Raw genomic sequence first — 229,699 nt, forward strand, 5'->3', positions numbered from 1 at the left:
GGAGAACACAGGCAGCAACCTCCTTGACCTTGGCCACAGCAACTTCTTACTAGACACATCTCCAGTGGCGAGGGAAACAAAAGCAAAAATGAACTGTTGGGACTTCATCAAGATAAAAAGCTTCTGCACAGGGAAGAAAACAATCAACAAAACTAAAAGGCAACCTATGGGATGGAGAAGATATTTGCAAATGATACTATGGGATAAAGGGCTGGTAACCAAAATCTACAAAGAACTTACTAAACTCAACACCCAAAAAAACAATCCAGTCAAGAAATGGGCAGAAGACACGAACAGACATTTCTCCAAAGACATATAAATGGCCAACAGACACATGAAAAAAATGCTCAACGTCATTCATCATCAGAGAAATACAAATCAAAACCACAGTGAGGGGGTGCCTGGGTGGCTCAGTGGGTTAAAGCCTCTGCCTTCAGCTTGGGTCATGATCCCCGAGTCCTGGGATCGAGCCCCTCATTGGGCTCTCAGCTCGGCAGGGAGCCTGCTTCCCTCTCTCTCTCTGACTGCCTCTCTGCCTGCTTGTGACCTCGGCCTGTCAAATAAATAAATAAACTCTTAAAAAAAAAAAAACACAGTGAGATACCACTTCACACCAGTCAGAAGGGCTAAAATTAACAAATCAGGAAACAACAGATGTTGGTGAGGATTTGGAGAAAGGGAAAACCTCTCACACTGTTGGTGGGAATGCAAGCTGGTGCAGCCACTCTGGAAAACAGCATGGGGTTTCCTCAAAAAGTTAAAAATAGAACTATAACCCAGCAATTACACTACTGATTCAAAGGGACACATACATCCCAATGTTTATAGCAACACTATCGACAATAGCCAAATTATGAAAAGAGCCCAAATGCTCATCGACTGACAAATGGATAAAGCAGATGTGGTATATATATATATATATATATATATATATATATATTACTCAGCCATCAAATGAATGAAACCTTGCAATTTGCAATGACATAGACAGAACTAGAGGGTATTATGTTAATTTTATTAAACAAATAATATTAAAATAGTATTATTTTATAATAAGTTATTTTGTAAATAATATATAGCACATCATTTTATTAAATATTATTATTAATAAAAATTAAGTTTAATATTAAATAATATTAAAATATTGTTTTTGTCAGAGAAAAAGCAAATACTGTATTATTCCACTCATATGTGGAATTTAAGAAAGAAAGCAAATGGACATAGGGGAAAGGAAGGAAAAATAAGATAAAAACTGAGAGGGAGACAAAGCATAAGAGACTCTTAACTTAAAAAAAAAGAGAGACTCTTAACTACAGAGGACAGGGTGCCTAGGTTGCTCAGTCATTAAGCATCTGCCTTCCACTCAGGTCATGATTCCAGGGTTCTGGAATCGAGCCCTGCATCTGGCTCCCTGCTTCTCCCTCTCCCACTTCCCCTGCTTGTGTTCCCTCTCTCACTGTGTCTCTCTTTGTCAAATAAATGGATTAAAAATATTTTTTAAAGATTTTTATTTATTTTTTTTATTTATTTGACAGAGAGAGATCACAAGCAGGCAAAGAGAGAGAGAGGAGGAAGCAGGCTCCCCGCGGAGCAGAGAGCCCGATGCGGGACTCGATCCCAGGACCCTGAGATCATGACCTGAGCCGAAGGCAGCGGCTTAACCCACCGAGCCACCCAGGCGCCCGGATTAAAAATATTTTTTAAAAATTATAGAGGACAGGGGTGCCTGGGTGGCTCAGTGGGTTAAGCCGCTGCCTTCGGCTCAGGTCATGATCTCAGGGTCCTGGGATCGAGTCCCGCATCCGGCTCTCTGCTCCGCGGGGAGCCTGCTTCCCTCTCTCACTCTCTCTCTGCTTGCCTCTCTGCCTACTTGTGATCTCTGTCTGTCAAATAAATAAATAAAATCTTTAAAGAAAAAAGAGGCAATTTATTAAAAAAAAATTATAGAGGGCAAGCTGAGGATTGCTGGAGGAGAGGTGGGGAGGATGGGCTAAATGGGTGATGGGCATTAAGGAGGCACTTGTGATGAGGACTGGGTGTTATATGTAAGTGATGAATCATTAAATTCTACTCCTAAAACCAATACTACACTACGCGTTAACTAACTTGAATTTAAATAAAAACTTGGAAGATAAACATATAAATAAATAAATAAATAAATAGCAGGGCCCCTGGCTGGCTCAGTTGGTAGAGCATGCAACTCTTAATCTAAGGGTTATGAGTTCAAGTCCCACATTGGGTTTAGAGCTTACTTAAAAATAAAATCTTGGGGCATGTGGGTGGCTCGGTTGGTTAGGGATCCCACACGTGATTTCAGCTCAGGTCATGATCTCATGGGTCGTGAGATTGAGCCCAGGGTTGACTCTACACTCAAGGCAGAATCTGCTTGAGATTCTCTTTCTTTGCACCTCTACCCAACTCACATTTGTGCGCGTGCTCTCTCTCAAATAAATAAATCTTTTAAAAATATTTATTTTTAGGGGCACCTGGTGGCTCAGTGGGTTAAGCCGCTGCCTTCGGCTCAGGTCATGATCTCAGGGTCCTGGGATCGAGTCCTGTATCGGGCTCTCTGCTCAGCGGGGAGCCTGCTTCCCTCTCTCTCTCTCTGCCTGCCTCTCCATCTACTTGTGATTTCTCTCTGTCAAATAAATAAATAAAATCTTTAAAAAAATTTATTTTTAAAAGAACAAATGCATAAAACAATTATAAATTCATGTTAGCAGTCATAAAGCATATAAAGATATTATTTTTGATAATAACAATATAAAGAACAGAGGGGTAGGAACAGAGATGTATAGGAGTAGATTGCTTATAAATTTGTTGGAACTAAGTTGGTATTATTTATTTACTTTTTAAGATTTTATTTATTTATTTGACAGACAGAGATCACAAGTAGGCAAAGAGGCAGGCAGAGAGAGAAGGGGAATCAGGTTCCCTGTTGAGCGGAGAGCCCAATGCAAGGCTCCATCACAGGACCCTGGGATCATGACCTGAGCCAAAGGCAGAGGCCTTAACCCACTGAGTCACCCAGGCGCCCCTAATTTGGTATTATTTATATGAACTTGTTATAAATTTAAGATGTCAATTATAATACCAAGTTAGCTATCAAGAAAGTAGTTTAAAAATAGGGGCGCCTGGGTGGCTCAGTTGGTTGAGCAGCTGCCTTTGGCTCGGGTCAGAATCCTGGACTTCCGGGATCGAGTCCCACATCGGGCTCCCAGCTCCTTGAGGAGTCTGCTTCTCCCTCTGACCTACTCCTCTCTCATGTTCTCTCTCACTCATTATCTCTCCAATAAATAAATAAAATCTTTGGGGTGCCTGGGTGGCTCAGTGGGTTAAAGCCTCTGCCTTCGGCTCAGGTCATGATTCCAGGGTCCTGGGTTCGAGCCCCGCATCGGGCTCTCTGCTCAGGGAGCCTGCTTCCTCCTCTCTCTCCCTCTGCCTGCCTCTCTGCCTGCTTGTAATCTCTGCCTGTCAAATAAATAAATAAAATCTTTTAAAAAAATAAAAATAATAAATAAATAAATAAATAAAATCTTAAAATATATATATATATATATATATACTGGGGCGCCTGGGTGGCTCAGTGGGTTAAGCCGCTGCCTTCAGCTCAGGTCATGATCTCAGGGGTCCTGGGATCGAGTCCCGCATCGGGCTCTCTGCTCAGGGAGCCTGCTTCCTCCTCTCTCTCCCTCTGCCTGCCTCTCTGCCTACTTGTGATCTCTCTCTGTCAAATAAATAAATAAAATCTTAAAAAAAAAAATATATATATATATATACACACAAAGGGCGCCTGGCTTGCTCAGTTGATAGAGCAGGATACTTGATCTTGTGGTCATGAGTTCAAGCCCCACAGTGGGTGTAGAGCTTACATAAAACAAAACAAAACAAATATACAAAAAAAAAATAAAAAAGGAAAGAAGAAAAATTTAACTAAATTTTAAAAAGCCAGAAAGGAAGGAATTAAGGAACAACAACAACAAACATACAGAATGCCTACAGCTAAACTAAATGTCACAAGTAAATCCTTTATCAGGAATCACATCAAATGTAAATGAGCTAAGCCTTACTAGTAAAAGTTTAGAAGATTGGAATTTAAAAGCCCAGATCTATATGCTATCTGTAAGAGACTCATTTTAGATAGAAGGACACAGAGAGATTGAAAGTAAAAGCGTAGAAAAATATACTCCATGCAATTAGTAACCAAAAGAAAGTTGGGCGGCTATGTTATTATAAGACAAAATAGACTTAAGTCAAAACAGCTTATAAGGGACAAAGAAATATATTTTAATATTTATGTATTTAAGTAATCTCTACTTAAATCTCTACCTTAATCTTAATCTCTACCCAACATGGGGCTTGAAATCACAACCCCAAGATCGAGCCACATGCTCAGCGTGACTGGGTGGCTGAGTCGGTTAAGTGTCTGCCTTCAGTTCAGGTCATAATCTCAGGGTTCTGATATGGAGCTTGGTGACTGGCTTCCTGCTCAGTGGGGAGTCTGCTTCTCTCTCTCTCTCTCTCTCTTTCTCTCTCTCTTCTCTCAAATGATTAAATAAAATCTTAAAAAAAAAAAGTCACATGCTCTACAGACTGAGCCTGTAAGGGCCCATTTATCCAGAGCGATTACATCTTGGATTAAACAGTCATTTTTTTTTTTTCAAGATTTTATTTATTTATTTGACAGAAAGAGATCACAGTAGGCAGAGAGGCAGGCAGAGAGAGGGGAAGGGAAGCAGGCCCCTGCTGAGCAGAGAGCCCGATGTGGGACTCGATCCCAGGACCCTGAGATCATGACCTGAGCTGAAGGCAGCGGCTTAACCCACTGAGCCACCCAGGTGCCCCCTAAACAGTCATTTTTTTGAAGTAAACTTAAACTGTCCCTGCCCCACCCCCCTCTTAAAAACAAGTCCCAGAAACCAGTCCCAGGTAACAAAGCCCAAATACAAGGGTCAGTCAGGCCAGGTGGAGATAGCCAATCAGTAGGGGGGGCGGAGGGAGGCATATACTGTCCCCCTAGCTACCAAGGAGTATGGGCCCACCTTTAGGGCGCCAATTCTGACCAAGGTGATAGGCTAGTTCAAATGTCTACTAGGGTAAATTGTAATTCAATTGGTCATTTATGTGTGCATGACTGTGCAGCTTTCTCTGTGTGTTATAATCTCATTGGCCACCTGAGCCAGGCCCAACCACATGGCCTTTGCCCTTAAAAGCTAGTCTGTAAGGCAGAGAGGGGTCGCCTTCTCTGTTAAGAGGCGTGGCCCCGGCTGGTCCGTTTGATTCTTGAAGCTTGGTGTGAAGTAAAGCTTTGCTTGACCTTCGCTTTCTATCAGTCTCGCTCGCTCCTTTAATCATGGACCCAACATTGGGGGGCCTTTCAAGCCAACCGAGCAACCCAAAGGAAGAAATAATATATTTTTTAAGGATTTCATTTATTTACTTGACAGAGATCACAAGTGGACAGAGAGGCAGGCGGGTGGCAGGGGGGAGGTTAGGAGGTTCCCTGCCAAGCAGAGAGCTCAATGTGGGGCTCAATCCCAGGACCCTGAGATCATGACCTGAGCTGAAGGCAGAGGCTCAACATACTGAGCCACCCAGGTGCCCCAGGAAGAAATAATATTGATAAAAGGGACAACACAGCAAGAAGATACAATTATAAACATATACACATCTAACAACAAGGCCCGAAAATACATGAAACAAAAATTGACAGAATTGGACAGAAAAATAGATAGTTCTACAATAATAACTGGCAGCTCCAATACTTCACTTTCAATAATGGCTAGAACAACCAGACAGAAGATCAACAAGGAAATAGAAGATTTAAACAATGCTGTAGACCAAAGTAGACCTAACGGTGTGAAGATTATGTAAAAATAAAATCTTAAGGGAGCCTGGGTGGTGGCTCAGTCAGTTAAGTGTCTGACTCTTGATCTCAGCTCAGGTCTTAGTCTGGGAGGCATGACTTCACCCCCTATTGGACTCTATGCTGGGGATGGAGTCTATTTAGAAAATAATAACAATAAATTTAAAAAATAACAAAACTTTAACCAACAAATAAACAAAATACTCTGTGATGGTTAATTTTTATGTGGGCCACAGAATATCTAGACATTTAGCTAAATATTATTCTGGGTGAGTGTGTTTGTGAGGGTGTTTCTGGGTGAGATTAATATTCAAATAGACGGAATAAAGCACGTTTCCCTCTCTAATATGGGGGGGGCTTCATCCAATCAATTGAAAAACTGAAAAGAACAGAAAAGTTTAGTAAGAGGAAACTCCTCCTGCTTGACTGAGCTGAAACATTGGTGTTCTCCAGCCTTTGGACTGAGACTGTAATATCAGCTCTTCTTGGGCCTTGGTCCTGCTGGCTTTGGACTAGAATTTATGAGATCAGTTTTCCTGGTTCTTGGGCTTTCAGACTTGAATTTGAACTGTACATTGGCTCTTCTGGTTTTTCAGATTGCCTTCTGCAGATCTTGGGGAGGTCTCAGCCTCCAAAACAGCAGGAGCCAATTCCTTATTCTCTTTCTCTCTCTCTATCTACATATAATACCACATGCTCAGAAAACAAAAACAAACCATGGGGTGCCTCGCTTTCTCAGTCAGTAGAATATATGACTTTTGAACTCAGAGCTGGAAGTTCTAGCCCCACATTACATAAAAATAAAATCTTTAAATATGCTCATCATTTCTCTTTAACTTTTAATTTTTTATTTACTTTGTTTTTTTTTTAAAGATTTTATTTTTATTTATTTGACAGAGAGAAATCACAAGTAGATGGAGAGGCAGGCAGAGAGAGAGAGAGGGAAGCAGGCTCCCTGCTGAGAAGAGAGCCCAATGCGGGACTCGATCCCAGGATCCTGAGATCATGACCTGAGCCGAAGGCAGCGGCTTAACCCACTGAGCCACCCAGGCGCCCCTATTTACTTTGTTTTTTAAAGACCTTATTTATCTATTTGACAAGAGACCCAGAGAGAGAGGGAACACAAGCAGGGGGAGTGGGAAAGGGTGAAGCAGGCTCCCCACCCAGCAGAGAGCCCGATGTGAGCTGGATCCCAAGATCCCAGGACCATGACCTGAGCCGAAAGCAGATGCTTATAACAACTGAGCCACCCAGGCGCCCCAACTTTTCATTTTTTTCCCAATTTTAATTCCAGTGCAGTTAACATATGGTGTTATATTTGATGTAGGAAACAAAGGCAGGGTGCACAGGGCGGGGGGTGCTCAGTTAGTTAAGCATCTGCCTTTGGCTTGGGTCATAATCCCACGGTCCTGAGATCAAGTTCCATGTAGGGCTCCCTGCTCAGCCGGAGGCTTCTGCCACTATTCCTGCTTGTGTTTGTGCACTCTCTGACAGATAAATGCATAAAATCTTTTTTTTTTTTAAGATTTTATTTATTTGACAGAAATCACAAGCAGGCAGAGAGGCAGGCAGAGAGAGAGGAGGAAGCAGGCTCCCTGCCAAGCAGAGACCCTCCATCCCAGGACCCTGAGATCATGACCTTAACAGAAGGCAGAGGCTTAACCCACTAAGCCACCCAGGCACCCAATCTTTTTTTTTTTTTTAAGATTTTATTTATGTATCTGACAGAGATCACAAGTATAAAGGTTTTATAGGCAAGATAAACACGACACCAGGCGAAGTGGGTGAAAGGCAAGATTTATTAAAGGCACTCTCCCGTGGAGTTTCAGGGCTCAGGAGAAGGGCAGCCAAGAAAGTTGCGCTGAGAGGAGGTGGGCACCCACGGGCGAAGTTCCCCCGACTCTGGAAAGGGGAGTGGGGGAAGTCGCACTGGGCGGGAGTTGGGGGGGGTGTCTTTTATCTGTTTCCAGCATAGGTATCAGGTTACCTATGGAGCCGTGACCTGGGGCGGGACCCTGAGGTCATTTCTATTGTTACTCTCGCACACCCAGAGCCACTGGTCATTTCTATTGTTCCTCCTGCACTCGGAGCCCGCGACCTAACAACATGTAGGCAGAGAGTGAGGAAGGGAAGCAGGCTCCCCTGCTGAGCAGAGAGCCCGAAGCGGGTCTGGATCCCGGAACCCTGGATCATGACCTGAGCCAAGGCGGAGGCTTTAACCACTGAGCCACCCAGGTGCCCCAATGCATAAAATCTTAAAAAAAAAAGGGGGGGGGAATACTTGGGTGGCTCAGTTGAGTGAGCATCTGCCTTCAGCTCAAGTCATAATCCCAGAACCCTCGGAGGGACTGAGTCCCACATTGGGCTCCTTGCTTAGCCAGGGGCCTGCTTCTCCCTCTGCCTGCTGCCCACTCCCCATCCCCACCTTTTGTGTTCATTCTCTCTCTCTCTCTCTCTCTCTGGCAAATAATTAAATAAAATCTTTTTTTTTTTTAAAGTGCTCTTGGAACTTCCTTTATCTTTACTTCTCCCAACCCCAGGGTATATAATCACTTGCTCATCACAATCCCCAGGCATGAGGGAGCAGTAGGCAGCAATAGGCAGAATCCCTGCCTCCGGGTCCTGTCCCTGTGCTTTAATAAAACCATTTTGCACCAAAGAGGTCTCAAGAATATTTCCTTGGCCATGGGCTCCGAACTCACCAACACAACACAGCAATGTCCAAAAAAACTAAATTCATATTGTCTTCCTCTTTCTTGAACATTAATATTGTCTTCCACTTTCTTGAACGTAGGGAATATCATGTTTGAGTTTTAATGTCCTTGTCTATTAACTCTAGAATTGGTTATTTCTGGGTCTGTTTCTCTTGTTTGATTTTTCTTTTCATTATAGGTCATTTTTTTGCTGCTTTACATGATTGGTAATTATAATTTTTTAATTTTTATAATTTTTTAAGTAGGCTCCACGTCCAATGTTGGGCTTGAACTCCCAACCCTGAGATCAAAAGTCAGATGCTCGGGGTGCCTGGGTGGCTCAGTGGGTTAAAGCCTCTGCCTTCGGCCAGGTCATGATCCCAGGGTCCTGGGTTCGAGCCCCGCATCGGGCTCTCTGCTCAGCGGGGAGCCTGCTTCCTCCTCTCTCTGCCTGCCTCTCTGCCTGCCTCTCTGCCTACTTGTGATCTCTGTCAAATAAATAAATTAAATATTAAAAAAAAAAAGCCAGATGCTCTATCAACTGATCCAGCCAGGTGCTCTGTGACTGGTAATATTTAATTGGATGTCAGACTTTGCAAGTTTTACCTTTTTAAGTGCTGATACTATTGTGTTCCTATAAATATTTGTGACCTTTGTTCTTGGATACATTTAGGCATTTTGATCATTTTGAGGCTCGATTTTAAGCTCTTGTTAGGTGGTGTCTGAGCAGATTTTAGTCTAGGGCAAATTTTTATGCACAACTGAAGCAATTTCTAGGCACTTTGCACAATGAATTAGTGATGGAGGCAGACTGGGTCAGAAGACCCAGAAGGGGTCCTGCAGGACTAGCTAAGAGGGTCTTGGCTTCATGAAGAATGGAAAGCAGAGTTTACTGAAGATTTATGTATATAGAATCATACGGACAGAGTGTCCAGGAGACTTGGAAAGAACATGAGTATCATTTTTGCTTGGGGCCTGGGGTTTTTATTGGAGATTATGGTCTGGTGCATGTGTCTTTTTAAGCATCAGGAACTGGTCAGAACAAGGAGAGGATCCGAATGCTCTTCAGAAGTCATTTATTTCCTGAAGTTAAGCGTCTTGGTGTCAAGGTGTTGGGAGTCAGTGGTCTTGGAGAATATTTATGATGACCCTGCCCCATCACTTCTGAGATGTGATCTATTGCGCTAGAAGACTCTGAAGATATCACTATCTCTCTATCCCTTACAAGGAAGACATATGCTATTTGAATTACTAGGTATGTGTAGAGTAGGGTGAGGTGCTCGTTCTAGTAACAACAGAAGCCAGAGCAGAGGTCCCAAAGATACAAATGTAGTGATCCATAAGGAAACCTGCACCCCAATGTTTATAGCAACAATGTCCACAATAGCCAAACTATGGAAAGAGCCCAGATGTCCACTGACAGATGAATGAATAAACAATATGTAAAACCATGAGAGACTATGGACTCTGAAAAACAATCTGAGGGTTTTGAAGGGGCGGGGGGGTGGGAGGTTGGGGTACCAGGTGGTGGGTATTATAGAGGGCACGGATTGCATGGAGCACTGGGTGTGGTGCAAAAATAATGAATACTGTTATGCTGAAAATAAATTAAAAAAATTAAAGGGGCGCCTGGGTGGCTCAGTGGGTTAAGCCGCTGCCTTCGGCTCAGGTCATGATCTCAGGGTCCTGGGATCGAGTCCCACATGGGGCTTTCTGCTCAGCAGGAAGCCTGCTTCCCTCTCTCTCTCTGCCTGCCTCTCTGTCTACTTGTAATCTCTCTCTGTCAAATAAATAAATAAAATCTTTTTAAAAAAAATTAAAAAAAAGAAATACCAAAAAAAAAAACCCCAATATGTAATACACATACACAAAGAGAGAGGGGGGAATATTACACAGTCATCAAAAATGAAATTTGCTGGGGCACCTGGGTGACTCAGTGGGTTAAAGCCTCTGCCTTTGGCTCAGATCATGATCCCAGGGTCCTGGGATCGAGCCCCACATCGAGCTCTCTGCTCAGCAGGGAACCAGCTTCCCCCTCTCTCTCTGCCTGCTTCTCTGCCTCCTTGTGGTCTCTCCCTCTGTCAAATAAATAAATAAAATCTTTAGGAAAAAAATGAAATTTGCCATTTGCGGTGATGTGAATGGAGCTACAGAGTATTATGCTAAGTGAAATGAGTCAATCAGAGAAAGACAATTATCATATGATCTCACTGATGTGTGGAATTTAAGAAACAAATCAGAGGATCATAGGGAAAGAGAAGAAAAAATGAAACAAAATGAAACCAGAGAGGGAGACAAACTATAAGAGACTCTTAATCTTGGGAAACAAACTGAGGGTTGCTGGGGGTGGGGGTACAGTAACTGGGTGATGGACATTGGGGAGGGTATGTGCTTTAACGAACACTGGGTGTTATATAAGACTGACGAATCACAGACCTGTGACCCTGAAACACATAATACATGTATGTTAATTAATTGAATTTTTTAAAAAAGAAAACTAAAGCAAAGGGAAAAAATGGCTATTTTTATGGGGTCTTCAGCTTCCCTGTCTCATTAGTATTTTGTTTTTGTTCGTTTTTTTTAACTAATGGTTGATGGGAACACAAACTTTCTGGGTCAAAATAAGATTTGGTGTTATCACCTTTTAATTCTTTTGGGTAGTTCTTTTTCTGGTTGTCTGGCCTTGAGTAGTTTCCTCACGTGCATGTGCTGATCATATTAAGCTGAAACCTCAAGGGGATCCCCCCTAGGGATCTCTGGAGTCCTCTATCCCTGCAGTTCTGTCCTGTCTAGCTTCTAGTCATCTTTGCCTCCCCAAACTCCCAGTTTTGTCTCCTCAACTCAGGGAGTCTGACAGACTCCGTCTCAGTTCCTCCTCATTATATTTGGAAATTCTTTCCAGACGGTAAGCTGGGATAATCATTGAGTGTTTTTTTGTTGTTGTTTCTCCTCTTTTAGGGATCACTGTTCTGTGGTGTCTGATGGACAGTGTCTAAAAATGATTGTTACACATATTTTGTCTGCTTCTTTAGTTGGCTCAGGTTGGCAGGGGGATAAATCTTTTTCCCAATTACTCCATTTTAGGTGGAAGTAGAAGTCCCTAAAATTGAACAATTTGTTCATTTGGGTTGTATTTATTGAGCACCATCTATGCCCAGCATGATGCTAGGAGATGTGGGATACAAGGCAACAGACTAAATTCCTGCTCTCCTACCTCGTGTAGCCCAGTGTGGAAGACAGGCTTTGGGGGGATGATTACAATAAAATGTGGAAAGCCTCTGACAATGTACAAGATCTAACTTAATCCAGGAGATCAAGAAAGTACTCCTTAAAAAATCAAAATCTAAAGCAAGAACTGAAGGGTAGATAGGTGATTGGTGGTAGGGCAGAAGTGATCTAAAGAATGTTCTGTGAGCAGGCTAGAAGGAAAAGAGAGGGCACCATGTGGGAGGAACTCAAGTGAAGGTAGCAGCGTTGGGGAGGGGGACAGGTTTTCTTTTTTAAAGTTATTTTTGTTTTATTTGTTTGTTTTGTGATCTCTATGCCCAACTTGAGGCTCAAATTTACAACCCAAGGTGGAGAGTCATGTGCTCTTCTGAATGAGCCAGCTAGGTGCCCCCAGGGAGCAGGTTTTGAGTAGCCTGAGGTGGGGGCTATTCATGCCTTGGACTCATGGACTTACCAAAGAGCTTTTGGATTTGACCTTGAAGCAGAAGGATTCCAGGAGGATTTCACACTGAAAAGGTTGTCTTGCCACAGAGTAGGTAATGGATTAGAGGGGCTGGAGTGGAGGTGGCTGTCTACCAGGGAGATATGAGGCAAGACCCATCTGCAGTAAAGGACCACACAGGTCTGTGTCTGCTATTGTAACTGAATAACACGAATTTGCTCCTTGATGAGTCACAGAAACTACACTGGGAGGAGTTGTTACACAAAGGAAATGTTACATGCAGCAAAGAAGGAGATCACAGGAAATAACTTCCAACCTTGAGTCCCAGAGAAAGGGTGAATAGGTTCCCTTTAATCAGGGTTAGGATGAATATTTATATAGTGACTTATTTTATATATTTTTTAAATTTTATTTTTAAGTAATCTCTACACACACTGTGGGGTTCAAACACACGACTCCGAGATCAAGAGCCAGATGCTTTTCTGACTGAGCCAACCAGGTGCCCCCTAGGGTTAGAATGGATGGAAATGGGAGCCTTGGGGTACTGGCTGGCTCGGTCAGAAGAGCATGTGACTTTTGATCTCAGGGTCTTGTGTTTGAGACCCACAGCAGGTGTAGAGATTACTAAAAATAAGTAAATAAATAAACTTAAAAAAAAGAACAAGAAATGGGAGCCCTGTCATCAGATGGAGAAGTAGGCATAAGGTCATGTATGTGCCTTAAGGAAACACACCTATCCATACCTTGCATGTTATGTAAATGAGGCTTGTGCTTCGCCTCGGGTGGAGACTTCAGTATTATGAAGAGGTAAAGGTACCTGTTGGTGACTCCATGGGTCACTCCAAGGTCCATCCGCCCAGGCATGAGTCAGGGGTTCAGCTCAAACCGGTCTGGGTTGTCTGGGCTGCTGGAGCTCTTTATCCAAGCAGGCGTTATTGCTTGAGGGGTAGTTTTGTTTGTTTGTTTGTTTGTTTTATTCCAATTTATTTATTTTCAGAAAAACAGTATTCATTATTTTTTCACCACACCCAGTGCTCCATGCAAGCTGTGCCCTCTGTAATACCCACCACCTGGTACCCCAACCTCCCACCCCCCCGCCACTTCAAACCCCTCAGATTGTTTTTCAGAGTCCATAGTCTCTCATGGTTCATCTCCCCTTCCAATTTACCCAAAAGCACATGCCCTCCCCAATGTCCATAACCCTACCCCCCTTCTTCCAACCCCCCTCCTTTGAGGGGTAGTTTTGGTTTCCATCACAGCACGTTGTGTCCCTGGGGTCCGTTGCCTGAGTAAAGAGATAAACTGGAAAGGAGAGCTTAGGGGAAAATGTGGGACAAAATTTGGTGGGTACTAATAAGTGAGTAGTAAAGGCTAAGTCTTGACGTCTAGCTGGTGACACTGGGCCTATGCTTTCAGAGCTGAGTTCTAAAGCCCAGAACTTATATATATCCTCCTGATTTCCAGGGGGCCTGTTATCTTCTGGGATTTGGGAAAGCCTCTCTTGACCATGAGGTGGTCTTCAGAAAGAGGAAACTCTCAGGAACTGGAGGGACCCAGGGAGTGAATCATTAGTCTGAGTCCAAATGGAGATAGTGATAGCCAGTCCAGGAGACCCAAGGATACAAATTATTTTCCCTTGGGCGTGCCTGGATGGCTAGTCATTAAGCGTCTGCCTTGATCACGTGGTCCTAGAATGGGGCCCCGTTTCAAGCTCACTGGAGCCTGCTTCTCCCTCTCCCTCTTCCTGCTGCTCCCCTACTTGTCCTCTCTCTCTCTGTCTCTCTCTCTGTCAAATAAATAAAATCTTTTTTTAAAATTTATTTTTTATTTTTTTTAAAGATTTTATTTTTATTTATTTGACAGACAGAGATCACAAGTAGGCAGAGAGGCAGGCAAAGAGAGAGAGGAAGGGAAGCAGGCTCCCTGCTGAGCAGAGAGCCCGATGTGGGGCTCGATCCCAGGACCCTGAGACCATGACCTGAGCCAAAGGCAGAGGCTTAACCCACTGAGCCACCCAGGCGCCCCATAAATAAAATCTTCAAAAAAATTATTTTCCCTTGACAACAGCTAATGAGAAGATGAGAAGACAGGGAATGTTTTCTGTCCCTGGAAGTCTCTGGGGGCACCTGGACTAGGAAGGCACAAGTCTTCCAGGCTGTTCCTTGGGCAGGCCTGGAATACTGGTTTTGTGTCTGTCTGGTATCCCACTTTGAGAGCACTATGGGTTACACTGGGCCTGTGTCTTCGGGTTCCTCAATAGGCCCGAGTCACCAAAGCTGATTATTACCTGGAAGGTTCTGACCTGTGAGGAAGGAGCCCCAAAGAGGCCCTGATTCCAGCTCTACTTCATTCTGCTTTATTGGCTTAGGAAATCACTGTAACACTTCTGGCCTCAGCTTTGTTATCAATAAAACAGGCTTACCTAATGATATCTGAGGCACTGTTTCCACAAGTGCCTAGAAGGATGGTGATGATGATAAACATAATAGTTAACATTAATTTTTTGCTTTGCTTTTTTTTCTTTTAAAATCATGTATATTGAGGGGCGCCTGGGTGGCTCAGTGGGTTAAGCCGCTGCCTTCGGCTCGGGTCATGATCTCAGGGTCCTGGGATCGAGTCCCGCATCGGGCCCTCTGCTCGGCAGGGAGCCTGCTTCCTCCTCTCTCTCTCTCTGCCTGCCTCTCTACCTACTTGTGATCTCTCTCTGTCAAATAAATAAATAAAATCTTTAAAAAAAATCATGTATATGGAGGTATAATATAGATGCAGTCAAAATGCACAAAAATTGGGGCACCTAGCTGGCTCAGTCTGTAGAACATGTGATTCTTGATCATGGGGTTGTGAGTTTGAGCCCCAAGCTGGGTGCAGAGTGTTGGGCTGGCAGGAAGGGCTACTAAAGATGGCGAAAAGTTCCCGCCACAAGACCTGAACTCGGATAGAAGAACAAAGGTCCAAGATAACGAAAGTTCCCGCCACAGGACCTGAGCTGGGACAGAACAAAGGCCCAAGCAGGAATCTGAGACCCCCGCCCCGGGCTCCTGTGGACCAATGGGATCCCGACGAGCAGGGGAGATATCCGAATAAGGGAAACTTCCAAAAGACCCCTGAGCTTCCTCCGAGACCCCTTAAAAGCTTCCTCCTCGCTGCCTTGGGTGCGACTTCCGCCACTCTGCTTTCCAGAGTCGTGGAACCTCGCCCGAGGGTGCCCACCTCCTCCCAGTGCAACTTTCTCGGCTCCCCTTCTCCTGAGCCCTGAAATTTCGCCGGAGAGTGTTTTTAATAAATCTTGCCTTGCACCCACTTTGCCTGGTGTTGTATTTATCTCGCCGGAAAAATCTTTACACAGAGATTACTTAAAAGTAAAATCTTTAAGGCACCTGGGTGGCTCAGTTGGTTGGGCAAATGCCTTCAGCTTAGGTCATGACCCTGGAGGCCCTGGATTCAGTCCCACATTGGGCTCCCTGTCCAGCAAGGAGTCTGCTTCTCCCTCTGACCTTTCCTCCTATTTATTTATTTACTAATAAAGAAATAAAATCTTTTTAAAAATAAAAAAGAAAATATTTTTTAAAATCCATAAATCTTAAACATTCAATTTAATAAGTCTTAAAAATTGTCTATACAAATGTAACTATCACCACAATCAAGTTTTGAATGCCTGGGTGGCTCAGTCAGTTAAGTATCTGCCTTCAGCTCAGGTCATGATTCCAGGGTCTTGGGATCAAGTACTGCATTTGCTCAGCAGGATGTCTGCTTCTCTCTCTGCCTGCTTCTCCCTCTGCCTGCTGCTCCCCTTGCTGTGCTCTTTGACAAATAAATAAATAAAATCTTTTAAAAAATTAAAAATCACCAAAATCAAGTTATAGAACCTTTCCATCACCCCAAAGTATTCCCTTGTACTTCTTCATAGTCAATCCCTTCCCTTCTCTTCCTGCCCCAGGAAAAACTGTTCTGATTTATATTACTATATATTAGCTTTGCCTTTTTTACAATTTCATGTAAGTGGTATCATATACAATGTACTCTTTCGGGTCTGACTTTTTTTTTTTTTTTTTAAGGATTTTCCTCATTCATTTGAGAGAAGGAGAGAGGCAAGCATGACCTGGGTAAAGGGCAGAAGGAGAAGCAGACTCCCACCAAGCAGGGAGCCTGATGACGGACTTGATCCCAGGACTTCAGGATCATTATCTGAACCAAAGGCAGATGCTTAACTAACTGAGCCATCCAGTTGCCCTTGGGCCTGATTTTTTTGCTTAACATAGTACACTTGAAATTTAATGGTGCTGGTGTGCATACTAGTTGTTCACTTCCTTTAAAAAAAAAAACTTGGATAATGAATACTGTTTTTCTGAAAATAAATAAATTGGAAAAAAAATAAATTAATTAATAAAAAAAAAAAAAACTTGGGGGGCGCCTGGTGGCTCAGTGGGTTAAAGCCTCTGCTTTCGGCTCGGGTTGTGGATCAAGCCTGGCATCGGGCTCTCTGCTCAGCGGGGAGCCTGCTTCCTCCTCTCTCTCTGCCTTCCTCTCTCTCTGCCTGCCTCTCGGCCTACTTGTGATCTCTCTGTGTCAAACAAATAAATAAAAATTAAAAAAAACCCTTGGTATTCATAATATTTACCATTTTAATCATTTTAAGTGTATAAATCAGTGGCATTCAGTATATTCATAGTGTTGTGTAATCGACACCACTATTTCCAGAATTTTTTTTTATCATCCTTAACAGAAACTTTGTACCTATTAAACAATAAACTTATTTCCCCTCTCATCCCTGGCAACTGTTTTACTTTTTGTATGAATTTGCCTATTTTAAGTACTTATGTAAGTGGTATCATAATATAATATTTGTCCTTCTTGTCCATCACTTAACATGATGTTTTCAAAGTTCATTCATCTTTAATTTATCAGTTTCATTCATCTTTAAGGTTGTGTAATTTCATTGTATCTATATACCACAATTTGTTTGCCCATTCCTATGTTGATAGATACTTGGATTTGTTAATTTCTTTTTTTTAAAGATTTTATTTATTTATTTGAGAGAGAGAGACAGTGAGAGAGAGCATGAGCGAGGAGAAGGTCAGAGAGCGAAGCAGACTCCCCATGGAGCTGGGAGCCCGATGTGGGACTCGATCCCGGGACTCCAGGATCACGCCCTGAGCCGAAGGCAGTCGTCCAACCAACTGCGCCACCCAGGCGTCCCGGATTTGTTAATTTCTTTTTGTTGCTAACCAGTATTCCATTGCATGGGTACACCACAATTAGTTATCCGTTCATCTCATGGACATTTGGATTATTTCCTATTTCTGGCTATTAAGAACAGTCCTTGGCGGGGCCTACGCAGCATTCACTTCTCTTGGGTAAATATTTAAAAGTACAATGGCTGGATCATATTGTAGGCATGAATTTAGTTTTTAAAGAAATGCCAAACTTTTTCAAAATGGCTGGAAATTATCAAGGGATTAAGGTTCCAAGCACTCCAATTTCTTGCCAGTCTTTAATTTAATTTAATTTTATTTTTTTTTTGAGATTTTATTTATTTATTTGACAGAGAGAAATCACAAGTAGATGGAGAGGCAGGCAGAGAGAGAGAGAGAGAGGGAAGCAGGCTCCCCGCTGAGCAGAGAGCCCGATGCGGGACTCGATCCCAAGACCCTGAGATCATGACCTGAGCCGAAGGCAGCGGCTTAACCCACTGAGCCACCCAGGCGCCCCGCCAGTCTTTAATTTTAACCTGTTCAGTGGGGTTATGGGAGTTCTGATTAGAACGTCCCCGATGAATAATCGTATCCAGCATCTTTTCATGTGTTTTTTCGCTATTTATATTCTTTTTTAAATTTTTATTTTTTTTATTTTCAAAGATTTTATTTATTTATTTGAGAGAGATCAAAAGTAGGCAGAGAGGCAGGCGGGGGGGGGGGGAAGCAGGCTCCCTGCTGAGCAGAGAGCCTGATGCGGGGCTTGATCCTAAGACCCTGAGATCATGACCTGAGCCGAAGGCAGAGGCTTTAACCCACTGAGGCACCCAGTCGCCCCACGCTATTTATATTCTTTTGTGAATTATCTGTTCAAATCCTTTGTCCATTAAAAAGGGGGAGGAGTGTTCACACATATTTTTGCGATCAATGTCTGCCGGGCCCCATGCTCATTAGTGTTCTTTTTTTTTTTTTTTTTTTTCCATTAGCGTTCTTATATGCTTTAAACAACCACCGCCCTGCACAGAGGTACTAACGGGGCAAGATTTGGCCCGCGGAGACTAGCCAGGATCTCTTCCATTCGGCTAGTCTCAGACGTTTCTGGGCAGGGCTCACCGCGCTCGAAGGCTCGCGCCATGATTGGCTGAAGGAGCACTTCCTCAAGCACTTCCGACTCCCGGCCGGCACAGACCATCAGTAATTGGCTGGGCTGACCCAGCGCGAGTCTCTCCGGGAGTTGTAGTTCTTGGGGGCTCTGCTGGGGACGCCGGGAAGGGCCAGTTGCTGCGGGGGCCAGGAGCGGCAGTTGGGCTTGGTCGAGGCAGCTGAAACTATGTCCCGCGTGTCGGTGCCCTGCCATGTAAAAGGCACTGTGGCCCTGCAGGTGGGCGACGTGCGAACCTCCCAAGGCCGGCCTGGTGTGCTGGTCATCGATGTCACCTTCCCCAGCGTCGCGCCCTTCGAGGTGAGCAAGCCCCGTGGGCGCGACCGGGGCTCCTGGGCGGGGCTAACCTGGGAACTCGGGCGTGTTCCAGGCGTTTAATTTTTTACCCAAAGCATCTGCAGTGTCCTGGCCCTTGCAAATCAGTTAACCATTTATTTATTACTTCAGTTAACACATATTTACGAGACTGCCGTTTTCTGTCCTGTTCTCTTCAACATCTCTTCCCCATGTCCAGAACAGGGCAAGCGTAGAAGTGCCAAGGAGGTAGGATAATGGTGGAAATGCAATTGTGAACCAGAGAGAGGTGAAAGATCACTTTGTTCCACTGGGGTGGGGATCATTAGACAATGCGTTACCCCAAAAACCTGCCTCTTGCGCGTTCCCTACAGTCCCTGCTGGAGGTCAGGTAAAGCGCATTCCTCATCGGGATCATCCCAATGGCTCCAGTTTCCAGTCTCCAGTTGCCGGTCCACATCTGCCGGCTGACACTACGAGAGTGACTGACACTACAAGACCTCAGCACAGAGGACAAAGTCCACTTTCTAATGGCTTGGCATTTGGAGCCATTTGTGCCCTGCCTGCCTTTTGACCCCATGCACTTTGTCCTGTGGTGTGTGGTCCTCTCCAAGCTGTTCCTTACCATAAGCTTCGAAACTTCCCTATAGGGTTCAACCCTGTAAATATTGATTCAGTAGGTCTGGGGTGGAGCCTGTACATCTATAGTAAAAACAACAACTTATTTGGGTTACTCTGATGAATGTGCAATGATGAGGATTGCTGTAGTCAGGCTGAATCACTATGGTTTCAGGAGTGGGCCAGGTTTTCTCAACCTTTGGTGCCCCTTTGCTTATGTTACTTTTACACTCTCTCTTTTCCGGTCCACTTGGTGAACTCCTTCTTGAGGCCTCATCTGTACGTTTTTCTGCCTCTGGCAGCATCTTAGACCTGTGAGAAGATTTACGGTCATTGATTATTTGCATGACCTGCTCCTTTGGACTGTGAGCTCTTCTAGGAGAGTGAAATTGTCTTTGGGCCCCAGTGGATGTTTGTTGAAATTGTTAGATTGGTGGAAGAATACATTCCTAAGGGGAGGAGAAGATGGTATGTTTGAGCCTCTCAGGCCCTGGGGCTAGGTCTGATTTGTCATGGTGGGTTGTGTGCGCTCTAGTTACAGGAGATCATGTTTAAGAATTACTACACAGCCTTTTTGAGCATCCGTGTTCGCCAGCACACCTCAACGCACACCCCACCTAAATGGGTGACCTGCCTGCGGGACTACTGCCTTATGCCTGACCCACACAGTGAGGAGGGAGCCCAGGAGTATATATCGTTGTTTAAGCACCAGGTCAGCTGGGACTCAGCATGGCTGGGGAAGTCCAGAGAAGGGCTCACAGGAGGATTGGGGATTGGGCTAGGATACCTGGAGGGAAGAGGGGAGGCAGGGCTGGCCTGGGCTTGCACCTTGGAGGGATTACTGGGTTTTTTTTTTTCCTTCCTAAAGGCCTGGGGAGGCAGCATCTTGGCTCATTGCTGGTTGGGAGGCTCTTGGGCAGTGAGCTTGGGCCTTGCTGGGTCCTTGTGTGTGTGTGTGTGTGTGTATCTATGTCAGATGCTGTGTGACATGGCCAAAGTACTGGAGCTGCGCCTGATTCTTCGACAGCCATCACCACTGTGGGTGTCTTTCACAGTGGAAGAACTGCAGATTTACCAGCAGGGACCAAAAGTAAGTGACCAGCTCAGAGCTGTTGGTTGGCCCTTTCCCTAGAAGGCTCTTAGCTATGGCTAGGAGAGCTGGGTGTGGGGTCGGGAGTGGACAACAAGACTCAGAAGGAAATTAGCCAGGAGGGAATACTGGAAGCTAAGGGTGAGAGGAGAGGTCATGTCCTCATACCCCTGAACTTTTGAGGCTACCTACCTCTCTCAGAGCTTGAGCCTTCAGGTACTGGGAGATACTTCTGTTCCTGGGGCCTTCTGCATAGCAGAAAAGCTTAAGTAGTCTCTAAGTTCTTAGGTAGTCTGATGGCCCCTTGGACCTCATGGACCTCTGAACAGGGTTTTCTCAGTATCTGAGGCTCAGGTGCCCTCTGTCTTCTCTGAGGACCAGGGAATCTGGTCTTTGGGTTTTTCCACTCTGTCTTCTTTAGGGGAGTATGCCTTTGCTTTGCAGAGCCCCTCCATGACCTTCCCCAAGTGGCTTTCCCACCCAGTGCCTTGTGAGCAGCCTGCTCCCCTCATTGAGGTAAGCCCTCATCGTGGGTCACAACTTTGTGTGCAAAGCTCTTGTGTCCAGCACGGGCTCAGGTGGGCCTCTTTCTACAAGAATCTGAGGTTGGACCCACGGCCCTTCATTCAGTCTGTGCCATCTTCCTCTTGGGTGGTCCATGGGCTTTGAGGCATCTCTCAGTGGGGCTGGGCAGCCTCCCGCACATTGGGCCCCAACCTCATGTTTCACAAGTCATCTGGGAATGTTTCTGGTTTCCCTTGGTGGGCTGCATAGCCCAACTTGGCCTCTCTGGAGCTTTAAGGGCACTGCTGGGAGATACCCATGGCCACTGACCCCTCCTTCTGGAGCAGGGTCTCCCAGACCCCAGCAGGGTATCCTCCGAGGTGCAGCAGATGTGGGCGCTGACAGAGATGATCCGGGCCAGTCACACCTCCACAAGGATCGGCCGCTTTGATGTGAGTGAGTGCTTCCCTCTGCTTCCTTCCCGTTGCTCCGAGCAGTTCAGATCTCATGGTCTTTTGTGTTGCAGGTGGATGGCTGTTATGACCTGAACTTGCTCTCCTACACTTGAACCGTGGCTGTTAGCCAAGACGTTGGCCTTCCGTGCCCACCCAGACCCGGTTTGGGCCACCAGAGGCTGGAGTGATTTCCCTGTGCATTCCGAGTGTTGCCTGCATGTCCACTGGGTCTGGGCCATGTTCACAGATTCAGGATTCCTGGGGGCTCACTGTGTTGCTTCAGCATGAGCTCTCGGCAGGGGTGTACTCTGTCCTCATCTGACTGCAACATGAAACTCCTTTTACTACCCTAAAAACACTTCAGTTCTACTTACCAAGATTCCCCTTGTGTCCTCTGCTCCTCCGGCCAACATGCACACTCCAGTCTCCTGCCTGCTGCTTCACCCTGAGTGCACTGGGTTGGGGTGATCTACTAAGCGTGCTCTCACTATTGCTGGAAGGCTGCTACAGCCTTTACACCCACTTACTTTGGAAACGAGAGAAAAAACAGGAGCCCATTTCTTCTTTCTGCGCCTCTGCGCCCTCTAGTGGTCTTCTTTCCCTTTGTGTTATGCCCCTAAGAAGAAATTTCTGGTCTTCACTCCTGCCCGCCTAGGGAGCAAAGCTGGAGATTTGGGCAGCCTGAACCCCTTGGTCTCTGAGCTGGCTCCTCGGTATGTGTCCAGATGGGTCTGCCTAGCCAAGCTGGGCAGATGCCTCCGGCAAGGCCGAAGTCTGAGAATGAGTTCTGCGACCTTTGTGCCCAAAGTACATCCTTGCCCATTCTCCCACCTACCCCCTTCCAGGAATCATTCTCTATGATAAGAGAGGTGTGGGTCCAGGTGAGCACTGTCCCTGGTGTCTTTTTTTTTTTTTTTTTTTTTTTAAGATTTTATTTATTTATTTGACAGAGAGAAATCACAAGTAGATGGAGAGGCAGAGAGAGAGAGAAGCAGGCTTCCTGCTGAGCAGAGAGCCCGATGCGGGCCTCGATCCCAGGACCCTGAGATCATGACCTGAGCCGAAGGCAGCGGCTTAACCCACTGAGCCACCCAGGCGCCCTCCCTGGTGTCTTTTAAGAGGCTGAGGTCTGCTACAACCCCATGCCTGCTGCTGAATAAGACAGGCTGCCCTTATGAGAAAAACTTCCTTTTCCATTTTTTCCTGTCTTTGCCCCCAGGGGCTATGATGCAGCAGTGCTGTTACTTGTGTTAGACCTGGAGAGTTGGACATTTGTGTGGCTCAACAGCTTTCTGGAGGAAGATCAGACCCCTTCCGGTGGCCACTCTCTGCTTGCAGGTGTTGCCTGCAGGGTCATTTACTTAGCCCTGTTCAGTTTTTGCTAAGAGGGTAATGACCACAATCCTGTGCTCAGGGAGTAGCAGCCCTCAGAGAGAGTGCATGTGTGAGACTGAGAGAGAGAGAGAGAGAGAGTGTGTGTGTGTGTGTGTGTCTCAGACAGTGGGGGGGAGGTTCCTGGGGATATAGTGTGTAAGAATGTGGGGAGGTCCCTGGGGTTGGTGGCAGGGACTGCACTTCATTGATACCCAGCACAGGCCCTAATGTGCAGCAAGATCAATAAATACTTGTGGAATGCGTGACTGCTGGCTGCCTGTGTCTTCCCAGTGGGAAAGCTGGAGACCCTCGCTAGAGGCGGGATTGCTGAGGAGCTCAGCCTGCCAGGCTAGCTCCACCCTCGTGTGTCCTCTCCACCCTCCTCCCCTTCTCCCATGTGACCCTACACTCCTCTTGTCCTGAATATGCGATTCAGGCCTTTTGGCCCTTTATAGAACTTTGACCTTTTGGAGGCAGGGCTGTCCGCAAGGGGAGGCCTAGCCCCCAGCTCTGTCTCTGAGCAGCTTAACTGGTTTGGACAGCCTAATCAGCCCTGGAAGATCAACTAGACGTGCCTGGGGCTCTTTCCCTACCGCTTTGAGTCTCTGCGCACTGCCCTAAAGCCCCGCCTGCCCTTGGGGCGGCCTGCCTTTGGGGCTACCCGCCCCTTCTGATCCCCTTTGTGGGAGAGAGACCTGTCCAAGCAGAGCTGGGACTACATCTCCCAGCGTGCCTGGCAGCGTGGTGGCCTCTGTGTGCCGGCCGCACCAGTTGCAGGCAACAATGCATCGGGCAGTGAGCATGGTGGCCCATCTGGGCTTGCGGCTGCAGGCGCTTCCGTCGGCACTAGGCCGTCCGTTCAGTTGCGCACAGGTGGGATCGAGGGTGCCGGGGGAGGGGGCCAGTTTTGGAGGTGGGGGAGGGAAGAGGGTGGAGGTCGGGACACCGGTGGCCCTTAACCCAGCCACCCGCAGGACGTACTCCGCAGGACACCACTCTATGACTTCCACCTGGCTCATGGCGGGAAGATGGTGGCGTTTGCAGGCTGGAGTCTGCCTGTGCAATACCGGGACAGCCACGTTGACTCACACCTGCACACACGCCGGCACTGCTCGCTCTTTGATGTGTCCCACATGCTGCAGGTGAGCCAGGGGAGCATGCCGGCTGCCCAGTCAGGGCTTCCTCCCCATCTACAGTGGAGCAACCTTCGGCTTTGTGGGGAGCTGGATTCCAAGGGCCACCATCCTCGCAGAAGAGGTGGAGGTCCCTGGTGTCCTAGACTGTGGCCCCCAGGAAATTAACTCAGAGGGTCTCTTGGTTGTCTCGTCTTTAATCTCTTTAGCCTGCTCCCACTCAGTGGCGTGCCTCTATGTCCTGGGTTCCCCAGGGCTGGCACCCATTCCCATCGACTCTCCTGGGTGTTGGTTTGGAAAAGGGGTAATTCAGGGTGGTGCTGGACCCTTTCAAGTTCCCTAACCTCCATTGCACCCACTCCTGTGTTGGGGGATGTAGGGGAGTCAGGTGGGGCTCTGCCACCTGCAGAGTTAAAGGACTGCTCAGGCATTTTGGCTGGGTTGGACGGGACTGTGGGCAGTCCTTGCCCAGTGGCATGAGGTTTTTGATCTCTTTCCCAGACCAAGATACTTGGTTGTGACCGAGTGAAGCTGATGGAGAGTCTAGTGGTTGGAGATATTGCAGAGTTAAGGCCAAACCAGGTGGGCCCCTCTTCTCTTGTATTTCTGCTCAGTGTGTGTTCTTAGTCTTGAGCCAGCAAATGGGAGGGGTGGAGGTGCAACAGTGGCTCACACATAGCTTCCCAGGGCTTGTGGTCTTGGGCAATGGGGTCCCTGAGTATGTCCAGACGTCTAGTTATCTGCAGGGAGGGAGGGGGCTTATTCCATCCTTACCAGATCAGGCCGGGAAGCCAGAAACCCAGGTTTATGTCCTGTTTTGTGGCCTTCCATGCTGTCAAACGCCTTGCAATGCAAAAGTAGCCCCTAAATTAGCGTCCTCGCCATCACCAAGAGCTTCTTAGGAATACACTCTCAGACCTGCTGAATCAGAACCTGTTTTAACAAGATCCCCAGGTGATTCATGTGATCTCTCAACCTCAGGCTCCTTCCATCCAGTGGGGAGTCTTGTGAGGCCCGCCTCACAGTATTTTGGCATATTGCTGCGGCACTTATGGTATCATCAAGATGGACTTTGAAGTCTCCGTGTTGGGGTTTGGGGCATGGACTGAGTTGTCTCAGGTCTGGGTGGGATGAAGCAGTGAGTCCTAGATGCCCTGGATTAAGTGTGAAATGGCTCTCAGTACTGATTGGGGAAAAGTGCAGAGGCCCCACCAGATCAGGGAGGTCTCCCAAGATGGGGAAGGGGTAAAAAACTTTGTCGGTGCATGAAGATCGAAATCCTGGGCTGGGCAAGGGCCTGGGCTTACCTAGCCTTCCTGCTTGCCCCTCCTCCCCTCCCAGCCCTTTGCCTGAGGGTTCACGAATTGGTGGTGGCTGGCTGTGTGTGCCCAGGAGTGAGTGTGACTCATACTTGACCTGGACTTCCTGGACCTGGAGGCAAAGATGTTCCACTTTGGCACTAGGGGACGCTGTCGCTGTTCACCAATGAGGCTGGAGGCATTTTAGATGACTTGATTGTGACCAGCACCTCTGAGGGCTACCTGTATGTGGTGTCCAACGCTGGCTGCTGGGACAAGGACTTGGCTCTCATGCAGGTACAGCCCCTCTGTTTCTAGGTACCCTGTCTTCTTTGCTCACAGAGCAGCATCCTTGCTGTCCAGAACAGACCTGGCAGGGACAATGGGCTTCGATCATACCTCTTTGAGTGAGTGAACAGCAGGCCAGAGTGGGCCCTCCATGGAGAATACCAGGTTTCAGTGATGGGGGAGTAGAGCAGGGAAGACTGGCCATGGCTCCCAGGCGAGCATCCTCTGGTGAAGGTGGAAGCCAGAGCCCGATGTGAACACGGACAGACCCGGGCTTGGGGCATTCCTACCACTTAGTTATATAACCTCGTAAGATGGGAACCAGCCTGTTCTGCCCAGCTTTTCAGCTCCCAGCCCGCCGTAGGTGCTCAGTAAGCGGTCCCAGAAGCTGATGTGGTGTTTGTGTCTTTCCTTTCAGGACAAGGTCAGGGAGTTTCAGAACACGGGCAGGGACGTGAGCCTGGAGGTGGTGGAGAATGCCTTGCTAGCCCTGCAAGGTGAGCAGGCCAGGCTGGGGTTGGAGCCGACCTTTGCCTCGCTGGCTTTTTTGACTGTTCAGCACAGGGGCCATTCCAGGAGGAAGGTGTGGATGGTGTGCTATTTGTGGGCCATAATTCTAAGTTTGGAATTAGGCCTTCCCTCCACATGCTGTGAGGCTCAGGGGCTGTGGGCAGGAGCATCTTCTCCCACCTTGAGCCCTTAGTAGGACTTGCTCAGGTCTTATTCTGGCCCCTGAGTAAAGGCTGTGGTCCAGCTTTGAGGGGAAACAGGGACCTGGACTCTGGGTCACTGGTTCCCTGGGCCCAGGCCCCACAGCGGCACAGGTGTTGCAGGCCGGCGTAGCAGAAGACCTGAGGAAATTGCCCTTCATGACCAGTGCTGTGATGGAGGTGTTTGGTGTGTCTGACTGCCGTGTAACCCGCTGCGGCTACACAGGAGAGGACGGCATGGAGGTAGGTCAAGAAGTGGGTGTAGGGTAGGGGACAGGGGGACAGGTCTCTGGAGCCATTGCCCACCTGCTCTGGGGTGTCTCATGCAGATCTCGGTGCCGGCGGTGGCGGCAGTCCGCCTGGCAACAGCTCTGCTGGAAAACCCAGAGGTGAAGCTGGCGGGACTGGCGGCCCGGGACAGCCTGCGCCTGGAGGCAGGCCTCTGCCTGTATGGGAATGACATCGATGACCACACCACGCCTGTGGAAGGCAGCCTCAGCTGGACATTGGGTGAGTTGGGCTGGCACTCAGGGATAGAATCCTGGAGACTAGTGTGGCCAGCCCATGACTGCTCCCAAGGCTGTGTACCCTGGAGCCTGTGACTCAGTCTCCCTAAGCCTCCTTTCCCTGAAGGTGCCACTACACCTTTGCCCATTACACGCTGAGGATCTTCAGCCGGCTGAGGTGGGCAGCACAGCCTCTAAGACCTGGGGACAGGATGTGGGTGGCTGACTGCATGGCAGGGAGGAATGGGGCTTTGGGGAGCCTGAGCAAAGGGGTCTCACTGCTGGATGGATGTTACTTTGGGGTCCCTGTAAGGAAGACCTCCTGTAGCCAGGGGTCTATGGACTATGGCTTAATCCCAGTGCGTCATGCTTCAGGGAAGCGCCGCCGAGTCGCCATGGACTTCCCTGGAGCCTCGGTCATTGTTGCTCAGCTGAAGGGCAAGGTGCAGCGGAGACGTGTGGGGTTAATGTGCGAGGGGGCGCCGATGCGAGCACATAGCCCCATCCTGAATACGGAGGGGACTGTGATTGGTAGGTGGACCAGGGAAGTTGGAGAGCCCTTGTTCCTTCCCCAGGAGGGTGGGCATTGGACTGGCATGGTGATGCTGACATACGGCCTCTGCTCACACAGGTACTGTGACCAGTGGCTGCCCCTCTCCCTGCCTGAAGAAGAATGTGGCCATGGGTTATGTGCCCAGTGAGTATAGCCGGCCAGGGACCCCACTGCTGGTAGAGGTGCGGCGGAAGCAGCAAGTGGCCGTGGTCAGCAAGATGCCCTTTGTGACCACAAATTACTATACCCTCAAGTGAAAGTGGCTTGGGGCAGGGCCTCTCCCATCTAGGAGCCTGGACCTAGAGGACATTCTGTAAGGGTTAGTCACAAAACTGAGGCTGAAGGGACGCCTGGGTGGCGCAGTTGGTTAAATGACTGCCTCCGGCTCAGGGCGTGATCCTGGAGTCCCGGGATCGAGTCCCACATCAGGCTCCCAGCTCCATGGGGAGTCTGCTTCTCCCTCTGACCTTCTCCTCGCTCATGCTCTCTCTCACTGTCTCTCTCTCTCAAATAAATAAAATAAAATCTTAAAAAAAAAAAAAAAAAAAAAAACTGAGGCTGAATACACTGGGGCGGAGGTTGATTCTGGTTGTCTGGTTGAGGGGGGCCCATCCCACCAATCCTACCCCCTCGTGTGCCTCTCCAACTTCGAGACCCCATTTCTGAGCAAGGGACCAGCTCATGAAATGTTAACCTGTGCCCCCACTGACCCCATTCTTGTCTGCCTCCCGAAGGGTTATGAGAAGCTTTCTGGCATCTCTCCCTTCCACTCTGCCAGGTGCTGGCTGTGGAGCAGAGGCTGACATTTAGGAAGGGGATAGAGCCTGCCCAACCTACCTCACCATGGTTTCTCACGCTGCGGAGGGGTTATTACATTGGGTAGTGCCGGCCATCTTCTTCAGTTTACTTTCCATGAATGCAAACTGCTGCCTCTCCCTGGGTAGGAATGATTCCTGACTCACCGAGGGTTGGCCCTGTAGGGCTGCTGTGCCTGTGTAAACTTGGGGACAGCTGAGGAGGAACAGACTCACTCTTCCACATTCCCAAGTTAGCCCAGCCTGCTGCCCAGTAGCAAACCATGCCGGGCTCACCACCTGTCCTGAGCCCCAGGGCTGTTGTAGGACAGGCAGGGCCTCCTCCTAGACTTGACTTACACTGGCTGACCTTTGCCCCCGGGGCCCATTCTGGACTCTGCTGACTTCTTAAAAAAAAAAACAAACAAAAAAACATTAAATGAGTTTCCTTTTCTTCTTGCTTGCTAGTCTCTAGCTTCATTGTCCTTTGGCCACATGGTTCCTGGGGTGCCAGGCCAGTGCCTGCTTGCCTGGCCTCTGAGGCAGGCTCAGAGTGGGTTCCCCCTGAGAGGGGCGGGTCTAGAAAAATTAATGATAGTACCCCTCCCTGTCAGGCACTCACCACTGCTCCTCCGGGGAGCTGAGCCTCTCCACCTCTGCAAATCATTGCATCCTGGGCACTGAGGGGCAGTAGCCCCCACTGTTCCCGCTCCAGTTTCCCCTGTGCACGCGCACCCTTGTCCTATCTGAATAATCACACAGCCAGCGCACTTCCATGTTTAATAAGCCACATCCTCAGTGAAACCGGGGGTGAAACGTGAGGCCCTGATTCTGTGAGGTGGTGTCAATGGGTAGGGTTGGGGCTGCAAAACGGTCATCCTAACCAGCTAGGAGGTAGCTCCTGAGTAGGTCCACGTATACCAGTTCAGTGTGGGCCTACGTCCAGTGCACCTCTGCTGCCAAAGTGGCCTAGCCAAAGGCTGCCAGATAGAAATGTGACCTCTAATAGAGAAAGCAGGCGGTGGGACACTGAGGTAGCTGGTGGCCCAGCAGAAGCAGGTTGGGAGTGTGGCCTTCAGGAAAGGAGGCAGTTCTAGCAATATGCTGCTTTCAGAAACTGCATTGTGCCACTCACACCTTTGGAAGCTCCCCTGGTCCGCTGTGTAGGTGGCAGGCCTGTGGCTCTTTCCGGTTGAGGGTTCTTGGGGGCTGAGATGGTGCTTGTGGGGAGGAGCTGAGCCTGTGGCTTCTTAGAATGAAGCTGCTTTAACCCAGGTCAAGATGGGAAGCAATGAAGCTGCGGGGCACAGTAGCACAGGATCACTCCTCCTTAACTGCTCAGTATCTCCCTGGGAAGGGGCAGGGTATGACCCCATGGGCACTTCAAGCAGTGGGGGGTGGAAGGTCACCCCTTGGGGCTCAGCCTCTTTCAGGCACCCAGCTTGTCCAACAAGGACTGAGAGGACTATGAATGAGTTCATATCCAGGAAGAGACCATTTCCATAGCCTGACTCACACCTGGAAAGCTTTGAATGGGCCAGGGAGGTGCATGTTTGGTGCCTCCAAGTCCGGGAAGCGCCAGCTCCCCCTGCCTTCCACTGGAATGGCCAGCTAAGTAACAACAGAGGATAAGGCCATGTCTAGTCCAGAATTCCTTGGCTCCCTGCCAACAAAACAAAAACAAATTCAAGAAACCTAGAGCTTAGGGGAAAACGGGCTTCCCTTACAAATTCCAGAGCTGGTCAACCTCAGGTTACCTCTCAGGACGAATTTCTATGGGGTCACATCCCAGGGGGATGGGAAGGGACAAGAACAAGCCACAGCAGAAAATGGACTGCTGGCCTCCCCAACCCAGACGCTTCTCCTGAGCTGACTCCTGAGAGAGGAGGGAGGAGCATGCCTTCTCCTTAAGGCACCCAGATCAGGGTAGAGGCAAACTTTTTACTGGCCCAATGCCTGGGCCTGCTGGAGGCAAGGCCAAGGGCAGTGGAGGCCCAGGCCTGTAAGCACTGGGGTACTCCCTGCCCCCAAGCCTGATCTCCCTGCCGTTGTCTCTTGGGTCTGGGTAGCAGCAGAACCCAGTGTGGGAACCAGCAGACCCGATGATGTCCCTGGAGATCCCTCTGCTGCCTTCCCTTATTCTCTGTGGGTTTTGAGAGGTTCATTTGCTGTTGTTTCCCTAAAAATGATGGAGAGAAGAGAGGAGTTATTCCACAGGCAGCCCAGCAGTCCCTAATTGGCTCCTTCTAGCCCTTCAGTGGCTGAGGGGGGTTCCATAAGGCCACACTACAGCCTAGACCACTCTACTGAGTTCCCATATCCCACACTGGTTCCCCCACCTTTCTCCTCTGACACATTCTTCCTCCTAGTTCCTTGCCTTATCGTGTTCCTGTCTTTCCCCAGTTGCCCAGGACCTGGGCAGTGGCAGGCCTCTTAACTAGACTTCATGCCTTCTCTATTGGACCCCATTTATTGGCATTTATAAAGACAGATTTGATCAGGCCAGAGCCTTGCTGAGTCCTTCAGTAGCTTTCCGAGATTTAGGATAGGGTTTCATGGTCCCTTCACGTCCGACTACACCCTTCACGTCTGACTACAGTGTCCCAGCCTTGTCTAGTCTAACAGTATGACACACTTGTTCTTGCCCTGGCTCTTGTGCTATCCATTCTTGGCCTGGTACACTTAACCACTCCCCAGCCTTTGCCCTCAGCTTAGCTGTTTTGGAAGAAAACTCTGACTGGCCTCACCCCCTGCTCTTCTGCCCTTCCCTTTTATTTTTTATTATCTATTATTTTATTATTATTTTTTTTTTGCTGCCCTCCCTTTTAAATCCCTGGCTCCCCCTGTAAACAAGGCCTGGGTTGTCCTTTTCTTTGGACCTAGTGTGGCTGCTGTCATATGGTAGAAGCTCAGAGATTAGTTGGATGAATGCTCTGATTAGTGATTTGATGTTTTACAGATGACAAGGCTGACCCTGATGAGGCCAGTCAGTGCAATAAGGATAATGCAATAAGGACAGAGGCTCCTATCTTCCTAATTGAGGGGCCTGCAGCAGAGTGGAACCCAACAGACTTGCCACTTCATCTCTGAGATCACTACCAGTCTCACAGGTTGCTGAACAGGCTACTGATGGGCTGTTCACAAACTGGTGTCACTCAAAGCCTGAGCTCTACTTGCAGGCCTTGGAGCTTGCTGTAAAAGCCACTAAACTGGTGGACTCCTGCTCTGAGAACTTCCTGCCCCTGTCCCTGTTCCCAGCACAGGTGTGTCCTCTGCCTGCCAAGCATGGGGTTGCAATGGGCACGTATGTACTCACCACGAAGTGAAATGCGTGGAGCCATCAGGTGTGGATCCGTTCTGGCCGCCCAGACCTGGGGGCAGGAACACATCCAGAGCTGCAGCAGGCAGGGGGTGGGGATCTGAGCAGGTATCAGCCCAGGTGAGTTTAGAGGCCAGTGGTGTTGTCTGGTGGAGTCTCGTGGGGGCCCTAAAGGGACTAGGAGTATTGTCTGATGGCGGTTCAAGGGAACAGTTACAATGTGATGGGGGTACCGCGGTTTCTGGCATGGAATGGCATGTTGGCAATGGGTCAGGGTACGGCGTTAAGTTGTGATAAGGTCCTTAGGGGACCAGTGGTAGTCTAGGGGGTTCTGGGGAGCCCAATGGTAAGGTCCGGTGGGGGTGGGGAGCCTCACCTGGGCGGTGATACAGCCCTGTCACCGTGCTCCCGTAGAACCCCCACGCCAGCTGGATGCCCAGGAGACTTAACACCAACCACAGTAGCAGCAGCTTGAAGAGAGTCACGCGCATGTCCTGCGCCTCCCACTCCCGCAGGAACTCGCTGCCCAGGGTGCCCAGCGCGCCCAGCACAGTGGTCGGCAGAGCCTGCAAGGACTCCCCAGACCAAGGCTCCGCCATGACTGGCCCATGCCCCACCCGGGGACTGTCATTGTAGTCCCCACTGCGCAGGCGTCTGGTCTTCCGGGGCCAGGCCCGTTAGTGCGCACGCGTAAAGCAGGCAAGGAGCGCCTACTTCGCTTGCGCGAAGAGTTGGCAGTTTGGGGAGGAGTACTAAAACCGCGCACGCGCACTAGCCCCACCCTGCTTGCTTAAAAGATGAGTGAGTCGGAGAGCATAAAATAGCAACCAGGTCTTTTATAGCCCCGGAGTTCCCGTGATGCCCCACGCGGCTGCAGTGATTGGTTGAGCGCCTTGCTTTTAGGGCGTGGACGCGCTCCTGAGCAATCGTGGCTGAGCTGTGAGTGCGCGCGCGTGCGCGAGGCCGCGACTGGGCCTGGCTCGAGCCCGCTGGCACGCGGGGGCGCGCACGTCGCTTCCCCGCCCTCCCGCCGCCGACCGCCCTCGCTCGCTCGCGCTCCCTGCTCCCCGCCCGCCGCCCGCCGTCCTCCGTCGGTTCTCTCGTTAGTGTGCTGCCGTCTCCTTAGCCACCCGCCCGTCTCCGAGCTTGCGACTCGCGGACAGGCGTCCTCGGCGCAGAGAGACCGGACTGCGAGTCGTCGCCTAAGGTAAGCGAGAGGGTTCCCTCCTGGCGCCGCGGCGCCCCGGGCCCGCCCGGCACTCTTCCGGCCGCCCGCCCGCCGCCCCGCCGAGGCCGCGCCCCACCTGCTGCTCTCAGCCGGCTGCCCCTGGGCCCCAGCCCTTGCCCCGGCCCGGGCCCAGCTCCCCAAAGCGGCGGCCCCGCCCGCGCAGTCCCCGGAAGCGCGCCCCGCGGCCTCCCGCGCCCCTTCCCCCGCCCGGCCAGGCCTGGTGGAGCCCTAGCCACCCGCCCGCGGTCCCCGGCTCTTCCTCTCTCAAGGCTGTGCCGGCCAGGGCGGGGGCTTCGAGCCGGGCCCGGAGACCGCGCCGTACTGCCGGCCCTGGCGAAGCGCGCGTGGCTGTCGGGAGTTGAAATGGGAAAGAAACTCTTTACAACTCCATCTTGGCTTTTTACATTAAATATGAAACATGAATCACCGTTTTATACAGGGTGAAGTCCAGTTATGTTTTGGGTAGATTTTCTTTTTAAATGAAGTATTCCCGGAAAGGTGTAAGTAAGGTAGTGTTGAGATCTTACGGGTTAGGATTCTGGGGTATTGAAAAGGGAATATTCCAGTTGAAAACATTTTTTTTTTCATGATTTAAACTGTGCTACGTCGAAATAGAGTATTAATTTGCAGTTTTGCTTAGTATTAAGTTAGTACCTTGATAGGAATCACCTAAACAGCTGTCCGTAATTACCGATTGAACCCAGTTACAAGCCGTCTTTATTGAATAGCACTGTTTGCACTCAAATCGATTTGGTCAAAACAGTGTTTAATAGTTTATGGTGGAAAATAGGCATTTTTTTGGCCTCAGAGTTAGTTTCACTTGTGTTTTTTAGTGGTCCTGATTTAAAATTTTTACCAATATTGGTGACTTGTTTCCTTCTCTTGGTGTTTTTAAGTTTGTCTTTGAAGTAAATGTTTCTTTCAGGTGTGCAGTCAGATCATAGTGCTCTCTGCCCGATCTGAAGGGAAAAAATACTTGAAAATTTTTCTTAAAAATGTTATATGTGGTGAGAGTTTTTCAGTCATTTAGTGTCACATACCCGAATGTGTAACGTTTATATACCATTTCCTGATTATCACTTTAGATATGGCTAAGTTGATGGAGATACTGGTATGAACATTGGGCACAAGTGACATTGTTTGCCCTGGAAGTATAAGACTAATTTCTCATTGTGAAGGATAACTTATTTAAAGATCTCTTTTGATAAATTATCTGGAGAGTAGTTCCATCTACTTTTGTAGAGCAGTGGTGGCTCTTGGGGACATAACAAAATAGAAGAAAACTTGCTTTCAGTCAGACTAGTCCTAGAGTTATGGCTTCTTTTCTCATAAAAATTGGTACTGGAGGAAAGAAGAGAATAGGAATCAACCAACTTTTTCATAGATCCAGAATTTTAGACCAAAAGGAAATTTTCAGGGCTTATGTGGCGCAGCCCCATTTGCAGATGAGGAAGTTGAGTCCCAGAGACTTGGTAAATTACCTAAGATGGTTTGTCTAGTCAGGTGCAGATCAGAACTATATTCTCTTTAAGGTCTTCTCTTTGTACTCTCAAACAGCTTGCTTAGAGTTAGGTAAAATTCAGGACTTAACTTCTAGTGTTTTCTTCTTGTATGTATTACTGATTTTATATTTGTTGTGAGAGTCTGAAAAATTCATTTTCTAAACAAATTTCAGTTCTTTAGCTTCACAACATTCTCTCCCTGAAACTGGTTGGTTCTGCAGCAGTTGATTGAAATACATAAATGAATATGTAGGGTCCTTGGTTGCCTAGTTGTAGCTTTAGGTATTTGTTTTTTTGTTTTAAGATTTGGTTATCCATTTGAGAGAGTGTGAGTGTGGGGAAGGGTTGAGGGAGAGAGAAGCCTAGCAGACTACTCCCTGAGCTCCGGGCCAACTTGGGGCCTGATCCCAGGACCCCGAGATCATGATCCGAGCTGAAACCAAGGATCTGATGTGTAACTGACTGCACCAGCCAGGGGCCCATGGGTGTTTGGGTCTTCTTGAGGGAACAACTTCTTCCAATGGGAGGCCCAGACTCCCCTGTTCCAAATCCAACTAATTAGGTCAGGCCAAGATGTTAATGTGACTGAGGGCTCTTTTGCCTGTTGATTAGAGGTGGGATGGAGAGAAACTGCACATATCAAGTAAATAGTGTCCTGTGCGTGTGGTGGTAGTTTGTTGGAGTGTTCTCATAGTCTGAGAGTGAAAACAGGTAGATCTTGAGGTGTTTCCTGTCCATGGAGTAGAGTATAGTTCGAGCAGTGACAGGAGGAGTTGCTGCTTTGGGACTTCTTAGTTGTCTAGAGCTGAGAGATTTATGTTAACTCTGTCAGAAGAAAGACTGATACTTCAACTTCTAAAGAGAACTAATTTGGGCGTGCTGAGCTTGTATGGACAGCACTTTGGGTTTAATTGCACTAGTGATAATGATAAATGGTACGTAATCACTGGATTTTAATCACATATATTTGTACTTGTGAAAGGTACCTAAAAGTTATTTTACCTTCACATACCACTCAGTTTATCCTTTATCTTTGGCCAGTGGAACTTAGTTGGCCTGCACCTACACCTTAATGTAACTAAATTTTAAACATGTGTTAATGTGTTTTACTATACTGTGCTCTTTGGGAATATGTTCACTGTTAAGTATTTATGAGATTAATAAATTAAAATTTCCAAGATAGTTTAAAGTTAGTAATTACTGTGAAATTCCTATTTCAAGTGTTTTTATTTCAAATGACTCATTTTTCATCTGTGGTGCTATAATATTAAGTGAAGGCCTTATATACTCATAATTATGGTAGTCGTGACAGAAAATCAGATAGGCATTGAAGCTGCTCATTCTGTTGGTGTTGGTCTGAATTTATTGGTGCTTCCTCCAGATGATCCTAGTTAGCATTTTATAGTTAATAATAGTCAAAATATGAGATAAACTCTGTTATATTGCAGCCAGTTTATCCCAGATTGAGTTTTTTTTTTTCTTTAATGAAGAGGGAGGATAAAGGAAATATGTTTAAGCATATTTATAATAGTGTCTCACTATTCAAGTGAAGGGAAAGAGAGAACATAAACAACTGAAATGTTTGGAGTGGAGTAAATGGAGAAGTGGAAAGTAAAATGAAATTAGAGAGGTGGGTAGGGACCAGATCATGCAGGGCCTTTAGGATATGGGAAATTCTTTGGGTTTGTTCTGAAAGGAGAAATCATTGTTTGTTCTTTTCTTTTCTTTTGTTTTGTTTTAAGATTTTATTTATTTGAGACAGAGAGTACACAAGCAGGGGGAGTGGCAGGGAGAGGGAGAAGCAGGCTCCTGGCTTAGCAAGAGAGCCTGGTTTGATGCAGGGCTTGATCCCAGGACCCTGGGATCATGACTTGAGCCAAGCCGAAGGCAGATATTAACCAACTGAGCCACCCAGGCACCCCTCATTAGATGTTCGTTAGCAGAAGAATGATAGGATCTGATATTAAATAACTAGAATCACTCCAAGAGTAGGAGTAGATCTGAGTCCATTCTGACTTCAGAGAGTAAACTAATACATATATTTTTAAAATACTAATTTGTCAGAGACAGAGAGAGCACAAGCATCGGGGAGTATTAGGCAGAGCAGTCAAGGGGAGAAGCAGCCTCTCTCAGCTGAGCAAGGGGCATGATGTGGTGATCTGGGATCATGACCTGAGCCCGAAGGCAGACGATTAACTGAGCCACCCAGGCGTCCCAGCACTAAACTAATATTGATCATTTCTGACAACAATACTAAAAAATTATTTTTCTTGACCTAATGACTTTACCCTAATTTTTTGAAGCCATTGGTTTTCTGACAGTTGTCTTTCAGCCTGTAATTTCTCTGTAATGCTTTATTAAGAAGAATGTGTAATAAGATAAAACAAGTTATTCAGGGGTGCCTGGGTGGCTCAGTGGGTTAAGCCTCTGACTTTGGTTCAGGTCATGATCTCAGGGTCCTGGGATCGAGCCCCGAATCAGGCTCTCTGCTCGGCAGGGAGCCTGCCTCCCCATCTCTGCCTGCCTCTCTGCCTACTTGTGATCTCTGTCAAATAAATAAATAAAATCTTTAAAAAAAAAAAGATAAAACAAATTATTCAAATGTTCATGGTAGTCTAGGAGGTAGGATTAGATGTGTTCATTGTAAGATTCTTTTAACTTTGCTATGTGGTTGAAAATTATATGTTTGAAAATTAATTTACATAGGATTCATTTGCTTTTGATTTTTGCTTTGAAAAAGGCAGTATTATTCACAAGATAATGTTGATTGTGAGCATTTTATTTTATTTTAATATTATTTATTTATTTGACAGAGATCACAAGTAGACAGAGAGGCAGGCAGAGAGGGGGGGGGAAGCAGGCTCCCTGCTGAGCAGAGAGCCTGATGCGGGACTCGATCCCAGGACCCTGAGATCATGACCTGAGCCGAAGGCAGCAGCTTAACCCACTGAGCCAACCAGGCGCCCTGTGAGCATTTTATTAACTGAGGGAAGCTATGACTTGTACAAATGTGATTATTTGGTGGTATATCAATCAAAAATTAAATTCTACACTTTTTCTCTCTCTTGGATTCTAAGTTACTTCACAGAACTTTGGGCAAGCCTATTTACACCCTGTGTTGTTGTTTTTTTTTTTTCCCCTTGTCAAATGAATAGACATAATTACGATATTTTTATATTTTTATAGTGCCTTTCATCTGAGAAGTTCAAGGCACTTGTAGAACTTCTGCCGCACAGGCCGTGGGTCTTGCAGCACATTTGTAAGGTATGTAAATAGACACCTCTTCTTTTACTCCCTTTTTCCCATGGAAGACAGATTATTATATAAACGTTAAGTTCTAGGGAAATGTGGTTGAATTACTGCTAATGATTCTTCACCAGTCTCGAATTCTTTATCTTATTCCATACCTTTTCTCTCTGGTCTTATTTTTTTCTCTCTCCATACGGTACTCTTCTAACTTCCCTTTTTACTTCTAAGTGATCTTTCTTTTGGGGGGGGGGAGGGCATAGGGTGAGAGAAAATCCCAAGCAGGCTTTATGCCCAGCACAGAGCCCAACACGGGTTTTGATCCCACAACCCCAAGATGATGACCTGAGCTGAAACCAGGAGTCAAACCTCAACTAACTGAGCACCCAGGTACCCTCAGATATTTCTTTTTTTTCTTATTTATTTATTAAAAGATTATTTTGTCAGGGAGGGGCACCTGGGTGGCTCTGGGTTAAAGCCTCTGCCTTTGGCTCGGGTCGTGATCTCAGGGTCCTAGGATCGAGTCCCGCGTCGGGCTCTCTGCTCGGCGGGGAACCTGCTTCCTCCTCTCTCTCTCTCTCTCTGCCTGCCTCTCTGCCTACTTGTGATCTGACAAATAAATAAAAATCTTAAAAAAAAAAAAAAGATTATTTTGTCAGGGAGAGTGAGAGAGCACAAGCAGGGGGAGCGGCAGGCAGAGGGAGATGTAGGCTCCCCAGTGAGCAAGAAGCCCAATGTGGGACTTGATCCCAGAGCCCTGGAATCATAACCTAAGCTGAAGGTAGATGCTTAACCTACTGAGCCACCCAGGCCTCCCAAGATATTTCTTTTTTAGATGAAGATATATTTCCTGAGGAGATGGACTCGTGTGTTATACACATACTCTTTTACTTCTGGGCCATTCCCATTTTACTCCTTCTGTTTTTCATTTTTAAGTTTTCATTTATTCTATAGTCTGGTTATCATCCAGTTTATCCAGAGGTTGTGCTTCAGGTTTATCTAATAATAGCAGTTAGCTAGCTAGAGAATGAAGGTTAGAGGACAATCTTCCCTCTTAACAGGGGTCAGAGACAGGCTTAGTTGGGAGCAATGTTAACAGCTGGTATAAAAGCCCATCCAGGGGTTGTGTAGATATTTAAACTAATTACAAATGTAGGACATAGGAGTGTCTTTTTTAAAAATTTATTATTATTATTATTTTTTAAAGATTTTATTTATTTGACAGAGACCACAAGTAGGCAGACAAACAGGCAGAGAGAGAGGAGGAAGCAGGCTCCCCGCTGAGCAGAGAGCCTGACGCGGGGCTCGATCCCAGGACCCTGGGATCATGACCCGAGCCGAAGGCAGAGGCTTAACCCTCTGAGCCACCCACGCGCCCCTAAATTTATTATTTTTTAAAAGATTTTATTTGTCAGAGATTGAGAGAGAGAGGGAGCAGGGGGACAGCAGGTAGAGGAAGAAGCAGGCTCCCTGCTGAGCAAGGAGCCCGATGTAGAACTCCATCCTAGGACCCCGGGATCATGACTTGACCCGAAGACAGACACTTAACTAACTTAGCCACCCGGAAATCTAAGTATCTTAATTGATACCATGATAAATATCTTGGCCGAGTACTTTTTTTTTTTTTTTTTTAAGATTTTATTTATTTATTTGACAGACAGAGATCACAAGTAGGCAGAGAGGCAGGCAGAGAGAGAGGAGGAAGCAGGCTCCCTGCTGAGCAGAGAGCCCAATTCGAGGTTTGATCCCAGGACCCTGAGATCATGACCTGAGCCGAAGGCAGCAGCTTAACCCACTGAGCCACCCAGGTGCCCCGGCCGAATACTTTTTGATCAGCTTTCATTGTTCTCTTTGGGTCTGAGGGAACTCTATGTATGGAGAAGTGAGCTGTGAAGAGGATGAATATGTTTTGGTGAGATAGGCTACTGGCCAGTGAAGGCATATAATAGTGGTTTTGGTTGGCTTTGAAATCCTCCTTGGCATGGTAAGAAGAATGGCCAAGTTAGGTTGTGGTTTTGTCATTCATTTGTTGAACAAGTAGTTCTTGAATAGCTATTATGTATACATTTCAGACGCTGTCCTGGGACACGTCTGAAGAAAACAAAGAGGGTTCTTGCTCTCTGGGTGCCTGGCTGGCTCTGTTGGTAGATGCAACTCTTGATCTTGGGGTCATGGATTTAAGCCCCACTTTGGGCATAGAGCTTACTTAAGAAAATAAACTGTTTCACATTAAAAAAAAAAAAAAAAGTCCCAGTCCTCAAGAAGGTTTTTGTTTATTTGTTTTACAATATCTTTATTCCTAAAAATATGAACAGTTGGTTTGGAACTAAAAAGTCTATTGGTTTTGAATCTTACCTACTTTTCTCAATATCATTGGCAAGTAGAAAGCACATCAGGTGTTAGTAATCATAAAAATATTAATAGTCCTGCTTTTGGAATTACTGTTCTATCATAAAAATATTAATAGTCCTGCTTTTGGAATTACTGTTCTAGTAGGGAAGTCTGGTGATAGGTAAGGGTTGGGCTTACCTTTTTTAGGGAACAGCAAAACTTAACTGGCCGGAGCCTAAAGAGCAAGTGGGAAGAGTGGGAAGAAACAAACTTTTACTGATAGGCAGGGGCCAGATCTTGTAGGAACTGGGAATTAGAGTTTATTCAGATTGTGTTGGAAAGTTATTAAAGGGTTTTTATGGGAATGGTAATAATGTCTGATTTTATATTTCTAGCTGATGTATGGAGAATAGACTATAGGGTGGCAAAAATGGAAGCAGGGAGACCTATTGGAAGCTATTTATTTGAGAGAGAGTGCATTCTAGTGTGGAGAGGGAGAGAATCTCAAGCAGATTTTGTACTGAACTCAGTGTGGGGGGAGGGGGGTGTCTGTCTCATGACCCTGAGATCATAACCTGAGTTGAAACCAAGAGTCAGATGCTTAACTGACTGTGCCACCCAAGCCACCCCTATCGGGAGCTTTTTAAATCCAGTGACAGGGGTTAGGGACTTGGGCAAGAATGGTAACAGTGGAAGTGGAGGGATTCACAATATATTGTAGAGGAGTGCTCATAGGCTTTGCTGATAAATTAGAAGATGTGGCTTCCTAATCTCTTGATCCATGGCAAGATTAGCTCACCGCAGTTACTAGGCATAGGAAGACAACTAGCCCAGGACCCCTGGATATGTACTCTATTGTTGTCCACAAGGCTTGATTTCTCCTTTAAGTACTTTGTGTAATCCATTAGAGTGGTTTGATTAATGAACTCCCCTGTAAGGGGGGAGACTAAGTTTCAAAGTTTTCTTGATTGTGTATTTCTACATCATTGTATTTATATAGTGAACATGTGCTTTCACAGTGACAAGGATTTTATTGGTAGGAAGCAAAAAGTTAACATGAATTTCTTTACTGCCACCTGACTGAATTAGGATAAACACAACGTGTTTGGTGTTTGCATTTTCTTTTTGTTTAACTGTAGGAGTTAGTATGTTGGGACTTAGGTTGTAAGATTTTTGCCATCATTTTTTTTTAAGATGCCATCATTTTTATAAATGTTGCTTAACATTATAAATAATAGTTTGATAATATGAGACAATATAAATCACAAATTATCTTGATTCATTCTTGGGTTGTAGTAAGGATTCTGCCTTTATTTGATTTGATTCTGGGATCATTTAGTTCCACTCTTGAGCAACGGTAAATAGTAAATAGTAGCGGCAGAGATGGAAAGGTGGACAGAAAAGTAGATGGTGGGGTGAAGATTTTCTGCTGAGATTACCTTTTATAACTTAAAGTTTTCTTGGACAATTTCTAACCCATGCTACCTCTCATGAACACTAGTGTGTTGAATGGCAGTTTAAGAGGGTTCAGTCATGAAGCCAGAAGCATGTACTTTGTACTTGCTATATGCACACTTCATTTATCTTTTAGGATTATTCTTTAGAAGTTACAGCTTTCATTATTTTCCAATTTTACTAATGCTGCATCCTGACCATAGTCACTAAAACAGTTTTTTTTTTCTTCAAGTTTTATTTATTAACTTAATGGCTACATCCATCATGGGGCTCAAATTTATGATCCTGAGATCAAGAGTCACGTGCTTTTCCAACTGACCCAACCAGGTGTACCTAAAACAGATTTTTAAAACATATGGGAAATTTTTTTTCGTTGTTTTCTTTTGTTTTTAAGATTTTATTTATTTGACAGAGAGCACAAGAGCACAAGCAGGAGGAGCAGGAGAGGAGGGAGCACAAACGGGCTCAGTTGCAGGATCCTGCCATCCTGACTTGAGCCTAAAGCAGTTGCTTAACCCGTTGAGCCACTTAGGCACCAAGCTCCTAGCTACTTTAAAACACAGAGATTTAATTCTTTTACTTTAAAAATTTGTTTTGTTTTGACTTTAAACATATGGTTGAAAATTCTACTTTTCTTTGTTTTTTGCCCCTCTCCCTCTGCTCCTCCCCCTGCTCGTGCTTTTCCCTTTCTCTCTCTCTCTCAAATAGATAAATAAAATCCTTAAGTTTATAATAAAAGATGGGAGTAATTGGCTGGCTCAATTAGTAGAGCATGTGACTCTTGATCTGGGGACTGTGAATTCAAGCCCCACATTATGGGTAGGGGTTGCATTAAAAGAAAGGTGGGGGGCACCTGGGTGGCTCAGTGGGTTAAGCCTCTGCCTTCTGCTCAGGTCATGGTCTCAGGGTCCTGGGATTGAGCCTTGTAATGGGCTCTCTACTCAGCCGGAAGTCTGTTTCCCTCCTCTCTGCCTATCTACTTGTGATCTCTCTCTCTCTATCAAATAAATAAAATCTTTAAAAAAGTATACTCTTCCTATTCTAGAGCATAGTCCTCTCATTGTATTGCTTCCTTTGGGGCTTTAAGAGTATTTTCTTGGGGCACATGTCTGGCTTAGTTGCAACATTCAATTCTTTTTTTCTTTTTTTTTTTAAAGATTTTATTTATTTATTTGACAGAGAGAAAGATCACAAGTAGGCAGAGGGGCAGGCAGAGAGAGAGGGGGAAGCAGGCTCCCCGCTGAGCACAGAGACCGATGCGAGGCTTGATCCCAGGACCCTGAGATCAGGACCTGAGCCGAAGGCAGAGGCTTAACCCACTGAGCCACCCAGGCGCCTCGGAACATTCAGTTCTTGATCCTGGGGTTGTGAGCTCAAGCCCCATGTGTAGAGATTACTTTTTTTTTTTTTTTTTAAGATTTTATTTATTTGAGAGGAAAGGGGGAGAGATTGGAGGGGTAGAGGGGCAGAGAGAGAAGCAGACTCACTGCTGACCCAAGCCCAATGTGGGGCTCGATCCACTTAACTGAGGCACCCAGGCACCCCAAGATTACTTTAACATTTTTTCAATATTTTAATTAACTTATTTTGTTTAGATTTTATGTATTCGGGCTGCATGGGTGGCTCAGTCATTAAGCATCTGCCTTCGGCTCAGGTCCCAGGGTCCTGGGATCCTGTCCTGCTTCGGGCTCCCTGCTCAGCGGAAGCCTGCTTCTCCCTCTGCCATTCCCCCTGCTTGAGTTCCCTCTCTCACTGTGTCTCTCTCTGTCAAATCAATTAATAAAAATAAAATCTTAAAAAAGATTTTATTTAAGAGAGAGAATATGTGCGAGAGAGAGCACACAAGCAAGTAGGAGAGGAAGAAGGCAGCTTCCTGCTGAGCTACGAGCTGGACTTGGGTGTTGATCCCAGGACGCTGGTACCATGACCTGAACTGAAGGCAGGCACTTAACCAACTGATCCACCCAGGCTACCCCTAGAAAAAGTTTTTAAAATATATTATTTTAGGGGCACCTGGGGGGCTCAGTGGGTTAAGCCGCTGCCTTCGGCTCAGGTCATGATCTCAGGGTCCTGGGATCGAGTCCCACATTGGGATCTCCACTCAGCGGGGAGCCTGCTTCCCTCTCTCTCTCTCTGCCTACTTGTGATCTTTCTCTGTCAAATAAATAAATAAAATCTTTAAAAAAATAAAATATATTATTTTGGAGCAAAGAAGTTGATGAAGCATGTACATGAAACAGTACAAAAGGGGTGGGCATGAAAAGTAAGCCTTTCTCCCATTTCAGCCTCCCTAAATCCTTTAGAGAGAACCTTCTGTTTCTTGTGCGTCCTTCTAGAGATACTGTGTCTGTATGTATGTTACATATTTTTCCTTTTTTTAGTTGCACACTATTTCACATCCTAGCGTTAGAGATCTTACTCTTTCTCCTTAACAGTAGGTCTGGGTGATTATATGGCAAGATACTTAATAGGATACACTGTGGAAAATAGTTTGGCAGTTCCTCGTATAGTTTGTTTGTTTTAAGATTTTCTTTGTCAGAGAGAGAGGGAGGGAGAGCACACATGCAGGGGGAGTAGCAGGCAGAGGGAGAAGCAGACTCCCCACTGAGTAAGGAGTCTGATGCAGGGCTCAATCCCAGGACCCTGGGATCATGACCTGAGCTGAAGGCAGATGCTTAGTGACTGAGCCACCCAGGTGTCCCTGGCAATTCCTCATACAGTTATATAAAGAGTTAACATACAACCCAGTAATTCCATTCCTAGATCTATATCCAGAGGATTTGAAAACATGTACTCAGACATGAGTTGTACATAAATGTTCATAGCATCACTATTCATATAGCCAAAAGGTGGAAACAATTCAAATGTCCACCAACAGATGAGTGGATAAATAAATGTGGTTATGTACAGATAATAGAATGTATCAGCTGTTTAAAAAGATGAAGTACTAATAGCTGCCAGAAAATGGATGAACCTTTAAAGTATTGGGCTAGGGGTGCCTAGGTAGCTCAGGAGGTTAAGTATCTGCCTTCGGATCAGGTCATGATCCCAGGGTCTGGGATCAAGCCCCACACCAGGTCAGCGGGGGGCCTGCTCCATCTCTCCTTGCCTGCTGCTCCCCCTGCTTGTGCTCTCTCTCTGGCAAATAAATAAGTAAAAGCTTTTAAAAAAAATGCTAAATGAAAGAAGCCAAACACAGAAGGTCATATGTTAAAAGATTTCATTTATATGAAATATCTAGAATGGCAAATCTATGGAGACACAAAGCAATTTAGTGGTTGCCAGGTGTTAGGAGAGGGGAACTGGAGACGACTGCTTAATAGGTATACGGCTTTCTTTTGTGGTAATGCAAATGTTTTGGAACTGGATAGACTTGGTTGTTGTACAACATTGTCAGTGTGCTAAGTATCACTGAACTGTCACTTTAAAAAGGTGAACTTTATATTGTGTATATTTCACCTCAATTTTAAAAAAGAAAAAAAGTTTTAAATAGATACAAGCCTCACCCTGAAGAGCTTTCATCTGCTAATCGTATAGAGATAGAGGAATAGAGATGTTTGTGGCAGAATGCAGGGTTTGTATTGTCATTGCTGAAACACCTAGGCAGCTGGACTACCTCTTGGTTTATTCTCTGTATGGCAGGTCTCCAGACAGGCATTGTCTTGTAGGCAATGTGAATGGAGGATTAGGCTGCACAACGTCAAATCCTGATTCTGCCCATCCATTTAAGGTTAACCCTGGAATATATACATTTTGAGGTGAATGGTAAGATGTGTTACTTAGGAAGCCAGAAGGGAGTGTTTCTTTCCTCCAGCCCCAAAGAAGAATTTAAATCTGGCGTTGTTCTCATTTGGCCATGTATTACAGGCTTTGTGGGGTTTTCCTCTGCTTGCCTTTATGTGCCTTAGGCCTGGTGCTCTTCATCTCTAAAGGCCTTTGAACTGACATCAACCCTTGACAACTGCTTGATCAAGGTGACAAAACAGCGACAGTACCAGGCTCAAGGGCATTATGAAATGGACAGATGGTTTGAGCCTTTTTGCCAGAAGTCTCCTGTGTTGTCTGCAGATTAAATAAATGGCTTTATGTTTTTTCAATTTAATTTCCCAGTGTTTAATGGTGTGGGTAAACCTGAAGTTGATAGGACAGGTTTCTACTCAGCACTGTGAAAGTTTCAATGTAGTGATTTTCTCTGACTTAATGAAGTGGTATGTATTCTGTTCGTTTTAGATGTTTTTTCTTTTTTTTTTTCAAGATTTTATTTATTTATTTGACAGACAGAGATCATAAGTATGCAGAGAGGCGGGGGGTGGGGTGGTAAGCAGGCTCCCCGCTGAGCAGAGAGCCCAATGTGGGGCTTGATCCCAGGACCCCGGGATTATGACCTGAGCTGAAGGCAGAGGCTTTAACCCACTGAGCCACCCAGGCGCCCCTTAGATGTGTATTTTAACAAAGGACGAAAACAGTAGAATGTAAGGTATTAGAGAAGGGAGCGCCTGTGAAAATCTGCATTTGAAATCAGGTTTATTGTTTGAACAAAAATTAGATTTCTAATTTGGTTGTTACTTTTAGGACTGTCTGGAGAAGAGTCTGTGTTTTGACCTTTATTTTCACTTTCATAATTCTAATAGCTTTGCTTCCAGAGAATGCATTGTAGGACATCTTTTAAGCTTTAATGGGATTCATGTGTGTTTAGGTACAGTATTGGTCTTGTGGGAAAGTTGAGATCTTAAACCGCTGAAATTTTATCATTGTGTTCTAAATAACTGAAGCTTGCTTTCTTAAGCTTTAAATTTCATTTTTTCCCCTTCTTGCAGTATCTGGGACTTAAGCTTTGCTGTGTAATAATTGAGGTCTTTCCTTCTAAGGGAAAGAGTTTTTGAGTTCTGTCCTTGGAGTGTGTTGGCCTGCTTTAGGACTGGCCAGATTGGCACTTCTTTCGCTCCCCATTTTATACTTCTGAGTCTGATTTACAGGGTTTTCTGTCTCCTATGTCCTGTCATAGGCTGCACCTCTTACCCAAGCATGCGTTTTTCTAACTGCTGTGAATTCAGCTACTGGCCGATTAGACTTATTTATTAAGAGTTATTTATAAAATAAGAGCAGTTGAGTTCATAGGGAGGACCTGAGTTTTAACACTCTGTTACAGATAACTTAAATTTCTTTTTTTTTTTTTTTTAAAGATTTTATTTATTTATCAGAGGGAGGGGGGAGAGCGAGCACAGACAGATAGAATGGCAGGCAGAGGCAGAGGGAGAAGCAGGCTCCCCGCCGAGCAAGGAGCCCAATGTGGGACTCGATCCCAGGACGCTGGGATCATGACCCGAGCCGAAGGCAGCTGCTTAACCAACTGAGCCACCCAGGTGTCCCCAGATAACTTAAATTTCTGATTTATGTGAGGGTTTTCTTTAATTCTCTGAGGGCAAATTCTTGAACTGCTAATACAAGTGTCCCCGGAGATAACCTTACCACCAGTGTACACAGCTGATGTTGTAACTGTTTTTTTTTTTTTGTTTTTTTTTTTAAAGATTTTATTTATTTATTTATTTGACAGAGAGAAATCACAAGTAGACGGAGAGGCAGGCAGAGAGAGAGAGAGAGAGGGAAGCAGGCTCCCTGCTGAGCAGAGAGCCCGACATGGGACTCGATCCCAGGACCCTGAGATCATGACCTGAGCCAAAGGCAGCGGCTTAACCCACTGAGCCACCCAGGCGCCCCAAGATTTTATTTGTTTATTTGACAGACAGAAGATCACAAGTAGACAGAGAGGCAGGCGGGGGGGGGGGGGGGAAGCAGGCTCCCTGCTGAGCAGAGAGCCTGTTGCGGGACTCGATCCCAGGACCCTGAGATCATGACCTGAGCCGAAGGCAGTGGCTTAACCCACTGAGCCACCCAGGCGCCCCTGTTTTTTGTTTTGTTTTTACTGTTTTCTTTTTTAAAATCTCTATTCAGCGGGCGCCTGGGTGGCTCAGTGGGTTAAGCCGCTGCCTTCGGCTCAGGTCATGATCTCAGGGTCCTGGGATCGAGTCCCGCATCAGGCTCTCTGCTCAGCAGGGAGCCTCTTTCCCTCTCTCTCTCTCTGCCTGCCTCTCCATCTACTTGTGATTTCTCTCTGTCAAATAAATAAATAAAATCTTTAAAAAAAAAAAAATCCCTATTCAGCAAATTGGTTTTATAAAGCTTCTTTGCTCCTGGAAATGTATTTTTTCAAATTTTTCATTTGAACACATAACCACTGTGTGCTTACACCTATGCTTATCTGACAGTGGTGAACAAGACAGATATGATTCTTATATTAATAGTTTGGGAGGAATAAACTTTGGAGGTATGTGGTGAGGCAGAGAGAAATGTTTGGTGCTGGGGGAGTATCCGAGGGGCCTGATGTAAGTTGGGAGCTCTCAGGGAGAGCTAGTGACTTAGCCTAAAGTATGAGTTATCTTAGTTGGGGAAGGGTAGGTGGGGTGCATTCAGGGCAAAGGAGAGAAGGAAGAAATCATGGCTTAATAGCTTGAGTTATAAGATACATTGTTTTGGCTAAGAGTGGTTATATTCTTTGGGTCTTATAATTTCATAAAACAGTGTCTTGGGATTTACATATTTTCTTACTGCAATATGACATTTTGTGTCCAGGTTTCACCCAAAGTGTTTTTTGCATAGTTTGCATTGACACTACAACCTCTTGCAGAAACTGACATTGACAAAACCTGGGATTAGGAGGAAGCTTTTTTTTTTTATATATATTTTTTATTTATTTGACAGAGATCACAAGTAGGCAGAGAGGCAGGTAGAGAGGAAGAAGCAGGCTCCCCGCCGAGCAGAGAGCCCAATGCAGGGGGGTGGGGGACTTGATCCCAGGACCCTGGGATCATGACCCAAGGAAGGCAGAGGCTTTAACCCACTAAGCCACCCAGGCACCCCCTGGGAGGAAGCTTTTAATGTACTTAAGGATCATCATTCTTTTTAGTTTGTTTTGTTTTTTCAAAGATTTTATTTATTTATTTGACAGAGATCACAAGTAGGCAGAGAGGCAGGCAGAAAGAGAGGAAGGGAAGCATTCCCTGCTGAGCAGAGAGCCCAGTGCGATGCGGGAGGGGCTCCATCCCAGTACCCTGGGATCATGACCTGAGCTGAAGGCAGAGACTAACCCACTGAGCCTCCCAGGTGCCCTGTAGGATCATAATTCTTCTATGTGAAGTTCACAGGATAAAGTTTAAGACTGTACAACTTTTGCGTTTGTAATAGTCATTAACAGTAACAGTACTTTCTGAAAATAAATAAATTGGAAAAAAAAATAAACAACTAAAGGTAACTGAAAAAAAAAAAACAGTAACAGTACTGATTCATATCGACTTATTTAGAGAGAGAAATAAAACATACTAGTTTTTCTTACCCACGGTTTCTGTTACCCGTATTCAACTGTGGTCTGGAAGTACTGATCCTCTTTCTGACATCTCTTAGAAAGTCAGTGGTAGGGGCGCCTGGGTGGCTCAGTGGGTTAAGCTGCTGCCTTCGGCTCAGGTCATGATCTCAGGGTCCTGGGATCGAGTCCCGCATCGGGCTCTCTGCTCAGCAGGGAGCCTGCTTCCTTCTCTCTCTCTGCCTGACTCTCTGCCTACTTGTAATCTCTCTCTGTCAAGTAATAAATAAATAAAATCTTAAAAAAAAAAAAAGAAAGTCAGTGGTAGCCTAATCCTGCATCACAGTGCCTACATCATTCACATCACTTCCTCTCGTCACATAGGCACTTTATCATCTCACATCATCACACAAAGGGTGAGTACAATATGATATTATGAGGGGGTGGGGAAAGACTACAGTCACATAACTTATTACAGTATATTATAATTATTCTATTTTAGTTATTTAGTCTCTTACTGTGCGTAATTTATAAATTAAATTTTATCATAGGTATGTATATATGGGAAAAGCATAGTATATAGAGTTTGGTACCATCTGTGGTTTCAGGCATCCACTGGGGGTCTTGGAATTTATCCTTTGCAGAGAAGGGGTTACCACAGGATATAAAATTTCAACTGGATTATATAGTTGAGGCATATGGATTTAAAAATGTAAGTTTTATGAATTTAACTTCTCATCTGTTGTGTGCACTGTTTTATCGAGTACAGTAAAAAAAAAAAAAAAATTAAGTTATGTCCAAAGCTGTGCTGTATTAAGTGCTTTTATTTCTTGGGTCGTTGAGAAATGGTAGAAAGCTTGCTGTAATCATCACTGCTTCTTTTGCATAATTAGTTCCTTTGAAGAATTATGAGGTAAAATTATAATTATCTTAAGTATGCTAAATTAATCATTTTAAAGCTGTGATTATTTTATCTGCATTGAAATTTATTCATTATCTTCCCAAAATATTGTAAAGATCTTGATCCAGCAGAAGCATAGTTACGCAGTTGAATTATTTCTACTTCTGTTTCTTGGCTGGAGAACTGTTTTGTGCCTGCCTATAATGAATATTTGGCTAATAAACATATAATACATGCATTGTAACCTAGTGCACCATCTGAAGCATCTTTGGTGGTTTCTTATCTGCCAAAAATAAGCTAAAAATTATGCACAGAGGCAGATTTACTGTAGTCTAAGAAAATAAGTATTAGAAAATGTGTAGTCCCTGAACAAGTTACTGAAATTATTCAGCTAATTTAGGTTTTAGAAGTCAAATTACCGTCAGCCCTGAAGTTTGGTTTAAATGAACAACACACCGAGTCTCCAATTTACCTAATTTAAAGCCTATTTTGTTATAATTTCCCAAGAGAAAAAGCAGGAGGGGTCCAGTCCATTTCTCTGAGGTAACAGCATGTTTCAAGGAAAATCAGACTTGAGGGCATTAGAAAAAGTGCTTTAAAAGTGAGAAGAATGTGATTGTGTGTGTATGTTTAAAACAAATTGGCGTTGGAGTAAGGAATTTTTTTTTTTTTTTTTTAAGATTTTATTTGCCAGAGAGAGAGAATGAGCACACAAGCAGAAGAGAGGGTCAGAGGGAGAGGGACCCTGGGATCCTGACCTGAACCAAAGGCAGACGCTTAACTGACTGAGCCACTCAGGCACCTCAAGGATTTTTTTTTTAAGTTTATATTTATTTATATGAGAGAGCATGCACAGTGCACAAGCAAAGGGGAAGAGGCAGAAGGCAAAGGAGAAGCAGATTCCTCTCGGAGCAGGGGGCCTGACATGGGGCTCCATCCCAGGACCCTGGGATCATGACCAAGCCGAAGGCAGATGCTTAAGTGACTGAGCCACCCAGGCTTGCTAGGTTAAGGATTTCCATAGCCGCCTTTTGGAAAGTTATGAAAACCACAAACTCATTTGATGGTGAAACCTGAACTGATGAGAGGTTGTTTAGGCTTTATCCTTCTTAGTATAAATGTTAATTTATTTTACTGAGGTATTAACACACTGGGTATGTTAGGGAGTATTTTGCATTTGCACAACATATTATCTTTCTAAAACCTGAAAATTTCTGAGTTTGGAAATATCTTTGGATGAAGATATTTTGGGCTTTGGATGAAGTGTTGTGGGCTTGTAATTCCAGACAGTGAGAAATAAGCTAAATAATAATATTACTTTTATCAGTAGGAAAGAAGAGGGTGGGATAAGGTATGGATGTGATATGTACTTTGGGAAAACTAATTACAGTTGACTTTTGAACAAATGGGAGTGCCGCTGAAGATCCAAGTATAACTTGACTCCCTGAAAATGAAACAACTAGTAGCCTACTATTGATTGGAAGCCTTAGTGATAGCATAAACAGTCAATTAAGACATATTGAGTATGTTAATACAGTATTATATATTGTATTCTTAGAGTAAAGTAAGCTAGAGGATAAAAGGATGCTAAAAAAATCATGAAGAAGAGGAAATACATTTAGTACTCTAATGTAATTCTGCATGTAAGTGGAACAGTGCAGTTCAAACTCATATTGTTCATGGGTTAACTATATTTGCTAGGTAGAAAAATTTAGGAAATTTTAGGAAGAACAACATTCTTTTCAGGTCAGGCCATAGTACAAGCTGCTCTTCACGTTCTGGACAGTTGGAATTTGGAGGGATTTGCCATTTATCCAAAATAAGACCTAAAGAATAATGAGAAACATTTGTTTAACACTGAGCTATTTTCAATAGGTAGTCTGTTTTTGTCTGATTTAATCTTCATATGAACCCTTTTTAGAAGATTTCATTCTCCACTTGACACATAAGGAAACTCATTGTAATGGGACACAAAGCTAATAAGTGATAGAGCCTGGATTAACTCTTAGGTAGTATAACTTCTTTACCACTACTGTTAACTGGCTATTATCCAATAACTGTTGCTGTCTATAACTGAAATTAATTTCTAGAAGAATCTTTTCGTATGGCTTGTCTGGGACCTGTCCATATAATGAATATTTCTTTTTCTTTTCTTTCTTCTTCTTCTTCTTTTTTTTTTTTTTTTTTTTTTTTGTAATGAATATTTCTGATTTTACTGAGTGGTGCATTTGGTAGATGCTGTATGTTTGTTAGACACACATAGGATGGGACTCAGATTTTGAAACCCAAATAAACTTTTTGGTCAAGGAAGGTTTTTGGTAGTGTTTTGGGTGGGGATGGGAGGTGGGTAAGAATCATCTGGAACTCTTTGAGAACATGTGTCGGGTGGCCCCTCCTAGAATGTGTGGTTGAGGTAGGGATTGGAGTGCATGTGATGATCACATCTTCCTCTAGCTATAGAGAATAGCCAAGCTTATTCATTTACAAGTTAAGATACAGTGATTGTAATGCAGAGTTTTGAGGCCTTTTCTCTGCTTCTTGGGGATCCGTCCTAGAATACAAGAAAGGAATCCTAAAAGGCCCTGAAAACACTTGTCCTTAGAGTTGTGTGGGTGCTGGGTCCATTAGTGTCTACCTGCAGCTCAGGTCAGGATCTCAGGGTCCTGGGATTGAGTCCCAAGTCTAACTCGTGCTCAGCAGGAAGTCTGCTGCTTCATTCCCTCCCCCTTCCCCACTTGTAGCTCACTCTCAAACAAATCAGTAAAATCTTTAAAAAGAAAGAACACCTGTCATTAAATAGTTATTCACTAGATAGGGAAACGTTTCAGTTTTGAAAAACACCACTGTATTCAGGTAACCTTGAATTTGCTCTAATTTTCCCTGCTTTAGCTATTAATAAATTATTTTTGATCTTCCATAATGATTCTCTTCAGCAGTTGAAATTGCTGCTCTACAGTATTCTAAGAAAGGGGCACCTGGCTAGCTTGGTCTGTAGAACGGGTGACTCTTTTTTTTTTTTTACCACCCCACCCCCCCAAGTTTTATTTTATTCGTCAGAGAGCACAAGCAGAGGGAACAGCAGGCAGAGGGAGAATCAGGCCCCCTACTGAGCAAGGAGCCTGGTGTGGGACTCAGTCTCAGGACCCTGGGATCATGACCTCAGCTGAAGGCAGATGCTTAACTGATTGAGCCACCCAGGTGCCCCTGTCTTCAGCACTTTTTGCCATATCTAGGATGATAAGGCAGATATTTAGTCTTCTTTTCCCCCCCCTCACCTTTATTTTGTTTCATATATGCACTAATGGGCTAGGGAGTTTTATATACAGTAGTTTATTACTTGTAAGTCTTATTTGAAAAGAAGTAACTTCCTACTTGAACAATGAGACTTAAGGCCAATTTTGAAAAGAAGGGAAGTGCTTAGAGGAAGTAAATTTGAAGGCTAATGTCTAATCTTAGTAACTTGAGATTTTGAAAGTTTTCTTTCAAAAAGTTAAATTAACTCTTTCTTATACCAATGCATTTTTTGCAAAAGTTTATTTATTTTTAGTAATCTCTACACCCAGCAAAAGGCTCAGGCTCATGACCATGAGGTCAGAAATTTCATGTTCTTCTGACTGAGCCAGCCAGGTGCCCCTACACTAGTGCAGGGTTTTTTTTTTTTTTTTTTTTTTTTAAGATTTTATTTATTTATTTGACAGAGATCACAAGTAGACAGAGAGACAGGCAGAGAGACAGGAAGGGAAGCAGGCTCCCGGCCAAAAAGAGCCCGACTTGGGGCTCGATCCCAGGACCCTGGGACAATGACCTGAGCCAAAGGCAGAGGCTTTAAGCGATGAGTCACCCAGGTACCCACCAGTGCAGTTTTTAATCCATGAATTTAGGAAGGCTAGGTTTCTTATCCTTGATTCAGTCAGCAGACACTTCTGTTCAGTGCTGGTTTTGACTTTGTCAGGTGTTATAGGGAATATAAAAATGAAGATACAGTCTTTTTTTTTTTTTTTTTTTAAGATTTTATTTGTTCATTTGACAGAGATCACAAGTAGGCAGAGAGAGAGGGAAGCAGGCTTCCCGCCAAGCAGAGAACCTGATGCAGGACTTGATCCCAGGACCCCGGGACCATGAACCGAGTGAAGGCAGAGTCTCAACCCATTGAGCCACCCAGGTGCCCCGAAGATAGTCTTTTTTACTGGAATTTACAGATCATAGACTCCAACAATTAAAACAATAGCTGTTGGGTGCCTGGGTGGCTCAGTGGGTTAAATCTTCTGCCTTCGGCTCAGGTCATGATCCCAGGGTCCTGGGATCGAGCCCCGCATGGAACTCTGCTCAGCAGGGGGCCTGCTTCCCTTCTTCTCTCTGCCTGCATGTCTGCCTACTTGTGATCTCTGTCAAATAAATAAATAAATAAATAAATAATCTTTTTAAAAAAACAACAACAAACAAACTTGAAAATTTAAAAAAAAAAAGATTAGCTGTTACATGCTAAGTATTGTTTTTTCTAAGCCCTTTCCTCTGTTAACTCGTTCAAATAATTACCACTATCGGTAATGGTAGGAACCATTATTTTTCCCATTAGTATGGTTCAGGAAGTAGAGATACAAGGGTTAAGTAATTTGCCCAAAGATTCACAGCTGCTCTGAATACTAGTACCTGGCTTCAGAGCCTTCTTTCTGCAAAGAGAATATCAAGTGATGTAGGTTTACAAAATCGTTTGGGAAGCAGCACCTAGTAGACCAAGTGCTATAGGAGTTCAGGGATAAGGAAGAATGAGTAGGTGGGGATGCCTCTGCAGGAGGTTATAACTCTTGGCGTAAAAGGAGATCAAGTATTATGAGTACTAGGAATCAGTTGTTGGCAGTGTTATATGCTGTACTTGAACAGATAATCATGTTTTCTTCTGTTGTTTTTTGTTTTTGTTTTTGTTTTTAAAGATTTAAGGTACCAGGATGGCTCAGGCAGTTAAGCATCTGCCTTCGGGTCTGGTCATGATCTCAGGGTCCTGGGATTGAGCCCCCACATCGGGCTCCCTGCTTGGTGGGAGGCCTGCTTTCCCTCTTCCTCCTGCTTGTGCACTCATGAGCGCGTGTGCTCGCTCTTTCTCTGTCTGCTCCCCTCCCGTGTCAAATAAATGAATAGAATCTTTTAAAAAGAATTTATTTATTTGAGACTGAGAGAGACAAGAGCCGGGGCGGGGTTGGGGGTGAGTAGCAGAGGGAGAGAATCTCAACCAGACTCTACGCTGAGTGTGGAGCTATGGGGCTGGATCTCAACCTTGAAATGATCTGAGCTGAAATCAAGAGGCCTGTGCTTAACCAGCTGAGCCACCCAGGTGCCCCTCTCCTGTTTTTAGGTAGTACCATCACCTTTAGCTCAAACTTTGTTTCCTTTCCCCAGCTTTGCTGTCAAATGATGATCTTGCTTTTTATTTAATTGAGAAAATAGAAGCAGTTAGAAGGGTCTGCTGCTACCTCTACTCACTTGCCTATGTTTGGCTCTTGTGGTGTGCTCCCTCCTCTGTTACAGTGGAGCGGTCCCTCAGGAGTCCATAGTTCATATCTAGGGTCATCCCCGCCACTTGTGTGCTAGATGTGTTCCCCTTAATCTCAATACTTTGCTGTAGCAGTTCTTCCCTCTTCTGCCCCAATTCGGCATACAGTCCACTGGCCAGACCTTAATGACCTCATCTAGATGTATCAGAGGTCAGGAAATGTAGTTTTTCTCATTAGGAGCCACGCGACCAAAAAGGAACGTGATAGATAATGAGGCAGACAACAGATAGCCTCTGCCACATGTTCCAGACTATTTTTTTTTTTAATTAAAAAAAACCCTAGCTGATAACAAGTTTTACGAGGTATAATTTACATACCATACACTTCAACCATTTATAGTGTGTAATTCAGTGGGTGTAGGTATATTCACAGAGTTGTGTAATCAATTTTAGAACATTTTCATCACCTCAGAAAAAAACTTTATAGCTGTCATTCCTTGGTGTCTCCATCACTACCCCCAGCCTTAGGCAACCATTAATCTTCCTGTCTTTGCAGATTTGCCTACTCTGGACATTTCATATAATGCAGCCACATAATATTTGGGCTTTTGTGACTGACTTCATTTACTTACCATAAAGTTTCCAAGGTTCATCCATGTTGTAGCATGTAGCATGACTTTTTGAAATAACATTTTATACCACCTTCTTGCAACCCTCATCTCAATCCAGCACAGTCTGCTACGCTTTCCTCATGGCCAGCTGAACACGTTTCCCCTGTGCTGCTGGAGGCCTTTAGTTGCTATGTCTATGCCCTTTTACTAGCCATGGAATATGAACCCATTCCTTGAAATGTCTTCATCCTTTCTCTTTGTGCTGGTTGTCCTCAGAGCTTCCTGACTGTAATCTTTAGCTTCTTGATGCCTACCTTTTTCACTTTTCTAGTAGTCTGTATAGATAGATCACTTCTTCTCATTCCATACATTTGAGGGCTATGCAGTTTTTACCTGTAATTACAACTTAACCTGGGCTATAATCTTTTAGCTGGTTGGGAGTGGGGGATATGTCTGGGGTTAGGGAAAAGCCTGTAGGTTGTACTCCTTCATTAGGCTTCACTCTCCTCCCGGGCACACTCAAACCCTCACCATGGTCTTCTCTTCCCTATCCAGTTCGCCTCCTAGCCATCTGTCATGCTGCTGCAGAGGGTGTCTTTGTAAATTACAATCTGATTGTGCCATTTCATTGGCCTTCCCTTGCTTACAGAATAGAATACAGGTTGCTATGCATGACGTTCCAGATCCTCCAGTCCAACCATCACTTATATTTCTAGCTTCATTTTCTAATAGTCTCCTCTCTGAATTCCTTTTTTTTTTTTTTTAAGATTGTATTTATTTATTTGACAGAGAGACTGCAAGAGAGGGGATACAAGCAGGAGGAGTGGGAGAGGGAGAATCAGGCTTCCTGCTGAGCAGGGAGCTGGATGTAAGGCCTGATCCTAGGAATCATGACCCAAGCAGAAGTGATTGAGCCACCCAGGTGCCCCTCCTCTCTGAATTCTTATATTAAGGGTCATTGAGGTTATTTGCTTGGGCTGCTCCTCACATTAGGAAGTATTCCTAAGCTGCTGTTAACTCTTTACAACTCCTTTCAGAGTACTTGATCTCATTCCTCAAGGTCTAGGTCTAGGTTACCTTCTCTGAAGCCCTCTGCAGAATTGCTTAACTTTTTTCTTTATTCATACCAGAGAGGACGAATTTCTATTGTAGCACTTAATTACATTGTATTTTTTTCTCTAAGACTGTCTTCCAGATAAGGCTGCTCTTTAGCACCTAGAACAGAGAGTGGCCCATAGAATACCCATGGTTTGTGTTAGGCTGATCCAAGTGTAAGGGAATTGAGACAAGGCCACTGGACCTGGCAAGGAGGTGACTGCCATTGGACTGAAGTAGTGGGTGGAAGAGCGACTTGGAAGACGCATGAAGGGTGGGTGGAAGTGCCCGCCAGAATTTATCTTTAAGTGACCTGATAAAATGTGTTCTCAAAAATCTATAGAATGAAATTATGAGTATGTTTCCTTTGGCAGATCCTTGTAGCATGCCAAAAAACATTTTTTTTAAAGATTTATTTATTTATTTATTTGACAGAGAGAAATCACAAGTAGATGGAGAGGCAGGCAGAGAGAGAGAGAGGGAAGCAGGCTCCCTGCTGAGCAGAGAGCCCGATGTGGGACTCGATCCCAAGACCCTGAGATCATGACCTGAGCCGAAGGCAGTGGCTTAACCCACTGAGCCACCCAGGCGCCCCTTAATAAGAATTCCACGCCTGCCAAACAGCCTTGGGAGAATATTTTAGAAGAGTGCTGTCTGGGAGACTGTGACAGTGGACCTGTTCAGTATCTGCCCTGTCCAGTACTAAAGTCCTGTGTGTCCGTGGACCATTTGAAATGTGGCCATTGGGCCCAAAGAAGTAAATTTCAAAATTTCAACTAATTTAAATATTAATTAAGAATAGTCACATGTGACTAATGGCTACTATGTTGGGCAGTGAAACTGTGACAGTACCATCTCTGGGAGTGAATGCAACCCAAACATTCTGTCTCTTGTGTTCAAGTGCTTCAGACAATGACTCTCCTCCCCATGTATGTGGGTTTTTGTTTTTGTTTCATTTTGTTTTGTTTTTTTACTTTTTTTGTGTTCCAGTTTGTAACTATCCTAGAAGTCTTCAGCTTCCTCTGCACTTACATATGATTCAGATATGAGGGAAGTCTTTCTTCACAGTGTTGAGGAGAGCTTCTCAACACTTCCTTTGAAAGGTGGATCGAAGTTAAAATTTTATTTCTGTATATAGCAGCCACTGGTAGATTACACAGTGGTTTTTTGTTTGTTTCTGGTTTTGTTTTGTTTTTGTTTTTTCCATTCAGCAAACACATGTAGATAGCTTAATGGTGTCTGGCATTGGTAGTGTAAAGATGAATAATACTACCTTTGTCCTAAATCAGCTTTCAGTCTAGTAAAGAGTCTTGATTAAGTATGAATGATAAGTAAGTGTGAAAATATTTATGAAGGGCGCCTGGGTGCTCAGTGGGTTAAGCTGCTGCCTTCGGCTCAGGTCATGATCTCAGGGGCCTGGGATCGAGTCCCGCATCGGGCTCTCTGCTCAGCAGGGAGCCTGCTTCCTTCTCTCTCTCTCTGCCTGCCTCTGCCTACTTGTGATCTCTGTCTGTCAAATAAATAAAATCTTAAAAAAAAAAAAAAAAGAAAATATTTATGAAGTAAGTTGTGTGGGTTGGGAAAAGGAAATGGTAGTTATCAGGAAAGAAATGACTTGTCATTTTGAAAGGTAAATATTTACTAGATAGACAAGAGGTGGGGAGGTTTCCTAGGCAGAAAGAAGATGTATGTAGGACCAAATATACCTTAATTTTATAAAATTGTATTGTGATGCTAAGATGATAATGGAATACAGTGAATTGGACCCTTTACCTGAAGACTTGGAGATGACTTTAAACCTCAGAGAACTTTGTTGGAAAACATTGATTCTGGGTCACCTAGGTGGCTCAGTCGGTTAAAGCTTCTGCCTTTGACTTGGGTCAGGATCGAACCCTGGGTCGGGCTCTCTGCTCGGCGGGGAGCCTGCTTCCCTCTCCGCCTGCCTCTCTGCCTACTTGTGATCTCTGTCTGTCAAAGAAAGAAAGAAAGAAAACGTTGATTCTGTAGTGCAGTCCTAAAAATGCAGAAGGTCTCTTTGTGATCTAGATTTTTTTAAAAATATTTTATTTATTTTAATATTTAATATTTTAATATTCTATTTATTTGACAGAGATCACAAGTAGACAGAGAGGCAGGCAGAGAGAGAGGAGGAAGCAGGCTCCCTGCTGAGCAGAGAGCCTGAAGCTGGGCTCTATCCCAGGACCCTGGGATCATGACCTGAGCTGAAAGCAGAGGCTTTAACCCACTGAGCCACCCAGGCGCCCCTGATCTAGGTTTAAGTTAAATTTCTGATCTTTGATCCTTGACCTTATTTTTCTGTCTTTTTTTAAAATGTCTTTTATTGGGGCGCCTGGGTGGCTCAGTGGGTTAAGCCGCTGCCTTCGGCTCAGGTCATGATCTCAGGGTCCTGGGATCGAGTCCCGCATCAGGCTCTCTGCTCGGCAGGGGGCCTGCTTCCTCCTCTCTCTCTCTGCCTGACTCTCTGCCTACTTGTGATCTCTCTCTGTCAAATAAATAAATAAGATCTTAAAAAAAAAAAATAAAAAAATGTCTTTTATTTAAGACTTTTATTTATTTACTTGACAGAGCACAAGTAGGGGGAGCAGCAGACAGAGGGAAAGGGAGAAGCAGGCTCCCTGCTGAGCAGGGAGCCTGATATGGGGTTCAATCCCAGGACCCTGGGATCATGACCTGACCTGAAGGCAGATGCTTAACCGACTGAGCCACCCAGGCACCACCCTCCCCTGACCATCTTTCTTACCTAACTCTAGGTGAAGTTCTTATTTGCTACACTAGCTTCATTGCTTGGTAAAGTCAACTTTGTTGGCAGTTATTAGGGTTTTTTTGTTTTGTTTTCAGATTTTATTTATTTACTTATTTTTAAGGATTTTATTTATTTGACAGAGAGAGACACAGCAAGAGAGGGAGCACAAGCAGGGGGAATGGGAGAGGGAGAAGCAGGCTTCCTGCTGAGCAGGGGTACCCAATGTGGGGCTCCATCCCAGGATCCTGGGATCATGACCTGAGTCAAAGGCAGACGCTTAATGACTGAGCCACCCAGGCGCCCCTCAGATTTTATTTTTAAGTAATATCTGCACCCAGCATGGTGCTCAAATCCATAACCTTGAGATGAAGAATCACATGCTCCACTGACTTGAGCCAGCCAGGCACCCCAGCAGTTACATAGTTATTAATTATGGGTGTCTAAACATACAGGAGCAGGTACTTTGCATTTTCTGTCATTGAAATGGCTCATGAAGCCTGTAGGTTCCTAACTTTGAGCAGCTTTCTGTTCATCTTTGTTTCAGTTAAATTGTAATTAAAGTATGCTTTTTAAACCCCAGATCGCAGCAGTATTTGCAACAACTTGTTATCTGCAATTGTCACTCTGGGCTCTTTGAAGATGTAAATTTTTTGCTTTGATTCTGTTTTCCCCTTTGATTGTCTGTTCTTTCATATTGTTAACCATGTTTCCTTTTTTCTTTTCTTTTCTTTTCTTTTTTTTTTTTTAAGATTTTATTTATTTATTTGATAGAGTGCACAAGTAGGCAGAGGCAGGCAGAGGGAGCGGGAGAAGCAGGCTGTCTGCTGAGCAGGGTGTCGGCTGTAGGGCTCCATCCCAGGACCCTGGGATCATGAACTGAGCCAAAGGCAGCTGCTTAACCAACTGAGCCATCCAGGTGCCACCTTTTAATTAATTAATTTATTTATTCATATCTATCTATTTATTTATTTATTTTATTTTTATTTTATTTTATTTATTTGCCAGAGAGAGAGGGAGAGAGAGCGAGCACAGGCAGACAGAGAGGCAGGCAGAGGCAGAGGGAGAAGCAGGCTCCCTGCCGAGCAAGGAGCCCGATGTGGGACTCGATCCCAGGATGCTGGGATCATGACCTGAGCCGAAGGCAGCTGCTTAACCAACTGAGCCACCCAGGCGTCCCTTATTTATTTATTTTAAAAAGATTTTATTTATTTATTTGATAGAGATCACAAGTAGGCAGAGAGGCAGGCAGAGAGAGAGAGGAGGAAGCAGGCTCCCAGCTGAGCAGATAGCCCGATGTGGGGCTCGATCCCAGAACCCTAGGATCATGACCCGAGCTGAAGGCAGAGGCTTTAACCCACTGAGCCACCCAGGCGCCCCTATTTATTTATTTTTAAAGAAGCCCAGGTACCTGGGGCTTTATCTTTAAAAAATATATTAAAATATGTTTTTATTTTTTATGTAATATAGATTTTTTTTTTTTTTAATGTATACAGTATACTGGTCTCTGGCCTTCAGAGCTCTTTTGCTGTACCAAATCATCTCTGTGGTGATGTTTCCTTATGATAGCACAAATGGAATGATGCTGAACCCTTAGTATAAACTACCTTACTCTGAATCCTGAAAAAAAAATTTTTTTTTAAAGATTTTATTTATTTATTTGGCAGACAGAGATCACAAGTAGGCAGAGAGGCAGGCAGAGAGGGAGAGAGGAGGAAGCAGGCTCGCCGCTGAGCGGAGAGCCCGGCCCGATGCGGGGCTTGATCCCAGGACCCTGAGATCATGACCCGAGCTGATGGCAGAGGCCCAACCCACTGAGCCACCCAGGCGCCACCCCCCCCCCCCCAAGTTAATTTTTGTAATACAAATTCCAGTTTCTTGTGATTCTCTCAGGTAGGTTTAAGGAAGACTACTGGATTGTGGTAATACATAAAGTGTGACAGGCTGGACTCTTTTCAGCTGCATTTGCATTTTATATAAGAACTTATAAAATCAAAGTAAACACCCTTATATGATTACTACATGAGAGAGAAACCTTCCTTGACTATTCCTTGGCCACTCTAAATAACTTAAATAGTTTGTGCTTGGAGAAAAGGAAAAGGCATGGGAGGTATATAAAAAAATAATAAGAAAAAGAAAAGAAAGACTAAACTCTCAAAAAGTCTTAAGATATCAGAGGGAAGCAGTAAAGAAAAACAATGATACATGGGGTGCCTGGGTGGCTCAGTGGGTTAAGCCTCTGCCTTTGGCCTAGATCATGATCTCAGGGTTCTGGGATCGAGCTCCACATCAGGCTGGCTGCTTGGTGGGGAGCCTGCTTCCCCTTCTCTCTCTGCCTGCTTGTGATCTCTCTCTCTCAAATAAATAAAATTTTTTAAAAAACAGCAACATAGCAAACATCCTCAAAGCTTCCCTGTGCCTTATTCCTATCGTAAGGCACTCCTGGGCTTGTCTGATTTCTTTCACTATTGATTAGTTTTGCCTAGATTGGAGTTTCTTTGGTGGATTTTATTTGGGCCTGGTTTGTTTTAACAGTCGTTCAGAGATTCACCCAAGTTGCTTCAGGTAGCAGTTGGTTTACTTTTCATTGTTGTGTAATATTCTGCTATTTGGTACAACACTGTGTGTCCACTCAGCTGTTGACTGATGATGATTTCTATTAGAAAATCTTGCACGTGCATTTGGTATATTTATTTACTGAACATTTCTGTGGGTTTATACCAAAGATTGAATGTTGAGCTTTAGTACACACTACTAAACAGTTCTGCAAAGTATTTGTACAGTCCACCAGCACTAAATACAAGTTCCAGTTAATTCGAATCCAGCAGCACCTTTTTTTTTTTTAAGAGGGAGAAGGGACAGAGGGGAGGAAGACTCTTAAGTGGGCTCCATGCCAACTTGGGGCTCCATCTCATGACCTTGAGATCATGACCTGGGCTGGAATCAAGAGTTGGACATTTAGCCAACTGAGCCACGCGGGTTCCCCCAACAGCACTTTTTACATTTTAGTCATGCTGATGGGTGTGTGGCAATATCTCATTGTGGCTTTAAATTTTTTTTTTTTTTTTAAGATTTTATTTTAGAGAGCATGTGTGCATGGGGGACGGCAAGGGGGAAGGAGAGGGACAAGCAGACTCCATGCTGATCATGGAACCTGACATGGGGTTTGATCTCATGAGCCTTGAGACTATGACCTGAGTGGAAACCAAGAGTCACATGCTTAAGTGACTGGACCACCCAGATCCTCTTTATTGTGGCTTTAATTTGATATGATGATTAATATTTTTGAACACCTCTTTCTGTTTGTTGGCCATTTTAGAAAGCTCCTTTTGTGAAAAAGGATTACTTTGGACTAAGAAATTTAATGATTGGGGAAGTAAGATGCCTATGAAAACATACTAAGATAGAGATTGAAATTTTATAGTAGAAGCCAAAAGAGTGGCAGAGTATCTCAGATGGTCACTAAAAAGCAGATAAAAAGATTTCAGAGAAATTGTAAGATCACTCAAAATTAGCTTTGGGTACTGGTGGTGGGTGCTTCATTTTACCTGTACAGTGAAGATACACATACACTAAATCAGAGGTTCTCAAAGTTGCGCACGAGTCAGAATCACGTGGAAAGCTTATTTTATTTTATTTTATCTTGAGTATGAGCAGTGGGGAGGGGCAGAGGGAGGCAGAGAAGCAGACTCCCCACTGAGTAGGGAGCCCAATATGGGACTTGTTTTCAGGACTTGAGCTGAACGAAGGCAGACAGACGCTTAATGGGCTGAGCTACTCAGGCGCCTGGTGGGCTTGTTTAAACCCAAATTAATGGACCCACTTTCAGGACTTCTGGTTCTCTAGGTTTTTTGTGGGAGCTGAGAATTTGCATTTCTGTCAAATTGTCAGGTGACATTGATAGCACTAATCTGAGGACCAGTTTGAGAACTACTGACTGGAGACTCAGGATTCTTAAGGAAATAGCTAGTTGAATTGTCGTGGATAGATACTTGCCTCAATAAGATTATTTTGTTAATTGAAAACTGATGATTGAAGGATTAAAAATATAAGGCATTAGGTCAGTCAGTAGTGCCATATAGTATTTGCTTTTTGTCCAGTCAGCAGTTCTTTTTAATTTCCAGTCCAGTTAAGCTAGGAAGACTAGAATGCTGTGTACTAAACTCTAGGCTAAATGGACAATTCAGAAAGCCCTCAAGAAGCTATTTAGACAAATATGAGTCTACATTATGGTCAGAGAAACATGAGAAAATCACCGAAGATTGCTGTGTGAAGTGGAGAGGACTGAATTTTTTTTTTTTTTTTATGTATTTATTTGACAGAGAGAAATCACAAGTAGATGGAGAGGCAGGCAGAGAGAGAGGGAAGCAGGCTCCCTGCTGAGCAGAGAGCCCGATGCGGGACTCGATCCCAGGACCCTGAGATCATGACCTGAGCCGAAGGCAGCGGCTTAACCCACTGAGCCACCCAGGCGCCCGAGAGGACTGAATATTAATGCATGTTTGTGGTTTACCTGTTTGAGTGTGCAGGAAGCAGCCCCTCTTAACTGCCGAAAATGTCTGATGGACAGATCACTCCCACACTGCAACTAGATGAGCAAGGCAAGTAGGAGTGCAAATAGGCTGTAGTTAGACTACAGGAAATCATTAGACTTGTAAAAAGAGGTGTAAAAGAGTTGGCCACCACTTACCAGTCTTACTGTAGGAGAGTTTCCTGCACTGCAGAAAGCCACAACCCTTCCTTGACATCATCTGTTCCCCAGTGAGAGTAAATAAACTTGAGACACTAGAGCCAAGAGTTGCTAACTTCATAGCAGCTCAAATATACTTTTGGTATTTGGCAACTCTCTGTCTTCCTCTTTTTATGTAAATGACATTCTAAAAAGAATTTGCAAAAAAAAAAAAAAATCACAAAAGGCTAGAAAACTGCCTGGGAAATGCCAAATAAATGTAACATAGTTTTAAAATCCAAAGACTTTTTCTTTTCTTCTTCTTTTTTTTTTTTAAGTAATCTTGGGGCACTTGGTTGGCTCAGTCAGTTAATCGTCTGCCTTCGGCTCAGGTCATGATCTTAGGATTCTGGGATGGAGCCCCCTCTCTGTGATCTCCCTCTCGCTCTCTCAAATCAATAAATAAAATATTTTTTAAAAAAAAGATTGTTTAAAAAAATTTTCTAATCTCTATCCACAATGTGGGGCTTGAACTCAAGACCCTGACATCAAGAGTTGCATGCTTTACCAACTGAGTCAGCCAAGTGCCCCCCCCAAACCACAAGGCTTTTGATCAAATACATCAAAACCTCAAGAAGAAATAATTTGAGAGTAATCAGTCACCTTCAGTTACATATTAATTGATTGACTCTTTCACATTGTCACCAAGGTTTACTTGGGTAGCAAAGGCAAAAAGAACACTATAAGCTCTAAGATTGCTTTTTGACATTTGGGGGAGAGGAAGGAGGGTAAGAAAGTGGAGTGTTTAGGAATAGGGGCTCTGGAACAGATTGCTTATTAGTTCAGTGGCCAGTTCTGCCCCTTACTAGCTAGCTGTGTGACCTTTCGGTACTTCAGTTTCTGTATCTGGAAATGAGAAAACTAGACTCTATCTCATTGGACAGTTATGAGGATTAAACATGTTAATAAAAAGTTTGTTAACAGCATTTTATTTTAAAGATTTTATTTATTTATTAGAGAGAGAGAGGGAACACAAGCAGGGGCAGTAAGAGAGGGAGAAGCAGGTTTCCCACCTAGTAGGGAGCCTGATGTGGGCCTCGATCACAGGACCCTGTGATCATGATCTGAGCCGAAGACAGCCGCTTAACAACTGAGCCACCCAGGCACCTTGTTAACAGCATTATTAAAGTGTTTACTATTTCTGGCATTTCCCACAAAGTGGTAAAAGACAGATTTCTCCACCTTCAGCTAAATGCCTATGGGTATAGGTATAAGTAGGAAAAAAACGAAGTCGTGGAGGAGAAGGATGAAAAAAACAAATGATCTAAATAAATAGAAAGGCATCTTGTCTTCATGGATCAGAAACTTAATACTGTAAAGGTGTTAGTTATCCTCAAATTGATCTGTAGATGCAATGCAGTCCTTACTAAAAATCTCAGTTGCCTTCTTTGCTGAAATCAACAGGCTGCTCCTAAAATTTCATTTGGTAATCCAGGGGACCCAGAATAGCCAAAACAATCTTGAAACAGAGCAGTTGGAGGACTCACTTCCTGATTTCAGAACTTAAGTACAAGAGTAATCAAGATAGTTTGTGGTACTGGCATAGAGACAGACATACAGATCAATGAAATAAAATTGAGAATCAAAAAATAAGTCCTCACATTTAGGGTCAACTGATACTCAGTATGGTTACCAACACCATTCAGTGGGGGAAAGAACAGTGTTCCTAATGCTGGGATGACTAAATTTCCACATGGCAAGGTAATGAATTTGGACTTCTACTTCATATCATGTATAAAGATTAACCTAAAATAAATAAAAAGCCTAAATGTAAGATTTCCCATGACTTTGGATTTGGCAGTGGGTTTTTTGTTTTGTTTTTTTGACAGAGATCACAAGTAGGCAGAGAGGCAGGCAGAGGGAGAGGGAGAAGCAAGCTCCCCCCTGAACAGAGAGAGCCTGATGTGGGGCTCGATCCCAGGACCCTGGGATCACGACCTGAACCAAAGGCAGAGGCTTAACCGACTGAGCCACCCAGGTGCCGCTTGGCAGTGGTTTCTTAGATATGACACAAATCGACAGCAACCAAGGAGAATATTAGATAAAATTGGAACTTCATCAAGTGTTCTTCAAAGGACACCATCAGGAAAGTAGAAGCAGCCCAGTTCGAAAATGGGCAGTGGATTTGAATAGACCTTTTTCCCAAAGAAATATACAAATGGCCAAAAACCACATGAAAAGATGCTCAGCATTATTAATCAGTAGGAAAATGAAAATCAAAACCATAGGAGATGCCACTTCACACCCAAATGGCAATGGTTAAAATAGTCTTGGCAAGGATATGAAGTAATTGGAACCTTTATACATTGCTAATGGGGATGTAAAATGGTACAGCTACTGTAGGAAACATTTTGGCAGTACTTAAGAAACAAAACATATAATTGCCTAATTATAGAACAGTACTAGGGGTGTGTGTGTGTGTGTGTGTGTGTGTGTGTAGCTGTATACTTAAAGGAGTTGAAAGCAGAGACTTGGGCAGTACTCATGGGATGCCAGTGTTCATTGCAACATTAGTACAGTAGCCACAAGGGGAAAGTAATGCCAAGCATCCACCAGCAGGTGAATGGACAAACCAAATGTGGTATATCCACACCATGGAATATAGTTCGGCTGTAAAAAAGGAATGAAATTTGATACATGCTTCAACATAGATGAACTTTTTTTTTTTTTTTTTAAGATTTTATGTGTTTACTGAAGAAAGTGAGTGAGAGAGAGAGAGAGAGAGAACATGAGCAGGGAGCCCTAAAGGGGCTCAATCCCAGAACTCTGGGATCATAACCTGAGCTGAAGGCAGGTGCTTAACTGACTTAGCCATCCAGGCACCCCATCATAGATGAACATTAAATGTTATGGTGTGTGAAGTTAGGCACAAAATGACAAATATTGTATGATTTCATTTATATGAGATAACTAGAATAGGCAAATTTATAAAGATGAGAGGGGTTTTTATCAGGGGCTAAGGGAAGAGAAGAATGAGGAGTTACTGCTTAATGGTTACAAGTTTCTCTTTGGGGTAGTGAGAAAGCTTTGAAAATAGTGGCAGTGGGGTGCCTGGGTGGCTCAGCGGGTTAAAGCCTCTGCCTTCGGCTCAGGTCATGATCCCGGGGTCCTGGGATCGAGCTCCGCTTCGGGCTCTCTGCTCCGCAGGGAGCCTGCTTCCTCCCTTCCCTCTCTCTGCCTGCCTCTGCCTACTTGTGATCTCTCTCTCTCAAATAAATAAAATCTTTTAAAAAAAGAAAGAAAGAAAGAAAGAAAATAGTGGCAGTGCTTGCACAACATTGTGACTGTAATTATTCCCACTGAATTGTTGTAAAGGAAGAAACATCTCCTGTTTGTATCCTTTACTCTCAGTACTCCTCTACACTACCTTCTACTTCTCCCACTTTTGGTCACCAAATATTGGGGGGTGGGGACGCTGTTCCCAAACCAGGCAGTTCCGCAACACTGACTGTGATTTGATTCAGTTCTGACACTATCTACCTGAAGTTAGCATCAAATCCTACAGGTTAAGCACTTAGTCTCACAAGTCTGCTCCACAGCCTCTGACTTCAGACCTCAATAGCAAGTCCAGGTTATTTATTACCTGTGCTTCTGACTGACTGAATCCCAGGATCCACAATCTCCTCCTGGAGTTCAGTTAATTTTTAAGAGCAGCTCACAGAACTCAGGAAAATATTTTACTCACAGATTACCAGTTTATTATAAAAAGATGTAACCCCAGAACAGCCAGATACCTAGGATATGTGGAAAGGGATATGGAGCTAGCTTGCCCGCCCACCCCAGATGTTCCATTTTTTCAGTACCTGTACATGTCCACCACCGTGGAAGGTCTTTGAAGCCTGCCCTTTTAGTTTTTTGGAGGCTTTAAGTAGGCATGATTGATTAAGTCATTGGCCTTTGGTGATTAGTTCAACCTCCTTCCCTCTTCCCTACCCTAGGTTGGCAGGGAGGGGCTGGAAGTTGCAATCACGTGGTTGGTTCCCCTGGCAACCAGCCCCCCCCATCTTTAAGGGATTTTCCAAAGTCCCCTTGTTTACATAAACTCAGGTGTGGTTGAAAGAGGGTTAGTTATGAATAACAAGATACTCCTTTCACTTTGATCAATCATGCCGGATCTATTTCAGGAACTGGAGCTGTTTGAGGACAGAAGATCAAACATAAAAAGTTCTTCCATTGTTCATATAATTTGGGAAATTACAGCGGTTTTAGGAGCCTTGTGTCAGGAACAGGGACTAAGACCAAATATATATAAGTCACAGTATCACAGTTGAATACTTGAAAAAAATGGCAAGCTTTGTTACATATATTTTTTTTAATTTTTAATTTTTTTTTTTTTAAGATTTTATTTATTTGTCAGAGACAGAGGGAGAGAGAGTGAGCGAGCACAGGCAGACAGAGAGGCAGGCAGAGGCAGAGGGAGAAGCAGGCTCCCTGCCGAGCAAGGAGCCCGTTGTGGGACTCTATCCCAGGACCCTGGGATCATGACCTGAGCCAAAGGCAGCTGCTTAACCAACTGAGCCAGCCACCCAGGCATCCCAAGTTTTGTTACATATTATCACGACTTCTAAAAATAATGTAATATACTAAAACCCATTGAAATGTATATACTGTTTTCTCTACTTTATTGAGATAAAGTTGACATAAGACATTGTGTAAGTTAATGGTATACAAAGTGTTGATTTGATACATTAGCTAACACCTGCATCATGTCACATAATTACCATGTATTTTTTGCGGTGAGATCATTTAAGACTTACTCCTTAGCAACTTTTAAGTATATAATACAGTATTAACTGTAATCACTGTGCTATACATGAGACCCCCCCCCCCAGAATTGTATACTTTAAATTTGTAAATTGTATGGTATGTGAATTATATTTCAATAAAGTTATTTTTAAGAAACTTGTTGTATACCACACTTTAATAGAATAGCTTCTTTTCACATGTCTCCAAACCTAAACCCTTGTGACCAGTTAGGTATTCTTCCACAACATGTTTGCTGAGCAGTCCTGGCCTAGTTTATCTGTTGACTGGCAGAAATATAGGCTAATAGAGTTTAAGGATGATTGACTTGCACGCCTCTTTGGCAGTAAGTAAATCCTTTGTTGTCTGTCCCAATTGCACAAGTTAGATTTCAGCAACATCTCTCAAAACAGATGGGAAACTGTGTGCCTTATGCCAGAATGGTTTTTTAGTTTGAAAATTAATGGTTTTTTTTTTTAAGATTTTATATTTATTTGATAGAGATCACAAGTAGGCAGAGAGGTGGGCGGTGGGGGGGGGCGGGGAGCAGGCTCCCTGCTGAGCATAGAGCCCATGTGGGGCTCAGACCCAGTACCCTGAGACCATGACCTGAGCTGAAGGCAGAGGCTTAACCCACTGAGCCACCCAGGCACCCCTTACTGTGTTTTAATATACTGGTCTTACACTCAGTAAATTCTAGTCACTAACCTTCCTTCCCTGTCGGTAAAATAGGAATGAATGATAATTTTACCTGTCTCTGGCTAAAATGTTCAGGATCAAGTAATTTCCTGTCAGACGTATGGAATGGGCATGAGATACACAAGGGTGTAGGTATCATGGTCACTCATGAAGGTCCACACAGTTTGTTAGGATCTGTTGTAGCCGTTTTTGGAACTTCTGACACCATTTGTATTAAAGAGAACATCAGGAGAATGGTTAGTATAGTGTGGTTTTGTTTTGTTTTTTTCTTAAAGAAGTTGTATTTCAGGTAATGGGCAGAAATGGAGTTGAGAGCCACAACCAGCCTGTGATTAGCAGTAGGCATCACTATCAGACATGGCAGTGAAGTGTATCTTGTGGTTGCTGTGCTTGTCCCTCTGATGGGGCCAGTGAGGTATATGCTTTGCAAAGTGCTAAATCAGCAGTGGCACCAGAGGAGTCACCCTGAAAAGTGAACGAGGCATTACTCCCAAGTGCTTTTTTAAAAATTTAATATTTTGTTCATTTATTTGAGAGAGAGCACAAGCGAGAGAGTAGCAGAGGGTGAACGAGAAGTAAACTCCCCACTGAGCAGGGAGCCCGGTATAGGGTTCGATCCCAGGACCCTGAGACGCGACCTGAGCTGACGGCAGCCATTTAACCAATTGAGCCACCTGGGCACCACAAATCCTGAGTACTTGTGACCATGTCAGCCAGGATTTGCACATCACAAAAAAAGATATTCTTGCCCTCTGTCCTCACTATTTTTCAGGGGAGAATGTTTATGTCCAGACAGCACTTGTTTCCTCTAGTGAAAGGAAAACACAAGAGCATCATCTTGCCATTCATTCCCATAGCACTGTGCACCTCAGCAGAGGGCCAGTCCTATCCTTTTGAGTTCCAAGTAAGAGTCCATCTTTGATAAGTTTCAAGTCTTTGGGGGTGCCTGGGTGGCTGAGTGGGTTAAAGCCTCTGCCTTTGGCTCAGGTCGTGATCTCAGGGTCCTGGGATCAAGTTCCGCGTCGGACTCTCTGCTCAGTGGGGAGCCTGGTTCCACCTCTTTCTTTCTCTCTGTCTGCCTCTCTGCCCACTTGTGATCTATGCCTGTCAAAATTAAAAAAAAAAAAAAAAAAAAACTTTAAAAAAGAAAGAAAGGAATAGGCTTTGGAACAGAGGGAAATACTTGGGGTGGACAGAGAAGTGTTACTTTCTGGAGGAAGGGAGAAAAATGTTCAAATAAGGCATTGCTTTGAGCTGAGGTGGGAGAGTTTTACAAGTCCAGTTAGTAGAATTAGATGTGTGATAAGGAATGGAGAGAAGATGGGAAGAGAAAATTAGAATTTTAGAGGACTCTAGGGGTAAGGCCGAGATGTCTTGACCTGATTTGGCGTTGAGGACCTTTTTTTTTTTAAGATTTTATTTATTTATTTGACAGACAGTGAGGGAGGGAACACAAGCAGAGGTAGTGGAGAGGGACAAGCAGGCTTCCTGCTGAACAGGGAGCTTGATGCCAGGCACGATCCCAGCACTCTGGGATCATGACCTGAGCCAAAGGCAGATGCTTGAAGACTAAGCCACCCAGGCACCCCAGCATTGAGGACGTTCTGAAGGGCTTTGAGCAAAGGCCTAATGGGATAAAGCCCAGGCAGGTGTGGGAATAGAGAAGTTGGCTGCAGCAAGCAGGGCAGAAGGGAGGGGAGACCAGTTGGATTTTTGCTCTTTTCCAGGTAGGCTTTACTGAAGACTGAGGACTTAAACTGGAACAGTGATTATGGGAAGTCAAAGGTGTGGGTAGTGGTAGTAGTGGAAGGGAGAGCCATGAAGGGGCAGAATTCCCCAGAAAAGAGAATTGTGTAACCACAGAGTTTATTTTCTTTTCTCTTTTCTTTCCTTCTTTATTAGAGGGGGTGGGGCAGAGGGAGAGAGAATCTTAAGCAGGCTCCACGCCCAGCGCAGAGCCAGACTTGGGGTTCCATCTCACAACCCTGAGATCATGACCTGAGTCCGTTCAAGAGTTGGATGCTTAACCATCTGAGCCATCCAGGTACCCCAAACCACAGAGCTTCTGCAGTGAGTTTTTAGGAGTATAATTTTGTTTTCTTCACGAGGGTTGAGGTAGCTGGGAGGAGAAGATTGGACAGAGGTTGGGATGATGTCTGAATGAGGTTGAATTTGGGATGCAAGTAGAGCATAGAATTGAGGTGCATCAGAAATTTTAGAACAGGGACTGGGTCAGAGAGAAATTTGGAAATGACATTCATAGAAGTGTTTTTTGAAGAATTTAGATGCCCAGAGATAGGTTGAGTATTAAGAGAATGAGGGGGAAACCCAGCCTTACTGCGAGTGATGAGGTATGGAAGCTGTAGCTGATGAGACAGATAACACATCAGCATTTTTTGTGAGGGAGATAAGTTACAACAAAAAATATCAAGGAGAATATGAACTGTATTTTGTGAAGGGAGGCCATTGATGATTTCTGAGAAAGTTTTGGTAGTTTGGACAGAAGGCAGGTTGGAGGGAGTTTAAGCAAGCCAGAAGGTATGAAGCAGCAGAAATGTGTACCTTTTCTTTGAAACAGGCCAGAGAGAGAACAGTAACCAGAAGAAAATGTGAACGTGGGAAGATTTATTATTTTAAAGTAGGGACACTCTGCACTTTATTGTAGACTGAGAGAAGGAAGCCGTTAGAGCGGGAGCGATGAAGCAGTTGTGGGATACCACATGTGGCAATACTGTATGAATTGAAAGGTGCTGGAGGACATAAGGTTAGGCCTAGCTGGAGGGAGAGGCCACAGCAGGAGGAGTGCCTTTTCTGATGCCAGACCCCATAAGAGATGGTTGCTGAGAGGCTGCAGCCCCTGAAGAGGAGTGCTCTTCTGGAGGCCTATGACGCGGGCTCGTCAGTGCTACAGTGAGCGGTCTGCTCTTGTGTCTGTTGAGTATGAAGCTCAGGATGACATGGGACACTACATGTGGCCCCTGTATTGCTTTTCTTGGACATCCATTTCTGTTTGCATGTGGGTGGGAGTAGAGTAGATATTTTCTGTGCCCTCTCAGCACCGTGGGAGATCTCCTTTCAACCCTTTCTTCGTCCTTTTGATTTTTGTGAGGATGGCACAGTAACTTATATAAAGGTTCTGAACTGAGGAAGGAAATTTACAGCCATTTACATACTGTTACAGGTGACTTAAATATGTCATAACTGACTTTTTTATTGGACAAATAAACCTCCTCAAAACTCTTAAAAATTGAGACTATTCAGCTTAGAAAATGACACATCTGGCAGAGAGGCTGCAGAGAACTCATTGTGGTTCCTTTCTCAAGCTTTGGGAAGTAATGTACTTGAAAAAGATGCTGGATTTATAGCAGAGTTAAAGGAGAAGACGAGTTAACATTTTCCTGGGTCATTTCAGGAAATGACTTGATGTTTGTACTTTACACTTCTTGTCAACAACTCTGGTTTGTGTGGCCAGACTCCCAGAAATCAACTTGTAATTCTAGGCTTTCATTTTCATTTTGTCCCATAATCACTTGTAATTTCTGTCTTTCTCACCAGTACAGGCTGATTGGTATTACACTTTTCCTTGGCCAAATGCTCCCCAAGGAAAATTTTCCAAAGCCTTTTTGATTGCTCCCTAGCATTTTCATTTTGTGCATCTTTAGCCACATTAGATTGAGAGAAATTATTTTTTGAGAATTGAGTACCTTCTAGGAATAAGGTATTCAAAGCTGGCAGCCCTCTTTTTGAATCAGGGTTTTCCTGATGAATTTTGTTTGCATCTGGTGAGGCCCTGGTTGTTTGATTTTTGAGCACAAACCAATATAAGTTAGGCCCGAAGAGATGTGAATATATAAAATCTTTTTTTTTTTTTAAGATTTTATTTATTTATTTGACAGAATGAATGAGAGACCACAAGCAGGCAAAGCAGCATAGGGAGAGGGAGAAGCAGGCTCCCCGCTGAGCAGGGAGTCCAATGCGGGGCTCGATCCCAGGACCCTGGGATCATGACCTGAGCTGAAGGCAGAGGCTTAACCCACTGAGCCACCCAGGTGCCCCCGTGAATATATAAAATCTTGAAGTGAATTTCAGAGTGTGAGAAAAACAGTAAATGATTTACAAATCCTATCAAGATGTTAGCAGTTAGACTGAACCTAGAGGAGTGATTTTTAAGAGGTAAATCCATTAATATCTGTGCCCTGGATTCCGAATGAGGTAATCTACCTCCTTCTCATTTAAAAAATGTTTTTTGGTTTTTGGTTTTCTTATATTTATTTAATATCTACTACATTCATGCCCACTAAAGTACCTAACTGCATAAGGCTGCAAAGAAACTTAAGATACATTCTTTGCTCTTAGGTGATGTGCAGTCCAGTTCAAGACAAAACACAAGTGAAACAATTACAGGACCTTGAGACAGATTCCATATCCATTAGGAATCCAAAGCAAAAAAGGAAAATGGAGCTGAAGGGGTGGCCAGAGTACTGGGCTATAGTTTAAAGGCTGATCTCAATACAGTACTGTTTTGATTGCATGCTCCTGTTTGTTTGTTTGTTTGTTTGTTTGTTTAAAGTAGGCTCCAAGCCCAACATGGGGCTTGGACTTAGTGCCCTGAGATAAGAATCACTCACTTACCACTGACTGAGTCAGGCTTGCACCCCTTCATCCTCCTCCTATTTAAAGAATGATATCAAATACATTTCCAGTTTATACTTATTGCTGTACTTTCATTACTAGTATTATCCTTGATCTAATGCTTTTGTGCAAAAAATAAAAGACCTTTAAAAATCACTAGATCACTTTTGGGTTTGGTTAAAAGTTCATAAAGTCTGTGTATATACTTAGTTATGCACAGACTGCCATACGTTAAGCATCATGAGAACTCATAAATGCATGATGGCAACACTGTGAGCCCTTCCCATTATGGAATCTTCTGTTAGGAGTTTATGCAATTAAAATTTTTTTTTAAAAGATTTTATTTATTTATTTGACAGAAATCACAAGGAGGCAGAGAGGCAGGCAGAGAGAGAGGAGGAAGCAGACTCACTGCGGAGCAGAGAGCCCAATGTGGGGCTCGATCCCAGGACACTGGGATTATGACCTGAGCCGAAGGCAGAGGCTTTAACCCGCTGAGCCACCCAGGCGCACCAATGCAATTAAAATTTTAAAGCTAAATTCCTTAGGTTTTCTGGACTTTACAAATGTGTTTCTTGTGTTTCTTTCATGTACCCCAGTGAATTATCATACCTGCTCCAGTTTGGGAAGCTTTCCCTTTAGATAGTCTGGTTTTGTGAGTAGGTGTTGTTGAAGATTAGTTTGACTCCAGGTAACAAAGACCTCAAAAATATCATCTTAAACGAGACACTTATTTTTCACATAAAGGAATGTAGACGTGTAGGCAGTGTGGGGCTGAGATGGCGGCTCCCAAGAGCAGCTAAGCTCCAGGCTCTTTCTACATTTTTTTTCCTTCAGCTCCAAAGTGTGGCACTTACATACTTCATACACACATCCACATCCTCACATTCCAGGATGGCTGTTCAGAAAGCAGCCTTGGCTCCAGGTTTAAGCACCAGGAAGGAGGAAGGGAATGGGGAAGGGCATGGGACTTGAAGGAAGACTTGACTTCACTCTAAGGAAGTCTTCTGGAAGTCCCACAGGCATTGCTGATTACACCTCATGGGCTAGAACTTTGTGCCTAGCCAGACCTAAAGTAAGGGAGGCTAAGAAATGTAATTTTTTTTTTTTTTTTTTTTTTTAAGATTTTATTTATGGGACGCCTGGGTGGCGCATTGGTTAAACGACTGCCTCCGGCTCAGGGCCTGATCCTGGAGTCCCGGGATCGAGTCCCACATCAGGCTCCCAGCTCCATGGGGAGTCTGCTTCGCTCTCTGACCTTCTCCTCGCTCATTCTCTCTCTCACTGTCTCTCTCTCTCAAATAAGTAAAATAAAAAAAATTTTAAAAAATTAAAAAAAAAAAAGATTTTATTTATTTATTTGACACAGAGAGCACAAGTAGGCAGAAGGGCAGGGAGAGGGAAAAGCAGGCTCTCCACTGAGCAGGGAGCCCGATGCAGGGCTCAATCCCAGGACTCTGGGACCATGACCTGAGCCAAAGGCAGCAGCTTAACTGACAGAGCCACCCAGGCACCCCAGAAATGTAATCTTTTTTTTTTTTTTTTTTTTAAAGATTTTATTTATTTATTTGAGAGAGAGCATGAGCGAGGAGAAGGTCAGAGAGCGAAGCAGACTCCCCATGGAGCTGGGAGCCTGATGCGGGACTCAATCCCGGGACACCAGGATCATGACCTGAGCTGAAGGCAGTCGTCCAACCAACTGAGCCACCCAGGCGTCCCCAGAAATGTAATCTTTTAACTAGGCAACAAAGTACACAGCTAAAAATTGGAGTGCTATTCTAAGAGGGAGTGGTGAAAATTGGGAATTGGGGTAGTTGACCATTAAGTTAGTATCTAACAAATGGAAGGATTCTGGGGGGCAAGGCCCTGGTTTGTTTTGTTTTGGTAACAGCTTTATTTAAATACACTGCACATACCTTACAGTTTACCCACTTGAGTATATAATTCAATGCCATATAGTCATACTGTACAGTATATTCATAGAGGCGTGGCTTTGCGTCCATCTCTTGACAGTTTCATCATCCCCAAAAGAAAACCTGACTAAATCATGTTCTTTGCTCCCTCCTTCAACTCCGTTAGGCAACCACCAGCCTACTTTCTGTCTCTGTATTTTCCTACTCTGAACATTTTATATATATACACATACATACTTACATGCACATATTGTTTGTTTGTTTTTTAATTTTAGGGGTGCCTGGATGGCTCAGTCTTTAAGCATCTGCCTTCAGCTCAGATCATGATCCCAGGGTTCTGGGATCGACCGCCACATTGGACTCCCTGCTCATTGCTCCCCCTGCTTGTGTTCCCTTTCTCACTGTGTCTCTCTCTGTCAAATAAATAAATAAAATCTTAAAATAAAAATAAAATAAAAGTTTAATGTGGGGCTTGAATTCATGACCTTGAGATAAGAGTCACATGCTCTACCAACTGAGCCAGGTTACCCTGGAAATTTTATTCAAATGGAGATACTCAGTTATGTGGTTCTTTGTGGCTAGCTTCTTTCACATACGTAATGTTTTCCAGTTTCATTCAAACTGTAGTATGTATCAGCACTCTCTCTTTACTGCTGAACATTATTCTATTGTATGGATATATATACCACATTTTATCCATTCATTAGTTGGATGTTTGGTTTGTTTCTGCTTTTTAGGGGGAAAAAAAAACAAGGTTTTATTGGGGTGCCTGGGTGGCTCAGTTGGTTAAGCATCTGTGTTCAGCTCAGATCAAGGTCCTGGGGTCCTGGGATCAAGCCCCATATCTGGCTCCCTGCTTGGTTGGGGGTGGGGGCGCGCTGCTTCTCCCTCTACCTGTCATTCTCCCTGCTTATTCTTTCTGTCAAATAAATAAAACATTAAAAAGGGCAAAGATTTTACTTATTTAGAGAGTGCATGAGCAGGGGAAGGGGCAGAGGGAGAGGGAGAATCTTCAAGCTGACTCCTCTGATTATTGAGCCCAACATAAGGGCTTAATCTCATGACTGGAGCTGAAAGCAAGAGTTGGATGCTTAACTGACTGAGCCACTCAGGTTCCCCAACTATGATGAATATTTTAATGCTGCTGTGAATATTTATGTATAAGTATTTGTGTGAACATAGGTTTTCATTTTTCTCAGATGTATGTCTGAGAATGGAATTGCTAGGTCATATCTATTCAGATCCTTTGGGCCCCCCCCCTTTTTTTAAGATTTAATTTTTTTAGAGAATGCATAAGCACAGAGGAAGGAACAGAGGGTGAGGAGGAAGAAGGGGGAAAGAAGCTCAAGCAGATTCTACACTGAATATGGAGCCTGACATAGGGTTTGATCTCACCACCTTGAGTTCAAGACCTGAGCCGAAACCAAAAGTCAGATGCTTAACTGACTGAGCCACCCACGCACCCCCCAAAGCAACATCTTTATTGCAGTCTCATGAGAGACCCCGAGACAGACCGTCCACTTAAGCTGCTTTTTTAAGGGTTTTTAATGTATTCTAGATACAGATCCCTTCTTAGGTATTTTATCTGCAAACATTTGCTGCTATTTGGTGGGGTTGTCTTGTTATTTTCTTTTTTCTTTTTTTAACATAGGCTCCACACCCAGTGTGAGGCTTTAACTCAGGACTCTGAGATCAAAACTCATATGCTGAGCCAGCCAGGTGCCCCATGTCTTCTCATTTTCTGGATGGTACCTCTTGACAAAAGTGTTAAAAATTTTGGGTGCCTGGATGGCTCAGTCGGTTAAGCAACTGCCTTCGGCTCAGGTCATGATCCTGGAGTCCCACAATCAAGTCCCGCATTGGGCTCCCTGTTCAGTGGGGAGTCTGCCTCTCCCTCTGACATCTCCCCTCTCATGCTTATAAAATCTTTTTTTAAAAAAGTTTTAAAAATTTTGATGAAAATTCCCAATTACCTATTTTTTCTTTGGTTGCTAGGGATAAATATATCCTTTTTTCTTTTCTTTTCTTTTTTTTTTTTTTTAAATTTATTAGAGAGCAGGCGAGCATGTGTGGAGGCATGGGCCAGAGGGAAAAGGGGAGACGCCGTATTGGGCATGGAACCTTAATTAGCACTTGATCTCAGGACCCCAGTACCCTGAGACTACAACCCAAGCTGAAACCAAGAGTTGAACACCCAACCAACTGTGCCACTGAGGTGTCCCCAATATATTCTTTTTTTTTTTTCCCCAATATATTCTTAAATATATTGTTCACAGTGGCTAAGAGGTGGAGGCTACCCTGTGTCTATCATTGGATCAATGGATAAACGATGTAGTATATATACATACAATGGAATGTTACTCAGTTTTAAAAAGGAAGGAAATTCTGACACATGCTACAACGTGTATGAACCTTGAAAACATGCTGTATGAAATAAGCCAATCCCAAAAGGGCAAATACTGCTTGATTCCACATCCTTCCACATGAAGTAACTAGTGGTAAAATTCATACAGAGACAGAAAGTAGAATGGTGGTTGTCAGGGCTAAGTGGAGAGAAAAGGGGAATAGGGAGTTAAATGTTTTATGATTTTAGCTCTTACATTTGGGCCTGTAATCCATCTTTTTTAAAGATTTTATTTATTCAAGATAGAGCAAGCAAGAGAGAGAGCAGGAGCGGGACAGAGGAAGAGGGAGAAGCAGGTTCTCCACTGAGCAGGTAGCCTTTTGCAGGTCTTGATCTCAGGATTACCCCAGCCAAAGGCGTACATTTAACTGACTGAGCCACCCAGTACCCTGGGCCTACAATCCATCTTGAGTTAATTTTTGTGTATGATTTGAGGGGTAGTTTTCTAACTTCATTCATTCTTTTTTTTTTTTTTTTTAACAATGATTTTTTTTTTCTTGATTTATTTGACAGAGATCACAAGTAGGCAGAGAGGCAGGCAGAGAGAGGGGGAAGCAGACTCCCTGCTGAGCAGGGAGCCCAACATGGGGCTCGATCCCAGGACCCTGAGATCATGACCTGAGCCGAAGACTGAGGCTTTTTTTTTTTTTTTTTAAGATTTCATTTATTTATTTGACAGAGAGAAATCACAAGTAGATGGAGAGGCAGGCAGAGAGAGAGAGGAAGGGAAGCAGGCTCCCTGCTTAGCAGAGAGCCCTATGCGGGACTCGATCCCAGGACCCTGAGATCATGACCTGAGCCGAAGGCAGTGGCCCAACCCACTGAGCCACCCAGGCGCCCCTCTAACTTTATTCTTTTGTGTGGATCTATTCAGTTGTCTCAGAACCGTTTGTTGAAAATACTTTTTCCTCCATCAGATTATCTTGGCATCCTTGTTGAAAATCACTTGACCCTAAATATGGGCTTATTTCTGGATTCTCAATTCAAGAAGCCAGCTGGTATTTTGATAGGGATTGTCTTGAATCTGTAGAACAATTTGGAGGATGTTGCCATTTAACAGGTATTATCTTCCAATCCAGAAGCATGAATATCTTTTCATTCATTTACATCTTTCTTTCAACAATGTTTTGGATTTTCAGAGTATGTGTTTTGTACTTTTGTTAAACGTATCCCTGTTCTTTTTTTTTTTTTTTAAGATTTTATTTATTTGATAGAAACACAGCAAGAGAGGGAACACAAGTAGAGGGAATGGGAGAGGGAGAAGCAGGCTTCCCGGAAGCCCAGCAGGGGTGCTGGATGCGGGGCTTGATCCCAGGACCCTGGGGTCATGACCTGAGCCAAAAGCAGATGCTTAATGACTGAACCACCCAGGTGCCCTGTCCCTATATTTTTGAAGCTGTTGTAAATGAAATTGTCCTCTTAATTTTATTTTTACTTTTGTTCATTCCTAGGTTATAGAAGTACAATTGATTTTTTTATGTTCATCTTGTATCTTGTGACCTTACTGAATTTGTTCTAATGATTTTTAGTGGATTCCTTAGGATTTCCCGTGTGTGTGTGTGTGTGTGTGTGTGTGTGTGTGTGTGTGAGTGATCTGCAAATTAAGATAGTTCTCCTTTCTCTTCAATCTGAATGTGTTAATTCATTTTATTGCTTAATGACTCTGGCTAGAATTGCCATTATCATGTTGGATAGAAGTGGCAGGAGTAGCCATTCTTGTCTTGTTCCTAATCTTGAGGAAAAACTTTCAGTCTTTTTACCATTAACTATAACCATTAGTCTGGGGCTCCTGGATGGTGGTCAGTTAAGCATCAATTCTTGGTTTCGGGTCAGGTAGCAGTCTAATGGTCCTGGGATAGAGCTTTGCATCAGGCTTCACACCCAGCATGGAGTCTGCTTAAAGATTCTCCCTCCCTCCCCCTCACTCCACTCTGTCCCTCTGTCCCTTTCTCAAATAAATAAATAAATCTTAAGAGAAAATTTAAAGTATAACCATTAGTTGTGGAATTTTGATGTCAAGTGGAAAGTTGTACTAGCATTTTGTATTTGGATGTGGCTTGTGCCTTATGGTCAGAAAATTGTGTGTCATAGCCTGAGGCTATGAATAGCTTCTTTTGCTTCTAGATAACACCTTTGTCTCATGTTTCAGCATGGCTGCCATCCGGAAGAAACTGGTGATTGTTGGTGATGGAGCCTGTGGCAAGACTTGTTTGCTCATCGTCTTTAGCAAGGACCAGTTCCCAGAGGTGTATGTACCCACAGTGTTTGAGAACTATGTGGCAGATATCGAAGTTGATGGAAAGCAGGTGAGTACACCTAACAACTGGTTTCATTTTGCATCTTGGGCAAAGATGTTCTTAGAGCCTGTAGAGAGTTAGGCCATTTTGTCTCTTTAGTACACAGTATAATAACAACAGACATGTGAATACAAAATCGATTCTGTTTCTGCCATCATAGCCCAGATTTGTTCATTTTTAACTGCTGTCATCTAGACTTTACTCACATCCCTGTTTATTTTACATGGAAGCCTTTTTATAGCTTTATGTTTGAAATTTTAGTTTGTTGCCAGATAGTTAATGCTTAAATGAATCTTTTTGTATGGATGAACATTCCCCCCTCTCCGGTTCTGTCATGATATTTTCACTCAGCGCTGAAGTAATATTACTAGGTCAAGAGGTCATTTTATGGGTTTCAAAGGGGTATTCTGACCTACACCAGTCACCAGTGTGACATTTAAATAGCATCCTCATATTTAATATTTTTTAACGGTTTTTTTACTGTAACTTAAATAGGCTGCCACCATTGCTTCAGTTACCTGTCACTGGCAACAAGGACAGTATTTCTTCATGTCTGTCCTAAAATGTCCACTGGCAAGACTGGAGCAAAACTCTGCTGGAATTAGAGTTTACTATATATATCTTAAAATATATATATGTGTGTGTGTGTGTGTGTGTGTGTATATATATATATATATATATATATATTTTTTTTTTTTTTTTTTAAGATTTTATTTATTTGTCAGAGAGAGAGCACAAGTAGGCAAAGTGGCAGGCAGACGAGAGGGAGAAGCAGGCTGTCCACTGAGCAGGGAGCCCAATGTGGGACTCAGTCCCAGGACCCTGGGATCATGACCTGAGCCAAAGGCAGCCGTTTAACCACTGAGCCACCCAGGTGCCTCTAGATTTTAGAATATATTTTTCAATTTTCTGTTCTCTTTTGTTATCAAAATAATGTCTTACCGAGCTCCTGTACAACTTTTGAAGAAGCATGAAATTCCCACTGCAGGTAGGTCAGCTGAAAAGAAAACTAGAACAGGGCCTCTTCTCCAATATATTCAGTCCTCTTGGGTATTTAGTCACATGTCTCATGCTGCTAGCACCTAATGTATTGGCCCTCATAATTCCATGTCCTTTCTTCCTTCTCATTTTCCTCCTTTACCTGTTATCCCTTTCTGTCCCAGTGCTACCTAGCTTCAGTTTGTGGTACCATGTATGGAAAGCACATTAAGCCAGCTATTCAGAATTCTAGGGTCCCTGAAATAAAAGTGCTTGATAGCAACTCAGTAGCCTCCAAGTTGAGAGTGTGCTGCCTAGGAATGTTCATGTAATAGCCTAGGAAACCATCCAAGATTCTAGATTGTGGTCCCAGGAACAGACATACTAAAGATGGAAAAGTTCTTTCCAAGAGACAGGGCCAGCACCCTGAAGCATTTATCAGGAGATTGTCAGGGTTGGATGTGTCTGACTAAGCACACATGAAGCATGGAGGGGCCAAGTAGTGCAATTTGGTAGAGTGAATGAGCTATAGCATTCTGAGGTCTGTTATGTTGTGAGGCTTGGGTATCAGTGTATTAGAATTCATATACCTTGGGGCACCTGGGTGGCTCAGTCATAAAGCATCTGCCTTCAGCTCAGGTCATGAGGGATCAAGCCCCACATTGGGCTCACTGCTTGTTGGAAGCCTGCTTCTCCCTCTCCCACTCTCCCTGCTTGTGTTTCTTCTCTTGCTGTGTCTGTCTCTGTCAAATAAATAAATAAAAATTTTTTTGAGATTTTATTTATTTACTTGACAGAGACAGCGAGAGAGGGAACACAAGCAGGGGGAGTGGGAGAGGGAGAAGAAGCAGGCTTCCTGCTGAGCAGGGTACCCAATGCGGGGCTCGATCCCAGCACCCTGGGATCACAACGTGACGGAAGGGGAAGGCAGATGCTAAACCGACTGAGCCACCCAGGCACCCCTCAAATACAGTGTCTCCTTGTTTAAACATTGGAGCAGAATGATAAGACCAAATAAGGAAGCAATTGAATTAGGATGTATTGGGAAAAGTTACTCAGGTCTGGTGTTTCCCAGTTATGTTTGGTACACCTGGTAGAATGTTGTTTACAATTCGACTTTCCTTATTCATCTGCTTTTCTATTAGAATGTTGTTTATAGGGGTGCCTGGGTGGCTCAGTGGATTAGGGCCTCTGCCTTTGGCTCTGGTCCATGATCCCAGGGTCCTGGGATCAAGCCCCGCATCGGGCTCTCTGCTCAGCAGGGAGTCTGCTTCCCCGCGCCCCCCCCCCCCCCGCCTGCCTCTCTGCCTACTTGTGATCTCTGTCAAATAAATAAATAAAATATTTAAAAAAAAAAAAAGAATGTTTATAATTAAATACTGTGCTTCTTACGAATTATATTTTTTACTTGATATTTTATTTATTTATTTTTAAAGATTTATGTATGTATGTATTATTTGACAAAGAGAGAGATAGGGAAAGAACAAGCACAGGCAGGGGAGAAGCAGGCTCCCCGCTGAGCAAGCAGCCTGATGTGGGGCTGGATCCCAGCACCTGGGATCACAGCCCAAGCTGAAGGCAGCTGCTTAACTAACTGAGTCACCCAGGCGCCCCTGACTTGATATTTTAAATTATGTACTCATTATGTACTTTATTATGTACTTCATGTACTCCAGTCTTCTGAGAAATTTCAACCTAAAACAATTTGAACACACTCCACCTCGGGCTTCTTTTACTATTTTGGACAGTTTGCCATTTGAATGTTCTTTGGTGACTACCACTTCTTTTGAAAGTTGGGAGGATTAACCTTGCATTCTTGTGTTTATTTTTCCTATCACAGGTAGAGTTGGCTTTGTGGGATACAGCTGGGCAGGAAGATTATGACCGCTTGAGGCCTCTCTCCTATCCGGACACTGATGTTATACTGATGTGTTTCTCCATTGACAGCCCTGATAGTTTAGGTGAGTAACTCTACAGCCTGATGTTTGTCACTGTGTGTGTGCCTGGCTGACACCTGCTTTCTCAGGTCCTCTCTGTGCATGAAGTGGTTATAAAGCAAACATGAACTTAATAAAAGGAATCATCAGTGACCAGAGTCCTAGAGCCTTGGGACTATAAAGCCTGGGCCCTGGATCACTTTTCAGCCAAGGTCTCCTAGTGGGCAGGTTCCAAATACAGCCAGCTTTTCAACTGTGTTTTGGGGAAGGCTTTTTTGGGTGCTCACAACCTTTTTTTCAGTACCTCATATTGAGTGTGTTACTTTGCCATATCTTGACTGGTGATTTGCTATTTCCTGGTAGTGTGTGTGTTTGTTTAAAGGTTTATTTATGGGGTGCCTGGGTGGCTCAGTGTTGAGCCTCTGCCTTTGGTGTGTGCAGGGAGGGTAAGAGGGAGAGGGAAAGAAGCAGACTCCTCTGAGATCAACAGTTGGATACTTAGCCAACTGAGCCACCCAGCACCCCTCCTGGTAGTATTTTTAAAGCCCCATTTTAGCGCTTTTTCTAAAGTATCTTAACTAGTAAAGAGAGACTTGAACATGACCATTTCAGTGATCACATTTCTGAGAAGCCACCTTCCTTCAGAAAAAGACTGAATAACATTGACCTCTCACTCTGCGAAGCAAGGCAGCAAGGCCTGGAACAGAACTTACTTTCAGTTTGTACCTTAGAGAATAGAGTGTCTCTCTCAGTAATGTAGTGCTCTGTCTTTACAAGGTAACAGTTGAGCCAAGAACATTGTCATCATCAACACAACCAACCTTGGAGAGCCTGCTGGTGGTGTGGGCTTGCGCTGGCCAGTTAGGGTTATATGACCTTTTTTTTCTTGGTCATGGTTATACCCATTTTAATGACAGTACTTGGGTGCTCCAAGATTTTGAACTGCTTGACTAAGATTATCCCTCCCAAGGCATTAAACTGAGACTGAGCCCTCTGTGCAGTGACTCCCAAGACAGAGCAGGTACTCTCTGCCCTTGGTTCACTTCAGTCACTTTCTTTTTTTTTTTTTTTAAGAGTTTTTTTTTTTTTTTTTTTTTATTTATTTATTTATTTGACAGAGAGAAATCACAAGCAGATGGAGAGGCAGGCAGAGAGAGAGAGAGGGAAGCAGGCTCCCCGCTGAGCAGAGAGCCCGATGCGGGACTCGATCCCAGGACCCTGAGATCATGACCTGAGCCAAAGGCAGCAGCTTAACCCACTGAGCCACCCAGGCGCCCCCACTTCAGTCACTTTCAACAGTTGTTTCAGTACTGGTTTCTCAGATGAACCTGGCTTGCTTTTTTTGTTTTTTTTTTTTTTTTAAGATTTTTTATTTATTTATCTGACAGAGAGAAAGATTGATTTCAAGTAGGCAAAGAGGCAGGCAGAAGGGGGAGGGAGAAGCAGGCCCCCTGCCGAGCAGAGAGCCCAGTTTTGGGACTCGATCCCAGGACCCTGAGATCATGACCCGAGCTGAAGGCAGAGGCTTAACCCACTGAGCCACCCACGTGCCCCTAAACTTTGTTTAACTTGATTAGATGTTATTAGACTATGGCCCCACCTATAGGTATAGGATAATAAGTTTGATCAGGAGTTAGAATGTTGGTGTGAAAGTTTCAGCTCTGCTGCCAGCCAACCCTGTGATAATTTTACTTTTTGAGCCTCTGCTGTCTGGACTGGCAGTTGGTCTAGAGTCTATATTCTGGTTGAGACCTGGGGTAGCAGACTTGTAAAAGATCAAATAGTAAATATTTTAGGCTTTGCTGGCCATATGTTGTACTGAACTTTGCCACAACTAGTCAATTCTGCTGTTGTATCACAAAAGCAGCCACAGAATATATATATATATAAAATGAATGAGCTTGGCTATGTTCCAGTAAAACTTTTTTTTTTTTTTTAAGATATTACTTACTTTACGGGCACCTGGGTGGCTTAGTGGGTAAAGCCTCTGCCTTTCGCTCAGGTCCTGGTCTCAAGGTCCTGGGATCGAGCCCTGTTTCGGTCTCTCTGCTTGGTGGGCAGCCTACTTCCCCCTCTCCCTCTGCCTTCCTCTCTAATTGCTTCTGATCTCTCTCTCTCTGTCAAATAAATAAAATCTTTTTTTTTTTTTAAGATTTTATTTATTTATTTGACAGAGATCACAAGTAGGCAGAGAGGCAGGCAGAGAGAGAGAGGAGGAAGCAGGCTCCCTGCTGAGCAGAGAGCCCGATGTGGGGCTCGATCCCAGGACTCTGGGATCATGACCTGAGCCGAAGGCAGAGGCTTTAACCCACTGAGCCACCCAGGCGCCCTAAATAAAATCTTTTTTAGGAAAAAGATTTTATTTATTTTAGAGAAAGAGTGTTAGCAAGCAGGGGTAGGGGGAGCAGAGGAAGAGGGAATAAGAATCTGAAGCAGTCTCTGTACTCAGCACCAAGCCAGACATAGCGCTCATTCCCACCACTGGGATGTCATGACCTCACCCAAAACCAACAGTTGGATGCTTAGCTGCCTGAGCCACTCGGGCACCCTGAAGATTCTGTTTATTTATTTGAGAGAGAGAACGCGCACACATGCGCACACAAGCAGGGGGAGTGGCAAGAGGGAGAGGGAGAAGCAGGGAGCCCAATGTGGGACTCAATCCCAGCACCCTGGGTTCATGACCTGAGCCGAAGGCAGGTGCTTAATTCACTGAGCCACCCAGGCACCCCTTATTTTTACAAGTATTTTTTAAAAGTAGATTCCAGACAAGATTTTATTTGCTGACCTCTGATCTAGATGGTAAGGATTCTCTCTAGTTTTCTGGAATTCCCAAAGGCCCTCCTGCAACCCCACTATAAATCCATGCAATGTGATATTCCTCAATGTGATCAGATTATTTTGGGGTGGGAGATACTGTAGGTGATTGCCATCACTGAATTAAAAAATAAAGTTTTAGGGGTGCCTGGCTGGCTCAGTAAAGCATGAGACTCTTGCTCAGGGCTGTGAGTTTAAGCCTCATGTTGGGCATGGAGCCTACTTTAAAAACGGGGGTGGAGGGGTAACTTGTTTTTGTTTTTTTAAGATTTTATTTATTTGACAGAGCAGGAGAGCACAGAAGGGGAGCAGTTGAAGGAGAGGGAGGAGGAGGCTCCCCACCAAGCAGGCAGGGAGCCCAATGCGGGGCTTGATCCCAGGACCCTGGGATCATGACCCAAGGAGAAGACAGACACTTAGCCATCCAGGCCACCCAGGTGCCCCCCAGAAATTAAGTTTTTATGTTATTCATGATGAGAGAAGGCAAGACAGAGTGTCCTGAGTTTCAGGGAGTGGGGCGATTATTGAAGTAATAATTTCATATATTCAGGAAATACTACTGAGCATCTATTTATGGAAGAAACTTCTAGATTAAGGGAGACAGAAGAGGAAAAAAAAAAAAAAAAGTTGAAAAAAAAAGCCAGTAAATCTGATAGCAAGAAATTTTACAAATAATAGTCTTAGGAGGTGGGTATGGAATGGGCCATGATAGTATTCTGTTTTTGAGGATGACCGTAGGATGGTCAGCAGCCCTACTGAAAAGGTGACTTCTGGGAGAGACCCAAGGGATCTGAAGGAAGCCAGTACAGATACCTAACCAAAGAACCTTCCAGGTAGGGGGAACAGGAGATGCAAAGTCACCGAGGTGGGAAGGCTGGAATCCAGTGTAGCATTAGAAGGGATGGGAGTGAGAGTTGCAAAGCCATATGGTTAATGGTGTGGACTTTCCCCTTCATCATGAGTAAGATGGGAGCTCTTGGAAGGTTTGAGCAAGGGAGGGGTGTCTCACTTACCTTTTAAAGTGACCACTGTCACACCTGAACTGAAAGTGACCACATGTGCAAAGGTGAGAGCAAGGTTTGGGCTGAGGCTGTTTGACTTTACACTGTATTACTCTGTATTGTTCTGAGGACTGGAAACATTGTACTCCTTTGGGAAGCTCTTGGTTTCAGAATAAAACTTTTGAGTTTCAAGTTGTGACATTAGTGATACAGTTGACTCTTTTGTTGCTATAGCAAAGGAAGATGGACACAGTCAAGTGTCCATCTTATGTGCTGAAGAATAGAGCATTAAATTAATGTTTCTTTTTTTTTTTTTTTTTTAAGATTTTTATTTATTTGACAGAGAGAGACCACAAGTGGGCAGAGAGGCAGGCAGAGAGAGGAGGAAGCAGGCTCCCCGCTGAGCAGAGAGCCCGATGCGGGACTCGATCCTAGGACCCTGAGATCATGACCTGAGCCGAAGGCAGCGGCTTAACCCACTGAGCCACCCAGGCGCCCTAAATTAATGTTTCTTGACTTCACTTACATAGCTTCTTTATCTGATGTGGTCTTTTAGCCAGAAGACAGAGCATCTTTCCATAGTCTATAAGTAACTCTTATCTTTTGGTAATTTGTATTGAAGTCAAAGAATGAACAGGTTTTTTGTTTTGTTTTGTTTTTTTAAGATTTTATGTATTTATGAGAGAGAGAGCGTGCACAAACAGAGCTGCAGGGAGAGAGAGAAGCAAACTCCCCACTGAGCAGAGAGCTCGACATGGGGCTCCATCCCAGGACCCTGGGATCATGACCCATGTTGAAGGCAGATGCTTAACTGAGCCACCCAGGGCACCCCTGAACAGTTTACTTCCAAAATATAGCCTCAGATTGTAAGCGGATCATTTAAATGATTGTCATTATTAAGTACTTAGTATGCATTGACTCAGAATAACCCTGTGTAAGGTACATAATACTGTTACCCCATTTTACAAAATCATGCCTGACACTGCCAGTGCCCAAGACCATGGTTGTGGGCAGTTGAATGTGGGCCTCTTACACACCATGATGTATGTCCAACCTTTGTAAATTAGTGCAGTATTGGCAAGAAGCTGGTTATCACTCATTTTCAGAAGTCATTCTTGAGCCATTTGAAATACCAATAACCTACATGATGGGAGTGCTGAAGGTATAGAGAGAACATGGGGACCCTGGGCCAGCTGTAGCACGAGAACAGAGACCCTTTCTGTAAGATGTGGTCACAATTATTAGCTAGCAGTGACAGAAATGGCCCATGGATATCTTCCTTCCTTGGGTCAGGTTGTGTCATGGTGGAGCCACCCTGTGTTCTGGATCCATGCTCTTCCAGAGGCTTTAACTGGGCCCCACTTCCATAGGAGCTGAACTCCTTAGTGGGGGCTGAGGAAGAAGCTGGTGATTCTGTGCTTAATGGAAGGGGGTTAGATTTTGCCTTTTTCTGTGGTTTTGAAACTAGTGAGACTCCCATTAAATGTAGAGCATACTTTTAAGGCAGTCTAACTGGGACTCTTGGACATTCTTCAAAATAGAATTGTGCATCTCAAAATTTTGCTTTTTTCAGAAAATATCCCAGAAAAATGGACCCCGGAAGTCAAGCACTTCTGTCCCAACGTGCCCATCATCCTGGTTGGGAACAAGAAGGATCTTCGGAATGATGAGCACACAAGGCGGGAACTAGCCAAGATGAAGCAGGTATGGTCTGGGGCAGGCCTCTGTTTTCCTGTAGCATTCTTTTAAAGATTTTATTTATTTGACACAGAGAGACAGCGAGAGCAGGAACACAAGCAGGGGGAGTAGGAGAGGGAAAAGCAGGCTTTCCGCTGAGCAGGGAGCCCGGTGCAGGGCTCGATCCCAGGACCCTGAGATCATGACCGAAGCCGAAGGCAGACACTTAAATGACTGAGCCACCCAGGCGCCCCTCTTGTAGCATTCTTAAACCCAGGGCCCACAGTTGGATGTTGAGGGAGCCCAACAGAAACTCTAACAAACCAGGCTATTTCAAAGAGTCCCAGAAGGCTCTCTTTCTCCACCTGTCCCTCATTCATTGGGTCTACTCAGAGGGTCCTTAAGACCTCTTTTATAAAAGGAGATGGGATCCTCTCCTGTGAGGTATGCTGTGCTTCCAGGGATTGCCTGTCTGAGTGCTCGCTTCGGCAGCACATATACTAAAACAGGGATTGCCTGCCTGAGAAGGGAACATCAGCAGTACTCAGTGCTCCAAATGTAGGAACTTTTTATCAGGCTCTTGATTTCCCTCTCCTTTTACTATGTTGGTATATGTGAGGCCAAAAATTAAATTGGTGGCAGCTAAAGGATCAGGAAATCCTGAGGACAGGGAGTCCAGAGAGCCCTGAGGCCTTTATGAAAGTGGTGATGGAGTTTGCACCTTTGCTTCTGAGAAGCCAGCTGGCCCAATGGCAGGTCTTCCCCAGTGCAGAACAAGAGCTTTGAGGTCTTCGGCCCAGGTTCTTCCATTGAGCTGTCTCTCTGAATGTCAAGGTCAGGATCTGTTTCCTTCCAGAGGCATTTAATCCTCTGTGAAGCTAACTACAGGAAAACCCAAGTGCTTACTGTGGACTGAAAGCTTGAATCATTTTGCCCTTGATTCCTTCCCTAATCCATGGGGCTTCTCTGGCCTCTTCTTTCTCTCTCAAGTCCCAGAGAAGAGCATATTTGATAGGGATTTTATATTGGGGTAGGGAGGATAACTGCATATGAATTTCATAAGACAGAACTCAAATCTGGTTTTGGCAGCTTTTAAAAGAAGTCTTTTAAGCTGAATTTGAGTACTTTGCACTTACTTCATATATGAGACACTTAACTGAAAGTGCTCTTTTCTCTCCGCTAGGAGCCGGTGAAACCTGAAGAAGGCAGAGATATGGCAAACAGGATTGGCGCTTTTGGGTACATGGAGTGTTCAGCAAAGACCAAAGATGGAGTGAGGGAGGTTTTTGAAATGGCCACGAGAGCTGCTCTGCAAGCCAGACGTGGGAAGAAAAAATCTGGGTGCCTTGTCTTGTGAAACCCTGCTGCAAGCACAGCCCTCATGCGGTTAATTTTGAAGTGCTGTTTATTAATCTTAGTGTATGATTACTGGCCTTTTTCATTTATCTATAATTTACCTAAGATTACAAATCAGAAGTCATCTTGCTACCAGTATTTAGAAGCCAACCGTGATTATTAATGATGTCCAACCCACCTGACCACCGGGGTCCTTCTGACACCGCTCTAACAGCCCTCCTCTGCTCTCCCACCTGACACACCAGGCGCTAATTCAAGGAATTTCTTAACTTCTTGCTTCTTTCTAGAAAGAGAAACAGTTGGTAACTTTTGTGAATTAGGCTGTAACTACTTTATAACTAACATGTCCTGCCTGTCATCTGTCAGCTGCAAGGTACTCTAGTGAGTCCCTACTTCAGAGCTTTACTTCTTAACAGATTTTATTGGCATAGCTCTGTGATGGGCATCCAGTTTTTTGAAAATGCTCATCCAGAAAGGCCCAAGTCTATGCAGCTGTGGCAGAGTTACAGTTCTGTGGTTTCATGTTAGTTACCTTATAGTTACTGTGTAATTAGTGCCACTTAATGTATGTTACCAAAAAATAAATATATCTACCCCAGATTAGATGTAGTATTTTTTGTATAATTGGATTTCCTAATACTGATATTTGTCATCCCTGCAGAAAGTGTATTGGTTTTTTAAAAAAGAAAGTGTATTTGAAAATAAAGTCAGATGGAAAATTCATTTTTAAAATTCCCGTTTTGTCAGTTTCTCTGATAAAAGATGGCCCATATCACCTGTTTTCGGCCCCACATATCCCAGTACCCCCTCCCCAGAGCTGGGCTAAATAAATAGGAATTTGGTTTCATGCCTGAGGCACTTAGACACTTCAGAAGGTGGCATGACCTGTCTCACCCGGACTGCAGGGTCTGGCTCTAGTTCACAGTGTCCTTTTCCTCACTGTATCCAGGTTCCCTCCCAGAGGAGCTGCCCGTTCTGTTGGGTGGCACTCACTTTCTCCTCTCCAGCTGACTAAACTTTTTTTCTGTACCAGTTAATTTTTCCAACTACTAATAGAATAAAGGCAGTTTTCTAAACTTCCTGTATCCTGGTGTTTGTGTTGCTCTCTCCAGGGCTGGGAGTGGGAGGATATATCCAGCCTAGCTCTCCTTGGAAGTGTCCTTCAGAGTGTGAAATACCAGCATGTTCCCCATTCTGAACCCCTCCCCACCCCCAGTTTGGCACTAACCTGGCTCCTCCTAAGAAGGTGGAAATGATGGTTTTGTGGCCTAGTGTGGGATTGCAGTGTTCAGAGGACACATGAGGGTACTCCAAGCAGTCATTCCTTTGGAGGAATCTCTGGAGTGTGACATTTTTTTCTCTTCCTGTTCATTTTCCGTGTCTTTAACTTACAGGCCTGAGCCTCAGATTAGGTTGATTAGGTATGGAGGATGGCCTGAAATTGGCTGGGGCCACTCCAGAAGCCTGGGCCTCAGTGGCTCCTTGGGAAAACCAGTGTTAATAAGGACAGTGCCACACTGGAGATACAAAAGGAGAAAGGAGATTAGAGGCCTGGATGAGAAGACACGCCAGGCAGCCCCAGAATGCTGGAAAGGAGTTAGAGCTGCATTTTGGAGCCTGAGCCCTGGCTGCCCTTGGCAGTGAACAGTTCCTCCAACTTAACCTTCCTAGAGCCACAGGGCCTCGTCGCAGAGAGAACTTACCTTGGCAGCCACTGCCAACTGCACCCCCCACCACCACCACCGCGAGTCACAACTCATTCTGTGCACCTGGCTACAACAAGGCACAGACTGCAAGAGGAGTAATATGGCTTAGCCTGGGAGGGCTGTGGGGCCACGAGCGGCACCCGCTGCTGTTGCTGCCCAGTCTCCTCGGACCCTGCCCCATCCTTTAACTAAAAGCCTTTGAGAAGGAATCGGAGCCCTTTTGGGCCCAAGCCCTGGGTGGGGGGGTTACTCGGGAAAGCCACCAGTGTGGCGGCGGCGGCTACACGGCGCGGCTCCGCACGGCCTGGGCGGTGCCCGCATCCGGCCAGGCCGCACCCTCCCACCCGGCTGCAGGGAGGGCGGAGGCCGGATGAGGCGGGACTGAGGTGGGTGGGAAGAGCTGCCGAGAAAGTCTGTGCCACGTGACTCCATAGTCCTAGCAGTTCCCCGCCACAGCTCCGCACTGTACTCGGGAAGCCAGCCATGTGTGCTGCTCCGCTCGCCGCTGCAACGGCGGCCTCGCGCTCCGTGTATGCTTTCTCCGCGCGCCCGCTGGGCGGTGGGGAGCCCCTGAGCCTGGGTTCCTTGCGGGGCAAGGTGCTGCTCATCGAGAATGTGGCATCGCTCTGAGGCACAACGGTCCGGGACTACACCGAGATGAACGAGCTGCAGCGGCGCCTCGGGCCCCGGGGCCTGGTTGTGCTCGGCTTCCCGTGCAACCAGTTCGGGCATCAGGTGCGCTCTGGGGGCAGAGCGGGGGCGGAGTGGCGGGGCCGGCGGGCGGCGGGCTTGCACCTGGGGCTGGGAGCGCAGACGGGGCGCCCGCCAGGCTAGACAGGCGCAGGTCCTGGCTGCGGAGAGGCGGGCCGCCGGCGCTCCTCCCGGCTGGGGTTCAGGTCGGTCTCGGGGTTGTACGGGAAGGGCAAGAGCCTGATGACTCATCGAGAAACTTCTCGTTTGCGGTCCGAACGTTTCCCCTCCCCTTGAAGCCCCGGGTTCCAGCTTCTTTTCCCTCCCGCAGGAGAACGCTAAGAACGAAGAGATCTTAAATTCCCTCAAGTACGTCCGACCCGGCGGCGGGTTCGAGCCCAACTTCACGCTTTTTGAGAAGTGCGAGGTGAACGGTGCGCAAGCGCACCCTCTCTTCGCCTTCCTGCGGGAGGCTCTGCCTGCCCCCAGTGACGATGCCACTGCGCTCATGACCGACCCCAAGTTCATCATCTGGTCTCCCGTGTGCCGCAACGACATCGCCTGGAACTTCGAGAAGTTCCTGGTGGGCCCAGATGGTGTGCCCGTACGCCGGTACAGCCGCCGCTTTCCAACCATCGATATCGAGCCTGACATCGAAGCCCTGCTGTCCCAGGGGCCAGGCCGTGTCTAGGCAACCTTCTTGTCCCTGCTGCTTGGCAGTCACAGCGCTGCCCTCTGGGGATTTCGTCCATGACGGTGTTGCCTCGAAATCTGCATGGAGGAACGCCTGATTTCCAGGAAAATCCCTCGAGCTGGGCGCTTCTTGGCCATTCCAGCACTCCCTCCCTAACAAGGCTCCTCAGTAATAAAGTGTTGGGTGTCAGCAGAACTGTGTGTGTGTCCTGTGTCAGTTAGGGACATCTTCCCTAGGATCCTCATTGTCACAGGGCTGTGAGCTTAAGCCTCCACCCCTTGGCCTTTGTTTTAGTCAAGCCTGAACTTCCTGCACTTTTGTATGCAGTGTCTGGAATCCACTCTTCCCTATGTGGAAAGCCTAACTCCCGCCCCAGTGTTTTTCCCTCTGCCAGGATATTTTGTAGAGCCATCCCAAGGTCCTGTTAAAAGGGAAGTTCAGATTCCAAAAAGAGGAAGACAAGTCAAGAGCCAATTGCCTAATCCCAGCGGTAGGCCTCCTTTCTAAGTATTGGGCTAGGCAGGAAATGACATTTGTAAAAGAGAACACCATGGGTTCCCACTTACATTCAGAGTCTGTGGCTTCTCTAAGTGCCAGGCCCATGCAATTTTGCAAATTTTTTCCCATTACTTTGTTAGATCTTTGCATGTTGCCACCCAGGCTTATTTATGTCTGCTCCCATGCTGCCCTTAACTGCTTGTTGCCTCTCATGTATTCAGAGTGAGAAGAGTATACAACTGGGCCTTCTGACCACGCCCTGCTTGACACTTAACGGTTGAAATTACCGCTAGGCCCACGGTAGGGGCTTATCTTGGAAGCAAGCTGCTGCTTCTCAGGTGCGGTTTGAATCTAACTTCTCTCTCCCTCTCTTGTGCCTGCTGCCTATCTTCTGAGACAGACCTGTAGCCACTTCCTATCACAGGGCAGGGGGTCTCTGGGCGGCTTGGATGCAGCTCCTGCTTGGGTAGACAAGGATGCGAAAACAAGTTAGCAGTGTCTCCCAGTGCAGAATGTGGGTTCATCATTCGGTCCTGTGTCATGCATCCTGTTGGCCACCAGGAATGCAGTCCTCGGGACGGCAGAATGAGTATATAGTTACTAAAAGCATGTGCAGTTCTGAGGTAGTACAGGGAGGCCTATGGATTCACAATCCTGGGTCAGCTAACAGGAACAGCTGGGGGAACGAGGATGCAGTCAAGGGGCCGTGAGAAGGGATATTTCATGACGGTTGTTGGGGCAAGTGCTTGCGGACTGAGTGTCCCTCATTCCTCAGCAAGTACAGTTTCGGGGGGCTGGGGAGCAGCTGGAGCTGAAGCCACATAACCAAGTGTCCGAGATGTGTCAAGTCCTCTTCTGGGGGGCTAAGCATAGAGCCTCCAGGAATCACCAGGGTACTTGTTAAAGCTTATGTTCCATGGCCCTCGCCCAGAGATACTGCTTTGGAAATTCTGGGCACTTAGGATCCTACTCAGCTACCTACCCGCTGAATGTGAGGACAGACTTTCTGCTCCAACTCTCCCCTTTCCTATAAAGGGTCAGCGTGGCCTAGGCCACATTGTCTGGTTAGGCTCTAAATGGGAACCCAGGGCTTTCCGAACTGATTTCAATCAACCTCTTCCCTCCCGAGCTGCCTGGTGACTCACTCTTACTCGCCCACTTTTTTTTCCTGTCAGTTTATGCCTGGGGTTGCCAAAGAGGGAACTTAGGAGTTCCCAATGTGGCTGCCCCTGGCTGGCGTATCTTCCTAAGACTTCAAGCGGCCTGCCTCCCTTAACTTAACGTCATTTCCAACTCCCTCCTTCAGGAAGAATCAGAGGAAAGCCAGTTAACACTACCCCTTCCTCCCCAAGAAACTGGACATTTCGCCCCAATACATGCAAACACACACTCCTACACATACACATTCCTTATCATTCAGCCATGAAACCGCTGCTGGCTCTGACCTGCACCTGCCCCACCCCATCGTGAATCAGCAGTTCAAGTGGCAAGTAAGAGTGAAGGAATCCAGTGAGGCCGCCTGCGGTCCCGGTGTTCGGTTAAAGCGGCCACTGGGCATTGCTTGATTCTGGGAGCGGCAACAGCATTCAGGCCGCAGGCCTTCCGAAAAGGAAATGGGCCCTGCTGTTACTCAGTTTCGGAAGCTTTCGATTTTGGAGTTCTTCCAGAAATTCTGGGTTCTCTTTTTGTTTTTAAAGCATTAAATCTCATAAAATTATGTAGAAGTCCATCAAATTACCATATGTACACTTTAAATATTTTACAGTTTTATTGGTCAATTAACCCTCAATAAAACTGAAAAAAAAATCTGATAAAAAACTGACACTTCTTACAGTTAGCTCTTTATCAGATGACTTCCTCATTCTGTCTCAATGTAGTTTCACAAACAACATTTAAACCTTTTTCTTTCTTTTTTTTTTTTAATTAAAAATAGGGGCGCCTTGGGGCACCTGGTGGCTCAGCCGTTAAGCAGCTGCCTTCAGCTCAGGTCATAATCCCAGGGTCCTCGGATCGAGCCCCGTGTCAGGCTCCACACTCACTGGGAGCCTGCTTCTCTCTCTTTTCCTCTCCCTCTGCCCGTCCCCCTGCTCATGCTCTCTGTCTCTCAAATAAATACATAAAATCTTTTTTAAAATTTTAAAAATAAATGCATATATAAATAAATAAAACAAGTTGATTTTCTCAGAAGTATTCCTGACCCTATCAGTTCAATAAATTGCTTTATATCTTTTTTTTTTTTTTTTTTTTTAGAGAGAGAGGCAGAGAGAGCATGTGCACAAAGGAAGGGTAGGGGGGAAGAGGAAGAGGGAGAGGGAGAGAGAATCCCAAGCAGGCTCCACACCCATCACAGAGCCTGACACAGGATTTGATCCCAGGACCCTGAGATCATGATCCAAGTGGAAATCAAGAGTTGGACGCTCGGGGCACCTGGGTGGCTCAGTGGGTTGAGCCTCTGCCTTCGGCCCAGGTCATGATCCCAAGGTTCTGGGATCGAGCCCCGCGTCGGGCTCTCTGCTCAGCGGGGAGCCTGCTTACCTTCCTCTCTCTCTACCTGCCTCTCTGCCTACTTGTGATTTCTGTCTGTCAAATAAATAAATAAATTCTTTAAAAAAAAAAAAAAAGAGTTGGACGCTCAACTGACTGAGCCACCCAGGCACCCCAGTTCATTAAATCTCTTTTAAGTTTAAACTTTTGGATAATACTAAGTAAAAACGCTGCCTAAAGATTTCCATAAGAGAATGCAGCATGGATCGATATAGAATGGGCAGTGAACCCTGAAGATGGTAGGTTTTTATTATATTGACAATCAATAAATAGGCTGGAAGGGCATATTTCATGCACGGAGGTGTGGCACAACTGGGATGGCACTAAAAATAAAGCCTAGCTCCAGCTGGTCCCACAAGTTACCAGACACTTACTTTGCATCAGGCACTGCTGGGCTGAACTGGTAGCTAGGAGCACAAACAAGAGAAGTTGTTTTTGTTTTTTTTTTAAGATTTAAAAAAAAATTTTTTTTTATTTATTTGACAGACAGAGATCACAAGTAGGCAGAGAGGCAGGCAGAGAGAGAGAGGAGGAAGCAGGCTCCCTGCGGAGCAGAGAGCCCGACATGGGGCTCGATCCCAGGACCCTGGGACCATGACCTGAGCCGAAGGCAGAGGCTTTAACCCACTGAGCCACCCAGGTACCCCACAAGAGAAGTTATTGCCTAAGAAGTAAGGGCTCGTGGGTTTGGAGCCTAACCCTGCGAGTAGAAGAGAAGCAGACTCTGAGCCCCAACATCCTTCAGCTTTGACCTCATCAATAACTCAACTAGGGGTGCCTGGGTAGCTCAGCAGCTGAGGTCTGCCTTCAGCTCAGGACTGAGTCCCTACTTGTGCTTTCTATGCTCTATCAAATAAATAAATAAAATCTTTAAAAAAAAAAAAAAAAGCTCAACTTCAGATATGTCATGTGGGAAAGCAAAACAAAAATCACCAACTGTGGGGCGCCTGGGTGGCTCAGTGGGTTAAGCCGCTGCCTTCGGCTCAGGTCATGATCCCGGGGTCCTGGGATCGAGTCCCACATGGGGCTCTCTGCTCAGCGGGGGCCCTGCTTCCCTCTCTCTCTCTGCCTGCCTCTCTGTCTACTTGTGATCTCTGTCTGTCAAATAAACAAAATCTTTAAAAAAAAAAAAAAATCACCAACTGTTAGTTGCCTCCAGAGGCACTGAGACTGACCTGATATGACAGTACTGTGCTAGGCAGAGATCTAGCAGCCTTTCCATCATCATCTCTCAGACAGAACACCTCCTCCCCAATGTCCCCCTTTCCAGGCCTAGTTTAATTACAGCCAGAAAGGCCAGAGAAAGAGACCACAAAACAGGCCTACTTCATCCAAATGCCTAGAGTCCAAGCAGTATCCAGGGGAAGGTGTAGCCTGTCTTGGGGGTGTCTTACGATCCTACAGGCCACCTGGTTCCACAGGGAGGCATCCGAGTCTTCCTGCAGAGGAGCACCTGTTATCCTAGCCTCCTCTGTCACCAGCACATAACTATGCCTGTGTCCATGAGTATGTGAATCCAAAGACACCCTGGTCCCATGGGCATCCCTTGAAGACCCATCATACGTGCCCAAAAGCCCAGGGGGGAATGTTAGCGTGTCTTGTTTCCCTATACCTGTTGCTTACGTTTCCTTCCCAGCAAAGTGATTTGCAACACCACCCTCCATGTTCCTGGAGCACTTTGTCACACAACACACCAACTATAATTACTTGTGAAAACATTTTCCCCAACCATACTGGCTGTGAATCTCAGGAGGGCAGGGACTGTGAGTACCAGTATGTAATAGATTACCAGTCAAATAAAATGACTAGTAACTGGTATTCTTATATTCATGCATCTGAGAAATGCCTCTTGAGAATTTGCTCTGTACAAAGGGCAACCAACAAAACTAAAAGCTAAATACTTGTGTATTGGGGAGACATCGATGGTAATAGAATTAGAGGAGGAAGAGAAGACATTGGCCACACTGAGGCCCAGGAACCCATACATTCTCTGCCCAAGCACGGCTGGCCACCAACAGTGGCATTACCAGAATGGAATCTGTCCAACAGCAGGAGTCTTCAGGGTAGGAAAGGTGATCCCACTTCCTCTCGGAGATTTCTTCTGGTCTTTGCCTGTCACCTTCCCCAGTAATCTAACCCTTCTATAACAGAGGTGATAATCTCACTGATAAGATGTTTATTTAATTCTTCTGAAATGTACTTCTAGAGCCTTTTACTTTTTCATAGTCCCCTGGCCGAGTTAAAGGAGCACAGACAAGAAGGAAATAACAATAATTCTCCCCCAGAGAGAGCTGTAATCAAAAGCTGCCCAGTATTTGTGAACACTGCCACATGTGCTCTGTCACTGCTGGCCTAGTGTGGACCACTGCTGACCTTGGAGAGGCCAACTGCAGTCAGGTGTAGAGCAAGCCACAGTGCCAGCCAAGGCAAGAAGTTTATGATTTGGAACCAAATAAAGCTTAAAGTTCACACACCCAGACATTACAAACTCTCAATTAGGTCATTACAGTCCAAGATCAAGCAGTATGTGACCAATCAGTCAAACCTGTTTCCTGTAGCTCCCTTCATGCTTTCCTTCCTGTTCTTGTGGCCCAAGCTACCATGGCAATGGGTGGCTTGTTCAGTTCTGGGGTTTGGTTATGAGGCCAAGTGAGTGCCCTACTAGGCCTACACCTCTCCCTAGGGTAAAAGGCCCAACAGAGAACATGACCCTGGTGCAAGGGTGTCTCCTGAGCTGAATCCCCTTTTCCTCCCAAACCCACAGGTCACCCACAATAGCAGGAACACACAGGCAGAGGTTCATTGTTTCCCCAATTTTTAACATTTTAATGAACCTCACTAAAAGCGTTCTATTTTTTAATTTAAGATTTCTATTTATTTAAGTCATCTCTGTACCCAACATGGGGGTTGAATTCATGACCCTGAGATCAAGAGTCACATGCACCTTGCAACTGAGCCAGCCAGGCGCCCCATTAAACATGTTTTAATACTTTTGAAATGATTTTTTAAAAGATTTTATTTTATTTATTTGACAGAGAGAAAGATCACAAGTAGGCAGAGAGGCAGGCAGAGAGAGAGGGGGAAGCAGGCTCCCTGCTGAGCAGAGAGCCTGATGCGGGGCTCAATCCCAGGACCCTGAGATCATGACCTGAGCCACCCAGGTGCCCCTTGAAATGATTTTTTGATTACGAAGTTTCACCTTATTCCTCACATTTTACTATTGGCACTTTGTGATCTTAGTATATATTTTTAAGGAACTACCTCTAATTAGAGCAAGATTTTTTTTTTACAGCCATTTAATAGCTGAAGAGATCCTGCCTTAAAAAGGTTTTCCAAAGTCTTCTTATTTATAATTAGGTTTTGTCCCCTTTTCTAGTGGTGCTGAGGATTTGTCCTACTTCCTTAAGACTCTGACCCATGCCATAAATGGTATAGGAGAAATTGTTAAAAAAAGAAGAGAGTAGACACCATTGAATGTAGGTTCTGAAGTCATGTGATAACCCAGCTTTCTTTTTCCATAAATAACAGGACTAAAGGTAGTGTTTCTCACTTCACAACGTTTTTTTGTTTTTTGTTTTTTTTAAGATTTTATTTATTTGTCAGAGAGAGAGGGAGTGAGAGTGAGCACAGGCAGACAGAATGGCAGGCAGAGACAGAGGGAGGAGCAGGCTCCCTGCCAAGCAAGGAGCCCGATGTGGGACTCGATTCCAGGACGCAGGGATCATGACCTGAGCCGAAGGCAGCTGCTTAACCAACTGAGCCACCCAGGCATCCCACTTCCAACGTTTTTAACACGTTCAGATAACTTTCACAGAAAGGCACTCAGATTGTCAGGGCTGGCTTCCCAGATGTAGAATTACCATGTGGTGGTAACTCTTGTCTGAGGAGGATTAACAGCTATAAACTATAAGGTTATTCAGTTATTCAAGGCAGTTTTAATTCCTTTTCCTTTCATTTTCTTCTCCTATCTACCCAACTGCCAAGAGGCCCTGTGTTACCAGATGGTGCCCGAGGGGTGTCCCAGGCGGTGCAAATTCGATTCAAGTTAATTTCAATTAGCTAAAACCCCACATGAAAATAGTAAATCTGCTTAAATGCCCTACCACGCTTTAACCTGGTCAGTGCTCCCTCCTCCATCCCCAACACTCCTGTTTCTCCTCTCCTCCCTCATTGCCATATTTCCAGTTAAAGGTTCTTAATAGGTCTCTCCTGGGCTTCACCAGTGTGGTATGAAGCAGCCTCAGCCATTTTGTCTCTGCTCCAAAACCTTTTACAGTATCTGTGTCTCTGCTCCAAAACCTTTTACAGTATCTTTTATCTTAAAGCAGAATATGTGACCCTTCTGGCCTCTGTTTTAGCTTTAGATGAAAGGTTCTTTCCAGTAGTCTGTGCCCAGGTTAATTGGTGTAACCCTCACTCTTTGATTCTGCCCTTCTTGTTCTAGAAACTGATCCTGTAATTTCCCTTCCTGTAGCATGCACCATCATTTATTTCTGTTTCTTTCTTTTCTTTTTTAAGTTTTTATTTATGTATTTGACAGAGATCACAAGTAGGCAAAGGCAGGCAGAGGCAGGCAGAGGCAGGCAGAGAGAGAGAGGAGGAAGCAGGCTCCCCGCTGAGCAGAAAGCCAGACGTGGGGCTCGATCCCACGACCCTGGGATCATGACCTGAGCCGAAGGCAGAGGCTTTAACCCACTGAGCCACCCAGGTGCCCCAGTTTCTGTTTCTTTAAAACCACGCTCAAATGCTACCAAGTCAAAGTTTGCCTTTCACAAGCTCGGGAGTCTACAGTCTTTGGTTCATACTCTTTAATGGCACTTACCTACTACACACTGCTTGACCCTGGGGTTATTTGTGGAGGATCTCTTCCCCCATTAGATTGTTTGAAGTCACGCACTGTGACTTCTTTTTGAGGGCAGGAACTGCTAGCCCAGCTGCTAGCCAGCTGCCCGGTCTCTTCCTTGCTCCGGGCTTACTTCCCACTCCATGAGGAGGGCTGTGCTTTTTGTATGTAGGGTCGAGTGGAAAACACAGTTTCAGGACACTGCATATTGTTGCTGCAACAAATTAAGCAGCAGCTTGGGCACCTCCTTCCCCTGTTGCTATCGCCACTCAGCGGCTGCATGTCTCCCTGACAAGGCAAGTAGCTAGCTCAGTGTGGAGGGTTTGGGGAATTCAGTCGTGGGGTACGATTCTGGCGTCTATACTGTTTGAGAGGAGTGTTAATAACTAGATCACATCTTCGGGTCCCGGTCCCACGGCGGTGGTGCATCCAGCAGTCCCCCAAATCCCTGTAGGGCCTCCAGGGCAGGCACCCCGATCCCACGTTTGGGCGGCTAACGACTGGCCTAAGGTCTCCAGCTCAAAGCAAGAAGAGCTAGTTCCATGGTTTCTCGTACCTGGCCTGGGTTTATCTAAGAGCAGGCTAACACCGCGGGCCCGGACGGGGTGCCCGAAGTGCCGAGGGGCCTGTGGTCAAGGGCTTAAAAGAGAGATGGCCAGGCTAGACGGAAAAAGGGGTGCAAAACAACCACCCCGCGGCTCCGCCCGCAAGGCGGGAGGAAGGGGCGGCTAAATTGCCAGCGCCCACCTCCTCTTCTGGTCCTCTCCGGGCCCCGTCGCGCACCCGTGGGTGAAAGGCGGTGCACGCGAGGCGGACGGGCGGGAGTTCCAGGCCGCGGCGCTAGGTGGGGCTTGGGCGCGCGCGCGCGTGCGTGCTTGCGTGCGTGCGTGGGCGCGGCCCACAGCACGCCGTGCGCGAGGCGGATGTCCGGGCCGGCTGGGCCGGGGCCGCGGACGAGATGGCGGAAGGTGGAGGCTGTCGTGAGCGACCGGATGCGGAGACCCAGAAATCCGAGCTCGGGGCCTTGATGAGGACCACGCTCCAACGAGGGGCGCAGTGGTGAGCACCGGACCCGCGTTTCCACTGCCCAGGCTCAGGGGCAGGGACTCTGGCCCTCAGACCGGACCCCTCTTTTCCGGCTTGGGTAGGGGCCGGGCGGGGGCGGTGTTAGTGACCCTGAGAGGTGTCCTGAACCCTGCCTCTCAGGAGAATCTCCTAGGGGAAAGTGTGAGGGTTGTTTTGGCCCATTCGGAGCCCCAGAGGGCGGACCCAGTGGGGGCAAGGGTTGCAGGAGAGGGAGAAGGGGAGTGCTTACGGGGACCTTCTGGATGGGAAGAGCCCTTTGCCTTCGAGGACTCGTTGTGTGACCTTGAGCGAAGGCGACCACACCTCCCAGACCCCATTGCCTTACTGATAAAGCCAGGGTAGCGATATTTGGCACCCCCACCTTATGGGTTGGGGAGAAGAGATACTTTTGTAACTTGTAAACTGCTGAACAGATGTCAAGGTCAGAAGTTGGACAAATGTTTGAGAACTCCAGGTTATTTTGGTAGCAAATGTCAAAAATAATTGTGGCAGCAGCATTTTGGAGCGGGAGAGGAGGATAGCTTAGAGCCTAGATGAAAAGATTAAAAGTACAAAGTTTAGAAAAGCAAGTCTGAGACATGAGGTTTCTTAACTGTTTAGTAGAAGGGACAATACTTCTACTAGTGAAGATGTTCCCGGATGATATTATCATGTGAGAATAGAAAGCTAGGGCTTGGCTTTGCTTCGAATATGATTGAACATCCATCTTTTAAGAAATGATGGTGGTGTTGATAATGCCACTTAAGGTAACAGAGGAATTGACCAGGGAAAGGAAACATTGGGATTAGGAGGAATTCAGATAGGGTTGTACAGCTGGCCAAGCTGTGAGAGGCAGGGCAAGCAGAAGTTATCCTGCATAGGGGTGATACATGAAGAATATTCAGAGGAACCAGAGGAAGTTTGAGATAGACTAAGGTCACACACTAAAAGTGTTTGGAGGATATTGTTCAAGGGGTTTGGAGGAAAAAGAGCCTTTTAAAGGTTTGGATGTACTTATGGATCCTGTGGCCTCTGGGAAGCTGCCTGATTGCAGAGGCTTATTTTTTTATAAAAATTTAAAGGACTTGGGGTGCTTGGATGGCTCAGTTGGTTAAGCATCTGCCTTCAGCTCAGGTGATGATCCCAGGGCCCTGGGATGGAGCCCCGAGTGGGGCTCCCTGCTCAGCGGGTAGACTGCTTCTCCTCTCTTCCTGTGCCTCTCCCCCTGCTTGTGCTCTCTCATTCTGCCTCTCCCACACTCTCTCAAATGAATAGATAGATAAAATATTTAAAAAAAAAAAACTTAAAGGACTCACCAATATAAATGTTATGCTTTTTTCTCCCAGAGAGATTGACTACTTCTTAGTTGTAAAACAGCATAGTGATTCTTTTATTTTTTCATTTTCATAGGGATACTTTAAAAATATAACCAGATCAGGAATAACTAGAGGCTGTTATATTTGTATAGTACCATACCTAGACACTATTATATGTTTGTGTACCTTTTTTTTTTTTTTTTCTTTTAGCAAACATTTTTTAATAATGTCTTCTTTGGTACTCAAAGAAAACTTGAATTGTTTGGTGTTATTATCCCATTTTCAGAGAGAGAATTAGTTTAATGCTTTTCATGTTGAGCATTATAACCAAACTTTCTGTTCTGGACAAGGACCTCTATAAAGGTCATTATGAAATTAATGACTTGCTCATTGGCAAACAAGATTTTAGCCATAGGAGGACTTCACTTAAATAAGCATTTTGAAGCCAGTCATTTCCTTTTATTCACTCATTCCTTTTATAAAAAAATTATTTATTTATTTATTTATTTAATTGATTTGACAGAGAGAGAGTGAGAGATCACAACTAGACAGAGGGGGAGGGGGGTAGGCCCCCTGCTGAGCAGAGACACCCCCCCCATGTGGGGCTGGATCCCAGGACCCTGGGATCATGACCTGAGCCAAAGGCAAAGGCTTAACCCACTGACCCACCCAGGTGCCCCCTTACTATTTTTTTTTAATAAGTAGGTTCCATGCCAGAGGAGAGCCCAGCACTGGGCGTAAACTCACAACCTTGAGGTTGGGACCTGAGCTGAGGCCAAGAGTGAGATGGTTAACTGAGCCACCCAGGCACCCCTTGTTCTTTCTTTCTTTCTTTTTTATTTTTTTAATTTAAAGATTTTATTTGTTGAGAGAGAGAGAGGGTAAGAATGCGTGAGTTGGGGGAGAGACAGAAGGAGAGAGAGAGAGAGAAAATCTCAAGTGGACTCCATGCTGAATGAGGAGCCTGACATGGGGCTTGGTCTCATGACCATGAGATCATGACCTGAGCTGAAATCAAGAGCTGGACACCCAACCGTGATACCCAGACTCCTGTTGTTTAATAAAAATATTTATTTTTAAGTAAGCTCTGTGCCCAACATGGGACTTGAACTCCTGACCCCGAGATCAAGAGTTGTACACACACTCCACTGACTGAGTCAGCCAGGCACCTATAATCATTCTTTCAACATTTCACTTAATGGACTCTTGTCCTGGGCCAGGCTCTTTGTGCCATCTGAGGCCTAGCCCTGCTCTTGTTCTTGAAATGTGTTTCTGAATGGGAAATGTGTCTTCTCCGGGTGGAAAGATCATTAAAAAAATTAAAAGAGCAACTGCAAAAACTTATAACCTCAGTTTTTCTGGTATAGTAAATTTTTATCTGTCTCTAGGTATCTTATTGACAGCCGGTGGTTCAAGCAGTGGAAGAAGTATGTGGGTTTCGACAGCTGGGATATGTACAATGTGGGTGAACACAATCTATTTCCTGGCCCAATAGATAACTCTGGACTCTTTTCAGGTATAGTATCCTGTTGCTTTTCTAAGAGACTTTTTTTCTTTTTTTTTTAACTGAAATACCCACCTAGGCAGTGACCTGAGGTCACGTTTATCAGTAACATGGATGTTGTGAATCTGACTTTCCTGTTGTGATGGATAGAAACAAGTGTCCTTGATTAGCATCTGTACCAGAAGTCTTTGTAAGACCCTCTGGGAGGAATGAAACTACTTTTTCCCTAAACTACCTGCTTCACACAAGAGCGTACTTCTCGTATTTTTCTTTTTGGGGCTTAGTTTGTTTTTTTTTTTAAAGATTTTATTTATTTATTTGACAGACAGAAATCACAAGTAGGCAGAGAGGCAGGCAGAGAGAGAGAGGAGGAAGCAGACTCCCCACTGAGCAGAGAGCCCAATGCGGTGCTTGATCCCAGGACCCCAGGATCGTGACCTGAGCCGAAGGCAGAGGCTTTAACCCACTGAGTCACCCAGGCGCCCCTGGGGATTAGTTTTTTTAGAGCTGTCAGATTTTAGATTAGCATGTGGAATGGAAAGAAATAGGTTATCATTTTGAAACTGCATCTGGAGTCTGAAATTTGTGCACCAGAATTTTCTGTGTTACCTTTGCAGTGGAACAATTTGCAGACCTGTCTACATCCATCTAGCATTCCTATGATGATTGTCATAGGAGTGTGTGAGGAGAGGTGGAAAGTAGTTATTATCACGGTCAGCTCCCATTGGAAGAAGTGATTGAAAATATGATGCATGACATACCAGATCTGGGCTTGTACCTGTAGATGCATAGATAAGACAATTGACATTTCCCAGGCTGTGTTCTGCTTAGCTTCAGATTCTTTTGCAAGCAGAATGAGAGTGATCTGTTTGTTGGTTGTGTTCAAAATCAGAGCAGTAGGAAGGCAGACATGTATGAGGTTTGATCCAAGTACTTAACATTAACCTGGGTGTTTTTAAAAATGGTCAGTGCTTCAGGTGAGACTTGTTTTAGGAGATGTCAGGTGACATCATAATTCATTGCTTTGTTTCCTGATGTAGGTCAGATGGTGGCATCACACCATGAAGCTGGCGTAAGAGAGCACAATAGCGTGTTTGCACTTTTCCTCCCCCTGCACCCCCCCTACCTTCTTTTAAAGGAATCTCTAACCCCAGTGTGGGGCTTGAACTCATGACACTGAGATCAGGGGTTATATGCTTTACTGACTGAGCCAGCCAGGTGCCTCTCTTTTTTTTTTTCTTTTTTTTTTTAATAGAAGATTTCTTAATGCTTATAAGAATACTAATGATAAGGGCTAGAGGAGCTTTGTGAAATCATTTGGATGAAAAAAAAAATCATTTGGATGACCTTCAGCTAAGGGAAAGCATTTCTTCCATGGTCCCCCAATTTAATGTCATCTGGCTTTTCCTTGAAACATTTGCTTTGTGCTTAGGAGGTGAGAAGTATGTTCTGTTCAGAACCTGCTTGGAACATTGGCAGTACAGGAATAACCTGTCTCTGGTGAATCACCCCCTTAGTTCTCAGGCTCTCAGTCACCTCTCAGTCCCAATCCAGCTACCTTTCACCTAAGGACATGGAAGTTGCTGGATAGGGCTCTTGGAAGTGTGGGAAGGATGGGGTCTTGCCTGTCCTTCCTTATGTTGTATGCAGAGCACCCCTTTTCTGCTTCCCACCGCTGCCTCTACTGTATATCAGATGAAATCCTTGTGCTTCGGCCAAGCTGTGCTCTAATTTTCCCCGTTTATTCTCCTCTGTGAAAGAAATTTGCAGAGACTAAATCCTCATTCCTAAACCTCTGTGTGATTTTGAGCATGATGCCTTTAGACTGGTCCTGTTTCAAGTGAAAGTCGTGAACTGCATTGGGAATTCCAGTCATATTCCCTGCATTTGCACTGAGCGTGTAAGCTTGATGTGTGCAAAAATCATCATGGATCCTTAGAGGGGAAAATGGCCTGTGGAAATGATGTACTTGGGGTTGGTGATCCTGAAAGCTGTTGTTCCTTTACCACATTTAGAGATTTCTGGCTGCTGCTTGGCACAGTGTGTGTAGCCAGATCTGCATAGTGCTTAGTGTTAGAAACAAAGAAGCATATATCCGCAAGAAAGCCAAGAAGTGAATAACTTCAATGACTTTTAGTTTATAAATCAGAGAAAAGTTGAATTTATGACTCAGAAGTTTAATTTATAAATCAATTGGCAGAAAAGTGTCAGTTTCAGGGGGAAGCTTTTGTCTCAAGCAGACTGATACCAGTGGATCATCCTTCTGTTCCTCAGCAGAAAAGGCCTGCTCTGTCAGTGTTAATAATCGTGCCAGAAGGGCTGTGGAAAGTGATTGGCTCACCAATAAGGAGGATCCATCCTTTTTTTTTTTTTTTTTTTTTAAATTTAGAGATTTTTTTTCTTTGTTTATTTGACAGAGATCACAAGAAGGCAGAGAGAGAGAGGGAGAAGCAGACTCCCTTCTTGAGCAGAGAGCCCAGTGTGGGGCTTGATCCCATGACCCTGAGATCATGACCTGAGCTGAAGGCAGAGGCTTTAACCCACTGAGCCATCCAGGCCCCCCCTTTTTTTTTAAAGATTTTATTTATTCATTTGAGATCACAGGTAGGCAGAGAATCAGACAGAGAGAGGAGGAAGCAGGCTCTCTGCTGAGCAGAGAGCCCGATGTGGGGCTTGATCCCAGGACTCTGGGATCATGACCTGAGCCGAAGGCAGAGGTTTTAACCCAGTGAGCCACCCAGGCGCCCCCCCCCAATGGTAAAATACACATAATAGTTTATCCTCTTGACCATTTTTAAGTGTGCAGTTCAATAGTATTAAGTATATTCACATTGCTCCACAACCAATTTCCAGAACATTTTGACCACGCAGAACTGCAACCCCCTACCCATTAAACTGTGACTCCCAGTCTCCTTTCCTCCGAGCCCCTGGCAGCCACCATTCTACTTTCTGTGTCTGAATCTGTCTACTCTAGACACCTCCCTTAAGTGGAATTGTTCAGTATTTGTTTTTCTGTGACTCCCCTATTTTATTTAGTATAATATTCGGGGTTCATCATTGCATCATGTGTCACAATTTCCTTCCATTTGAAGGCTGAATAGTGTTCCGCTGTAGGTATATACCCCATCATGTTTATCTGTTCGTCCATCTCACCTTGTTATTCCTGTCCTCCGCTGCTATTTAATTCCTTTCCTGTTCTCCCTCCAGATGAAAAGGTCAGAGGTGGGTGAGGTCTGAGGCTTGCTGCAAGGAAAGGCGGAAGAGCTGATGGGTTGGGTAAAAACTGGTGGAGGGCACTGGGGGATGTGGGTGATGGGAAGCTTCCATCACTTTGTGAATGCTGTTTACGATTTTGGTTTTTAACATCATATGCCTCGAGTTACAGATGAGTTGCACGCTCTGGGTACTTCTACAACCATTACGGCAGGAGTAGGTGTTGCTGGGCACAGGGAGGCTCCGTTGGTGGGAGGTGATCACTCTTCCCTTGATCCAGTTACTTGTTCTTCAGCTGAGGGAGTGTGTTTCAGATCATAGACATCCACTCCTAGTCATGTTGCCTGCCTGTGGCGGTTGTGAGGTGCACATTGAGCACGTTAGGGTGTTAAAGATATTCCCCCCTCCATAAGAGGTTGTCCAGCTGGGTTTCAGCTTGGCCTGTGGAAAACTAAGAATACTGAATGACTCTTGGTAAAATAAAGTTAACTTCAATGATGTGTTTCTTGTTTTCTTAGTAAATCTTTCAGAAGATATTTGACCTCAATGAAGTTTCCCTAAATAGGATATTATGTTAAATGTTCATAATTAACAGTTTTCATTGTGGAATCTGGAAGCATATTGAAAATGTAAACTGGAGTTTTTTATTCTCCCTACTCCATTTCGTTATAGAAGAAATACATGTTCCTGTGAAGGCGTGGCTGAAGACAGTTGTCACTTCTGCTCTGTGTTATGGCCAGTGACAGAATTTTGGAATTTTGTACCCGTTCTATAAATAATTTTGTTTCTGAAAAGTACATGAGAATCTTATAAAACAAATATTTCTGGGGAGAAGAGCAGTGAGTTATGAGGTGTTTTCTTTTTTCAGATCCTGAGAGTCAGACCTTGAAGGAACATTTAATTGACGAATTGGACTATGTTTTGGTCCCAACGGAGGCCTGGAATAAATTACTAAACTGGTATGGCTGTGTAGAAGGCCAACAGCCCATTGTCCGAAAAGTGAGTACACAAGTTGTCACAGCTGCTGGTCAGTGTCTGCAAGTGCTCCCTGGGGACACTGACTGGTGTTGGTTTTCTGGGTGACTGGATGTGCCCAAGTGGTGGAATAGAGGTGTTTGAGGCCTTCTTTCTGGTTCTCTTTAGGGAATTGTGGTCGTGAGTGGTGGTGAGTGAGGCTGCTCACCTGAGATGTTACAGTGAGTGGCCTCCAAACATCAGAGCTGCCCATGGCTTGGGATGTGTCCAGCAGTGCCATGAGAGCACTTTCTGGAAGGCTCTATGAGAGAAAGTTTACTTGGGGTCATGTGGACATACAGTAATGTACTGCTTCTTGTTTATCTTACAACCTTTCTGAGACTGCTTTTTCCTCTGTGCTTATGACTCTTGGGCCACAGTGTTGAATATCTCAAAAAGCAGGTGTTTATAAACCAGAGAAGCATAACCTCCTGAGGGAAAGCAGGTGTGAGGTAGAAATCCAGATTCTTCACCCCACTGGTAGATGGGACTTAGTAGAAGACTCCCACAGTCGTTTGCTTGTCCTACCAGAGGGGGAATCACATGCCTGCTAAGAGTAGACATTGGGTAAATTTCTTACTCTCCCTGGTATATAGTTCCCCTTCTTAGCACAGGAAAGATCTGTAGTCCTGAGGCCATGCTTCTAACAGTCATTGTTTGAGGCCAGAACTATATTCTTTCTGTATCTGGAAACCTGGGTCCCTGAGAGGGGTTAGGGATCAAAAAGTTGGAGGTGTGCCAGTCTGGCAGATGTCCCCTAATGCCCACAGTGTGCCATATGGTGAGTGCTCTGCTGCCCCAGGGTTTTAGCTACATTCTCTAGTCCTCTCATTCAACAAACCCTGCAAGGGAGACCTCACGATCCTGACTTAGAGATGAACAGTGACTTCCCTGTTGTGCACTGTTACAGCTAGCTGGTTCTCTTTCTTGTGAAGGGAAGAAAGATTTGAAACCCTTGGACAGATGCTGGCGGCTTTAAAAATCTGTCCTGATCCCCTGATCACTTAGGGAAAGTGATGATTGTGTGGATTCTGCCCCTTACCACTGATAAAACCTATTGTTTCCCAAACTGCCCGGTGTGGAACCGCTGCTGCTTCACCTGTGCCTCTTGTTTGCAGGTGGTGGAGCACGGCCTCTTCGTCAAGCACTGCAAGGTGGAGGTCTATTTGCTGGAACTGAAGCTCTGTGAGAATAGTGACCCCACCAATGTGCTGAGTTGCCATTTCAGCAAGGCAGACACTATCGGTGAGTAGCTGAGCTGGTGTCCCGAATTTCTGGGGACGGAGAGCGCAGAGCATTGTGGCGATGGGAGTGAAGCCAGGCACCCCCTCCAGAGTTGTTACCCACATAGTCTCAGGTTGTGGTTACCAGCCTGACCTGATTCTTATGGAGAGCGAGGCCTGGGAATCGTGTTTTACAGACTCTTGGACATGCTCCCTGACCATGATACGTGATACCGTGATAAAGATGAGGAAATGCAGATTCGGGGAGGTTACACTTACTTATTAAAAAATCTCTGAGTGGGGGGGCGCCTGGGTGGCTCAGTGGGTTAAAGCCTCTGCCTTCGGCTCAGGTCACGATCCCAGGGCCCTGGGATCGAGCCCCGCATTGGGCTCTCTGCCCAGTGGGGAGTCTGCTTCCTCCTCTCTCTCTGTTTCTACCTGCCTCTCTGCCTGCTTGTGATCTCTGTCTGTCAAATAAATAAATAAAATCTTTTTTTTTTTTTTTTAAAGATTTTATTTATTTATTTGACAGAGAGAAATCACAAGTAGATGGAGAGGCAGGCAGAGAGAGAGAGAGGGAAGCAGGCTCCCTGCTGAGCAGAGAGCCCGATGCGGGACTCGATCCCAGGACCCTGAGATCATGACCCGAGCCGAAGGCAGCGGCTTAACCCACTGAGCCACCCAGGCGCCCAAATAAATAAAATCTTAAAAAAAAAAAAAAGAAAATCTCTGAGGGGGTGCCTGGATGGCTCAGTTGGTTAAGCATCTGCCTTTGGCTCAGGTCATGATCCCAGGGTCCTGGGATTGAGCCCCACATCAGGCTCCTCACTCAGCTGCAAGCCTGCTTCTCCCTTTCCCACTACCCCTGCTTGTGTTCCCTCTCTTGATGTGTCTCTTTGTCAAATAAATAAATAAATCTTTAAAAAAAAAAATCTCTGTGAAAGTGGCAGGGCTGGTATTCGAAACCACATTTATCTTAACTTCAGAGGAAGGTTTTGTCACCTTTCTGTGTTGCTTGTGTGCTGTAAATGGGACCCACCTATTGAAGAAGAAGAAGCATAGGGAAGGTTTCTAAGTGTGTGAGTGCAGGAGGATGCCCATGGAAGACATTTGGCCTTAATCATCAAGGGGCTGAGGTCAGTCAGAACTTTCGTTCCAAAGCACCCTGTGACTGATGGTCCGAACAGGAGGGAGGATGAGCTTTAGCTTGCTACGGCTGTTACTAGCCTTGCATCTGGAGTGAGGTGAGTGATCCTTCCGTCCGTCTGAGTGATCTTCAGTCCTGAGTGATCCTTCTGTCCGTCTCTAGCAACCATCGAGAAGGAGATGCGGAAGCTATTCAATATCCCTGCTGAGCGGGAAACACGGCTGTGGAACAAGTACATGAGCAACACCTATGAGCAGCTGAGCAAGCTAGACAACACTGTCCAGGACGCTGGGCTCTACCAGGGTCAGGTAGGAGGGCTCAGGCCATGCCTAGCAGGCTGCTCTGCCAGGGTGTGTGGCCAAGATATCTTCTGGTTCTGAGCTTGTCACCAGTGAGGTCTTTTGCATATTCCTTATTTGGTTTCCCCTTTCACTCAGGTGCTAGTAATTGAGCCCCAAAATGAAGATGGCACATGGCCGAGGCAGACCTTGCAGTCAAAGTAAGTGACCATTTTCTCTCTTATGGCTGGGCACACAGGTGTAAGAGAGACACTATTTTCTAAGGCGTTTACTTGTGCTAAGTAAAATTTTTTCGGGGTCAGAGGAAGAAGTGATCCATTTCATACTCCGTTTCATATCCAGAGTCTGTGATACTGGCCTTTGGTAAGCAGCATTTTGGGCAGCTGTTGAGGAAAGCTGTCAGAGTGTGTGAACACGGTGGTGACGCTCCTCTCCTTGAGAATGAGAGAAGGAAGAGAAGGGGCCCGGATCTGGGAATGCTGCATACCAAGAGGCAGCTTTGTTTTTGCCAAGGGCTGTTATTTTCTCCACCTGTGGTTAGAAGCTCGGCTGGAAAAGAAGAGGGCTCAGGCGTGGGGTCCTATATGACTTAAAGCTTGATCCCACACCACTTTATACCCACAGACCTATTATTGTTAACCCTTTTTGCGTACTGGGGGGATTATTCTGCCTTTAAGCGGGGACCCCAGGCACCTCTGTCTCTGGAGAGGTTTGTGTGTGGTGTGGAATTGTGCATGTCCTGAGAAGGGGACAGAAGTGGTGATGATTTTTTCTTATAGTGCAGGGGCCGGGGAGGATTGTGTCTTTGTTCTGATAGTTATGGGGATAGTGTTTTTGCTCTCTTCCCTCAGTCAGTTCTTGGACAGTGACTGTTTGATAGTAATGGGCTCATACATGGCTCTTTTGAGAATCACAAAAGCTGTAGACTTTGTCTTGAGAAACACGTCGGAAGATACATTTTGCCAACAATCTCAAGGGTTTTACAGATAACCTGAAGCCTAACCATGGACTCCAGTTTTAGAGATCCTGGTCATCAGTTCCTGACAGGATGATATGTAGCTGTGGTAGGCAGAATAATGCACCTCTCCATTTCTAAGTCTATTCCGCAGAACCTATGAATATGTTAGGTTCCATGGCAAGGTGATTAAAATGTGATTAAGGGTCTTGACATGGGGAGATTATCCTGGATTATCTGGATGGATTCAGTATAATCACAGGGTGAACGGGGGAGATAGGAGAATCAGGAGATGAGAGGACAGAAGCAGAGCCTAAGTGATGATAATGTGAGGAAAGACTTCACTGGGCGACTTTCCTAGATGGCACAGTAGGAGACCTTGGTTTCATCAGGTCCTAGGAATTCAGCTTGATAGTTAATTAGATCGTTGTGAACACCTGCGAACTCAACCAGAGATCTAAGAAAAGCATTGCTGAAATGCTACAGATAGAAGTGACCACTTTCTGCAAGTGTGGAGAAGTGAATCTGAGGCAGTATGTGGGAAGATAAACTGCGGCGGTGGGGGGAGCGCAGCAGTCAACATAGGAAACCAATACAGCAGCTGAGTGTAAAATCAGAACTTTTAGAAGTCAGCTCCGGTAAGGGAGGTCCCTGCCTGAAAGGCACTCAGGTGGCAAAGAGGGGCAGAATCTTAGATGGGACAGTGTGGTCTCAGGATCCTCGGGGTCACAGAAACATCAGGGGTGCCTGAGTGTGGCAGAGTTCCCAGGCATAGTAGTGGGGAAGCCAGCTGCTATCATTGAGCCCACAAGTGGGCTATCAGCTTGGTTTTGCCATAAACTGCAGACTGTGGCATGGTTGGGCAACTGTTCTCCAAGCAGGGGCCCAGCATTCCACTGAACCACGGCAAGACCCACCCCTTCTGTTGACTAGAAGCAGGGTCACGTGCCTGAGATAGAAATGCTCGGTCACAGGCTGAGTGAGCATGGAGTGCGGCTGGAGACCTGGGAGACAGGAGTGATTGACTGCTTTTTCCTGAGGGCACACAGAGGAGTGGGTCCCCAGGCTCTATTCCAGGGTCAGAGATTGGGAGGCTGCTGTTTTCATTCTCATCCTCTAAAGCTGCGCAGAAAGCCTTCAGGGAACAGAAGCCACAGAGAGCAATCTGGAGCCGCTTGCTTAGCTTGGCCCCTTGTCAAGGGCAGTGCAACTCCATCCCTGCAAAGACACTTGAGAATCACCTCAGCAGACCCTTCCCCCAGAAGATCAGCAAGAATATCCTAATAAGCTAAGACCATGTTTTTACCCATCATAGAGAACTCCAGAAGTATAGAATTCATGGTATTTTTCTGATTGTTTAGTCTTTGAATTTTAATTTTTTTTCTTTACTTTTCAACCAATTTCTTATTTTATTAACTCTTTCTTAAAATCTTAATTTTCATTTTTACAGTTATATTCTATCCTTTCATTGTATTTCATTTTATTTTTGTATATATGCTAAGTTTTTCTGTACAGTTCTGGGATGCAGTTTCTTGTAACAGATAGACCAAAATACACCCAGATTCTAGTGTATTGCTCTGTTCTGTTCTCCTGTCTGATTATACTCTCTTTCTCTCTTTTTTTAAAAATATTCTCTCTTTTTAAAAGTCTTCTTAAATTTTTTTTTTTTTAAAGATTTTATTTATTTGACAGAGAGAGAGAAATCACAAGTAGGCAGAGAGGCAGGCAGAGAGAGAGAGGGGAGGAAGCAGGCTCCCTGCGGAGCAGAGAGCCGGATGTGGGGCTTGATCCCAGGACCCTGGGATCATGACCTGAGCTGAAGGCAGAGGCTTTACCCACTGAGCCACCCAGGCACTCCTTCTTAAATTTTCATCTCTAGTTACATTCTATCCTTTCATTGTATTGTATTTTACTTATTTTTTAAAAGATTTTATTTATTCATTTGACAGAGAGAGAGATCACAAGTAGGCAGAGAGGGGGAAACAGGCTCCCTTCTGAGCAGACAGCCCGATGCGGGGCTCGATCCCAGGACCCTGAGATCATGACCTGAGCCGAAGACAGAGGCTTTAACCCACTGAGCCATCCAGGCGCCCCCTTTCATTGTATTTTATTTCATTTTTGTATATATGTAAATTTTTCTTTCTTTATAGTTTTGGGATGTAGCTTCTTCAAACAGACAGACCAAAATACACCCAGAATATATTATATTGCTCTGTTCCATTCACTGGTCTGTTTATACTCTTTTCTTTTTTTGTTGTTTTTGTTTTTTTTCTTTTGTCCTTTTTCATTTTCATTTTTACAGTTATATTCTATCTACATTTCTTATATTTAATTTTATATTGATGGTTCTTTTTTTTTTTTTTAAGGTTTTATTTATTTATTTGACAGAGAGAGAGAGATATCACAAGTAGGCAGAGAGAGAGGGAGGAAGCAGGCCCCCCGTAGAGCAGAGAGCCCGATGTGGGGCTTGATCCCAGGACCCTGGGATCACGACCTGAGCTGAAGGCAGAGGCTTAACCCACTGAGCCACCCAGGTGCCCCTATATTGATGTTCTTAAGTTTAATTTTATTTTTGTACATATGTAAGTTTTCCTTTCTTTACAATTTTGGGATCTAGTTTTCTAACAGACCAAAATACACACAGGATCCAGTGTATTGTTCTGTTCTGTTTACCTGTCTGGTTATATTCTCTCTGTCTTAAAGATTTTATTTATTTACTTTTTTTTTTTTTATTTTGGGTCTCTTCTGATTTGTTTAGAATATATTTCTCTGGGGCTGTTATTGTCATTTTAGTATTTTGTTCTCTTGTTCATCCATTCTTCTCTGCACAGAATGACAAGATGGAAAAACTCACCTCAAAAAAGAGAACAAGAGGTGGTACTGACTGACAGGGACCTAATCAGAATGGATATAAGTAAGATGTTGGAACTAGAGTTCAGAGTAACGATTATAAAGATATTAGCTGGGCTTATAAAAAGCATGGAAGATTCTAGAGAATCCCTTTCTGGAGAAATAAAAACTAAAATCTAACCAAATTGAAATAAAAAAGGCTATTATTGGGGTACAATAAAAAATGGAGGCTGTAACTGCTAGGATAAATGGGGCAGAACAAAGAATTAGAGATATAGAAGACAAAATGATGGAGAATAAGGAAGCTGAGAAAAGGAGAGATAAACAACTACTGGATCATAAAAGAATTTGAGAAAAGTGATATCATAAAGCAACACAATATTAGAATAATTGGGATCCCAGATGAAGAGAAAAGAGAAAGGGGGGAAGAAGGTATATTGTGAGCAGAGAACTTCCCTCATTTAGGGAAGGAAGCAGGCATTCAAGTCCAGGAGGCACAGAGAGCCCCTCTCAAAATCAATAAAAATAGGTCTACACCTCGGCATATAATAGTGAAGCTTTCAAATCTCAGAGACAAAGAGAAAATCCTGAAAGCGGCTCAGGACAAGAGGTCCATAACCTCCAAGGGTAGAAACATTAGATTGGCAGAAGACCTATCCACAGAGACCTGGCAAGCCAGAAAGTACTGGCATGATATATTCAGGGTGCTAAATGAGAAAAAAATTCATCCAAGAATATTTTATCCAGGGAGATTGTCATTCAAAATAGAAGGAGAGATAAAAAGCTTCCAGGAAAAACAGAAACTAAAAGAATTTGTGATTATTGAATCAACCCTGCAAGAAATATTAAAGGGGATCTTTTAAGTGAAGAGAGTCCAGAAGTAACATAGAACGGAAAGAAACAGAAACAGTGTACAGAAATAGTGACTATAGGCAATACAGTGGCACTAAATTCATATCTTCAGTAGTTACTCTGAATGTAAATGGGCTAAGTGCCCCCAATCAAAAGCACAAGGTATCAGATTGGATAAAAAAGCAAGACCCATCAGTATGCTATCTGCAGAAGACTCATTTTTGACCCAAAGACGCCTCCAGATTGAAAGTGAGGGGGTGGAAAACCATATACCATACTAATGGATATCAAAGAAAGCTTGGGTAGTAATATTTATATCAGACAAACTAGATTTTAAACCAAAGACTAATAAGAGATGAGGAAGGCCACTATATCGTAATTAAAGGGTCTCTCCAACAAGATCATCTAATGAGTATTTATGCCCCTAACATGGGAACAGTCAATTATATAAACCGATTAAAAGCAAAATTAAATACATTGATAGTAGGGGACTCTTAACCCCTCCTTCTATGCAGAAGATCATCTAAGCAGAAGATCAACAAAGAAACAAGGGCTTTGAATGACACACTGGATCAGATGAACTTCATAGATAAAGTCAAAGCACTACATCTTAAAGCAATAAAATACACATTCTTCTCATGTGCACATGGAACTTTCTCCAGAATAGATCACATACTGGGTCACAAGTCAGGTCTCAACCAGTACCAAAAGATTGGGATCATTCCCTGTGTATTTTTCAGACCACAATGCTTTGAAACTTGAACTCAGTCACAAGAGGAAATTTGGAAAGAACTCAAATACATGGAGGTTTAAGAACATCTTACTAGGGCGCCTGGGTGGCTCAGTGGGTTAAGCCGCTGCCTTCGGCTCAGGTCATGATCTCAGGGTCCTGGGATCGAGTCCCGCATCGGGCTCTCTGCTCAGCAGGGAGCCTGCTTCCTCCTTTCTCTCTCTGCCTGCCTCTCTGCCTACTTGTAATCTCTCTCTGTCAAATAAATAAATAAATAAATCTTTTAAAAAAAAAAAAAAACATCTTACTAAAGGATGAATGGGTCAACCAGGAAATTTAAAGAAGAATTTAAAAAATTCATGGAAACAAATGAAAATTAAAACACAACTGTTCAGAACCTTTGGGATGCCGCAAAAGTGGACCTAAGACAGAAGTATATGGCAGTACAAGTCTTTCTAAAGAAACAAGAAAGATGTCAAGTATACATCCTAAACTTACAGCTAAGGGAGCTGGAGAAAGAACAGCAAATAAAGCCTAAACCCAGAGGAGAAGAAAATAAAGATTGGAGCAGAAATCAACAAAATAGAAACAAAAAGAAGAGTAGGACGGATCAATGAAACTAGGAGCTTGTTCTTTGAAAGAATTATTAAGATTGATGAACCTCTGGCCAGACTTATCAAAAATAAAAGAGAAAGTACCCGAACAAGTAAAATCATGAATAAAAGAGGAGAGATCGTAACCAGCACTAAGGGATCATGTTATAAGCAATTACATGTCAACAAATTAGGCAGTTTGGAAGAAATGGATGCATTCCTAGAGAGATATAAACTAATAAAACTGAAACAGGAAGAAATAGAACACCTCAACAGACCCATAACCAGCAAGTAAATTGAAAGGCTAATCAAAGTCTCCCAACAGGCAAGATTCCAGGGCCAGATAGCCTCCTAGGGATATTCTACCAAAGATTAAAAGAAGAAATAATGCCTGTTCTTCTGAAGCTGTTTCAAAAAATAGAAGTTGGGGACGCCTGGGTGGCGCAGTTGGTTAGACGACTGCCTTCGGCTCAGGGCGTGATCCTGGAGTCCCGGGATCGAGTCCCACATCAGGCTCCCAGCTCCATGGGGAGTCTGCTTCGCTCTCTGACCTTCTCCTCGCTCATGCTCTCTCTCACACTCTCTCTCTCTCAAATAAATAAATAAAATCTTAAAAAAAAAAAAAATAGAAGTTGAAGGAAAACCTCCATACTCTTTCTGTGAGGCCAGCATTACCTTGATCCCAAAAGCAGACAAAGACCCCACCAAAAAGGAGAATTACAGACTAATATCCCTGATGAACATGGATGCCAAAATTCTCACCAACATACTAGTCAATGGGATCCAGTAGTACATTAAAAGGATTATTCACCACGATCAAGTGGGATTTATTCCTGGGCTTCAAGGGTGGTTCAACTTCCACATAGTAATCAATGTGATATGCTATATTAATAAAAGGATAAGAATCATATAATCTTCTCAATAGATGCAGAAAAAGTATTCAACAAAATATAGCATCCTTTCTTAATTTAAATTCTGCACAGTGTAGAGTTAGAGGGAACATACCTCAGTATCATAAAAGCCATCTACGTAAAGCCCAGAGCAAGTGTCATTCTCAATGGGGAAAAACTGAGTTCTATAAGATCAGGATGGGATGTCTGGCATCCCCCACAGCAGGGATGTGCATGATCACTGCTGCTCTTCAACATAGTACCAGAAGTCTTAGCCTCGGCAATTAGACCACAAAAATAAGTCAACTGAATCAGCAAAGAAGTCAAACTCTCACTCTTTGCAGATGACATGATAATCTAACCCCAAATTGCTGGAACTCATACAGGAATTCAGCAGAGTAGCAGGATATAAAATCAGTGCACAGAAATCAGTTGCATTTCTATACACTAACAATGAGAAGAAAGAAATTAAAGAGTTGACCCTTTATGCAGTTGCATCAAAAACCATAAGATATCTAGAGATAAACCTAGCTAAAGAGGGGCATCTGGGTAGCTCAGTCAGTTAAAAGTCTGCCTTCCACTCACATCACGATTTCAGGGTCCTGGGATTGAGCCCCAGGTTGGGCTCCTTGCTCAGGGAGTCTGCTGCTCCCCCTCCCTCTGCCCCTCCCTGCAGCTCTTGCTCTCTCTGTCTCAAATCTTAAAAAACCAAAACAACAAAAAAACCTGGTAACCAAAGAGGCAAAGGATCTGTCCTCAGAAAACTATGCAACACTTATGAAAGAAATTGAAGGCACAAAGAAATAGAAGAACATTCCACGCTCTTGGATTGGAAGAACAAATATTGTTAAAATGTCTGTGCTACTTAGAGCAATCTTTATATTCAGTGCATTCCCTATCAAAATACCATCAACTCTTTACAGAGCTGGAACAAATAATCCTGAAATTTGTATGGAACCAGAAAAGACCCCAAATCACCAAAGGAAAGTTGGGAAAACACACACACACACACACACACACACACACACACAAAAGCTGGTGGCATCATCAAGGCAGTATGGTACTGGCACAAAAACAGGCACATAGATCAGTGGAACAGAACTGAGAACCCAGAAATAGACCCTCAAGTCTCTGGTCAACTAACCTTCAGCAAAGCAGGAAAAAATACCCAGTGGAAAAAAGATAGTCTCTTCAACAAATGGTGTTAGGAAAGTTGGACAGCCATACGCAGAAAAATGAAACTGGACCGTTTCCTTACACTATACACAAAAATAGACCCAAAATGGATGAAAGACCTAAATGTGAGACAGTCCATCAAAATCCTAGAGGAGAGCACAGGTGGCAATCTCTTTGACCTTGGCCACAGCAGCTTCTTGCTAGACACATTTCCAGAGGCAAAGGAAACAAAGGCAAAAATGAAGTATTGGGACTTCATCAAGATAAAAACTTTTGCACAGCAAAGGAAACTGTCAACAGAACTTAAAGACAACAGACAGAGGGGGAGAAGATATTTGCAAATGACATCCAGATAAAGGGCTGGTATCCAAAATCTATAAAGAACTTATCAAACTCAACACCTAAAGAACAAATAAGCCAGTCAAGAAATGGGCAGAAGACATGAACGACATTTCTCCAAAGAAGACATACAAATGGCCAAGAGACACATGAAAATATGCTCAACATCACTTGGCATCATGGAAATACAAATCAAAACCACAATGAGATACTGCCTCACAGCAGTCAGAATAACTAAAATTAACAAGTCAGGAAATGACTTGTTGGCGAGGATGTGGAGAAAGGGGTATCCTCCTACGCTGTTGGTGGAAATGCAAGCTGGTGCAGCCACTGTGGAAAACAGTATGGAGGTTCCTAAAAGTTGAAAGTAGAGGTACTCTGTGACCCACCAATTGCACTAGTACTGGGTATTTACCCTGAAGATACAGAAGTAGTGAGCTGAAGGGGCACGTGCACCCCAATATTTATAGCATCAATGTTGACCATAACTAACTATGGAAAGAGTCCAGATGTTCATCAACAGATGAATGGAAAAAAGATGTGTTATAGATAGATAGATAGATATAGATATAAATATAGTAGAATATTATGCAGCTATCAAAAATTTGAAATCTTGCCATTTTCAACAGTGTGATGGAACTAGAGGGTATTACGCTAAGTGAAATGAGTCAATCTGAGAAAGATAATTATATGATCTCAGTCATATATGGAATTTAAGAAACAAAATAGGATCATAGGGGAAGAATAAAGTTGAAATCAGGGAGACAAACGATAAGACTTAATTATAGGAAATAAACTGAGGATTGCTGGAGGTGGGTGAGGGATGGGGTAACTGTGTGATGGCCATTATGGAGGGCACGTGATGTAAAACGAATAGAAAGGCTTTACTGGCCATGAGCCAGGGAACCTGTGTGGCCTCTAGAAGTCCCTAGAGCCTCCACAAAGAAACACAGCTCTTTAGCTCAGTGAGAATCATTTTGGATTTCTGACCTGCAAAATTGTTAAGACAATAAATTTCTGTTGTTTTAAGCCAGCGAGTTGTTGGTAATTTGTGACAGCAGCAGTCAGAAGGCTAGCCTAGATTGCTGACCCCCTTCTTGGAACTGGAAGTGCCACAGAACTGAGAGAAAATTGCTTAAAAACTGTGAAGACCACCCCCCCCAGGGGAGACAGAAGGTGGGTCTGTGAGGTAGGATTGACAACTTGGGGTGGAAGAGGCTGGATATACTGGCCAAGGAAGACTGTTAGGTTCTGCCTTCTTTTCCCAGTTGTTGCTTCTTCCCATCTCTTCCACACCCCGAGGTCTTAGATTCTAGTGAAGGGAGATAGCTTTTGGAAAAGAGCAGTGCCTCCTTGAATTTGCCTGAAGGTTAGATTCTTCCTGCAAAGTGTGTCCCATGGCCAATGAGCCCAGAGCGAGATTCCTGAGGTACACTCTTCACTCTCCTAAAAGTTCCAGACATTGTTCTAGATACCGAGGATACAGTAATAAAGTTTCTATCCTCAAGGAACAGGAAGTAGACAAGAACAACCCACAGGTACAATGGTTTCTAAGTACTGTGGGGAAAAAATCAGGGAAGAAAATCAAGTGCTAGGCTTTGGGAAGGAGCAGGGTTTTTTTGTTTGTTTGTTTTTGTTTTTGCTTTTTAAGATTTTATTTATTTATTTGACAGACAGGCAGGCAGAGAGAGAAAGGAAAACAGGCTCCCTGCTGAGCAGAAAGCCGGATGTGGGGCTTGATCCCAGGATCCTGGGATCATGACCTGAGCCGAAGGCAGAGGCTTTAACCCACTGACCCACCCAGGTGCCCCGGGAAGGAGCAGATTTAAGTAGGGTGATAGGGAGGCCTCTCTGAGGTGCCATTTGAGCATGGTCACGACAGAAGTGAGGGACTCAGCAGTGAGTGGAGTGCTTAATGAGAATAAGATTGCGAGGGGCGCCTGGGTGGCTCAGTGGGTTGAGCCACTGCCTTCGGCTCGGGTCGTGATCTTGGGGTCCTGGGATCGAGTCCCACGTCGGGCTCTCTGCTCGGCGGGGAGCCTGCTTCCCTCTCTCTCTCTCTCTGCCTGCCTCTCCATCTGCTTGTGATCTCTCTCTATCAAATTAAAAAAAAAAAAACTAAAAAAAAAAAAAAAAGAGAGCATAAGATTGCGAGGCTGAGGTACCAGCCACAGTGGACATTCTGAAGCCAAAGCAGGCTTTGTTGAAGACTGGTGGGAGTTTGTTGGGGCTGATGGCAGGAGGGTTCAGGGAACAATGTGGGGAGCCCCATGGGCCATGTGAGACTCTGGATTCCAGGTGTACCTTGGGGGTGGGGGTGGTAGAGAGTTTGTTGGAGGCAGTGCAGTGAGTGGAGGAGTAGTGTGGTCTCACCTGGTGAACAGCTCAAGGGAGCCATAACGAGTAGCTGACAGGTATAGTCGAATGAAAAGAAGATGGCCCATTGACTACCTGTGCTAGTGGGAGCATAATCTGTGCTCCCAGCCTCCTGGGAGCATGGAGTAAGCATGATGAGTGTCCTCAAGGAAAGCAAGTGGGGACACGAAACAGGAATAAGGAGGCATACTTGGGACCAAAGAATTCAGGAGATGGGTTGAGTAGCAGAATTGATGTTGCTAAAGAGTGAAACAGTTGGAAGGTCAGGTCTAAGAATTCTGTGCAGCATTAAGAGTGATAGAGAGGCAAAAGATAGGCGGAGCGAAGTGCTATGGAGGATGGGGTAGAAATGTCAACGTTTGTGTAATAGGAATCTCCGAGGCAGAGAGGAAGTGACCAGAGGAAGGGGAGGAAAATGTCTGAGGTTATAATGACCCAGAGTTTCCCAGAAATCATGAAAGAGGAAAGGTCTGAAATTTAAATAATGCTAAACACAACAGATGGAAGGAAGAAATCCCACGCCTAGATACTACAGTAAAAACCTAACAACGAAGATGTAGAGAAAATTTCAAATCTTTTTGAAAGACAAAGTCACAGAGGAATAAGGGGACTAGTATCAAACTTGTCAGTAGCAATAATGGACCTGGGGGAGAAAAATATTGGACCTAGGAGAGACTTTTTCAGGATCAAAGTAAGTAACTTGAAAAGCAGAATTGTGAATCCTGCTAAACTTATTTAAATGTAAAGTTGAAATACTTTTTTCCTTTAGCATAGCTGACATTGGAAGGTTTTCCGCATCGGGCTTCTGAGTGGAGAAATTACTTTTAGAGCCCAGGGGCATGTGGTAGAATCAGTAATGTGAGAGAGAGCATGCTCATAAGGAAGTGTTCTGTTGGCCAGAAAAGCAAGGGCTTTGGGACTTCGGAGTGAGCAAAGATTTTTGACAGAAGACACAACACCAGAAACCTTGGAGGAGGAAATGGATAGAGGGGGTAACTGTGACTTTTAAAAATGTTCACCAGAGAGTAAAAAGGCAAGCCACAGGGTGAGAAAAGATATTTGCAATAAAATGTCTGACACACTGCTTATCTCCAGAGTTTTGAAGAAACGCCTCCCAAGTCAGTAAGAAAAAGTTAGGCAACCCCATTAGAAAAGGGGCAAAACATCTTGAACATTTAATTTACCAAAAAGGATGTCTGGATGGCTAGCAAGCATATGGGGAGGTGTTAACCTCTGCAATCATCCAGAAATGGCAAATTAAAACCATAACACAGTGCTCCTGCACACCCACCAAAATGCCTCAGTGAAAAAGATGGACAGTACCAAGTGATGTTGAGGTGTGGAGCACCTTGGATTGTTGGGCCCTGCTGTTAGGGGATATAAATTGATGTGATTTTAGGACATTTGGCATCCCTTGCTAGAGGAAGAATTATGTACATATTCTACAACTCTGTGAACCAGTCCTAGGCATACAGCCAACAGAAATACATCTCATGTTCACTTAAAGATATGTTCAAAAATGTTCACGACAGCACTGCTTGCTTGTCATAGTCACAAACTGGAGTTAAACCAGATGTCCAAAAATAGAGGGGATAGAGACATTGTAGTGTATTCACCCAGTGAGAGTCTGTAGGGACCCAGTAGTGTTGTGTGTCATGAGCAATGTTGAATGAGAGAAGCTGGACACAAAACGTGGCGTCCTATGTTCTCTTAATATCAAGTTTAAGAACAGGCAAAACTTACCTAGGGAGCTCAAGGTCATGGTAGTGGTTAGTTATGGGAGAAATCATGACTGACAGAAGCATGAAGAGGACACTTGGGGTCTAGGGCTGTCCTGTTTCTGGGACAGGGTACTGGTTATGTAGATGTAATCATTTGGTTCAAATTTCTTGATTTTGACGTTCATGATTTATGTATTCTCTATGTAGTACTTCAGTAAAAAGTTGAATAATAGTAAGATAGGTGTAAGAAAGCAACCCATCTCAATAACAGTCCAGAAGTTAATTCTGACTAATGCCAACATGGAAGACAAGTGAGGAAATGAGAGGCAATACAGAGCTGAGAGAGATGGGAATGTTACAAGTCTAAGTAGTTGACGGGCAAAAGTAAAAACAGTTACAGGTTCTAATAAGTTAATGGAGTAACTGCCAGAAATGTAAAAGTAGAAAATACATCTTTAAAATATGCTGTGTTGATTAGAAAAGGTTTGAAGGCAGTTTAAGAAAGATGATGCTTTAAGTCTTTCTAAGAGGAATTTCTGAGTATCCCTGGTGGGTCAGTGGGTTAAGCGTCTGCCTTCGGCTCAGGTCATGATCTCAGGGTTCTGGGATCAAGTCCCGCATCAGGCTTCCTGCTGGGGGGTGGATGGGAAGCCTGCTTCTCCCTCTCTTCCCTGTTTATGCTCTCTTGCTCGCTCTCTCTCTCAAATAAGTAAATAAAATCTTGAAAAAAAAATTTCTGAGGCGGGCGGTCCAGTGCTGGTATCATTAGAAACCTAGCTGCTCTGTCATGTTATTCTGCTATGTGCAGCTTCTGCTTCAGAGGTTCTTCCGTCTGGGTTTAGGATCCTGAGCTGTTTGGTTACACCTGCATTCAGGTGACAAGGAGGAGGAAGCAAGGAAAAGGAGGGACCTAGCCCTTCATTTTAAGGAAATTTCCCAGAAATCATACATAAAACATCTCTTTGCTTCTCTTTGGCCAATGATATGATCATACCTGGCTTCAGGGGAGCCAGAAAATGCCTTTTAGCAGGGTTGCAAGGTGTCTGGCTAAAAATTGGGTTTCTTGGGGTGGCTGGGTGGCTCAGCCAGTAAAGTGTTTGCCTTCAGCTCAGGTCATGATCCCATGGGTCCTGGGATTGAGCCCTGTGTCATGCTCCCTACTCAGCGGGAAAGTCTCTTTCTCCCCTTTCCTCTGCCCCTACTTGTGATCTTTCTCTCCCTCTCCTTCACTCTTTCTCTCAAATAAATAAATAAAATCTTTTAAAAGAGTAAAAAAAATTGGGGTCTCTAAGGAAAAAGGTTAGAATAACTTACTGGGAGACAAAATGGGGGGGACTCCTCTTTTTCTTCTTTGCTCTACTGGTACTCGCCACTACATGTGTGTAGGTTTTTCTCACACCATCCAATTGTTGTACAATTTCACTCAATTTCACTCAAACACAGTCTACCTGGAAGTACCATCAGATCCCACAGGTTAAGGTCTCAGTCCATCAGAACTGGCCCAGTTCCAAGTCCAGGTTGTTTCCTGTGCTTGGGATCACCGGCTATTAATCAGAGGTTCCTGTGATCCCTGCTTGGACTTGAAAATTTGCTAGAACAATTCACAGAACTCAGGAAGACCAGTTTGTCAAGAAAGGCTATAACTCGACAACAGTGAGATGGAAGAGGTACCAGGTGGGTATAGGAAAGGGGTGAGGAGCTGCCCTCAGTCATTCCAGCATTTTGGCACCTCCATGTTTTCACCAACCTGGAAGTTCTCCAAAGTTCTCATACTGCAGGGATTTTTGTGCAGGCCTCCATAAGTAGGCATGGTTGATGAAATCATTTAGTCATAGTAACTGAATTCAGATTTCCAGCCCTCCTTCCCTCTCCAGGGGTTTGGTGTTGGGCTGCTACAAGTTCCAACCCTCTAATCACATGGTTAGATCTTCTGACAAGCCCCATCCTTTGTGACTTTTTTAAAGGTCATTAATGTAGGGACGCCTGGGTGGCTCAGTGGGTTAAGCCACTGCCTTCGGCTCAGGTCATGATCCCAGGGTTCTGGGATCGAGTCCCGCATTGGGCTCCTTGCTCGGCAGGGAGCCTGCTTCTCCCTCTGCCTCTGCCTGCCTCTCTGCCTGTGCTCACTCGCTCTCTCTCCCTCTGTCTCTGACAAATAAATAAATAAAATCTTAAAAAAAAAAAAAAGTCATTAATGTAAACTGAGGTGGTTGAAAGGGGTGTGTTGGAAATAAAACATTCCTTTTGCTTTTAACACCTAAGCTATTTCACGAACCAAGGGCAGAAATGCAAGGATAACAAAGGATGCTCCCATCACTCATTACTGAGGAAATTACTGAGGGACTGTGTGCCAGGAATTTTGGACAAGATCAAAATACATATTTCTTATTATTTTTAAAAAAATACATATTTCTTATAAATTACAGTACCAAAGAGAGCTAGGAAACTGCCACACCTAAGAAGGGAAATCGAGGGCAGGAAGTAAAAAAAAACAACTGAGAATTGGTAATTAGAAAACATGAGATAAGGAGGCTGAATTAAGGACAGCTTGAAAAGTGATTAAAATAACTATAAATGGGTTAAAATCATTCATCAAAACTCTGATTGGATTTTTTTTTTTTTAAGATTTTATTTACTTGGGAGAGAGAACATAAGTGGGGTTTGGGGAGGAGAGGGAGAAGGAGAAGCATGCTTCCCACTGAGCAGGGAGCCTGATGGGGGACTCAGCCCCAGGACCCTGGGATCATGACCTGAGCCAAAGGCGGATGCTTAACTGACTAAGCCACTGAGGCAACCCAAGATTTTAGAGAGAGAGAGCACAAGCAGGGGGAGGGGCATAGAGAGAGGGAGAAGTGGGCTCCCTGGTGCACCTTGGTCCCGTAACCCTGGGATGATGACCTGAGTCGAAGGCTGACACTTAACCAACTGAGCTACCCAGGTACCCTTTTTGATTAGATTTTCTTAAAAAAAAAAAAAAAGAACCAGCTTTATATTCAGTAATGCATCTTTCAAGCAGATACAGGTTAACCTTGAGGGAGTGGTAAAATGTGACAAGTGAATTTGTTATTCAGGGGAAGTCATTGATTGGCCTATCCCCCCCCCTTTTTTTTAACCCACCTGTAGAGTCAGTTTAATGTGTGTTGTGTTAGAAGAACAGTATAAATTGTGTTCCACTCTTGTGTGTGTGTTCGACTCTTTTATTAGTGAGGGCCATCTTGTAAATTCTGAACATTTTAAGACGATCTCTTCCTAGTGGATTGTGCAAACCTTTGTGTTCTTGCTTCCAAAGTTTTTTGTAGAGCAGGCCTTATTTCCCTCTCTCTCTCTTTCTGACTCTGTCTCCCTCTGACTTTACTTGCCTGAGGTCTCTAATTTCTGGTTAACTCTGCACCATGGCCCCCTTTTGAGGCTGCTTTCCCAGAAGTAGAAGAGGACAGTATTCTTGAAGTGGAGATGTGGGTACATGCTGACGAGGGTTAACAGCATTGGTGTGGGGAGAGCACAGCTTAGGGTGTTGTGAAGGCAGTGAGGATTCCAGTAAGAGTTACCTCTTTCTTTCTTTCTTTCTTTTTTTTAAGATTTTATTCTTTATAATCTCTACAGCAAATTTGGGGCTCAAACTCAAAACCCTGAGATCAAAGTTGAATGCTCTACCAGTAGAGCCAGCAAGTTCATTATTACCACTAGCCAGCCAGTTCATTGTTATCTTAATGATAATGCCAGGTGCTGGACTCTGGTTACTTGAGGTCATCCCTAAAGGGTGGGCTCGTCTGCAGAGCAGCTTTCAGCCTGGAGAACATCTGAGAAGCATGCAGAGGTCAGTGGAGCAAGGAGGGGAGGCATGAGTGTGTTACAGGACCTGGATCTTGGGTTCAGGGTATGTTCTAGTTGTGACTGGTAAGGACTAGACATGCCCAGAAGCAGGAAGTACCTGGGTGAAAAGCTACTGAGAGGTGTCTTTTAAAGGAGTAGAAGCATCCTTTGGAGTTGTAGCCTCTGTTTTCAGAGTGTTTGTGGCATGAGACCCAGTGAGGTCTTGCCTCAACTAATCTGTACCCTGGAGCTCAAGATGTTTCCCACCTGCGGTGCCCCAGAATGTGTTCTAAAGCTGCCTGATGACAAGTGCCAATTGCCCAGGCGTTTCCCAGACAGTCACTTTTCTGCACAGAGGTCTTTTGTCTGTCAGGGGTGGAATTTAAGAAAAATTTGGTCTTGTGGCGTATGGGTGGCTCAGTTGGTTAACTGTCTGACTCAGTTCAGCATGATCTCAGGGTCCTGAGATCAAGATTCCCCCACCCCCACCCCTGCCCTGCATTTAGTGCTAAGTCCACTTGTCCCTCTCCCTCCCCTTCTGTACCTCCCCCTACCTGCTCACTGGCTTTCTCTCTCTCTGAAATAAATAAATGTCTTTAAAAAAGAAAAACTTTGGGCGCCTGGGTGGCTCAGTTGGTTAAGTGACTGCCTTCGGCTCAGGTCACGATTCTGGAGTCCCAGGATTGAGCCCCACATTGGGCTCCCTGCTCTGCAGGGGCATCTGCTTCTCCCTCTGACCTTCCCCCCCACTTCTTGTTCTCTCTCTCTTTCTCCCTCTCTCTCCTTCTCATTCTCTCCCTCTCAAATAAATATATAAAATCTTAAAAAAAAAAAAAAGATTTTCTTATGTAAATTTTCAAGCATATAAAAAGACATCCTTATGTAGTCATCATAATTCTTTTGACTGAATTTACTCCGAAAACTACTGGCAGTATTTTCTAGAACATTTTAAACAAATGTCAAATAAAATTTTTCTTTGTTTCCTTTCATTTCAACCAGAAATGTCTGTTAAGGAATTGACAGATTTGGTTATGGCTTCTGTGGATCATAATCATATGTTGTAGTCTAAAAATAACCCCAAATCAAGAAGGAAAATCACAGTTATACATATTTGAAACAGAGCAGAATGATCTACTTTCTTCTACATGTTCTTATACAGATTTTAGTAGAAAAATGATAAAAAATCATACCAACTTAATGTTTGGGATAGCACTTGCATTTATTAATCAGAAAGTTGGTATAAATCTAAAATAAGATATATTGTGAAAAATATTGAAACATAAGTTTGAAACAGAGGTTACTCACATTTGATAAATTTGAGGAAGCAAAAACAGTTCTCCTTGAATAGTGTAGTGAAACCAAACTACCATTTTCCTGTTCTAGTGTACTCAGAGCCAGCTGCTCATTTCAGGCCAAGTATTTGGGGGATTTTCCTCTCTTTTTGCCATTTTTCTCTGTCTTTTTCTGGTAACTCTTATTAGGGAAGCTTATGATTTATAAATCAAATCAGGATGCCCTAAAGACCAACTTTGTGGTTTATCCTACTGAGAGATTGGGTGGGCGACCACATGGATGAATGAGACCAGGAAGACCAATTAATTTTTGACTCACTTAAGTAAAATTAATCTTGAAGTAGTATGACAGTAGGCCTTTGGCAATTTATTTTAAATAACTGGATATGGAGAACATTTATTTCTTGAAAAGAGACCTAAGGCATTCTGTGGCCCTTGCTTTTTGCAAAAAGTCAGTAGCGTTGTCTCTGCTTCTCTCTCCCAGATCAAGCACTGCGCCTAGCAGAAATTTTCCTACCTCTCCAACATCATCATCAAGTCCCTATTCCTCAGTGTCTGCCTCTCCCATTGCAAATGGTGATAGCACTAACACCTCTGGGATGCACAGCTCCGGTGTCAGCAGGGGGTAAGAGCAGGCCCTTTCACTTTGCTTCCCTCCCTCTGAGTCCTTTCCTAGCCTGTGTCTGGAGAGCTCCTCTGCTGCAACACTAAGCCTAGTCAGGCTTCCCTTTGGGAACATGCTGCATGTTTTCTCTCTCCATTTCATATCCACCGTAGAGTATGTCTCCTACTTCTCACCTACATTGCTTGTCCTTAGATGAGCTGCTGTTTTGCACACAGCCTAAGTCACTGGTAGTCCTGGGGAGGGGTCACCACTTTTCGTGCGAAAGGATGGGCTGGCCGAATCACAGCACAGTAATAGCGCTGAGGGAATGGTTCTCAGCTGTGGGGGATCCCTGCCTGTTTCCCCCTCCTTTGTGCGAGCATCTCATGAGCGCCTGCCACATAGCACAGACTGAATGGAGGAGGAGGAAGGTGAGGTGAGAGTGTGCGTGAATACTCAGGCACAGTTAGGACAAAGTGTGGCCTGGTGAGTGGTAGCAGGTGTGAGCTCTTAATCTTGGTAACCACATGTTCTTCCGTGAAGTCACGTGGCAGTTAGCCTTCTAAAGGGAAACATAGTTAGCATTTGCCAAAAGCCTGAGAGTAGAGAACTCGGATAGCATTTCTCCCCTTAAGGATGTACTTACCACCTGCTGTCATGTCAAATCAGGGGCAGGGGTGGGAGAAGGAAAGTGGCTGGAGGGCTGGCTAGGGGTGTAGGAAGAACTCATATCATGGAATTATTACCAGATAGGGATTGCAGAGGCCCTGGGGGAGCCCCACAAGGTTTCCTGAGGGCATGTGCGCAGCACTTGCTTTTATTGCTGATGTGGGTTGTGTTTTCCAGTGGATCTGGCTTCTCTGCTTCGTATAATTGTCAGGAGTCACCATCGTCTCACATTCAGCCTGGGCTCTGCGGACTTGGAAACCTGGGGAACACCTGCTTCATGAACTCCGCTTTGCAGGTAGAGGGGAGAACTGTCATCTCAGTAATACTGCTTCTTCACAGGACTGGGGCGTGGTTAGGAAAGGCATGCTGAAATGTTGGGGGGACCCTTTACCAGGGATCCCTGCCTACCCTTTGTTAGTACTTCAGGAATCCCTGTCAGGGTACCTCCCACTGGTTAGTACAGAATGGCCTTTCACTGTTAATGGCCCTGAATCATAATGGCCCTGGGGTTGGTTTTACAGTAAAAGTATTTTGAATTTTGTTGGCCACTAGGGATGATCTCCCCAGAAAATATCGGAGTACTTGCCCAATTGGTTTCTGATGGGATGAGAATTCACTGCACCAGTGATAGCTATCTAATTTCATGCCTCTGATTGTGCAAAATCCTAAAGTCCTTCCTTTGATACTTCATTTGTTTGTTGATCAAATATTTATTGGGGACGTTCTGTGTGACCAAACTGTGGTAGACGTGGGCTGGAGTTAGAGTCCAGCTACAGAGTTAGGAGGGCAGAGTTCCCAAGACTGCCTTCACTTCTGATCCCAGCTGCAAGTTTGGGAGTCCCCAAGACTGCCTTCAGTTTCAATAATTTGCTATTATATTAAGTATTACATTATTTAAGTCAACAATTTTTAATATTTATATTTTTAATTTTAATAAAATAATATTTAATATTTTACATATATTTTAAATAAAGATGTTAATTTTTTTTTTGAAATTAACTTTATTTAAATAAATAAAACTATTATACTCACAGTCGTGGTTTATTATAGGGAAAGGATACAAGTTAAAATTAGCCAAAGGTTGGAGCAAATCAGGAGAGTCCGGGAGGGTCCCCAGTGTGGAGCTTCTGTTGTTCTCTCCCTGTGGAGTCAGGATGCATTACTTTCCTGGCATTGATGTGTAACATTAAGCATGGGGTATTGCCAAATATGTAAATTCACCTGAGCTTTGGTTTCCAGAATTTTTTTTCTTTTTTAAAGATTTTATTTATTTATTCATTTGTCAGAGGGAGAGATAGAGAACACAAGCAGGCAGAGCGGCAGGCAGAGACAGAGAGAGAAGCAGGCTCCCCACTGAGCAAGGAGCCCGATGCGGGACTCAATCCCAGGACCCTGGGATTATGACCTGAGCCGAAGGCAGCAGCTCAACCAACTGAGTCACCCAGGCGTCCCGGTTTCCAGAATTTTTATTGGTGGTTTATCACATGGCATGATTAATTAATGGCCCAGGTGGTTAAACTCAGTCTCCAGGTAGACTAATACCATGTGACCCAAGCCCCCCACCCTCATCCCCTGCTTCCCCAGGCCACGGTGGTGGTTTTTCTCGAGAGGCTGGTTCTCACCCTAAGATGACAGTGTAAGTGTGGCCACCGCCCCCCAACATGAGATTCTCCACAACACTGGAATCACAATATTAGATTCTCCAGTATGACTGATGACCTCCAGACAAACAAAGATATTCCTGTCAGGGATAACATTCCAGGGGTCACCAGAGTACTTTCCAGAAGCCAAGGACAAGGGGCACCTGGCTGGCTCAGTTGGTAGGGCATGTGACTCTTGATCTCAGGGTGGTGAGTTCAAGCCCCATGTTGGGTGGAGCCTACTTTAAAAAAAAAAAAAAAAAAAAAGATAAAAAATTGTACAAGTACAGAAGCCAAGGGCAAGAGCCAGCCTTTCTCTTTGGGCAAGGTGATGCTTTACTATACATAGAGACTCAGTGGTCAGCAAATGAGACATGGTTTTTGTACTCACAGAACTGACAATCTAACTTTGAAGTTTCATGGAGTAGAAAGGAAAAAATAAAAAGATATGTAAAAAAATAGGTGACTCTTAGGTTTGGAAATTGTTTCTTCCCACTGTGGTGAGATGAGAAGAGCAGAGTACTGAAGAAAAGAAACTTGAGATTTGGCTTTTCATGGGTAGGTTTTTCTCAACTCTTTGTATCCTCAATTACCCTCAACTGTTAAATGAAGATAATGATAATGAGGATGTCTATAGCTCTACATGTAAATTTCAGGGAAAAATGATTAAATTCCATCATTTAGGTTTTTTTTAAGATTTTATTTATTTATTTGACAGAGAGAGATCACAAATAGGCACAGAGGCAGTCGGAGAGAGAGGGGGAAGCAGGCTCCCCACCGAGCAGAGAGCCAAATTCGGGGCTTGATCCCAGGACCCTGAGATCATGACCTGAACCGAAGGCAGAGACTTACCTCACTGAGCCACTCAGGTGTCCCACCATCATTTAAGTTTCTATCTCTTAATGCTAGGGAAAGAACAAATGAAACCCAAATGAAGTGGGAGGGGGATAATAGAGAGAAGAGCAGGAATTAATGAAATACAGGGGTGATTAACACTGTATGTAGCCAAATGTGATTCTTTTTTTTTTTTTTTAAGATTTTATTTATTTATTTGACAGACAGAGATCACAAGTAGGCAGAGAGGCAGGCAGAGAGAGGAGGAAGCAGGCTCCCTGCTGAGCAGAGAGCCGGATGCAGGGCTCGATTCCAGGACCCTGAGATCATGACCTGAGCCGAAGGCAGCGGCTTAACCCACTGAGCCACCCAGGTGCCCCGCAAATGTGATTCTTTGAAAAAAAAAAAAAAAAAAAAAAAACACCTAATAAAATTGCCGTAAATGCTCAGGGTAACTGATGAAGAGGAAAAGAGAGAAAATATAAATGACTAAAGCTAGGAATGAAAGAAGAATATCACGATAGACCCTGTAGCCATTAAAAAGATTAGAGGATAGTAAACTAAACCAGTATTGCAGTTTATGTTAAGTAAGTAAAATCTGAATACAATTAAATTAAGTTTTTAAAAAATTTAAAAAGATATGAACATAGTAAAACATCTTTATGGCAGTCAGATGGTTTAGATGACAAGTTTGGACAAGTTGCTTAGAAAAGCATAATTTATCAAACTTAGGAAGAAATAGAAAATATGAATAGTCCTGTATTTGTTAAAGAAATTGACTCAGTAATTAAAAGCTTTACAACAAAGAAAATTCTTGTTCTGGATGGCTTTATTGGTGAATATATTCAAGGATTTTTTTTTTTAATATTTTACTTATTTATTTGACAGATCACAAGTAGGCAGAGAGGCAGGCAGAGGGGAAGGGGAAAGCAGGCTTCCCGCTGATCAGAGAGCCCGATGCGGGGCTCAATCCCAGGACCCTGAAATCATGTCCGGAGCTGAAGGCAGAGGCTTTAACCCACTGAGCCACCCAGGCGCCCCGTATTCAAGGATTTAAAGCAAGCAGTGATACCAGTCATATAAACTCCTTCAGGAAATGGGAAAAGAAGGACAGCTCCCTAAATCATTTTACAAGGCAGCATACCCTGATACCAAAAATTGACAAGGTATCTTTTTCCCCTGAAATTTTATTTATTTATTTATTTTTAAGATTTTATTTATTCGACAGAGAGAGAGCACAAGCAGGGGGAAGTGGCAGAGAGAGGGAGAAGCAGGTTCCCCATATATCAGGGGGAGCCTGATGTGTGACTTGATCCCAGTACTGCGAGATGATGACCTGAGCCAAAGGCAGTCACTTGACAAACTGAGACACCCAGGCGCCCTCTAAAATTTTATTTTTAAGTACTCTTTACACTCAGTGTGGACCTTGAACTCCCAACCCTGAGATCAAAGAATCATGTGCTCCACCAACTAAGCCAGTCAGCACCCTGTGACAGGAATTTTTAAAAAAGGAAAATTTTTGATGGTCATATCTCACTCATTATTATAGTCACAAGTAATGTAAATGAAAGTTTAGCAGATCAAAGTGATGTTTAAATGAAAGTGTAGAACAAGTACGAATTGTACCAGGAGAACTGTTAATTTGACACCTGAAAAATTGATGTTTGTCACTTAGCCAAGTCATAGAGTAAAGGAGAAAACCATATGACCATCTCAGTAGATGTAGGAAAAACACTTGGTCAAACTAAGTTTTTGAATTTGAAGAGTTAAAATTAGTATGTACACATGCATACTGATGTTATTCATTATTTTTTCTACTATCTTTCCTGATCTTTTCCCACATAATGTTTCAGCTCTAGTAAGATATTTTGCCTTCGGCTTACGTATATATATATTTTTTAAAGATTTTATTTATTTATTTGTCAGAGAGAGAGAGATCACAAGTAGGCAGAGAGACAGGCAGAGGCAGAGGGAGAAGCGGGTTCCCTGCGGAACAAGGAGCCCGATATGGGACTTGATCCCAGGACGCTGGGATCATGACCTGAGCTGAAGGCAGCCGCTTAACCAACTGAGCCACCCAGGTGTCCCCAGCTTATGTATATTTTATCTTCCCATGAGACAGTGGAATGTCATAATCAATTCCAGTTAAAAAAATACATATATCATCTCATGGGGCACCTGGGTGGCTCTGTGGGTTAAAGCCTCTGCCTTTGGCTCAGGTCATGATACCAGGGTCCTGGGATCAAGCCCCACATCGGGCTCTCTGCTCAGCAGGGAACCTGCCCACCCCCCGACGTACTTGTGATCTCGGTCTATCAAATAAATAAATAAAGTCTTTTTAAAAAATCTCAAAATTATGATGTTAAAAATTAACCATCCTTCATTGAATAGAAAAGTATTCTATTGGGCACTTGGGGCGTTCAGCTTTTGCCCTCTGGTGGTTATTTCAGAGACAGTTCTTAGACAGTGAGCATGAACCCCAACACCTTGTCCTTGGGAGGTTAGCTGCAAGGCAGGCCACCAACTTGCACTTCTGGGAGGCTGTCCCTTACAGTTGTGAGCCTTGTGGAGAGTCTGCGGAAAACTTCATTTTGTTGGGTGTCAACCCTCATTGGCCCTTAATAACTTGGTTTATCTTCATTTCTGTGTGCTTCAGAAGGGGTGTGAACTCTGATCCTGTTCTCTTTCAGTGCTTGAGCAACACTGCACCGCTGACTGACTACTTTCTTAAAGATGAATATGAGGCTGAAATCAACAGAGACAACCCTCTGGGAATGAAAGGGGAGATTGCAGAAGCCTATGCAGAGCTCATTAAACAGATGTGGTCTGGAAGGGACTCTCACGTGGCACCTCGCATGTTCAAAGTAGGTTGCTGTAGATACTTCCTTTATTCCATTTTGGGGAGAGTGATTTAGTGTTATTCCAGTTGCATTTTGGGGTTAAGATGGGGGTCCGAGATGAAAAGCCCCACGCGAGGAGATCCTCCTTTTCTGTTGACCAGGCATTCAGCACACGGTTACTCTAAGTGACCTCAGCCCCCACCTGTGGGCTGGGGCTGCTGCAGAGGGCGTTTGTAGGCTGGTTGCTCAGAATGCTGTGTTCTGTGGTGCCAGTCTTGAAGTAGGAAACATCCTAAGCCAGAGTGTAACAGTTCAGTTTAATTTCCGGTATTATCTGAAGGGTACTCCCAGGTTCTCTGAGCCTGGACCCTATACCCACTGTGGGCCGCCTAAGTCAGGAACTGGGTTGGTACTCCAGGAGTGTGGTGTGAAAGTCAGTTCTCACTTAGATCCCTTGGCTAGGAAGAGTGGGTGAACTGCAGTGGGCTCTTGGAGCAACTTGGGCTTTCCCTTGCCTTAAATATTTTTTCCTATTGAGGGGAAGGACCTTGCCTTCATATTTTGAAATCTGAGAGACCCTGTTTAGCCTGCGTCAGTGGAGTTTAAGGAACCTTCATGAAGCTTGTGGTAGGAAAAGAGAGGTTGAATTTTTATTCAAAGGAGAGGGGGGTCACCTCTCTGAGCACCTTGGCTCAGTAAGAAAATTTAAATGGTTTATTGAAATTAAAAACTAATTCTTTTTACCCCTGTGGTCACATTAATCCGTGGGAGATACATGTAAATTACTGTCCCCATACCATGAAGTCAGAAAGAGACTAGAATCAGGTGACTGTACATCAAGCTCAAACTCATGGAAATGAACAATTGGAGGACCATATTTAGGTATTAGGGGGAGTGCAAGAGCTTCCTTGATGATGGACGTTTTTCTTCTCTGCACTGTCTGGTATGGCAGCCAGGCAGCCTCTTGAAATGTGGTTCGTGTGAGCAAGGAACTGAATTTTTCTATTGTATTTAATTTTAATTTCAACAGTCACATGTGGCCCGTGGCTGTGGTACTGGGCAACACAGGTGGGAGAGCATGGATCGTCCAACGTCAGGATTCATGGGAACATCGGGGGTGGCGGGGCTTGTTAAACCCAGACGACTGGACCTGTCCTCAGAATTTCTAATTCTGTAGGTCTGCATTGGGCCCAAGACTGTGCTCTCCTGGCAAGTTCCCAGGTGATGCTGGTGGTGCTAGTTGGGGACCACACTCTTGAGGATTGTGGATGCAGAAGAGTGCAAGGCAGGCAGTCGCGTAAGGACAGGGGGACTGTTAGGTACAGGAGGATTCCTCTGGCTGATGCAGATGCTGTTTTTAAAGTTCTCATGGAGATTCTGAACCAAAGAAGGACATAAGAGAGGGATTTGTGTCGGTCCTTGCAAGGTGTTTCCCCCTCGGGGTGCCCCCCTTCACTTACTCTTCTTTTAGGGGAGTGGCCCAGGGGCCAGGTCCGCTGTTGTCCTGGCTTTTTTTTTTTTTTTTTTTTTAAAGGTTTTATTTATTTATTTGACAGAGAGAGATCACAAGTAGGCAGAGAGGCAGGCAGAGAGAGAGAGGAGGAAGCAGGCTCCCTGCTGAGCAGAGAGCCCGATGCGGAACTCGATCCCAGGACCCTGAGATCATGACCTGAGCCGAAGGCAGCGGCTTAACCCACTGAGCCACCCAGGCGCCCTGTCCTGGCTTTTGATCTGAGCCCTCTCTCTGGTGAGAACTACTGGCCTCCTTTAGGCTCTGAGGAGTTAATTGGGCCACTCGGCCAGATGATGTTCTCCCTTACTGTCCCAGCTGACCCTGCAACATTATTTTTGATGGCAGGTTCTCATCTGACTTCACTGGTTCTTTAAATCTTATGCCTTCTGATGTGATTGCTTTTGTTGTAGACTCAAGTGGGACGTTTCGCCCCTCAGTTTTCTGGCTACCAGCAGCAGGACTCTCAGGAACTGTTAGCCTTTCTTCTGGACGGACTACACGAAGATCTGAACCGAGTAAAGAAGAAACCCTACCTGGAGCTGAAGGATGCCAATGGGCGGCCAGATGCGGTATGATGTTGAAGATTTTTGAACAATAACTTTTCATGGAAGTTGCCTCCTACCGAGAGTTGCAGGGACATTCTTTTGGTCTTTGAATATTGGTGCCAGGGCCCTGGTTGCCCTTTGCTGTTGATGACATGGACACAGGCTCTGGTAGAGAAATGCATTTCAGGTCAAAAAGAGGCAAACTCTAGTTACTCCTAATTCTCCTGCTTGGTGCTCTTGAAGTCAGTGTCCGTTTGTGGAGTGTAATTCCATTGCTGAACCAGAAACTAGGGCAGTCTGAAAACCAAAGTGATTCTAGTATGGGCCTTGGGAGTGTCACTGCTCTCATTAAAATACATACATTATTATTAAAATAGTTTATTATTAACATTATTAAGGCACTGATTTTTTTTTTGCCTCGACTTTCTGATCTATGGAAAGGGAATTTCGTATTTAACTTTACCCTATCACATTGGGCTTAATCATATGAAAACTTTAAAATTGTATTTATAGCTCGAAGGAAAGACTATGAGTTGACTGAATTAGCTGAACTATAGTATAAATTAAAACCTCTGCCTTCGGCTCAGGTCATGATCTCAGGGTCCTGGGAATTGAGCCCCGCATCGGGCTCTCTGCTTAGTGGGGAGCCCGCTTCTCTTCCTCTTTCTGCCTGCCTCTCTGCCTGCTTGTGATCTCTGTCTGTCAAATAAATTAATAAAATCTTTAAAAAAAAAACAAAACCTCACTGCAGGGACTTTGGATCATTGAACACCTTGGAGGAGGCAGTCCTTGCCCTTGTCAGGTCCATTTGCCCCCAGTGCTGTCAGGGCTGTCCAGCTCCCATCAGGGGACACACAGACGCCTGTATGCCCCACAGTCCTACATGAAGACTTTGTTAAGTGTGGGAATGGGCAAGGAGCTGGCATGTGATAGTGAGAATGGTCTGCTGAAAGCAGTCGCAGCCCTGGCTGGCCTGGATCAAGTTCTTTGCTATAGAGACTGCCTCACGGTCCAGCTCAGATTCTGTTGTGGATCATTCCGGAGGAAGGGGAAACAACTCAGGTGTGTTGAGAATGTCTTATTTATCTTTATCCTTCCAGGTGGTGGCGAAGGAAGCCTGGGAGAATCACAGGTTAAGGAATGACTCTGTGATTGTGGACACGTTCCACGGCCTCTTCAAATCTACTTTGGTTTGCCCAGAATGTGCTAAGGTTTCTGTGACCTTTGACCCATTTTGCTATCTAACTCTGCCACTGCCCCTAAAGAAAGATCGAGTCATGGAGGTCTTTCTGGTTCCTGCTGACCCTCGCTGCAGACCTACCCAGGTAAGGGGATCTGCACCCTAATGGTACCCCTCACCGTGGGACTCTGAGTGTGGCTTCTTCTGCCAGCTGCCTCTGAATCCCTGTGGCACTGGCCTGAGTGTGTGCCTTTGGCCTCCATCAGACCTTTGTGTGATCCTCTGTCACTCAGGGAAGGTTGTGAAGGTCCTCTGGGCTTCTCTGTCACTGCCTGCCCCCGCTCCATTCATTCAGCTAAGGTAATATGACTGATCTGCTGAGTGGTCCTGGCATCTGAAGCTGGGAGGCAGCAGCAGGGTACTTCTTGGTCAGTCAGCCCCGAGAGTCTACTAGAACAGAAGGCCAGATGGATGGCATGGCCCCCGGGTCTTAGTGTCCCGCCCTGCTGCAGACTTACTGGAGGACTCTACGTCTTCTGGCTTTCATTTCTTTACCTCATACAGATGCCATCATGTGGCAGTCTGTAGAATTTTCCACCATTCCTTAAAGGAGGTAGTAGATGATTACCGAAAGTGAAGAATGAGAGAAAGCAGTATATAGAAGGGAAAGAGATGGCAGGGCTCCTCTGCTGCTGCCCAAACAGGGAGGAGGATGCTGAGGCAGAGGACTTGCTGTTTGCTCCTGACCACTCCTCAGGGCCCTGACCGCGTGTGACTCATAAGAGGTCGTCATGCACTCTGTGATGCCTGCTTCAACCAGCTCATATACACCCTTTGCAGACCCCCTTTGTCACCCCTCCCATCTTTCTTTTTGCAGTACCGTGTGGTTGTGCCACTGATGGGGGCCGTGTCTGACCTGTGCGAGGCTCTCTCCAGGCTGTCCGGCGTTGCTGCGGAAAATGTAAGGCGGGGGGTGGTCAGTGGCGCTCAGCCTCCTGAGGCCATTTCATAGTCCTTGGGAGTGTATTTTCAAACTTGGAGCCATGTTTAGGGGGTAGTTCTTATTGACCAACACAAACATGATTATGTATAGATGCCTCAGACCTCCTGGCCCTCGCTCACTGTGCACACTGCGTCTGAGACTGTCTCTGCAGCCACGGGGAACGCTTTCTCCTCCATTGATGGCACACTAGTCATGATCAGAGGGCCAGGAGTAGGGCTCTGCTCTTAACTTTCCTGCCCCTTTGCTCATGACCTTTTCTGTGGTATGAGAAGCTGGAAGTTCTTTCCTGCCCTGTAAGTCTGGAGTGACATGATGTTCTTGATAGAAATCTTTATTTATTTATTTTTAAGATTTTATTTATTCATTTGACAGAGAGAGACAGCGAGAGAGGGAACACAAGCAGGGGGAGTGGGAGAGGGAGAGCAGGCTTCCCGCTGAGCAGGCTCGATCCCAGGACCCTGGATCATGACCTGAACTGAAGGCAGATACTTAATGACTGAGCCATCCAGGTGCCCCAGAAATCTTTATTTAAAAGCAACCGCCCTCACTGGGCTTTCCGCTGAGGCTGGCCCTGTGTGGAGGTGGGGAAAGTGAAGATCCCTTCCTCCATCCTCCTGTATGCTCTGAGTCCCTCCCTTGTCCCAGCGCTGGTCAGTGTCCTTGCTCAGCCCCACTCTCCTGGAACCTTGCTGGTTTTAGGCAGTTGTATAGTTGGGGTTTGATGTGTTCAGCTATGTGCTGAGGATGGTTTCGGAGACTCCTGGCCCCGGGGGACACTCCAGAGATTTCTGGATGACTACCAGTCTCTGGTCAGCACTCGTTCCCCACCATCCCTACCACTTGAGGGCAGATCCCATTGTAAACCTCAGGACAGATGTTACCAGCCTGTTTTCTGCTGGTGGCAGTCATGTTGTTCTCCCTTGGGCCTTGGTCCCTGAGTTCTGGGGCTGGTGGCCTGGTGGTCTCTCTGGAGGCCACACTGGCAGCACATCGTTTTCATTTGCTTCTGGTTGTACGTAGAGGCTCTTAACCATCCTGTAATCTTTCTGTTACTGTTGATTCTTAGATGGTGGTCACAGATGTATATAATCACCGGTTCCACAAAATTTTCCAAATGGATGAAGGTTTAAACCACATCATGCCTCGGGATGACATTTTTGTGTGAGTACTCCGTGGCTTCTGCTGCAGGGTTGAAGGAAACATTCTAGAGGCTTTGCCTTGTAGGTGTCTCCAGAGCAGAAGATCTGGTAGTCAGTGCTCAAGTGGCTTTCCCCTGACTCCCTGGCGTAAGGGATGGATGTTCAGAGAACTGTGGGCAGCCGTCAGCACTAAGCACCTCCTGGCACTTCAGAGCTGGGCATCCCAGATAATTCTCTTTAGCACAGACATAGCCTTTTGTCAACAGTTACTACCTTTTAAGAAGACCTGTTTAATGGTTCTACAGATGAACTTTCTGCCATAAATGCTTTTCTCAAGAAGACTTAGAGCTGTGCAAGGGGCCATGGGAAGTTGAGAGAAGGGATGTGGTACAGGCAGTGGCCCCATGGACAGGTAGTTTCAAGAGTGACAGGGAGGGTTGATAGAAATAGCCTTTTCCCATTCTAACATTCTGTAAGCTCTGAGACTTAGTTTTGTCATCTGGGTGGGGATAGTACACCGTCAGCTCTAGAGGCCTCCTGGACCCCTTCCAAGTCCCCTTACTTCAAGGCCCTGTAACTGTGTTTGTGACCCTCTCCCAGGTGGGGTGAAATGGAGCATGAGCTTGCCCGAGCTCCCTGACAGCCACTTGCTTGGGGAAGCTCAGATGTGGACCACACCGATGCTTTTTCTCCCTCATTCCCTCTCACTGGAAACCTGAGGTTTTTAGGATTGTTTTGGTTTGTGTTTTGGTTGAAGAATTGCAGTACGCAAAGGAGGTGTTTCCTTCCCTTTAAGTTTTCGGGCCTGCAGCATCTAGATCACTCTAAACGGAGTACTTGACCACATCCGAGATCCTGGTTCTGTTCACACTTGTGCACTTGTGCCTTCCTGCTCACAGCCATTTTCGCTCACTTTACAAACGGAGGGCACCAGGCCTCATGCTGGCCATTGGGCTAAGGCTGTCCATTTCTGAGCCCAAGTCCTGAACAGCGTCTCCCCTCAATTCTAGAAACCAGTGTTTGCACACACCAGAGCTTAGAGGAACTGGGGCATTTTCATGTGGGGAGCTTGGCAAACCACCACCAGCGAAAGAATTTGTGGAGGCCCAAGTGCTAACCATAAGGAAGCAAATTGTTTTAAAGATGAAGTCATAATTGTCATGAAAATACGCTAGTACCGCGAATATTTTTTGAGCATGTGGAACACTGTGCTGCTGGGTTACTGAATTCTCCCCACTGCCCTCTAAGTTGGGTAATCCCATTATTCAAGGAGTAAGCACAGTCAAAGGGGAGCAATTAGCCCTGTTACAGCAGCCAGAAAGTGACAGCGTCAACACGGAATCTGGGCCAGCCTCGTGCCCAAGACCTGGTTCTTGACCCTAATGCTGGACGATAGGGCCTTTACCTAGAGCACGTCTTAGACATTTTTATGAGTTGTTCTTAGAACTCCTCCTGCACATACTTCATTTAGGATCGTTTGCCAGGCCTCTGGGGAGGGTTGTGTGTGTGTGTTTGTGTTTATAGTTTTCAAAAATTGAATCAGTAAGTTTGTGTCTCCCCCTATAGGAAGAGGGAAAGACTACAGTCGGTTGCCAGCAATTTTGGTAACATCTGTTCCAGGATAAAACATCTATAAATCTCCTCAATCCCATGTATTCACTAAGTAAGACACATTTTTCAAAATCATTGATTTGTATTTAGCATTTTCTTTGGTTATCTCTAATTTTTAAAAAAATAAATATTCTTTAATTTCAATGTTTTTGAACAAAGATGGCAGTAGGTTTTATAAATTTGCTTCCTTATTTGAAATAAAGAATCTTTGCCTAATATTCTGGGTATACATTCTTGTATGATATTTGGTTTTATTAAAGGTCAGGGCACGTAGGAGTAACCTTTTTAAAACTTGAGCTCCTTGGTTACAAAAGATGATGAACTTGGTGGCCAGGCACCGCCCCCTCCCCCCCTCCCCAGGGCCTCTGTGTCTGCAGTGATGGTCCAGATGATGATGGCTGTCATCTGTGTTGAGTTCCATTTGAAGGACCACAGAGTCGAGGCCATGGTTGGGGGAAGAGAATCATGTTAGCCCCGAGTCCCAGGTTGTGTAGGTTCACGTTTTGCTGACAGTGACCCTTGGGATTGCTGACCCAGCTTCTAGAATCATCTTGGAAATGATTTATCCACCTTTTATACTGAGGTGTGGTTTGTCCCAGCAACCACAGTCCTGGCCACCACGTAGCTGCAGCTCAGATCTCTGCTGCTCGTAGTGGCCCACTGCTGAAGGTGCCTTCTTGTGTGATTGACGTAGGTACGAGGTCTGCGGCACCTCCGCTGATGGCTCTGAGTGTGTCACCCTTCCAGTCTACTTCAGGGAAAGGAAGTCCAGGCCGTCGAGCACCTCGTCTGGAGCCGTGCTGTACGGGCAGCCACTGCTGGTTTCTGTGGCCAAGCACAAGCTGACCCTCGAGTCTTTGTACCAGGCTGTTTGTGAGCGGATCAGGTAGGTTGCAGGAACGCTTTTTGCTTGTTACCTAAAATCGCAACGGTCCCAGCCACAGTAGTGACCCGCACACCACCGCTCCCCACCCACCCTACCCCCGCACTGGGTGCCTGTATTGGTCCCGGTGCTCAGTCCTGTGAAAAGGTAGTTGGGCCTGCCCCCTGGCAGGGCCAGGACAGGTGCTGTGGAGACAGGGTGTCTGACACCTCTTCAGCGCCGTGACACTGGGAACCTCAGCTTCCTCTCTGGTCCCTGGAATCGTGTCTGTCGCACTTGTCAGTCATTGGGTTTAGGCCGTCTAGTGCTTTGATGTCAGTTTGTGTTTGAATACAGTTTCCACAGTACTTCGCTATCATTTTGAAGCTGGCAATTAATGTTACTGAGAAATATTTCTTTTAATGACGGTGCCACGTGACATTCGTAGAAGACTCGAAACAGACATTCACAGATGATTCAGAGTCTCCAGTGACTTGGTACTTAAACATCTTTTGGGTTTGTCTCAGTTTCTTGAAGTACTGAGCCATCCCCCGATTTTAAAGTCCTTTTAGTTACCTGAAGGGCTCTGTGAATGGCTGTATGTCAGTTGTGAACCACGTTTAGCTGAGTAGTGGAGAAAAACAGGTAAATGTTATGGCTAACAATAATTCCTTTTCCTTTTTTCCCAGCCGCTATATAAAACAGCCTTTGCCTGAGGAGTCCGGCGGCTCACCCTTGGAGCCGGGGGCCTGCAATGGCTCCAGGGGCAGCTGTGAAGGTGAGCACTTGCCCCGCAATGGGGCTGTCACTGACCAAATCCCTCCTGACCTCCCTCTTCTTCCAAAGGTGCACACACGGGAGAGGGAGGCTGTAAGGCTGGGCTGGCGCTCTGGCTGGAGAGGAGGCCTGGGAACCCCATCACATCCGCTCCACACTGCCAGTGCCTGTTGTCCAATTTGGGCGCCTCGTGGAATCTCTCAGACATGTAGGCTGGCTTTCACCTCAGGTGGAGCTAGCCTGACAGGACTGAGTGACTTACCCAGGATCACAAGGCCAAGTCAGGAATTGATTCTGGTCCATTGGTGCTGGCGGAGTGGGTGCTTAGCCAGTCCTTGACGGCCTCCATGACCTGGCTTCTGTTGGAAGAGCTATCATGTTGGCCCTTACCCGTCACTCTGGTGCGGCAGCGCCAACTGTGAAGGACAAGAGTCCTGGCCAGCCAGTCAGAGGGCAGAGACAGTTTCTCTAGTGTTTCCTTCATTCTACCCAAGAAGCTACCTGTGATTGGTGACTTGTGATAGCTCCCCCTGCAGGAGCAAAGCAAGCCACCGTGTGCAAAGCGGCCGGCCAGGCTGTTTGCAGGAAACCCGGAGCGCTCGCTGTCCTCCCGTGGCTAAAGGCTCACAAGCTCGTCTCTGACAGGGAGCTGTGTCTGACCTGCATCATGGTTGCCACCCTTCTTTTTGGGGCCTCTATGACTTAGTGGGTTTATCACTATAAAACCACAAATGTCCTCCAACTTATTGCTGTAACTTTTTAGCTGCAAATCCAAATGCTCAGATTTCTCCAAGACATGCACAGTCTTGGAAAGTGAGAGTTGATATTGGAAAATGCCCATAAGGCTCCGTCCTCACGGGATATTGCAAATGAGAAGTAATTTAGCTTGAGTATTTAGTATAGTCCTCTGTTACTCTTTTTTTTTTTTTTTTAAAAGATTTTCTTTATTTATTTGACAGAGAGAGATCACAAGCAGGCAGAGAGGCAGGCAGTGAGAGAGGAGGAAGCAGGCTTCCTGCTGAGCAGAGTCCGATGCGGGGCTCGATCCCAGGACCCTGAGATCATGACCCGAGCCGAAGGCAGCGACTTAACCCACTGAGCCACCCAGGCGCCCCCCTCCCCCTTTTTTTTAAAGATTTTATTTATTTATTTGAGAGAGAGAGAGACCACGAGAAGGGAGTGGTCAGAGGGAGAAGCAGACTACCCGCCGAGCAGGGAGTATGATGTGGGCTCGATCCTGGGACTCCAGGATCATGACCTGAGCCAAAGGCAGTTGCTTAACCAACTGAGCCACCCAGGTGCCCCAGTCCCATGTTATTCTTGCCCAGCATATCATGTTCTCCCACTAGGGATGAAGAGGAGGGTGTTTTCTGCTCAGGCCCCACATGCTGAGATGGCAGAGTAGCCATGGCAGTGTCCAAGCAGTCCTGGGGTGACTCCTGGGTTCTCGGCACTCAGGTGGTTCAAGCACTGTGATTCCTAGCTTAAAGTGTGGGGTGGACTTCAACAAGTCACTTCATTCCTTTGAACCTTGGTTCACCCATCTGTAAAATGGGATGATAACATCTGTTTCACAGAGTTGAGGTTACAATTTAATGAGATAATGTAGGGCAAAATACCTGGCACATAGTAGATGCTCAGTTAATCATCACACCATGGAAGTATTTGCTGTTGTTATAATTAGCCTTGCTTTGTAGACATTCTGTCTCTTACTGCTATTGCTGCAAATACTGCTTTTGAATCCTTTAATGGAGTCTTGGTGCATAGACTTCAAACTCCGTTCAGTGCTGAAATACTTCTGCATCTTTACTGCCATGGCTTCTTGTCAGGCCTGTGGTGCCTGTCTCCTGCTCTTCTTTCTCTGAGTGATCTATGGTAGCTGCTTTCAGTGGACTCTGCTTGCTTTTCTCATCCATGGTACCCACTCCTGTGCTAGCATTAGTTTCCTAAGGTTGTCCGAGTAGCTGGTGGCCAGTGGCATAGCCAGGAAACGCAATTTTATAGTTCCAGGACTCTGTTTGTTCACTGAGCGGGGCGGAAGCAGGCTTTGGCTGTATCCCTCTTAGCGGGGGAGCAGGTAGGGAAGGGGGCAGGCTCACCTGGGCAGTGAAAGGGGCGGTGCAGCTGTCTCAGGAGCCAAGTGAGCTGGTTGGAAAAAGAGTGTCCGTGAGGGCCAGGCTTGCTGTCGTAGGCCAGCTGGCTGTTGGGAATGGTGCCCCTGGGGGTCCATGTCACACCCTCATATGTGGCTGTGCTGTCCTGTGACCGGAGAGGAAATTGCTGCATTGTTGTGAGCCTGACTTCGTTCCTCAGGAGCGCTCTCAAGCAGATTGCTCTAAAGCAGATTGGCTTTAGAAAAGAGGATTCTTATGTTAGAACGTCCTCTTTTTCTCAGAGTTTCCATGTCTTACTGCTATTTCCCGAATATATAAACTTGATATTTTAAGTATTTTCTTCTCTTACTTTTACATCACCTTTTGGAGTTGTCCCATCTTTGTTCAAATTACTTACCCAGTACCCTGACTTTCCCCTTTTCCCCACAACAAAGAGTACCATGGCTATGTTTATGGATCATTTTACTGCCGCCACACATACCAGTTCTCTGGAAAGACCTGGGAAATGGAAGTGTATGTCTTCAGAATGCCTGTTAAAACTCCTGAGGGACACCGGGTTGCTTAGTCGGAAGAGCATGCGACTCTCGATCTCAGGATCTTGAGTTTGGTCCCCATGTTAGGTGTAGATTACCATGAAAAAAATCAATAAAACAAAATTCTTGAAACTCAGCAATCTCAAATGAATAATGAGAAAAAAAAGAAAAGATAGGGAGGGCGCTGTCTGCTGTGTCACCGGGACCCAGTCTGGCATCTACATTTGAGAGACTCTCACTGACTCCTTATTGAAGGGACAGTCAGCATGTTTCTTGTAGAGGAACTGAAGGCTTTTGCTCAGTATTTGTGATCATAGTAATATTTTTTAAAGTGACTTTTAAGTTATGTTTCTTAACCCTTTGGTCCCTTTCTCTCTGTGGGTCAGATGATGAAGTTGAACGCGTCATAGGATGTGGGTTGAAGCCCAGTAAAGTACCAAGTGTAGAAGGGCCCCCATTATGACAGGTGGGCCTGCTGACTCACCCTCGGGGGCCTCGGTGAGCTTCCGTGGGCCCACGCTCCCTCATCACACGTTAGCAGGGCCCCTGTGCGTGTCTCACCGCCTCGTGGTGAGGGTGAATTCAGGTGCCTTGTAGGGGCTAGATGGAGGTTCACATACGTGGGACAAACTGTGGGAGGAAGCACCGGAGTTAGGTATGAAGTAAAATTGTTAGCACTGCAGCGGTGGCACACTGTATATACTGGTTTTTGTTTGTATGCCAGGGGAAGACGAAGAAGAAATGGAGCATCAGGAAGAAGGCAAAGAGCAGCTTTCAGAAACGGAAGGCAGTGGGGAGGATGAGCTGAGTGGTGACCACGGTGAGACCACCCAAAAGAAGGTCAAAGGCCAGCCTTGCCCAAAAAGGCTTTTTACCTTCAGCCTCGTGAACTCCTATGGAACAGCTGACATAAATTCCCTTGCAACTGATGGAAAACTACTTAAACTCAACTGTAAGCACTTTCTGTGACCTTTCACACTGGGCTTGGTGAGGGGGCTGAGAATCTGTCTGAAAATCTTGTTTGTACCCGGTACTTGCTGCACTGGGCTCTCGCCGTCTCCCTGGAGCTCCATGAATAGACGCTTGTGTGGGCCTTGGCATAAATCTCCCTAAAGGCTGTTCCCGAGGCCCAAGTGCCTGCCCCTGCCATCTTGCCAGGCTTGTCCCTCTGGTCCTTTCCCTCCACTGCCACCACCCTCGGGGCCTCTGCACTAGGTTGATAACACTTCTTGTGCCTTCTGCGTGGCAGTGGACTCCTCTTGCCCATGAGACTACGTGCCTGTTTCTTCTGTTCCGTAAGACTGCTCAGGACATGTGACCCATCTAGATGATGGTCATGGATTTGATGGGCTGTTCGTTAGCGGGAGCCTGTGACGCGGGCTGCTGAGCACACGAAGAGGCCGCGCAGGACGCGCGTGGTGTGGAGAGCACGAGAGGTCGGGGAAGACCCCTGCCCGGAAGCATTTCTGTGTCTCCTTCACTGGAAAAGACATTAGCTTTCCTTTACTCTCTTTCTTTTTTGTTGGATCTCTTTAAAAATGTGTGTTCTTACCAGCTTTATTAAGGCCTTTTCAGGTCTCTCTCTCCCTGTCTCGGCAGCTCCCTCCTCTCTGTGAGGCCTCCTCCTCTTGTGAGTGCATTGCGGATTCTATCTCCTTCTCCCTCTCTTGCACACTGCAGCCTGGACAGTGACTGCAGGCAGTAGGCTGGGCCCCTGTGGGCAGCACCTTTTTTGTTTTCCTTCTCTCGGGGATCGATCCAACTTTTCCTCTGCCCCGTACCCCGCCTCAAAACAGTCTTCCGCTGTTGGGTCAGGTTTTCTCATGAGTTAAGGCAGGAGGGTAAATCTGGTCGCTGTCACTTCATCTTGACCTCATCTTCTTCAGTATCGTATATGGTTAGCGCTTCTGGGGCTTACTGTGGCACCAAGGGAATCTTTGCCAAAGGATGTAGGGGGCTGGCTCAGGGCAGAGCATCGTCTTGCTGTCGCTGGTGAGTGGAGGGCAGGAGTTGATGGCGCAGCCTGAGTGTTTTCTTCTCACTCCTTCCCCGAGTGCTGGCCGTTAGTAATGAGTGACATTTGGGTCTTCCTCCACAGCTCGATCCACGCTGGCCATCGATTGGGACAGTGAGACCCGGAGCCTTTACTATGATGAGCAGGAGTCTGAGGTAGGGGACTGGGGACTCCTGGTCGGGAGGAGAGCTGGGTTCTGCCCTCACTGTGCACTTGGGTCAGTCTCACCGGTTCCCCAGCAATTTAACAAACCCTGGGTCAGACTGATAATGGAAAGCACTGGAAGATTTTGTCATTATATGTTCAGAGGCTCCAGAAAATACATTATATCCTGGGCATGGGAGCTTGGGAGGCTGTGGCTTTACCTGGGAAGAACTCATGTTCCCACCGGAAGTCAGCACTTTGGCCCCCACAGGCCTATGAGAAGCACGTGAGCATGCTGCAGCCTCAGAAGAAGAAGAAGACCGCCGTGGCCCTGAGAGACTGCATCGAGCTCTTCACCACCATGGAGACCCTTGGGGAGCACGACCCCTGGTATGCAGCCCCCCAGTCTGTGGGCGGACACCTGTGCAGCCCAGACTGAGATCTGCTGGGTCCATCTATGTACATAAAAACCCTTTTATGGGGGCAGGGAGATATGTCACTTTTTGTCACTTCTTTACATGACTGACCCTCTGTGGCAGTCTTTCTGTACCAGTTGTTTTCCAGACCGAGAAAGCCATCTCCCCCGACCCCCGTTTCAGAAGCTGGCTTAGAGCAGACCCCGCCTCTCCAAGCAGCCATGTGGAGCGCAGGAGAGGATATTGTGGGATTGTCACTGTGCCTCCGTGCTTGGGGGCCCTGGCTCGCCGCCTCCCCGCTGAGTGGAGGTTTCTCTTTCCTCCGCAGGTACTGCCCCACCTGTAAGAAGCATCAGCAGGCCACTAAGAAGTTTGACCTGTGGTCCTTGCCGAAGATCCTGGTGGTCCACCTCAAGCGTTTCTCCTACAACCGATACTGGAGGGATAAGCTCGACACAGTCGTGGAATTCCCGGTCAGGTGGGTCCCTGAGCTTCGGAAAATTAAAAAGTCAGCAGGAGACCGGGGCACCAGTCAGCTGAGAGTTCTGTCACCAGAGATTCTCCTGCGTTAGGATGTGTGTTGCTGTGCAGGCAGTTGGACTTCGGCTGACCCCCCCTCCCCATCCTCCTACCTCTGGGGAAAAGATTGTTCGGCAGAAGCGCTTCCCAGGCTCAGGGTATCCCCTTAACTGAGCTGGGCCTACCGTCTGTCATGGGTCCAGGGGGCCTGGGCTCAGCCGGACGGCGTAGACACACAGGGCTGCTGCTCCAGAAACCTGGATGACTGGGGGCAGCAGCAAGGGCGCAGAGCCACCTGTCCGGTCCCTGGGGCAGAGAGTGAGACTGGCTGCCCACTCGTGTCCCCAGGTCCCAGGACGCAGAGTGATGGGCCCAGGAAAGTAAGTCAGCCAAGTAAGAGTTCGTCCACAAAGTGTGGATTTTAAAATGCTTCCTGGGGGGTTGGAGTGGAGGTAGAGAGATGGATAGAGTATAGACGTTCGTCTAAAAATGTGTTCAACTTTTCTGTATGTTCAAAATTTTTCAAAATAAAATGTTGGGGGGAACAGTGTTCTGGGACCGTTTTGGCATTTAGCTGAAGTTTTCATGGCTCCAACTGTAATTTTGATCCTGACAGCCAGGATCCGCATAGCGGCTGTAGCCCTCTTGTCCATGCCCAGAGCCCATCCTCACCGCGGGGTGCAGGGCCGGAGCTCCCCGGGCAGCTTCTCTGCAGCCTGCACGGCCAGTGCTCGGCCCGAGCCAGTGCTTGGGCCCCAGCTGCCACGGCCTCTTCATCCGCTCCTGCCGTGGTTTGCCTCCAACAGCTCCCGTGTTCCAGCCTCCTGCCTTGAAGGGGTTGCTGGGTTACTGCCGCTTCTCTCTCTGAGTTTAATGTATTAAACACCATTTTTGTGTTTTGTGCTCAGAGCTCTGAACATGTCGGAGTTTGTGTGTGACCTGTCAGCGAGGCCTTATGTGTACGACCTCATTGCCGTGTCTAATCATTATGGAGCCATGGGGGTTGGCCACTGTAAGTACTGGCGTTGCTGCCTCTGACGTGTTGACGTGCCCTCCGCCAGTCTCGCTGGCCCTTTCCTGTGTGCCGGGCCCTGCCCAAGGCGCCTTACACAGCGCCTCAAGCCTGTAGCGTCAAGGTGTCAGGCTTTGTTGAACTGCTGCTGGTACTGCTTCATTCTCTCTCTCTTTCTCTTCATATTCTTTTTTTTTTTTTTAAAAGATCTTAGTTTTAAGTACTTTCTCCTCCCAACACGGGCTCGAACTCATGACCCCAAGCTCGGGGGTCTCATGCTCCACTGACTGAGGAGCCAGGCGCCCCTGGTCTTCATATTCTTGAATCCAATAGTCCCACCTCTGGGAATCTATGCTATGGAAAGTACTTGATAGTGGGAAAAAGCTTTAAGCACAAAGATTCAGCTATTGTAGTGAAAAATTAGTATCTGCATCAGTGACCCAGCAGTTGGCACTGCTCTCCACCTATGTGTTGGAAGAGCGCACAGCCACTGCAAAAGAAAATGAATGATAACATGGGGAGATGCCAGAACATGTTCAGACTTGTGTCCTTGCAGAAGCCAGTATCACAGCTATGCTAAAGCAGAAAGCAAGGAAACATTCTCCTCTTTACCTTATCTTCCAGAATGTCTGGAATGTGTAGGTTTTTGTTTTTTAAATGATTTATTTATTTAAGAGAGAGAGCAGGTGGCCGGTGGGGAGGGGCAGAGGGAGAGGGACTGTAGGGACAGGCCCTCCGCACCTTCTCCTACATTCTTCACCCCTGGGGTAGGCAGTGCAGTGAGGGATGAAGGGCTGGCCCAAGTCCGTGCGGCAGGTGGAGACAAGCAACCAGTTCTCCATTAGAGTCTGTCATTTCGTAGAGTCTGGAAGGGACAGGAACTGCTCATTGCTGCTGGGATTACTGTTGTAAACACATCTTGCTGGGGAATAGTATAAAATCAAGACAGAAAGTGTTTGCTGTGGGGAATGCTAGGCCCACTGTGAGGAACTGTTACCCAGCCACAGACTTTTCACGGTTTCAGAGAAAGATACATTTAAAGCGTCATGTCCACATCCCAGCTCTGCAAAGCCAAACGCCCAGGGTGTCCCTCACCGGGATTACCCTGGAGGATACAGAGGTAGGAAGAGGCAGTAGTAACCATCTGCTGGACCAAGTGAAGTTTGACTTGACCGGTTTTTTTGAGAGCCATTTTTGCTAAAATCTTAAACTATCAGCTTCCTTTGTGGGTCCCTTGGCTCTGGATGATTACTTATAGCCATCCTAAAGATTGATATTGGATTTCTCTATTCTTTTGATTAGTTTCGCAAAATTACAGCTTAAAGCCTTGGTCCCTGACAGCTCCATTCTTACCACCACCCCGCCTTTTTTTTTTTTTTTTTTTTTTTTAAGGGCAAGAGGGAGAGAGATTATGGGAGGGGGAGAGACGATCTTAAGCAGGCTACACGCCCATCATGGGACCCAGTGAGGACTCAAAATCACAACCCTGAGATCATGACCTGAGCTGAAATCAAGAGTCGGATGCTTAACCAGCTGAGCCCGCCAGGGTCCCCATTTTTACCCTTTTTGAGGAAGAACAGATTTCAAAAAAAGAGGAGTTATCTTTTAGTTGTCACCTGCAAATTACTTTTAATATCAGGATCTTTGTTTTATTTCTTTTTGAGTTTTATTGTTGTTTAGTGCAAGCCTAATAAGTTAGCCAGATGAGTTCTCTGGTGATTGCTAGAGGTATTTTCTTTGTTGACTTGGCAGACACTGCATATGCGAAGAACAAACTGAACGGGAAATGGTATTATTTTGATGATAGCAACGTGTCCCTGGCCTCTGAGGATCAGATAGTGGTGAGTAGGCTCTAGTGCTGGATTCCTCCTCTTACCTGATGGATTAAAGCTGAGAAGGGTCTCCCGGGCCATCCTGATGTGACAGTGGGAGCTAGGAGTGGTAGACAAAAGAGTTGACTGCCGTTCTTTCCAGAACCCTTGCTAAATGAGAAACGTCACTCTCCAGGTTTGGTCGCAGGCACTGGCCCTTCCCCACTCTCTGGGCAGGGTCACTTTCCTGGTTGCCTCTGTGCACCGTTGCACAGGGCAAGATGGCAGAGCCCCGAGAACAAAGCCCTGTTTTGAACAGTGAGCGAAAAGCTGGGAGAATGGGTGATCATTCCAACCGGTGAATGAACTTTTCCCCTCTTGTGTTTTAGACAAAAGCGGCTTATGTGCTATTTTACCAACGTCGAGATGATGAATTTTATAAGACGCCTTCAGTTGTTGGTTTTCCTGGATCCTCCGAGGGAGGGACAAGCCCAGGCAGCTCGCAGCAGGGCACAGGGGAAGACGAGGCTTGCAGCATGGACACCAACTGATGCTGCCTCCGAGACCCTGCTGCCCCTCAGCACCAGTGTAATCCCCCAGGAGAACATCTTTGACACTCTGAAGACTACTAGTGTTCCGTCTAAAAACCAGATGAGGAAATCCCCTGCTTTTATGAGCAGAAGAAAAAAAAGACCCTGTTTGCTCAGAAGGGTTATGTCAAGAGGCTGAATTATTTTTCTTTTTATACAGGTGGTGAGAAATTTCTGTAAGACCTGTGGAGCTGGAAAGTGGGGGGGGGGTCGGGAGGGGGGTGCACAGTGGAGTAAGGCCGAGGAATTCCAAAGAATCGAGAGGAACACTGTCATTGAGTGCGGTGGCCACGAAGACCCACTGCAGGCTGCCCTGAGTTCCTGGATTTCTCATTCTGGTGCTGGTTCCTGGTCACCCCAGCAGTCTGCCCACAGTAAACCAAGCCTCCAGTTCACTTGATGTTGTCCCCTTCTCCCTTGCTGTGCACTGACATGGGTTTATAATTCCCTCAAAATTGGTCCCTGAAGCCCATTTCTGTTTCCCTTTGAGCCATCTTGGAATTTCCAGCCTTCTTCCCCGTAATGAAATGAAGATATTTGGTGTTGGGGTCTCCTGCCCCTCAATCTCGTGTGGAACCTAGCAGTTCTGTTATGTCCCTCACCATCCTTGATGAATTGAGACGGTTGGAGACAGGGTGGCGCGTTTATTAGATATCACTTTAAAAAGTTGGTACACAAAACTTCTGGGTCCAGTGGCCCATCCAGTTTCTCTCCACGTTGGCTTGAGAATGGGAACCTTTCCCTTCTCGCCGACTTTGGTAAGAAATGAAATTATGGCCCCCCGGCCAGCGGTTTCTGGTTGGTCTTACCCCCGCCCCCCTTCCCTACCCCCCCCCCCCCGCATCCGGCCGCGTCCCTCGCTGGTGGGGGTGGGGGGCCCTCGCTTCCGCTGCGCTGAGTGAGTTTTAAGAAGAGGTGGTCAGTCCGGGCATTCTTGTCTGACCTTTAACCTTGGCGGGGGTGGGGGGAGCAGGGAACGCCATTCTCGGGCACGCGACCGGCCGGGACGTGCGCGGCGACCGTTGGCCCCGGTGGCGGTGTGGCCGCGCTGGCGGGTGAGGACACGCCTGCGGACCTTCCGCCCGAGGGCCGGCTGCGGGCTGCGGGCTGCGGGCTGCGGGCTGCGGGCTGCTGGAGAGGGCGGAGAGGGGTTGCAGAGGCGGTTGGGCTGGGCCAGGCAGGGCGGCAGGGGCGGGCGGGCCCGGAGCCGGGGAAGGCGGGGCTGGGCGTCCCTGGGGCTCCAGTCCGACCGACCGCTGGCTCCTCTGGGAGATCCGCGGGCCACACCCGCCACCTGGGCAGGAGGGCGCCGGGAGTGTGGGTTCCTCTGCCGTCTGGCCGGTGGCGTGGATCAAGCTCCGGGAGATGCGCTCTTTGGGGGTGGTTTGGGACTTCGTCTGTAACGTTATTCTCGTGTTGCTCTTCCAATGTGCATTTCCAATGTGTTACATAATAAAGACGTGGTCGCTTTTAGGGGAAATGTCTGAAAAACTGCGAAGATGCAGGAAGGAGCTGACTGCGGCCATTGACCGGGCCTTTGAAGGCGTCAGTCATTCCCAGGAGTGCTCGGGCCGGCCGAGGCTGGAGCTGGACGCCGCGCCGCTCTCCTTCCCCCTCCCCGTGCACCGGCTCCTCTGCAGGAGGCACCCGCAGGCGGCCTGCTCCTCCTCCGCGGCCCCCTTCCTTCCAGTCCCCTGCGCTCCTGAGAACGAGAGCCCAGCCTTTACGCCCAACCATGCCCCAGTGAATGCAAAGCCACAGGCTTCATGCCCGAAAAGAAAACCTCTGACCAGTAAGGAAAACGTATTGATGCATTCCTCCATTTTGGCACCGGAAAGACAGTTCTGGAGAGCCGCGGGAGACGGGGAGAACTGGAGAAAAGACAGCCTAAGGTGATTCCAACTTGACAGTAAAAAGTTACCGGTCGGGGGCCCTCCTTTCTGAAAATGTGCACGTTCCTGAGTTGAGTGCAGCACCACTTCTGCCTGCCCCAGGACTGCAGACCCTTCCTAGAGACCACTCTGCGGGCCCCACAGTGGTAGTGAACGTTAGAGAACCTGATTCTAAGTCACTTTGTTTTTTATACTGCAGAAAGGAAAATCTTCATTCCAGTGTCCCTGCTAGGGAGAAGCCAGATGGGTGGCTGGTCCCTACTTCCTGCTTTCATCCTTGCTTCTGCGCTCTTCACCCCCCTCCCTAACCTACCCCACTCCCCACCTCATGAGGTCTTAGACCTCATGTTAAGATCTCCCTTAGACCTTTTCCCTGATAGCTTCAAAGTTTCTCTGTTTACATAATGTCTACAACGTGGGCCTCCCTCACCACCCTGAGACCAAGAGTCACATGCTGTTCTAACTAAGCCCGCCAGGTGCCCCTCTCCCCAGTAAGGTTTAAACTGCCTGGTTTTAGGCACCTTGAGCTGGAGCAAGGATAACCATATGGGATGGAACTTCAGGGTCCTGCCATCTTGGCTGCCCTGGAAGCAGCAAAGGAAGAAGCCATTGAGTGGGTTCCATTCTGACATGTGATTATGGGCGTCTGTAGGCAGAAAGGCACCGTCACAAAGGTGCTGTCACCAGTGCGCTGTCAGCGATGCTCGTGAGTCGCAAGGATATTATTAGTCGACATCACTGACTCAGCAGTTTCCAATCGTCTCTGTAATCACAGCATAGTTACCAGTATGTTTTTGTTTTTAAGATGAACACTGAGTTCCCCACAAGGTTTTCTTTGAAGAGGCTCTAACCCTCCACCTTTTCTTCTTTTTTTTTTTCTACTTGGGGGTTGCAGGAAAGATATGGAGAAAGATTTGAAGGTTGACTCAAACATGCCACTCAGCAATTCTAGCCAAGAGGTCACAAAAGATCTGCTTGATATGATCGGTGAGTACAAAGGGCACACCTGTCCCCTCCTTGGGAGGACAGGTCCTTCACGCAGGCCCCTGAGTCGGCAGGTGTCTTTAAAAAACAAACCCACTCTCTCAGTTCTCATCCGGTCTACATGGTGCCTGTTTTGCCCACGGCAGGCTCTCTGCACCGGGCCCTCAGGCAGCTGATAGCCGGCGGAGTCGCACAGGAATCAGGTCATTTCGTAAATGTCTGGTTACAGTGAATCCCTGGGCATAAGGGACAGTCGTCCCCAGGGCTTGGCGTTTGAGCTTAGATCTGGAGACAGGACATAGGCAAAGATGGGGTGTGGGGGTGGTCCCCCAAGATTAGAAGGAAAGTTAGAAACTCACGTCTCCCCTGTAATGCCAGCACCCAGAGAAAGCCAACGTTAACCGTGCTGGAGATCCTGCCAGAGGTTTTTTCCTACACATCTGTACATTCTGGGTGGGAACTGTGTATTTTCTGTTTGCTCTTTTTTTCAAATGACTCGCACTGCTCAGTGGACAGACAGCCCCAGTGAAGGGCACTGCCTGAACCTCTTGGCTCTGGAAGAGCCGCCAGGTTCTAGGGGATGAAGGGAGGCCTGGTGGGACGAGAGGCTCCCCTGAGGCCACGGAGCAAGACACCTACCGAGCCACTGGGCGAGTGGCTGGTGTCTCCTCTGGGGTAGCCGCAGAGGGGAGCCGGAGTCCTCTGCCTCAGCTCACCACCACCCCCCCTCCTCGCCAGCCCCGGGCAGCAGTCTGATTCCGCTGAAGGCTCCGTTTTTCTCACAGGATGTGTTGCCATGTCTGCAGGGCAGGGAGTTCCCTAAGATCCAAGACAAGCCCAGACATGTCTGAGTCCTCCTTGCTGGGGGACCAGCAGGTAGTTGGGCTCAATAAACGCAGAGCCAGAGGGGTGGGCACCAAGACCACCTTAGTTAGCATCTGGGGCTCAGTTTGGCAGCCCACCTGCCCTGACGTCCCCGGAGAGGGCTGCCCGTTGTGGGTTTTCACTGGTGCCTGAAACGTCTCACTGGAATCGTAATGCTGAGTGTTCTTATTTTTAAGACCATACGAGCATCCGAACTATTGAAGAGTTGGCTGGGAAACTAGAATTTGAAAACGAGCTGAACCGTGTGTGTGGCCGCTGCGGAGATTCGCCCTTCAGGGAGGAGGCCTGGGCCTTGCTTGTGGACGAGAGCCCTCAGAAGGGCCCGGAGAGCGACCCCGGCAGCCTCAAGCAGGCTTTCGACGATCACAATATCGTGGAGACTGTGCTAGACTTGGAGGAGGACTACAATTTGATGAGCTCTTTCAAGTACCAGGTTGAGTAAGGACAGCTGCCTGGAGCTTTGGTTCTTTCCAGGCGCTGCCGTTCGGGCAGTGGTCAGCGTCCCCGGGGGGGGGGGCCTCTGCCACGTGGCTGGCAGGATCGGAGAATGCCACACCCTTTAATTTGCACTTGTCCCTTTTTGAGCTGAAAGCCCAATTTTTTTATTCTGTTGTTTTGAATTGTTTCTCACTGTTTTTTTTTCCACTTTTCTTGACATCTAAACTGTGTTTTTGATTGGTATTTAATACAGCCAGTACCCAAGGCAGGTGCTGGTCGTGGCCTCTGCTGTGTCTTCCTGGTGTTCTTTTCCATGGGCCCCTGAAGAAGTACTGGGACCACAACCAGGGTGGGCTTTGTGTACCCCCTGGGACCAGCCCAGGCCAGCCCAGCCCACACAGACCGTGGCCCCCAGCCCTCCTCCCCTTGCACGCCTTGCACGCAGGGCTCTCTGTTCTCTGCCTGGGCTCCAGACCCTCCTCATGTCCAGACCGACGTCCCCTCAGCACCCCTAACCCTGCTCAGCTTGAAGACCGCTGCTGGGGCCTCATGGTTGTGTTGGAGGGGCTGATCCCCACCTGACAGGACATGCCCATGAGGCCTCCCCACCACACATGCCACGTCGGACACCCGGGCCCCCAACACAGGGCAGTGGGAGAAAAAGGTAAGCACAGGTCCTGCCCATCCACCTTCATGCCTGAGGCCTCACGCGTCCCACTCCGGGCCTGGAGACCCTGGAAGCCACACTGGGGCCAGAAGGGGCAGGGACAAAGAAGGAGCGAGGCCTGAAAGCCTAAAAGCCTGGCAGCAAAAGCCTAGTGGGGCTGGCTCCAGCCATACCCCTGGAAAGAAAGGACAAGGGCATCATCAGGAAGCAAGGCAAGCTTTGATGCCTCCCGGAGACAGAGACTCAGGGAAGCGCCTGCCTTCTGGGCTCAGATGCGCAGCATGGGGTGAGGAGGCTGGCACAGGGGCTACTGGTAAGACCCAAAGAACCGGGAAGGTAGGCCCCATGGCCAAGGGGCCTCCTTGCCATGCCTTCTTTTAGGCTACAGACCTAAGGACAGGACAGGCTGCAAAGCCAGGGACCCAGGTCTGGTGACTCCCACTCTCAGGCAGAGACTGCACTCCCGCTTCCCAGCAGGGTGGCCACGTCATGGGATGGGCCTCCCCATGGGAAGGGCCTCGGGACAGCCACCCCCACTGCCCTGCCTGGGGCAGAGAGGGACAAGATTAACCAGAGGCTCCAACCCAGCCACCCTACACTCAGTTCCCACAGCGGGCGGGCGGCTCCCTCGGTAAGCATCACGGCCCGCCGGGTGGGGAGTTTCTTGTCCCTTAGCAGGAAGGACAGGAGCAAATGAGGAGAAAGGCTCAGAGCTTCCTGGGAGGCCCTGCTCAGGTGTAGGGCGGTCTGTGCGCGGAGAGATGTCTACCTGATCCCCGAGAAAGCCAGGGCTCGTGACAGTGCGTTCCGAATAGTAAGTGCTGATGTGGACAGCCTCTCTGGGAGAAGGTGGCGCTGAATCCGCCTAATCCCACCCCATCCCTTCACCACCCCTTGACGCTGGACTCCACTCAGTGACTCACTTCCTAGGAACAAAGCGAAAAATAAAAACATTTCTTTTTTCCTAAAGATTGTATTTATGTGGCAGAAAGAGAGAGCGGGAGCTTGCACAAGCAGGGGGAGCAGCAGCAGTGGGAGAAACAGGCTCCCCGCTCAGCAGGGAGCCCAGTGCAGGGCTGGGTCCCAGGTCCTGAGCCGAAGGCAGACACTTAACCAACTGCGCCACCCAGGCTCCCCAAATCCGTAAATTTCTATGGAGAAGCCTGACGGCACCCAAGCAAATGATAAAGGGGACATCACCAGTGATGTCATGTGGATGCCACCCCTACCCCCACCACCAGCCCCGGCCATAGGGAGCAAGGAGAAGGGGCCTCCACTTCCGTTGGCTTCTTACCCAAAGCCATGTCCCCGGTCTAATCACAAGCTAAACGGCCGACAGACCCAGGCTGGGATGTCCTGCAGGACGCCCGGCTGCCTCTCCAGACTGTCAAGGTCATGAAGAACAAGGGAAGACTCCAAACCCGTCACAGACTAGTGAAGACTAAGGAGACACACTGATTCTCTGCGTGGTAGTTGGGATTGCATCCGGGAGCGGAACGAAGATGATGGAAAAACCAGCAAAGTCTAAATAAAGGCCAGAGTTCATGTATGTTTCTCAGCTTTGACAAAACATGCCTCCGTTATGTAAGACAAGGGGAAGCTGGGTGAAGGGTGGATACAAACCATCACTGCAACCTTCCTGTAAATCTAGTTATTCCGAAACTTCAAACGTATTTATTTTTTGAAAGTGCACTTGGTCTCCAGTTTGCACAGATGTGTGTGAGCACAGCATGTGCCGGAGATTGTCACGGAGGGACGAGGAGGTTTGTCTTTTTTTCCCCCTTGTCCATATTTTCTAATTTATCTGCCGTGGACACGCACGACTTCTTAAAGCCCTCATCTCCACCAGCCAGCTACGGTTATCCCTACCCGCTGACTGCCCAGAACTGACTTTCACAGTCCCCAGAAGCTGGAGCAGAGGCCAGACCTGCAATGGGAGGACTCACAGGACCTTGATCTTAAGGATTCGGGGTCCAGGGACTGGAAGCTCTAGGTCTCTTGGAGCTGCTGCTCAGCATTCCATTCCTGCTCCCCCAGGGCCTTTGCACAGGGAGTGGGTGCTGGGAACAGTGGCCTAGCCCTAACCATAGAAGACTGAAAAAAAACAAAGGAAACGATTAGAGGAGACTATGGTCCTTGAGAACAAGGGTCAGCATGGGGGAGGGACCAAGCTCTCCCTGGTGGGACAGACAGACATATTGCTATTTTAGCTAAGCCTTTATGTAAAAATTCAGATTTACCAGAGGGGTAATTCATCCTGGGATCCTTGAATGAGGAGATTTTCTTCACTGTAGAAACACAGCTATTCAGTTAAAGCAGGCGAGCCTTGAGCCTCTGGTTCTCCAGTCCCAGACTAACAGGGGGAGCCATATGGCCATTTCCCTGGCGACATGCACTCCTGTCTCCATATCCCTGACTCCCTGAGGTGCCCCAAGGAGACCTTCCTCCCTTTGTCATCTGCTTTACTGGGCAGATGTGTGCTCACGCACGTACAGCGGGGGTGTTCAGGGAGTGGGGCTCCAAGGACTTAGCTAGAAGGGGAACAGGAGTCTAGAACATTTATTTTAATACAACTTCCTCAGGTTTTCAGGGGGCTGGGACCAAAGGCTTCTCGGGGAGACCATGATAGTCATACTTGAGAAACTAAAAATGTTTTACGTCATTTGGTTCTCTCCCCCGCAGCTCATCTTGGCAAACCAAACAATCACTGAATTGTTTCCGTGGAAACACCAAACTGTGATTTGGATTAGCAGACTCAAAATAGAAACAAGGCAACCTCAAGAATAAATAGGAGCTTTGGAACCTGCTAGTCACAAACTGCAAATTCAAGCCACAGCACAAGGCACGTGAGAAGTGGGGCCCTTCTAGCCCTGTAAGAGGTCTCCAGGTCCCCTGGCTACATCCCACCAGTGTCCCTGCCCAAGCCACTAGAAAGCGGCTCTATATGCAGACTAGTAAGACTTTGTAAGGTGGGAGCTCGTCCGCTCCTAGAAGCTCCTAGGACCTGCTGGGGGGCAGGCAAGGACGGCTGAGGAAGAAGGGGTAGGAAAATGGAGAGACGAGCCAATGGTTGAGTGAAGGTCAGCAAGGAGCAGAGAGCCACAGCTAAGGCCTGAGAGCCGAGGAACAGTTCTTTCAAAAGGAGAATTTAGGGATGGCCATGGGCTGGAAATGTTGACCCTGGCTTCAGCTTCGTCCCTATTGCCACATTCTCCACATTCCTGGACATGGCTATCTAGCCACATCGGGCTAAAGTCTGAAATCTTGCCAGGTGAGCTCTGGGGGCACTTCCGGTTAGTAAGCCTCTGTTTCTGTGTGGCTCCAGCCGGCTCAACCAGGCACTGGGGCCTGCCTTCTCATCTCTGGGTCTCCAGGCTCCCCTCCCCCTGCCTCCTGCTCCCTTTCACTGGGGGACTAGGAGAGCTACCTCCTGACCCACCTGTTCTGACTGCTTGGACCCCCACTTCTTATCCCAGAGCAAACCGCAAGGGGATCAGAGACCTGGCAGAAGGGAACAGAAAACCTGGGGGCATGTGTCCCTCCCCTGTGCACCCAGGAATGTGCTGGTAGGGCAGCGACACCATCCTCCTACTAGAGGAGTTGTGAGCTGTTAGTGGTCAAAGAAATTGAGGAAGAGATTTGCAAAAGAGGCCTAATTCAGGCCAAGCTTCCTCTTCCTGAATGGCCAGGTTGGGGCTCACTGGGTATCAGCGTGCCATCTCCACCAGCTGACCCCAGGATGTTTAATATGGCAGTGACTGGTGAAGAAGGCATGCAGACGACAGAGGCCACTGCACCTGATTGCAGATAATTACTGAAAAGGCTTTCATGGCAAGACTGTCTGAGGCTCTGGCAATCTGCTTTCTCCCTGAAGTATGTGGGAGAATGTTAATATTTTATGTTCCAGATAAATATTTATAAAGTAGACAAAGTTTTACTTAGGAAATCTACTTGACAATGAATCCTAGCCTTAGTGGGGAAGGACTCTCTGTGCTCGACTAGCTGGAAAATGACTGATTTGATGAAAGGTTTTGGCCTAAGGCCTGGCATGAAAAAATGTTCAAAACTGCTCAACCCTTGTAGGAAACAACTATCTTTTTTTGAGTGAAGAAAGGCTACATTCTGGGCACTCTGGGTGGAGAAGGGTTGCTGGCATCTGGCCGGGGAGAGAAGAGGCCATACTGCGGGAGACCCCTCATCAGGAGCCCTTTGGAACTTCTCAGACAAAATGCTAAAAAGGGGGACGCCTGGGTGGCTCAGTTGGTTAAGCAGCTGCCTTCGGCTCAGGTCATGATCCCAGCGTCCTGGGATCGAGTCCCGCATCGGGCTCCTTGCTCTGCAGGGAGCCTGCTTCTCCCTCTGTCTCTGCCTGCCATTCTGTCTGCCTGTGCTTGCTCTCTCGCCCTATCTCTCTGATAAATAAATAAATAAAATTTTTAAAAAAATGCTAAAAAGGGAGGTTGCAAGGGGATGCTGGAGAACTGACTTTGGGACAGGGCTGCAGGGAACTGTTCAAATGGTGAGCAAGAAATCTCTGCTCTCAGTATTTGTCAAGTGTCTGCTTGTGTCAGACACTCTCCCGGACGCTGGGGGTACCGCAGGGGTGAGGCAGACGCTGTTATTGCTTCTGAGGTTTATACCCACCCCCCCCCAGCAAGGCAGGTAAAACATAGGTGTGCACATCAATACACCATTTGAGAAGGGGCTGTGGGAGAAAATTACAACAAGGGAAGGCAATGGGCAGTGAGTAAGGCAAGCTTCTACAGAAAAGGTCACAAAAAGACCTCTCTGTAGGTGACATTTAAATTGATACTTGAATGTCAAGACAATTAGGTGATATGGTTAGCTGGGGTCGTTGTCAGAGGGAGGCAGCCCTAGGGGGGTCTTTGGGCTCTAGGTCCCTATACCTCCCCCGACATCCCCCCTCCCCCCACCGTGGAGCCACATCTCTCTCAGCATCCAAAGAGCCAAAAACGCTGTGTGCTCTGGGGATGTGCCTGGGCTATGTCACGCTCACCAAATCTGGCAGGAACACAGTTAAAAAAAAAAAAAAAAAGTCTTAGGAATAAAATAAGAAACAGAATATCCTTTCCTGATGATTACCAGAGACAGGCAGTGTAATTTTAATTAACCCAGGCTTGTTAGGAGATAAATTTACTGCTCTTTCTACAAAAACACCCAGCTCATAGAACATTGAGTCACTTGATCTTTGACTCTAAAAAGAAATACTTCTGAAGAAATACAGGATTTCGTAATTCACAGCAGAATCAAAGAACAGAGGGTCCTCCTTTGGCATTTCAGAGTTGGACAGACCCTTCAGTGGGAAGGCCACAGTCATTAATATTAATGGAGTTCTCTCAACAGGTTCTCAACTTTGAATTAAAATGATTAAACTGTTCTTTTTCTTTTTAATTTTTTAAAGATTTTATTTGAGAGAGAAAGCACGAGCAGGGGGAGGGGACAAGGGAGAGGGAGAAGTAGTCTCCTTGCTAAGCTGAAGGCAGCTGCTTAACTAACTGAGCCACCCAGGCACCCCAAAATGATTAAACTTTTCAACTTAGAGTAATAAAAGATTTCCAGATACAAACCCCTATGGTCTACAAGCCTTATGCTAACCACACAGCAGCCACCTGTAGTTTGAGAAGGGCTGGAAGGAACCTATGGCGGGGCTGGGCCCCTTCCTCCCATGCTTTCCTTGCACAAACAGAGGAAACCAGTAGGGAAGGCTGTAGAGGCTGGCAGAGGGCAGGGTAAAGAGACATCCAGTGAGTCTCACAGGGAGAGAAAAGGCCGGGCAGCCTGAGAGGGAGTCCAAGGCTACTCCCTTGGCCTTGGAAAGGGCTGCTGCCATTGCCTGTAGCTCCCAGCTACAGGCCACAGGATGTCCTCGGTCTGGAAACCAGAGTAAGAGCAGCTTAGGCTGGTGCCTGATTTCCCTGTCAAAGGTGTCGAAGGCAAATTAAACTCAGACTTTTGTGTGACATACCCCCTTGAAAATGAATGTCAAGAAAAAAAATCAAGAACTATTGCTTTCTATAATGGTCCACTCAGAGGCCCTAGAGTCATTTACTACTGCCTTAAAAATGGGCAACGACACGGAACTAGAGGGTATTATACTAAGCGCAGTAAGTCAGAGAAAGACAAATATATCCTTTCACTCATATGTAGGATTTCAGAAACAAAACAGATGAACATAGGGGAAGGAAAGGAAAATAAAATCAGAGCTGGAGACAAACCATAAGAGACTCTTAACTCTAGGGAACAAACAGGGTTGCTGGAGGGGACGGGTTGGGGGACGGGGTAACTGGGTGAGGGGCGTTAAGGAGGGACATGATGTAATGAGCGCTGGGTGTTATATGCAACTGATGAGTCACTCAACTCTACCCCTGCAATTAATGACACACTGTATGTTAATTAATCTGAATTTAAGGAGTATTAAAACAAGAAAATGAGCAGATTCTGGAAGCCAATCCATCCAGTGAGGATTTTTACTTTCAAATAATAAAGGAAGAGAAACCAGTCTGAGTAGGGTGTTATTTATCAAAGTCATCTTGGGAAACGCCTACAGGTATAAAGATGGTATCTCTCTTATCCATTTGATTAAGTTGATGGGATATCCTTTCAATAAACTTAATGAAAAAAAATATGCTTTTAAGTGTTTTAGATTTTTGTGGGTTTTTTGAGAGATGGAGCGCATGAGTCGGGGGAGGCGCAGAGGGAGACTGAGAGCTTGAGCAGGCTCCATGCTCAGCGCCGAGCCACATTCCGGGCTCAGTCTCAGAACCTGAGAGGACAACCTGCGCCGAAAGACTCTGACGCTTAGCCACGGAGCCACCCAGATGCCCCCCAAAACCATGCTTTTACATGTTTTATATGTTTTATTTTTTATTACAAAAGAAATATGTATGTATAACAAAAATTCAAAACTCTCTGTATAAGAAAGACAAAGTCTCATATAAGCCCAATGCTCTCAGAAATATTGCTGGACTCTTAGATGCTCTCGTTTGCTTGAAGAATGGCTGAAAACAGGATGGGGGAAAACAGCCAAGAGGAAAACTGGGACTGTGCGGCTTGTGTACAGCGCCCCTCTGGGCATTTGTTGGGTGCGGGTCACCTCTCTTCCACTGGCAGCTTAACAGTCTCTGTTTCTCTGTGCACAAGAGGACAGATTCAGTGTGTTCTGTAGTAATACATCCACTGATCAAAAAATGCAAGCACTCTGACAGTAAAACTGGATAAAACAACAACAACAACAAAAATACTGAGGCCTGGGAAAGTATTGATTATATGCAGGAAATACTGTGAAGACCAAAAATGTTGTGTTGGGGAGTCGCGCCGCCACACACAACGGTTCTGTGGGAGCACTGCTGCCGCTCGCTAGCCCTCCTGTTCCACCGAAACCACACGCCGCTCCTGATTCCCTGCACCCGGGCTGCTGGCCCAGCTCCGCACCACCGGCCTCACACACTTCCCTCAATAAATAAGGACGCGCGCAGCTCTCACGCCCGTCACGGGCAGCACCGGGTCCCCAGCAGCCCAGATCTGCTCCGCCAGCCCCGCACCCACCCTGCACTGACCCCAGCAGGGCCTCTGAGCCTGCGCTGGACTTCCTGCTGTTCGCCGGCCTCAGTGTGGGGTCGTGCCTCTTTCCAGCTGCCACCCATCAACTACCAGCTGAAGAATTTTGTGGGCGGGTCAGAAGCCATCATCACTGCTATCAAAACCCAGATCATAGAGCATACTCTTCCCCGGCTCCTTGCACACAGGGGGGTCTGAACTTCCGAGGTTGAGGTCGCTGAACCAGCTCATCTGGTGGTCCCCCTGGGAACTGGTCGCAAGCAGGCTGTCGTCTTGGGAAGAAAGCCCACTGAGTTGTAGGAGGTCTCCTTGCGCTGCCCTCGCTGCCTTACTGCGCATGACTCTTCCTCCCAGAATAGCGCTGACTGGCTTTGTGGGGCTGTTGGGGCCCCACAGATGCAGGGGTTGAGCACGGGGTTTCTGCTGCTCCAGCGGGGGGCTTTGTGGGCCAGAAACTGGAGGCTGGGGGTATTTAGGAATGAAAGCACAGGTTTTGCTAGGGGCTTGTTCTTGCTTCCTGGCTCGGAGCCTGCCTCTCTGGGACTTCCTGGGCGCCTGCTTTTTGCCTTTCCTCCCTCTTTCCACAGGTCTGCTTTTCTGTGCAGTCACCAGCCTCTGTTCACGAGGATCACATGGAGACACACCTTCAGCTTGACATTTTGGGCAGGTGTTCTTAATGCTGGCTGCAAATTTGTTTGAGTCCAGGGGTAGAAGCCTTGAGGCTCCCTGAGAAACCCTGTCCTTACCACCAGGAACTTCGGGGCCTGGGGAGCCGGCGCCATGGTTCTCAGAGCTGGTTTTAGGACCCGTCCGGTTCCTGCGGTTGGTCTGCACGGCCCTGTCCTTGACTCGCCTGTTTCTTCTGCTGGTTCCAGCTGCCTGCCGCATAGCCTCTTCTTGGAGAGCACCGCTTTCTGCTCTCTCACCACAGACACCGAACTCTCCAGGCTGCAGGGAGCCCATACTCCGAGTCCGTACAGCAGGGGGGGCCTGCGCCGGCCACAGAACTGCCTCCTCAGAAGCGTACCTGCCCTGCCTGGTGAAATGGAGGCTCTGGGCCAGAGGCGGTGAGGTCTGGGAAGTGCTGTCTTTCACATGCCCGGCTACCGGAGGGTCTGAAATCAATCTCTTCAGCTCTGCCAGGACACTGGCCACATTTAGCTGGCCTAGCTGCTCACACAGCTGCTGGAAGTCCTTACTCTGCTGGGCCACTAAAGCTTCAAGGTGCTTCAGGTCGGATCTCATTTCTATAAACTCTGCTTGTCTCTAGGGGAAAGACAGTGAGAAAAGAGCTATAGGCACTGCAACTCAGAATGCACAATGAAACGTGGAACCAACCAAAGGATGTGCTAGCAGAACCAAAGCTTGTCCCTGGCTGGGTGCTTTCCAGAAGAAGCATGGCAACATTCTGGAGCAGGGCCCCTTGGGTCCCCATCATGCCAGAGAATCTTAGAGATGGAAATGCCCCCACCCTGGCCCATTACCAAGGGCCCTATTTGGCTTCTGCTCTTGGCTGGAAAAAAAAAATGCGACTTTAAAGGAGTCCCTGTGGGTCTTAGTGACAAAGCTAAAAATATAGTTGAGGAAAGAGGTTGGGATCCACACTTACAGCTTCAAATCTTTTCTGTATCTCAAAGATGACCTGCTCCATGTTGCCTTTGTCATGCACCGTTTCCAACACCAGATCACTCTGGGCCCGCACGGTCTCTTGCACTAAACACAGAAAAATGATAATCACTCCATGAAGACTATGGCATGCCCGACCCCGCCCAGCCCACAATAGCAAAAAGGGAGGAGCTGGAATCTGGCATGCGCGACCTGAGCCTGCTCTGCTAGTGCCCAGGCCTCTCCAGCCAGATCAGCCTTGGTGAGGAGAGGAAGCCAGAGTAGGGTGGTTCTTCTACTGTCTTCTTCCCTTCTTCCCTGAGAACATTCTGACCAAGGCAGACCCAAGCTCAGCACCTCCTGGGGACTGTGAAACCTGTTGCCCAGATGACGGCACCAACCTCCTCCTTGGCCTACCTTTTTGGTCCTGTCATCAGAGTGACCTCTTCAGCACGTAGATATGATCATGCCTCCTCTGAAACCTATACTGAAACTTTCAACAGCACCCCACTGGCCACTGGATGAAGTCCGAATCTCTATTTTTCTAAAAGATTTTATTTATTCATTTGAGAGAGAGAGAGAGACACAAGAGACAGAGAGAGCACAAGCAGGATGAGAGGCAGAGGGAGAAAAACTCCCCGCCAAGCAGGGAGCCCGACATGGGGCTCGATCCCAGGACCAGGAGATCATGACCTGAAGGCAGATGTCCAACCATCTAGGCACCCAGGCACCCAGGCAACCCAGGCACCCCGGAAGTCCAAACCTTTAAACTGGCCATGAAGACCCAGGCTCACTTCCCCTTACCCTCTCCGTCCACCTCCACATCGCTGAGGTCTGTTTCCTACGCAGTCTCTCTCTCCCTGTTGGCCTTGTGCATGCTGTTCCCTTGGAGTACTTATGCTTCTATTCCTTCTCGACTCCACCCATTCCCCTCAATCACCCCTTTAGTGCAACTAACTCTTTTTTTTTTTTTTAAGGTTTTATTTGTTTGAGTGAGAGAGAGTGCATGGGTAGGGGGAGGGGCAGAGGGAGAAGCAGACTCCTCACTGAGCAGGGAGCCTGACACAGGGCTTGATCCCGGGACTCCAGGTTCATGACCTGAGTCAAAGGTACATGCTTAACCGACTGAGCCACCCAGGCACCCCTCAGTGCGGTTTATTCCTGCTCTTCCCTCTGCTCTCAGCAGTCACCTCCTTGGAAAACAGCACTTCCTGGCTAGCTTGGGGGCTCCTTTTTTCTGCTGTTGGCACTATGTGTGTGCTCTACCATCACTTACCACCTATCACCCATCACTTATTTATGCCCTATTTACATTTGGGCAGTAATGAACTTGGTGACATGAATGCTAACCACTCAGGACTGATACTGATTTGTCTCTTTGGCATAGGGAGACTTTACACACACACACACACACACACACACTAACGCATTGTGTTGCAATTATTGCCTCTCCCTTGCTAAGCGGCAGGTCATGTGAAGACACTCTTACATTTATTCAACAAATATTTGATGAAGATCTATACACTATAAACTATTGTGAGTTCACATACATTTTAAATGCATAACAAGTATAAATTACAAATAATCAGAATAACACACCAGATATTCCTTTGATCTTCTCATAATTATTTAAAGGGTGTTCTAAGATTCTTGACAAAAAAATTTGTCATTTTAGGTGGGTAAAAATTTGGCAACAAGAGAGTGCTTAACTCTTTGCAATAAATGGAAGGAACATCAGGCCTCTTGCTCAGCGGGGAGTCTGCTTCTCCCGCTGTCTGGTGCTCCTCCTGCTTATGCTCTCTCTCTCTCTGACAAATAAATAAAATATTTGGGGGGGAAAAAACCACAAAAAGTAAAAAAAAAAACAAAACCCAAAAAACCAAACCCCTTCTCAAATTTAGTCTTGTTTGAAACCTTGCCTCAATCTGATAGTTGCTTTGGTTAGTTCCCCATGTTCCAACTATTCTGTCTCTTTTGTCTTCTCTTGTCAGTCCAAGGGCAGGAATTTAACACACACTGTCTAATAAAGCTTAAGTGATTTATTCAGAGTTTCTCTTTAAAATAAAACATAATCCCCTTCCAAAAGGAGACTTACAGTTCAGATTTCTTACATTAACATAAGTTCTAGATAGATTAACAATTTTTGTATAATTAATTAAATCATAAGGTAGAAGAAGGAAACATGGGGTAAATTGTAACTTTGCAGGAGAAGGCCTTTCCAAGCAAGACATAAAACCCAGAAGCCATTAAAAAAAATGGGCGAGTTGCATGTCCTTGTTAAGTTATTCCTGGGTCGTTTAGCCTCTGTGTTGGATTTATAAATGGCATCTTTTTTTCTCATTTCATTTTTTTTTTTAAATATTTTATTTATTTATTTGACAGAGACCACAAGTAGGCAGAGAGGCAGGCAGAGAGAGAGGAGGAAACAGGCTCCCTGCTGAGCAGAGAGCCCGATGCGGGTCTCGATCCCAGGACTCTGAGATCATGACCTGAGCCGAAGGCAGCAGCTTAACCCACTGAGCCACCCAGGCGCCCTTCTCATTTCATTTTTTTGTTAATTTCTGCTATGTTACTAAATTATATGGTCTATGGCACTTTTCCAGTTGGTTCTCAAAATATCAAGGGAAAACAGGAGCTCAAAAAATATGCCTATAAGGGATAGTAGGGGGTACCCAGATAACATAAAGAATCAAGAAGCAAAATGGCATTAAACATCTCAATAAGCAAATTAAAAATAGAAGACAATGGAGCTATTAGAAATTCTGAGGACAAAGCATTTTCCCCTAGGATTCTACACCCATGTGGAGATAGAAAACATTTTCAAACATGCGTGTATAAGAAAGTTCCCTCCCATATACTTTTCCTCAGAAAGCTACTGAAAGATGTGTATCACCAAACACAAGTGTAAACCAAAGTCCAGGAAACAAAGGGATCCAAGACTGAGGAGGAAAGAAGGAGGATCCTCAGAATGATGGTGAAGCTAAGTCCTAGGATTGGGACCTCAGGAGTAACCTGCCCAGTTTGGAGCTGGAAGACTGAGCTCCAGGCAGAACCTCTCTAATGAGAAAATAAACCAGAAAGAATTCATGATGTGTTTGAATGTATTATTTGGATATTTATAGTTTCATCTGAAAATTATTATCAGATACTGTGCTAGGAACATGGAAATGATCTTGAACAAAACTGTCTACCACATACATGAATTTTGCAGTTTTGAAAAGGAAAAAATAAAAATGGAATAAAAATATATATAAACAAGTGAAAGATGTAATAAATGCTATGATAAGGGTTATCACAAAAATAACAGAGTGGGGGACACTTATTTCGGATAAGGTCATCAGAGATGGAGACATTTAAGTGAAACCAGAAGGACTGAAAGGAGCTAGCCCTGCAAAGATTAGGGAAAGGTTACTCAGATAAGAGAAAACAGCAAGTGCAAAGTGAAAGAGCTTGTTATGACTGAAATAGGCAAGTCAGTGTAGTCTTGCAAAATAGCAGTAAGAAATGATAAATTTTGTGTTATGTATATTTTACCACAGTAAAAAAAGAAGTTTTTAGAAAGCAAATTTTCTATTACTCAATACAAAGTTAAATTCCATATGTCAACCAATTAGAAAAAGGCTGTTTACTTATGTTTCAAATACCGGATTCCTATTCCTAAACTCAATTAGTCAAATATTTTTCCAGACATCCTTGTAGATATTTGTAGTAGAAAGCAAATGTAATTATCCTATCCTAGATGAATTCCTAAATAGCAATGTTTCTTAGCAACAGTGAACATTACCAACCACAAAAGCAGAGAATGGGGAAGGCAAGAAAATTGTTCAATTCCAGATTCAGTACTCAGAAAGCATCTATCTGTGGCCCCATATATTCTTTCCTTGGCCCCTGGGAAATGTATGTTTGAGATCTTCTCTTTCTCACAGGAGCTTTTGTATCAAGCTCATTACTTCCAAAGTTTATTCTTTTTCCTTTTAAAAAGCTTAAGAAAATAGCTCAAACCTATAACAGTATAAAAACGTATGCAATGAAAAATTGACTGATTCTCTCCTATGCAGACCTTGATTCCACTTTCTGGAATTTAACATTATGAGCAGTTTCTGGAACTTTGCACTGATACATTGATACATTTGCATATCCATGTATAGATTATAGATCGTGTGCGTGTGTATGTATATGTATGTATATGTATGGTGTTTTGTAGAAAGGGACTCATTTCATTTCTGCTTTGGCCATAAACATCAGGTATTTTTAGCTTGTTTTATAAAAATGCCACTTAAAATCCATTTCCATATTCTGGACTGTATCTCTCTTTTCTTTGGAGATGAATTTTTTATTCACTTCTATTTACATACTCTGTGGTTTTGCTCTCCCTGCCATGCTGATGACAGCCTGTGGAAAGGTCTGGAAGCCTCCATGTATAAGAAGAGATTGTTGAGTCTCCCATTTTTTTTAGGGAAGCCTTCCCAATTTTCACTAACTGGTCACAGTCCTCCACAAGATGCGTCCTGGAGTAAATTATGTGCACATAAGCAGCACCTTGCTGTTACTATTTAATGATGAATAGCTATTTCCATTTTAACATGGTTCATAAAGATATTCCTCATTCTTCTTAATGATTGTATGTGCCTTGCTTAGAATGACATTTCTCCACTCCAAAATTGTTAAAAACGTTGCCCATTTTTCTTATAGTTCTTTTTATGATTTATTATTACACTTATTATATTGATTTATATGGAATTTATTTTATTTATTTTTAAAGATTTTATTTATTTGTTTGACAGACAGAGATCACAAGTAGACAGAAAGGCAGGCAGAGAGAGAGAGGGGGAGACAGGCTCTCCCCTGAGCAGAGAGCCTGATGTGGGGCTCGGTCCCAGGAGCCTAGGATCATGACCTGAGCTGAAGGCAGAGGCTTTAACCCACTGAGCCACCAGGAGCCCCTATATGGAATTTATTTTTATGTATAGAGTTATTTGTTTTCCAAAGAAGACATTTTCTGATTTTCTTTCTTTTTTATTATTTTAACATGGGGCTTGAACTCACAACCCTGAGATCAAGAGTTGGATGCTTAACCGACTGAGCCACCCAGGCACCCTCTTTTCTTTTTTTTAAAGATTTTATTTATTTATTTGACAGACAGAGATCACAAGAAGGCAGAGAGGCAGGCAGAGAGAGAGGAGGAAGCAGGTTCCCTGCGGAGCAGAGAGCCCGACGTGGGGCTCGATCCCAGGACTCTGGGATCATGACCTGAGCCGAAGGCAGAGGCTTTAACCCACTGAGCCACCCAGGCGCCCCCATTTTCTGATTTTCAATAGCACTCCTTTTTATTTTCCTAATGATCTTATTTTTCAATAGAACTGATACCTATTAGGTAGTAGTGTTCTTTACTAATTAGCCCACCAAAACCTAAATTAAAGTAGGGTGCGAATGGCCTTGGTAATTCATTCTCTATTACTCTGGTCCTCAGTCCTCACCTGAAGGACAAGAGGAGTTAGATTAGACGACTTTGAGGGATCCCTCTGGTTGAACAGACAGACTGTGACTGGGGAAAGTTTTCATGACCGCATTCTGTGAAAGGACCCATTACATTATTAACACAAGAGCACTTTCGCACAATATCTTTCCCTTTCCCTTGTGAGCCACAGTGAGCGCATACTGAAGGCTGCAGACTGTACTGACTGGCAGATTCAGTGCTTCAGGACAGCTAGACTGGGCCACATCATATGATGATAGAGGATTTGTCTGGTTCCTTTTTCAATGACTAACTTCCTGATCCTGATCACTACTTGTCAAGAAAAGGAATGACTCTGAGCAGGATACTTGTGCCATTTTCAAGAATGATCAGGCTTAAAAAAAAAAAAAAAGAATGATCAGGCTTTCTAGGATCACCTGGGTAGCTGTTGGTTAAGCATCTGACTCTTGATTTCAGCTCAGGTCATGATCTCAGGGCCTTTGGGATCGAGACCTGCTTGATCCCAACTCGGGCTCCATGCTAAGTGTGGAGTCTGCTGGAGATTTGCTCTCTCCCTCTCTCTCTGTCCATCCCCCTGTTCAAGATCTTTAAATACATACCTACATAAAATCTTTTAAAAAATTATCGGCTTTGTAAATAATATCATGCCACAGTGTCTGTTACTGTTTGCCCTATCAATGTGGCTCTTTATCCTGAGTCTTATCCTCTAAAAAGGAACCATCAGGATGAAGGATCAGGGTCCCTCTGCCTACTATAATTCAGACCCGGTTCTAGTCCTCGCTCAACCTTGCTCTTGTACTGGGAGATTGGGCACTTCCATTCCCTGATCTGAGCTAAGAATGTCATACTGTCGCTGCCTGCAATCCTCCTTTTTGTACTTCACCTAGTTTCAAATGTAGAAAGCAAAAGGAGTGCTTTCCTCAGGCACTTACGAATGAGTTATTCCATCATGCTATACAAAGGAAGCACTCCTGATATGCTTCTGCTCTTTGTCTTGCTACTTCTTGTGAGGGCAACAGTCCCAGGCTTCCAGAACGGGTTTCCAAACAGACGCACAGTTGCCCTGTGTGTGGGATACCCAGGTTGGAAGCCAGCAGACAGTACAGTGCTTTTTGGCAGACAGATGGAGATTAATTTCTAAACCACACAAAGGCATTAATTTTCGTAAATCATGAGCAATCCATTCCAAGGCATTTAAATAAGTTGACTTCAATTTGTTTAAAATAAAAAAATAAACACACAGACAAATCCAAACAAGTGCAGATGCCGTCATCATCTTGCTATTCAGTTGAGAAGCTGCTGATCCTACAGAGGTGTCCGCCCAAGAGCAGCAGTGTTATGACTCTTCTGTTTCGTAAGACCCAGGCTCATGGTTTTATCTAAACATAAATCACTAATTGGTAGAACAGGAGACTTTACAGACCACTAACTTTACAGACCACTAACTGGAATGGAGAAAGATGTTGTGATTCACTACAAAACAGCTCTCATTGAAACCAAGGCAAGCAAGAAGATGATGAGGTGACCGGAGTATTTCTAACTCCTAAGGGAGCAGTCTTTATTTCTAAGTCCTAAGGGAAAAATGTCTTTATAGACAGCACAGCTAGCAACTCGTTAGGGACTCAGGGATGCTGCTGATTCACTTGAGGCAGTGAGATGAGAAATCTGGCAGAGCTACCGAGGCAGCGGGATTACTGGTGGAGGATTAATGCTTTATAGAGGGCATCTAGGGACCAGGAACATTCCCAACATCTAGGTGGGCCCCACCACCCAGCTGAGCGTGATCCACATCTCTTCAGGTCTAACCTAATGTACCCATCATCTCATCTGCAACACTACAGAATGTCACCCATGACAGAAACATGGGTAGGGTCAAAAAGTTCAGTTCACTGCTCACTAGTGCCCTCTGCTGATAACCTCAAATACAAGATACTCACAGGTCTTGGCCAGGGTCTCCAAACCATCGAAAATAGATTGGCTTCTTGAGCTGAGATGTTCCTCAGACTTTTCCACAGATGTCTGCAACTAAGCAACCCCAAATTAAGAATGAATTCACAGACCATTGCCTTATTTTCCTAACTTGGAGTATTGTCATTAAGTGATTTTTAAAAAGGTAGTTAAAATACTGCAATCCTATATGAATTAAGGTCAATGTAATTAGTAAACTTCTTAAAATGTAAAATATTCTAATTCTTTGACATGTAGCTCTACTTACCCTGTGAATGCTTTCTCTGATATGTGAAATGAGGTTGTATAGAGTCTCACTACAATAAACAAGAAAAAAGAAATTAAATCCTTGTGGAATACTAAAAGTATGTAATAGAATTGATTCCATGAACATGGCAGGACTTCACCTGGTAGAGCATCAAAACAGTGCTTGATTAGACTTGGAGACTCAACCCTGAAAAATTTTAGTGTACAGCTACAAAAAATGAAAACATAGACTCTTTCTGACCATTGCCAAACCACTTATTTCTTTTTAAAATTTACTCTCCATGTATCTCAAATGAGCAAATACTAGCAACTCAAGTGGTTACTACAGTAAAACAGACCAGCATTCATTTTCATAGTAACAATGGCTTCAGAAGCTAGTGACTTCCTTCTGGTAGTCCAAAATTTCTGGAAACATTTTAGTCTAATGACTATTTCTTTGAGTGTAAAAATGGGTAGAGATAGTTCTGGGAGTAATATTAATTTCTTTTTTTAAAGATTTTAATTTATTTATTTTGAGAGACAGAGAGAATAGGACAGAAGGAGAAAGAGACAGAGAATCTCTGGCAGATTCCCCACTGAGCATGGAGCCTACTCTGGCTTCATCTCATTACCTTGAGATTATGACCTAAGAAATCAAGAGTCAGAGGCTTAACCCACTGAGACACCCAGGTGTATATCTCCCCCCACCCTAAAGACTTTATTTATTTATTTATTATAATTGGGGAGAAGCAGAGGGAGAGGGAGAAAGAATCCAAAGAAAACTGTGCTAAGCGCAGAGCCTGCCCTGGATCTTGATCTAACAACTGTGAGATCAAGACCTGAGCCAAAACCAAGAGTTGGAAGCTTAACCAACTGAGCCACCAAGGTGTCCCAGCAATATTAATTAAATGAAAAAGAAACTATAAGGATTATTCCTCAAATAAATATCCCACTTTTGAAAAGATTCAGACATGAACTACCTTTAAAATTTTTTACAGGTTGGGACGCCTGGGTGGCTCAGTTGGTTAAGCATCTGCCTTCGGCTCAGGTCATGATCCCAGCCTCCTGGGATCGAGTCCCACATCGGGCTCCTTGCTTGGCAGGGAGCCTGCTTTTCCCTCTGCCTCTGCCTGTCTCTCTGTCTGCCTGTGCTCGCTCTCTCTCCCTCTCTCTCTGACAAATAGATAAATAAAATCTTAAAAAAAAATTTTTTTTACAGGTTTTGTTTCTTCACTCTTTGCAATATAAATGCAGATTCAGTTTTTGAACCCTAATAGGACTACTCTTCATACCAAGTCTTGTGGATGCTCCACCAATTTGACTTTAAAAGGAGAATTTAGGGGTGGCTAGGTAGCTCAGTCAGTTAAGCAGCCAACTCTTGGTTTTGGCTCAAGTTGTGATTTTGGGGTCATGGGAGGAAGCCCCATGTTGGGGGGAGGTCCCTGCTCAGTGAGGAGTCTACTTAAAAGTATCTCTCTGCCTCTGCCCCTCATGTGCTCTCTCTCTTTCTAAATGAATAAATAAAATCTTTAAAAGATAAATAAATAAAAGGAGAATTTTATAGAATCATTAGGGGTCTACAAACCTTGTGCTTTTTATGAAAGAGATTGGGACATTACCTGAAAAATAAAATTTTAGTGTCCGGCTATAAAAAACAAGAACATAGACTTTTTCTGACCATTGCCAGGCAAACAAGGCAAACTAAAAATATTTAAAATAAAACAGCTAATGAGTTAGGAGTACCAGCGTGGCTCAGTCAGTTGGGCATCTGACTCTTGATTTCAGCTCAGGCCATAACCTCAGGGTCATGGGGTTGACTGTGCCAGGCTCCAGGCTCAGCGGGCAGTCTGGTTTATTCTCTCTCTGCCCTCCCCCCGGCTCCCACATGCAGACATGTACATTCTTTTTCACAAATAAATCTTTAAAAAATTAAGGATATTAATAACAGAAAGCTATTGAATTATAAAAGCAGAGAATAAGAAAGGGATCTAGAAATTAAAAATAGCAGAAACAAGTAGAATAGTTAGAGAAGATACAGTTAAGGAAATAGGACATAAAATAGAACAAAATACAAAGAGATGGAAAATAGATCAGCAGAAAAAAAAAAAAAGAGGATAAATGCAGGAGATTCAATACATACCCAAAACTAGAGATTCAAAAGAAAGAAGAATAAAATTAGATTTTCAAAGATAACAAAAGAAAAATTCCCAGAACAAAACCCCACAAGTTTATAGGTCAAAAGGAACTCATTGATGCCCAAAGATGATGACATGCCACATGAAAGCACACTACTGTAAAATTTCAGAAGTCTATGGATAATGGGAAGGCCTTAAAAACTTGCAGAAAGCAAAAGGCAAGTGATATATACAGGATCAGGTCTCAGAATGGCATAGACTTCTTAAAAGCAACATATAAAATGATGTGATGACAGCAACTAGAAATTTTTGGGAAAAATAATTTCCAATCTAGAATTCTATATCTAGCCTAATTTGCAATCAAGTATGAGGGGAAAATAAAGAATTTCAGATAAGCAACGTCTCAAAAAATTACTTAGGTGCCATGTACCTGCTGTTAGGAAGTTTTTGGAATATATGTTTCACCAAATCCAAGGAGGAAACTAAGAACTAAAAGGACATAGGATCAAAGTAACAAAGAATCCGGGGTGCCTGGGTGGCTCAGTGGATTAAGCCACTGCCTCCGGCTCAGGTCATGACCCCAGGGTTCTCGAGTTCCGCATCAGGTTCTCTGCTCAACGGGGAGCCTGCTTCCTCCTCTCTCTCTCTGCCTGCCTCTCTGCCTACTTGTAATCTCTCTCTGTCAAATAAATAAATAAATTCTTAAAAAAAAAAAAAAAGTAACAAAGAATCCAACACAGGAGAGAGGAAGCGGTAATTCAAGAGAGGGGAGGTAGGAACGCTTAGGATGACGGTGAAGAGAGGACTCAGGATGACAGCTGCGCTGCAGAGCAAGAGTGTACCAAGTTCAGATCAGAATTAGGAAGATGACTCTGAGAAGAAAACGACACTAAAGAATGTTTTATACCCAAGATGTGTTTGGGTATAAAACAAGGAAGCTTCTGAGGTGCCTGGATGGCTCAGTCAGTTAAACGTCTGCCTTCAGCTCAAATCATGATCCCAGGTCCTGGGATTGAGCCCCACACTGGGTTCCCCCAGCTCATGCTCTCTGTCTCTGCCTGCCTATGTCTGTCTGTCTGTCTGGCTCTCTCGTGTACGTGCGAGCGCGCACACACACACACACACACACACACACACACCTTCTTTCTCTCATAATCTTTAAGAAATAAAAAAACAAGGGCTTTTTTAGTTCTGCTGCAAAATTTGGGGATAAACTGTGATTCCTATATAGAAAACTCAGCAGAAAAGGAAACAAAGTAATTTTTAACATTAGGAAAATTTAATCATGATATATATATATTTTTCTAGGATATCTAGATAAGGATTTAATGATTGAAAACTGATTTTTTGTTTTTAAAGATTTTATTTGTCAGAGAGAGAGCACAAGCAGGGGGAACAGCAGGCAGAGGAAGGAAGAGGCTCCCCACTGAGCAAGGAGCCCAATGTGAGACTTGATCCCAGGTCACTGGGATCATGACCTGAGCCAAAGGCAGGTGCTTAAGCAACTAAGCCACCCAGGCATCTCAAATGAGAACTAATTTTAACTAAAATGGTGGAAGATGAGAGTTTATGGTGGAGGCCGAGAAGCAAATTCTTATTCCAGGGTAGAAAGTCATTCTCTGAAGCTGAAAAAAACCAAGAAATGACAATACAAGCTAGCTAGCATATGCCATAAGATATGTGGACCTAAATACATAGCTTTTAGCGTAGCTAAAAGGGTTGCAAGTTGGTTCAAAAAGCAAAAAGGAATTAAAAGTGGGGAAAGATAGGCCTACTGTTTTTCACTATAATCCTAATTTTATTTTATTTTTAAATTTTATTTTTTTGACAGAGAGCACAAGCAGGGGGAGTGGCAAGCAGAAGCAGAGGGAGAAGCAGGCTCCCCACCAAGCAGAACGAGCCTGATGTGAGACTCAATCCCAGGACCCTGGGATCATGACCCGAGCCAAAGGCAGTTGCTTAACCAACTGAGCCACCCAGGCACCCCTAATCGTATTTTTTTAAAGTCTGTGTATGTGTATGTGCATATGTGGCTTTTTTTTTTTTAAGATTTTATTTTGACAGAGAGAGCACAGGCAGGCAGAGCAGCAGGCAGAAAGGGAGAAGCAGGATCCCCACTGAGCAGAGAGCTTGATGTGGGGCTCCATCCTACGACCTAGGATCATGACCCCAGTCAAAGGCAGATAGATGCTCAACCGACTGAGCCACCCAGGCACTCCCCTAACTATATTTCTAAATATAGTTATTTAGATGAGCAGGGAGCCCCATGCGGGACTTGATCCCAGGACCCTGGGATCATGCCCTGAGCTGAAGGCAGACACTTAACCAACTGAGCCACCCAGGCGCCCCTCAACAACTATTTATTGAGTCTTCCTTTGTGACAGGTACTTGATTATAAGCTTCAGTGATATGCGTAAAAAAAATTCAACTCCCTACCTTCAGTGAGTTTACCTAGTGGTGTTTTTGAATGTGGTTTTAAGATCCACTCAAATTGAGTGATCTTCTTTATTAAAAAATTTGATCAGGGGCACCTGGGTGCCTCAGTGGGTTAAGGCCTCTGCCTTCGGCTCAGGTCATGATCCCAGGGTCCTGGGATCGAGCCCCACATCGGGCTCCCCTGCTTCCTCCCTTCTCTCTCTCTGCCTGACTCTCTGCCTACTTGTGATCTGTCGGTCAAATAAATAAATAAAATCTTTAAAAAAAATTTTTTTAAAAGATTTTATTTGTTTATTTGACAGACAGAGATCACAAATAGACAGAGAGGCAGAGAGAGAGAGAGGGAAGCAGGCCTCCTGCCGAGCAGAGAGCCCGATGCGGGACTCGATCCCAGGACCCTGAGATCACGACCTGAGCCGAAGGCAGCGGCCTAACCCACTGAGCCACCCAGGGTTTTGATCAAACTTATTGAATCAAATCTTCTGCTTACTGAGATGTCCAATAACAATGTTTTTATATAAATCATAGTATATGCAAAGTTGACAGCAATCTTGCATGAGGACATAGCTGTGTCAATTGCTTATAGTCAGCATTTGTTCTGACTGGTTAGTATTCAAGCTATATATTTCTTTAAATCACTTTATTGAATTAAGGTTGACATGAAAAAGCTGTACACATTTAATGTATACAAGTTTGGAGATAAGTATACAACTATCAAATCATCACCACAATCTATTCCGAAAGCATATTCATCACTTCCAAAAGCTTTCTTTTTTTTTTTTAAAGATTTTTAAATATATTTGTCAGAGAGAGAGAGAGAGAGCACAAGTAGGGGAGCGGCAGGCAGAGGAAGAAGGAGAAGCAGTCTTCCCATTGAGCAAGGAGCCTGATGTGGGACTCGATTCCAGGACGCCGGGATCATGACCTGAGCCGAAGGCAGACGCTTAACCGACTGAGCCACCCAGGCATCCCTCAAAAGCTTTCTCTTACTCTATTTAATAGCAGTAGTAGTGATAAAAACACTTAAAACATTTACCATCTTAATGCTCCTGGGTGGTTCAGTGGGTTAAACCTCTGGGATCGAGCCCCACATCAGGCTCTCTGCTCAGTGGAGAACCTGCTTCCCCCCTCTCCCTGCCTGTTTCTGCCTACTTGTGCTGTCTCTCTCTGTCAAATAAATTAATAAAATCTTTTAAAAACAATTTACCATCTTAGCAAATTTTAAAGTATACAATACTGTATTTTTTCTTAAAGATTTTATTTATTTGACAGACAGAGATCACAAGTAGGCAGAGAGGCAGGCAGAGAGAGAGGAAGAAGCAGGCTCCCTGCCAAGCAGAAAGCCTGATGCAGGGCTTGATCCCAGGACCCTGGGATCATGACCCGAGCCAAAGGCAGAGGCTTTAACCCACTGAGCCACCCAGGCGCCCCTACTATACTGTATTGTTAAATATAGGTACTATGAGGTACAGTAGATCTCTAGGATTTATTCACATTGTGTTAACTGAAACTCTGTACCCTTTAATTAATACCTCCCTGTTTGTCCCACACTCCAGTTCCCAGCAACCATCATCCTACTATACTCTGCTTCTTTGAGTTTAACTATTTTACATTCTTCATATAAGTGGTATCATAGTACAGTTGGCCCTTGAACAACTCGGGGGTTAGGGAAGCTGACCCCCCAACACACACATTTGAAAATCTGTATATAAATTTTGACTTCCGCAAAACATAAAAGCCTATTGTTGACCAGAAACTGATAACACAAATAGCCAATTAACACAAATTTTGTATGTTATATGTCCTATGTACTGTATTCTTACAATAAAGTAAGCTAGAGAAGAGAAAATGTTAAGAAAATCATAAAATACAGGGATGCCTGGGTGGCTCAGTTGGTTAGTCCACTGCCTTCGGCTCAGGTCATGATCCCAAGGTCCTGGGATCGAGTGTCACATGGGGCTCCTTGCTCAGCCAGGAGTCTGCTTTTCCCTCTGCCTTCTCTGCCTGCCTCTCCCCCTGCGTGTGGTCTCTCTCTCTCTCCCTCTCTCTCTGACAAAAAATAAATAAAATCTTAAAAAAAAAAAAAGAAAATCATAAAATACAGTACTGTGCTATAAAAATTCACATGTAGGTAGAACTGTACAGTTCAAACTGTGCTGTTCAAAGGTCAATTGTATTTGTCTTTCTGTGTCTGACTTAATTTAGCCTAACATCCTCCAGGTTCATCTATGTTGTCACAAGTGACAGAATTTCCTTGTTTTTTAAGGCTGAAGACTATTCCATCGTATATATACCTCATTTTCTTTATTCACTCGTTGATGGATACTTAGGTTACCTCCATGTCTTGGTTATTATAAAGAATGCTGCAATGAATATGGTAATGCAGGTATCTCTTTGAGATCCTGATTTCAATTCCTTTGAATATAGAAGTGGGGTTGCACCAATTTACATTCCCACCAGCAGCATGTGAGGGTTCCCTTTTCTCCACATTCTAACCAACACCTAGTTGTGTTTTTTTAGTAATGGCCATTCTGATATAAGATATTTCATTGTGGTTTTGATTTGCATTTCTCTGATGTCTAGTGATCTTAAGCACCTTTTTCATATACTTGTTGGCCATTAGTATGTTTTCTTTGCATATATGTATATTCAGTTTCTTTGTCCTTAATTACTTAGCCAAATTAAGGCTAATTAATAGCCCTAACTGGGCTATTTGTTTTACACTATTGAGCTGTAGGAGCTCCTTATATATTTATTAACCCTTTATTAGATATATGGTTTGTAAATCTTTTTACCATTCTGTAGGCTGCCTTTTTATTTTGTTGATTGCTTCCTTTTCTGTGCAGAAATTTTTAGTTTGATGTTATCCCACCTACCTATTTTTGGTTTTGCTGCCTGTGCTTTTGATGTCATATCCAAGAAATCATGGTCAATGCTAATGTCAAGAAGATTTTAACTATATATTATTTTTTCTTCTAGGAGTTCTACAGTTTCAAGTCTTATGTTTAAGTCTTTAATCCATTTTGAATTGATTTTTATGTATGGTATATGATAAGGATCCCTTTTCATTATTTTCCTATGGAGCCAGTTTTTCCAACACCATTTATTGAAAAGATTAACCTTTTCCATTGTGTATTTGTGGTACTCTTTCATACTATGTAAAATAGTTAAAACATAAACCCCTGAAAAATCCATGATAGAGTACAATGCAACCATTAGAAATTATTTTGTATATGGAATAAAACATAATCATTAAAGATTATTAAATCTAAAAAGAAGATTAAAAAATAGTCCATAGGAGGGGCACCTGGGTGGCTCAGTCGTTAAGTGTCTGCCTTCGGCTGGGGTCATGATCCCAGGGTCTTGGGATTAAGCCCTGCATCTGGCTCCTTGCTCAGCAGGGAGCCTGCTTCTCCCTCTCCCGCTCCCCATGCTTGTGTTCCCTTTCTTGCTGTGTCTCTCTCTGTCAAATAAATAAATAAAATCTTTTTTTTTAAAAAGTCCATAGGAAACAATACATTTTTATTTTTAAAAATAGAGCACCATTATATAAACCATTGCTAATGGAGGTTCACAGAGTAAACTGATTCAAGAGGCACACTTCAGGATCTGACAGACCCAAGATCTCTGCCCAAAACTCCCATTCAGTTTACATGTGCCCCTTTGGGTGGAGTCTTTCCTGATGTCCCCAGTCAGAGCTGGGAGCCTGTCCTCGGTTTCCAAAGCATTTGGAAGCAACATCTACTATACCATTTACAACTTTGTACTTAGAGTGGAAAGTCCAGAGTCTTTATTTTAGGCTGGTTTGTATCTGACCCTCTTTTCTTCTTAAGTAGTTCTTCAGGTTAGCAGTCTTAGGAGGGAAGCAGAGCATCTTTCTTCTGCTAGAGGTTGAGAGTGCCAGAGGAGCTGCTTTCTTAGCTTCTCCTGAACTGGCCCTTTCCCTGACACATAACTTGTCAGACTAGGAGTCAGGAGAAAAAAAACAGTGAGTTCTCTCTCTAGTTGCTGTGGCTCCAGTAGAAGGAATATAGACCTCTAGGAGAATGGTAAAAGGGTGCAGGGAGGGTCTACTATCCTCTGGGCACGGGTTAGTGGGCAGCAGAATTTGTAGTGGACTAATTTTGTGGCTGGGTTTGGAGAATTCTCCACGATGGGTAGCACTTAGCAATAGCAAGACTGTTGCAAAAACATAAAAGGGGCCTCATTTTCTTCCTTGGAAATCAGAATCCTGATTTTTTTTTCCCTGGATGCACTGCCATCCGGATAGATGACATTCCCAGACTCCCCTGATTTAGCCAGTGTGAGGTATAAGGAGTGTCGCATGTAACTTCAAGAAGAGTCCTAAATGGAAAGGAAAATACCTTTTCTTCTTTCCTTCATCCATCATTTGTCTGGAACTCTGACAACAGCTGGAACTCCAGCAGCCACCAAGTACTGCGAGGACAGGGGTCACACCTTAGAGATGCGAGACCAGAGTACTGAAAGGAGCCAAATCCTTGAGAACCATGAAGCCACCATTGTAGTCCTGGACTACATACTTCAGGATGATTTTTGCATTTATAAACATCTATCTTTTTAAATCTTTGTTATTAAGAGTGTGTACATATGTTAGAAACAGTTGAAAATAATCCTAGCTAATAAATGAGCCACCCAATATCTTTTATTCTCTTTTTAAATTTTAGTTGACACTCATAAACCATATAATATCTTTTAATTACTTTTTTTTAAGATTTTTTTTAGATTTTATTTATTTATTTGACAGAGAGAGATCACAAGTAGGCAGAGAGGCAGGCAGAGAGAGAGAGAGAGAGGGAAGCAGGCTCCTCGCTGAGCAGAGAGCCCGACATGGGACTCGATCCCAGGACCCTGAGATCATGACCTGAGCCGAAGGCAGCTGCTCAACCCACTGAATCATCCAGGTGCCCCACTTTTAATTACTTTTTAACATTAAAAAGTTTTAAGTTAAAATTTGTACGTATGTTTTTGTAAGTAAAAATTGTGTATGTATGTACACAATTCTGAGTTTGGTTTTTTTTTTAAGATTTTTTTTTTAAAAGATTTTATTTATTTATTTGACAGAGAGAGATCACAAGTAGGCAGAGAGGCAGGCAGAGAGAGAGAGAGAGGAGGAAGCAGGCCCCTACTGAGCAGAGGGCCCGATGCGGGACTTGATCCCAGGACCCTGTGATCAGGACCTGAGCTGAAGGCAGAGGCTTTAACCCACTGAGCCACCCACTGAGCCACCCAGATGACCCCACAATTCTGAGTTTTGACACAAATTCAGGATTCATGTAACCATTACCACAATAAGGAGGGCAGTATTCAAAGAAAATCTTCATGCTGCCCCTTTGTGGTGAAGTCCAGCCTACATCCTTAACCCCGTAATTACTGATCTATTCACTATCTCTATAGTTTTGTCTTTCTCAGAATGTCATGTAAATGGAGTCATATAGCATATAACTTTTGGATTTGTTTTTTTCACTCAGCACAGTGTCTTTGAGACTCACCCACGTAGTTGTATATCAGTAGCTCATTATTTTTTACTGCTGAGTAGTGTTCTGTTGTATGGGCATACCATGGTTTGTTAATTCATTTATTTATTTAAGGACATACATGTTGTGTCCAGTTTTTGGTGATTACGAACAAAGTTGCTATAAACATTTTTGTACAGGCTTTTGTGTAGATATAAGTTTTCATTTACCTAGGGTAAATGCTTAGTAGTGGAATTACAGAGACATATAGTAAATTATGTTTACTTTTCTTTTTTTAAGATTTTTATTTATTTAATGGGGCTCCTGGGTGGCTTAGTGGGTTAAAGCCTCTGCCTTCAGCTCAGTTCATGATCCCAGGGTCCTGGGATCGAGCCTTGCATCCGACTCTCTGCTAAGCAGGGAGCCTGCTTCCCTTCCTCTCTCTCTGCCTGCCTCTCTGCCTACTTGTGATCTCTGTCTGCCAAATAAATAAATAAAATCTTTTTTAAAATATTGGGGTTTTTTTTTGCTAGAATATATTAAAATTATGATTTTTTGTGCCTATCATATAAGTCAATATCTTAAGCTTGAGGTTTTTTTTTTTTAAAGATTTTATTTATTTATTTGACAGAGAAAGGGAGATCACAAGTAGGCAGAGAGTCAGGCAGAGAGAGAGGAGGAAGCAGGCTCCCCGCTGAGCAGAGAGCCCGATGTGGGGCCCGATCTCAGGACCCTGAGATCATGACCCGAGCTGAAGGCAGCAGCTCAATCCACTGAGCCACCCAGGCGCCCTTAAGGTTGAGTTTTTTTAATGGAGAGAGATTCTTCAGAGTCCTCATTTTTCTATTTAAGTGCTACATATTTTTGCTATCTTGTAAATAATTGTTAACAGAAACTCATTTCACTACAAAAAAAAAGTAAATGATATAGGAAGAGAGAGAAAGGAAGGAAGGAAGAAAATGTTGAAATTTGGCATTTCAAAAAAAATTTTTAGCTGCAGAAATCTTTTCTCTTTTCTTTCTTTCTTTTTTTTTTTTTTTTAAGTAATCACTATACCCAGCGTGGGGCTCAAACTCACAACCCTGAGATGAAGGGTTGCATGCTCTACCAAGAGAGTCAGCCAGCCTGACCTGCTGCAGAAATCTTGATCAAACAAAATATTATCCCATGTCCAGAGAACAAAAAATTTAACATTGATCTAACTGAAGGAGTAAGAAGGTAAGTACTCTGTAGCCCCCTAATAGCCATGAGGGGCCTCTGAGAAACTGGTAGGGTCCTAGAGCCTGGATTCCTAGGGGAAAGAAGTCTCTCAGTGTCCGGGACATGTTTATTTACCAACAGAAACAAACACTTCAAATAGAGCATTTTGCTTTTCTCCCTAAAGGAAGACAGGTATTCAAGAGAAAGGATACTTAGTCTAAGAATCCCTAAAGAAATTCTGGCTTTTCAACATGAAAGTACTATTGGTAACACTAAGTGATACATCTTCACTGTCACAGAAATAATAAAGTATATCTCTGCTTCAGTGTTTTGATTTCCATGATACCTAAAGACGTTCCCTGATAATTTACTACCCAGAAATGAACAACTTAATTTCCTCAGTGACTTCAGCTTATTTATTTATGAATTAGTTTAGGAGCCCTAATTTATCTCATGTATTTGCTAAGGTAAATAAATGAATATAAAACTAACAAATAAGACTGTGCATAAAATTTAGGGTATATCTTAAAAAATACCAACATTTTGGGGCATCTGCCTGGCTCAGTCAGTGGAGCATGTGACATATGACTCTTAATCTCGGGGTTATGGGTTTAAGCCCCACGCTGGGTGTAGAGATTACTTAAAAATAATATCTTAAAAAAAAAAAAACACACTTCAAAGTGAGAAAATCAACCTGAATAGCTTGAATCAGCTTTTTAAAGAATTCATGTGCTGTGCTCACTTCGGCAGCACATATACTAAAATTGGAACCATACGGAGAAGATTAGCATAGCCCCTGCACAAGGATGACACGCAAATTTGTGAAGCATTACATATTTTAAAAAGAAAAAGAATTCGTGTACTATATTCTTAACACTAAAACAACTGTTATCTAATTTCCTAACTCTGGTGATCTGAAAAGAAAACAATTAAAAGGCAGAATTTTGACAAAATAAACATAACATTACTTGACTATTGTATTTCTCTAGGAAGTCCTTTAGCTTACTTTTTCAGAGGGCCAGAACTATGGCAGCCAAATTCAAATCTGCCACAAGTCTCACTGACAAGTAAATAAATAAAGAGTAATTATTAGATGAGCTATAAAGACAAGAGTGTTATCATGATGAAATAGAATTATTTGACTATTAATATTCTATTTTCTGTTTCCCTCAAAAGAGATGTCTCATCCACTTGAAAGGTTTGCATACCTGTCACATTTGTCTTTTGCCCTTTTCTTTTTCTCTTCAAACTGTTCCAACAGGCCCTTTGATTTTCCAACTGACAAAGGTGGAGGAAATAAGCCTCTATCGTTTGCATCTGCTCCAAACAGCGGGGGTTTTGTCTGGTACTTTGTGAAAATACTAGGTTCACTCTGTTAAATGAAAAAAAAAATCACAGCATTTCACATGTGAAAATATTTATAGCATTCATTATTTTCTACACAATGTAGTCACATTTAAGTATAAACCACAATACTAAAAAACAAAATGGCATGTAGTATTTCCTTTTTATTTAATATATATTAGAAAATTACATTAAAATAAAGCAACTCTTTTTATTAATAAGGTTTCTGCCTTACCAGCCCAAAAATACCAAAAATATCAGCTGCGGGAGCCTGGGTAGCTTAGTCAGTTAAGCGTCTGCCTTTGGCTTAGGTCATGATCTCAGGGCCCTGGGATTGAGTCCCATATCATATCTGGCTCCCTGCTCAGCTAGAGTCTGCTTCTCCTCTCTCCCTCTGCCTGCCATTCCCCCTGCTTGTGTTCGCTCTCTCTCAAATAAACAAATAAAATCTTAAAAAAGTAGGGGCACCTGGGTGGCTCAGTGGGTTAAGCCTCTACCTTTGGCTCAGGTCATGATCTCAGGGTCCTGGGATCGAGCCCTACATCGGGCTCTCTGCTCAGAAGGGAGCCTGCTTCTCCCTCTCTCTCTGCCTTCCTCTCTGCCTACTTGTGATCTCTGTCTGCCAAATAAATAAATAAAATCTTTTAAAAAAAAAAGTATATAGGATGCCTGGCTGACTTAAGTCAGTAGAGCACATGACTCTTAATCTCAAGGTCATGAGTTCAAGCCCCATGTTGGGTATGGAGCCAACTTAAAAAAAAATAAAAATAAAAATAAAGTATCAGCTAAAATGGCTTAAAATCAGCTGTACAAATTTGAAGGCAATATCAGAATTCTTTATGCTATCTCTGAGATGATATGTTAAAGTTTATATAATAAGTTTAATTCAATTACTAGTTGAACTAGACTTGCTGGTAAGTTTGACATGGACTAGACAGTAGGCATGCTGGCATGTGGCGAGTCATTTTCTGCATTCTTAGGCAAAAATTACTCTGAAGCATTCAGGGAATACATTTCCTCCTTCATATCACTGGGTACCAATATTTTTACTGAAATACTTATCTGAGAGAATACCCTATTATCTTAAAGCACTGACCTCATCTTATCCATGGAGTCTCTATTTGATTCAGTTAAGTCTATATATAAAGTTAAATCTAGTTTTAGACAAAAATCAATAAATATATAAAAATATTTCTGACCCGGGGCGCCTGGGTGGCTCAGTGGGTTAAGCCTCTGCCTTCGGCTCAGGTCATGATCTCAGGGTCCTGGGATTGAGCCCCACATCGGGCTCTCTGCTCAGCAGGGAGTCTGCTTCCCTCTCTCTCTCTGCCTGCCTCTCTGCCTACTTGTGATCTCTCTGTCAAATGAATAAAATCTTAAAAAAAATTATTCTGACCCATGAAAGAAGACACGTTGGTCTCAAAAAATTGAGGACTCAGGAGACTCTGTTCTTGATTCTGGCCCTTTTCCATTAACTAAGTCCTCAGAATCCTCATGTCCCTCTTCAAGGAGATAATGTAGCATAGTAGACTAAAATCCACAAAGCACCTAAAGTTTCTTAGAAAAAATGTCCACTTAAAATAAAATTTATGTTACTTTATTCCCATTTTTCTAAAGCTCTTATCTCTTATGAAATTTTCATAAATAATAGTATGACTTAGAAAATGTCAAGCAAGATTTCGCTCTCCCTGAGGGTCAAGGTACTGGCAATATTCTATAATATATGTATTTTTTCCATTTTAGACTACCAAGTCTATCAGACTACTGAGTTACCAATGAAGTATAAATCCATTTAGAAGAGTAAACCTTAGAAATGTATAATTCTAAAATATAATCCAACATAATAAGTCTTCTTTATAGCTTATCTCCATGATGACTATGAAATTTGTGCAGAGAAATTCTGGAAATGAGACTCACGTCCAGAGAATTCTGTTGTGATTGTTTTGGATGTCTCACGTGGACACCATCCAAGGGTGCTGACAGAGTCTCTGAACTTTCTGGACAGAACTGGGATCCAAAGAGGAACTGGGAGTCACTGAGACTGGAGTAATCAGCCTGATTATTATTCCAGCTAGATGACTTAGTGGTCCTGAAATTAAGCAAGAAAAGAGAAGTATATCAAGTGGATAAACATTCTGAACAAATGAAATAATAATTCACAGCTATTCATTTCAGAATATTCTGGGGAGAGTACTAGTTTGTTCTGACCTCCTCGCCCCCTGAACACTCTCAGTATTACCTATAAAGAATCATAAACAAATTCTGAAAGCCAGGCATTTTCATTACAGCAATTCGAGACTAATCAGATGGAAATTCAGACATTAAGGACTGACACCATGATTCCTTATACAACAGCACTGTGGGCTATAACACCACCTTTTGGGGGATCAAAGTTCCTAAAATCTTTAGGGATTAAAAGAACATTATCTTTTAAAAAGTTGAATCTGGGGGGTGCTTGGGTGGCTCAGTCAGGTGGGCATCCAACTCTTGATATCAGCTCAGGTCATGATCTCAGGGTCATGGAATCGAGCCCTATGTAGGGCTCTGTGCTGGGCATAGAGCCTGCTTGGGATTCTCTCCTTCTGCCCCTTCTTCCCACCCCCCATTCTCTCACTTACTATCTCTAAAAAAGAAAGCTGAATCTGTTAATTACTAAGGGAATAGATAAAAATATGGTATATGCATATAACTGATGCATTAGTCAGAAGCAGTAAAGTAGATTTACATATAACCACATGAATAAATCTCAAAAAATTTAGTGCATAAAAAGTAAAAATTGAATGAACTCTGTATCATTTATATAACTTTTTATTCTTAAAGATTTTATTTATTTATTTGACAGACATAGATCACAAGTAGGCAGGGAGGCAGACAGAGAGAGAGAGAAGCAGGCTCTCCACTGAGCAGAGAGCCCGATGTGGGGCTCCATCCCAGGACCCTGGGATCATGACCTGAGCCAAAGGCAGAGGCTTTAACCCACTGAGCCACCCAGGCACCCCTAACCTTTTTTTAGAATACAAAGAACCCAGTGTTTTTTAATGAACAAGAAATCTGAACATTTCAGTAAACAAATATAAGACTAGCCAATATACAATAAATCATTAGCTATTAGTACTATTTTTAGTATTTTTCAGCTGTATTAAAAGAGATCATTTTATTTAATTTTTTTTCAGTGTTCCAAGATTCATTGTTTATGCACGACACCCAGTGCTCCATGCAATATATAACCTTTAAATCTACATCATACCACACCAAACAAGTATATAAGTGTGTGTGTAGAAGGTGAATTGGAACTCCCATTACTCTCCTAGAATGTGCCTACAGAGAAGAAAGGGAACAGGATTATAGGGAGAGTAGGAGTCATAATACAAAAAACACAAGACACCTTAGTTACAGACTGAATGTTTGTGTTCTCCAAAAATTCCTATGTTGGGCACCTGGGTGGCTCAGTGGGTTAAGCTGCTGCCTTTGGCTCGGCTCATGGTCTCGGGGTCCTGGGATCAAGTCCCACATCGGGCTCTTTGCTCGGCGGGGAGCCTGCTTCTCTCTCGCGCTCTCTCTCTCCCTCTCTGCCTGCCTCTCTATCTACTTGTGATATCTCTCTGTCAAATAAATAAAATCTTTAAAAAAAAATTCCTATGTTGAAGTCCTAATCCCTAACATGACAGTGTTTGGAAATGGGGCCTTTAGGAGGTAATTAGGGTTAAACAAGGTCCTGAGGGGGGAGTCTTCTTGACGGGATTAAGGTTCTTACAAGTAGAAACACTAGAGAGTTTGCCCTCTTCCTTTTTTTCTCCTCCACGTGAGGACACAGAGAGAAGACAGTTGTCAGCAATCCAGGAAGGGAGCCCTCACCAGAAATGATCCAGCTGGCATATGATTCTAGGACTTCCAATCTCCAAAACTGAGAAAATAAAATTTCTATTGTTGAAGCCATCCAATTTAGGGTACTTTGTTTTGGCAACCCAGCAGACTAATTTAGGCCTCACCCAGGCTGAAGAATACGATCAACTCAGATTTGTGCACAGAAGGATCCATTAAACATTGTTTTTGAAACAAGGTGGTGTTCCCTTTCACACCTTTAGTGTCTTATTCTTGTACTTCCAGCTGTGGACTTCCAACTTGCTTCCCATGGATATCTACACCAATCTTTGTTAAAGGGAGAGTGATACGGATAATGATACAATCACACTTCAACACAGTGTACTGAGTCTATATCAGAGACAGCATAAAAGCAGGCAGACAAGTAAAATACAGTCTTCAAGTTTTTATTTCAAAGAGATCTCAGTAAGAATTTGTTACTTAATGCTGTTGTGTGACCTGAAAAAAACACCCTTTTCATTACAACATACAAACACAAATCATTCCTTGTTTAAAAAGCTAAAGCTAGGGGCGCCTGGGTGGCTCAGTGGGTTGGGGCCTCTGCCTTTGCTCAGGTCATGATCGCAGGGTCCTGGGATGGAGCCCTGCATCGGGCTCTCTGCTCAGCATGGAGCCTGCTTCCTCCTCTCTCTGCCTGCCTCTCTGCCTACTTGTGATCTATGTCTGTCAAATAAATAAATAGAATCTTTAAAAAAAGCTAAAGCTAGGGTCACCTGGGTGCTCACTTGGTTAAGTATCTAACTCTTGACTTTGGCTCAGGTCATAATCTCAGAGTGGTAAGACTGAGCCCTGAGTTGGGGCTCTGCTCTGGGCATAGAGCCCACTTAAGATTCTTGATTCTCTCTCTCCCTCTCCCTCTGCCCCTCCTCCTGTCCTTGCTCTCACTGACCCCCCAAGAAATAAATAAGCCAAATCTAAAATAATTTGATAGCATATAACTACATATCCTAAGCCAAAGGAACCATCATATATTGATGCAAGACAAAAAGAAACTCTAATAGTTCAGCACAGGAAAGAGCAATTACTTCACTGATGGAACCATTTTCTAAGATTAGCTAAGGTAATGGGTTGCACACATATATTATAATATGGGTTGCATAATCATTGCTCAAAATAGCTTAAATAGCTCTCTGTGACTCTCCTCTTAGGTCAAGGAGAATAATTAGCTGGACTGGAAAAAAAAAACTGTGAGCTTATAGAAATATGTAGGATTTGTATCTTAAAGCTATGATCTAGAATTTAACAAAGATTTTCCTTACTCTGTATCAACTGTAAGCATTTTTTTTCTTTTTAAGAAGTAAAAAGCACAGAGCTCTAGGTTTTTATTGAATTAATAACTGTCTTCAGGAAGGTGTTAGGAAGAAAATAAACTATCCAATAATAAAACATACCAAAAGCAATTAGAAATCCCTTAATAAATATATACTACTTCTGGGGCACATTCACCAAGTTAGCAATGGCAGGCCCACTGCATGGCTGGCAGACACAAATGTAAATACTTCAGTGGAGTAGTGGAAGGGGCAATATCTCAGTGAGCCTTGTCAATAGCTGGCTCTTAACTCCAGGACCTACATATGGTACCACACAATGTAATACGTACCTCAACATTGTCTTGATTTTGCTCCCTGCTGTTTCAATGTAATTGCTCCAACCAAAGTGAGTTTCTAGATGTTGGGCCGTGTCTAATTCTCACAGGCCCCATAGTCTCTAGGCCCAGTGCAGGACACAGAGCCGCTGCTCAATTAACACACATAGTTGACTTTACATTGTTTTTATAATCAGAAAATTAGAAAAAGGAAAAAGACAAGGATGGGAGAGCAGTGAAAGGAAGGGAGGAGAAGGGGAAGAAGCTATAGAAGTAACTCAGTTACTAATTAATAGGTAGGGAAGGGTTTTCTATGAAAACAATACAACTGTAAGATCCTCAGTATCAGAGTATATAACCCGAAAACTTACCCAGAGCCTGAGGGAATACTGAGCATCTCTTTGATATTCCAGACATTAAAATTCATTTCTTATGGTTAACCCTATTAAAAAGAGAGGAATATTAATTTAAAAGTTTAAGATAGTGTAACTTTCCCCCAAAGATTACTTTACTGGTAACAACTATATGTAGATAAGGACATTTCAGCAACTATATTCCCATCCATTTAGTGAAAGCTCCCATTATGTGTGTCAGAAACAGGTATTTTCAGGGCACCTGGCTGGCTCAGTCAGTGGAGCGTGTAACTCTTGATCTTGGGGGTTATGAGTTTGAGCCCTGTGTTGGGTGTACAGATTACTTAAAAATAAAATCTTTAAAAAAAGAAAATATGTATTTTCTGTTATTAAATTGCATACAAACCCCCTCCTTCTTAACACCAGGGAGAGCCTAGTCATCTATGAAACAGTAAATTTGCATTCCATCTTGTTCTCTTGTCCTTTTCTCTTGCCATCCTATTCTATTAATACTCTGCTTTTAGGAAAAGACCAATAGACTTTATTTTTCATTGCCTGATACAATGAATGACTCAATCTATAACCTCTCCCAAAAAGACTAGTTCTCCCCAGATCAGAGGATATGGGAATGCCAAGAGTACTGCAGAATTTGGGCAATAAAGAAGCTTGATGAAGAGTGAGTGCTTTGGGCAAAGTGTTTTCCCACACCTCTTATGAGCATACCTCTTTTTGCCTACTGTGCTCATTGCCAACCCAACACATTCATTATTCATTATACATTCATTATTATGATCATAGAGCCTGGATTTAATGAAACAAGCCCAATTTCTAAATTTTGTTTCCCTGTTGTCACAGACATTCATAATTATCAGATTATATAATACCACTGAGAGCATCAGAAAATGAATCCCACACAAACGGTAGGCATATGTGACCAACATCAAATACTGTCCCAACAGAGATCAAGATAAACTGAAACACAAGTTCTGAATAAATATGGACATTTTAGTACATTTTTCATAAAATTTAACCTTGTTTAGATAAATCTGTTATGTTGAAGTTTTCTAATTTTTTAGAAAAAATAGATGGAGTGTTTATAACCACTTGTTTTGCAAGAATATTAAGCATAGATCACAGGGATCAAGGGGTGAAAGGTATTATCATTTACATAACCCTCCTATGTGTTGGGCACAGTGCTAGATATGTTGCAGGATACAAGGTCAATGATTTTGTGAGGCAGGTGTTGCTATCCTCTGTAAGGACGCACATGGACTAAATAATTAGTTCAAGTTCTATTCAGATTTGGAGGCAAATATGTTCTATACTATGTCAACCCATTACCAAAGGCCATGCATGCTGTATTCTCATTTCTCAACACTGGTTCTATCTTAAATACATTCTAGAACCAAGAAACTTTGTGTTTCTCCCTTTATGAGCAGCTTGGTAATGACTTGAAAGGATATGACTTTAGAGGAACAAGATCAAGGTTCAGATCCTGACACCTGCCTTTATACTGTGAACTTGGGCAAATTAGTTGACCTGTTTTTTGGGTTTTTTCTTTTTTAAGATTTTATGTGGGACTCAAATTTGTAAACCTGAGATCAAGAGTCACATGCTCTACCAACTGATCCACACTCCAAATTAGTTAACTTCTTTGAATCCCAGTTTCCTCATCAGTTAAATGAAGACAACACACCTATCTTTAAAAGTAGAGATAGGGATTCAAGAACATATATATCCAGTGCCTGGATATGGATACTGGTACTTTTTAGGGGCTTCTTAATTACCTCCTCAGAGACTGTGGCTTCACTATTTTAAAACAAATCTATGGTCTCCTGGAGACTTCGACATTCACCTACTCTCAGTTCAAAGGACTCTCATATGTAACACACCGAGTCTCTCACACTCACTTAGCTGAGAAGAATAAAGTTGCTGCAAGGTTGGGACTACATACCAGAGTTAATTATTTTGTTTCAGCACTCCTGAACACGGTTTAGACTGTGTAGAATACCTTCAAAGAAGTTCAGTGTAATATTAATATCCATGATACAAATAAATTAATATTTCATTGAGATGAAAACTGAAGAAAATTCATTTTAAAAACTGGCAATATTGTCCAGGCAGGTTCATAAGTGAATTTTACTAAACATTTAAGAAAGGAAGTATGCCAATTCTCTAAAATCTCATCCTAATACCAAATTAGACAAAGACACCGTAAGAAAAGAAAACCACAGACCAAGACCTCTCATGAACATGGGTGCAAAATCCTCAACAAAATATTAGCAAATTGAATGCAACAATATATGAAAAGAATTATATATAACCAAGTGATAATTATTCTAGACATGCAAAGGTATTTCAACATTTGAAAATCAAATAATGTAAACTGTCACAGACCAGAGAAGAAAAATCATATGATCATATAAATGGGAATTAAAAAAACATTTGGGGTGCTTGGGTCACTCAGTTGGTTGAGTGTCTGACTCTTGATCTCAACTCAGGTCTTGAACTCAAGGTCCTGAGTTTAAGTTCTGTGTTGGGCTCCATGCCAGGAGTGGAGCCTAATAAAAAAGTGAATTTTTTAAAAAAGCATTTGACAAAATCCAACACCCATTCATGAGAAAAACTCGCAGCAAAATAGGAAATAGAGGGGAACTTCCTCAACTTGATAGAAAATATCTACACAAAATTCCAAAGCTAGCATCATACTTAATTATGAGAATCTGAGTTTTCCCTCTTAAGATCAGGGACAAGGCAAGGATTCCCCCTCCTCTCTCAGTACAACATTGTACTAGAAGTTCTAAATAATGAAATAAAACAATAAAAGGAAATAAAAGGTATATAGATTGGAAAAGAAGAAGTAAAACTATCTTTGTTCAAGACACATGACTTTCTATGGAGGAAATTCAAAAGAAGTAACAAAACAACTCCTGGAACAAAGAAGAAATTATACCAGTGTTGCAAGATAAAGATTAATACACGAAAGTTAATTAATCCCTTTCCTAAATACCAGGCAGTGAACAAATGAATTTGAAATTAAGCACAAAATACCATTTCTATTAGCAACCCTAAAATTCTAAGTATAACTCTAACAAAATATGTATAAGATCTATATGAAGAAAACCCCAAAATTCTGATGAAAGATATCAAAGAAGAATGAAATAAGTGGAGAGATATTCATGTTCATGGACAAGAAGACTCAATATTGCCAAGACATCAGTTCTTTCCAACTTGATCTATATATTCAATGCACTCTCAATAAAAATTTGAGCAAGTTATCTTGCTCAAAATGATTCTAAAGTTTATATGGTGGGTGCCTGGGTGGCTCAGTGGGTTAAGCCTCTGCCTTCGAATCAGGTCATGATCTCAGGCTCCTGGGATCGGGCCCCGCATTGGGCTCTCTGCTCAGTGGGGTGTCTGCTTCCCCCTTTCTCTGCCTGCTGCTCTGACTACTTGTGATCTCTGTCAGGTGAATAAATAAAATCTTTTAAAAAATAAATAAATAAATAAATTTATAAGGAGAGGCAAAAGATCCAGAATAGCCAACACAATATTAAAGGAGAAGAACAAAGTCAGAGAATTGACACTACCCAACTTCAAGATTTACTATAAAGCTAACTAATCAAAATAGTGTGGTACTGGCAAAGGAACAGACTAACAGACCAATGAAATAGGATAGAGTGCTCAGAAATAGACTCACTCAAATACAGTCAACTGATCTTTGACAAGGGAGCAAAGTCAATAAAATGAAGAAAACATACTCTTTTAAACAAATTGTGCTGGAACATCTGGAGATCCACATGCAAAGAAAACTTAGACAGACCTTACACCTTTCACAAAAAATTAACTCAAAATGAATCATAGACCTAAATGTAAAATTCAAAGCTATTAAAAAAAACTCTTAGAAAATAAGATAGGAGAAAATCTAGATGACCCCTGTATTTGCCAACGACTTTGTAAATTCAACACTAAAAATTTGATCCATGAATGAAATAATTAATAAGCTGGACTTCCCTAAAATTAAAAACTTCTGCTCTGTGAAAAACATGGTCAAGAAAGTGAGAAGACAAGCCACATACTGGGAGAAAATATTTGCAAAAGACATCTGAAAAAGGTATCCAAAGCATCCAAAATACACAAAGAACCCTGTTAGAAAAATATATTTATTTTTTTAAGTAATCTCTATATCCAATATGGGGTTTGAACTCATGACCCTGAGATTAGGAGTCACATGCTCCACTGACTGAGTCAGCCAGTTGTCCCAAATATACAAAGAACTCTTAAAACTCAATAATAAAACAAACAACTCAACATATATCCATATATCCATGGAATAGAAAAGAGAGCCAGAAATTAACCCATGCATAATAGGGTTGACTAACTTATGACAAAGGAGCCAAGAATATATATTAGGGAAAGGAAATTCTCTTTAGTAAACAGTGCTGGGAAAACTGGACAGCCACATACCAAAGAATGAAACTGGACCCTTGTCTTACATCACATACAAAATCAACTCGAAATCAATTAAAAATTTAAGGTTAAGACGTGAAACAGTTAAATTCCTATAGGAAAACATAGGGGGTAAGCTTCTTGACATTAGTCTTGGCAATGATTTTTTGGACTTGACACAAAAAGCAAAAGCAGCAAAACCAAAAATAAACAAGTGAGACCACATCAAACTGAAAAGCTTCTACACAGCAAAGGAAACCATCAATAAAATGAAGAGGCAACCTGTGGAATGGGAGAAAACATTTGTAAACCATATATCTGATAAAGGGTTAATGCCTGAAATATATAAAGAACTTCCACAACTCATAGAAAAAAAAAACCAAACAAACCAATTAATAAATGGTCAGAGGAACTGAATAGACATTTTTCCAAAGAAGATACACAAATGGCTTAAGGTACAGAAAAGGTGTTCAACATCACTATTCATCAGGGAAATGCAAATCAAAACCACACTGAGATATCATCTCACATTTGTCAGGATGGCCATCATCAAAACAACAAGAGATAAATATTGGTGAAATTGTGGAGAAGAGGGAAACTGCATTGTTGGTGGCAATATAAATTGGTGCAGCCACTATAAAAAATAGTATGGCATTTCCTCAAGAAATTAAAAACAGAATGACCATATATAATCCAGCAAACCTACTTCTGGGTATATATCCAAAGGAAATGAAAACAGGATATCAAAGAGACATCTGCACTCCATGTTCACTGCAGCATTATTCACATAGTCAACATACAACAAACTAAGGGTCTCTCAATGGATGAATGGATAAAGTATGGTACAGGTACACACACACACACACACACAGAGGAATATTATTCAGCCATGAGAAATAAAGAAATTCTGCTACTTGTGACAATAAATTCCACGGTTCCATGGATGGAACCCAAGGGCCTTATGCTAAGTGAAACAAGCCAGACAGAGAAGACAAATACTGCATGGTTTACATACAAGCAGAATCTTGAAAAAGGAAAAAAAGTCAAACTTACAGAAACAGAGAGTAGAAAAGTGGTTGCCAAAGGCTAGAGGGTAGGGGAAATCAAGAGACACTCATAAAAGCGTACAAGTTTTTAGCTGTAAGATGAATAAGGTCTGAAAACCTAATGAATAATGTGGTGAGTATAGTTGATAATGCTGTATTGTATAACTGGAATTTGCTGAGAGAGTAGAACTTAAATGGTTTCACCAAATAAATACACACATACATATATTAAAAAAAAGTGATCTATGAGGTGATTAATGTAGTAATTAATTAGATGTGGGAGATCCTTTCACAATGTCAAATCATCATGATGTACACTTTAAATATATTACAGTTTTATTAGTCAATTATATCACCTAGAGGTGAGAAAAAACCCACCCAAAAACCTAACAAGAAATGCCCAAAACCTATGTGAAAAAAGTTATAAACCATTCCTATATAATGGGAAAGATATATCATGTTCATTGATAAAAAGAATCAACGTCACAAAGATGTTAAATCTATCTAGGTTAATTTATAACTTTGAAATGTCCCAATAAAAATACCATCATTTTTTTTCTACAGGGAGAAAACTGATTATAATGCTCATTTAGAAATGAAAACAAGCAAAACCAGCCAGGAAAATTCTAAAATAGAAAAAGAAGAAAGAGAAGGAGGGAAAAAAAAGAAAGGGTGGGGTAAGCCAGCCCTACCAGGTATTAAAAACATATTATAGGGCACCTGGGTGGCTCAGTGTTTTAAGCCGCTGCCTTCGGCTCAGGTCATGATCTCAGGGTCCTGGGATCGAGCCCCGCATCAGGCTCTCTGCTCAGCAGGGAGCCTGCTTCCTCCTCTCTCTCTCCCTGCTGCCTCTCTGCCTGCTTATGATCTCTGTCTGTCAAATAAATAAATAAAATCTTTAAAAAAAATATTATAAAGCTTCTACAATTTTACAGCATTATATTAGCATATGATTAGATAGCCAAGCCAGAATAGATTATAACAATAGATCTAATTGAAGGTGGAAATGTATATGACTATATGATAAAAGTAGCATCTCAAATATATTGAGGAAAGACATTTTAAAAAGTAGAGTTGAAGGGCTCCTAGATGGCTCAGTGGGTTAAGCCTCTGCCTTCGGCTCAGGTCCTGGTCTCAGGGTCCTGGGATGGAGCCCTGCGTCGGGCTCTCTGCTCAGCGGGGAGCCTGCTTCCCCCACCAACCCCAGCTGCCTCTTCCTACTTGTGATCTCTCTGTCAAGTAAATAAAATCTTTTTTTTTTTTTAAGTAGAGTTGAGGGGTGCCTGGGTGGCTCAGTTGGTTAAGCATCTGCCTTCGGCTCAGGTCATGATCTCAGGGTCTCAGATCGAGCCCATATCTGGCTCCCTGCTCAACAGGGAGTCTGTTTCTCCCTCTCACTTTGCCTGTGTTCCCTCTGCTTGTGCTCTTTCTCTTTCTCTCTCTAAAATAAATAAATAAAATCTCTCTCTTTTTTTTTAAAGTAGAGTTTAGGGGTGCCTGGCTGGCTCAGTTAGTTAATTGTCTGACTGATGTTTTTGGCTTAGGTCATAATCTCGGGGTTCTGAGATTGAGCCCTAAGTAGGGCTCTGCATTCAGCGTGAAGTCTGCTTGTCCCTCTCCTTCTTCTCCCCTAGCACTCTCTCACATAATAAAATCTTTTTTTTTTTTTAAGTAGAGTTAACGGAATAGTTATATGAAAAAAGATTAAGACTGAATCTAGTCCTTTCACCATACACAACAAAATATCCAGATGGATCAGAGATCATAAAAAATAAAATCATAAAAGCACTGGGGCTGGGAAGGGGTGGGGAGACTGATAAATTCCTCATCAACCTGTTTGTGGGGAAAACTTTGATTCAAAATCCAAAAGTAATAAAACACCTATAAACTTGACTACATAAAGTTTTAAAAAAAGATTTATTTGAGAGAGTGATTGAGTGGGAGGGAGAGGGAGAGAGGATCTGAAGCAACTCCACACTGAGTGCAGAGCTGGACATGGGGCTTGATCCCAGGTCTGAAAGATCATGACCTGAGCTGAAATCAAGAGCCAGGGGCTTAACTGACTGAGCCACCCAGCACCCTGACTACATAAAATTTTTAAACGAACATTGGCTCAGATGGTTAAGTGTCTACCTTCAGCTCAGGTCATGATCTCTGGGTCCTGGTTGAGCACTGCCTCAGGCTCCCTGCCTAAGACATATACGCCAATAATTCACACCCAGCTTTTGGTATTGAAATACCATTCACCACTGAAAGGAACCAGGTCTGGGGTAGGTTGAGTCTTGGACATCTTGTTGTCCCAGAGAATAAGGAAGTTATCAGACTACCAGGACCAAAGACTTCTGAAGAGCTAACTTAAAGGGTCTTCCTCTGTTAAATATATAACTACATTTTTTAAAAAACACTCATCAGTCACTTTGGAGGCTAGGCAACCAAGTTATCATTTTGAAAACTGGTAGGATAGGCAAAAGAATCAATCATTTATCTTACCTTTCTAGAATAGATATACCTCAAAATAACCAACATATAGATGGTAAGAAAGTTCTTCTTTATAGAAGTATTCCAGCTAATAAACATGGAATGAATGCTAGCATTAGATTATCATCATTTTGGAAGTCCAATGAAAATAATGAATCTAGGCAATGATCATCAATGGCTGCTAAAAAACCATGAGGTAAAAGGCTGATGAGGGGACGCCTGGGTGTCTCAGTGGGTTAAGCCTCTGCTTTCGGCTCAGGTCATGATCTCAGTATCCTGGGATCAAGCCCTGCATCGGGCTCTCTGCTCAGCAGGGAGCCTGCTTCCCCCTCTCTCTCTGCCTGCCTCTTGCCTACCTCTGATCTTTCTGTCAAATAAATAAAATCTTAAAAAAAAAAAAGGCTGATGAGAAACTTTATAATGAATAGATGAGGCTTAAAACACCTAAACCTCTCAACTGATCTTTTCATCATGAAGAAAGATGCCAGCCCTAGTAAGAACCCCTTGTTGCAATTCAACAGGGCTGCATTACCAATGGCAAGCATTACCAAAGAAGCAAGCATACTTGCTAAAAATATTGAGACAATCTTGTTAAGCTTCTAGATCTAAGGACCAGTTTACAGAAAATATAGGGGTTAAATGGAATCAGAGGAATGTAATCAGCAAAATCCAGAGTGGTTAATTCTATAGTTAAATGACTGTATTCTTTTAAAGCATAAAAGGCAAGGGGCACCTGTGCGGCTCAGCTGGTTAAGCGTCTGACTCTTGGTTTCAGCTCAGGTCATGATCTCATGGGTCGTGAGACCAAGACTCCAGTCAGGCTCTATGCTCAGTGTGGAGTCAGCTTGAGATTCTCTCTTCCTCTCCCTCTTTCCCTCCTGCTCATGCACTCTCTCTCTCTCTCTCTCTCTCAAATAAATAAATATTTAAAATAATCTAATATTTGTGCTTTGCTTTAAAACAATGTAGATAGATTGGGGGACCTGGTGAAGGTTACAGACTGCCCTAGGTTATTTGGTAAAACTAGGTGATGGGTAGGTATACTGGAGTTCATTCATCCAATGATTTCTACTTCTATATGCTTGAAATTTCCCACACTAAAAAATTAATAAGTAAATGGATAAAAATACTTTGTATTAGCTGAAAATTCCCAAAGATGTAACCTCCAACCCAGACCCCTCTTCTGAAATTTACACTCCCATATTAATTGCTGACCTGACAACTCTACCTCGGTGACTTAAACTCAACATGTCCAAAACCAAGATCATCATCTTTCCCCCAAACATTCTCCATCTTAGTCTTCCTATTCCAGTTAATGGCAACTACATCTTTCTGGTTGCATGGGCCAAAAATCTAAGAGTCCTCTTTGACTCTCTTCTCACATTCAATCTGTCAGGAAATACTATGGTTAATTCCTTCAAAACATATCCAGAATTGGTCCAATTCTCATTCCTTCCACTATAGGTTTACCAGATAAAATATAGGATATCCAGTTAAATGTGAATTTCCCAAATATTGCATGGAACACACTTGTACTAATAAATGTGTGTGTGTGTGTGTGTGTGTGTGTGTGTGTAGTTTACCTGAAATTTAACTTTAACTGGGTGTCCTATATTTTTATTTGCTAAATGTGACAACACTACTCTACTACCACCAGCTTGATTACTGGAATGGCCTCCAAACTGATCTCCCTGATTTCACCTTTGTCCCCACTTTATAGACTCTTCTTTATGAAGCAGAGTTCAAACCTTAAGTCAGATCATATTATCCCTTTGCTTCTACCCTACTCAAATACAAGCCAGAGTTCTCAAGATTATCTTCAGTGTCTCTCATCTCCCCTTAGCCTTACTTCTTCCTCATCTACACCCCATTCCACACCTCTGATGGGGTTCCTCACTATTGTTCTCCCTTGCTGGGCACACAACCAGTTTCAAGTCCCTTTTCCATGTTGTTTCCTCTACTTGGTTCACTCTTCCCTCAGATAACAGCGTAATAGGTGAAACCACCTTCACCACCTCCAGGTGTTCCCTTAAATTATCTATTCAGAATTGTACATCTCAATATTTACTGTTTCTCCCTTGCTTTTTCTCCACAGCACACCATTATTCTAATAATGATATATCTTATTAATTTATCTTGTTTTGTCTACTGCAGCATGCACAACCAAGCCTACTATAATGTGAAGTCAAGCCCTTTGAGGATAGGAATTATTGTGTGTTCTGTTCCCTACTATATCCTCAAAATCTAAGCACAAATATTTGTGCCAGGCACAAATAGAAAATATTTACTGTTAAACGAGTTTTTAAAAAATGAGAACTAGGGGTGCCTGGATAGCTCAGTCAGTTAAGCATCTGCCTTTGGCTTAGGTCACGATATCTGGGTCCTGGGACCCAGCCCTGCTTATGGCCCCCTGCTCAGCAGGGAGTCTGCTTCTCCTTCTCCCTTTGCTACTCTCCTCTGCTTATTCTTTCTCTCAAATAAATAAATCTTTTTAAAAATGAGAACTAAATTAGGACAAGAGAGCAAAACTTTACAAGTATCCACAAACTGAAAAATACATATGATTTGTTTTCAATTATTACATTTCATTCAAATCCCTAGATCACCACAGACTTATTACATATTTTAATAAAGGGGAAGAATTTAAGTAAATATAAACTCTTATGTTTACTTACTTGTTAATTTTTTCCCATCCACACTTGTGAAAATTCCTCCTTCTAGAGTCTAGATTTAGAATCTAGATAATTTTATACACATCACTACAAGACCATTATTCAAGACCATTATTACTACATCTAGAAGATACATCCTCTATCATCTTCAATTTCTGTTTATGCTGAGAGAGGAGAATAATTTATGCAGTATATGGCTTGGGGTTTAGAATAACTACATTGGGGGTCCCAAACCTAACTTACTCTTTAGAGTTTTCATAAATGTGGAAAAATTCCATGGTTGCTCCCCTGACTATGACTAAGGACCACATGGGGCTTGATTTGCTCAGCCTCAAGTTTATCTGTCCTCTGTGCACTTACCCATCACCTACTACCGATATAGACTTTTAAATTCCCAGAGGGCAGAAATCCCCTCTGCCTAAACCTGTCCTTACAGATGCTAGTAAGGAAGAGGTAGTCATGCTTAGGTAGGACACTAGTTAAATGAAAACTGAGATGCACATTTTACAAACTTTCAAGGGGCAGGGTTCTTCCTCCTCTAATCCCCCAGTCCAAATAGAAGAATCATAAAAGCAGAGAAAAGGTTGGGGGGGGGGCACATGGGTGGCTCAGTCGGTTGAGGGTGAGAGCCTTGGTTTGGGTTTGGGGGGTGATCTCATGGATCCTGGCATAGAGTCTCTGGCCTCCGCGCTCAATGGGGAATTTGGGGATTTTGTCCCTCTGCCCTCCCCCCAACATCACCAAAATAAGTAAATTTTTAAAAGGGGGGTGCAGAGGAAAGGCTTAAGTGCATGCAAGGAATTCGACTGTCTCCACAGGGAGCCCTGCCAAGGTGGTAGGCAGGGGAGGAAAAACCGGGACTTAAGAGAATATCCTACGGGTCTCAGAGAGCACCCCTCACCCTGTCTTCAACACAAAATCCTAAAGCCACAGTGTGAGGTACTCTACGTGCCTCTGGCTCTGGCTCCTCTGGCTCCTCCACTAGATCACAGAAAAAAACCAGATCTGTCCCTCAGACTCTGCGGCCCCGCGGGCCTTCAGAAGACCCGCTTCAACCTCACGCAGCCATTCTCTCATCTTCATCTCTTTTCAACCAGGAGACATGTTCTGGACTCCTAGACTAAATCATTTCAGGGTCCTTTCCAGAGACCGCCAAGGGATACTGCATAGCAATAAAGGCAAACCCCAGTCGGTTTCCCTGGATTCCTGTTCACCCCGACTTTCCGAGCCAATTCTCTTCCTTGAGTCTCCTAATCCCGGACTCGGGATGAGAGGCTGTGGAACCCTGCGAATCTCACAAACACAGCTTTCCAAGGACAAACACAGAAAGTAAGTCTCCCTGAACACCCAGAGCGGTCTTTCGTCACAGGGAGAGAATGACAGGCTAGGAACTCCAGCACAAGGATCAAGTGGACAAGCCAGCGTCCCAAGAAACTCCTCGAGGCCCCCGGAAATCCCGAACCTATAGTAAAGCCCCATAAGGTTCCCCAACCACCCCCCACCTTCACCCCACCCTCCCCTCCCTGCTGTCTCTAACCAACCCCCTCCCGCCTCAACCTCTGTGGGCCGTCGCGCGCCGCAAGCGCCCCACCTGGGGCGTCTCTGATCTCGCCTCGAGGCCAGTCCCGCCGATGTCGCCTGAGCATGCGTGATCCCGCCCCCAGGGCCTGATCTCACCAGTGAGGGTTAGGCCCCGCCTCTGGGCCCGCCCCCTCCGCTGCACAAGATTAACGGTTCTAACAGTTTTAAAGGTTCTAACGGTTTTAACGGTCCTAACGGTTTTACCGGCAGGTTCCTTGGCTTGGCCCGGTGGCTACCTCTCACCGCATACCGCTGCACGGCCCACGTGTGCCTCACAAGATGTACCCGCGCACCTCCTCAGTCACATCCCTGCTGCCACCCGCACCCCAGCCGGCATCCCCTCACCAATGCAGAACCGCTCAGGAGTTACCTGACCCACCCTGCTGTATGTGGAGTGGACTGGGTGCCCAGGGGCTAGGGCACCAGCTGGGGCCCAAGGGATCCTAACAAGACCTGGGTAGGGAAAGCCGCTGGGAGGAGAGGGGCCGTGGTCAAAAGAGGACACAGAACTGGCAGCCTGGTGGGGAGAAATAGTGCAGGGAACCCGGCCTGCTAGATACTGAGACAATCTGAGGGCACGGTGGGCAGGGCAGAGGGTATAGGGAGGAGGGATCTGTGTAACTCTGTCTCTGATGGCTATAGATGGTTTTTAAAGCCATGAAACAGATAATGAAAGAGATGGATGGAAAACAGATTGTATTGAGCCCCAGGACACACAACTTTAGAGGCCTACATAAGGTAAAATTATGGAAATAGTAAAAAAGATCAGTGGTTGCCATGGATTGGGGGGAGGGAGGAATGTATAGCTGGAGCACAGAGGATTTTTAAGGCAGTGAAACTATTCTGTATGATAGCATAGTGGTGCATACATGTAATTGCAGTATACATTTGTCTAAACTCATAGAATATACAATTGCAAGAGTGAACTCTAAGGTACACTATCAACTTTGGGGGATAAAGATGTGTCACTTTAGGTTCAGTAATTATAACAAATGTGCTAATCTGGTGGGGGAGATTAGTAGTAGGAGAGGTTATACACACGTGGGGCAGAAGGTATACAAGAAATCTCTGCACCACCTACTCAAGTTTGTTGTGAACCTAAAATTGCTCTTAAAATTCTATTAAAATATATATATATGTGTATATGTAGAGCTTTGTGTATCCATACAATGGAAAACTACTAGGCCATAAAAAGGAATGAATGAGGGACGCCTGGGTGGCGCAGTTGGTTGGACGACTGCCTCCGGCTCAGGGTGTGATCCTGGAGTCCCGGGATCGAGTCCCACATCAGGCTCCCAGCTCCATGAGGAGTCTGCTTCGCTCTCTGACCTTCTCCTCGCTCATGCTCTCTCTCACTGTCTCTCTCTCTCAAATAAATAAAATAGAAAAAAAAAATTTAATTAAAAAAAAAAAAAAAAAGGAATGAATGAGGGCGCCTGCCTGGCTCAGTGGGTTAAGTAAGCCTCTGCCTTTGGCTCAGGTCATGATCTCAAGGTCCTGGAATCGAGTCCCGCATTGGGCTTTCTGCTCAGCAGGGAGCCTGCTTCCCCCCCCTTCTCTCTGCCTGCCTCTCTGCCTACTTGTGATCTTTCTCTGTGTCAAATAAAGAAATAAAATCTTAAAAAAAAAAGGAATGAGTGATTGATAGGTACCATGACATGGATAAAACACAAAATAATTATGCTACATGAAAGAAGTCAGGCACAAAGAATACATATCAAATGATTCCATTTATATAAAATTCTAGAAAATGCAAAGTAATCTATGGCAACAGTCAACCAGCAGTTGCTTGAGACCAATGAGTGCCATAGAGAAGGATTACCAACGGGCAGAAGGAAACTTGGGGGTGATGGGTACGTTTACTACCTTGATTGTGGCTATGTTTCATGCATGTATACATAGGTCAAAATGTGTCAGACTGTACACTTAATATGTGTGGTTTATTGTGTTAGTTACACTTAAAGGTTTGAAAAATAAAAACATTACAGATAGAATTGAAGCTCCACTCTACCTTCTCTGATACCATTCCCCAGGTGACTTCTATCCTGAATTTTATGCTGATCATTTCTTTTTTTTTTTTAAAGATTTTATTTATTTGACAGAGAGAGATCACAAGTAGGCAGAGAGGCAGGCAGAAAGAGAGGAAGGGACGCACTCCCTGCTGAGCAGAGAGCCCAGTGCGATGCGGGGCTCCATCCCAGTACCCTGGGATCATGACCTGAGCCAAAGGCAGCGGCTTAACCCACTGAGCCACCCAGGCGCCCCTATGCTGATCGTTTCTATGTATGTTTTATACTTTTAGTTCAAATGTTTGCATCTGCAAATAATATATAGCATTGTTTTGCATGATTGTATCATTTTATAAGTGGTATACTTGGTGCATTTTTCTACAATTTGACTTTTTAAAAAAAGATTTTATTTATTAGAGAGAGAGAGAGGACATGAGAGCGCCGAATCCTAACCACTAGACCACCAGGGAGCGTCGAGAGAGGGCATGAGAGGGAAAAAGGTCAGAGGGAGATGCAGACTCCCTGTGGAGCTGGGAGCCTGATGTGGGACTTGATCCCGGAATTCCAGGATCATGATCTGAGCTGAAGGCAGTGTCTTAACCAACTGAGCCACCCAGGCATCCCTCTACAATTTGACTTTTTGACTCAACTTTTTAAAGATAAATATATTTGTAGATTAAAGTGTCTTTCCTATTGCCCTATTGGTAAAACACTCAGCTGCTTACAGTTTTTCCCTTCTGAAGATGCTGCGTTGAAAATTTTTGTACCTGTGAATACATATGAGAGTGGGTCATCAGAGTAACTACAGTAAGGGTGGGTTTTCTGGCTGGTAGGGTTAAATCAGTGACCCCAGGAGGGTGATGTTTTCTGCTGTTAAACTTTTTATTGGCATATTTTTAGAGGATGATTGCCAGCTCCTTTTGGTTAGTGAACAGGGTGAACTGTTCATGTTCCTGTGTTACAAATGGAAGAGAAAGACAGTAATCTGCTCAAGGGCAGCTTGGAAGGTAAGCACAATATTTTCATGCTCCTTTTTTTGCTCCTCTGTTATGCTTTCCTTCTTTACTGGGGCCCTGGTAACAGCCACCTGCCCACTGTTCTCAGGTGCTACAGACTCCTAAAAGAAAATCTGACAGAACCTTATTCTGAAGCAGCAATTTTATCCTAAGAAGCATCAACCCTTTTAACATTTCTTCTGACTCTGTAATGCTTTCGAAATTTATGTTCCTGGCAATATGGTTACACAATTTTACAATGCAGGATTCACCTTTAAAATGTTCTTTGAAGAGGCGCCTGGGTGGCTCAGTGGGTTAAAGCCCCTGCCTTTGGCTCAGGTCATGATCTCAGGGTCCTGGAATCGAGCCCCATGTCGGGCTCTCTGCTCAGCAGGGAGCCCGCTTCCCCCCCAACCCGCCTGCCTCTCTGCCTACTTGTGATCTCTGTCTAAATAAATAAATAAATAAATAATCTTTTTTAAAAATGTTCTTTGATATTTCATTGACTGAGTTCATCACACTCTACTGTAGAGTATATGTTTCTATATATAAGAGCTTTATCCAGGCTGTTAATGCTGAGGGGCAAATTTCTCTCATAAAGAAGTAAAAATGAGCAGGAAGCACAAAGGGGTACCGACTGGGCAATGCCTCAACGATCTCAGCAGCATTGTGCAGTCACAACCTCCTTTTGTCACTAAGCAACAAGAAGTTGAGATTCTCTTTGCTCAGACATAGCCTCAAAAAGACAAAAGGAAAGTTTGCTTTTTCTACTTGCTTCCTGGAAAGATGCAAAGTGCTTTAGTAGGCTCGTGGGTAAGAGTGCACTTTACAATTAATCTTCGCTCCTGGCCCCTGGGTAGTACCTGAAATTTGAATGAGTCATGGGAGTAAATTTAGCAAGAAGGATTTCATCCAGCGTCCAGGCTGATGTAGGACCCTGAACTTCCCACTACCCCTCTGCCATTCTAAGGTTACCCCTGGAACCTACCTAGTCTTTCTGGTGCCATGTCCTTTCCTATATGTCCTGGTCTTGTGCTACCCAGCTGAACTTCCTACTAGTCGTCTAGCCACCCTATTTATTCCAAGTTCTTTGCTTGGTCTTCCCAAACTTCTGGAGTTTAACTGCCCTCTATACTGGGAACATCTTGAGGGCAAAGACTATTTTCCACCTGTATATCCCATGCCCAGACCCATGCCTGGAATGCAGTAAAGGCAGCCCAATAATATTGAACTAAACTAAATAGCAAAAAATTAATAATAAAATAAAAATAAACTGAATAGAGGGCAAGTTCAACAGATAATAAAAAGACAACTTGGGCAACCCAAACCCTCAGTGGGTTGAAAAGATAAAGGGCTTTTCAGACATGTATATGAGGCTCCTGTGATGGCCAGAGGCCAAACTTGGGTCACATTCTTTCTGCTCAGAGCTATGATCATGGAGGACCAGACATACCCATCCTTTGCAGGAAGCTCTTAGAACAAACAGTTGGGCTCTAGGAGCTCCCTGGGTAGATATCATTGCTGTCCACAGGGCATCCTCCTAATGATACCAATACAGTGCAGCTCCTTCTTAGACCTCTCACAAATGCTCATTTCTGTCTTTTGTCAGTCCCTGTCTCTGAAATCCTCTCCAGAAGGTATCCCTGTTGGTAAAGTATGTGTTTTGAAAAGCATATCCCTTGCTTAGGTGCTCCAGCTTCAAAGGGTGCCCTGTTTAACCCAGAACAGCAGGATATATAGCAAATAAGTACTCACGGTTTTGTCAATAGATGCCCAGGATGGATCCATTCAGTCCCCAGGGAAGGATCCTATCACCAGTCAGTGGCCCTGTTCTCAAAACTCTCCTCGGTGCTCTGAGCCATCCCAACCCAAACTCTCTGGCCCCCTCCCCTCCCGAAAAGTCTCCCTTGCTCTTAGAAGAGAAGCCATATATTTTTTTAAAGATTTTATTTATTTGACAGAGAGTACGAGCAGGGGAAGTGGAAGGCAGAGGGAGAGGGTGAAGCAGGCTCCCCATTGAGCAGGGAGCCTGATGTGGAGCTCAATCCCAGGACCCTGGGATCGTAACCTGAGTCTCAGGGGGACACTTAACCAACTAAGACACCTAGGTGCCCTGAGAATGCATATCCTTTTTTTTTTAAGATTTTATTTATTTATTTGACATAGAGAGATCACAAGTAGGCAGAGGCAGGCAGAGAGAGAGAGGGGGAAGCAGGCTCCCTGCCGAGCAGAGAGCATGATGTGGGGCTCGATCCCAGGACCCTGAAATCATGACCTGAGCCGAAGGCAGAGGCTTTAACCCACTGAGCCACCCAGGCGCCCCGAGAATGCATATTTTTAAACTAGTGTAAGGCCTGCCCTTCCCTGACCTTACCTGACTAGTTTGCCTAAAATCCTTTAGTCACAAGGATTTTTGTTCTTTTTTGTTCTTCCAACACATTTCTCTCTTTCTGGCATTGGAACTTTTGCTCTTTCTGTTCCCATCACATAGAATGTTGTTCTGCTGTTCGTTGCACAGCTGACTCCTCCTCATGTTCAAGTCCCACCCTCATTATCATGAAGGGCTATCTGTGTTCCCTGTTACTCTTGATCTAGTTATCAGGTTATTTCTTCCCTGACCTTATTTGCTGTGTCCCACTCCTTCACCAGAAGGAAGTTTCACAAGGACCAGGATATTTCTGTCCTTTCACCATTTTCTCCCTAGCTTATACTGGAATTTTATGAAAGAGGGGAAGGATGGAAAAAGGAAAAAAGGGAAAGGGCACATACATAACATAACCCTCCTAGGTGGGCCAGCTCAGCTGAGACAACTGTTTTGTTTGTTTGTTTTTAAGATTTTATTTGTCAGAGGGAGATCACAAGCAGGAGGAGGGGCAGGCAGAGGGAGAAGCAATCTCCCTGCTGAGTAAGGAGCCTGAAGCAGCATGCGATTCCAGGACCCTAGGATCATGACCTGAGTCTAAGGCAGTTGCTAAACCAACTGAGCCACCCAGGCATCGCGAGACCAACTGTTCTAATGATGGATGACAGATGTGTGTCTCTCTCCTCAGATTCTTTTTATTTTGACAGTAGCTCCCAGGAGAGGGTTCTGGCCTGGGGACCCTGAGGTCTGAGACTCAGGGTAAGCATTTGGGAGGGATTCACCCTCATGCCTGCCTTATTATAGCACAACACTGGCTTCTATGGGCACTACAGAGGCCAATTCAAGAGTGAAAGTGCTCAAGAATACCGCCTTGCAGCCAAGCCCCAGCCTCCAGCAGTGTTCCTGCAGCGATGTCAGGTACAAGGCAGCCCTGGGGGCAGCTGGGGTGGCTGGGCCAGTTTCTATTTCTCTTGGAACCCAAAAGCATCATCCCCAGACCTACCACTGCTGGACTGACACCTGAGGCCAGCTTATCCCCCAGAAAATGCATGAGCCCTGGCCACTCGTCCCTGAAATAGCATATTTCCTGATCTCCACCTATAGAAAGGGTGGAGAAGAGCTAGTAACAAGCTGGAAAGTCTTGCTCATTGCTTCTTCTGGGTGGACGGAAGGTCAGGACCCAGTTTGGTAGGTGGCCATGGGGAAAGACCCTCCAGAACCCAGAAAGTAAGCCTTGAGTTTTGCCAACAACTGCTCTCAAGCTCAGATTCCTTGATGTCATGAAAGCCTATGGCCTAACTCACAGTCAGCCTTGTAGTCCAGGCGCCCAGGAGGCCTCTTTTGGTGAGGGAAGCAGCCTATAAAGTGGCTGGGTACCCACCCACATGTGTAGCCAAGGAGGATTGGAAAGGAGTAATGAGAGAAATAGCTTGAAAAAGCTTCCAGAGAACAGGAGAGAGAGAGAGAGATAAAGGGCCCAGACCCTCTACTGCTTCTAGGTCTGGAAACAAGGAGGGGGCACTGATCATCAGTCGGCGTCCCAACAATAAAAATCTCACTCAAAACAGGAGAACTCAGCAGAGTGTACATGCAAAGGAGTTGGATGTGAGGGCCTCAGGTAAACGTGGTATCATAGGCTGGTAACAACCAAGTTGTCAGTACCATGGGGCCCAAATGGACAGGGGAAAGTATGGCTTCTAGAACCCAGAAGGAGTAGGTGGTTTGGAGACAACTACCCTGAGAGGAGTGGTGATCATGGGGGGAGAGAGATAGACAGGTGGGGGCTAGTCTCGGGTGGAGTTAAGAGAAGAGACCTCTCCTTCCTTTCCTCCATCTCTTCCCAGGGCTTTTCAATGGCCAGAGGGAAGGCAGGCTGACGAGAAACGCACTCAGATCAGCCCCCTGGGCAACAGCAGAATGGAGAACATGGAAAGGAACCTGGAGGAATGTCTGGAACATTCTCTGCCCACTGCAGCTTCTTGCTCCCAAGCCTCTAGCCAGATCCTGCTTGATCTGCCATCTGAATTCTCCATGACTTACTTTTCCAGGCCAAGAACAGGGTCTTAGAGGCTACCATACTATGGACTCTGAATTTCCTTAGCATTCTCAGTTTGAAGGAGAGCCTGGCATTGCCTACTGAGAGAGCTGGATCCAAAGGCAGCTCCAGACCACTTATCTGGGATCACTTCTCCCTCGAGAATAATGGGACCTGGGTAGTTCAGGGACAGAGGCAAACCGGGAACTTTGTTCTGGGTGTTTGTAGTAGCCCAGTGCCAGCTGTCATCCTAAAGACGGAACATTCAATCTGTCCCCCAGAAACAGAAGTTGGGAACATGTTTTGGGACATGTTTTAATTGAAGACTTGCTACACAAAGCATTTACTAGCATTACCAGCATCCCCAAACAGCATGATCTCTGAGTGTTGGGCTCAGATTGTATAAATGCAAAGTCTGGTGGCTCTTTCTATGTCTAAAGCTCTTTTAATTAGTGGAACTGTTTGGGGAAGGTGCACATTTTATTTTTCTATTAGCTAAGAGATACCAGGTTTCAACCAGCTGCTTGCAGCTATTATTGTTGAAAAACTTTTCAAGATGTGACACCACTTTTCTTTAGTTTGGGGCAGGTAGAAATTGTGTCATTCAGATGCAAGAAAATTCTCTTCTTTTTCTTTTTCTCTTCCAGACGAATTAACTTATTTCTAGTACTTACCTGCCTGACTCTTGGGACATGTAATCCTGGTCCTGTTTGTTTCTTCTTTTTTTAAGAGGTTACTTTTATTTTTAATGGTCCTGTTCGTTCTTAAGGTCAGACAAGAGCCCCAAGGACTCATGGTTTGGAGTAGATCCTTCATTGGTAGTGCCATGATTGTTGTATCCCTGTTCCACCACTGACATGCCTCAGTCTGTCACAGGAGCTCCTTACTCAGCATCCTATTGACTGCAGAATTCCAAGCCTCCACAAGGGTCCTTAGCTCTCCCACATGCAACTACTGCCCCATCCCAGGAAATCTACCTTTCCTCCATGGTCTCTTCAACTGGAACCCAAGCCCAAGCCCATCAGCTCAGAGACCATGGGTTTTACCACCTCAATTGAAAAGGATCCCTAGTAACAAAGATGCAGGTGAAATTCTTTCCAGGGAAAAGAATACTCAGAACTGCCCACATGGAAGGAAATGACTTCACTTCTTACCAGGCTTTCACTATTGTGAGAACAAAACTTGAGTCAATGGAAGTCAATAGATTATGCTACCACCATTAGAACAGTGACTTTCACTCTTCCAGGGATGGTGTCTAGAGACATTCAGAATGATCCAGAATCTGACATACCATCATAGGCTGTCCTATAATACAGCCTTTAACAAAACTAAGCTGTTCTGAACCCTTGGTAATAGAATTGTGCACCTTTATACCAATAAGGTTGGGAAAGCACCATAATCCACATGGGGCATGTGACCAGGCTGATTTCAAGAAGTCTGTGTTGTAAAACCTGAAGTTCATATGAGGTGGTCTGAAACAAACAAATAATATGTCAGCAGGGCCTGTAGTGGTTCCCTATATGATAAGTGTGTCTATGACCTGATCAAGTGTGCTTTCCTTACCAAGGAGCAGAATAACACTGTGAAAGTGTTGAAGGCACAAGCATAAAGTCAGAAAGCTAAATTTTTCTTAATGAAGCTTTTTGGATTAATAAAAAAAATCAAAAGGCAAAAATACATGCATAATAGGGGGATTGGGAGAAGGGGGGTGGGGTTATGGACATTGGGAAGGGTATGTGCTTTGGTGAGTGCTGTGAAGTGTGTAAACCTGGCGATTCACAGACCGGTACCCCTGGGGATAAAAATATATGTTTATAAAAAATAAAAAATTAAAAAAAAATACATGCATAGTGAGTTTTCAGAGTCAGAGCTGCCTCCAACAACAGAGGCATCCACATTCTAGGGCTGTGTACAATTTTTTAGCCAAGGATAGAGATGGAGAAGAAATTTGGGGGTCATTTAGAACTTGCTGCATACTCCCAAGGTTTTTTTAATTGAAATTTTTATTGAAACAACTATAAATTCATAACTGGTTGTAAGAAATAATAGAGACCCTTTCTATACTTTTCCCAGTTTCCCCCAATGAAAACATTTTGCAAAACTATAGTATAATACTGCAACCAGGACACTGACATTAATGCAACCCACTTATCTCAGATTTCCATTTTACTTACACTACTTGTATATATGAAGACCTATAAAATTTTATCACCTATTTATGTTTGTGTACCCACCACCACAGTTAACACACTGGCCAACATCGCAAGTATCCCTGGTACTGCCCTTTTATGACCACACCCACCAGCCTCCTGCTCCTCTACCCTTTCTCTGTCCCTAATCCCTAGCAACTACCAGCCTCTTCTCCTTTTCTGAAATTTTGTCATTTCAAAAATATTATATAAATGGAATGATATGGCATGCAAATTTTGGAGATTGGTTTTTCTTGCTCAATATAATTTTCTAGAGATTCATCCAGGTGATTTATGGTTCATTCCTCTTCATTACTGAGTAGTATTCTATAGCATGCATATGCCAGTTTGTATAACCATTCACCTATTAAAAATATTGAGGCTGGTTCCACTTTTTGGCTCTTACAAATAAAGCTGCTACAGGTTTTTGGGTGAACATAAGTTTTCCTCTCTTTGGATTAAATGCCTCAGAGTACAATTGCCGGATTATATGATGGCTGTATGTTTAGTTTTTTTTAAACTGCCAAACTGTTTTTTTCTCTTTTTTTAAAGATTTTATTTATTTATTTGACAGAGAGAGATCACAAGTAGGCAGAGAGGCAGGCAGAGAGAGAGAAGAGGAAGCAGGCTCCCTGCTGAGCAGAGAGCCCGATGCAGGACTCGATCCCAGGACCCTGGGATCATGATCTGAGCCAAAGGCAGAGGCTTTAGCCCACTGAGCCACCCAGGCGCCCCTGCCAAACTGTTTTTAGAGTGACTGTACCATTTTGTGTTCCCATCAGCAATGTATGAGTGATCCAGTTTCTCTGCATTCTCAACATTTGGTACTGTCTCTATTTCAGCCATTCTGATAAATATGTCATATCTCATTGTGATCACAATTTGCATTTCATTAGTGTTTAATGATGGCGAACATTTTTTCACGTGTTGTTTGCCATCTGTATATCCTTTTCAGTGAAATGGCGTCATCTTGTTTGTCCATTTTTTAAAATTTAAATTCAATCAATTAACATAAAATGTATTATTTGTTTCAGAGGTACAGGTCTGTGATTCATCAGCTTTTATAATACCAATTGGTCACTACAACATATACCCTCCCCAATGTTCATCACCCCCTTACCCCATTCTCCCACCTCCTTACCCTCCAGCAACCCTCAGTTTATTTCCTAAGATTAGGAATCTCTTGTGATTTTTCTCCCTCCCTGGTTTTGCCTTGTTTCATTTTCTTTTTTCTCTTCCCCTATGATCCTCTCCATTGTTTCCTGAATTCCACCTATCACTGAGATCATATGATAATTGTCTTTCTATAATTGACTATAATTTCTATAATTGACTTATTTCATTAACATAATATCTTCTAGTTCTATCCATATTGTTGCAAGATTTCATTTTTGATGGCTGCATAACATTCCATGCACTTCTTTATCCATCCGTCAATAGACATCTGACGTTTGCCCATTTTCTAATAGGATTGTTATTTTACTGTTGAGTTGTGAGAATTCTTTATATATTCTAGATATTGTTCCTTTATGGGCTATTTGATTTGCAAATATTTTCTCCCAGTCTGTGGCTTGTCTTTTCATCCTTTTTATACAAATTTTCAGAGTAAAACTTTAAAAATTTTTTGATGGGGTCCAATTTATCAATTTTCTTTTATTGCTCTTGCTTTTGGTATCAAATCAAAGAACTCTTTGCCTAGTTCTAAATACTAAAAATTTTTTTCCTGTTTTTTTCTAAAAGGGCCCTGGGTTTTTAATCCCTGTTGTGTCAGCTTGCTTTATGAGGAATGGAAGGTAAGGCTGGCTGGCTTCCCACCTTCATGGAGATTTCATTCTACTTGGAAACCAACACCAGCTATCTAGGGCAGGAGGTCCTGCTAGGGGAGCTTGTTAAAGATACATAACACACACACACACACACACACACACAAACACCACACACACACAAGATACATACCACAGAAGATTCTGATTCAGTGATCTGGGATGGAGCCAAGCCCAGTCTTTTATCTAGCAACCTGTTGTCAGCCATTGCTCATACCCCAACCCAGCCTAGACTGAACTCATCAGATCAGACACTTCATTCAGTTCTGCAGCAGGAGAAGCTGAATGGCTGGGGACAGGGAACTCTAGGGCCAGAGACCAGGCACAAAGTCAAGGTGGATGGTCTTAGGAGAGATTCCTACTGAAGTCTGGAGGCCTGGGGGGTGGCCTTTCTCTGCCTGGGGATAGGTTATGGTTCTATGGCTCCAATTGAGCCAAAGCAAATGCCCTGAGGACTTTCTGAACCTTGTTCTTTAATTAAACAGCAAACGTGTTTTTGCCCAGGCACTGGGCTCAGTGTTGGAGTTATAGATGTGACCAAGACAGACAATAATCTTTGCCCACAAGGAGCTTACGTTCTTGTCAGGAACATTAGGCAACATCATACTATGTAGTCACCTAGTATGCCAGAAGGTGGAAAATGCAGAGTTGGGTGATGGCACGGATAGTGTTAGTGTTTGAAGAAATCCTCCCAAGTGGGAAGTGAGAGGGAGTCCTACGGCCAGCTACAAGAAGAGTCCCAGACAGAAGGCCCAGGTGTTGCAAAGGCCCAAAGTGGATATAGCTGGTATGTTTCAGAAGCATTAAGGATGCCAGTGCAGTTGCAGATAATGGAGAAATCAATATTATGTGGGTCTCATGGACCACTACATTGACTTTGGCTTTTATAAACATGAGGAAATATTGTAAATTTTCAGCAAACAAGGGAGATGATCTGATCTACATATCAGAAGAGTTATTCTACCTGCTAAGAGAACAATAAACTGGAAGGGAAGGCTTGGGAGTAGAGACATGAGGTCGGAAGCTCTTGCAATAATTCAAGCAAGAGAAGAATGTGTTTCTTGGATCAGGGAAAGCAGTGGACATGCTAAGGAGTGGTCCAATCCTGGGCATATGTTGAAGGAATAATCAACAGAATTTCCTGATACTTTGGATATAGGGTGTGAAAGAAGAGAATCAAAGGGACTCCAAGGTTTTTGGCAGGATCTAGCTACCATGACCTGACCTGGGGAAGGCTCTGGAGGGCTGGGGTTGGGGTATGATCCAGAGCTCAGTTGTGTGTTGGAGATGCCTGTAAGACATTTACAAGAAGATATGGAATAGCTTCTTGGCTATTGAGTCTGGAGATCAGGACAGAGCTCAAGCTAGATAGAGAAATGGCCGTTTCCAGGTGGTACTTAGGACCAAGAGCTTGGGTTGTTGATGAAGGATTAAATGTTGACAGAGGGGAGGAAAGAATTGAAGCCTGGTCCTGGACAATCTAAGAGTTAAAGGACGTGACATGAAACTTAAACCACTGCCCTTCTGGTGGCAGGATGTCTTCGAAGATGCCTCAGCCCCTTCTTCAATCAGCAGCCCTAGAGACTTCTGATTTGGAGGCAAATACCAGCATGAGATGTCCTAGGAGTGAGGCAAGCAGCTTTAATTTCTAGGTGCTCTTTCAGGATTTTGGCAATTTTAGCAGTTTAGGGGTAGTGGCTCCTGGCAGCTTCCCTCCATTCTGGGTCCTGACGTAACATCTGAAGGGCAGGTGAGCATCATTTTCCCCCCATTTACCTTCTTTCTCACTGTCTTTAAAGGAGCCAGCACAGCAACACTTGTTCTCCAAGCATGACAACCGTACTTCTTTCGACAAAGTGAGTGCTGGAGAAAGGAAGGAGAGCGGGCAGGGCCCCAGCCTAGACTGAAGTTGAGGTAGGGTGGTGGGGATAAGACACTGAGGGGAGGGAGGGCTCCTGAAAACCTCTCCTGTCTGGGAAACAGCCCACTTCCCAAACAAAGGTACCTCTGCTTTGGTTTCGTCTACTAGCTTGCCTGACAATGTGCAAATATCCTAGGGGCCACTGGCTTTCTGGAGGTTTCACCCTGGAATGGAAGGCATTACTGGGGAGGCATGCCAAAGAGGCTGGGGTACAGACCAGGGGAGCCAGACATCACCAAGTAGGCTTGGGTTGAGGAGGGGCCAAGGGGTGCTTGGTGCCAGGACTGTGGGCCAAGGGCCCATACCGTTGAGGAGGGCCCCTACTGCCTGCTACAGGGAATCGGAAGGCGGAAAGACCTGGAGCGTCTGTGGCAGCGGCACACCTTCCTGCGCTGGGCACCCCAGGAGCTGGAGCTGAGCCAGCAGCGGCCCCCTGAATCCTCCTACCAGGCCAATTTCCGGTCAGGCCCAGGACTCAGTGACCTCCCCCAGCGCCTTATCCACTTTGTGCAGATGGAGCCTTCCCGAACCAGCACCACCTACCAACAGAACTTCTGCCAGCCATCCCGGGGTGGCCACTGTGGTAGCAGCAATACAGAACCAGTCACCAACACACTGCCTGACCTCCCAGGGATCCCAAGACCCAAGCTGCTGCAGCATTACCTTCACGCTGGGGTCTCGGAGTGTCTAAACTGGTCTAGAATATTAAACAAGGACAGCTGACACAGCGGCCTTTCTGTGCTTGCAGTCCAAGGGCTCTTAGAAGCTGGACAGCAGTGAGGCCCTTGGCACCTGTGCACTGGCCAGGGGAGGTGCTGCCCTGGGAACGCTGCCACTGAGTGAAAACCCTGCAGGAGCCTAAGGGCCCAGGAGGGCGACCACGGTCATAGCAGATCAGTTCTGGGACCCCAAATCCACTCTTCCAGTAAACCCAGCTGTGCGCCCCTTGTACTCATGCAGCTGTAGGGAAAGCAGTCAGTGGGCCCTTCTAGCGAGCAGCGAAGACTGGAGGAGGAGGCAAATGCTGGCAGCTCTGATTTCTCTGGGAGGCTACCATGCCTCTAGGGGTCTGGTGGGAAGCCACATAGTTCTGCCTAAGCTGGGACAGGAGGAGCCTACCCTGGCCACAGCCCCCACTGGAACACCCCCTCCTAGGGAGGTGAGAAGGGACTTTGAGGAAATCCTGTGTGCCGTGAACCTGGAAGTCATCCCAGCCCTGGGGTACTTTGCTGTAGTTTTCTGAGCTCTTCTCTGGCCATCCCGTGAGTGCCCTCTAACACCCAGAACAGTGGGGGCAGCAGTCATCCTACGTCACCAAAAAGGAAACTAAGGCTTAGGTGGGGCTAAGACACCAAAACACTTTGGGGAGCAGAAGCCAGATCCAAAAGGCTACTCTGAAACCTCTTCCCTGGGAGAATCAAGGCCCCTGAAGGAGGGCAAGGGGTTGCAGGGGCAACACAGGAGTCCACACCGAGGGCCATACACCAGATTTTAGCAGCACTTTTACTTTCACATCTGAACTTCCTGGGTCCTCACAACAGCCCTGTGAGGTAGGTAGGGCAGGAAGGTTTCAGAGATCCCCATTTACAGATGAGGATGCTGAGGCACAGAGAGGTGAAATGACTTGCTCAAGGTCACACAGTCAACAGTGTAAAGGGCCCAAAGCTACTATTCCTCTGGTCCTCTGGAGGTTCCTACATCTACTCCTCCACACCCTCTGTGTTCTCTGACCTCCCTGAACTCTCCTGGGGCCACAGAGGCCCTCAAGGTAGGCTGACAGCTAGGATTTTTCAGGAACAGCCACTGGGGTGAGACTGGTCAACTCCAGGTAGGCACTAATCCTGCGGGGCCTGAGGCCAGCTCTTCCATCCTCCCACTTCCCAGTTGGACAGAGGGCCCAAGTAGTTCCAGAGCAAGTGTGGAGCTAGGCATGGTCCATGAATGAATGGGGATAAAGGTGGGTATAAGCATATGTGTCCTGCACTAAAGACAAAGTGCCCTCACCCTTTGTACCTGACCTTGGGCCTCCCGCATTCCACAGAGCCACAATGAGCTTCTTCAGCAGCAAGAGGAGCCACGGACCTGTGCCCCTGGCACTGCACTGCTCCAGCTGCCACATCCCCGTCAGGCATTCAGACCCCATCACGCAGACACAGCGCCTCCACAGCTTGGCTGGGACCCTGGGCCACACCCCCAATGACAAACAGCCGGGGCCCAGCCTGCAGACTAGAACAGGAGCAGCGGGCTGTGGGCATGGCCGGCAGGGCCTCCCAGCGCCGCCGTGCTAGGCTGAAGCCCTCCACAGAGCCCAGAGGGCATGGCTGGTTGCCTGCAGGAAGGAGAAAGAAGTTGTAAAGGGCCCCGGCTGCAAGGGCCTGACTCTTTTGCTTGCGGAGCCCACAGATGGCGCAGCAGGCATCACCCCAGGATGAGCTACCAGTGCCTTGCCCCCACTGCCCCCATTCATCATTTGTTCATTTCTTTAGATTTCTATTTGTCCATTCATTTAGTGGTCACTTGTCCTGTTTCTGTCTCCTAGGCCCCTACTGGTGCAGAGCCATCAATTAGGTGCTGAGGGGCACCCCAAGAGTTAGGCTAAGCAGACTATACCCTGGCTGCTTCACAGATTGGGAAAGGGAAGGTCACAAATCCCTCATCCCTGGAGTGCCAGCAGAAGGGCAGGAGGTAGTGCTCATGCTTGGGGCTCTTCCTTCCTGTCTTGGGTTCACCTCCTTTCCCTAGCCCCACAGATACTCACCAAGGCCCCCAATGGCCATGATGTGGCCCCCAAGGGAGCCAACCACAAAGTCAGCCCTCTTATCCCTCATACGCAGGCTGCGGGGCAGCTTGGTCCAGGACCCTGCAAGAAAGGGGAAGTCAGATCCAGCCCCCATGACATACACTGTGCCCCTCCATCCCATGGAAAGTGGGGGGACAACCCAGGCTAGCCACTGCTCACCATGTTCCAGGTCGAACATCTCCACAGTGTTGACAAAGTGTGGGCGGGAGTAGAAATTGTGGGGCCCGGGTTGCTGCAGGCCACCCAGGCTGAAGACGTTGCCTTCTGCCATGGCACAACCAGCAAAGGCCCGGCGGCTGGGCAGGCTTGGGTGCCGGGTCCAGGTACAGGCCTCCAGATCAAAGGCCTCAAAAGCAGTCACTGGGAGCTTTCCCTGGCGGCCCCCTGCCAATGGAATTGGGGCACCTGGGAAAGAGCCTGGAGGCCCAGCAGGCTCCTCCTTCACCAGGTTGCTAAGCCTTCACCACTGCCCACCCTAGCCCCCCATACCCAGTTGTGTGCACACCAGAGCATGGATCCCCTACCCTGCAGATTCTCGGGCACCAGGGGTATGGTTTTCCAGCCCAGGAGGGCCACCAAAGGTCAGAACCTCCAAGCAAGCCTGGCTCACTCAAAGCTTCTCTTGTCCTGCCATCTCAGGCTAAACCTGATCCCAGCCAACCTATGGGGATAGGTGTTTCTGCACGTTGAAACCCTTTCCCATATCCCCCAGGCCCTTACCCAGGACATAGATCTTGTTCCCGTGCAGGAAGGTAGAAGCCCCGTAGCAGGGTGTGGGCATGGAGGGAAGCGAAAGCCAGCAGTCCCGCCGGGGCTCATATACCCGAACTTGGGCCTGGGGAGCCGTGTCTGGGCCCATTCCCCCCAGAGCATACACCATACCATCTGCATAGAAAAGAGCAATTCAGAGTGCACTCAGCCTGGCCAGGGCACCCTACCCTGATGGCTGCCCTGGTCAGGCCTGGGCGTGGCTGGGGACACACATGTTTGTAGTACCCCTCCCAAACAGCAGAGAAACCCTCCTTCCTTCCTAGAGTGGGGGCTGGGAGAGCTAGGATTCCTGCTCTGGCCAGGGCCCCTCCAAGTGAAGAGCAGGAGGCAGATGATCTAATTATAATTCATCTCTGTCTCCCTGGAGATGCTATGGCAACCAAGTCTGGCATCCAAGCAGGACCGGTGGTCAGACCTGGAGGCCACAAGGTGGGGGCTCCTCTAGGGGAAGAAGGCTGGAGGATGGCTTAAGCCAGGGAGGGGCATATGGGGATCTATTAAGCTTAGAACTCAACCTGGGGAGGGATCTCTGGGGATCAGCTGGGGGATAAGAGAGGGGCTTAGGCCTGTCGGTAGGGGTGCTGGCTGCAAGCCTTCTGCCCAGAAGCCCTGCCAGCACCTCTGTATCTCATCCTTTCACTGGAGGAGATTCTGGTCCTGTTACACCCTCCGGGTCAGATGGGGGTATGTCTGGAGGCCTTGGGGAGATGGGTCAGTCAGCTAAGGGCTTCCATGGCAACTATCCCCAGACCAGCTTGGTCTTCCCATCTCAGGCTCCCTGGTAAATGTGTATATGGGAGGAAGAGGGGGAAGGGAATCTAAGCACTTACTGGGCTCTGAGCCAAGGCCCTGTTCCCCTCCCCCTCCCCTAGACTATTTATAACCCTGAGAGTCATTGGGCTACCCCTCCTTGTCTCTTAGAAAAGAGGAATGGGCAGGGAGGTGGTTAGGGGGGCCAGCCTGGGCTCTGCCTCCCACTTCACAGTGGGAAAGGGCAGTTAAGGCCGCTGCTAGCTCAACTCAGACCTAGGTAGGAGCGGTCTTTACAAGAGTCGAAGCTGTGTCCAGGGCACTCAGGCAAAATATCCAGCTCTTGTCCAATCTCTGAGGGTAAGGGACCAAGTCAGAAAGGAACAGAGGGTGTGGGGGTGCCTGAAGGACTCCCTTAAGGCCACTCACCTCTCTCCACAGTTGCAACCCCCATGGCTGCCTGAGGGAGGGTGGCCCGACGCTCCCAGCGGCCCTCGTCAGCCAGGAAAGCCTCCACGGCAGCTACAGGACTCTGGCCCTCATCCACACCGCCCACCACTAGCACCTGCTTGCCCAGCACCACAGCAGCTGCACCAGCCCGGGCAGTGGGCAGGGGGGCCAGTGCAAGCCATGTATGTGAGGCCATGTCCAGGGTCTCAGCAGTGTCCAGGGGCAGTCCGGCCCGGCCACAGCCCCCCAACACTAGCAGGTGCCCATCCTGGTATGCCACTGTGCCATACACCCGGCAGGTGGGCATGGGTGGGAACACCTGCCAAGCAAAGGCCCGGCCACCGCCTGTAGCCATGGTGTTCACCTCCACTGGCAGGCCATACTATCTGCTCAGGTTGCAGGCCTCACTGAGGGGCATGATGGGGCCGCCTCTTGACTCTATCAGGCCCACAGGCAGTGTCTGACCAGTTCAGGGACCTTGCCTTCACCTGGAGGAGAGAGGGAAAACAAAGGGTCAGGGCCACTGAGCAGCCCCTCAGTACACAGTTGAGCAGTCTGTAGCTGAGGGAAGAGCTGGCCCAAAATCCCTGGTGGGAAAGGCACAGGGAGGACCTACCCCTGACCTACCCTTGCTGGCTAGCGCACCACTGTAGCTCAGAGCCCTCCTGGGTGGGAAAGGAGCAGATTCCCAAATACTCAGGGAACTTCTCCCCTTCCTGTGGGGCATGAGGGATTCTCCCCTCACCCCCTGCTCTCAACTAAGAACACCCAACATTCCCTCCCCCTTCAGATCTAGGTCAAGGTGGCAAGTCAGTTGACTTCCTTCCTTTTGACAATCCTCATGCTGGTGCTCTGCACGAATAGAGTCCTACTGTACCCTCCCCTTACTGCCTTCCAGTGCACCCTGGACAGCCAGGGATCAGACTCCAGGGTATACTTACAACCCTTTTGGGGGCCGTTCCATAGAAATCATCCATTCCCACCAGCAAAAGGCCATCAGGGAATTTGGGAGGGGAGAAGCTGGACGCCAGGGTCCCACATTCCCCCTTCAGGTCTACTCTTAGAGGTTCGCCCATGCCAGGTTCCCAGGGGCCCGTCTCCTTGGTGTCCAGAAGTAGGGAGGGGGATGATTTTGGGATCCCATGACCATTAGGACTCCAGACTCCCACAGTCCAGGGCGTTTCCAGTAGGAATGAGCAGCTGGACTTTCGAACCCCCTCACAGCAGATCCCCAAGTTCCTCATCTTCTCCTTTCCCGCGGGGGCCAAGCTTCTGGGACCCTCGGCGTGATGGCCTCCTGGCCCCAAACTTCCAGCTCGCGGGAGGCGGGGGGGCGGGTCCCGGCGAGCGCGCTTGGGGCTCTGCGCCCCGCGCCCCAAACTTCCCCTGAGCGCGGCTCCTGCGGGACTCACCGGCCGGGGCTCCGGCGCCGCCGGGACGCGGGGTCCGCCGTTCCGGCTCCGTGCGAGCTCTGGCTGGGGCTGAGGCCAGGCTCCGGCGGGGTTCCGGCGGGGCTCCGGCGGGGCTCCGGCTCGGCTCGGCGAGGGGCGGGGCTGGACCGGGTCCGCCCCTCGGCCCCCCTCCCGACTCGGGAAAATCTCCCCTCCTCCCCCCTCCTTAACCCTGCACCTGCCGTGGCCAGAGCAGGGAGCGTCGACCCATAGTCACAGGCAAATCGGTAAACAGACAGATGGACATGTGGACGCTGGGCCTGCCCAGGATTTAGAGTCCGACCTCGGGCTGGGGGAGAACTAAGGCAGCACTGAGCAGCACAACACGTGTATGGTGGGGGACCGCTCTGAGTGGGACCCAGCCCGGGAGCACCCGCGGGGTGGGGAGGCGGGGGGCGGGCCAGCAGAACCAGAAGGCTTGAGGGGCCGGCGCCCGCCCACCGGCACTGAGCTCGTACGAGCTCCAAGACAGGCTTCGCGGCGGCGCCCCCTGGAGGCCACTTGGGGCGTGGCCCGGGCCTCTGTTAGGGGCGGTGGCTGGGTCGCACCTCCCCAGGCACATAGCAAGACAAGGAAGAGGTCTTACGGTGGACATGGAGGCTAGCAGGGGATGGAGGAGCAGGCAGTGCCGGCCTCAGTGCCTGACAGTCCCTCCCACAGGTCTGTGTAGGGGAAGTTCTTGCTGGGAGGATAGCTCCGAGCAAGGAATGAGCTTCAAGAGTCAGAGGCCAGGGGACCTCCCATGCAGATCACTCTGTAGGGCCTGAGGCCTGGGCTACTAAGAACCCAAGACATTGTGACTATTCATGTCCAGGGTCCTGGGCCTGCCTGTGGCCAACTCTGGGATCAGGTGAGAGCAAACTGGTGTGACAGGAGCCTATCTATTTCAGACCCTGGCCCTGGCCCAGCCTATCTTCGGGATGTTCAGAGTATCAGTTAAGTCTGTGAGCTGCCAGAACGTTTGTGCAGGTTGGTGGTCACCTAGGAGAATTCCTTGTGGTTGTCTGTGCTTGATACTATCTTATTCCTCTTTCATGGACGGTGTGTGTCTCACTTTCCCCAGAAGCACATCTGGAAACTAAGATACCAGTACCTACAGTTAATGTGGAAAGTGAGGCCAGGATGCACCAGAGGAAGAGTGGCAAAAAGAGAAAGCACCCAATAAAGGCTGTGTCATCAAGCAAGTTACCACTGTGGGCAACTGGGACCAAATCATTCTTGGTTGCTTCCCAGAGCAAAGGTTGCTTGAGGAATTCATTCTCAAATCTCCATCAGTCATGGGTTGAGAGCTGCTTGGGGGCATTAACTCCTTGGTTAGCCTAACTTCTGAAGCCAACCCTGACTGTGGGCAGAGCCTTTTCATAACCAGAGAGGGTATCCAGCCCCTTTTACAGGCTGGCAATTGGGGTTGGAAGGCCTCCATGGAAATGGTCGTACCAAGGCCAGTTACAGAATCTAGCTAGAAGGCTTCCATCCATGGTCAGAGCAGGGTGCATTGACCCATAGTCACAGGCAAATCAGTAAACAGACAGATGGACACATGGACTCTGCTCCCAACTTCCTCTTCACTTAGGGCACCAGTACCTTCCTCTACAGGGTGTTCACACTGCTCTGCAAAACCCCTTACATTTCCCACTCTTCCCTTTCTAGACCTTTCCCCCTCTCCACCAATTAAGCACTTAAAATCTTCCTACCTTGAGATACTCCCAGTATGCTCAGTCCCTCCAGTCTCCCTTTCCTCCCCTCCAGTCTCCTTGATATCTGCTACCCTATGTCCACTGCTCCCCCAAAACTGCTCTTGCCAAAATCACTATGGAACACCATACTACAGGTCCCTATGGTCTTTGTCATAACTGAAATCTTGCTGACATCTTCAAAGCTCATTTCTTGTGACCTTGGCACCTCTGCTCAAATTCGTCCTGCTTCTCAGCGTCTTTTGAAGGCCTTGCTTCCTCTTCTCCCCAGGAAGTAGCTCCTCAAGATCCAGCCTTGGTTTTTCTCCTTGTCACATAGACTCCCTCCTGGTGATTCCTCCCAGGCCCACTGGTCTCACTCACAACTAGATTTCCACTAGATCTCTCTGGTCAGGTGGAAATGGCTCTAAGGTCCATCACTCTGGGCTGCAAAAGGTGCCAAATGGAGAGCAAGGGCTGGGTCCTGGGATGACCCTGTTGTCTCTGCCAACTTCATCCTTCCCAATCCGTTATGCCTACAGGGTCAGCATCCACCAAAATCCAGGTGAAGTCACACTTTGCTCCCAGAGTTCCATCTGGAACATACTGAGCACCAAGAGGCAGAAGAAGGTTCATCTACCCCCTCAGGATGCTAGGTACCCATGACCCTGACCCCTAACCCTACTATCCCCCCAGTTCTAATGTCTGCAAGGAATACAGCCTGGGGATTGGCCTGCCCTACCTGGTCCTCTATTTTTGTACTGAACTCTGGGCTGGACATCACCAGAGAGGGAGTCCCCTTTCCAGGACACACCTGAATCCATGCCATCCCTGGAAGCTTGGCTCTGACTCTTCATGGGACTGGCTTCTGTTTACACAGTCCTGGCCTCACCCTAAACATGGGAAGTCAACACTGCTGGCTTTGGAGAAGCTGTGGAAGACAACTGGCACAGAAGATGAGGTGATATTGGTCCTGAGAGTGGCAGCTAATTTTCAACTATAGATGGGTCAGATACTGGACTCACCCACAGTTGAGGACTGGGCATACTAAGGTGGGACTTCCTGATTGTTCCAGGAGACCCTGAACCTTGGGACTCCACATTTCCCTTCTTTCTAACAGAATGAAGGGCTAGAAGCATGGACCCCAAAGGAGGAAGAGAGTTTGCATTTTACTGTTGGACACCTTGGCTATGCTCAAAGGTACTGAGGACCTCCTATCAGTGCTGAGGTCCTGGGAAGCTCAGAGTTACCAGATGAGGCCTAGGGTGTGTTGGGTGTTTCTCTTTAGGGGTGTCCAGACTCTTTGAAATCAGCAGAAATGTAGAACAAGCCTGAGGATAATGAGGTCATACAGGGAGGGAGAAAAGCTATTAACCAGTCCCTAAATAAAGCATCCACCCACCCATCCACGGGCTTTCACCTACCCTTCAGCTACCAAATATGGCACCATTGTACATATCAGGATCCGAGTGTTGTGGCAATATTTCTGCCTCCTAGTTCAGGCTCTGACTGAAAAGTATATGTCCCCATTATCTCATCTTGAAACCAGAGCTTCCGTGCTGGCTCCCAGCCTGCACTTGGGTGGGGGTGGGGGGTGCAAAGAGGGGCCTATGGCCAGAGTCTGACCTCTTGGACTTAAAGGGCTCATTTCGACCTGTGTTCTCACATCTGATGCTGCTTGGGCAGTGGGCTCTGTAACCACCAGCCCTCTGCTGACCCCAGGGTACAGG

At 45.2% G+C, this 229,699-nt stretch overlaps 10 protein-coding genes, 1 non-coding gene and 1 pseudogene across 15 annotated transcripts; 9 read left to right on the forward strand and 3 right to left on the reverse strand.

Moving 5' to 3' along the window:
• Window positions 1–18,307: 18,307 nt before the first annotated feature.
• NICN1 (nicolin 1) lies at window positions 18,308–22,484 on the forward strand. Its single transcript, XM_044253568.1, has 6 exons — window positions 18,308–18,883; window positions 20,031–20,207; window positions 20,472–20,585; window positions 21,030–21,101; window positions 21,437–21,541; window positions 21,616–22,484. The coding sequence occupies exons 1-6, from the start codon at window positions 18,752–18,754 to the stop codon at window positions 21,655–21,657; spliced, it is 642 nt and encodes a 213-aa protein (XP_044109503.1). The 5' UTR covers window positions 18,308–18,751; the 3' UTR covers window positions 21,658–22,484.
• Window positions 22,485–22,582: 98 nt separating this feature from the next.
• On the forward strand, window positions 22,583–27,815 carry AMT (aminomethyltransferase). The gene is made up of 9 exons (XM_044253569.1): window positions 22,583–23,791; window positions 23,893–24,060; window positions 24,553–24,633; window positions 25,515–25,646; window positions 26,056–26,134; window positions 26,445–26,590; window positions 26,677–26,857; window positions 27,229–27,384; window positions 27,485–27,815. Exons 1-9 carry the CDS (start codon window positions 23,702–23,704, stop codon window positions 27,661–27,663), a joined length of 1,212 nt encoding a protein of 403 aa, XP_044109504.1. The 5' UTR covers window positions 22,583–23,701; the 3' UTR covers window positions 27,664–27,815.
• Window positions 27,816–28,966: 1,151 nt separating this feature from the next.
• Window positions 28,967–32,335, reverse strand: TCTA (T cell leukemia translocation altered). 2 transcript variants are annotated; one of them, XM_044253572.1, is made up of 3 exons: window positions 31,896–32,335; window positions 31,517–31,595; window positions 28,967–30,379 (listed from the first exon to the last, which is right to left on the reverse strand). In XM_044253572.1, exons 1-3 carry the CDS (start codon window positions 32,116–32,118, stop codon window positions 30,337–30,339), a joined length of 345 nt encoding a protein of 114 aa, XP_044109507.1. In that variant the 5' UTR covers window positions 32,119–32,335; the 3' UTR covers window positions 28,967–30,336. The 2 variants fall into 2 exon arrangements, with proteins under 2 accessions (XP_044109507.1, XP_044109508.1); XM_044253573.1 differs by having other exon boundaries at window positions 31,517–31,571; window positions 31,896–32,334.
• A 220-nt stretch (window positions 32,336–32,555) lies between these two features.
• On the forward strand, window positions 32,556–91,759 carry RHOA (ras homolog family member A). Of its 2 annotated transcripts, XM_044253570.1 has the most exons (6): window positions 32,556–32,726; window positions 37,436–37,513; window positions 80,764–80,920; window positions 83,730–83,850; window positions 89,215–89,345; window positions 90,502–91,759. In XM_044253570.1, the coding sequence occupies exons 3-6, from the start codon at window positions 80,765–80,767 to the stop codon at window positions 90,673–90,675; spliced, it is 582 nt and encodes a 193-aa protein (XP_044109505.1). In that variant the 5' UTR covers window positions 32,556–32,726; window positions 37,436–37,513; window position 80,764; the 3' UTR covers window positions 90,676–91,759. The 2 variants fall into 2 exon arrangements, with proteins under 2 accessions (XP_044109505.1, XP_044109506.1); XM_044253571.1 differs by lacking the exon at window positions 37,436–37,513.
• Window positions 91,760–92,799: 1,040 nt separating this feature from the next.
• On the forward strand, window positions 92,800–93,956 carry GPX1 (glutathione peroxidase 1). Its single transcript, XM_044255274.1, has 2 exons — window positions 92,800–93,115; window positions 93,402–93,956. The coding sequence occupies exons 1-2, from the start codon at window positions 92,864–92,866 to the stop codon at window positions 93,759–93,761; spliced, it is 612 nt and encodes a 203-aa protein (XP_044111209.1). The 5' UTR covers window positions 92,800–92,863; the 3' UTR covers window positions 93,762–93,956.
• Window positions 93,957–102,573: 8,617 nt separating this feature from the next.
• Window positions 102,574–154,951, forward strand: USP4 (ubiquitin specific peptidase 4). 3 transcript variants are annotated; one of them, XM_044253574.1, is made up of 22 exons: window positions 102,574–102,708; window positions 105,419–105,546; window positions 109,616–109,746; window positions 110,880–111,006; window positions 112,294–112,439; window positions 112,569–112,630; window positions 130,502–130,642; window positions 131,468–131,585; window positions 136,455–136,628; window positions 138,528–138,686; window positions 139,763–139,987; window positions 140,720–140,803; window positions 141,912–142,006; window positions 144,290–144,481; window positions 145,147–145,235; window positions 148,606–148,833; window positions 149,980–150,050; window positions 150,311–150,429; window positions 150,784–150,933; window positions 151,883–151,986; window positions 153,739–153,827; window positions 154,187–154,951. In XM_044253574.1, exons 1-22 carry the CDS (start codon window positions 102,608–102,610, stop codon window positions 154,346–154,348), a joined length of 2,895 nt encoding a protein of 964 aa, XP_044109509.1. In that variant the 5' UTR covers window positions 102,574–102,607; the 3' UTR covers window positions 154,349–154,951. The 3 variants fall into 3 exon arrangements, with proteins under 3 accessions (XP_044109509.1, XP_044109510.1, XP_044109511.1); XM_044253575.1 differs by lacking the exon at window positions 130,502–130,642; XM_044253576.1 differs by lacking the exons at window positions 144,290–144,481; window positions 145,147–145,235; window positions 148,606–148,833; ... (4 more) ...; window positions 153,739–153,827; window positions 154,187–154,951 and adding an exon at window positions 143,551–143,656.
• Window positions 154,952–155,160: 209 nt separating this feature from the next.
• Window positions 155,161–158,870, forward strand: C6H3orf62 (chromosome 6 C3orf62 homolog). The gene is made up of 4 exons (XM_044254863.1): window positions 155,161–155,185; window positions 155,475–156,279; window positions 157,175–157,266; window positions 158,325–158,870. The coding sequence occupies exons 1-4, from the start codon at window positions 155,161–155,163 to the stop codon at window positions 158,588–158,590; spliced, it is 1,188 nt and encodes a 395-aa protein (XP_044110798.1). The 3' UTR covers window positions 158,591–158,870.
• Window positions 158,871–166,675: 7,805 nt separating this feature from the next.
• IHO1 (interactor of HORMAD1 1) lies at window positions 166,676–194,588 on the reverse strand. Its single transcript, XM_044253577.1, has 7 exons — window positions 194,533–194,588; window positions 190,612–190,783; window positions 188,559–188,722; window positions 176,128–176,176; window positions 175,850–175,937; window positions 168,441–168,544; window positions 166,676–168,097 (listed from the first exon to the last, which is right to left on the reverse strand). Exons 1-7 carry the CDS (start codon window positions 194,586–194,588, stop codon window positions 166,949–166,951), a joined length of 1,782 nt encoding a protein of 593 aa, XP_044109512.1. The 3' UTR covers window positions 166,676–166,948.
• Window positions 188,085–188,191, forward strand: LOC122910957. The gene has a single exon (XR_006385309.1). It is a non-coding gene; the product is annotated as a U6 spliceosomal RNA (small nuclear RNA).
• A 15,942-nt stretch (window positions 194,589–210,530) lies between the features above and the next one.
• C6H3orf84 (chromosome 6 C3orf84 homolog) lies at window positions 210,531–220,797 on the forward strand. The gene is made up of 4 exons (XM_044255275.1): window positions 210,531–210,557; window positions 212,911–213,024; window positions 219,953–220,009; window positions 220,390–220,797. The coding sequence occupies exons 1-4, from the start codon at window positions 210,531–210,533 to the stop codon at window positions 220,795–220,797; spliced, it is 606 nt and encodes a 201-aa protein (XP_044111210.1).
• LOC122908477 lies at window positions 215,412–219,744 on the forward strand (annotated as a pseudogene).
• Window positions 220,798–221,558: 761 nt separating the features above from the next.
• On the reverse strand, window positions 221,559–225,316 carry KLHDC8B (kelch domain containing 8B). The gene is made up of 5 exons (XM_044255276.1): window positions 224,825–225,316; window positions 223,595–223,759; window positions 223,034–223,258; window positions 222,833–222,934; window positions 221,559–222,403 (listed from the first exon to the last, which is right to left on the reverse strand). Exons 1-5 carry the CDS (start codon window positions 225,198–225,200, stop codon window positions 222,207–222,209), a joined length of 1,065 nt encoding a protein of 354 aa, XP_044111211.1. The 5' UTR covers window positions 225,201–225,316; the 3' UTR covers window positions 221,559–222,206.
• Window positions 225,317–229,699: the final 4,383 nt, after the last annotated feature.

This window comes from Neovison vison, chromosome 6 (assembly GCF_020171115.1).
Source record: "Neovison vison isolate M4711 chromosome 6, ASM_NN_V1, whole genome shotgun sequence".
Taxonomy (NCBI): Eukaryota; Metazoa; Chordata; class Mammalia; order Carnivora; family Mustelidae; genus Neogale; species Neogale vison.

Bases quoted from the DNA above. Each gene is read 5' to 3' on its own strand.
- RHOA (XM_044253570.1), top strand. From the start codon at position 80,765: ATGGCTGCCATCCGGAAGAAACTGGTGATTGTTGGTGATGGAGCCTGT. The intron at 83,851-89,214 runs GTGAGTAACTCT...TGCTTTTTTCAG, and splicing joins TGACAGCCCTGATAGTTTAG to AAAATATCCCAGAAAAATGG. The intron at 89,346-90,501 runs GTATGGTCTGGG...TCTCTCCGCTAG, and splicing joins AACTAGCCAAGATGAAGCAG to GAGCCGGTGAAACCTGAAGA.
- KLHDC8B (XM_044255276.1), bottom strand. From the start codon at position 225,200: ATGGCTACAGGCGGTGGCCGGGCCTTTGCTTGGCAGGTGTTCCCACCC. The intron at 222,935-223,033 runs GTGAGCAGTGGC...CCTTTCTTGCAG, and splicing joins GATGTTCGACCTGGAACATG to GGTCCTGGACCAAGCTGCCC. The intron at 222,404-222,832 runs GTGAGTATCTGT...TCCTTCCTGCAG, and splicing joins CATGGCCATTGGGGGCCTTG to GCAACCAGCCATGCCCTCTG.
- C6H3orf84 (XM_044255275.1), top strand. From the start codon at position 210,531: ATGCAAAGTGCTTTAGTAGGCTCGTGG. The intron at 210,558-212,910 runs GTAAGAGTGCAC...GCCTTATTATAG, and splicing joins GTGCTTTAGTAGGCTCGTGG to CACAACACTGGCTTCTATGG. The intron at 220,010-220,389 runs GTGAGTGCTGGA...ACCGTTGAGGAG, and splicing joins ACCGTACTTCTTTCGACAAA to GGCCCCTACTGCCTGCTACA.
- TCTA (XM_044253572.1), bottom strand. From the start codon at position 32,118: ATGGCGGAGCCTTGGTCTGGGGAGTCCTTGCAGGCTCTGCCGACCACT. The intron at 31,596-31,895 runs GTGAGGCTCCCC...TGCCTGCTGCAG, and splicing joins AGGGCTGTATCACCGCCCAG to CTCTGGATGTGTTCCTGCCC. The intron at 30,380-31,516 runs GTGAGTACATAC...CATCATTTTTAG, and splicing joins TCCACGCATTTCACTTCGTG to GGAAACAACAGCAAATGAAC.
- NICN1 (XM_044253568.1), top strand. From the start codon at position 18,752: ATGTCCCGCGTGTCGGTGCCCTGCCATGTAAAAGGCACTGTGGCCCTG. The intron at 20,208-20,471 runs GTCAGCTGGGAC...TATCTATGTCAG, and splicing joins TATCGTTGTTTAAGCACCAG to ATGCTGTGTGACATGGCCAA. The intron at 21,102-21,436 runs GTAAGCCCTCAT...CTTCTGGAGCAG, and splicing joins AGCCTGCTCCCCTCATTGAG to GGTCTCCCAGACCCCAGCAG.
- AMT (XM_044253569.1), top strand. From the start codon at position 23,702: ATGCATCGGGCAGTGAGCATGGTGGCCCATCTGGGCTTGCGGCTGCAG. The intron at 26,135-26,444 runs GTGAGCAGGCCA...CCCTGGGCCCAG, and splicing joins TGCCTTGCTAGCCCTGCAAG to GCCCCACAGCGGCACAGGTG. The intron at 26,858-27,228 runs GTGAGTTGGGCT...GTCATGCTTCAG, and splicing joins CAGCCTCAGCTGGACATTGG to GGAAGCGCCGCCGAGTCGCC.
- USP4 (XM_044253574.1), top strand. From the start codon at position 102,608: ATGGCGGAAGGTGGAGGCTGTCGTGAGCGACCGGATGCGGAGACCCAG. The intron at 111,007-112,293 runs GTGAGTAGCTGA...GTCCGTCTCTAG, and splicing joins CAGCAAGGCAGACACTATCG to CAACCATCGAGAAGGAGATG. The intron at 150,934-151,882 runs GTGGGTCCCTGA...TTTTGTGCTCAG, and splicing joins GTCGTGGAATTCCCGGTCAG to AGCTCTGAACATGTCGGAGT.
- C6H3orf62 (XM_044254863.1), top strand. From the start codon at position 155,161: ATGGCCCCCCGGCCAGCGGTTTCTG. The intron at 155,186-155,474 runs GTTGGTCTTACC...CTTCCGCCCGAG, and splicing joins CCCCCGGCCAGCGGTTTCTG to GGCCGGCTGCGGGCTGCGGG. The intron at 156,280-157,174 runs GTGATTCCAACT...TGGGGGTTGCAG, and splicing joins TGGAGAAAAGACAGCCTAAG to GAAAGATATGGAGAAAGATT.
- IHO1 (XM_044253577.1), bottom strand. From the start codon at position 194,588: ATGAATTTTAATGTCTGGAATATCAAAGAGATGCTCAGTATTCCCTCA. The intron at 188,723-190,611 runs GTGAGTCTCATT...TTCATTTAACAG, and splicing joins CACAACAGAATTCTCTGGAC to AGTGAACCTAGTATTTTCAC. The intron at 168,098-168,440 runs GTAAGTGTGGAT...TCTTTCCCCTAG, and splicing joins TACAGAAAAGATTTGAAGCT to AGACAAGCAGAGTTTATAGA.